At 46.5% G+C, this 266,212-nt stretch overlaps 4 protein-coding genes and 1 non-coding gene across 6 annotated transcripts; 3 read left to right on the top strand and 2 right to left on the bottom strand.

The window, feature by feature from the left end:
• The first annotated feature begins 22,819 nt into the window (after positions 1 to 22,819).
• Positions 22,820 to 30,998, top strand: LYRM9 (LYR motif containing 9). Of its 2 annotated transcripts, none has more exons than XM_053367257.1 (5): positions 22,820 to 22,883; positions 27,021 to 27,166; positions 28,698 to 28,790; positions 29,284 to 29,798; positions 30,727 to 30,998. In XM_053367257.1, the coding sequence occupies exons 2-4, from the start codon at positions 27,041 to 27,043 to the stop codon at positions 29,299 to 29,301; spliced, it is 237 nt and encodes a 78-aa protein (XP_053223232.1). In that variant the 5' UTR covers positions 22,820 to 22,883; positions 27,021 to 27,040; the 3' UTR covers positions 29,302 to 29,798; positions 30,727 to 30,998. The 2 variants fall into 2 exon arrangements, with proteins under 2 accessions (XP_053223232.1, XP_053223233.1); XM_053367258.1 differs by lacking the exon at positions 22,820 to 22,883 and adding an exon at positions 23,391 to 23,484.
• Positions 30,999 to 62,511: 31,513 nt separating this feature from the next.
• On the top strand, positions 62,512 to 89,146 carry NOS2 (nitric oxide synthase 2). Its single transcript, XM_053367239.1, has 22 exons — positions 62,512 to 62,660; positions 63,624 to 63,786; positions 64,989 to 65,080; positions 65,166 to 65,307; positions 66,384 to 66,523; positions 67,606 to 67,780; positions 69,366 to 69,467; positions 70,977 to 71,171; positions 71,706 to 71,788; positions 72,931 to 73,075; positions 74,213 to 74,262; positions 75,837 to 76,011; positions 77,669 to 77,801; positions 78,706 to 78,784; positions 79,163 to 79,341; positions 80,642 to 80,805; positions 81,667 to 81,877; positions 83,440 to 83,527; positions 85,061 to 85,182; positions 86,556 to 86,704; positions 87,679 to 87,873; positions 88,228 to 89,146. Exons 1-22 carry the CDS (start codon positions 62,551 to 62,553, stop codon positions 88,348 to 88,350), a joined length of 3,015 nt encoding a protein of 1,004 aa, XP_053223214.1. The 5' UTR covers positions 62,512 to 62,550; the 3' UTR covers positions 88,351 to 89,146.
• On the top strand, positions 73,083 to 73,159 carry TRNAE-CUC (transfer RNA glutamic acid (anticodon CUC)). The gene has a single exon. It is a non-coding gene; the product is annotated as a tRNA-Glu (tRNA).
• Positions 89,147 to 98,655: 9,509 nt separating the features above from the next.
• On the bottom strand, positions 98,656 to 206,855 carry KSR1 (kinase suppressor of ras 1). The gene is made up of 21 exons (XM_053367924.1): positions 206,428 to 206,855; positions 150,155 to 150,295; positions 127,226 to 127,373; positions 125,206 to 125,659; positions 122,746 to 122,750; positions 119,457 to 119,517; positions 118,658 to 118,741; positions 117,472 to 117,533; positions 117,210 to 117,316; positions 116,504 to 116,672; positions 115,996 to 116,037; positions 114,718 to 114,772; positions 114,072 to 114,120; positions 111,135 to 111,520; positions 110,087 to 110,183; positions 109,250 to 109,383; positions 107,547 to 107,678; positions 107,049 to 107,184; positions 105,959 to 106,092; positions 100,051 to 101,883; positions 98,656 to 100,011 (listed from the first exon to the last, which is right to left on the bottom strand). Exons 1-20 carry the CDS (start codon positions 206,716 to 206,718, stop codon positions 101,805 to 101,807), a joined length of 2,766 nt encoding a protein of 921 aa, XP_053223899.1. The 5' UTR covers positions 206,719 to 206,855; the 3' UTR covers positions 98,656 to 100,011; positions 100,051 to 101,804.
• Positions 206,856 to 230,761: 23,906 nt separating this feature from the next.
• WSB1 (WD repeat and SOCS box containing 1) lies at positions 230,762 to 249,904 on the bottom strand. Its single transcript, XM_053366532.1, has 9 exons — positions 249,750 to 249,904; positions 245,508 to 245,676; positions 242,874 to 243,142; positions 240,890 to 241,021; positions 239,753 to 239,853; positions 236,591 to 236,763; positions 234,891 to 235,004; positions 232,801 to 232,908; positions 230,762 to 231,892 (listed from the first exon to the last, which is right to left on the bottom strand). The coding sequence occupies exons 1-9, from the start codon at positions 249,787 to 249,789 to the stop codon at positions 231,733 to 231,735; spliced, it is 1,266 nt and encodes a 421-aa protein (XP_053222507.1). The 5' UTR covers positions 249,790 to 249,904; the 3' UTR covers positions 230,762 to 231,732.
• Between the last annotated feature and the right edge of the window lie 16,308 nt (positions 249,905 to 266,212).

The raw sequence follows: 266,212 nt of genomic DNA, 5'->3' as shown, positions 1-266,212 counted from the left end.
GCGCGCGCGCGTGCCTCCCTCTCCCTCTCTTTTTTTCTCTCGCACACTCTCATACACAGAAACACGCTCGCGCTCATCCTCTCCGTCCCGTCGCCTCTGCCTCCCCAACCAATGGGACCCATCCCCTCGAAGGCCGCGGCGGCCAATAGCAGAGCAGCGCCCAGCCCACAAGCGGGACTTGGGATTCGACTCTTCTCTCGCTCCTCTGAAGAGATCAAAGAGGGTGGGTTGGTGGGTGGGGTAATAGGCACCGCCCACCGGCCAATCAAACGCTCCTCCAGGTTGTCGCCTCGCCCATGGTCCCGCCTTTTTATTTTTTTTGCCGATGAGACCCCGCGAGACTCTCTCACCTCACGCAACCTTCACCTACATATTCAGTCCGTGGAAAAGGGGCGGGTGGCGATCGATTTGATTGGCTGGCACCGCCGCGATTTAAAAGGCACTGGCCAATTAGGTAGCGCGGCTCTTGTAGGGCTTGAAATCCTGTTTCGTTTTAGTTTTTAATTTTAAACACGCACAAAGAATGAACACGCTTCGAACCTGTCGCTCTCTCGTCTCCGAGTTAATGAGTGAAGAATTTTTTAAAGCTGCTCGAAGACTTTAAAAAGCGTTATACCTGCAGGGTGAGGCAATTGGTCACTAAGTGAAGATAGACAGCCAAGTTGACGAATCGGAAGGTCAATCTCCGACAGTAAAGGCGGCTCCGTCGAGAAACTGTCCTCCACAGGGACCAGAGTTCCGATAATAGATAATTAGAGGGCGGGACTGTGACCTGATGAACAGAGAAGAAAGCCAATAAAAGTGATGGGGGCGGGGTGAGACGAGGACACTGCAGGGTGAATGGGGAAGGAGGAGATGGGGGTCAACTTCGGGCCTTCGAACGTGGGAGGGACTTAAGGTTTAAGTGAGACAGCGAATGAAGGCTTGGCAAGGCGAAGGGCCTCATTGAGGAGAGGTTTGTGGGCGGGGGAAGAGTAGGTTAATACATATGCTAACTTTTAATGCACCTTAGAGAAATAAGCAAGATACCTTAGAGGAATAAGCAAGATATTGTTTTATTGGTTTTTTTAAATGGTTTGGGGGTTTGATCTATTTATGTATAGAACTTGTTAATTCATAGTCTGCTCTTCAATTTTTAAAAATGGTTTGAATATGTTATATATGAAAAGATATTTAGATATTTTACTATAAAATATAAGGAAAACCTTAGAATAAACTCTCTTTTATTTTTGGCCTGATTGTCATTTAATTTGAAGTATCATAGCTGTTCATGACAGGCAGTTGAACTGATATTCTTGTTCTGCACCTGATCTGGTGCTGTTTTACCTCCTACCACAAAGCTACATTGAATCTTACTGACTACGCCATCGTATCATCTTCTTGATTTGCTTTTTAATATTAATAGTGTCTTTACAGAAATAAATATTGAACAATTGTAGAATGATGGTTTCAAGTGTACTTCGTGTGTATTTTCTAGCCATCATCTTTACTACTACAACTCTGCCAGTATTAATATTCCCTAATATTGCACATGAAGGGACGTATGTGAAGAGAATGTGGCTTGCTAAAGAATGCCTGGTGAGATCATGGAAGTTGTAACTCGGAGTAGGGACTTCCCAGTCAAGAGCTTGTTCATTCACTTAGCCATTACTCCACCTCAGCTCATGATCAGGATAATAGTTCTTGATTCACCATGTTGGTGGCACTGAAGAAGCAATGTGGGATTGTATCCAACTCAGATTTACTGGTTGAAATGGATGGACCCAAGTTAGACCTGTCTGTTCTTCAGTGAGTATACCCTGAGTTAGGTATAGCATTGGCTGCAACCCTTGATTTCTCAGTCACCATTGCATTCTTGTTGTCTAGTCTAGATTAACCCAAGGACTTGCTTAGCAGAGTATTTTGTTAAAACCACGTCTACAATATGACTCTCTTCTATGCAACTGCTTAGGGTAAAGTAAAGACAAAGAAAACCAAATCCAGAGCTGGTTTTCCTCAGCTAGAATCTCCTCAGCTAGAATGCCTGAGGAGACCTAGGTTCAAATCTACATTCAGCTTTGAAGCTCACCTTGGGCCAACTATTGTCTCTCTATCATAAACTACCACACAATATTATTATAAGAGAGGAAGAACCATATTTGCCAGCTTGAGATCCCTGGAGGAACAGTGGGTTAAAAATCATGGAGTCACAGAATTGTAGTTGGACGGGATCACAAGGATCATCTAGTCCAACCCTCTGCAATGCAGGAATCACAGCTAAAAAATTGCTGACGAATGGCCATCCAACCCATGTGTTAAAACCCCAATGAACAAGAATCCAGCTCCTTCTGAGGTCGTCTGTTCCACTGTCCAACAGACTCTTAGAGATTTATTTGTTGAGACCATAATTAAGAACCGTGAAACCATGCAATTAAAACCATACTGTGCAATTAGTCTTCATAGGCTAACATAATAGGAACAATATACAGTATTTCACATTCTGCTTCAAATGTTCCTTGGCTGCTTCCTAAGCAAACACGAGTTGGCAATATTTCTTTTAGCAAGAAATAGGTTAAATATTTTTTGTTTGTTTGCATTGTTGTTTGCATTTGCCATATTTCTGGATTGCCTTTCAACAGAAAACTGTCCACAGGGTGCTTTGCAACAACTTAAAAATACAAATAAGCAACCCACACAAAATTGAAAAAAAATGAGACAAACCAAACTAATGGAATAAATAGATATTTAAAATGCAGAGGGAAGCAAAGTCATTTGCTGCCAAATTATCATACAGGAGTATCTGGAAAACAAAAATGGATTCTACACACCCTAACTGTGGCCAAAATTTAATATTGATGAATTGGAAGGATAAAGATAGGATCCTCTTTAATCAGTGGATTGATGACATGACAACACTCGCAACATAAGAACGGATTACTTGTAGCCATAGACTTTCTTTGGATAAATATATTGATATTTGGAATGTGTTTATACAGAATAGACAAGGTTACTAATTATCAGGGGCTGGACTGAGGAGGAATGGTGGGAGCCGCCACGCACACTCTCTGCACCTTCCTGTGGAGGGCAGTATAGATTTAGAACAATGGTTTGACGAAAGGGCCGTCAAGGAGAAAAGCTGGGAAATATTAGGGGAGCAACAGCAGGAAGGAGAAGCACTGGAGGAGAAACAAATAACAGACTCGGTGTCTCTTTAAAGCATTCCTGACCCCTCCTCTCCCAAAACCAGACAGGCCATGAGAGTAGCAGAAAAGAAATCTCAGAGACAGAAAGCACTGGCCAGCCAGCGCAGGGATGAAGGGGTGGGACTTTACTTGGAGCATTATGTAGTAGAGACAACGTTCCGTGCTTTTTTTCTAAAAAGAAATGTTTAGGGATACTCCCATTTTCCTACTCATATTGAAATACTGGCCCTCAATGAGGTCAAACTTAGATTCACAAAACGTTTAGGGGTTTTCCTGCATACTCCCAGGGGGGAAAAACTGATTAGGACAATATTATGTGTGTGTGTAGGGATGCGGGTGGTGCTGTGGGTTAAACCACAGAGCCTAGGACTTGCTGATCAGAAGGTCGGCGGTTTGAATCCCCATGATGGGGTGAGCTCCCATTGCTCGGTCCCTGCTCCTGCCAACCTAGTAGTTCAAAAGCACATCAAAGTGCAAGTAGATAAATAGGTACCACTCCGGCGGGAAGGTAAACAGCGTTTCCGTGCGCTGCTCTGGTTCGCCAGAAGCGGCTTAGTCATGCTGGCCACATGACCTGGAAGCTGTACGCCGGCTCCCTTGGCCAATAAAGCGAGATGAGCGCTGCAACCCCAGAGTCTGTCATGACTGGCCCTAATGGTCAGGGGTCCCTTTACCTTTACCTTTATGTGTGTGTGTGTGTGTGTGTGTGTGTATGTATGTATGTATATGCGTACGTGTGTCTAATATTTTAAAGTGTGTCTAGAACACTTTTTATTATTGATGTCATGTGTTTGCTGAGGAAGGAAGGATGAGCTATAAAACGATTAAATAAATGGTCCCCGACTGTTGTCCTCTCTGGCAGGGGATGATGGAAGATGATGTGAAATGACACTTCATGAGCCACAAGTTTCTCACCAACGACTCCTCTGCTCTAACCACTACACCACATCCCTGGGCATGGGGGGGCAGTTTAACCACTGGTCATGAGTGCAAAGGTTTGACCAAAATACCTTCTCAGATCAGAGCTGCAGTGAGCGCCCTTTCAAATCGCTGGTGCCTGCTGACTCTTTCTGACCATGGCTTCCAGCTCAATGTTTTAATCATGTGCAGGCAAACAAAAGCAGACTTGCCAGATGAGCAGAGGAACAGAAAAGTCACACCAAGAACGGGCGCTGAGCAGGACCCATTAATTGGCCAGTGGTGGTGGTGTGTGGGTGTGTTTGAGGACCATGAGGCTGCTGTCCCCTCCCAGCAAGCCTCTCTTTTCAAAACAGCACAGCATCCAGGAATTCAAATGCCTCAATCATATTTTATTCATAAATGCGGGTGCCGTTATAAACATCCCAAGGGTGGCATTGAGAGACCTCCCGCCGGTCATGAATTGGCCTAATATTTCTGCATGCATGCTCTCTGGGTTAAGTCAGTCACAGGAGCCAAATCAATACCAGCCTCCCTGGAAGTAAATAAACAAACACCACCACCACTCCCCCAAGCTCCTATTGCTGCGAGCAGCCAGATGTCTATGGGATGCCCACAAGCAAGATTTGAGTGACACTCTCCACTCTTGTGGTTTCCAGCGACTGAAAATCAGAAGCATTTCCTACCTCCAACTATTTTCCAGGGCTAGTCCCCGATATACCAAAGCTGTCCTGGTTTCTGATTTCATCCCGGAATGTCCCACTTCTCCTTAGGACATTCCTATTCTCATCAGATAAATGTCGTATGGAATTATCCGACCACTGAGCCATGTTTTTAATGTTTTATTATGGTTTCATATATGTTGGAAGCCACCCAGAGTGGCTGGGGAAACCCAGCCAGATGGGCGAGGTATTATTATTATTATTATTATTATTATTATTATTACAGTGGTATCTCTGGATGTGAACGGGATCCGTTCTGGAGCCCTGTTCACATCCTGAGTCGAACATAAGACACGACTGCACGTGCTCTGGTCACGTTTTGCCGCTTCCGCGCATGCGCGTGACGTCATTTTGAGCATCTGCACATGTGCAAGCGGCAAAACCCGGAAGTAATGTGCTCCGTTACTTCCGGGTCGCCATTGAGAGTAACTTGAAAACGCTCAACCTGAAGCACATTTAACCCAAGGTATGACTGTATTTAGAATGTCCCTATTTTCACCAGAGAAATGTTGGAGGGTATGAAAAGCATATCAGGGTTTGTAGCTGCCAACAATAGCCTTATGCTCCATGAATTTGTCGAATCTTTTTTCGAAGCCATCCTTTGCCTCCTTGACCAATTGCCCCTCACCCTATATCATCTGTCCCAGGGGAGAGGGACCTTTATCACCCTAATGGCTTCTTTTCCCCTCTGGGTAACCTCCCGTGGGTCGCATGCCACTGGTGGGCGGGGCCAGAGGCAAAAGTGGGTGGGGCAGCTGATGTAACCTTTGTACGATTGGCTACTTCGGACTGTTGCCTCCCAGTGGAACGGTCTCCCTTGGGAGGTGGTGGGCTCTCCTTCCTTGGAGACTTTAAATCAGAGGTTGGATGGCCATCTGTCAGGGATGCTTTAGTTGAGATTCCTGCATTGCACAGGGTTGGGCTGGATGACCCTCGGGTGTCCCCTGCCACGCTGTGATTCTACTTTCTACATGCTCCCCTCTGTAACCTCCAACCAGACAAGCAAGAGGCACTATCGGAGTTCATGTTCCAGCCAGATTATAACACTCAAAGCAGAGGCCCCGAGGGGTGTGGTCTGGGAAGATTTCAAAGGGCCAGATAGGGGGGATTGAGGGCCACATTCAGCCTTGGGCTCCGAGCTTCCTTGCTGCTGGCCTGTTCAAAGTATGTGATCATATTGCAATTGACCCAGATTTTCTCTGATGGTTGTTTTGAGAAGCAAGAACGGTGCTGTTCTATTACCATTTTTCTCTATTACAAATTTTCTCCATTGCAAGTTTTCTCAATAAGATTACAAACGATTTCAACAAATAAAACAGAAGATGGCCAAAGTACCCAGAACAAGCCATTATGCTGAGTGGGAAATGAAGAGGTGTTGGAGGGAGGGAAAGGGGGAGAGGGTGTTTTTTTGGGGGGGGTTGTTTTTAAAGCCTATTTGCAAAGCTGCCACCATCAGTGATAATCATGATCACTCAGAACGCAAATGTCTGAGAAGATAGCAGCCTTTCAGTCACTGACAAAAATAACCGGCTCATTTGCATTTTTGTTCCAATTTGTTTTTGTACACAGGAAGGAATCTTAACAAAAAGACACCTGCTGGAAAAAAAGATGTATATATATTTTTCAATGCACTTGGGTTTTGCACCACCTGTCAGCTCGGCATCAGTTAATGGATTACCTCTGATGCCCTCATGCCAACTTCAGCTGGGACAAACTTATGCATGCAGCTTTAAGGGGGAAGAGAGAGCAAGACAAGGCTCATAGTTCAGTGCTGAAGCATCTGTCTGGTCCCACGCTCAATCCCCAGTATCTCCAGGTAGCATCGAGAAGGATCCCCTGCCATAAACCCTAGAGAACCGCTATATGTTCTTGCAGGCAATACTTTGCTAGGTAGACCAATGGTCGGACTCCTTTTCCCCCCATTGCTGGTGAAAGGCTATAAACTTTTAATTTCCTCGAGGCACTTTCATTGTACAATGAATTTCAAGCGCAAAAGGCTCAGCAAAAGTTCGCATTGCCATTTCTCTTCCAAGGATGCCCGACTCAAAAGATCTGAGTTGCTTCCAAGCACTAGAAGGCTCAAGGACAGGGGTCAGCAAACTTTTTCAGCAAGGGGCCGGTTCACTGTCCCTCAGACCTTGTGGGGGGCCGGACTATATTTTGGAAAAAAATATATGAACGAATTCCTATACCCCACAAATAACCCAGAGATGCATTTTAAATAAAAGGACGCATTCTACTCATGTAAAAACACGCTGATTCCCAGACCATCCGTGGGCTGGATTTAGAAGATGATTGGGCCGGATCCAGCCCCTGGGCCTTAGTTTGCCTACCCACGCTCAAGGAGGACACCTGACATACTCTGGCCTCCTAGAGTAGCCCTAGTCACAGCTGCTGGTTGTAGTGGAGTTTCAGAGGTTGCTTGCTTGCTCGGAGGCTTCCTACTGGAGTCATCTCCCCCATCAAACTATGAAAATAAGCTACCAGCCTCAAATCCCATCTCCTGCAACACACAAACCAACTGATGCTGGGAAAACAATGACCCTGACAAAGGTGGGGAGGGCAACACACATCCATGCAGATGTTGGGAGAATGTGGGGCGAATGTATGATGAGGACATGATTTTGTTTCAACAAATAGCAGATGTGGGGGTCGGGCAGCAGCCGGCAGATGTGTTGCTTTTAATGCAAAAAAAAAGTCATTAGGCGCATGTGCCTTGGAAATCAATGGCAAATTACCAGCTCTTTCAGCTTTCATCCAGATTGAAGCTACTCTGTCATTTTGCTTTACCAGCCTCTTTCGTTCCATAATCACCTCATACACAATTTGTTTTCAACATTAGGGGGGGGAATCAGCATGGGTATTTTTTAAATGTATGTCCTTTCTCCTGTTATGATATGTCTGTTTCTGGGTGTGATTAAGGGAGAACTGCTTGATAGTTGCGGTGGGAGGGGGGGAATCTATCAATTTTGGTTTTTCTCGGTTTCTCATTTTTCCAGCCTCGAGTTCTGTTCTTCATCTTTCCATGTATTTGTGCTTTTGCTAAACACACACACACACACACACACACACACACACACACCACCCAGTCCTCATGAAAATTCATCAGGACTTTAGTGTGAACTTCTCCTCACATGCAAATGCTTATACGCAATTTTGCACTTTTTTGCAAAGCCATTTCCCCCAATCATTGCCTTTTTGCATGTTATTTTCATCCACAGGGGTATTTTTATGCACGCACTTTGCCCTCGCGCATGCATTTTTGTGCACGTTGGCAGACAGGAGAACTGCTGGAAAACTCAGGAAGAGCAAATCTAGAATGAGGGCTGCGTTTCGGTCCGATGTGTTGTTACAGAAAGTGCCGCTTAGGTTAGACCTGCCTTGAAATGCAATTTGAATCAAATTTCTCCCCCATTTCTACTTGGGTACAAATTTTGCTTCTGGCCCAGTGAAGATGGCAGTGGGTCCAGCCACAAACTGGGAACCAGCAAGCTCAGCCCTTGTGGGTGTGGGCAAATGTGCCTCCCTCAGCCTGTTCCTGGCCTTCAGGATTCTCCCCATGCTGAACACCTTCATCAGCCACACTTTATACCCAACCTTGGGTCTTTTCTTGCCTAGCTGGAGAGGCTACACAGCTGGGTGGAGGGTGTGTGTGTTTATAGAAATCAGCCTGCCATAAAAAGATAAAAATATAGGTGTGTTGCTCCACCTACCTTTGCCCCTGGCCCTGTTGTCATGTGACACATGACTATTCCCCAGAAGGAAATGCTTACATAAACTTAAGATGGATGCAAAGCTGTGGGTTTTTCCAAAGGTTAAAAACGGGGTGTGGACCTGGACTCAGAACACCCTTGACAAACACCCCTAGCCCACCAACAGGAGAGCACTGCAAATCAGTGTAACATAGTCAAAGCCTACATAGAAGTAGCCCCAAATCTCAATTCACAGCTGAGCCAAAAAAGCTGCATGTTTGACGTCAGGAGCCGGAATCAGGAGTAGGTCAGAAATAAAAAACATTGGGGGCAAAATGGCAGACGGCAAAGGAGGCGACATGAAGCTGAAGCAGCCGCTTCTTGACGGAGGACCCGAAGAAGGAGGCAGAAAAACCTGTGAAAACTAAGACTGTTTCTTGCAGTAATGGAGGGGAAAGTTTGAGTCACAGCATGGAGAAGTCAGCAGCTGATGAAGGAACTGGCGACCTCGACGCAAAGCCTGCTCCTGCCAAAATGTCTGAGTTTGGGTTTGCCATTGGCACACAGGTTTCAAAGGAACCAACTGCCTGAGATATCCATCAAGCTCGGAGCAAATACAGTGGTACCTCAGGTTACATACGCTTCAGGTTACATAAGCTTCAGGTTACAGACTCCGCTAACCCAGAAATAGTGCTTCAGGTTAAGAACTTTGCTTCAGGATGAGAACAGAAATTGTGCTCCAGCGCCAGCAGCAGCAGCAGCGGGAGGCCCCATTAGCTAAAGTGGTGCTTCAGGTTAAGAACAGTTTCAGGTTACGTACAGACCTCCGGAACGAATTAAGTACTTAACCAGAGGTACCACTGTAAACCTAAAGAGCCTACTCTAAGCCTAGCTCCAAAAACACTTTCTGTAGCAGCAATCTTCAGCGGAGATGAAGATAGTGAACCTGAACAGAGGCTAAAATGCGCATGAAGAACGTTGGAAGGGATGCTCCCAATTTCAACGAAGGATATCATGGGTATTCTGACAACCAGAAGTTATGGGAACGGAACATGGAATCTCACCTTGGAAATGTCTTTGAACATGACGACTAGTTGTGTATTGAGATCTGAGTGTCGGCAGAAGCGGGAGGGTATGGTATTAAAAGAACAGTTTCCTTTTTTTAGAGTGGCGTATTGCTATTTTGGGTGCCACTTTTAAAAGTTTCTAAGTTGCGCACAAAAAAGCTGAGTTTAAAAGTACTCTGGTTAAGTACTTAATTCATTCTGGAGGTCCGTTCTTAACCTGAAACTGTTCTTAACCTGAAGCACCACTTTATCTAATGGGGCCTCCCGCTGCTGCCGTGCCGCAGGAGCAAAATTTCTGTTCTCATCCTGAAGCAAAGTGCTTAACCCAAGGTACTATTTCTGGGTTAGCGGAGTCTGAAACCTGAAGCGTATGTAACCTGAAGCGTATGTAACCCGAGGTACCACTGTAGAGGTCATTTATGTTTTGTATACAGATTTCAAAGCATTTGCTCATTTTGTAGCTTCATGCAATTAATTTCAGAAGCTTATGGAAAATAAAGACATTGGAAGCGGTACCTTTTTAAGAATTTTCTTTTACAACTATTCTTATATGAAGACACAGGAAATGTTACTGTCTCTTTAATCCGTTTAAATTAAATGCTGCTGCGCTATAGAAAAAAATAACAGAAGAAATCAAAAACACTGGTGTTAGTGAAATTAACTCTTTATTCAAAGAAACCAGAACAGTGCAGGCCTGGTGATCCCAGCAACGCTTTCCTGTAGATCTTGCTCCAAGGAGGTAGATGCTAGAACTGAAGGTCCTCCCTCCATCCCAAGCTATCTCAGGCTCCTTTGTCTTGTCTCTCTTTGCTCCACCCTCTTCACACCTCTTCTGGTTCTGGGAGCTTAGGGTGGAGAGGAGCTGGTTGCAGCAGCAGGAGCAGACTCCCTGGATTCTTCAGCAGCCAACCTCACCTCTGCCTTTTGGCCCTTGTCCTCTCCAGCCTCCTCTTCTGCCCCTGAGTCTGGACTGCTCTCTGCCACAGTCTCTTCCTGCTCACTAAACCCTGTTGCTCTTCAGCTTCCGACACTTCCTCCCCCGAATCTGCCCCCCTCTTCTCCCACTGGATCATCGTCCCACCACCAATCTCCTGGCTCTGAGCCTTCTTCCCCTGGGGTGTCCCTTGGGGGTTCCCCATCTGGTGCCTCCCACCACTCCTCTGCATCCAGCCAGACTAGGCTGTGGTGACTGGAGCCCATTGAGGACTGGTTGGGAAGAAGGTGGGGAGCCCAACAGCAGGGGGCGCCACAGCCAACGACAGGCAGAGGCAACTGATTTTAGTTTTGTCCCCATCCTCCTCCTCCTCCCTGCTGAGTTCTACAAGTCCAATACTGAGGCCAAGGAGCAGGAAGCTGACCAGCCGCTCTTTGGGCTGGATGTCAGTAGGCAAGCAGAGGAGAGGCTGTCTCTGGGCTCTCTGAGGCTGGTGGGGCACAGCCCCATTTGCCCTGATGGGCCAGCCTCTGCTTCTTATACCTCCTGCTTTAAACAGACTGATGATGCATGGGGAATCCACTGCATAAGTCCTCTTCTCCTCCCCTCGAAAGAGTTAATTTGGTGACCCAAATATGGAGACCCATTTTGAAGTTGCTGGAAATTGCTTTTTAATCCTGGCTCTCGAGGATTGTCTCCGAAACCATCTGCCACGCGCCAAGGGTGGCGGTGGCTGGGTTGTTGTTATTCCTGAAGACTTTCAGTCCTGTCGAGAGTCCTGTTCTTCAAGGCCTTTGTTCAGCAAACAAAGGTGTCAAAGTGGGGGGGGGGGAGACGACTGCAAAACCATCATCGGCTGGTGGGTGTGCACCCTCTCCTGCACGCACAAGGAAAGAAGAGGGAAAGGTTAGCATCCATTTTGAAAATGATCACCTGACTTTGAGCAGCATACTTAGGTCCTAGTCTGTCCCAAACACACCACAGATGTTGGCCACATCCGTGCCATGCAATGGAAGCAACATGATACTACTTTAAAGAGTTGTGGCTTCCCCTAGAGAATTTTGGGAAGTGTAGTTTCATAAGGCTGCTGAGAGGTGTTAGGAGACTCCTGTTCCCCTCTCAAAGCTACAGTTCCCAAAGTGGTTTTAACAACCAATCCATAGCTGTCAACGTTTCCCTTTTAAGGGAAATTCCCTTATTCCAAATAGGATTTCTCACAAGGAAAGGGAAAAGTTGACAGCTATGAACCAATCCCTCTTTGCAGGGGAGCTCTGGGAATTGTAGCTGTTGGAGGGGAACAGAAACCTCCGAACAACTCTTAGCACCCTACTGTTTCCAGGACGCTTTGTGGGAAGCCATGGCTGTTTAAAGTGGGGTGATACCGCTTTAGATGCAAAGTGTTAAGTTGTGGGTGAACATATCAGACGACACAGCGATTCTTCAAACAGCTCTTCTTTATTTGTAAACTGGAACAGAACTGAACTGAAGGCCTCAGTCAGCCTGCTTATATAGAGCTCCAGTACCTTGTTACTGTAACAACTTTCTAAAACTATCCAATCACTGAACGTCAATTTCGATCCTTCATTTGCATACTAACTATCCAATCACTGAACATCACTTTCGATCCTTCATTTGCATAACTATCTACAGTATCCCCCTGCTGGCCCAGGGTGAGAACTTCAGTACATAACACAAAGTGCAGACGAGGTGAAGAGTCATTGGGATTTCGGGCCATTTCCATCACCCATGAAGGGTGAGAGAGAAGAGGATATTTGTGCCCAACTAGTTGCAATCCTATGCATGCTTCCCTAGGAGTAAGTTCCAATGAACACAGGCATAGGATGGTGCTACAGATGTGTATGTGTTTTTTTTAAAAAGTGATTGCAAAAATGGTTTGTTGCCCAAGGTGTGGTGTTGTCCAACATGGAATGCCGTTCTTATGGAAGAGAAGACAAGATGGATAAATTAAATTTTCAAAATGAACTTCAGCTGGTTCTATTCAGAGGACTTCATTTAGAAGACGGAGGCGAGGCAAAGACCTGCCTTTTCCTGCACATCTCTCAGAATAATACTCCCAGAAGTACAAACATGCACACAGAGTATGAAATGTTATATTGCAGCGCATTATGAACCGAATTAATAAAAAGGTGGAGGGAATTCAGGTGAGTATTATGCAGTCGTAAAACAGGTAGAACCTTGGATCTTGAGGAGAGAGCTATTCAGCCCATACACCCCCTGTTGTTTTTACCTGAAATGGAGACCTCCTGCCACATCGTAAAAATAACACAAGTCACTTGGCCAAATTACACAGCTGTGTGCTTTATGACTCTGTGCCTTTTGATTATGGGGCACAGGCCCACACCTTTTTTCCTGGAGCAGCTTTGTAGTACAAGGTGCAAGCTCCAAATGCCTAAATTCAGGATTCTTAGATCCCTAGCTGGTTTTTGCCAAACCAGCCCCAGTTATAGGTTATATAAAACTAAGCTAATGTTTGCATAGCCTTTGACATTTCTCTGATGAAAATGGGGGCATCCTATTCAATGATGATGATGATGATGATGGTGATGATGATGACGACGACAACAACAACCTCAGCCACTGTGGGCAGCTTCCAACATATATAAAAACATAATAAAACATTAAACATTTTTTTTAAAAAACTTCACTATACAGGGCTGTCTTCAGATGTCTTCTAAAGGTTGTGTAGTTACTTATCTCCTTGGCTTGGGGGGGTGTCGCATAACGCCATACCTTCCAACATTTCTCCGATGAAAATAGGGACATCCTAAGGAAAAGCTGGGACATTCCGGGATCAAATCAGAAACTGGGATGACTTCTGTAAATCCGGGACCATCCTGGAAAACAGGGACACTGGGAGGTCTGTGTTAGCCACAGGTCGACTTTATGCTGTAGCAAGTGTGAGCTGCAACAAAATGCTGCAGTGCAGAATGCTCTTGTTCAGTGTGTCATCCGGTCATGTCTTCTTGCAAGACAATGTCGTCCGCCAGGAGTAATCAACCTTAAGCTTCTTTATTCTTTCGACCATCAGTCTTACCAGCCTATTTGTTTCTGAACTCCACTGCCACATACATACCAAACTCCACGGACTTCACACTCCAGTTGCAAACCTGGGCTGCCACGAGGGAAGGCAGGATCATGGATTCGATGGAACCTTTTGGTCTGCCCATTGTCAATGATAATATGCTGGCAAAAGATATTTTCATGCTGCCACTCTCTTGGCCTGATCTAGGGCTGCCATGCGTCCAAGATTTCAAAGGTAGAATTGACATCTGGGTGGGTTGGTGGGATTTCTGAAATGTGGCTCTTATGTAAGTCATTCAAAAAATTGTGTTTCTTTGGGCATTACTGCAAAAAAAAAAAACCCCCACTGCACATAAAACCTAAACAATTTTGGGGGTTTCGGATAAGATAAGGAGAATAAGTAAGATCAAACTAAGTTAAAATAAGGGAAGATTTGCTGAATAAATGATTAGAAATTGGAATACAGAAAAGGGAGGCATGAGGAAGTCGGGGAAGTAAGGTACAAGAAAATAAGATCTGAAATTGTACTTGTTTTTTTTGTTTGTTGTGTTTATTGTATTGTATTGTATTGTTTTTGTTGTTATAAAAAAAAAACCTTTAATAAATTTTTTTTAAAAAAAACAATTTTGGGGGTTTCCTTAAAAAATGCTGGTTTTTACTTTTTGAAATATGGCAACCCTACCTGACCATGAGACCATTTCTCAGAATGTCCAACTAGGCACTTCCCTCTTAACTTCTCTAGTCTACTGCCTCTGAGCTAATCTATAACCATTGTGATGAGATGCCATGGAGAGCCTTATCCCCCACGAATTGGTTTAATCCTCTTTTAAAGCTGTCCTCCTCCACCGCATCTTCTGGAAGCAGATCCCAGAGTTTAACTCTGAGCTGTGTGAAGACAGCCTTCCTTTTTTCGCTGTCCCAAATCTTCTAACCAGTGGCATGCGGTGAAATTTTCCAAAGGGGAAGAGTTCGGGTCAGAGGCGCCAGCTTGCAAGGGCAATGAGGGGGCACATTGCAAGAGTGACGCGGCCATGTCCTGACATCATGCTCGTGAACATTGCGCCCCCTTCCCTAAGCCAGGCAGAAACATCCCAGGCTTTGGGAAGGAGGCACCACGGCCCTGACACAAGGGCTGGAGCCTTACTGCCTCCTTCCCAAAGCCAGGCAGACTTTGGGAAGGTGATGGAAGAGCTCTTGGGCCCATTGGAGCATCAAGCCTCCCTCCTTAAGCTGGGCACAAGCTTCCCAGGTTTGGGGAAGGAGGCAACAGGGGAACAATTAGGGAACTAGCCTTAGTCCCCCTAGTCCACTGACCGTACACTACTGCTCCAACATTTGGCTTCATTGGACGACTCCCCTGCGTTCTAATATTAAGAGATGGGACGCAGGTGGCGCTGTGGTCTAAACCACTGAGCCTCTTGGGCTTGCCGATCCGAAGGTTGGCGGTTCGAATCCCCACATTGGGGTGAGCTCCCGTTGCTCTGTCCCAGCTCCTGCCAACCTTGCAGTTCGAAAGCACACCAGTGCAAGTAGATAAATAGGTATGACTGCTGCGGGAAGGTAAACGCTGTTTTCATGCGCTCTGGTTTCCATCACGGTGTCCCGTTGTGCCAGAAGCAGTTTAGTCATGCTGGCCACATGACCCGGAAAGCTGTCTGTGGACAAACGCTGGCTCGCTCGGCCTGAAATCAGGATGAGGGCCGCAACCCCATACAATGGTACCTCAGGTTACATACGCTTCAGGTTACACGCTCCGCTAACCCACAAATAGTGCTTCAGGTTAAGAACTTTGCTTCAGGATAAGAACAGAAATCGTGCTCCGGCGGCGCGGCGGCAGCAGGAGGCCCCAATAGCTAAATTGGTGCTTCAGGTTAAGAACAGTTTCAGGTTAAGAACGGACCTCCAGAACGAATTAAGTACTTAACCTGAGGTACCACTGTAGTCGCCTTTGACTGGACTTAACTGTCCAGGGGTCCTTTACCTTTACCTATTATGAGAGCAACCCCCCTCTCCGTTTTCAAAACCCAGGCACATCGAGTATGTTAAAAAAAAGTTTGTGTTCTTCTGTAGCAACTTCATGTGCCTCTTTCGGAGTTACCCCTACCGCCATCAACTTTGCAGACTGTGTAGATTCTGATCTTCCCACTCCTGTTTTCACCACCCTGTTCCCTTTTGGGATTTGCCGCTCTGCAAGAACTCCAGTTAATTAAACTGCATCTCAATGTCAGATTTTATTTCGGGGTTTTTTATTATTATTATTTCAGCTCCCCCTCCTTTGAGAGCCAACAGAAGTTCCGCCATGAACCCTTTTCCTTTAAATGCCTTTCTTGCCAAAGAGTTTCTCAATGTGAAAAGAGATGTCTCTATATCTGTAACAACATTTAAGTTTCACTGTGCAGGGAGGCAAGGTTAAATAAAAAAAGGGGGGGGTGTTTGGCAACAGGGGAGAATGTGGCAAGGATAGTTCTTCATTTAAATGCACTCCGAAGAAACAGCACAATGACATTGTCGCAGTGCTAAAGTCAATGTTATGCATCTTGTTTGCATATCTGGGTGTGAAATTAGAATCTCTATACTCTCTGAGGCTCAATTGTCTCCCTGTCTGATCTCCCCACAACCAAAAGCAAAAGAGCCACCACGTTAACAGCAGCTGTATACCTTTGGAAGGGCAAACGTTCCTCAACGCAGTTCCCATAGCCACACACCCCCACAAGCAGATTTCGTAACCACGCCTCCCAATAAGCACCCAAAAATGTAGGCGGTTGTGTCGATCCATTATTATACGCACACGTCAAAATACGTTCATAGCATAATGACCAGTTTTTATTAGGAGCTACATGAGTGCAATGCTGCCCAAGCAAAGGGCTTTGCATGCACAGTGACATTTTAAGCTTCATTTCTTATCGGTACGTGTCTCGATTGTAACTGACGACTGACAGCCTGTAACTTTTCAGACCGCGAATGTTTTGGGTTGTTGCTTTTGCCCTGCTTTTAATGCGCTGTAGCACAAGAGTGTCCAGTGAAAAGAGGGACATCCTGTTCTGCATCAGGAAACATCTCCTACGATTGAGCTCCCACACACATAAATGTCATATATGCATCTCCATCTGTCGCCTTGAGCCACTTGGAACTGTGGGTTGTAATCCACTGGGAGCAGTCAAATACGACATTCCTTGTTATCCTAGAGTGGACATGCAAGGGGATGTTGGTCCAGCCTGTCGAAACTTCCTGTTCCTCCTGAGCTGGAGCATCCTTTCTTTCATGTGACTAGAGGTGGACGTGACCTTACCTCTCCAGGTAACAAAAGGACGAGTCACGCAGCACTCTCTCCCTTTTTCACTTCCTTCTTCGTTTGACCAGCTTCTTAGCTAGGAATCCTCAGCTAGCAGAAGCACTGGGATTATTCCCCCATATGGGGTGGATCCACATGTACATATGTGTAACTAAGTATGCCTTCAGGAATCCAACTGTGAACTGATGTGAGTAAACTTCTTTTATTGACTTTAAATGAGATTGTCGTGTCTTTATTCTTTTAAGAGGGATTAAAGGGAATTTACCAGGAACGTACAATTCAATCTGACACAGACTGGATTGTATAATAGTGAAAGGCTTACATGAGCCTGCAGCCAGCTATCTGATGTCCATGTAAGAAAGGGGAATGTAACTCTGCTACATGAAGGAACTTGCTAGTGCAAGTTAGGAAGCATATTAATAAACAATATATCCTCTCCTGCCACCCTGAACATTCCCACAGCAACCTCTCAGCTTATCCTACCTCACAGGATTGTTGTAAAGGAAACAAAGTGTGAGGGAACGGATAATGTACAACACCTTCCACAGATAAATGGAATAGAATAAAATTTTTGCAGTCAGCTGCCCTGAAGTCCCTGTCAGGGGAAAAGGTGGGAAACAACAACAACAAGAACAGAAGGAGGAGGAGGAGGAGGAGGAGGAGGAGGAGGAGGAGAAACAACAACTGTGGGATTGAACAAGAACACACCAGTAAGTAAAAATGCTTCAGATTGCAGGGTAAGGCTGCACAGTCTTTACCCAGTTACTTGGGAGTAGTCTCCATTTAATACAGTGGGACGTACTCAGTAGACAGTGTAAGGCTCCATCTGCAATAAAGAAGTAAACACTTCACACGTTTCCTAAGAAATGGCTGGCTGTTGAAGCAACACAATTTAAGTAATTAAAGTGGATTTGTGACCTTTTCCTTCGTATGCCAGCTTCACCATTTCCTTCATTGGGTGCAGGACTCTGTTTTTGCACTTACACACACACACACACACACACACACACACACACCAGTTTTAATTGTTCTCCGAGACGTGGAGGGGAAGAAAAAAAGAAAATGGGGACATTCCAGGATAAAACCAGAAACCATGATGGCTTCTGTGATTCTGGGACTATCCCTGGAAAATCGGGAAACTCAGAGGGTATGAGTGGGCAATAATGTGGTCACATTTGGGAGGTATTGCAGAACTGTTAATAAAGCTGAATGATGTGTGGATGGTCCAGTATAAATCCACCACAAATGCAGGATTATTGTGTTGGTTACATCTTGCAGACTACATACCCTCCAACATTTCTCTGATGAAAATAGGGATGTCCTATGTAATAATAATAATGATGATGATAATGATATTTTTTATATCCCACCCATCTCACTGGGTTGCCCCAGCCACTCTGGGCAGCTTCCAACATATATAAACCATTAAACATTAAAAAACATTAAACTTTTTTTTTTAAAAAAGACTTCCCTATACAGGGCTGCCTTCAGGTGTCCTCTAAAGCTTGTGTAGTTACTTATCTCTGTAGCTGGGATGGGGTGTGTGTGTCACATAACTCCATACTCTCCAACATTTCTCCAATAAAAATAGGGATGAGACTACACCTGCAAACACCCCCAGACCCTCCAACTGCCCCTATTTTCCAGGGACAGTCCTGGATTTACAGAAGTCGTCCCAGTTTCTGATTTGATCCCAGAATGTCCCGCTTTTCCTTATGATGCCCCTATTTTCATTGGAGAAATGTTGAAGGGTATGGAGTTATCCAAGCCCTGAGCCGTCTGAAGGCAGCCCTGTATAGGGAAGGTTTTTCAATGTTTAATGTTTTATTACGTTTTTATGTATGTTGGAAGCTGCCCAGAGTGGCTGGGGCAACCCAATCAGATGGGCGGGGTATAGATAGTAAAATTATGATAATGAAATGGGACGCCCCTATTTTCACCAGAGGAATATTGGAGGATATGACAGCGGTTTGGAGGGGCCCTTGCTTTTTTGATGCAGCTCAACAGTGGATAGAAAACTAGAAAATCCAGCCCAGCCAATAGATCAGATTTCAGGGGCAATTTGGCAAGAACTTGTTTCCTCACCAGGCCGTTTGTTTCTTCACCTTTACCTTCCTGAACCCAAGAGAATCCTGCAAAAAAACCAAAAACGATTCCTTGTCCAATCTGACCAACCCAATTATTTAGCTTGCCAAGTTTAATTTTGGTGTTATAAGCAATGAGCAGAGAAGGCTTGCCAACAAAGTGGTCGGGGTTCCTGGTTTCTTGCAGAGAGAGAGACACAGAATTTTAGGGCCTTTCCCAATTTTTAATAAAGAACAAGAACAACAACACTTCGCTTTTGGCTGCAGCTCTGGCACCCAACATTTCGCATTGAGTGAAATCTGAAGAGTTCAGCATTCTAGAGGAATTTGAATGGCAACCGAAGCCCTCTTCAGTGAGAGTGTTGAAAGCGTTTCAGATGAAACTGTGAAATGGGGAGGGGGGGGAGGTTTGGCTGCAAAACAGGCGCAGCTGGAGGAGAGGAATGAATCCCAAGAGCATCTGATAGCTGAGGTGTCACGCGGTGTCATCTCTCGCTCGCATTGCCTGCGCTTGGGCCTGAATCGGCCAATTGACAAACTCGGGCGTGCAGAGATTAATTGGGCAAGGCTTTCCCTGGCGCCGCTGCCCCAGCCTCCCTTATCAGGGGCAGACACTGCGATGGAAGGCAGAAGAGCGTTGCAATAGCCAGAGCTGGGCTCCCTTCATGCCTGCCTCTTTAAAGAAAAGAATCAGGAGCTCTTTATCTAAATGCAAATGTGATCTGAGCTCTCTGATGAGGGCATCATTATACAGTCATCTATTCCACAGGCTGCGCAATTAGCAGATTTCTTTATTTCTTTTTTTTAAAAAGAAAAACTCTGAGTCTACTGAGCTTTGCTTAGGAAGTTCTTTGGCGCTGTGCGGATGCTATTTAAGTCGGAGCGAGGAAACTTGTGTCACTAGAACATGGCATGCAGGCAGATTATACCCCCCCAAGTGATTACTTTTTTTATTATTTAGTGGATTCCTTATTCTTAGGAGACCTTGGTAGCCTGACTTCTGTCGCCTAGGCTCTGGTAACCTCTAGGCTAGATTACTGCAATGTGTTACACATGGGGCTGCCGTTGAAGACAGCTTGGAACCTGCAGGTGGTGCAGAATTCAGAAACCCGGTTGCTCACCGGGGCAAGACAGCCTGAGCACATAACACAAATTCTGGCCCATGCACACTGGCTTACAATTAGTTTCTGGGCCCAATTCAAAATGCTGGTTTTGACCTATAGAAGAGAAGAAGAAGAGTTTGGATTTGATATCCCGCTTTATCACTCCCCTTCAGGAGTCTCAAAGCGGCTAACATTCTCCTTTCCCTTCCTCCCCCACAACAAACACTCTGTGAGGTGAGTGGGGCTGAGAGACTTCAGAGAAGTGTGACTGGCCCAAGGTCACCCAGCAGCTGCATGTGGAGGAGCGGAGACACAAACCCAGTTCACCAGATTACGAGTCTACTGCTCTTAACCACTACAGCACACTGGCTCTCTATAAAGCTCAGGACCTGAATACCTGAAGGACTGCCAGTCCCCACTTAAACCAACCTGGACCCTGTGTTCTTCATCTGAGCGGGACCCACATGAATGTTCCTATTTCCAGGGACAGTACCAGATTTATAGAAGCCGTCCCAGTTTCTGATTTAATCCCAGAACGTCCTGCTTTTCCTCAGGACATTCTTATTTTCATCAGAGAAATGTTGGAGGGTATGCCATCCACACACAACCTTATGTGCTTTGCTCCATTAGAAAGAAAGGAAGGAGCAGAAATGTCCTTAATTTTTAGAATACGCTGTTCTTAATCACAAAATCATGTGAATTAATCATTGGCGAGTCTGTGTTGATCATTACCCTGCTTGGTTTATATTAACAGGAGCCACGGAGTTCTCTATTAACTGCACAATCTGCCACTAGACCCAAGTGGGCCTTTCAAAAATTGTTTTTTATTGCATTTATGCCTCCACCTATTTCTCCAAAGAGCTCAAGGAGGCATTGTGCTTTGCACCCAGGGCCAGATTTAGGTTTGATTGAGGCCCTAAGCTACTGAAGGTAATGGGGTCCTTTATATGTCCAGCTGTCAAAAACAAATTGTCGCTGTTTTTTGTGTTGAATATATGCTATATGGTAATTTATGGACCCATAAGCATGGCACCAGCAAAAGACATGGACGTGACAGCGGAGAGGGACTGAGGGCCATAGGTCAAGCTGAGAGCACAGGGACCCATGTTCAATCCTTGACATCTAAGTGGATCTCAAAAGAAGGACTGGAAGAGGCTGTCACTCAGTCAGGGCCGATGAAGGTGGTCCAGAAGGAGCAATGGGATGCATTTAGAATCATAGAATGGTAGAGTTGGAAGGGACCCTAAGGGTCATCTAGTCCAACCCCCTGCAATGCAGGAATCTTTTGCCCAATGTGGGGCTTGAATTCATCACCCTGAAATTAAGAGTCTCATGTTGAGCTATCTCAATAGAATCCCAAATTAGAGGGCTTTTTGCCCATCACGGAGGCATCACAGCTTGCCTCCCTCACTCCCCAATCTCATCTAGGATTAAAGCATGAGTTGCTATTTCGCAGGTCCCTTTTCTGTGGCATTGCAGGCAGATATCCAACAGACAAAGCTTTACTGGAAAAACTGCACCTGTTGGATTACCTCTTATCACACAGCCTTGGTGCGGCAGCAAGAGAGCACGGGATTTTCCTGCAGAAACTGCTATCAAGAGAAGGCCTGCGTCTTGCTCGCCAGAGGGCGCCCTTTCACTGCCTGAAGCACGCCTGCGTCAATCTCCCCCCCCCCGTCGCTGATTATGTACCACAGAGATAGATACTGTTAGAATTATAGATAACAGAATCTTAGAACTGTAGTTACTTCTTTTGCAACCCACTCACAACAAAAAACATAGCAAGAAGCAGACGATTTTGTTTTGCTTAACCCCCCTCTATGTGTAGTTATTTCTCTTTTCTTTCTTTCTTTCTTTCTTTAATGAATGCGCAATAAATAATCAATACAAAAGCAAGGTTTTGTTTTGCAGAATGATACTCATAGCAATATTTTTTCCATACAAAACAAGGAAAGAATATTGTTGTTTTTGCTGTTAATAATAATAATTAATTATACCACTATATTAATACTGATGGTGATTATGACTCCATACAAAATAAAACCTGAGTTAGAAAGAATTAATTCTGGATAATAATAATAATTTATCCACAAGCAGGCTCGACGTTAAGCAGAGGTTGGCTGGGCCTCTGTCATGGATGCTTTAGCTGCGTGGCAGAGGGTTGGACTAGAGGACCCTCGTGGTCCCTCTCCAACTCTACAATTCTGTAATTGCTGATGGGTGCCCTGGGACCTAAACCCAAGCAACTACTGTGAAATTCTGAATATCTTTCATGATCTGCATACGAAGCTTTCCTGCATACATTTAGAGCTCACGATTTCTCTCCAATAACCCCTTCCCTCCCGCTTCCATATAGAGCCGCACTCCTTAGCACCCTTGGCAAACCTCAGTTCCCGGATTCTTTGCGGGTTTTGTGTTTGGAATGTGTGTTGAATGAGATTTACGTATCTGCTGCGGATCTGCTAGGAGAAGACAGTCTCATCCCACTTCCCTAGAACAGGCATCACCAAACTCAGCCCTCCAGCTGTTCTGGGACTACAATTCCCATCATCCCTGACCACTGGTCCTGTTAGCTAGTCATGATGGGAGTTGTAGTCCCAAAACAGCTGGAGGGCCGAGTTTGGGGATGCCTGCCCTAGAATTAATTCACACGGAACTCAGTGAGATTTACTCCTGAGTAAATGTGTGCTGAGCAGGGCGGCTTCCAAAGAGAACCCGGAAGCTTCGTATTCAGCAAATTGGATGTGTCCCTCTGTTCTTTTTATCTCTACGTTGCCCGGAGAACGGACGGCAGAGGTGTCCTGGAAAAAGGAACTGCGCATGCGCCAGGAGGAGGTCAGCTTCTCGGTAAGGGAGCTTTTGCAACAGGGAATGTGCATATATGCGTGTGGCGGGAGCTGGGGTGCTTCGTGCACAGGGGGCCGTTGGAGACTGTATACTGGGGAAGGCCTGTAAGACAGATTGGGAGGTGAAGGGGAGGGTGGAATGCAATGCAAAGGTTGCAAACCCCCATAGGCGCCGACTCCATGGGGCTTGAGGGGGCCCGAGCCCCCTCAAAAATTCGTTTGGGGGGGCTCCGCCCCCCCAATAATCTCCGGCGCCCCTCCAGCAGAGCGCCATCGCCGCCCCTCCCCCAGCCCAAAATGCACAGGGGGGGCGGGCTGCATGCCTCCTGCCCTCCCTCCCGAGCAAAAGCTCCACCCAATTTCCTTTGGAGCTGATTAATAGGCGCAGCACGCTCTCCCCTATTCGCTCACGAGGAGGCGGCGCCACTTTATTTGCATATTCATGAGCTTATTTATTATTCATGAGCTTTCCCGGGCCCCCCCAATATTTTTTATAAGTCCGCGTCGCTGCAAACCCCAGAATGCAAGAGGGGCGTCACTGGATGATACCCAGCTCTACCTCTCTTTCAAATCAGAACCAGTGAAGGCGGTGAAGGTCCTGTGTGAGTGTCTGGAGGCGGTTGGAGGATGGATGGCGGATAACAGATTGAGGTTGAATCCTGATAAGACAGAAGTACTGTTTATGGGGGACAGGAGGCGGGCAGGTGTGGAGGATTCCCTGGTCCTGAGTGGGGTAACTGTGCCCCTGAAGGACCAGGTGCACAGCCTGGGATTCATTTTGGACTCACAGCTGTCCATGGAGGTGCAGGTCAAATCTGTGTCCAGGGAAGCTGTCTACCAGGTCCATCTGGTACCCAGGCTGAGACCCTATCTGCCTGCGGACTGCCTTGCCAGAGTGGTGCATGCTCTGGTTATCTCTCGCTTGGACTACTGCAATGCACTCTGTGTGGGGCTATCTTTGAAGGTGACCCGGAAACTACAACTAATCCAGAACACGGCAGCTAGACTGGTGACTGGGAGTGGCCACCGAGACCATATAACACCGGTCTTGAAAGACCTACATTGGCTCCCAGTACATTTCCGAGCACAATTCAAAGTGTTGGTGCTGACCTTTAAAGCCCTAAACGGCCTCGGCCCAGTATACCTGAAGGAGCGTCTCCACCTCCATCGTTCTGCCTGGACACTGAGGTCCAGCTCCGAGGGCCTTCTGGCGGTTCCCTCACTGCGAGAAGCCAAGTTACAGGGAACCAGGCAGAGGACCTTCTCGGTAGTGGTGCCCGCCCTGTGGAACACCCTCCCACCAGATGTCAAAGAGAACAACAACTACCAAACTTTTAGAAGACATCTGAAGGCAGCCCTGTTTAGGGAAGCTTTTAATGTTTGATGTATTACAGTATTTTAATATTTTTTTGGGAAGCCGCCAGAGTGGCTGGGGAAGCCCAGCCAGATGGGCGGGGTATAAATAATAAATTATTATTATTATTATTATTATTATTATTATTATTATTATTATTAACATTGTGCAAAGCGGCAAAGGCATCCCCCAAGTTAAGGCAATGCGGGCTGAGCGCGTTTCTACCCCTCTCTTACTCCAAAGAGCTCGAGGCTGCGTAAAGAGTGCTCCCTGCTTGCTTGCAGGCGCACAATAACCCTGTGAGGTAGGCGAGTCCGAGAGGGTGGGAGCAATAGGTCAGCCCTTTTAGCTTCATGTCCTGCCAACCTAGCAGTTCGAAAGCACGTCAAAGTGCAAGTAGATAAATAGGTACCACTCCGGCGGGAAGGTAAACGGCGTTTCCGTGCGCTGCTCTGGTTCGCCAGAAGCGGCTTAGTCATGCTAGCCACATGACCTGGAAGCTGTACGCCAGCTTCCTCAGCCAATAAAGCAAGATGAGCGCCATAACCCCAGAGTCGGTCACGACTGGACCTAGTGGTCAGGGGTCTCTTTACCTTTTTATTAGCTTCATGGCCTAGCAGGGATGTGAACTCGGGTCTCCCAGGCTGATGCTCTTGAACCACTGAGCAATGCTGGAGACAGGGGTGGGGTTGCAAATCCGACACCCCCGGGCGTCTCTGGTGGGTGGGTGCAATGCAGCTGCCTTGGTGGGAGGGGAGGAGGCTATGGGTATGGGTGGGAACACACCTTTGGACCTTGGTGTAAAAATAGCAAATTTAACCTCAGGCAGCATGGACCACGGGAGGCAGATTGCGCACGGAAGCGCACGGAATTGCACCAAGGTGCAGTAAACAACTATCGTGGAATGTGAGCATGTGCAAGCCTGTGGCACAGTGCACTCACTGCGTCCAACATTCCTCCTCCGTGCTTTCCTGATTTATTGGCGGAGCGACTCGTAAACAAATCTGCTTTCACTAATGTATTAATTTTTAGGTGGCAATCCGAGCGGTAAATTTAAAGCTTTGATCGGTGCTTTTTAGGTGACAGTAAGCCAAGTTGTGGCAAATATGTGCGTGTGATTTCTACAGGTGGGAGAGAGAGCGAGAGAGAGCAGAAGCTGATATGTCTCAGGACTTACGCTGTTTGTTTGCAGGACATCTTGAATCTCATAATTATTGTTTTCCAGGATTCAAATACATTTTAGAGTTGGAAGGTGTTTTGCAGGCTGTCTCGTCGAACAGGCATCTTCCTCCTCCATATCATCAGTGTTGTCCTGGTAGAACTCAGCAAGGGACAGGATAGGGACAAAACGAATTGGCTTTGCCTGTCATTTAGTTTGCTCTGCTTGTCATTGACTCTGGCGCCACCTACTGTTTGGCTCCTTCCCTTCCACCCTACCAGTCTCAATGGGCACCAGCCGCCAGGCAGCTGCAGTTGTTTAAACTGTTCTTGTGTAGCCAGACATTTCAATGATCATTTTATACAGCTTTTAATAATTTTATAAGCATGCTTTTGCATTGTTGTACACCGCCCTGATAATTTATGAGAGAGCAGTATACAGATACTTTTATTAAATACATAAATATAAATAAAACGGTTTTTAATCAATCAGTTATACATAATGTAACACATCTTATAAATTGATATATAGGTATACATAAACGAGGAGTCACCTTCACCTTTCGATTAGAGATGCATGAATAATATCTGTTATACCATAATAAATACCAGAATTGTATTTTGAATTAAAGACAATGTTTACTTACAGAACGCTATACTTCTATTCAGAGCATTATAAACCAAGAATTTATTTCTGATATCAAGTTTAAATTTTTAGGGTACTCAATAAAATTTTCTCATTTTAGCACAAAATCCAAAAAATTCCCCAGTGTAGTGAGTCAGTTTAGCCACTGCTGTGAAACCTCAAAAACTTCCTATCCATTCATTCAAAGGTGGTGTAGTAGTCAATCTCTACATTTTTGCAAAACGTTTCCTATCAGCAGCCAAAGACACCATTTCTTTTTGCTCTGATATTGCTGACCTTTCTGAAATGAACCATATTTGAAGCGTTCTTTACTAGGGAGCAAGGCCTCTGCAACTCAGTGGGACTTACCTCTGAGTAAATATTTTGCCTTTAAAACTGCAGCTCCTCTAAGATCAGATCCAGGAGCAGAGCTGGTTACAGTGTCCTGGCCAAAAAGGGACAGGACAGCTCCTGCCACACAGTCGAAAGTCCTCGAATTTGTGGCTGATTCTCATGAATATGAAAATGTATGAATAATAATAATTTATACCCCGTCCATCTGGCTGGGTTTCCCCAGCCACTCTGGGCAGCTCCCAACAGAATATTAAAAACACCAAACACTAAAAACTTCCCTAAACAGGGCTGCCTTCACACGTCTTCTAAAAGTCAGATAGTTGTTTATTTCCTTGACATCTGATGGGAGGGCGTTCCACAGGGCGGGCACCACTACCGAGAAGGCCCTCTGCCTGGTTCCCTGTAACCTCACTTCTCCCAGCGAAGGAACCACCAGAAGGCCCTCAGAGCTGGTCCTCAGTGTCCGGGCTGAACAATGGAGATGGAGATTCTCCTTCAGGTATACTGGGCCGAGGCTAATGAATGACTAAATTGCAGGCTGAATGACAACTGTTTTAGCTGTCGCTTCAGGGATGCAAACCTTGACATTGGGGTCGCTTGTGCAATCTGACTAATACTCCTGGCAATTCTGTCGCGCTTTCTTTGAGGAGCTGAACGATCGCAGGCGATGGCTCCCCTCCCGGGAGCGGAGCTGGTGAAGAGCTCTCTGCAGCTGTACCGATACCTGTTGCGTTGCTGCAAGTTGTTGCCAGGGAAGAACGTCCAGGAGCACTACAAGCACATGATCCGGCAGGTAAGGAGGAAGACTTAGACCTGTTGTTGTTATTTAGTTGTTTAGTCGTGTCCGACTCTTCGTGACCCCATGGACCAGAGCACGCCAGGCACTCCTGTCTTCCACTGCCTCCTGCAGTTTGGTCAGACTCATGCTGGTAGCTTCGAGAACACTGTCCAACCATCTCGTCCTCTGTCGTCCCCTTCTCCTTGTGCCCTCCATCTTTCCCAACATCAGGGTCTTTTCCAGGGAGTCTTCTCTTCTCATGAGGTGGCCAAAGTATTGGAGCCTCAGCTTCAGGATCTGTCCTTCCAGTGAGCACTCAGGGCTGATTTCCTTCAGAATGGATAGGTCAGATCTTCTTGCAGTCCATGGGACTCTCAAGAGTTTCATCCAGCACCATAATTCAAAAGCATCAATTCTTTGGCGATCAGCCTTCTTTATGGTCCAGCTCTCACTTCCATACATCACTACCGGGAAAACCATGGCTTTAACTATACGGACCTTTGTTGGCAAGGTGATGTCTCTGCTGTCTAGGACTTAGACTTAGGATCATAGAATTGTAGATTTGGAAGGGGCCACGAGGTTCATCTTAGTTCAATGCCTGCAATGCAGGAATCTTTCGCTCAACGTGGGGCTCGAACCCTTGACCCTGAGGTTAAGCATCTCATGCTGTACTGGCTGAGCTATCCCAGCAAGTGTCCCTGGGATGCTGAATACTGGGAGCTTGCTTTGTACCAAGTCTAGCTCAGTATCACAGTAGCTCTCCAGGATTTCAGCTGGGAACAAGCCCAACTTGATCGCCCTGTCACCTAAACGTAAAGTCATGGCTGTCGTCCTACTCAGAGTAGACCCACTGAAAATCTTGGACAGGGCTAACTTGGCTCCCTTAGTTCCAGCGGGTCTCCTCCTAGTTGGATGCAACTCCAAGGCTCTAGTCCTCACACCCCAAGATAAAGGACTGGATTAAATAAGAACCTAGGAAACGGTCTTATTCAGAGTCAGCAGAAAAAGGGAGAAGCGTGTCTGCAAGGGGCTGGAAAAGATGGATGTCCGATATGATGTTAGCCTGACACGTTTTGCCTTGCATGAGCTTCCTTCAAGGGCTTATCTCACTGATTTCCTTATAAACTTTGGGTGGCCTTTGTGCAGCTTGTGGAGAAATTTGCAAGACTGGATGCTTCCTGTGTGCATATAGTGAGTCAGACTGTTGGTCCACGCAGTTTGGAATTCGTAACCTAGACCTCGGCAGAGAGCAGTTACAAGGCCATTGGAGAGAGCTGCCACTGGGGAAACAGAGGAGGCTGCTTTAAACAGAGTCAGACTCTTTGTCCCTCAGTATTGCCAACACTGGCTGGCAGCAGCTCTCCGATAAGGGTACTTCGGATAAGGAGCGTTCCTGGCCCTAGCGGGGATTGAGCTAGGGACCAAGATCATTAGGCCTGAACTGGGCGTTAAGAGATACTTATTTTCTAGTAAATGTCCTCTGGACTGAGTACTCCATTGTCCTTTAACTGAACAGGTCACTCTCTCCTTGCAAATTGTTTTGCAGAGTTTTCACGTCCATGCTGATGAAGACAACCCAGAGCGGATCCGGCAGATCATCAAGAGATCCATTGAAGATGCTGATTGGGTGATGGAAAAAGTGAGTATTCCTTGCAGCTTTCTGGTTTTGTGAAGAGGGACTGATTGCCAAACCAGTCCGGGAATTGTAGCTCTCTGAAAGGAACACATCTCTCAGCACCCTTAAAACTACAGCTCCCATAATCCTTTGGGGGGGGGGTAAGCCACAGCTGCCTGAAGGTGGCTTCTGCCTGGATTCTAAGGAGGACCTTCAACCAAAGACTTACAATGGGGGTGTGCTTCTGTTCAGAATGCCAGCCAGCCAGCTTTGCCCTTTTCCAGCACGCTCCATTCCGGACTCCACTCTCCTCCCATTGAGGAGAGACAAAGCTGGCCAAAGTCACTCCTAGCCACAGAGGACGGTTGGGCCCATGGGGACAAAGACGTATCCCACAGCACCCCCAAGTTATACCATTGCTCTTTCAGAGGGGCTGCGACCCCATCCAGCACAGGTAACCTGCCTGTGTCCCACACGTTTTGCTTATTTCCTGCCTGTTTCCCTCTTTCCCTTTTAGTATAAGAAACGAAAATAGGCCGGAAAGAGTTAGATGGAGAGAAGACGCCTCGTTTCTTGAATCAATTTGGGTTCAGAGGACCAGAGTGGATCAGCAGCCCTCGTCTTTCTCCGGTTGCAAAATGTACGATGGCGAACCCTACCTCGGCCTCCCTGGGTTGAGCTCTTTGCTTTCAGTGATCATCCATTGGCACAGACAAGCAGGATGCTGTCGCGATTTACCAGATTTCGGTTTCAGACTTAAATGCTGAACTCCCTTGATAATGGAGTCAGGATTTTTTGGCTGAAACATAGGGAATGCTTGAATCTCGAAAAAGGAGTTGTTTGAGATCTCAGGATGGAAAGTTGTGTCTACAGGATTCTGCTTAGGGCTGAATAATGAACGTAGCTTTGTTTTGCTGGAATTCAGATAAACAAGACACCCTTGGATTGGAGACTGCTGCTTGCTTTGAAATCTTCATTAAAAACAAGTGCATGGTAGCCACACTTCTGCTTACAGCCAATAAATCAGGTGCCGTTCACACACTGAAGAGTCATCATCATCATCAACCTTTTATTCGACCGTCAGTCAGAAAAAAGTACATTTGTCAATACACAGTTGTCAGCGCTGCCCAAGGTCCCAGCTCACACAAGACCAACGCTGCTTCTTGCTCAAGTTTAAAAGTCTTTATTGAAGTTCAGTCTCATTTCCAGACGCGCAGCGCGCAACGCTACATCTATCCATCAGACCGTAGAAGTCCCATCTGAATCTCCTCCCCCCTGACACCAGCTTAAGATTCTAGCCTTACTCCACCTCTTCCTCTGTTCCTTCTTTCTCTGGGTCCTTCTGCTAGTCGGAGTCTCAGCCCTCCGAGATTCCTCTGACGCTGATTCTCCCGACTCCTCCCCCCCCCTCTTTCGGGCTTTAGGACCTGGCTCCCAATCCGGGTTTTCTCCTGTCCCGCGCTCCTCCACATTTGAACTTGGCGCGCGCGCGCAGCCTCCCACTTTCCTTCTGACCGTTACACTTGTGTCACTGCTCCCCCTTTCGGGGAGGCTAGCTGGACCTGGCCTTCCCTCCGTCTCCCCACTCCCCGATGGAGGAGAAGCTGGTCCTGACTCACGTGACTCTTCCCCCCCACTGTGCTCTGGTGAGGGAACTGGCCCTACTCCTCCGCTACTCCTTTGGTACTCCCCTCTGGTTCCTTGTTTATGGATCGTCCCCTCTGGGATTCGCCTCGCCCTTACCATAGGCGCCCCCTCCTGGGAATCTTCAGATTCGCTGGAGAAGCTCATGGAATCTCTCGGTCCACTGTCATATTCCCCTACGCTCCCCTCTGATTCCTCTCCTCCGCTCTCTATTTGCTCTCTCCCCTGCTCTTCTGCTCCTGAGCCTCTGACAACAGTTAAAACATCCAGGAAGATTTTAGAACTTAGCCAACACTAAAATGGGCTAAACAGATAGCCCCATACACTGAAGAGTCAAGGATCTCTTTGCTGATTTAAATTAAAACGCCCACAGGCTATACAAAAAACCCCAATGTATGTGCCATTTGTAATTCAGTTTTAAGAAAGTGTGCCAGATTACATTACATGAAATTGCTTTTTTTGGTAGCCAAAAGGCAAAGAATTCATATTTACTTTAAAATGATATGCCTTGCTTTTCATTTCATCTGCGCTTCAAAGTGTCCTGCAAAGATCTAAAACGTTGAAAAATAAAACATAGGAACCCCAAGAGTCATCTAGTCCAGAATCCTTGACCTCCGTTTACAAACAGACTCCACCACCTTCACTAATCCTTTTTGGACTGGGAGGTTTGTCTCCTAAACTGTTTTTAAAAGTAAGGGTGTTTTTTGGTGACTCTGCAAACCACAAGATTCCCCCGAGCATGTTCCCCAGTGTCCCTTTGACTCCCATTTCCGTCAGCACTCACCCCCCAAGTTTGCTGTTAGAGGGAGTGATTTATTTCTTTTTTTACTCCAGTTGCCTACAAAATATTTAGGGTGGTTAAATGGGGTGGCTAAATCAGTAGCAGTCCACATGACCGTGTGCTGATACGGAACCACCCATCCTTAGAAGGAAAAAGGTATTCTTTCGATATTCGTACATCAAAGTTCCCAGTTACCGCTTGCAAACACATACCAAAGATTGTGTAGCCAATTCTGGCCACACACTCAAGTGTAGACCCATTGAAATGAATGGGCATGGCTACCTTAGGCCCATTAATTCCAGCAGATCTACTCTTGAGTGAAACTTCATTGGATACAAGCCTAATGGAGATTTTTCCAATCTCATGAGACTTCAGGAGTCTGGAGCATTGCAAATTCACCCCAATAACAGGTGGATTTAAGGGAATGCGAGCAGTTCGCCCAGTCCGAGAAGGCTTGACAAGGGATGCTGCAACAGTGACAATTAACAGAAGGCCAAACTTTGCAGGACGCTGCTGAAATTTTAAAGCCCAGAGTCCGCCACTGCCAAGTGTCCTGTAGCATTAAACAATAGTCTTTTGTTCTAGTTCAAGATGCTTTCATCTGCCTGCAGAGGGCAGCACAGGAAGCCCTTGGCATCTTCCGTTTAGCATCTTCTGATTTCTGATGCCTTAAAAAAAAGTTTGCTTCCTTGACTGGAAGAGGTTACAGTGTAGCCTCTGCAACCAGAAGCCAAATTTAATCTCATGGATAATGAACACCACAGCAAAAGAACCGGCGGTTGACCATTTCCACCTCGTTTGTGATTTACCAGGGCGGCATCTATCTTTAACAGGAATGTCTACTTTTTCGTGTTAATGGTTGGTTGAATCACTGCTACAATAACACACGAATGTTTTGTTGGTTTATAGCAGATTAGGGACTAGGCAACCCCAGGGAGAGTACAAATGAATGAATCCAAGCAATCCTAAACTGCTCTAAGTGCATCGTACGTACTGAATAATGAGCTGTCGTCTTAAGTCGACGCAATCCCTCGGGGCATCGGTTGCTGCCCTGATAATCTGGCAGATTTGTCCTACTCCTCCGTTGTCCCTGCTCAATTGAATTAGGCGGCTTAGGTAGCACTCACCATGCTCTCCCTACCCAAGGGGGAAAGTGTGTAGATTCTGCGAGCTGAGCGGAAAGCTTGTTGATTCTCAAGTGTCAAAAGCTGACACCCTCAATGTTTGCTTGTATCGTTCAAGGAAAGGGGAAGGGAGTTGCGCAAGGTGATGGATGTGTCAGAGGTCATGGGTGAGGTCACAGATGTGTCGGAGGTCATGGGCGAGGTCATGGATGTGTCAGAGTTCATGGGCGAGGTCACAGAGGTATCCTAACAGGATCTGTTGGCCCCAGCTTCTGTGGAAAGTCTAGTGCAAAGGTGTGTTTTTTTTTAGCCACAACCTGAAGATCTTGAACGTGAGAGATCGGGAGAAACAGAGTTTTGAAATAGAAGGGAGGCAATTGGCAGGTGAATGATGGAATCCACTTCCAGGGGCAAAACTCAAATTAGGGGATTGGCATGTGAATTCGGACAACCCCAAAAGACAGTTTTTGAGTCCGCACGATTGGGTCGACCACAAAGCCCAGCCAGGTGGCTGTTCTCTACCTTCGCTGGCAATTGATGTGTGGCAAAATTCTCTATGCCGCTTGATCAACTGATATTTATCCCTCCCTTATCAATACCATTGCTACCTTCTAGCAGCGAACACAGGAGGAGGGTGCCTAATGTTTTCAGAAGGACAATATAGATCAGTTCTATGGGCACTAAGCCACCGAGTCGTCCAGGTTCCTCTTTTTAATCTGCAATAAATAAATATTGGGGATATTTTTCTATCACACAGCATCAAAGATTAGGGATCAAGGAGAAGTTTGGGCTCAATTTGCCTTGAAAGGCAAAACCCACCTGATTTGTAGTTTCTGATACAATACATAAACCCGAAACGCAACCATCCTTTGAAAACTACACTTCTTTGAGTTTTGCTATTTGGTTCTCTGGCCAGGTAATGTCTTCAAACTTTTTGAAATCTGGCAACCCTACCCTAGACCAAGCTCTGGGTCATGGACACCAGGAAAAACCGCTGAAAAGTGGAAGAAGAGCTCAGCACCTTCTGAGCTCACCCATTCCTCTGTTGAACCAGCTCTTACCATCAGAAAGTTCTTCCTAATGTTTAGTTGGAATATCCTTTCTTGACGCTTGAGCCCATTGTTCCATCTTCCCAAAGTTGGATGGGCTGGCTTGTGTTTCGATGTTCATTTTTTAAACAACAACAACAACAACAACAACAACAACAAAATATATTTTAAAAAGAAAAATAAATGCCAATTCAGGATTTTTGTGTGAAAATGGGAATTCCCCATCCCCTTCTGTAGTACCACAAAAACTGAGGAAGGGAGGAAGGGAAAGGAGAATGTTAGCCGCTTTGAGACTCCTGCGGGTAGTGATAAAGCGGGATATCAAATCCAAACTCTTCTTCTCTTCTTCTTCTTCTTCTGATGCCCTTTTTGTGACACCAGCCACTGCCCCTGGCTAATTTGGCTGCTGGGTTTTTTATTGGCTGGGATCATTTAGCAGCCCGAAAATGTTTTCGTTTGCAGGTGAATGCAAAAACAAGAACATTCCTCGATGGGCGCATCAAACACTTGGTTCAAGCTGCACATAGCAGATGCATTTGTCGTTCACGGGGCCTTTTTCTGCACTTATTATCAGCCAGCCTTTCAGCTTTCTTATTATTGGATTACATTCCCCACCCACCCACCTCCGGTATCTTACCTGCCCATCGCACGAGCTTTTTAATGAAGCTGTGTTAACTGATGTGCACCTGAGTCATCAAAAGCTCCCGTAAGCTGGCATTTTATCAAATGGGGTGGGGTGGAGGGACAAGCAAAAAAAGCAACCTCCCAAAGCATGGACATACCAATTCTTTCACTCTTCTTGCACTTGGGAAAAACACAGCCTTATTTTTCTCGGCTAACTGTTCTTGTCTCAGGTTCCACCTCTACAGGATGTCAGGAGGAGGGTGGGGGGGGCGCCTTGGTATTGTGAACCATCTTTAAAGATGAAAATGCAAATTTGAGACTGAAAGAGCTAATTGACTTGCTTTTAGTAGCCGCTTGACAACTTATTGCTCAAAATTAAAAAAAAAAAAACTTTTACAACTATCACAGTGGAAAGTTTGGACAATAGCACTTCTGGAAAAACTGACCAAGGGAGTTAAAGCATTAGCTGGGGAAAAAGAGATGAGGGCAACTTTCTAGTGACATGATCCCCTTTCATCACATACTCAACAGAACATCATTAGCCTGGATAGCTAATAATAACAGTAGTAGTAGTAGTAGTAGTAGTAGTAGTAGTAGTAATATAACAATAACCAGTGCTTTTTTCTGGGGGTAAGACGGTGGCGCTGTGGTCTAAACCACAGAGCCTAGGGCTTGCCAATCAGAAGGTCGGCGGTTCAAATCCCCGCGACGGGGTGAGCTCCCATTGCTCAGCCCCTGCTCCTGCCAACCTAGCAGTTCAAAAGCACGTCAAAGTGCAAGTAGATAAATAGGTACCACTCTGGCGGGAAGGTAAACGGCGTTTCCGTGTGCTGCTCTGGTTTCGCCAGAAGCGGCTTAGTCATGCTGGCCACATGACCCGGAAAAACTGTGGACAAAACACCAGCTCCCTCGGCCAGTAAAGCGAGATGAGCGCCGCAACCCCAGAGTCGTTCGTGACTGGACTTAACTGTCAGGGGTCTTTTACCTTTTTTTTTACTCAAGGGTATGCAATACCAGCACCGTTTTTCTAGAAGAAAAGCACTGATGATGATGATGATGATGATGATAATGAGGATGATAATACACTAATTATATGACACCCATCTGACTGGGTTGCTCCAGCCACTGTGGACGGCTTCCAACAAAAGTTTACAGTCCAGGTCCAGCAGGTGCCATTCATAGAATCATAGAATTGTATTGTTGGAAGGGACCCAGAGGATCATCTAGTCCAACCCCCTGCAATGCAGGAATATGCAGCTGTCCCATATGGGGCTCGAACCTGCAACCTTGGCGTAATCACATTCTAGCCAGGTGGTTCCGCCATCCACGGAGCCTGCCCGATCTAGACCTCATGAGCTCCGGCAAGGTGGCCCTTCACATTTTGGTCTCCCAGATTGTGAGGCTCAACATGTTTCATAGAATCCTGGAATTGTCGAGTTGGAAGGGACCCCGAGGGTCATCCAGTCCAGCCCCTTCAATGCAAGAATTCGAAGGTAGGTCCTTGCAGTGGCGTAGCGTGGGGGTGCAGGGGGGGCCGGCCGCACCGGGCGCAATATCTGGGGGTTAGGGCAAATCCACGGGTTAGGGGGCGCAAATCCACGGGTTAGGGGGCGCAAATCCACGGGTTAGGGGGCGCAAATCCACGGGTTAGGGGGCGCAAATTACTTGCCTTGCCCCGGGTGCTGACAACCCACGCTACGCCACTGGGTCCTTGACCTTGTTGCGCAACAGAAACCAAAGGGCCTGCAGGAAGCCACGCGGGGCTGTGGGTGTGGCAGTTGCCTGCTCTGGTGTTGCTTTCGCTTTTGAGTGGAAAAACCAAGTGATGGTGTTTCGGACAAGTGGCGTTTACTCAGAACCTCTGGGAATTCCCCCCAGCAACCCAGCCGGAAGGTAATTTCTCCCCACACCTTTTTGTTTGGAGAGGCGATGACTCCTTCCAATCCACGATGCTTTGATTTGGGGTTGTGTAATTTTTTATATAACGTTGCTTTCCACTGCATCTGTGGCTTGGCTCTGGAAGGCTTCTCAGAACTCTGGCATTTTTTTCAGGCAATGGAAAAGGACAGGAGGAAGAGCCCTGCAGCTGGATCACAACAATGACCCGCCTGGCCCAACTTCCTGGACTGGGGCAAGCACTAACTAGGCCTTGGGAAGGAGGAGGGGGGGTCTTTAGGACCCTGTCAGAGCCTCCCACCTCCTTCCCAATGCCCAGCACCTTGTTTACCAAGACATCCCCTTTGGCTCAGCGCATATTTCATGCGCATCACTTGCACAGCCCTAAATCTGCCCCTGATGTATCTTTGAGCTCTTGTTTGCCTAGGTGTGCGAGTTATAACTTTTTGACTTAAAAAAACAACAAACCCAATTTCCTATACAGTGGTACCTCTAGATACGAACGGGATCCGTTCTGGAGCCCCAATCGCATCTAGAAGCAAATGTAACTAGCGATGGCACGTCTGCGCACACGCATGTCACTTTTTGCCACTTCTGCGCATGCGCATGACGTCATTTTGAGCGTCTGCACACGCATAAGCGGTGAAACCCGGAAGTAACGTGCTCCGTTACTTCCGGGTTGCCGTGGAGCGCAACTCGAGTGCGCTCAACCCGAAGCGCATTCAACCCGAGGTATGACTGTATCCTAAAGGGATGAACTTTTGCTTAGAACAGGGGTCAGCAAACCTTTTCAGCAGAGGGCCGGTCCACTGTCCCTCAGACCTTGTGGGGGGCCGGACTATATTTTGGGGGTGGAAATGAACAAATTCCTATGCCTCACAAATAACCCGGAGATGCATTTTAAATAAAAGGACACATTCTACTCATGTACTCACACTGATTCCTGGACTGTCCACAGACTGGATTTAAAAGATGATTGGGCCGGATCCAGCCCCCGGGCCTTAGTTTGCCTACCCATGGCTTAGAAACACTGAAAAAGGGACTAAGTTGAGAAAGAAGGTCACCCCGAAATGAAAATTGGGAACCACCGTATCTGTAACATTTCTGCTTACTGTAAGTGACTTCAAGACCTTGTCAGAAATATTGAAACCTTACAAAAAGGCCTTGGGTTCAGGAGAAGCACTGGAAACAAGAGCCATCCACCCTCCAGATACCAAGAAGTTAATCAGTGCACAGAACATGCAATCAAAGTGACGCGGGAATTTTATGGTGCTTGCAGCAGAAGCAAAGACAAACTGCAACCTCGATTTATTCTAAGCAATAAGAAGTGATGTACAACATTTTGTACGGTACAAAAAACACTGTACAAGTATTATAAAATTTGCAAGCTCTATTCTTCCTGCATTATAACACATAGCTATAATTGTTATGTATAATTACATAATACATTATGCTGTTGCATATACAAAAACTGATTTATTGATTTTGGGATGATCTTTTCCCCAAAGATTTTGAAATGACGGTTCATTGCTTTTAGGCAAATGTTCATCTAACCTAAGTGATAGGAACATGAGCTTGCAAAAAAGATATATCCTTAGCGAGTAAATTAACACTTGTTGCCCCACTCCTTTGCTCCTGCCCCCCCCCGTCATGTGGCCCTCAGAATGTTACCCAGAAGGGAATTGAGCAGAAAAAAAGATTCCCTGCCCCTGTTCTAGACCTTGATCATGCCCCCTCTTTACTTGCCTCTAAAGGCCCAGATGTTGTAAACTTTCCTCGTAGGGGAATCATTCCACCCCATTGATCGTTTTGGGTGCCCTTTTCTGAACTTCTTCTACCTCTCAATATCCATAATGAAGCGAGGCATCCAGAACCCTAGGACAGACCATTTGGTCATATAGCCTGTACTGGCTACTTTGGCGGGCAGCATCTCCTTTGAGGGAGGGCCCATGGGGAGGCAGCCAGCTAGCTAGCCAGCCAGGAAGGGCTATCCTATCTCCTGCAATTAGAGATGTTGAGAACTGTTCCTGGGTTATTCCGCATGCTAAGCATGTGCTATGTCACTGAGCTACGACGTGGCCCCTCCTTATTTTGAACGTGCAGACAGAGGTTCGGATGGGTTTTCCAAGCTGAGTCAACACGATGACCGGCACCCCCATCAAAGGAAGAAAGTGAGTTTCATTTTTTTGGTCCAACCCCCCTCCCCCATCCTGAGTCAATGTTGATTTTAAGACGAGCTTTGATCCTCTAAATAAAATAAATGGGTTCTTGTTGGTGCATACTTGAAAATACCCTTTTGCAGTCCCAAAGGGAAGGCTAGGATTAGTAGACGTGAGACAAGTCATGGTTATGAAAGCAAGAGTTGTCAGAGGAATAACCCGCTCCTGTTAGCCGGCTTGATGCCAGATATTATTTCTGGTGATTTAGAATGCTGTTTTCTTTCCAAATCGACTTCATCTGCTGGAAAAAGCAAAGGTTGTTGCAAAAAAATTAAATCATCCATTTATAAATCTTAGAATTCCCGAGTGACACCAGGTACTGCCCGCTAGCAATAATTTTATGATGATTGACAGTTATCCCACCAGAAAAAAGTGGGGGAAGACATCTGCGAAATCGTAGTATGAACCAGTAGCGAATGCATAGCAAAAATATGTCTCATTGCTTAAGTTCCCAAAAGTGGAATTATCTCCCAAATAAGGGGGAGATATGAGGAGGCTTGGGTGGGGGTTAGAGGGGGAACGAAGTGAGCAGACGTGCAACCCCCCCCCCCCACAAAAGATCCCAGCTCAATGAGGATATAAAAATAGTAAACCAGATGAGCATGGTTCATATGGGTTCATTAATTTTGGTGGGTCTAGTTTGACTAACACTCATTCGTGCATGCATTAAATTTTTATTCCACCCTTCCTTCCAAGGGCAGCAAATCAGGTAAAACAACACTAAAAGCATCTTTTTAAACACAATTCTGATACAAATACAGACCAGGAAAGATCTCTGCTTTAAAAAAGTTTACAGCAGGGGCCAACAAGACCCAACTAATATTCAAGGAAGGGGACTAGGGTTAGCGCCACAATGCTCAAGACCTGATTCCGTCACTGGGCGGAATGGACTTCCTGAAGAAGAAGAAGAGTTTGGATTTGATATTCCGCTTTATCACTACCCTAAAGAGTCTCAAAGCGGCTAACAATCTCCTTTCCCTTCCTCCCCCACAACAAACACTCTGTGAGGTGAGTGGGGCTGAGAGATGTCAGAGAAGTGTGACTAGCCCAAGGTCACCCAGCAGCTGCATGTGGAGGAGCGGGGAAGCAAACCCGGTTCACCAGATTATGAGTCTACCACTCTTAACCACTACACCACACTGGCTCTCTAGAAAAGGTGGCAACTGTGAGAAGCTCTCGCCTGTAGAACGCAGTGATCGATTGGGTACATAAGGGGTGAGACAATCTTTCAGGTATCCTGGTTCCAAGCTGTCACGGACTGGCTGGACACAGAGGAATGGGGAGGGGGAGGCACCAGCTGGGGAACCCCCAAGGGAAGAAGGCTCAGGGACAGGGGATTGGTGGTGGGACAACAAGGAGTGGTCAGAGGGAGAAGACTATGAGGAGGAGATGTCGGAAGCTGGAGAGTCAACAGGGCTTAGTGAGCAGGAAGAGTTTGTGGCAGAGAGCAGTCCAGAAGAATAGACAGAAGCTGAAGCAGGAGAGGAAGGAGGCCAAGAAGCAGAGATGAGTCAGGTTGGGGAAGAGTGTCTGCACCACCTGCAGCGACACCCCGCTGGTCTCCCAGTACCAGGAGAGGCATGAAGAGGGCGGAGGAGAAATTAGCTCCATGTAGGCGCAGTCTCTGGATTATGGAGAAAGCTAGAGAGTTCCAGAAAGACATCTACTTCTGCTTCATTGACTATGCAAAAGCCTTTGACTGTGTCGACCACAGCAAACTATGGCAAGTTCTTAAAGAAATGGGAGTGCCTGATCACCTCATCTGTCTCCTGAGAAATCTCTATGTGGGACAAGAAGCTACAGTTAGAACTGGATATGGAACAACTGATTGGTTCAAAATTGGGAAAGGCGTACGACAAGGCTGTATTTTGTCTCCCTGCTTATTTAATTTATACGCAGAATACATCATGCGAAAGGCTGGGCTGGATGAATCCCAAGCTGGAATTAAGATTGCCGGAAGAAATATTAACAACCTCAGATATGCAGATGACACAACCTTGATGGCAGAAAGTGAGGAGGAATTAAAGAACCTTTTAATGAGGGTGAAAGAGGAGAGCGCAAAATATGGTCTGAGGCTCAACATCAAAAAAACGAAGATCATGGCCACTGGTCCCATCACCTCCTGGCAAATAGAAGGGGAAGAAATGGAGGCAGTGAGAGATTTTACTTTCTTGGGCTCCATGATCACTGCAGATGGTGACAGCAGCCACGAAATTAAAAGACGCCTGCTTCTTGGGAGAAGGGCAATGACAGGCCTAGACAGCATCTTGCGAAGTAGAGACGTCACCTTGCCAACAAAGGTCCGTATAGTTAAAGCCATGGTTTTCCCAGTAGTGATGTATGGAAGTGAGAGCTGGACCATAAAGAAGGCTGATCGCCGAAGAATTGATGCTTTTGAATTATGGTGCTGGAGAAGACTCTTGAGAGTCCCATGGACTGCAAGAAGATCAAACGCATCCATTCTTAATGAAATCAGCCCTGAGTGCTCACTGGAAGGACAGATCGTGAAGCTGAGGCTCCAGTACTTTGGCCACCTCATGAGAAGAGAAGACTCCCTGGAGAAGACACTGATGCTGGGAAAGATGGAGGGCACAAGGAGAAGGGGGCGACAGAGGATGAGATGGTTGGATAGTGTTCTCGAAGCCACAAACATGAGTCTGACCAAACTGCGGGAGGTAGTGGAGGACAGAGGTGCCTGGCGTGCTCTGGTCCATGGGGTCACGAAGAGTCGGACACGACTAAACGACTAAACAACAACAGGCGCAGTCTAAGATTGCTTGGGAGAAACCCTGGAGAGGAGGGGACTTAGGCGGCTGTGGAGAGGCAGAGACCTTCAGTCTCAGCAACTGCTTCATGGGGAAAAGACCTGCCAGAGATGAGTTGCTGTGTTGATTAGGCCAGACACTCCTGTTCAGATCCTGGTGTGCGTTTTTCTAATTAAGAGTTAACTCCACTTACTCTGTGCGATTTACAGCTGGCTCGCTCCTGACACAAGCTGTATCAGGTTTTGTACACCAAAACCCCCGTGTCTTCAACTCAGCCCAGTAGTGAATTGGCAGGCAGCGCCAAGTCTCCTGCCATCATCATCATCACTGATCATCATCACTGCCACCACCGAGCTTGCCTAGGCCATGAGAGATTTAGCCCAGGAGCTGAAGAAAAGGACATCTAACCCCACCCCAAACAAAGCCTTGAGTTGACATGCAATCGCCTCTCAAGAACAAGCTGTATATTTCTCTGTGTGTGTCTGTTTTTTAAATCTTCTGCCCCAATGGTTTGTTGCTCCCAGTAGGCTTCCTTGGTGAGCCGGCTGACAGCCCTGCTACCCCCAGCTAAGAAATGGCAGATGTTTCAGCTTCCATCAGCTGTGAAATCAAATCATTAGGACCTTAGATCTCGCCTCATTGAGCCTCTCTTTGAGTCAAGGTGAGTCATCCCACAGGTGTTCCTCGCAATCTGCAACGCCAAAACGAAACACTGGGAAACCCCCCCCCCCAAAGCAACTGTGTTTCTTTCGCCACCATAACCCCCTACTCATCTTCAGGGTGAGAACCCAAATCGTCAGCTGGCTACTTCCTTGTTGCTTAGTGGGCAGGTGCGGAGCTTTTTCCTGGGTGGCGGAAAGTGGAGTAAAAGATGAGGAGGTGAGCAGATGACTTTCCTTTCCACAGTCGGTCCCTCTGGGAAAAAAAAGCACGGATCCTGCCAAAAGAGGCACAAACACCCTCACCCAGACTGCAGCCAGGGTGCTAAGTGAGACGCTCTGAACTTTTGACATAGACAGATTGAGCGTGGGCTGATCATGTGACAACCTTCCTTAAAACTTTCTCTCTCTCCTTTTTTATTTTTTTATAAAAAAGCAAGTCTGTTCTCAGATAGCAAAGTGTGGCGGAAGTGACACCCGAAGCAGAGAGAGGAGATAGGATAAGGTTACCAGATTCCCCCCCCCCCACTGAATCCGGGGACACTTTTCAACTTCAATGGGTTTTGTATGGGGACTGGTTTGTAAATCCGGGGACCATCCCCAGGAAACAGGGACATCTGGTAACCTTGAGTTAGGAACTGTTTTGGTTCCGTAATCCTTCAGGAATCGCAGGAGGAGTCAGTCAGAGGCCTTCGTTCCCCTTCAGCAGCCTCTTCTCTTGAAGGTCCTGCTGTCATCTGCAATATCCTGGCTGTCCACTAGAGATTCCACATGGAATTATTATTGCATTATTGCCATGGGGAGAGGCCCTCTGGCGCTAGAGCCTGACAAGGATGAGATAAAATAAATAAATAAAACAGAGTGTTTATGGTGCAAAGCCTTACAGGATTTCAGCAGGCAGCTGCAGGACCGGTACCTGTCAGAAATAAAGCAGTATGCCCACCTTGAAACTTTTGCACGCGCTGTCGAAAGCGGGATCACGTAGCGCTGCCCCATGAGCAAAAAGAGAGAGAGGAAACCACCACAATGAAATGGGCAGGGGGCGGCGTGTCCCTTTTCGCCACTCGAGGCAAAACAGGAAGTGTTTGGGCACCAACCTCTGGAAAGATCTTGAATCTCACAAGAGCTCTTGCAAGAGATCTTGAGAGGTTTTGGTGAGATCTTGCTGGAATTCACGTCAATGCCCACATTGCTTCTCTGGCAGTGGCGGCAGGGTGGAGGGCACCCCCAGGAACACCCCCCTCTGCCTCAGGGGCTTCAGCCTCATGGGTGGGCCTGGCCTGTAAAAGGGTCAAGTAACCCAAAGGAACACAGTGACTATGACAAGGGATCTGAGCCCCTGAGCATCTCACAACCAAAGATTGCACTGGCTCTGTGTTCCAGGCAGGAGCCATTTGTGATGGGCCAAATACGATGAAAGCGTGTCAAGAAACAGATGGTGTTTGTTATGCACTGAAGTTCTCACCCTGGGCCAGCAGGGGGATACTGTAGATAGTTATGCAAATAAGGGATCGAAAGTGACGTTCAGTGATTGGATAGTTTTAGAAAATTGTTACAGTTACATTGTACTGGAGCTCTATATAAGCAGGCTGACTGAACCCTTCAGTTCAGTTCTGTCCTGGCCTGTGAATAAACAAGAGCTGTTTGAAGAATCGCTGTGTCGTCTGATATGTTCACCCACAACTTAACAGTGTTTTGGTGCTCAGAAATGCGGATTGTGGGGTCTTTTGACCACTTCAGCTTCCAGCAGGGACTGGTGCCTCCGAGACCCCCTGGTGGGGTGCAGAGCAGGGGGCCCAACCAGTGGGTGGCGCCAGAGGCAGTGACCAGGACAGCCAACTAAGTCTTGTTTTGTCCCCATCCCTGCTGAGTTCTACAAACCATGTTGCTATTGGTGAGCTAAATGTGCATTTAGTTAGTAAATGAGAACACAAACAGTACTGATTTGTTAAATTTCATTTTTGAGCTGCGGAAGAAAAATTGGGATGTGTGGAAAGCTGGCTGTGATCTGCACATTGGTCGAAGTAGGGTGGATCAGGTGTGTTTGTGATGCGCCAGGATCCAATCATCTCTACCAAACTCGGATAGTGTTGCTGGCTTCATCCTGTTCCCACCACCCAACTCCAATCCTTGCATGTGTTCTGTGGTGCTGACTCCCATGCAAAAGATTCCTAGCCAATTTAGGATCAGAGGGAGCTCCCTTACACCAAGCCCATCTGTAGCTCAGTACACTGACTGTGCAAGGAAGATGCTCAACACCTGAGTGTTATAAGAATTCTAAGGTCTCGAATATAGAATAAATGTTCCTAAATGTACAAGGCAAACACACGTACATAATAAGTGTATAAACCATGTGTCTGAAATGGTACAGGAGAGCAATCCTGAAGTCATTTTGACTCTCCCAAATTGACCTCAAATATTTCTCTGAAAGGAGGGAAGAAATGGAGAAAGCCTTCCCTTTGTCTTTTCTTTACAAATCCTGTCTTAAGGGCATATTTGTGTATGAATAGGGTGAGCCTATGACCTGGATTCAGGAACTAAACTATTAACCATCACAAAAGAATGCCCAGGCTGCCCAGGTAAAGTAATCAGTGACCATTATCAGGTATCTTGGCAAACAGGATTTCTGCTGTAGACCGCCTCCTTCTGTGACGTATATGATGTTTTGGGGGGTGGTCTCTGACTACAGGGTGGGCAACTTCAAAAGTCTATAAAAGGGCTTGCACACCATTGTTCTGGGTTCTCTCCTCCCTCCTGCATGTGGTGAGTACGGAGACCCTGTTGCAACAGTTAATAAAGATCAGGCTTACTAGCCGCTTTACTTCTCAATATACTGTGTTTGGCCTCTGTTATTTTCTCCTACCGATAGGGAACCCACTTACGGACTCTATACGGGCTCTTGGATACCCTATAAGGGAAAAGGAGCAGTTTTTTTCTCATAACATGAGCAACGACCCTTCCTCTAAGTTTGCTCTGAGTTTTAATACGTTTGCTCTGAAAAGAGGCTGTCCACTCCCAGTCTTTGCATTCCCTTCTTCTCCAACTCTTGCAGAAAACCACCATTGGAATAACTAATGCATCTGAAGTGGATTATTATTTTTTCTTGTTGGGGGGAAATGTGCCAATTCATCTCCACCCATGATGACTTTCTGGAAAACTCTGAGGTACGCCATGTGACTTCTGAACAAGCCTGCAATTCGGAGCACCTGAAAATGAAAACGAAAGCTTATTTCTTAAAAGGCATCTGGAACTGGAGTTGCATTCCGAATTTCCTCAGACATTGCGTGCATCTTCACTTGCCCGTTTCCCTTGGCATACGTGCCAGCAGCCTGGCACTCAGCACTCCGGCCTGAGTTAATCATTTGTCACTCGTGGCAAAGACGGCAAGACCAGGCTCTGCCAAACACCACGTAATGAACGGAACCCCACAGAACTTTTTCAAAAGTCATAAAATTTATCCACCGCTTGATTGTAAAAAACAAACCTCGGAGTAGTTTACAAAAAGATAAAACCAGGGAAAAAACCACATAAAAACATATAGGAAGTTAAAATACAAAAATCCACACAAGCATTTATAAGCACCTAGGCAGGCTTATCTAAACAATAACATTTTTAGTAGGTGCTGGAAAGAGTATAGTGAAGGTGCCTCTTGATATCAAGTGGCAGGGAGTTCCAGAGTCTAGGTGCCACCACACAAATAGATTATTACAAATGTGAAATGGTTATTCTGTGGCACCTGTATTAGGGCAACATGAGATGCGAAGTTGCCCCATTACCTTTCAAACCAGTGGTGCCCAGTGCCCACTAAGGACTGGTTGGTGGGGAAGTTGGCACCAGGGCCAACAGCAGGCAGAGGGAGGCCCATTTGTCCAGAATTTGGCACCAAGATTACCAACAGGGGCTGGTTATAGGGAGCAGGTGACCCCCCTGGTTGTAACAGCTGCATTGGGGACCAGTTTTTTTCTGGGCACAATTCAAAGGGCTGGTTATCATCTACAAAGCCCTACATAGCTTAGGTCTAAGCTGTCTGAAATACCACATTTCCTCATACAACCTGGACTTCCCAAGCTGCTCTGAAAACCAGTGCTTCCCTCTTTCTTCATCATCAGTATGGCCTTGAGCGACCGCGTATATCATGACTTGCGGGGCTGTGTCCTTATTCTGAGGTCAACAAACTTATGTTTACAGGAGACAAGGCCGACCCTGGACTCTTTGCTGCTAAAGGCAAAACAGGAAATACCAGCCCTGCCTCCTCCTCCTCCATATGCCTGCCATGCACCCATTGTTGTGCACCCACCCACTGCCACCTAGTGTGGGCAGTGGGCAGGCAATGGGTGCATAGCGAGTTAAAGGAGGAAGAGGCCAAGAATATTGACCACAGTGACCAACACCTTCCTTGTATCCCGTTTGGATTACTGTAATGCACTCTAAAAGCACAGACATCACCTTGCCAACAAAGGTCCGTATAGTTAAAGCTATGGTTTTCCCAGTAGTGATGTATGGAAGCGAGAGCTGGACCATAAAGAAGGCTGATCGCCGAAGAATTGATGCTTTTGAATTATGGTGCTGGAGGAGACTCTTGAGAGTCCCATGGAATGCAAGAAGATCAAACCATTCTGAAGGAAATCAGCCCTGAGTGCTCACTGGAAGAACAGATCCTGAAGCTGAGGCTCCAATACTTTGGCCACATCATGAGAAGAGAAGACTCCTTGGAAAAGACCCCAATGTTGGGAAAGATGGAGGGCACAAGGAGAAGGCAATGACAGAGGACGAGATGGTTGGACAGTGTTCTCAAAGCTACCAGCATGAGTTTGACCAAACTGCGGGAGACAGTGGAAGACAGGAGTGCCTGGCGTGCTCTGGTCCATGGGGTCACAAAGAGTCGGACACGACTAAACGATGAAACAACAATGCACTCTGCATGGGGCTGCCTTTGAAAAGTGCTCAGAAAGTTCAGTTGGCTCAAACAGCCACAGTCAGATTATCAATAGGGGCTGGTTATAGGGAGCAGGTGACCCCCCCTGGCTGTAACAGCTGCACTGGGTACCAGTTTGTTTCTGGGCACAGTTCAAAGGGCTGGTTATCATTTACAAAGCCCTACATGGCTTAGGTCTAAGCTGCCTGAAATACCACATTTCCTCATACAAACCTGTCCAGATTTTGAGGTTTTCAGCAAAGACCCTTGTCTTGGTCCTGCCACCCTCCAGGCACGCTTGGTAGGGATACAGAAGAGGGCCTTCTCGGTGGCTGCTCCCTCCCTAGACTCTGGAAATCCCTCCCTAGAGAAGCCAGACTGGCTCCCTCCTTGCTGTCCTTCTGCCGGACTTCCTTGTTCCTACAAGCTTTCGGGAACTGACTGCTTTTTGGGAACTGGCTGCCGTAGTACTCTTTTTATTGTAATTACTGGTTTGTTTTAAACAGGTGATGTTAGTTTTAATTCTCCCAATGTTTAATGATTGATTATAATGATTGATTTTGTTATCTTTTCAGCGGCTTTTATTTTTTTTAATCTATAAGCCATCTTGAGTCCCTGTCACGGAAAAAGACGTGTGTAAATAAATTAATCATCATCATCAAATGCAGATCTCAGTGATCTGGAGCTTGCTGCCCTGAGGCAACTTCCTCATCTCACCCTGGCAAGAGGGTTTCAAGGATCTATCGGGAATTTTAGGTTAGAGCAATTAAGGCAGATTCATGGGCTCTCCCTCACCCTAGCTCAATATATTCACCTTAATTATTTACAATTTTTGTTTAACCCGCAAGAAAGAAGGGCTTTTTCACTGGCTAGGTTCAATTCTAATCCTTCTAACCTCCTTTGGGGTAGGTTTGCAGGTATGGCAGAAGGAGGTAGGATCTGCCCACCTGGTGGAAACTCTAGCTCACATGGCCCTTAAATGTAAAATGTATGATGATCTCCACCAACAATTTTTAGACCATCTATGTATTCCAACATGGAAACCAGAGACAGAGGTTATATGCTTCTTATTACAGGGCAGAGACCAGGAGCTCACCAAGCCAGTAGCTAAGTTTCTCTATTTGATTTTTTGTCACTGAAGTATGCTACAGGATCCTGCCCTTGCTGGAGACCCACAGAGATGAAATAGATTGCTCGCCTCTTCTTCCCTTTGGCAAATGACTGTACTGTTGAAATGGTGACAAGATCACACTGGCTTATTTATTCTGAATGTTTGTAAGTGATGCCAATAAAGGTTTGATGGTGATGATGAATAAATTCCCTTAAAAATAAGAAGAATTGGACTTCTTGCAGTTTGGAAAGCAATGGGGAAATGCGTTGACAAGTGTGAGGTGATCAAATGACTAATGGGAAAGTGTGTAAATTGGGATGGATGCAAGACAGATGTTCACTGTTGTGTAACCGTCCCACAAACAAACCAGAACAAATGCTCAGTACCAACTAGATACAGTCTAGCCTCCACCTACCTAGGAATGGAGGAGAAATTCAATTCAATAAGCACTTAAAGGCAAGCCAGCCTAATTTGCAGTTTCCAGAACAGTCTGAATGAGACTCTTAATCTCAGGGTTGTGGGTTTGAGACCCATGTTGGGCAAAAGATTCTTACGTTGCACAAGGGTTAGTCTAGATCTCCCCCGTGGTCCCTTTCACCTCTACAATTCTATGATTCTAATCTGATAAAAACACACAGCTATCCTTCGAAATTCGCACATCTCTGAATTTTGCACCGCAGCTCTCCTGCCAAGTGACAGGTACAAAAATGCATTATGTTAGCTGTACCTATGCATACATTAGTGAAAATGACAACAACAACAAAAACCGCTGCATTATATTACATCGCTCTTCCAAAATATATTAAGCTTTGCCATTTCCTACTGCTGTATAATAGGGACGCAGGTGGTACAGGACTTGCCGATCAGAAGGTCGGCGGTTCGAATCCCCGCGACGGGGTGAGCTCCCATTGCTCAGTCCCTGCTCCTGCCAACCTAGCAGTTCGAAAGCACGTCAAAGTGCAAGTAGATAAATAGGTACCGCTCTGGCGGGAAGGTAAACAGTGTCATGCTGGCCACATGACCCGGAAGCTATACGGCGGCTCCCTCGGCCAATAAAGTGAGATGAACGCCGCAACCCCAGAATCAGTCACGACAGGACCTAATGGTCAGGGGTCCCTTTACCTTGACCTTTTACTGCTGTATAATAAGTTTTGTGCAACCAAATCCGGATGAGTGACGAACAAGGCAGCCGAAGTTTACCTTGTAGCTTCCATGATGCCCTGTATTCTTTTCAAAGTCCTCTGTAAAAAGTGGTGGATAAAGTTTATTTCCTTCTCAGTTTTCAGCTATTGATATCTCTTGGCTGCTTCAAAGGATTCACCACCAAAAGAAGAATTGGGGGTGTTGGGAATGTGCCTGTATTTTTCTTCTTCTTTGAAATGGAGATCTGAAGACCACATGCGCTCCAAGGCCCATTGCATCCACTGTTTTAACAGAGCAGGGTGTTATCTCAAGGCTGCTCGCTCCACAGCTTGTTTTTCATACCGCCCTTGCTATGTCTCCCTGATAAGTTGAGTCACGAAGAATGCAAATAATTTTGAAATTGGCACCAGCTGAGCAATGCCATCAGTCTGCAAAGCTCTTGCCATTTCACGTGTTCCAGGTTCGTTGAGAGCACCCAGCACATTCCATTGGATGGAGAAGGACACGACTGTCTTGCCTGGGGCTGGAAGGGGGCACAGCTTCCACCCCCACCCCACCCCACACACCTTTCCTGTGGGTCTCATATAGCCAGCTGGTCAATCTGCAAGTCCTTACTTCCCCAGCTTGAATTCTGCACGCCGAACAGCACAGCGAAGATTCAGCACGTTAGCGAAATCTAGACCATCCTGTACTACAGCCTTGCAAATTGTCTAAGTTTCTAGTCCATGGCTGTTGCTTTCACTTGTCTGCTTGTGTTTAACAGTGGCTAGACAGAAAAGAAAAATAAAGCAGCTCCTTTGCATTTTAAGAACGCTTCCCTCCCTGCTCACCTGCAGCCATTCTCCCTTGCCACACAGGCAGGGATGAGCAAATCAGTCAATTTCATTTTCTCTTTGCTACCATCTTAAGTTTGGTTCTCCACATTGCCACGTCACTTTGCTTTAAAAAAAAATCCTCATGAAAATTAATCAGCATTTTTCCATTTGCCCTACAAACACCCATTTTTGCAAAGCAATTTCCCCTAATGTAATGCATTTTTGCAAGAATTTTCTTGAACATTTTTTACACACATATTATATGCATTTTTATGGACGTCACTTGGCGGGAGACCCTGTGTTGCAAAATTTGGAGGGGTGCAAATTGCCAAAGATGGCTGTACTTGCAGATCGGTTCCCAAAGTGCCAATTCGGTACATTGCCCTTTAAATATGAACTGCATCTCTCTGCATACTTACTAACTTCTCCTGAGGGCAGATCCACTCCACACATTTAAAGCCCATCCAATGCACATGGCTTCCTGCAAAGAACCCTGTGAACTTTGGCTTGTTACGGGTGCTGGGAACTGGAGCTCCGTTGAGGGGGAAACTACAGTTTCCAGGATTCTTTGGGGCGGGTGGGAGTCATGAGCTTTGAATGCGGATTGAATGGGCTTTAAGTGTGTGGCATGGGTCTCCACTCATGGAGACAGACACAGAGTGCCTTCCACCCCACCTCTCCACTAACCCCATGCCAAGAAGAGTTGCTGAGGCCCTTTGAGTCTTTAGTCTTGCTTTCCCGACTCCTCTCCTTTCTTGAGATCCCACCAGAACTGTTCCACGCTGCAATCTCTTTTCCCAGGGGGAAGCGTGCCGATTTGCACAGAAGCTCTCTTGCGCTGGTAACGATCCAAGCTGTCTGATGAAGGGTTCTGCAATAAGAACATTTGTGGAGGAGCCAGGAGACTAAAAAAAGAAAAATGAACCCAGTTACTAAAGTTAGAACCAGACCCAAGAGTTTAGAAGGTCAGATTCGGGTTGGAGGCGTAAGGGCACTCCCTGTTTTAATGTGATTCTTTCCCACTGTCTGACTTGCAAATTAATGGCCCCCAGCCTCATCTGGTCACCTGCGACTAAGGATAGAAAGAAGAAATAGCCTTTTATTGTTACTTCTATTATTGGATCAAATGTTCTATCAAATGTTTTTAACGCTGTCTTTTGCTTTGTTTTCTTCTTTTTTAAAAAACCCCGTTACAATCAGTTTTGATCAATTAACTGACCCGTCCTGTTTCAGAAATCAGCTTAGGGCAGTCTGTTGGCAAGCCCACAAAGGTCTTGCTGTCCGAACACGATGCATTCTCAGGAAATCGTTCATTAGGCGAGTGTTTGCATAATGAGTCAATGATTTCTGTGGATTCCTACGGGGGAATTTCTAATGCGTTCCCAACCTCGGAAGTTTTACCCCAAAATTATGAAAAACGTTGCAAAAGGCAAACAAGGAAGGGAGTTAGGGTAATATAGGTAATAACTTTCATTAAGGAATGGCAGGATGAACCTGTCTCTCCCAGAACCAGGGCTGGCTCGGCCATAGGGCAAGGTGAAGCAGTTGCCTCGGGGCGGCAGGTTCAGGACCATTGGTGGGAGCAACAGGTTTGGGCCCTCAAGGAGCGCACAGCTCACCGCTTGCCAGCTCCTCCTCTGCCCGCCTTGTTGCTTCCACATCCTCCCCGTCCTCCTTTTCCTCCCCTTTTTCTTGACCTAGACATTGGGAGGGGGAGCAGAAGAGGAATAATTGAGGACGAGGGATTAGTCAACTCCAGCAGAGGGATGTAGGTATCAGTGGGGAAGAGGCAGAACTTCCCATCTTGCCTCAGAAACAAAACATACTGGGACTGCCCTGCCCAGAGTGAAGGGGAGGGCTTAATTCTCACAAAAGTAAGAGATCTCAATCCCTGGCTTTGCACCCCGCTTGATCATAGAGCTGTTCTTGCCCTCCGTGTTATTTTCTGTCTTTTGAGTGTGGGTCTGTGGCACATTGTCTCACATTGGATAACGAAGGGCTCTCTGTAATTAAGGTGTGCATGTATGCTTAATGACGGCATTGGCTGCCTACATGTATGTATAACCTTGCAGTCCAAATCAGCATCCAGATCTCTCTTTATTTCCGTGCAATAAACCTGCTTTTCTCTGCTTCCTGGTGCAATAAGTTCTTTATAAGGCATAAGGGTTAAAGGGACAGGGTCCTTTTGAACAGGTGCACGTACTGGCTCCATGCAAAAGGTTCTGGTCCTTTCAGAGCTGTACGTCACATACGTGAGTGTGGCGGACACATGTGTTTGTTCAGACGAATCCATCAAACCCGCTCTATCAAAAAACGGTAGGCAGCTGTCCTTCAAAATTCACACAAATCCAAATTTTGCAATGCACCTCTCCAGTCAAACAGGGTTTGCAAAAATTACACGTTAGGAGGAAAGCATGTGTCAAAATGAAGATATTAGTGAAAATAACATGCAGAAATGTATTATGTTGGGGATAATTGCTTGCAAAAATGTGTACGTACAAAAATGTGTTTTATAGGAGGACTTTGCACTCAGATACCAGCGATTTTCCAGAGGATTTAAAGAAAAGTAACCACTGGAAATGTGGAGATCTGAATTCATGATAGGAAAGATAAGAAATCAATAATGAATCGAAACCTGTCTGCTTCTCGTGGCATGGACACAGTTGTTGTGGCATGGCGAACTCGAGAGACAATTCTTGCTGTGTGAGAACAGCGGTTAGTGGGGCATTTGTGCTTCTTCGTTTTCATCTGGGGAGTGATGGAGGAAGCTTTGCAAAGCAGGCCAGGCAACCAAAAGAGAGAGAGACAGAGACGGAGAGCTTTCTTAACTTATTTCAACTTTGCTTGAGAACTTCACAGCCGGCTTCTTACACACAGACTGCTGCACCAGACGGCTTCATTTGTTGCGTATGCCCTTCCTAGGCTCACTTGTTCCAAAAATAGCATCAGGAGTGACCGTATTTCCTTATTTCACGATTCAGGGAAGTTTACGTGGAGGGAGGATGGACTCACTCACTCACATGTTGGGTGGGTTGTGTGTGTGTGTGTGTGTCATCTGAAGCCGACCGGACAAATTTCTCTCCTGGCAATGCTCACCAAAATTGAGGGGTTTTCCTCTTTAATTTTATTTGTTTGTTATTGCTGCCACACTCATGTATTTCCCCCTTCTCAATTTGCATCTAGAAGGGTATAAAAATGCGTTTTGCTTTGCAGGTTGTCTGGATTTCAGAGTTTAGTTTCAGGGTATCTGGAGATTAAAAAGAGAGAGAGAGAGAGAGACTCTTCGTTTGCAAAGACCTTCTCCCAAATGACTGGTTAAAACAAAAACAAACAAAAAAATCACTCAAGGTAAGACAATTCCTTTTTGCTGACAGCTCAGTGATTATTCCAGCTGGGGGAAAGGAGTCTTTCATTCCAGCTTCGCCCGTAGGGAGGAATAGCTGAGTCTGCCCTCTTGCAAGATCGCTGCAGAAACTTTGCCACAGTCCGGTCTGCTGAGGATTTGGCATCAAGGCTGAGATTCAGGAAACCAAAGCTCTCTTTCTTTGGATGAGCACCGGGGAGAAAACGAGAGATGAGTGGAGCACGCTAAATCTGGCAGGGAAGATCTAGGGATTCCAGCTGCTCAAGACAGATGCCAGCCATCAGATACTGATCCACAGGTATCCTGCGGAGATTTAACATAAAGAAGTCCCAGTTCAACAAAGGTAAATGATTTTTCAGCAGGAGAGATGGAAACAAAGAGCTAGCTTTATTGCTAAAATGAGAAAAGACGGGCAAAAGTGTGGCGTTTTGCTTGGGTTTTGTCCAAAGACCGCACATAGTCCTATTGGAATAAATTAATGTACAAACGGCTCCTAGATTGCAGTTATACTTAGCTTTTTTAAGTGATTTCAGTGAATAGGGATTGTTCATGGAAACTGAGGTGGGGGGTAAACATAAGCCTTTATTAGTGTGTGTGTGTGTGTGTGTGTGTGTGTGTATCTTTCACCTGAAGCTTGAGCAATACTCATTCTAGTTAAACCGTAGAAACGTTGTTGAAATATTGTAAAACATCATCTTATCTCTTCGGGGTTTTTAAACGGCAGTGGTGGGCCCGATCCTGCAAAAAACAAGGCTGCCACCCTAAGCCCAGTTTCTCTTGGCAGTAAACTCCACTGGACTCAAATGAGATTGACTTCTGCGCCTGCACAGTTCGGATTCTGTCTTACGCATTTGATTCCGATGCTTCCAGGGAAAGTTTACTACGCACTTTCCTTAATTGTAACCATTCAGTTGTAGTACATGGAATCTTGTAGTGTTAAGGGCATGTGTTTAGTGAATGATTGCTCTGGAGATGAGAGGAATACTTATTCTTGATGTATTTAAATTGTTTACAGAATGCCTGGGGGTGAAGTAGGCAACCCAGTCCTCTGTGCATATCTTCTTAGAAGTAATCCCTCTTCTGTGTTCAGTGGGGCTTCCTTGATTTCAGCATGGGTGGGGAACCTCAGGGCCAGGTGTGGCCCTCCAGACCTTTCTATCCGGCCCTCGGAATTCACCTCCAGCCACATTCCTCACTAACCCTACTTTGCACCTCTGACTTTGCGTCTTTGAGCTGTAACAATTCCTCCCACTTGCCTGGGTGGAAGACAGTGATAGGGGTGGGAGTGTGGGTCAAGACTCTTGTGCAAAGTTAAAATTTGCATTTGTTGCCCTGCCCACTTTTGCCTCTGGCCCCGCCCACTTCTGGCATGCAACCCTCCGAAAGCTGCCCAGAAGCGAATTCAGCCCTTGGGGTGGAGAAGGGCGCCCCAACCCCTTCGGCTTAACACTGCAACCTGATTTTCTCAAGCTGAAGGTCTGAAATAAGCTCGCTTTTAGCTGCGCCATCACAGAGATAATCAGAGTTCATGGGCGTAGCCAAGATTTATGTTGGGGGGGAGAGAGCAGGCACCCACCTGTCATCCTCCTCCGCCTGGTTCCGTCTGTCAGATTCAGAATGAAATGTTTCAATTTGTTACAAATTTTGATTGTTTTATATTACTTTTTGTGACCCCCAATGCTCAGAAAAATCTGTCAAAATCTCCAGTCATTTGAAAACTAGGAAGTTAAATTTTAAAAAATCAGGGCGTATATTTTGCAAAATTGCAAAGAATACGCCTTTTTCATTTCATTTTTAAAATCTAAACTAAAACAAGTTTTCTTGGATTTGCTGAAAACCTTATCAGCACTTCTTTCTCAGATTCCTCCTTTTCCAGTGCACTTTTTATGTGTACACTCAGTAAGCAGAGCCCATGGAAATGCTCCCCTCAATGCAATCGTTTACCTTAGCCAGGTCTTTTACTCTCTGCAAAGTACTGAATGACTGCTCTGGTGGCTGAGCAAGAGAGATCAGCAGAGCCTTTTTTTGGGGGTAGAGCATTTTAATTTCAAATATTCAGATTATTCCTACTTTTAGTTAAGTATTTTTTTTATTTACTTGATTTAGGGTGGCAGACGAGGAAGAGCTATAGCTGAGCTGTTTGCATGCAGAAGGACCAAGGTTTAATCCTGAACGGCATCTCCAGGTTGGGCTGGGAAATATTCCCTGCCTGAGACCTTCGAAAGCTTCTGCCAGTCAGGGTAGACAAGACTGACCTAGATGGACCCATGATCTGACTGGGCAAAGGGCCGCTGGCTAGGTTTCCATGTTCTAATTTTCACTGTGTGTAAGGACTGAACACTCAAATAGGGCTATTGTCAGTCCTGGATCTGTGACCCATTGATTTCCTTAAAGGTAAAGGGACCCCTGACCATTAGGTCCAGTTGTGGCCGACTCTGGGGTTACGGCGCTCATCTCGCTTTATTGGCGGAGGGAGCCGGCGTACAGCTTCCAGGTCATGTGGCCAGCATGACTAAGCCGCTTCTGGCGAACCAGAGCAGCGCACGGAAACGCTGTTTACCTTCCCACCAGCGTGATACCTATTTATCTACTTGCACTTTGACGTACTTTCAAACTGCTAGGTTGGCAGGAGCTGGGACTGAGCAACAGGAGCTCACCCCATTGCGGGGATTCGAACCGCCTAGCTTCTGATCAGCAAGTCCTAGGCTCTGTGGTTTAACCCACAGCGCCACCTGCGTCCCATTGATTTCCCTGGGTGAGCCTAAATTCTGGTGTTACGTGAGAGGGATAGAGAAAAAAATACTCTATCTTCATAACACACACACACACACACACACACACTCTTTCCATTTTAATTAAGTTATCCAAAGTTAAAACAATTGCACTGCAAAAATAATTGCACGGCAAGCATTCTGTAATACATAATCTAAAGCCCTGTATAGGGAATGAGGAACCGATGGCCTTCTAGGGGTTGGACTACAACTCCCATTATTCCCAGCAGGATCAATGGTCAGGCATGATGGGAGCTGTAGTCCAGGAACCTTGAGAGGACTACAAGTTCCCCATCCCCACTCTAAAAACTAAGAAGGCACCAAACATTTGCTTTTATTTCTGTACCACTTAATAGATTAAAATATGTCTCTACAGAAAGCTGAAGCAACAACAGACAACTCAAACAACCAATATTACAAAAAAATTCAGTAATGTATAAAAATTTTACATTAACACAAAATTACTAATAAATATGAAACAAAACCAGTTCCTTCTCCTTTAGACAAACCCTCTTCACCTCCTGGCTCTCACCCAGCATAGAAACCAACTTCTAGGGTCCGAGGGAGCTTCACCCTCCCCAATAAAATATTTGAGATGGCCCTCCCAAAAAAGTTGATGGGCATTGCCGTTCAAATGGTGTGCGTGCACTGTGCCATGTGATCGATTATGCAGGGCAGGACTTGCCTGCCCCTCCCCAATATTTAATTCAAGTTGGCACCCCTGTCACCCAGAGTCTGGACAAACTCTCAGCTCCTCCACAAAAGTCTCACCTTGGGAAGAGTTCCTGCAAAAAGCTGACATCACCGCAGTCTCTCACTCTAGACGTGTGTTTTATGGCTGCCACACACCTGGGATTCATCCGCTGAAAATGGCGTCCTGGCAGAATTTTAAAAAACCGTTTAAAAGGCTGGATTTTCACTTCTTGAAACATGGCGACCTTATTTTATGCACAGGTCCAAGGTTGGTGGAGCACCCACAGGCTGCCTCCAGCTTTGTCCCATTCAACAGCCACTTTCCATTCCCAGTTCAATTCTTTAAATTTATGTCTATTCTTTGCTTTTTAAAAAGGGCTATTCATTCATCTGAACTTCCTTGTATGTGTTTCCTTTGCAGACAGGAGTCTACCTTGCATAGAGCAGAGTTTGTGAGCTGTGGAACACACACACACCTGCTATGCAAAGGATGATGTGCCCCTTCCTTTTTAAGCCTCAAACCAGTAAGATTGAGTCCCAAGAAGGGAAGGATATCAACAACAACAATAACAATAACAACAGTAGCAGCAGCATGGAAAAAGCATCTGGGAACTTTCACAGGTGAGAGTGCTTCCTTCTCTCCTTCACTCATAACCACAGCAACTTCACCTGGCGAAACTGACAGGCAGTAGATCCAGGAGAGGCGAAAAAGGAAATTCCTCTTCCTGCGATGCAAAATCAGCATATGGATGTTACTGCTGTGTGATGGGCTACTGGCTCGGATTCTTTCAAAGGGAGTCAGATATATTCCCAAGTAGGGCCTGCAGTGCAAAATGCCATGTTTAGGGCTCCAGCCAGCCACACCCTTTTCAGAACACTCCATGCCAGTCTGCCAGCCATGACCTTTTTCAAGACACTCCATTCCATTTCCTTGTCGTGGTTTACCTTGCTTCCGCAGTCAAGTCAGCATTCCCTGGCTGTTGAGTATGCTCACTGAGTTCTTTGGGGCTGATGGTTATTTTGTTCTCAGCTTTCCCTATTCTTTTTTTAAAAAAAATACATCTCCAAACCTGTAGATGCCACCTTCTTGTCCCTAGATAGTACTGTCCAGATGCATAAGGACCAGCAGTCAAGAGAACGGAATTCATTGTTGGTCTGTATCAGAGGTGGCCAAAGTGGTGACTGCAGCCAGCCAGCATAAATAAATGAATAAATGCTAATAGAACCTCCATGCTCAATGGAAGTGTGCCTCTGAAAGCCAAGAGAAGTTGCCTGCCTGTGAGTTTTCTTAAAGCATCTGATTGGCTGCCATGGGATGGAGGATACCAGACTCAATGGAGCCTCTTGGTCTGATCCACCAAGATGCTTGTCTATTTCCTTCCTTCTTGAAGAGTAGGAGCCAAAGGTTGGGGAAAGCAAGTCCCAGGCAATGCCCAAGCAGAACTTCCCAATAAACCTTGAGAAGAGCAGCTGTTTCTTTGGATCACACTGGTGCAATGGGTACTTTTTATCTTTCTGACTCCTGCGCAGCGATGACATCAGACGAAGGTGATGCGTCAGACAAAAGAGGGCTCCAAAGTGTGGCTGGCCGTTAAAGTTTATAGAATCATAGAACTGTAGAGTTGGAAGGGACCCCGAGGGTCATCTAGTCCAACCCCCTGCAATGCAGGAAACTCAGCTGAAGCATCCATGACATATGGTCATCCAGCCTCTGCTTAAAAACTTCCAAGGAAGGAGAGCCCACCACCTCCCGAGGGAGACCGTTCCACTATCAAGCAGCTCTTAGTGTCAGAAAGCTTTTCCTGATGTTTCATTGGAGTCTCCTTTCTTGGAGCTTGCAGGCATGGGTTCAAGTCCTACCTTCCAGAGCAGGAGAAAACAAGTTGTTCCCTCTTCCACGTGACAGCCCTTGATATATTTGAAGACGGCTATCATATCTCCTCTCAGTCTCCCCTTTCTCAGGCTAAACATAACCAGCTCCTTCAACCGTTCCTCATCAGGCTTGGCTTCCAGACCCTCGATCTCTTTGTGTGTGTTTGCAGTAACAGGCCAATACAACTGGCTTTCTAATTTGTCAGCAAATGCATTCACCAAGCGGATCTCTTATCATAGGAGTCACCCACCCCGACTCAAGGACAGAGGGTGCATCGATTTTGGTTCTCCCAGTTTCTCCTACATTGGGGATTGAACCTGGGTCCTTCTGCCTGCCAAGCAGCTGCCCAGCCGCTGAGCTGCAGGCAGAACTTCCATAAATAGTCTCCTGATCCCCAGCCAGCATCAATGTGAAAAGGAAGAGAGAAGAGTTCAGGAGTCATCATTATACAGGAAACCAATTCTATGCAGGAAATCCACAGTTATTTTCCTAACGAGCTGTCAGTCCTCACTTCTTTTCAGAACCTTTCCTCCAGCCAATTCCCCAAAGCAGCCAGTTCTGTCCAGCACTTTCCCTCCCTTTGTTTTGCTGCTATAACTAGCCTGCTGCAAGATTATATTTGAAGCTGGTTGACGTGGGCTCTTTGTTTTACTCCTTGGGTGGCTCCTGATCCCAGCCAGCGCCCCCTGGGAATCTCTTGCTTAAACTTCCCAATTTAACCCAAGCTTGGGAACCTCTCCCTGTTTTCCAAAGTGGTATAGTACCAGCCTTGGCCATCTCAGAGTCCTCCCAATGCAGTGTTCTTCTCACTTGATTCCTTTTGCAAATTTGCAAGCTGCTTTACAGCCTGAGGCCACTGAAGCAAGACCCAGTACAAATGTTTGGGGTAGGGCCATAGCCCAGAGACAGAGAACTTGCTCTGCAAGCAGAAGGTTCGATCCCCAATGCCACCTCCAAAGAGTGCTTGGAATGCCCTCTGTCTTCAACCCTTTGCTGCCAGTCAGTGTGGACAGTACTAAGCTGGATGGACTCTACAGTCTGACTTGGTAAAGGTAAAGGTAAAGGGACCTCTGACCATTAGGTCCAGTTGCGGACAACTCTGGGACTGTGGCGCCAATCTCGCTTTATTGGCCGAGGGAGCCGGCGTACAGCTTCCGGGTCATGTGGCCAGCATGACTAAGCCGCTTCTGGCGAACCAGAGCAGCACACAGAAACGCCGTTTACCTTCCCGCCGGAGCGGTACCTATTTATCTACTTGCACTTTGACGTGCTTTCGAACTGCTAGGTGGGCAGGAGCAGGGACCGAGCAACAGGAGCTCACCCCGTCGCGGGGATTCGAACCGCCAACCTTCTGATCAGCAAGCCCTAGGCTCTGTGGTTTAACCCACAGCACCACCTAAATTCTAAAAATGACTAAAGCTGAATTCCGTAAAGCAACAGCTGTTCCCATACCCTCCAATGTTTCCCCAATGAAAACAGGGACGTCCTAAGGAAAAGCGAGACATTCTGGGATCAAATCAGAAACCGGGACGGCTTCAGTAAATCTGGGACTGTCCCTGGAGAACAGGGACACTGGGAGGGCCTGTGTTCCTACAGATGTACAATTAATATACTATAAATGACCTGGCCACACCTCGGGGGAAGCCTAAACCAAACAGTCTTCCATAGATACCTAACTATCAGACACTTAGCGCCTGTTGGATTTCAGCAGGTACCGGTAACTGATTCCAGAGGGTTGGAGCTGCAATGCTAAAAGCCTAGTTTCTAGTGCATACCACTACTACTAATAATTTTATTATTTATACCCCACTCATCTGTCTGGTTGCCCCAGCCACTCTGGGTGGCTTCCAACATATATAAAAGCCTTCAGATATCTTCTAAAAACAGATGTTCTGGACTACAAAGCAGTCAAGACTTCTGGGCAAGACTATTTTCCAGTATATCTGTGCCAAGGTGCCAAGATACTAAAGGCTGGCTTTCAGCGACATTTCCCCCCATCCCTGACTCTTATGAAATCAATTCCTCCTTGTTCTTACAGCCTGGCAAAACGAGAAGTCGCCTCGTTAAATGGTCTAAGCAAGAAACCTGACGTGATCACTGTAACGGCAAGAGAGGTGAGTTTAAATTTGGGGTGCCTTTATTCCAAAGGGCGTAAGACGTTACAGCCTTGATGCCCTATGTATGGTGATTTAGGGGATGTGATGCATAGAGTGTCTGACTAGGATTTGAGTCTTCCAGGTTCTCATTCCTGCTGGGCAGAGAAGCCCAAGGAGTGACCCACTTTCCCTTAGCCTAAACGACCTCGCAGGGCTGTTGAGAGGATAACACGGGAGGCATGAGCCAAGTACACCAGCTTTTTGGGGAGACGGGCTGTTGCTCAGTGGGAGAGCGCATGGCTTGGGCTCAAACTCTGGCTTGGATTGGGAAATTCCTTTCCCTAAAACCCTGCGGAGCCTCTGCCAGCCTGTGTAGACACTTCTGAGCTAGATGGACCAATGATCTTATTCGGTACAAGGCAATTTAGAAAGAATACAATTGCAGAGTCGGAAGGGACCCCGAGGGACATCTAGTCCAGCCCCCGCAATGCAGGAATCTCAACAAAAGCATCCATGACAGTAGGCTTCTAGAATATGTTTCCTTTGGAAAGAGGTCACTGGGAACTTAGCAGCATTTTTTGGTTGGTTTTTCCACATACAGGTTGAGCACAGGTGGAGATTCACAGCACCAGTCACCCAAAAGACACCCTAAACTCTTCCAGAGTTTAGGCTGGTCACTCACTCCTAATCTAACCTACCTCACAGGGTTGTTGTGAGGATAAAATGGGGGAGAACCATATGCTCCCCCTTCATCTTCGTTCAAGTGCTCCTCATAGCTCCATCAGTAGAGCATGAGACTCTTAATCTCAGAGTCGTGGGTTTGAGCCCCACGTTGGGCAAAAAGATTCCTGCATTGCAGGGGGTTGGACTAGATGACCCTTGAGGTCCCTTCAAACTCTGCAATTCTGCTTCCATCTCCTTGGAGGAAAGTTGGGATGTAAATTAAATAAGTATATAAAAGGAAAAGGGACCCCTGACCATTAGGTCCAGTCGTGACCGACTCTGGGGTTGCGGCGCTCAACTCACTTTATTGGCCGAGGGAGCTGGTGTTTGTCCGCAGACAGCTTCCGGGTCATGTGGCGAGCATGACTAAGCCACTTCTGGTGAACCAGAGCAGCACACGGAAACGCCGTTTACCTTCCTGCCGGAGCAGTACCTATTTATCTACTTGCACTTTGACGTGCTTTTGAGGAACAGGGACCGAGCAACGGGAGCTCACCCCGTTGCAGGGATTCGAACCGCCGACCTTCTGATCGGCAAGTCCTAGGCTCTGTGGTTTAACCCACAGCGCCACCCGCGTCCCTCAAATAAGTATATACATCAATACATTTAGCTCTCTCTTCCTCTCGCTCTGCTGCCTTGCCTTTCCTGACTCTCACTTCAACTTGTCCCTTTCTTTAAAAGCATGACACCGTAATTTATTTTGTGTTTTTGCTTCCTTTCCTGAACAGAAACATTCCCCAAATGGTACCAAGCAAACGTCCCGGTGCCCGAGGCATTTAAACATCAAAAACTTGGAAACTGGGAGCAGCCTTCAAGACACATTGCACTATCAGGCCAAAGAGGTAACACAATAGAGAGCTATATGGATTTTTTGTGGGTGCTCCTTCCTCCTGAGGGCCAGGGAAACCAATGCAACCTAGGGCTACGTTGTCAGCAGTGGGCAGGGCTAAAGCCCAAAGTGGGTGGAGCCCAGAGCCCACACCCACTTTGCCTGTCTGTCACTCGAGCATCCATGAGGCTGCTTTCTTGTGCTATGCGACAGGTGCAAAGCCTTGCTCCAGAGATTGGTGACACAACTGATGGGAGGGCCTTGGCTGGGTTTGCGTTGGGGATGGGTTCGAGTGGAGACTCCTATCCTGTTAGGGGCAATGGGGCAGTGCCCCATCTCTCTCAGTCTGCTGTCGGCTAGCCCACACTTGCCTCACTTAGAGCCAGTCCAGGGGGATCATGGCCCTGTGTGTCAGCTTCTCCAGGAGGCAGAATGGAATGAGATGGAATCGTTTTGGAGAGGGACTTGGCTGGTTTGAATTCTGAAGAGGAGCCCTTCACCTGTTGTGGCAGCACGTGCCTCTTGTTCTTTAAGCATGGGAATTGTAATGTTGCAAATGTACTCGGGATGTGCATAGCTTCCCTCCACACTGCCAGCCATGGGTTTGATCCACCTGTTTCTTTCTCCCTCTTGCCGTTATGTTCGCTTCAGGTTCTTCACTGCAGGACCAAGGTGTGCCAGGGATCTGTCATGAACCCCAAAGGTTTGGTCAGAGGTCCCCGCAACAGGCTCACCCCGGGAGATGAATTATTACCTCAAGCAATAGAGTTCATCAACCTGTTTTACAAATCCTTCAAAGAGTGAGTGGTTGTTGTTGTTGTTTTGTTCTTTGATCCTGCCTTTCAGACATACTTTCCATTGTTCATTCACAAGGATTTGTGCTCCTAAACATCTTGTGGAACTTATATGCAGTTCTACTTTCAAAGCTCAAACTGCATCATTACCAGTCGGTGGACACCCCGTAGCTCCCTGCTCAAATCCTTAACTTTTTATGCCACAAATGTTCTGCTTTATTTTATTTTAGTCCTGCTTTTGCTGAGCCGTCACATAAGAGTCCCCCACCAGAGGGCAATAATAATTTGCTAACTTACATACCACTTCTATATAACTGCCCTGATACCATCACAAAAAAACAAAAGGAAATGATCATTTTAAAAAAGGATGTCTGGAGTATTTGCTTCGTCTTCGCTAAACCCCTGATCTATGTTGTGTTTGAGGAACATTATTAATGACTGGTAGTTTCTCAAAGCTGGTGGGAGGGAGATGAACCCAGGTTTTCTTACTGGTTCCCAAGGCTGAGCTTTCAATCATCTCTCCTGCTCCCTATTATCTCCATGAGTGATCCAGGTGGCTTTAAAAAATAATAATGAAAATCTGGAGTAATTTAAATTGACTATCTCCCTTCCACCAATTAATTTTTATGAAAGCAGTTTCTAATATCCAAGATCATTCTCATGCCCTGCTGATTGCTTGGGAGTCATTTCCCCCAAAATGAAAGCTAATAACCTTCTTCTTTCATGGTGTCTTTTGCTGTAATGAATATTGGCAGCCATCAAAGAAAACCATGAAAGTTCAGAGTCCCAGATTCACTTCCCAGTTTGGGATAAGGGGAGGGGGGTCCTCTCGTCTCTGGGGTCTTTCCTGGAGAATTCCTTGTGCACCCAGCTGCATACGGCCATTCTTACCCTCTGCTCTTAGAATTACATCAGCTCAAAGTGTTGCTATTCATTGTTTGCTGTTTCCTCTCCCACTCCACCTGCCAGGCCCAGAATAGAAAAGCACCTCGCACGCCTTGAAACTGTGGCCCAAGAGATAGAAACAACAGGAACCTACCAGATGACTGGGGAAGAGCTCATCTTTGCCACCAAGCAGGCCTGGAGAAATGCTCCCAGGTGCATTGGGAGAATCCAGTGGTCCAATTTAAAGGTGACTGGTTTGTCTGCAGTCGTGGGCTGGTGCGCATTGGGACTGGCGGGGTGGAAGGCAAGCAGGACCTAATAATTCCTGCTGAGTTCTTCCAGGGCACCAATGAGACAAGGGTGGCTGGAGGAAGCTGGAAGTCACCTGGGCTGCCCCCAGGACTGGCTGCATGTCGTCTGGCTGAGGGCAGACTGTGTTCACGCGAGGCAGCTGTCATTCCAATTTCTTCCTTTGCTTACTTGCATGCAGCTGACAGTGACAAATGCACAACCAATGAGCAGGACAATTTGCAATATAAAAGGCAAAACAGTTGCAGTTATCGCTGGCAGTGTCGATAACACATTAAAGTCTATGAGTAGGTTCTGAAGGACTGCCGTCACCCGTATCGACGTGGTTTAACAACCTACCCCTCTTCCCAGGGAACTCTGGGAATTGTAACTCTGTGGGGGGGGGAAGGGGTCTCCTCACAAGTCTCAGCACCCATAGCAAACTACAGTTCCCGGGGTTCTATGTGGAAAGACATGAGTAGATATTATAGCACTCAGCCATCCCAATGTAAGCAGAGCATCTTGCAATTACAGAAGTCATCCTGGCTTCAGATCTGTCCCTGAAATGTCCTTTTTTTGGTCCAGCGCTCTGGCATGAGTCAGCTGGTTCCTGTAAGAGCTCAGGATGAAAAAAAAGAGCATCTCAATTTGTATCACTCATATATTGGAGGGCATGACCTATAAGAGTGCTTTTAAATGCACAGACATGGCCTTATAGGTCATGAGAGCCAGTGTGGTGTAGTGGTTAAGAGCGGTGGACTCGTAATCTGGGGAACCGGGTTCGCTTCCCCGCTCCTTCACATGCAGCTGCTGGGTGACCTTGGGCTAGTCACACTTCTTGAAGTCTCTCAGCCCCACTCACCTCACAGAGTGTTTGTTGTGGGGGAGGAAGGGAAAGAAGAACGTTAGCCGCTTTGAGACTCCTTTGGGTAGTGATAAAGTGGGATATCAAATCCAAACTACTACTACTACTATTCTTCTTCTTCTTCTTCTTCTTCTTCTTCTTCTTCTTCTTCTTCTTCTTCTTCTTCTTCTTCTTCTTCTTCTTCTTCTTCTTCTGTCTCCTCTAAGGTTGCCACCATCTTCCTTTCATTGCCTTCTGAATTGTGTTGGAAAGCTAATTGACTTTGGTCATTGTTCCCAAATGTTGTTGCCTTTTAGGTCTTTGATGCCCGCAGCTGTACAACTGCCAAGGAGATGTTTCAGCACATCTGCCGCCATTTGGAGTATTCCACCAACGGAGGGAATATAAGGTATGAGCTGTTTTTTTCTTTCGTCCTGCTTGGGTCCTTAAGAAATTAAGGAGCTGGTTGGCATTCACTCTGTCTCTTGCAACAGATCTGCCATCACTGTCTTTCCCCAGAGGACGGATGGGATGCATGACTTCCGGATATGGAACAGCCAACTCATCCGATACGCTGGGTACCCAATGCCAGATGGCTCCATTGTGGGCGACCCAGCCAATGTGGAGTTCACACAGGTATGTGGGGAGAAACTAGACACCACCAAAATATCGAAACAATAGCTGTCTATTAGCCTTTTGACAAAGCTGGCCGTGATCTTGGAAGACAGCTTGCAGCAGCCAGTCACTTCCTATTAATGGCTACTTAAAAAAAAAAAAATATTAAGCAATTTCAACATATCAAATTATCAAATCATATAATCACATACATTATTTCCCCCCCTTTTCCCCACCGCACTTCCATCCCTCCCCCCCAAAGACTTCCTTCAGTTCCTCTCTCTGATTTCTTTGCACATATTATTCTCTGCATGTTATAAAATTATACATATCCTTGCGTTGTCTATCTATCATGTTATCAACCAATAAATTTGTGTATGTTTATTCAAAACCTGCCAAGGAGTCCAGTTCATTTTGTTGTCTTTTTAGATAATTTGTAAAAAGTTCCCATTCTTCCTTAAAGTCACAGTTGTCCTTGGCCCTCAGTTTGTATGTCAATTTTGCCAGTTCTGTATAGCTCATCAATTTTTCTTGCCACTGTTCTTTCGTTGGGATTTCCTCATTCTTCCATCCTTCTGCTATCAAGACTCTTGCTGCTGTTGTTCTTCCTATTAATGGCTACTGATGGCTGTCTTCTGCCTCCATTGAGATCCAGTACTGAGGGCCTTCTGGCGGTTCCCTCACTGCGAAAAGCGAGGTTACGGGAAATCAGGCAGAGGGGCTTCTTGGTAGCGGCACCCACCCTGGGGAATGCCCTCCGATAAGCAACTATCTGACATCTGAAGGCAGCCCCGTATAGGGAAGTTTTTAATGTTTGATGTTTTGTTTTGTCCCTTTATATTTTATGGGAAGCTGCCCAGAGTGGCTGGGGTAATAAGTCATAAATTGTTATTGTTAAACTGGAGTCTGCCCTGCTGGTCATTGGCTCTGGCGCCACCTACTGTTGGCCTCCCTGCGTTCCACCCCACCACTCCCATTTTGCGTCAGGCACTGCTGGCTCTTCAGGAGCATCCAAGGAGTTAAGTCTCTCTCTTTTTGCTTTGGCCAGAAGAGGGGGAAACAAACCCAGCTCACCTCCTTTCTTTCGCTTCTCTCAGCTGTGCATCCAGCTTGGTTGGAAGCCCAAGTATGGCCGCTTTGATGTGGTTCCACTGATCCTCCAAGCCGATGGCCAAGACCCGGAACTGTTTGAGCTGCCGCCAGAGCTTGTCCTTGAAGTATCTATGGAACATCCCACGTAAGTGCCTTGGCTTCAGATGACAGCAGCCGGGACCTGCTCTTGACGGGCAGGCAGGCTGTTGTTGAAGAGAGGCTATTATTTGGGGCTTCGTGTGCTGGGGGGGTTGATCTGTTGGCTTTTGCCGGAGCAAAATTACATTGAATAATGGTGCTTCCAGGCTGTTTCCATTTGGGGGGCAGAATCCCGCAATTTCAGGATGCCCCAATAGAGTTGGCTGGGAGGTCTTGTGCAAGAAACCCACTTCCCTGAAATATCAGACTTGGGGAATAAATAAGGTGAGGAGAAAATGCACATGAAAGTGTCAGTTGACCTTTGATTTAACTCAGCATCATTTAACCTCCCCGCAAACAATTCAGAAGGAAAGTTTAATAAGCAATGGAAACACCCTTGGATTGGCATGTCTTCCCAAATATATTTTGTTCTGCTGCAAGTCTTGGGGTTCTCCTGAGCTTGCTGTCACCTCCCTTTTGCACATGGATGCAGAGGAATCTGCCTTATATTGAGCCAATATACATCTAGCTCATTATTGTCTACCCTGCCGGGCAGCAATTCCTCCAGGTTTTCAGGCAAGGGTTTCTCCCAGCTGTATCTGGAAATGCCAGATGTTGGATCTGGGACCTTTGTCGTACTCTACCACTGAGTTAAACCACAGAGCCTAGGACTTGCTGATCAGAAGGTTGGCGGTTCGAATCCCCGCGACGGGGTGAGCTCCCGTTGCTCGGTCCCTGCTGCTGCCAACCTAGCAGTTCGAAAGCACGTCAAAGTGCAAGTAGATAAATAGGTACTGCTCTGGAGGGAAGGTAAATGGTGTTTCCGTGCGCTGCTCTGGTTCGCCAGAAGTGGCTTTGTCATGCTGGCCACATGACCCGGAAGCTGTACGCTGGCTCCCTCGGCCTGAGCGCCGCAACCCCAGAGTCGGCCGCGACTGGACCTAATGGTCAGGGATACCTTTACCTTTACCACTGAGTTACGGGCCATCCCAATGGATGGTGCTGTGTTGGCTGCATAAACCACAGCACTCACTTCTGAGCAGCCATACGGAGTGGTGGAATTTCGTTTGGTTTCCCTTTCCCCCCCAGATACGAATGGTTTAAAGAACTGGACCTGAAATGGTACGCCGTTCCTGCCGTCTCAAACATGCTCCTTGAGTGTGGAGGACTGGAGTTCACAGCTTGCCCTTTCAATGGTTGGTACATGGGGACCGAGATCGGGGTACGAGACTTCTGCGACGCACAGCGCTACAATATCCTTCAGGTACTCTCTTTTTAAAATAATAACAATAAAGTTGTTTGAGTGGCAACACATTCCAAACTGATATCTGACTGACTCATATTCCTCCTTCCCTTTCCCATGCCTCACCCCCCCACCCCAAAATGCTTGTTTTTTTGCTTTTTAAATTGGAAGTTCTTTGGATACAGGGACCTATCTGCTTCCGCTTCAGAATGAAATGCTGTTAAGCACATGCACCCTGATCAATAGAGAGTGCATTATTGTCAGGGATGGAGTCAACAAAGCAATAATTCATCCGAGGCCAGCAAAGATACAGAGGTACCTCGGGCTAAGAACTTAATTTGTTCTGGAGGTCCATTCTTAGCCTGAAACTGTTCTTAACCTGAAGCACCACTTTAGCTAATGGGGCCTCCTGCTGCCGCTGCGCCGCCAGAGCACATTTTCTGTTCTCATCCTGAAGCAAAGTTCTTAACCCGAGGTAATATTTCTGGGTTAGCAGAGTCTGTAACCTGAAGCGCCTGTAACCTGAAGCGTCTGTAACCCAAGGTACCACTGTAATGCCTTGTTCAAGGAAACAACCACAGCTCAGGCCTAGTGGTCTCAGCATCTCTTCTCAGTATGTCTTGCCTCGATGATGCCGTTGCCAGGACTGAAGGTCTCCACCTTCCCAGGGCCAACTAGAACTCCTCCTCTCCAAGGTCTTTCCCACACAGTCTCAGGCTGCTTCTCTACATGTCCACCCTCTGTCCATTTCATTTCTCTGTGCTACCCAGGGGGCTTGGGAAGTGAGCCATGGTGGAGATGGTGGGGCTCCCAGGACCACCACCAGTGGTCAGGTGGATGTTGACTGCAGGCAGCCTGCCCAGGTGCCATTGATGAGGAACGCACCCATGTCACTCTCAACAATCCAGAGGTCCGCTCCCGCTTGAGGAAGTCTGTGACGAGCCTGTCCCTCTGCAGTGGCGAGTCGCGGCTGCACTCTGCGCAGAGGCTGAAAGAAACCACCTTGATGCCAAGCCAAACCACTGATTGGCTGATGGACGCATTCTTGTAAACATCGTTCGTTTGGCGAACTGCATCATAAAGTTTGGATAAGTGCAGATTCGGAAGGATAGCTGCGTTTCGGTTTGCACGTTGTTTAACGTTGTTAAATGCACGTTGTGCGTTTGATCAATTTGGCTTCCAGTGAGACCTGGACCAAATTTCTCCTCCACCTCTATTGGCAGCCTTATAGAGGGCTACTGTGCGGACGTTGCTAAGGACTCCTCCTGTTCAGTTTGCACTGGAGGAAAGAGCAGCCCCTCCCCTTCAGCAGTTGGAATGTTAGTGAATATTCTGTAGCACTACAGCATTTCTGTAATTGGATGGTGGTCATTCACAGCAGCCTTCCCCAGCTTGGTGGCCTCCAGACTCCAACTCCCATCAGCCTCTGCCAGCAAAACATTGGGAATTGTGGGAGTTGTTGTCTAAAGCATGTGGTGGGCGCCATCTTGGCGAAGGGCTGCTCTTAGATGGTTTACTGACAAGGCCATTCCTCTGGTGTGGTGATGAGGGTCCTTGAAGTCCAGAAGGTGGAATTGTTCTTTCTTCATCTCTTCCTTCTTTGCAGGATGTAGGGAGGCGGATGGGCCTGGAAACAAACAAGCTCTCTTCCCTGTGGAAAGACAAAGCTGTGATAGAAGTAAATGTGGCCGTGCTGCATAGCTTTCAGGTGAGTGGGAGCGGGGGGAGAGGAGGGGAACGGCTGTAGCTCAGTGGGTAGAGTCCAGGCTTTGCACACAGAAGGTCCCAGGTTCAATCTCAGACAATCTCCATCTTCAAAAAGAGCAGGTGATGGGGGGGGCACTATTCCTGAGACCTTGGAGAGCCCAGCCGGTCAGATCAGGTTATACTAGGCAAAATGGACAACTGGTCTGGCCAAGTCTAAGGCAGCATCCTATTTAGGGAAGGGTTGTGGCTCAGGTGCAGAACATCTGCCTTGCATGTCAATGGTCCCAGATTCAGTCTCCAGCAACAGATATATTTACAGGCAGTTGTGCAAGGTCAGTAGATTTGAGGAGGTGGTGTTTGTGCCTACCTGGTACCTGTGCTGAGTCGGCTCTCAGCTGTCTCACTGGTCCATAACATCTCCCTGCAAGCAAATCCAGATAAACGTTCAACAAGGAGGAGCCAGCATTGCCTAAAGTAGGGCTGAAATACGTCTGGATTCATTTTGCGAAAAAAGCTCAACAACTCTTGTGTCCGGATTTTCACTTTTTGAAATATGGCAACCCTACCTAAAGTCTGCAGACTGTATGGGCAAACAAATCAGGATGAATGCTCAATAAGCAGGTTGTTTGGAAGTAAGAATAAGCCTTTGTTTTCTGCTCTGCCCTGTATTAGTCTCACGCGGCACTGCTTCCGCTCTGCTGCAATTCACCTCCCTCTCCAAAAAGTTGTTCGTGATTACATAAGTTACACAATTTACATAAATTAATTGCATAAGTTGTGTCATTACATAAGCTATGTAATTTAGCCGCAGCTATGTCATTTATGAAAGGACGCAGGTGGCGCTGTGGGTTAAACCACAGAGCCTAAGGCTTGCCGATCAGAAGGTCGGCGGTTCGAATCCCTGTGACGGGGTGAGCTCCCATTGCTCGGTCTCTGCTCCTGCCAACCTAGCAGTTCGAAAGCACGTCAAAGTGCAAGTAGATAAATAGGTACTGCTCCGGCGGGAAGGTAAACGGCGTTTCCGTGCGCTGCTCTGGTTCACCAGAAGCGGCTTAGTCATGCTGGTCACATGACCCAGAAGCTGTATGCCGGCTCCCTCGGCCAATAAAGCGAGATGAGCATCGCAACCCCAAAATTGGCCATGACTGGACCTAATGGTCAGGGGTCCCTTTACCCTTTACCTATGTCATTTATGTAAACAATGATGTAATTTATGTAATTATTAACGTACGTTACATTGTCGTTTCGTTATTCTATCCCATTTGTTTCAGTGCAATGGAAATGCAATGCAAATTGGGTGGGTGGGTGTGTAATCAGTTACATATCACTGGCAGACTGGAAGCAACAACAGTGAATAATACTGACGTTGTTTGCAAGATTGATTTCCATTCCAGAAATAGGATGAATAGGCAAACTTCAGCAATTTCTGCTCCTGTTTAATGCTTTCACGGGAATTCCCTGACGTCCCTCTCTTAGAAGTAACTAGTGAGAGCTTGTGTGTTTCTTCCAGAAACAAAATGTCACCATCATGGACCACCATTCTGCTGCTGAGTCGTTCATGAAATACATGCAGAACGAGTACCGGATTCGAGGAGGGTGCCCAGCTGACTGGGTTTGGCTGGTGCCTCCCATCTCAGGCAGCATTACACCTGTGTTCCACCAGGAGATGCTGAACTACATCCTTTCCCCTTTCTATTATTACCAGGTGAGCAAAACAGTCTCAAGTCTAAGCGGCCAGGGGTGGGGCCTTACTTGGGGGTTTCCCATAGGGGCATCTGGTTGGACCCGAACCCATAGATTTAAATTAAAATAAAGAAGATTATGACTAAATTTTGGGGATAGCTTTCTGGCTGTAAGAGCTGTTCGACAGCAGAATGGGCTCCTTCAGAAGGTGGTTGACGCTCCTTCACTGGAGGTTTTTGAACAGAGGTTGGACAGCCATCAGTCAGAGATTCTTTAGCTATGATTCCTTCATTGCAGGGGTCCCTTGGGGTCCCTTCCAAGTCTACAATTCTATGATTCTAGGATGCTAGGATAGACCCAATCACTGACCTCTCCTGTTTCATCTGCCCCACACCTGATGTCCTATATGATAGGTAGGGCTTGGCCAAAATGGCCAGAGGTCTCCCACCAGAGTTGTGGTTGTTGGTTCATATTTTTTACGTTTATTTGTCACCTTCTGTGGAAAGAAAGCCAGCCCAACGTCCTCTTAAAATATCCAACTTTCTCCCCGCTTAAGGTAGAAGCATGGAAAACGCACGTCTGGAAAGACGAGGGGCGCAAGCCACGGAAAAGAGAGATAAGATTCCGAATCTGGGCCAGGTATGTTTCCGGGAGAAAAGTTGTTGCCATGTCTGCGGTGTGTAGGTAGTTTTGGAGAGCCCCCCCCCCGATGCATTGAAAGAACATGTTTCGGGAGTCACAGGAACAAGCTTCGCTGCCATCCTGCACACCCAGTTATGTCCACTGTCTGCACATTCAAAGTGGGATGGATGTGTAGTTAACTTTACACTCCCCTTTTTGAAAGGCTTTCTGCTCCACGTCTGGTTTAAAACTAAGGACACGCCAGAATGGAAGGCAGGGTAGGCCTTGAAGTTGTCCCTCAAGGGTTAACAGCCGTTCCTCGTCTATTATGTTATGCCATGATAACACAGAGGCATTTTTTCCCCCCAGTGGTAGCATCAGTGTTGTGGAATATCTCCCTTGCTGAAACGCAGAAAGCCCCATCAGTACTGGCATTCCACTAGCTCTTGAAAACACACCTATTTAGACTAGTGTTTTCCTGATCACCTGACTCTCCTGCTTTGATGGTTATTTCAACTTTAATGCTTTAACGGGCTTGCATCCAACTCAGAGTAGACCCATTGAAAGTAACAGACCCAAGTTCTTCATGTTCATTATTTTCAACGGGTCTGCTCCAAGTAATACTAGCATTGGACACCACCCCGGGTTTCTTTATATATTTTAATTACGGGTGCTTTTAATGTCGTTGTTTTGCTGCGTGTTGTAATTATGGGCAGCTGCGTTTTTAGAATGGGCTTGATTCTTGCTGTGTTGCGGTTGGCTTTTACAGTCGTACCTTGGAAGTCGAACAGAACCCTTTCCGGAAGTCCTTTCGACTTCCAAAACGTTCAACTTCCAAAGCGCGGCTTCTGATTGGCTGCAGGAAACTCCTGCAGCCAATCGGAAGCTGCAGAAGCCCCATCGGATGTTCGGCTTCCAGAAGAACGTTTGAAAACTGGAACAGTCACTTCCGGGTTCCGATTGTTCGGGAGCCAAAACGTTCGAGAACTAGGCTGCTCAAAAAAACAAGGTACGACTGTATTCACTCATGAAACTTCTTGAAATGAAAGATGGCACATAAATCCTATTGACGTTATTCATTATAATATTATTTATTAATTAGAATTATTAATTATTAATGAATTAAATTGACAAGTAATCTATCGCTCCTCATTTCCCAGGGCTGTGCTTTTTGCATCGTCGCTCATGCGGAGAGCCACAGCGGGTAGGATCAAAGCGACTGTCCTGTACGCAACGGAAACAGGAAGATCAGAAACGCTGGCCCGGAACCTTGGTGACCTCTTCAACTGTGCTTTCAACACCCGGGTAAGAGGCTCCTTGGGATAGCTCAGTCAGCAGAGCATGAGACTCTCAATCTCAAGGTCGTGGGTTTGAGCCCCACGCTGGGCAAAATATCTCTGCATTCCAGGAGGGGTTCGACTAGATGGCCCTTGAGGTCCCTTCCAACTTTACAGTTCCATGACCTTTAATATATTTTTCCTGTGAGGGGAGAGTAGCATTATAACTACATCAGAATGTAAGAAAAGGCCCTGCTGGGTTTGGCCAATGGCCCATCTAGTCCAGCATCCTGTTCTAACAGTGCCTGAACTGTGGGAAACCAGCAAACAGGATTTAACCACAAGAGCATTTTCCCCTCCTGGGGGTTCCCAGCAACTATGGGTGCAGGAGAAATGTGATTCAGTTTGCATTTAAAGGTGAACCTACCTCTGTCACCTGAGATTAAGCCTGTCCTGCTCTCCCAACGGAGCTCTCCCAGCTTGGCATGGCTGACTATAGCTTCCCCTCGGTCCTGTATACCTGAAGGAGCGTCTCCACCCCCATCGTTCTGCCCAGACACTGAGGTCCAGCGCCGAGGGCCTTCTGGTGCTTCCCTCGCTGTGAGAAGTGAGGTTACAGGGAACCAGGCAGAGGGCCTTCTCGGTAGTGGCACCTGCCCTGTGGAACGCCCTCCCAGCAGATGTCAAGGCAATAAACAACTATTTTACTTTTAAAAGACAACTGAAGGCGGCCCTGTTTAGGGAAGTTTTTAATGTCTGACGCTGTATTGTTTTTAATATTCAGTTGGAAGCTGCCCAGAGTGGCTGGGGAAACCCAGCCAGATGGGCGGGGTATAAATAATAAATTATTATTATTATTATTATTATTATTATTATTATTATTATTATTATTCCCTCCACAAAACCTTGTCCCTTTTCTCCAACCTCCCCCACAGCTGCTTATAAATCCAACTTCCTTTTCTAGGTTATCTGCATGGATGACTACGATCCAAGGGATCTGGAGAAGGAAGCACTCCTTCTGGTGGTCACCAGCACTTTTGGAAATGGAGACGCACCCAGCAACGGAAAAGTAACTTTTCATGGCCACGAGGCAAAATGAATTTCCAGTGTGAGCGAGGTTATCAATGCAATGTAAATGGTGTCTCCTGTTTTGTTTTTGCCACAGACGCTGCAGAACACGCTGCTGTCTATGAAACAACTGAGCAACAGATTCAGGTAACTGTTTTTTGGCTGGGGGTGTGCAGCTCTCATCTTGCGCTGAACAATACTGTCAGGTTTCTGAACTTCCGGCCTTTCTGGTCTGAGATCATGCTTTGCCGTCTGGTTCTATGAGGAGTGTAGGAAGCGGCCTTATTCTGAGTGAGACCGCTGGCCATCTAGACTAGTATTGTCTAGTGAGAGCCAGTGTGGTGTAGTGGTTAAGAGCGGTAGTCTCGTAATCTGGGGAACCGGGTTCACATCTCCGCTCCTCCACAGGCAGCTGCTGGGTGACCTTGGGCCAGTCATACTTCTTTGAAGTCTCTCAGCCCCACTCACCTCACAGAGTGTTTGTTGTGGGGGAGGAAGGGAAAGGAGAATGTTAGCCGCTTTGAGACTCCTGAAGGGGAGTGAAAGGCGGGATATCAAATCCAAACTCTTCTTCTTCTTGTCGACACTGAGTGGCAGCAGCTGTCAGAGATTTCAGATCAGGGTCTCTGTCACTCAGCGACACTCCTTTTGCTTGCTGCTCTTGTATTGTTCATTTTAAGGAAATGTTTCTAGTTATTAAGGTTGCAACTTTTATTAACCTGATAGTTGAATACATTAAAAAAATCCTTTTGATTGACTAAAAAAGTGTCCCCAATTATATAAGGGAGAAGATTTGTAAATCGTTTTTAAAAATTGCTTGCATGGAACACTAAACCGTGGTTTGCACGTTGCCTGGCTTTTATGTAATACTAAACCCCACTCCCTTCTCTTCTTCTGGTATGGCTGTAATAAAGTGATCAAATGCCTCTGCTTTCATTTTAGATTAAACACAGTTTAACGTTGTGTCCAAACTCAAAACTGTGGGTTTAACTATGGTTTGCTGAAATAAGCACTCTTATGAAACAATGGTTTGAAGTTGGCATTTTCCCAACAAACCATCAGATCAGTGACACTTTGGTTTGGACATTGCTGGGGGAGATGGAGGGAGCGCATTATTCTGTGGTTCACAGTGACTTAACACTATGCTGTATGTTAGATCCAAGCTGCCTTGATGTCTGCACATCATCCAAAAACAAAAGCTGTTGCTTTTTGTGTGAAAGAATGTCAAACCTATGCACATTTAATTCGTTATTTCAGCAATCAACTAAAATATACAATTGATCCAGCTTTCTTTACTTAGTTGAAAACCCTGTTAATCGTACAAGTGGTGTAATACCTGGGTGTTCCTGCTGGGCTGGGTGCTTGAACTCTGAAAATGTCCCTTCCTTGTCTGGATGGAGGACAGACAGGGGTGTGAATATAGAAAGCAGCTAAAATTTACATTCATGGCTCCACCTGCTTTTGCCTGTGGTCCCGCCCACCACTGACATGTGACCTCAGGAAGGTCACTCCAAATGGAATGTGACCCTTAGGCCAAAAGTGTTTTCCCACCTCTGTCTATTATATGTCTGTCTCACCCATATGCAAGTCTCTCTCACCCAGAGAGGTGATCAGGGCCCCATCTCTGCTTAGATGCTCCCAGAACCATTCTGCGCATCACCCGTTGTTTGTTTTTGATGATATCAAGAGCGACAGCTAACACAGCTCTCCCCTTGGAACAGATACACTGTCTTTGGCTTGGGTTCAAGCATGTATCCAGAGTTCTGTGCCTTTGCTCGCACCATTTACCAAAAGCTCCAGCAGCTGGGGGCATCGCCTCTCACCCCGATGGGCGAAGGAGACGAACTCAACGGACAGGAAGAAGCTTTCCGGATGTGGGCACTCAATACCTTCAAGGTACCAACAGCCACCAGATTCAGGAGCGGAGAGGGGAAGGATTCGGAGAGGCATTGGGTCCAAATGTTGTAGGGAAATGGTCAATGCCATGAATGGGGGTGTTTCCTGACCCCTGTTCCGGGAATCTGGAGCTGGGGACTGAAATTAGGAGCTTAGAGGTCTGCAATAGCAGTGAAAAATGAGGGGGACCAGCCCCTTCCCAACAGATATTGAGGGGGGCCAAACACACCTCAGCCGCACAGAGTTGGCGTGCCTGGTACGGTGGTACCACGGGTTAAGTACTTAATTTGTTCCGGAGGTCTGTTCTTAACCTGAAACTGTTCTTAACCTGAAGCACCACTTTAGCTAATGGAGCCTCCTGCAGCCACCGTGCCGCCGAAGCACGATTTCTGTTCTTATCCTGAAGCAAAGTTCTTAACCTGAAGCACTATTTCTGGGTTAGCGGAGTGAAGCATATGTAACCTGAAGCGTATGTAACCCGAGGTACCACTGTACATTAATTGGGTTATATCCAACTATGTTTTCCTCAGAGTAGACCCTTTGAAATTAATAGGCTCAAGTTAGGCTGGTCTATTCCTTTCAATGGGTCTACTCTGGGTAGGATGAGCATTGGATGCAAGTTGTTATCTCCCAGCCTCAGACACCGGTTTCTTCAGTAATCATCTCTGCTCTTGAATGCACCTGCAACTGACCAAACTGTGCAAATTAGTGCAGAATATCCAGGAGAGTTAACATCGCTCTTTGGCCCTCCAGATTATTGGCCTCCAGATCCCATCAGCTCTGGCCAGAACGGCCAGTGGTCAAGGATAATGGGAGGTGTAGGCCAAAATCACCCAGAAAGGCATTGTTTTCCCATCCCTGAGGTTGAGAGGAGTGGGAAGGCTGCAGTGGCTCAGGGCTGGGTGTGAGCAATTTGCACATGCTCAGAGACACCCACTTACAATTGCTTGGAGTTCTGGCTGTGAATTGGCTGGCAGCTGTTGGGCTAAAAGCTGATTGCTGTGCCTCAGTATTCATCAACTGTAAAATGGGATCAACTTCCTCTTGCACATGTAGGTGTCTTATGTGTTTAGCTTGCCATGTGCAGTGTGCGGTATGCCTGCATGTTTTTTTTTTTTGTCAGCTGCCTGGTTGTTTGGGTTCTGCTTTTTACTTGTGGAATGCTTTGAGTTTGGATTGTGTGGTCCACCACATGTGGCACACACAAAACTCCAGCCTTAGCCTCACTCTCTCAGACACAGGACCATCCTTGTTTATTGTGAAATGTTGGCAGCTATGTGAATACAGGAGCCACAGAGCCTTTTCCAGGCAATCCTTCCTGGACAGGAATATAATTGTGTTGCCTTTGCAGCTATCTGCAAGAACTCACTGAGTTTTCAGTGCTTATGAAATGGTCATTGAAAATTCTTCCACTCTTTGCTGCTCGCTGCCTGCCCCCATGTTTTGTCTCAGTTCTAGAGAACAATGAAAATGGCACTGTTTTGCATCATGTTTACATTTAACTTGAACTAATTTAAACAAACAAACAAACAAACAAACAAACATGTTTTAACATAATCAGTTGAACTGAATTTATTTACTTACAGTCCATGCTAACTCAAGATGATAGCCCTCCATAATTTCAGTCTAGCTTCTTCTCTTTTCTGTTTTTTAAAAGATTGCCTGCAAAATGTTTGCTATCCGTGAAAACCACAAGATCTTGGTTCCGAAAGCATATACGTGTAATTCAACCTGGGATCCAGAGAATTTTAGGACTGTGTATGACTCTCGGCTTCTGGACTTGGGGAAAGGTATACCGTAATTTCCTCCCACCTTGCGTCTCAAATACATTTGTGTGTGTCTGCAATATACTGTATTATTATTATTATTATTATTATTATCATCATCATCACCATCATCATCACCATCATACACACCTTCAAATATTTAATAGTACTTAAACCTCTGCTGTTGTTTAAATCCACCATTTTCCTCTCAGTTTCCTCCATTTTTGCTTCACTCAAACTTCTGATGTTGTTTTAAGCCAGGGGTCCCCAAAGTAAGGCCTGTGGGCCGGATAAGGCCCGAGGGACTCGTTTATCCAGCCCGCGGAGACCCCTCCCGCCCACTCCTACTGGCACTGCGCTGTGCAGCTGCTCACTTCCGGGTTGGAGGAGCACTGGAAATAGCTTGTGTGCTTGCACAAGTGTTATTTGTGCATGCACAAGCGTTATTCCTGGTGCACATCCGAGTCGGAGGAGGCCCGTGCACATGCACACAAGCTATTTCTGGTGCTCCTCTGACCCAGAAGTGCGCCAGAAATAGCATGTGCACACGCATATGGGCACATGCTTCCCCGCCCTCTGGCCCACCACGCGATCAGCGCTGGAGACACCGGCCCGAGGTGCAGTAAGTTTGCTGCCCCTGTTTTAAACCTCCACTTTTGCCCTCTCAGTGTCTCTCCCGTCTGCTCCCATGCCATGGCTGCTGTGGTTGTGCAACCTGCCTTCTCTTTTGTTTCTCTCCCCTCCCCTGACTTTGTGGAAATCAAGGATTGCGATGCAGCCCTCCAAGGGGGGGGGGGAATCTGTGATGACAGCCTTACATTTGTATGTGTATAGGAAGATATCATTGGAGCTGTAAGCAATCTCCTAAGTAAGCGCATCATGCAGAATGTTCCATACTCCAACTTAGCAAATGTTTCCCCCTTCACAGCACTTGGTGACGTCCATGGGAAGAACATCATTCCAATGAAACTAAAGTTTCGGCAGAACCTGCAAAGTTCAAAGTCCAGGTATTCAAGTCATATTCTGAGTATCCCTGTTTTAACCCATCCTAGGCATGGTTCTTTCCCCCTTTTCTTTAAAAAAACACTAATCTGGACTTGGGGGTTATTGGACTGGAGTCATTTGACCAACAGGTAGGAAGATACTCACACGTGCTGCAGTTTATTGTGTGTTGATCGGCACATCTCTAAATTTCCCTTTAACTGATTGGGAAAAACCCCCTGCAATTTGGCAAGGTTTTCCATAAATGGTCAACAGGCTTTCAGGGAATCTAAGTAAGAGACAATACTTCTCCCCATTAGACACCAAAAATGTATCCTGTCCCAAAGTATCAACAAGGAAATCCTGTGACGGTTTGATGGGTCTGTTTTCGCTTGCTGTTTCAGTCGAGCGACTATCTTAATTAAGCTTTCCTGTGAGAGAAATCAGGAAGTCGAGTATCTCCCTGGAGATCATCTCGGGATCGTCCCTGGCAACTGCAAAGTTCTCGTGGATGGCATCATCGCCCGAATCACAGATGCTCCTCCGCCGGATGAGATCATTAGACTGGAAAGGCGCAGCGATCGTAAGTCAGGACTTGTACAATTTGAAACCCGAAAACCTGAAACCAAAGCAAATCTCAGAGTCCTTCCAGACATCTTTTGCATTGTGCATTCATAATTATTGGCGCTCATTACAGTACCTGGGCGGTTGTAAACAACCATTTTAGCACCATTCATGTCTGCAAAGGTTTTGGGGTGGACATCTTGCTTCGATTCTGATTGGTGCACATCCTGTAGCTTCCTGCTTGAATTGTGTAACTTTTCATACCCCAAACGTCTGTTGCTTGTATGTTTGTTGCCACACTGTTGTGGAACTGTAGCTTAAGATTGCTCTCCAGGCGACAGTAGTGTGGTAACACTGGGGAAGCATCACAGCACAACTAATGAAGTGGAATTCTATGTGGATGTTCTACTAAATGTCCACTACTATTGCATCAATGACATATTGCAGAATACAGCTGCAACACGCCCACCCCTGCAGCCACCATAAAAAGCAACCCGTCTGGAAAGGCCCTGCAGAGAACAAAAAAATTTGGGGGGAGTGCATATGAGTACAGTGGTACATTGGTTCTCGAATGTAAACCATTCCAGAAGTCCGTTTGACTTCCAAAACGTTCAAAAACCAAGGTGCTGCTTTCAATTGGCACAGGTGCCCTGGAAACAGTAGCCAACAGCCGCATCGGATGTTCGGCTTCCGAAAAACGTTTGAAAACCGGAACACTTACTTCTGGGTTTTCGGCATTTGGAAGCCAAAATGTTTGAGTACCAAGGCGTTCGAGAACCAAGGTTCCACTGTCTACTTATCCACTTGAGTGCTTGTGTAGCTATGTCAACTCCTGTTTCTATTACTGGGTGAAATGGTACAAGGCTGCCCTCTCTAAGCTCAGCAGGGCTCCATCCTTTTCTCTTAGGGCTGAAATTGATGGGAATTAGTGGTACAGTTTGGGTAACTTTAGACTCCGAGTTTACTGGCCTTACAGGGGACTTTCTCTTCAGCTGGTAAATGCATATTAGTACATCAAATTCTTCAGAATGCAGGAAGCCAGCCCTGCTATGTTTGGCGGTGGTGACAATGGGAGGGGACCCTAGTCCGTTCTGCCCTGGACATCTGCCCCCAAAAGCCTTTCCTCAATGGTACCTTTAACTGGCACTGGTTGCTGAGTTCAACCAAAGTCTGGAAAAAACAACACTTTTAGGGCAGGAAAACAGCCACACCTATTTCTTGCTCTGCGTCTCCTTTGCGCAAAACCTCATCCCCAGCTGACTTCCTCTTTTGGAGATCTGAAGATTTCTCCCCCCAACTCGTTTCCTCTTCGATTCCAGGTGGCTACTGGACGGCGGACAGCAAGTTCCCAGCCTGCACCCTCTCCCAAGCCTTGACTCATTTCCTGGATATCACGACTCCGCCTTCCCAACAGTTGCTTCGGATCCTTTCTCAGCTGGCAAAAGAAGAGAGCGAGAAGGAGAGGCTGGACCTCTTATCTCATGTGAGTTTTGCCATGATAAAATTGACATTCCCTTTAAAAAATGAAGAAGAAGCCTGCTGAATCATAGGGTTTTCTGGAGTGGGCCTGTTGCTCATTTGCTAATGTTGCTACTGTGTTGCCCATGGGGATAAGGAGAAAATTGATTCTGTTCACTGTCCCAGAAATATGTGTTTATAAATGCATGACACCGCAACATCATACAATACATAACTATATGAAATAACTTCAACGTAGCAGTGGCGATACAGCCCACATTATTATTATTGATTAAATTTGTGCCCTATATCCACAGGTCTCAGGGCAGTTCACAGGATAAAATTACAACATAAAAACACAAAATACATAATCAAAACCAAAACCACCCAATAACACTCCCCCAACACATTTTAAAAGGGCATTAGATGACAATCAACCCAAGGCCTGCTTAAAGAAGAACGTATTTGCCTGGTGCCTAAAGGTGTATAATGAAGGCACCCGGTGAACTTCCCTGGGGAGAGCATTCCACAGACAAGGAGCCACTGCAGAGAAGGCCCCGTTCTTGTGTTGCTGCCCTCTGGACCTCTCAAGGAGGCACACAAAGAAGGGTTTCAGAAGATGATCTGGGTTGGTTCCTATGGGGAGAGACAGTCCTTGAAGTATTGTGGTCCTGAGCTTGCTACATGTTAAAAGTTCACATTTAAATGTGAACCTGCCTGATTCGCACTTCGCGAATTGCAGCCATCCTTTAAAATCCATGTTCCTCCAAATTTTGTAATGCAGAGGGATGTGGAGGAAAATGCATATAAAAAATAGGGTTAACTCCAACTCTGATTTAAAGCCAGCTGGCTCTCTGATGGGCTTTTTGCGTGTTTTGCGTTTCAGAACTTGGAGGAGTACAACAAGTGGAAGTTTTACAATGGCCCCACCTTCCTGGAGGTGTTGCAGGAGTTTCCGTCGGCCGAGGTCTCAACCTCTTTCTTGCTGTCGCAGTTGCCTTTGCTGAAACCCAGGTATTACTCCATCAGTTCCTCGCAGGACCAGGAGCCCGGAGAACTCCACCTGACGGTCGCCGTGGTCACCTACAGGACCAGAGGTAAGAGGGGCTTCCTGGAGTGCGATGCCGCAGAATGGGAAATTCAGCAGAAGCTGGTCCATTGGGACTAGTCAGGCACTGCCCCACAAACCTCTGCTCTCAGCCCAGCCCATCCACTTGCCTTCCCACCTACATCCAGTCCAGGAAGTGGTCCTAGATGTCAGCTTCCTCCTCCTCCTTAGTCCCAGTCTTGTCCCTTGTAGAACTCAGCAGGGAAGAGGATGGGGACTACAATGAGTAGCCTCTGGCTGTCCTTTGCTCTGGCGCCACCTGCTGTTGGGCTCCCTGTCTTCTGCCCTGCCAGTCTCTTTTTTAAAAATATATATTTTTATTGGTTTTACATATATTTTCCAAATAAAACATAACATAACATATCTCATCTTATACCACATTTTGGCTATAAGCCTAGGACTTCCATCAACCATGTCTAGTGATTTTCGACCTGCATCTCTTAGTCTTGCATCTCCTTCTCTTAACTATTACTTTTATTAATCCGTACTTTAGAATCCATTCTCCTAAATTTTTTTCTGTAATATTTCATATAGTTCTCCTTACAAAACTTCTTGTAATCCTACAAGCGTAGTCAGCTGATTACAATTGTTTTTCAAATAACTCACATATTTACTCAATCTTTCAAGAATTTCTGGTCCCGCTGGTTTCGAATTCTTCCTGTCATCTTATCCAATTCTGCATAGTCCATTAATTTCATCTGCCATTCCTCTGCCCTGCCAGTCTCAATGGGCAGCAGGGACCACTGGGTGACTCCTTCCCACCAGCTGCAAAACAGTCTGATGGCAACACGACAATACTGTGTTTGTCCCTCGCACTTGGCACTGGACATAGCAAATAGGGACAGAGAGGGAGAGATTCAGCTTGCATTTAAAGGCAGATCTACCTCGTTGGGCACTTCCTGAACTAAAGCGCAGCCAACATTTGAAATTCCCGCATCTCTGAATTTTGCAATGCAGTTCTCCAACCAAGTCACCTGTACAAAAGTGCCCATCCTAGGATAAAGTGTGCATAAAAATGCATATATTGGGGAAAATAACATATACGCAAATGTGTCTATTAAGGGAAATTTGCACTAAAAAGTGGACACAGGGACTTTTAAAAGATGAATGTGGAAATGTAGAGAATTGAAAAAATGAGATGGGCAAATTGGACACTTGTTATTTCTCTATCTCTGGTTCGGAGAGGGTGGGGAACCAATGGAGGCTTCGAGGTGGGGGAGCAGCAGGGCCACAGGGCTCAGTGAGCTCCTTGCTAGCATGTGTGCTTTGGGAAATGCCCAACAATGCTGACACCTGGTATTGACTTAGGCTGGATCCAGGCACACCCAAGAAGCGTTTCATTTAAACGCGTTGTAAACTTTGTATGAGAAATCGGGTTGGCAAAAATGGAACTCCACAGCGCCATCTGGTGTCATAGTGTTGTAATGCATAGACAATGCATATAAAGCTCTTTTTCTTTACCCATCTAGCTGAGTTTCAAATCTCACATTAGCCTCTCATGGGGGTAATGATTTAATTGACATTTCCCCCCCCCCCACTTCCTCCACTCAGATGGAGAAGGTCCGGTGCATCATGGAGTCTGCAGCACTTGGCTGAACACTGTCGACCTAGAGGAGACCATCCCCTGTTTTGTACGCAGGTAATGACACACCCAAGAACTGGGCTGTAAGAAAATGTTGATGAACTCACAGCCTCAAACTGACATGTGGGATGCCTGCAGTGCCACATCTTCCAGGTCAGCCCTATCCCGATTGTGCATAAAGGACATTAACTTGATTTTATGCTTTTGCTGGCCGAAACCAACCAACGCCACCCCCATACAATTTATTTATTTTAATTTATCAGATTTATTAGATTTATATACCACCCTTCATCGAAAGATCTCAGGGTGGTTCACAAGATAAAAACACAAGATAAAGCACAAATAAATAGTTAGAACAGAGACAACAAAGCAATAACCCCCACTCCCACAAACACATTTAAAAGCCTGTGGAATGTTAATCAGCCCAAGGCCTGGTGGAAGAGGAAAAGCTTGGTTAGATGCTACAATGTAGGTGGCAATGCTATTCCACAGAATGGGGCAGCCACACTAAAGGCCCTGCTCCAAGTTAATGCAGAGAGAGCTTCTGACATCTTTGGAACTCACAGAACAGTGTCTCCTGTTGATGGCCGTGATCTTGGAGAGTAAGGAATAAGATGCTCTGTCAAGTGTTGCAGAAGTTGGTAGGGCAGCTCAGTTTAGACCACCTAGTGAGTTCATGGCAAAAATGAGAACTGATCTGCTGGCTTCACCCTTTGAACCAGGGGCTCGTTTGTTAAGTATTTAATTGTTTGTTTAATTGACACTGAAATGCAGACTGCCTAAATGTGTATTGCTGAAGGCTTTAAAGTGGGGAAATTGTACTGGAGTATGTTGTTGTTGTTGTTTAGTCGTTTAGTCGTGTCCGACTCTTCGTGACCCCATGGACCAGAGCACGCCAGGCACTTCTGTCTTCCACTGCCTCCCGCAGTTTGGTCAGACTCATGTTTGTCGCTTCGCGAACACTGTCCAACCATCTCGTCCTCTGTCGTCCCCTTCTCCTTGTGCCCTCCATCTTTCCCAACATCAGGGTCTTTTCCAGGGAGTCTTCTCTTCTCATGAGGTGGCCAAGGCACTGGAGTATACTAAGTGGTTTCTGAGCTCCTTGATGGGTTAATAATTAACCATTGTTGCTTTCTGCTAGCTGACACCTGAGTGTTTAACCTTAGCTCAGGTAGAAAAGGTATTTGGTTGCAAATCTCCATTTTGAAAGGGAGTCGTGTTTAGCATTTGTTCCCAGGCTCCGTGGAAGCAGGATGTCAATGAAGTTCTCCAGGAGCACACAGCCTCAGGCAAAATAGAGGCTGGAAAGAGAGAAACTTGTGGTTTTGGATCTGTTTGGAGTATTTCATATTTTATAGAAAGCAGAGCCTCTGCTGGACTGCACAAGATCTTGTACGGAATGACTTGGATGTATTATTTACCATTTTTTGTTCTGTTTTGAAGAAAGTTCTGCAAGTAAAGCTTTAATTAAACATGTTTTTATTCCAAAAGGAGTCAGTTGTTATGCATCCAGTTGCTTCAAGCTGCACAATATTAATATATGCATTATCATTTGGCTATAGCATCACTCAGTTGTTGTTTTCTGTCTAGTGCTGATGGCTTCCGGCTTCCAAAAGACCCACGCGAACCGTGCATCCTGATTGGGCCAGGCACAGGAATCGCCCCGTTCAGAAGCTTCTGGCAACAGCGCCTCTATGATTTGGAAAAGAAAGGTGAAAGGGGACATTTGTCACCAGCTGTTAGGCCTGCATACATACCACCCCTTTAACGGCCGCATAAAGCATGTGACTTCCCCCCAAAGAATTATGGGAACTGTATAACCTCCCACAGAGCTACAGTTACCAGCATGCTAGCAAATGAGAAACAGGCACACTTCAAGATCTAAGTTTTAGTGTATAAATCCCTAAACAGCTTGGGACCAGGAAACCTGAAAGATCGTCTCATCCTTAATATATTCAGCCAATCACTGTGTTCTGCAGCTATGGGCCTCCTGCATATACTTTCCTATCAGGAGGCCTGTTACTCACAATGTCAGAATTTGGCCTTTTGTGTGGTGGCACCTACCCTTTGGAACTCATGGCCACTGCATATCAGACGGGCACCATCTTTGTTGTCTTTTCAGCTAAGGGGGTTTCCCCTTTCCACGTGGCTTCCAAAAATCTTTATCCCCTCTGCTCTCTGGCTTGGATTTGAACTGAATTTATGTATGTGCTGTTTGTTATGTTACAACAGTTTTTGTACATTATTTTATATGCATTATATTGTAAAATCACTTCAGGAGGCTCATGAGAAGCAATTTATAAATGAAAGCAATAATATTTCCACCCTTAAAAAATAAATAAAAATATTTATTTATTTATTAGATTTGTTGATCGCTTTATATTTACCCCAGGCAACCCAAAGCCACGTACAACCAGACAGACAGACAAACCCCCACATAGATACATTAAAACCAAGAGGGGGGGGAAATACATTAAGACCATCCCACCTGCTTCTGAAAGGCCACAGATGGGTAAATGCCAAAGGCCTGGTTATAGAGAAATATTTTTGTCTGGTGCCTAAAGATGTCTAATGAAGGTGCCAGGTGAGCCTCCCTGGGTAGAACATTCCACAGACAGGGAGCCACCACAGAAAAGGCCAATTTTGGTGTTGCCACCCTCTGGGCCTCTCTTGAAGAAGGCACACCAAGAAGTGCCTCAGATGACGGTCATTGCCTTCCTGTTTCTTTTTTCTTTGCTATCATGTTTCCCGTTTCTTTGTTTCCTTCTTATAATGCTTCAGGGATGGGCACTGAATTTTCACCCTGAAACCTCAACTTCTGCTGGCCCTTCCTTGCAAAATAAATTTTTAAAAAAATGCTCACCTGCCCCAAAACACCAAACTTAGAAAGCTAGCATTTCAGGGACTCTAGTTCCTGACACACTAATTTTCTATGTGTGGGGGATGCATCTATGGCACAAAGGGCCAGTCACCTCAGTGAGAACTAGGCGTCCCAAATAGGCATGAATTAAAGTGGGACAGAAGGAGATCTGTTTGCACTCCCCTCCCCATGCGTGAAAACTGATTTGGAGGCTTCTGATTCTAGGGATCAAAGGGAGGAGTATGATCCTGTTATTTGGCTGCCGACACGCCAGCCTGGATCACCTCTACAAAGACGAAATGGAAGAAATGAGAAGGAAAGGGATCCTCCAGGATGTCTACACAGCTTACTCCAGAGAGCCTGGCTATCCCAAAGTAAGTCTCGAAGTCTCGTCTTATGTAATAATAACAACAACAACAACAACAACAACAACAACAACAACAACAACAACTCTGGGTCTTATCTTGAAGGACTCACTTTTAACCCAAACATGCATTTCTTAACCTTTTCCATATTTGCATGGCGGTCTTGCTCCTGTTGCGACCCACCTTGGGTCAGGCCACAAACCACTAGAGCAGGCACCCCCAAACTCAGCCTGCCAGATGTTTTGGGACTACAACTCCCACCATCCCTAGCTAACAGGACCAGTGGTCAGGGATGATGGGAATTGTAGTCCCAGGACATCTGGAGGGCTGAGTCTGGGGGGTCCTGCACCAGAGGGTCCAGACCCACCAGTTGAAGACCAGCGGTCCAGGACATTTATAACAAATTGAATAACTGACCCTTTTGCACCCCAAAATGGGCCACAGGTGATGGGAAAGCCTTCCTTCTGCCTGAGACCTTGGAGAGCAGCTGCCAGTCCAGTAGACAAAACTGTGTTAAATGTTGAAGCCCTAATTTAAAATGTCTCTTGAGAGTCCCATGGACTGCAAGAAGATCTAACCTAGCCATTCTGAAGGAAATCAGCCCTGAGTGCTCACTGGAAGGACAGATCGTGAAGCTGAGGCTCCAATACTTTGGCCACCTCATGAGAAGACTCCCTGGAAAAGCCCCTGATGTTGGGAAAGATTGAGAGCACAAGGAGAAGGGGACGACAGAGGACCAGATGGTTTGATAATGTTCTCGAAGCTACCAGCATGAGTTTGACCAAACTGCAGGAGGCAGTGGAAGACAGAGTGCCTGGCGTGCTCTGGTCCATGGGGTCACAAAGAGTCAGACACGACTAAACGATTAGATAACAACAATACTAAACGACTAAATAACAACAATACCACAATAATAACAATATTACAACAACAATAACGATGGAGATGAATAATAACATACGGGTTTGTTCTTCTCGCTCCAGGTTTACGTCCAAGACCTTCTTCAGAAAAAGCTGGAGTCCGACGTGTGCAGGCTCTTGCACAGAGAGGCGGGCCACCTCTATGTTTGTGGGGACGTCCGTATGGCCAGAGACGTCGCTAAGACGTTAAGGGAGATATTTGCCAGGAATCTGGGCCTGACGGAGCAGCATGCCGAAGATTACTGCTTTCAGCTGAAGGTACGCTGAAAACCTCTTTCTTCTTCATCTTTGGAGATCACTCATAGCCAAGTAAGATTGTCTTTCACGAACATGGTCTTAACAGAAAGTGACTGTGGAGGCCAATTCTGGATCCACACGTCCTTCCACAGTAGGGACATAGGTTTCTGGGCAGGAGTTGAGCCCTATTTTACTCCTGGTGCAACAAATCCACTTTCAAAACAACAATGGTGTGTGTGTGTGTGTGTGTGTGTGTGTGTGTGTGTGTGTGATTAGAAAAGTGATGGGGAAATTGATTGAAAAGTGTGGGACCCCCTGTAGTAAATGTTGTGGCAAATAATACTGATTGCTGGTTTATTTCTTTCATTTATACAGAGGCAGAAACGATACCACGAGGACATATTTGGGGCTGTGTTTCCCCACGAGAACCAAAGAGAACTGGAAGAAATGAAACTTGACATCAGCAACTGGAGACCTCAACCTCAACTGAAATTTTAGCCATAATTTGCACACTTGTCCACATTTTCCATCGTGGTTGGGGGCAAATTTTGCTTTCTCTCCATACTCTGCCTACGTGGAGGCGATTAGCAAGATTTGTCCCATAAATCTCAGCTTTAACAACAACATCAAAAACGCAAAACACTACATATTTAATTCTATTTATTCTGTAAATTCCTTTTTTAGTTTGTGTATATTTTATCGGAAGCTTAGTCAGCTCTTTTTTAAAAAAGAGAAAAAAGAGAATATCTATTATTGGACAAAGGATCTCAGATTTGTGATCTGATTTTACCCTGCATTACATGTTTTAGAAAAGGGAACAAAAAGTAATCTAGATTTAAAAATGAAACAAAAGAAAGCAACCAGATTGGCAGGCAAAATCAACAGCTCCTACTTAACAAAGGGCAGACTATTGTGCCTGGTGCATATGGAGGCGGGGCACTGATGAGGCAAAGGACAATGTCATTGGTGCAGCTTGGAGGCAGTCTCATTGGTTGCTCGTCCAGCTGCACCATAGCCCAGCCCCTCCCAGGAGCCAATCAGCTGGGCTGGGGGTCTCAGGGGGCGGGGCTTGGAGCATGGTCTGTTCCTGGTTCATAGACAGGGCCGTCTTACCCATAGGCGCTAGGGGTGCGGGGCACCCGGGCGCCAGGCTCTCAGGGGCGCCAGGCCGAGAGTCCGGGGCCCCAGAGTTGAGTCCGGGGAAGAGCCCGCCCATTGGTTGGAGCGCTGTGGCAGGCTCATCTGCTGCGGGTGGCTCTGCGCCGCGAATTTGGGGGCAACTGAGCCAGCAAGATGCTAAGGTGGCCGCCCGGCTCCACCCTTCAGCGCACTCTGGGACTGGGCAACCTGGGGGGGGGCACCGGGCGGATCTTTGCACCCCGACCGCATATGCTTAAGACAGCCCTGTTCATAGAGATCAAGGCTCAGTCTTTGACTTTCTTTTGGAACGCTCATCACTTTGCTGCGGTCTGAGGCTAGAAAGGGTTGGGGGCCACCCATAGTTGGACTGACTCATTCATTTGGGGGTGTTTGCCTTTTCCATAACAAAGCTTTTTGGGGTTTGCCATTGTCACAGCTTTCTGGAACCACCGGGTAGGAGCCGAACCCTACAATTGTATGAAACTGTGCAAACTGTAACCAACCCTGGTCACATCTGTACTGTGCATTTAAAGCAGTCTCATACCACTTTGAACAGCCATGGCTCCCCCCAAAGCATTCTGGGAATTGGTTAAGGGTGCTGAGAGTTGTTAGGAGAGCTCCTATTCCCCCTCACAGAGCTACAACCCGCAGGTTAATTTAATAGTCAACCACCCTTCCCAGAGAACTCTGGGAGTTGTAGCTCTTTGTGGGGAATAGAAGTCTTTGAACATCCCTCAGCGCCCTTAAGAAACTACAGTTCCCAGGATTCTCGGGGCGGGGAGCAATGACTGTGCTTGAACCCATTTCCCGCCTTGTGAGTGTGATCCTTGCTTCCCCACTCCCTTCTTCAGGGAGTGTTGGACTAGGATAGAGGAGCTCAGCGCTTCAGATCTCCTGCACAGCTACCACACGCGGATGACCTTGGCCCAGTCATATTCTCTCAGCCTAGTCTACCTCACAGGGTTGTTCTGAGGATGAAGTGCACCTCTGCAGGAGCAGGATTCTGTCAGAACAAATGGCAAACGTGCTAAATAAAATCCAAGCACATGGGGGGGGGGAGCTTCCTGGATCAGAACAGCGGCCCACCTAACCCACAGTGGCCAACCAGATGCCATGGGAAAGCCATGCCTGGGGATAACTGGTGTGAAGAAACTGGTCCCTATCTGCATAGGGGACAGGAACACGCCCCAAAAAAATAAAATTCCCCTGCAGCAAGGAAAAGAATCCAGCGCTATGAACTGTTGATGCACCTTTAATTGACAGCAACAGAACGCAGGTTACTTGTGTGTGTGTGCCTGCTAGTTAATTAGTGGTGCTGTTTTAATTTATAAGGGAAATAAACCATTGTTCCTGTTCAGCCGACTCTTGCGTACTTGCTAAGCTGGCTCTCCTGAGATATTTGATGCAACGAACCGGCAGGACTGAGGAGCCCAAGGTCACATCCACGCCAAGGAAGGTTAAAGGAGGCATCCAGTATACCTGAAGGAGCGTCTCCACCCCCATCGTTCTGCCCGGAAGCTGAGGTCCAGCGCCGAGGGCCTTCTGGCGGTTCCCTCACTGCGAGAAGCAAAGCTACAGGGAACCAGGCAGAGGGCCTTCTTGGTAGTGGCACCTGCCCTGTGAAACGCTCTCCCACCAGATGTCAAAGAGAAAAACAACTACCAGACTTTTAGAAGACATCTGAAGGCAGCCCTGTTTAGGGAAGCTTTTAATGTTTGATGTATTATGGTATTTTAATATTTTTTTGGAAGCCACCTAGAGTGGCTGGGGAAGCCCAGCCAGATGGGCGGGGAATAAATTATTATTATTATTATTATTATTATTATTATTATTATTATTATTATTATCTTCACCAGTTCCTTAGCTACAGCAGAGCAAAACTGGTAAAGCTGATCAGTGATGCTGTTTAGGACTGTGTACACACACTATACATTTAAAGAGTTAACTACGAACCCCAGTTTGACGCATCCATTACTCAGTTGGAGGGGTGGTGTAAAATACCTGACATATAAATGTGTATTTTAATTTGCTGTGTGAAGTGTAAGGCGTGCCTTTGGCATCAGCCTGCGCTTTTGGCATGCTCCAGAGTCAAGAGGACATTGGCCCTACCAGGTCACGCCACTGGGCATGCTCCATGCACAAGACTCCACCCACAATATTCACAGCCCCTCCCACTCACAGAGAGGGATCCCCTCCCTTACAAAAGGCCAATGGTAAAAGACAACTGATAATACAATAATATTATTGATACATCACAAATATACGTCACAAAGTAGGGATGCTTGGCATGTAGAAACATGAGCCCATCAGCCACCGCTGTCAATAACCCCAGATCCCAACACCTTTTAACTACACTCTTCCCCAAAGAATAAAGGTATTTACACTCCCCTAGCTGCAAGGATTTCCTGCGCTTCTCCTTTGAAAGTTTCAGGATTCAATCCACCATCCCGGTGGATTTCTGTCTGGAGTATATGCTGCCCTTGATCGCTTCCTGCCTCCTATTGTGAGGCTGAGTTCACACCTTATGGAGGGGCAAGGAGTACTGACTTTATGCTTAAGGGATTATGGAGGCAGGGGGAGCCCTGGATACCCCTCTTCCAGAGGAGTCATTAGCCGTTGGAGCCAAGGAAATTGGCCAAACTGTTGAATTTCGGTCATTATGTGTGAAGTTTCTACAGTTTTCTATATCGCATAGTCCAGTGGTGTCCAAACTTTTTTCAAAGAGGGCCAGATTTGATGAAATGAAGGGCCATGAGGGCCGACCAAAGGGCCAACCAAAGTTGTTATTCTTTTTTAAGGACTGAAGTTTTTGAGCTTTTTTCAGGGTTGAAGTTGTTGAGCCTTTTTTAGGATTGAAGTTGTTCAGGCTTTTTTAGGATTTTACCCCAGGAAATAAACTGCCACACGGGCCAGATTAAACCGACCGGCGGGCTGGATTAAGCCCCTGAATTGGACTTCGGACATGCCTGGCATAGTCAGAGGAAACTGTATAATACAGTGGTACCTAGGGTTAAGTACTTAATTCGTTCTGGAGGTCCGTTCTTAACCTGAAACTGTTCTTAGCCTGAAGCACCACTTTAGCTAATGGGGCCTCCTGCTGCTGCCGCACCACCAGAGCACAATTTCTCTTCCCATCCTGAAGCAAAGTTCTTAACCCGAGGTACTATTTCTGGGTTAGCAGAGTCTGTAACCTGAAGCATATGTAACCCGAGGTACCACTGTACATGGTATCTGCTTTTTGCTGCAGTTTTATAGACTGCTTTTCTCAGCTTCTTTGCTGTTATGCATGTATGGTGCTTATGTAAACGGTCGTTGTCCTGGCCTTAGATTGAGGCTGTGGTGGGGACTTGGGATTTTTGGGGACTCGTTTAACTGCCCCGTCCTCCATCCCTGGTTTTAATATTTCCAAGGGCAGGGGATATTTGATAGCAGAGCACATTCTGCCATGCCCTTCTTCCCACCTGAAATGCTGCACAATCCCCGAAGGACAGCCCCATGTGCCTTTTTCTGAAAGCGTATGTTGGCTCCAATTTGAGGCCTAGGGTCGTGCAGCTTTAACCTGTGCTTTTGGGGGCTGGTGGTGGATGTGATCTGGCATGCTGGCGTATTATTTGTCTAGCTGGCTTCTTACAATAAACACCACGTACTTTTTGGAGGAAAAGGTGGGATATAAATGAAATAAATGAGCTCTTCTGCTGACCTGCTTAAGAAAGCTGGAGGGGCCAGCCAGATGGAGACGTCAGCTGCCATCCTGGCATCCAGAGATCTCATGGTTGCAGTTGGCGAATGCGCCTGGCAAATTTCTAACGTTGCACAGGACTCTACCACCTCCACCTGCTGCGTGGCTAAACCAGGCCTGTACATGTTGGGAGTGAACCCAGGTTAACACTTGTCCAGGATGATTTCGCTAATAGCTTCACTGCGCCCCAGGAGAAACTGGGAGTTTGGTGGCTCAGGGAGAGATATTGACAGGCAAAAATGGACTAGGTGTGCCACTGAGGAGTAGCCACCAGATGGCACCAGCAGCTCACAAAAAGCACAACAAGTTGGCACTTCTTTAACCCTGGTGTTGCTTTCACAGGGGAAAGGCAAATCCGTCAATTTGAGGTTCTCATTTTGCCAATTTTAAATTCCGTTGTCTGCATATCTGCAGCAATCTATCACATCCATCAGGCTTTCAGTGCGAATTTCTCCTAACAAACTCAATTAAGGCACATTTTCTACAAGTGACTTTCCATAATATAATGTGCTTTTGTATGTTATGTTCACTGATTTCTGCATTTTTACACACACATTCCCCTATGCTTTTGGTGGGCGAACTGCATTGCAAAATTTGGAGAAGTGCAATTTTCAAAGGATTGCTGTGTTTTGGTTCACATTCTGTTTTTTTTTTAAAGAATATTTATTAAGTTTTCCAATTTTTTAAACAAACAAACAAACAAAACAAACAGAAACATTAAACAAAAGCATAAAATTCATAAACCATACTTTTAGATAACAAATTTCTCAGACCTCCTCATACTTCTCCTTCTTGTATCCCAATTAAGATTATTTGTTCAGCAAATCCTTCATTTAAAGCATTACAGCTTGTAACATTACCTTATTTTTCAAACCCTCCCCCCCCATCTATGTTCTTATATATCATTGCAGCTAGAAACCTCTCAATTTCAATCCAACACCATCTAACTTTCTTAGCCGACTCTTCTCCCTGGTCACGGATTCTGCTCGTCAATTCTGCCAGTCCCATACAGTCGATCAATTTCATCTGCCATTCTTCCAGAGTGGGTAGATCTTGCGTCTTCCAATACTTTGCGATGAGTATCCTTGCTGCTGTTGTAGCATACATAAAAAAAGTTCTGTTCTTCTTTGGCACCACTTGGCCGACCATGCCCAAGAGAAAGGCCTCTGGTTTCTTCAAGAAGGTATATTTAAATACCCTTTTCAATTCATTATATATCATTTCCCAGAACGCCTTAATCCTGGGACACATCCACCAAAGGTGAAAGAATGTACCTTCATTTTCCTTACATTTCCAACATTTATTGTTGGGCAAATGATAGATTTTTGCAAGCTTGACTGGGGTCATGTACCACCTGTATATCATTTTCATAATATTCTCTCTTAAGGCATTGCATGCCGTAAATTTAATCCCGGTGGTCCACAACTGTTCCCAGTCAGCAAACATAGTATTATGTCCAACGTCTTGTGCCCATTGTTTTGGTTCACATTCTGGGCTCGAGGCACGTGAATTATGCAGCCCCCCCACTGAAATGCAAACAAAATCCCATTTCCCCCTCCTCTACAGGTTTTGCTCCACCAAAGCACAACCCCAATGGATAAGCTCAGAAATTTTATTTGAATCTACATTCCAATGTCTATAGCTTGATCTCCTTATTGTGTGTGGTGGTGGGGCATTTATTAATTAAATCTATATCTTGCCCTCTGCCCCAAATCAAACACTTCTGTGAGATAAACTGGTAGGGCGGTAGGCAGGGAGCCCAACAGTAGGTGGCGCCAGTAGCAAAAACAGACAGAGCCAACTGATTCGAGTTTTGTCCCCATCCTCTTCCCTGCTGGTTTGTACAAAGGTTGCTCTTTCTCTTAACTGCCTGAACCATCACTGCCTGCATGTGTCCTGGCAGTCTTATAAGCTGCCTAGGACCAGCAGGCTACAGAGTGCCTTAAGCACACAAACAAAAAGCCTCAAATGAATCCAAATTCTGGAGAGGATTCAGAACGTTTTGAAAACTGGGGCACCAAATCCAACATCAAGACCGGGGCATTCAAACAGTTTGCAATCTCTCTCCTGGTTTGTGTCCGCAAGAGGAAAACCTCTCCTTCCCTGTGCCTCTTTGTTCAGAAATTAGAGCAGGGATTTCTGTCTTTGATGCTAACTTTTGTCCCCACCCCCTCACCCATGGGCTCAGTTAACACCACCCTCCACCCCTGAGATATACTGCAACGTATTGTTGCAGAGTCCCACTTGTCAATCATCTGTGATGAGGTAAAGGTAAAGGACCTTTAAGTTAAGTCTAGTCATGGACGACTCTGAGGTTGCGGCGTTCAAATTTGGTAAGCGTTTCCTGTGCAGGATGCTAAGGAGAATGCATTTTCATTACCACCACACAAATAATATACTAGCATGCATGGTTTCAGGTGTTGGCTGGTGAATTTTTCTGTATGAAAGCATCTGTTAAAATGCAAGAACAATCCAAGATGAAATGATTGAGCAAAAACAAAAGAAAATAATTTGGACAAAATGAGAAAGAACAAATAGATATTACATGCCTTCTAAACGTGTGGCTAACCAATAAAAAGGTAAAGGTACCCCGACAGTTAGGTCCAGTCACAGACAACTCTGGGGTTGTGGCGCTCATCTCGCTCTATAGGCCGAGGGAACTGACGTTTGTCCACAGACAGTTTTTCCGGGTCATGTGGCCAGCATGACTAAGCCATTTCTGGCAAACCAGAGCAGCGCACGGAAACGCTGTTTACCTTCCCACCGGAGCGGTACCTATTTATCTACTTGCACTTTGACGTGCTTTCGAACTGCTAGGTTGGCAGGAGCTGGGACCGAGCAACGGGAGCTCACCCCATCGTGGGGATTCGAACTGCCAACCTTCTGATCTGCAAGCCCAAGAGGCTCAGTGGTTTTGACCACAGTGCCACCCATGTAAGATTGTAAGTTACCTGCTTCTTATTGCTGCTCTGTAAGCATTTTGTATAAACATCCCAAAGTGTTCATGTGGCCTCGGGCTATCTTATTTGCAGCAGTGGTTCATACAGATGGCAAACATTATTAAGATTACTAAGCACCTTCTCTCAGGCATGCATTTTGGCTCTTGCCTGCTCATTTAAATGCTGGAACAGCCTAGAGGTCTGTCCAATCTACTCCTGCGTCCAGTTTTCAACAATGGGCCAAGCAGAGGATTCTGGGATGCCCTGAAGCAGGGCAGGAAGGCCACAGCTGTATTCTGTGTGTCCCCAGACAACTGCCATTTGGAAGGACACCTCCCCTAAACAGGGATGTTCCATTTAGCTAGTAACCGCTGACAGACATCTCCAAGAGTCTGCCTAATCCCCCTTAAAGCCAACAAACTAGGCTTGCCATAAGTCAGGAAAATTCCTGACATGTTTTCCTATTTTTCAGGTGCAAAAAAATGGTGCTGGAACTTTTTCACATCTGCTGCACCACACCTTCAATGTGTTAAGCAGGAAAGGATTTTTCAACCCCCATGGGCAATCTTGGAGAAATAGGTAAAGAGAGGCATGCCCTTGATTCTGGGTTGTCCATCTCCATATCACAAATCCAATTTAAAAAGGGTCAGCTCAGCCTATCAAAGGCTTTGTAGACATCCAGCAAGGCTACTGCTCAAAGATGACCATTGTTTTTGCTAAATGTAACACAGAGCTTTCCAAACTTTCCAAACAAAGGCTAATTCGGGCAGTAGGATTACACTAAATCAGGTTTCCCCATTTTGGGAAGCACTGTTATTTTTTACTGATGCTACAAGTCAGGGGGGACACCCCCCTCCAATCTAGGATTTCATTAAATAGTGCCATTAAGTGTGTACATAACACATTGCTAAATTGTTTGAGGAACACCCTGTAAGCCGGTCAATGCCCAGTGCCTTATAGCCTTTTAGATTTTTAATGGCTCTTTGCACCTCTTCCAGCTCAATGGGTTTATTTAGAATCTGTTTATAAGCCTCATAAAAGTTGTGGTAAGTGGTTTATTTGAATAGTCATTAATTGCACCAGGGAGAGAGGGGGGTTGAAGTGTACAAAGTTGAATACATATAACATGCACTTCTTTTCTTTGTACTGTAAGTGCCCATTGTGTCTTTGAGAAGCAGAGCTCTTCTGTTATTGACTCTCTGCTTGATACGGTTTGCCAGCAGTTTGGAGTTTTTCTTTTAAAGCAGCAAAACTTTAAATGCTGATTTTCCTTGTACAAGCTTGTCACTGCAGGGTGTTCTGTTTACAGTTCACAAGAGTTTCCAGTGAACCACTGGAATGGCTCTGAAAGTGATGGAAGAGGATTTCCCTAACCTGCTGGCTCTCTAAGCCGGCCTGGGGGCTGGATCCGGCCCAATCGCCTTCTCAATCCGGCCCGCGGACAGTCCGGGAATCAGCGTGTTTTTACATGAGTAGAATGTGTCGTTTTATTTAAAATGCATCTCTGGGTTATTTGTGGGGCATAGGAGTTCATTCATTCTTTTTCAAAATATAGTCCAGCCCCCTACAAGGTCTGAGGGACAGTGGACCGGGCCCCCTGCTGAAAAAGTTTGCTGACCCCTGCTCTAAGCAATCATGAACCCAAGAAAGCTCAGTGGACAGGGAAGAGGAGTCCTACAACATTGGAGGGGGCATAAAAAATGGGCTGTTTGACAGTGAAACAGGTCACCTTGGGAAGTAGTGAGACCTCGTTACAGGATTTTAAGCAAAGCCCAAGTAGCCGCCAAAAAAAGATGCTGCAGTATCAGATTTGAGGTTGTACAAGATGACCCTTGAGGACATTTCTTTTTTACTTTCAAAACAAGAATAGATAACAGGCGGACAATATTTTTTTAAAAAACACACACACACACAACCACACAACTTCAGGTGTTTCATCCAGAGCAAAGTTTTATTCACTTAAAAGAACTCTAAAATATCCAGAATTTCATTAGCATAGAATGTACTTCTTTTCTTTCTTTCTTTCTCTCTCTCTTTTTAAACAGTTGCACAGACTAAACTCAGAGCTCTCTGTTAATACTAACCATTTCTTTTAAAATTAAATTAATAGCCATTCTGGAAGACCAAACTCAAGTTGATAGAAAATATATTTATATATTTATATATATATTTATAATATATTTACTGTACAAAGTTTACAATACATTTGAAAAGGGGGAGAGAAAAAAACCCCAAACACACATCCATTTTCACCAATATTACAGACTTCATTTTACATACACCGTCAAAGTTGCGGTTGAGGGGGGGGGACCCTTAATGTGCAGCTGCAGTTCACCAAAAAGAAAAAGAAAAAAAAGATACGGCCTCACAGTGCTAATTCACTCGCTTACAATCACCACAAAAAGGAAAACCCACAAATATTTAGGAACGAACTGGGGCAGAGATCCCTTCCTCCCACCCCCGTCCAATGCTCCTGCTGCAATGCTGTACAATGCAATTCCTTCTGTTTCCTCTTAAAAGTAAGTCTCATCAAATTCAACTGGGCTTACTCTAGGTAAGTGGGTAAATTACAGCCACAGCTGAAAGGACTCCATTCATTCCCTGCCACCACCCTGCTTTCCGCCTGGGTTTAGTGGAGTGACTCTGGATTTACAGTAATGTAAACAGTGTTGGGTCATGCATCTCACTTGTCCTGCTTCGCTCCCTAAGGATTTCGGCCTGGCTCCAACGTATCCTTGAACACTGACAATGCAATGTGCTTGTCTGAATGGAGGTCAGAAAGGGGTGTGTCAGCATGCTGAAATTAGCCTACTGTGCAATCATTGGCTCGCCCACGTTTGCCTCTGGCCCTGCCCACTGCTGGCATGCGGCCCTCAGAAAGTTGTAGAGGAGGAAATGTGGCCCTCAGTCTGAAAACGATCACATGTTTTAAAGCTTAAATAGCTGTAGGGTTAGGCCAGATTTATGGAGAATAGAGCTACAATCTCTCTTTCTCTCTCGAGGGATGGCTGACCTTTGGGCAATCAGATGTTGCTGAACTCCAGACTGAAATCATCTCTATTGGCTAAGTTGGCTGGAGCAAATAGGAGCTGAGGTCCAGCGACACCTGCAAGGCCACAGGCTAGTCACCCCTAGTTAGGCAAATACATTCCCAGATGCTGGGAATAAAGAGAGATATTCCCATCATGCCCTGCTCTTGGGCACTCAGGGAGATGTTTGATGCATATTGAATTGCTACCTCTTCCTTTGCAGTTTTATTAATTTCAGGTGTGCCAAACTGAGAATGATCCTAACTGAGAATGCAGTGCTGGGAGGGGGTTTACAGTTCCCCAGAGCAACAGGAATTAAAATAATTTAGTAAGAATCCTTAGGGTAAGACTTCCCATTGGTGGCAAGTGTTTGAACCCCAGGCAAGTTGAAACCAACTCTTCTTCCCTGCAAGCATGAGTGGATCTCTCTTCATTAGAAAAGGCAACCAAAGGAGTGCACTGTATTATAATCCAAGGACCTGCTGCACTGAGGGGTACACAGCATTAACTATACAGAGGAAAGTACTGATAAAGAAGCCAAAATTGGGCCCGTCAGTTGCACTGCGGATATTACGTGGCTTACACGAAACAACTCGCACTTTCCACCAGAACTGCAGCTTTCAGTGTTTGACCTGTGTCTGGGCCACATCCGTCTGTTGTGGTGGTTGAATGCTCATTCACACCACACATACAAAAATCCCTGCTCATAAAAAAACTGAACATGGCAAGGTTAGAACTCTTTCCCCCTGAAATGCTAACTTCCTATGTGCAGAGAATGTGTACAGAGCAACATTAAAGGACGTGAGGGATGGGAACTGTGAGGGGAAAATGGGTCTCCTATCAACTCTCAGCACCCTAAACCAACTACAGTTCCCAGGATTCTTTGGGGAAGCCACAACTGCGTAAATGTATTGGGCAGGTGTGGCCTTTTCACTGCATCGCAGTAACCAGAAACACCTCTTCTCTCTCCGCCCCCCCTCAAAAAAAGGTACTTCTCTAAAGTACTTTCCGTGTCAAGGTAGCACATTTAAGCTCTCTTCCAATGAGATGTTCTGCCTTCAGTCTGTCTTCTTTAAAAAGACAAAAACTGTTCTATCCCACAGAAATAGGCTTCCGTCTCCAACACTTGGGAGTGCGGTCAACGGTTCAGGATGAACCCCAAACAAGTTATCACCACACAGAAAAAGCCTCAAAAGAGCTCCCCCCCTTCTTCACAGTCTTCTAAGAAAATGGCAGGACTGGTGGACTACAAAGACAAACAACTGCGTTGCGAGATTTCTTTACCCTGCCACAAAGGACCTATTGGACAGTGCTTGTGCCACCAACCCTGAAGGCTAACCCACTACCATACCTTGGCCTACATATTTTGGAAATTGCTCTTAATAATAATAATAAAGGCTGAGCACTTATTGGAGCCATTAGTGAGGATTCTTCTTGGGTAGACCCTGCTTTTTTGGAAGAGGGCAACAGCAGCATTAATAAATTACCACTTTCAAGTCCTCAAAAACTTTTGAGATTTCCCTCAGCAGACAGACATAACTCGGTCCCACTCCCCGCACAGTCTCCAGCAACCCACCTTATCATTCCTCATCAGGGATCCTTTGGAAAGAGTGGAATGAGAAACTGTGTCTCCTTTACACCAGGTGTACACAGGCCCTCCAGGTTTTGCTGGACTACAACTCCCATCACTCCTGTCCGTTGGGCCTACTGGGGCTGATGGGAGCTGTAGTTCAGAAACATCTGGAGTGCTAAGGGCTCCCCACATCCAGCTTACACAAAGCACCAGAGGATCACTGGAACAAGTGCCCTCTCTCCGCCCCCCACAAAAAATCTGACCATAACCCCCTTGTACACACCAGAAACCCAAAAAAACATAAGAGTTCCACAGAATGACCAGCTCTCCCTCAAACGGTTAGAAATAGTGGTTATTGGGGAGACACAAGTAGCTGTGCAGAAAGTGACAGCTCCCTAAAGGAAAAAGTCCTATTCAGTTCCCTTCTAGTGTCTCCAGCTCTTTAGATACCACCTACATACCTCCCAAAAAACCCCAAACCTTCCCCAAAAACCATGAGGTAGGAAGCTTGCTGTAAAAAATGATCACCTACTACATGCCAGGGGAGCAGAGGGGGACACACGACTCTTGTCCAGCAGGCCCGATTCAAAAGCACCTACCCCTTCATGGGGCAGTTTTGATAGGTCCACCCACCTGCCAATCACCCGATGCCATTATATTTCTGGAGAATCCATGCCTACTGGAAAGCAAACAGGGTTTGACGCTGCATTTAAACAGCGTTGAATGCAACAAACATTTCACACTTGAAGATCTCCCCAGAAATATATAGCATCTATCCCACTTTGCTTCAGCAGCCTCTAAGCTTATTTTTTTTAAAACAAAAACAATGGGATTGTCTACACAAATTTAAACCACTTCCAAACTCTGCCTCTGCTATCATTCTCAAATTAGGCTAGGAAAGTGTATTTCTCAAAAGGGAATATGGGATTTCCTTCCGTACACCTTCACAAAAGCAACGGTTCCTAGCATTCTCTGGGAGCAAGCTGAGGCGGCTGAACCAGTTCCGAACCAGTTCACACTTTGCATGTATACATGCCCCAAGGGGGGGGGTGTGCAAACTTCATTTTGAACGGATCAAACATTTCCACAGGGCGAAACAGAAAACCTTTGCTGCTTCACAGATGAAACCAAGATTCATAGTCAGGTTGTTTTTAACAGTGCCAGTTGAACATTTAGGGAGAGGGGAAATGGGATGGTGTTTTTTAAGATTAAAAAACCTTTTATCACATTTATTATTAACCATGAAAAATATAATTCACACAAGGGGAAGACAACAACAGTCCATCAGAATGTAAACATTTTTAAAGTAAAGAAGATGCTGACTCGAGATGTCAGAAGCAAAAGTAACGAAAGTCAAAATGAAATCTCGTTGGGGGCCTGGGGGGGGACCACATCTCCCCATGGCCCTTCAATTATTTGGGAAACTTTGCAGAGGACTCCGATGATCCACTTCCAGGTGTGTGAGTGACACAGATATATATATTTTTTTCCGGAGGGTGGAAATGAAGAGAGAACCATGAACACACAACAAGCTATATCTTTTGATTACTGGATTCCAAATCTCCCAAGGCAAATCGCTCGAACCGGATGGCAACTTTGCTACTGTTAATGCTGAAGAGGAAGGTGGAGGGTAAAGGGAGGGTGGGAAAAAAGGGAAATTAAGCAGTTTCACTTTGAGACCTTGTACAAAAGCAACAAGTGCTGATGATGAGCTAATTGGTTCCATGTACTAACACAAGAGAGCAAAACACTGAAGTGGTCTGGGAGGAAAACAGAAGAAACTGTACAACTCAAGGAAGCTTCTTTCTTACAGAAAAGAGTGTTCTCTCCATTCTTGAGGTTGCAAAGCACAGCACTTGCTCTCCTCTCTATTTAAATCTCCCTTTGTGTAGAGATTTTCAAAAGGGATACATGACAAATCTGAAGAATCATGAATTGTGCAGGCTGTTTATGTTAGCTAGATTTAATATGTTTCCCTCAATGATAGTGAGAGGAAGATATTTAGCTCTCCCAGAAGCAGAGCATCTCTGCAAATGTAGTAAACAGGAACCTGATACTTTGGAGCATATTTTCTTTTCTTGTGATTTTGGCATTTATGCCAGAAGACAATTATTAGAGGCCTAACAACTCAATAGGCTGATTTCTTTACCACCAGTGGTTCAGGACCTGCTTTCGGACAGGAATGATCAAATTACTTTAATAGTGGCTGAATTTTTGAGTGCTGTCCATGTAGAAAGACTGGGTCATTATAAAGAGAATTAGTGGTTCTTAATTGATCGAGAATTCAGTAGTGTATTATTTATGCAAACTGATTTGCTCTGGAGTTAAAGATCTGACCGGGACAAACCTTGTTATGTTGAGCTCGTATTTTGCACAATTTTTATATGGTGTCTTGTTTGATAATGTGTGGTTTGCTATGCCTAATAAAGGATAACTATTTAAGGAAGCTTCTTAGGGAGAAGATTTGGGGGGGGGGGCACCTCACCTATGACATTCTGCTGATATGGAAATATATCTCATTGGAGAGGGGCACGACCTATTTTACAGACAAACACGCAGTGTCACTTGCAAAATGTTTCTCTTGCTGCGCCATGTTGATCAGGAAAAGTCTGCATGCCCCAAGTTTCTGACCCAGTCTGTGTGCAGGAAAAGTAACATATTTTGGGGCTAGCTCAAGACACATTGCCGCCAAATTTGGCCTCCCTAAATTGCTCCACCTCCACACTAGTTTACTTGGACACAAACCTGAAGAAAGCTCTCCTGCCCTCCAGATGTTGCTGCACTCTCGTCTCTCATCACTGCAGCTAGCTCAGGATAAGGGGGGTTGTAGTTCAGCAACATCTTAGGGTCTGCTAGTTCCCTACCCAGGTCCAATGAAAATCTGTAAAGCACTGAAGATTGGACAAGATCCCCCACCCTACTTGTCCCTTTCAGACCACCCTCCTTGAGGAGGAAAGCAGAAAGTTCACTGGCTCTGCTACTACAAAGCTGGGGCCATACTCTCCTGCCTAGAAAAGGACTAGCAGGGGAATTTCCTCTGCCAAATCATGGAATTGTAGAGTTGGAAGGGACCCAAGAGTCATCTAGTCCAACAATGCAGGAATCTCAGCGGAAGCATCCATGACAGATGGCTATGCAACCTCTGCTTGAAAACCTACAAGGAAGGAGCATCCACAGCCTCCTGAGGCAGGAAGTCAACTGAACCAGGCTCACCTCCAAATCCAAGGAGAGTTCAGCCATGGTCTCTTGAGAAGGAAAACTCACTCAAAAGGGGTTTGGGGGGTGCTGGAGAGCAAGGATGTGTAGATTTCAAAAGGAAGCTGAGATTCAGTTTGCCTATTGTTTCCCAAAGTGCAAATTAGGTAGCTTTGCTTGCAAGTGAAAATGGAATCAAATTTTTAGTGGATCACTGGCTTTCTTGCCCTTGAGCTCATCTCTGGGGAGGAAAAATGTCATGGGTGTGATGCCCCTCTGAATTTTGCTCTTAAGTCAGATTTCCCACTGCTACACCTTGAAGGGACAAGCGAGAAGCAGAAACACAAGCAAAAGCATGCCCCACAATGCTGGCCCCTGTTAAACGCTGCCTCAAACACACAAATGGGATTAGGATTATTTTTTTAATGAACTAGGAGCTACTGCACTGACATTAATTTAGTCAGTTAAGTTGGTCATAGTTAAAAACTGCCCGGAGAAGATTAACCAGGCAGCGGGTTGTTGTTTTTATTTAAGTCCTTATTTATTTTTAATTATTTTTAAATACAAATAACTTGTTAAAAACTGCCTTCTCTCAGAAAAGCCAGAACGGCGAGAGGCAGATCGGAATGATAAATAAACAGGAAGAAAAACAGAAGAAAAACAGTTACAGGCTTCAAGACGGCTAGCTTTGCTCCTGCGTGAATTTACACAGATTTAACCGATTAAACAATTAACGGATTGAAAACGCTCTTGTTTTTAACCCATCTCTAGTGGGGAAGGAGAGGGAAATATGCACATCAAGAATTATCCCAACTGAAGCTGTAACTTAACAGACTTGAGAGCAGTTTTCCAATCTGCTGCTGCTGGCTGGCCCCAAAAATGCACAGATGGATTTATTAATTTCCTTAAAGCCCCTCTCACCCCACCAAAAAGGAGAAGCACGCAACACTGCTTGGTTGGTTTGGGTGTTTGCTTACAAACTTGCTTGAGATGCTGGTTGGTAAAAGTTCAGAGAAATAACCGCTGGGAGCAAGTCTATAGAGGAAGGAGAAGAATGCCGGGACAGGAAGAGGCGAGGTGACAAGTGCTGCAGCCGCTGAAAACGCTTCGGAAGAAGGGTTAATCTGGACCAGGTGTTAGTAGAACGCCACAGTTCTTGCAGACAGGAATGGTTATTTCGAGTTACAGCAGCCCACACCAAGAGAAGAGGCGGGGAAAAGGAATTCGTAGAAGCAGCAGGGGCATCCAAGGATTAAAAACCGGCAGCATGTGTGGTTTTGTGTGTGTGCTTGCGTGCACACATTTAGAGCAGTTGTCCCAAGTTGCTGAGTGGGTTAGGAGACAAGGAAGCATGCAAGGCAGAACCCAACTATTGCATCAGTAGCTACATCCTATAAGGAAGGAGGTGAAAGGCAAAGGGAGAAAGACAAGAGAAGGAGCGTTAGTTCACCGTTAAAAACTCAGCCGTACAGCAGAGCTAGCTTTGAAGGGCTCTGCGGTACAGGATCTGCTTTGCACCCGGGTAGGGCTGGGAATGTCCCCTGCGTGAGACCCTCGAGAGCTGCAGAAAACGCTGAGCAAGATGGACTCAGGCTCTGACTCAGTATAAGCTGGCTTCCTGTGATCCGAGCACACAGCAGAATGATGCTTGTATCTTTAAGCAGAGATTGGAACAGCGCGTTTACTGTCGGAGCCTTAATTCTTTCCCCCCATTTCTATGTAGATATTCTGGTTGGGGGCAGGGGAGGTGTAGCTGTTTGAAAGAAAGAACTTTGCGTCTAGGTGTGTGCTGAATTACCACACACGTATATGCCCCTCTGAACCCACAAGTGAATTCAGGAGGGGCAGCTGGTAACCTAACAAGGAGTCTATCTTGCAGAGGTAGCGAGAAGTTAGGACCCAGGGGATCTTAGCCATTCTCCTTAGCAGTGGGCAGGACTCTGGCTGTGTACACACCCTAGATTTAAAGCAAGTGACTTCCCCCAAAGAATCCTGGGAGCTGTCGTTTGCCCCTCACAGAACTATGATTCCCAGCACCCTTAACAAACTACAGTTCCCAGAATTATTTTTGGGAAGTTATGCACAGCCGTGCCAAGGGTGATCAGCTCAAACGCAGTAAACCATGGCTTGCAGAGGGAGCCAAAATGGCACCCTTTAAAAAAGTTGGACTACATTTCCCATCAGCCCCAGCAAGCAGGGGCAAAGGCCAGGTGCGATGGGAATTGGAGTTCAACAATTTTTGGAGGCCACCTTGTTAGCTCTCCCCGCAAACCATGGTTTACCATGTACAAGCTGTACCATGTACAACTTTGTGACGCACCGGTGGGCACACTAAAGACACATGGGGCTGCAATGTTAGTGTGTTAAATGCAGATATGCATGAACCTACAGAAGCTTTCACCCCGTTGCAGATATTGGGTCCCCAACCAGCATAATCAACTGTGATTTCCAGAAGCAGCTTAGAGGCAAGCGGACACAGGGCAATACGTACTCGGCTGATTTCCAGAAATGTCCCGGATGAGAGAGCCTCCGGTTGAGTTTTGGCAGTTTTTCAAGCATTTCCATCAAGAGAGTGAAGCTAGGACGCTCACTGACATCGAAAGACCAACACGCAGAGAGAATTTCCTAAAAAGAGGGCATTGCGTTTTTAACAGGCAGTTGTGTTACTTACTTCACATTGAAAGGGGATATGGCAAGGGTAGGCATGTTTTTGAAAAGCAGCTCAGGGAGAAACATGACCAGACTGGGGAGCTTTCATGGGTTGTTATAACAAGGGAGGTGCAAGGAGTTTTAAGCTTCAATCCTGGCTCCAGAGTTGCAGAGGCAATTGAGTTTCCCTTCAACCAGCTACGATTTCCCAGAGTGGTTAAACAATCCAGCCACCTTCCCAGGGAACTCTGGGAACTGTGACTGGAATGGGAGTCTCCTAGCAACTCTCAGCACACTCAACTACAGCTCCCAGGATCCTTTGGGGTTGCTTTCATGGGTTGTTGTGATAGGGGAGTACGTTTTAGCTACCATCTCGGCTTCTGGAGCAACCAGATTGCGGGTGCCTAGGCTGTTCCCAGCTACTTTAGGCTTAGTCCTGCACAGGGATGCAGTCAGAAGACAGGTGTGTAGCAGGTGTGGGAAACCTAGAGGCCTCCAGTTGTTTGGGAAGGACCATAGCTTAGTGATAGAGCACCCAGGTTCAATCCTGCCTGAAACTCTGTAGAGCCAATGAATTATAGCCAGGGTAGATAATATCAACTCAGATGGGCCAATAGTCTGACTCAGTATAATGCAGTTTCCTGTGTTGTTGAACTACAACTCCCATCATCCCACACCACTGGACCAAGACATTTTGGGGACTGAAGCAAAGGACAAGATGGTGCTTCTCCCACAATGGAGGCTGGATAGCATCCTCCAGCACATGGCGGGCTAGCTAAGGAGGCACGAGGCAGGCCTGCCCTCTGAACACAGCACCGCTATCCCCCTTTCCAGCACCTGAGATCCTGTCACTCTGCCTAACGCTTGGGCCGGCCCCAGGCGGTTGATGTACTAAGCGCAGCTGCCAACGGAAGATTCCCCCGTTCACTTACTCCAACTTCTTTCCCCAAGCTGCTTGTGGAGAGGACCTGCTTCATGCCTTCGCCACTCCCAATCTGCCAGATCAACGCCTCAGCTGGCTGGCTCTTAAAGGGCCACTCTCTGGCTTGGAGCTCATACCACACAGTCCTGAGAGGCAAAGAGAGGTTTTGAAAAGTTAAAACAGGAAAACTATCAATGTACATCTCTGCCCTTCCTCCAAGGATTATGTCCCCAAGATCTTACGGTATTCTCACTTAAACTGAAAAGTTACTAAGAACTGAAAATTGAGAGCCAAAGGTCTATCACTGTCAGGGCCCAACGACAGACACGTCACCAAGAACATCATGGAGCAGGCCCTGCGGAACTCCCTGCCAGTTGAAGTTCAGTGGGAATCATCCCTCCCTTCTTTCGGGTGAGTCTTTGGAAAACTGGACTGTTTAGGCAGGCCTTTGCAATACGAAATTTCTCCTTTTTAACCAGTCAGCGTTTACTGATGTTCTCACACGTACCCAAAAGCATAGACATCAGCTGCCTTGGAAAACGGGAGCTTATCCTCATCCTTCCCCGGAGCCATCTCACGTACGATCTCTGGAGCCAGGTAGCACAGCCAGTCGTGGGGCAGTTTCAGTTCGTTCTCGCGCCTGGTGTCAGAAAGGGGGGCGTTACTGGACTTGGTGATGTACCCAGCAAAGTTCTACTCAGAGAATTTCATTTCATTTATTAAACTTATTAGTCACTTGTCACCCAAAGGTTTCAAAGTTCCTTACAACAAAATGAAAAAAGGTATACAGTGGTACCTCGGGTTACATACGCTTCAGGTTAAATACGCCTCAGGTTACAGATTCCACTAACCCAGAAATAGTGCTTCAGGTTAAGAACTTTGCTTCAGGATAAGAACAGAAATCGTGCTCTGGCGGTGCGGCGGCAGCAGGAGGCCCCATTAGCTATAATGGTGTTTCAGGTTAAGAACAGTTTCAGGTTAAGAACAGACCTCTGGAATGAATTAAGTACAGTACTTAACCTGAGGTACCACTGTACAATACACAATACTATAGGGAAAAGGGGTGTACGTCATATAATACATATTTCATATAACATCCATGCGGTGGGACGGGGGACAGGGACAGGGACATGCCAGTAGCGAACAACATTTACAATACTCAAAACAATAAGCAAAGCAATACTCTAACCCCCCAAATAGCAAATAAGCAAAACCTCAACCTCCCTCTAGTCCAAAAATCATCAACATCGAACCAGCATTTCCCCCCATTTAACCTTTCCACCCCACCCAGAAATCTGGGGTCAAGGCCAATGTTACAAATCAGTGGTGGGTGGGTCGTCCAGGGATGACCCTGGCATCTCTCCTCTCCCTTCAGGGGGACGCAGCAGCAAAGCAAAGCAGGAAGATGGCAACAAAAGTTTTACCTGCTTTGCAGCTGACCTGGCTACTGCTCCTGTCTTGCCACTGGTGCAGTGCAGAGCCATTAAAATAAGCGAACCCATGTTGGTTCACTTTGGCAGGTGTACCTTGAGCGGGGCTAGCATTGGATCCAAGCCAGTACTCTACAAGGCCAACACAACTTGGGAACTCAAAGGAGGGGATAACTCAGTGGAACAAGATACCATACTTTTCCATATATTAGACAAGGGTTTTTTACTCCAAAATAAAGTAAAAAATGGGGGGGGCATCTTATACATGGGTAGTGCAGAGGGGGGATGGGTGATTGGTTGCCTCCACGAGCAGGATTGGGTGAGTGAATGGTGTCTGCTGCAAGGGCTGCTTTGTATAGGCTGCTGCTTTGTGAATAGGGTGGATTATTTGTGGATGCAGCAAGGGCTGCTTTGGATTGGCTGATACTTTGTCAAATGGACTGGTTAGTAGCAGATGCGTCAAGGGCTGCTTTGGATTGGCTGCCGCTTCGGCAACTTGGATTGTGTTGCTTGCTATTGTTAGCACGTGCCAGTTGGGTGAGTGATACTTGGTTCGGCATTCCCCCCACCCCAAATTGCTCATTTTCTTAAATTTGAGCCCCCCCAAAATAGGGGGTGTCTAATACATGGGGTTGTCTTATAGATGGAAAAGTACAGAAAATAAGATGAAATGGGGGGGTGGGCTTCTATAGGCGCCATAACTCAGTGGCAGAAGGTGCCACATTCAATTCCTGGTTCACATAGAAGCAAATGGAGAAAGAGGTAGCAAAAGAAAACTTACCTTCCCTCCTGAACCACACCAGAAATCCCGAACAGACCAAAGTCTGTGATCACAACTTTTCCGTTTTCATAGAAAACGTTCTTCGACTTGAGATCTTTATGCACAATCCCTTTTGCGTGGAGATACCCCATGCCCTGGAAAACATCAGTGTGTTAGCCTTTTTGCAGGCAGATCTGCATTCCTTGGCATGCTACCCGGTCAAGCCCCTGCTGTGTCCACTCCTAGACCCCTCCTGCTTTATATAACATTTCCTTCTCTTTCTGCTCATCTTGCACGCACCTGTCACCCATACTGTAGAAGGGGACAGCGTGGGCTCCTATGGTATGGTGAAATAGCACAGCCTTGAAATGAATCTCCCCAAGTTACTAGCACACACACAGCAAATATCACTAGCTTTGTTGCCCTACGCAGTTTATATCAGTCATTTGTGGGCAAAAGAAAGCCAGTTATTTAAAGATGTCTTTGCCTGAGCCCCTGACAGAGAAACCTAAACTCCAAGTACCACTGCCAAAAGCAATATTGACAGTCAATGTTTTAGATCCAGGATGGGCAACCAGTGGCCTTCAGGTGTTGCTGAACTACAACTCCCATTATCCACTACCATTGACCATGCTGGCTGGGGTGGATGGGAGAACATCTGGAGACACACAGATGTTCTCCATCCCTGTTCAAATGTTTACAAGAGAAACAGAAGAGGCGGGGCAGAAAGGCAGAGCAGTGGCTCCATCCACCATTGGCTCCAGCCCCCAATTCATGTTTTCCACAGGGAAAAAATGGTTCCCTATCCCAAGTAGCCTTACATATTACCTTAATAATCTTATGCAAAATGCTTCTTACCTTAATGATCTCCTGGGCGATCTGCCTGGTCTTGTTAATATCCAAAGATATCTTGGGATCCCTTACAAACGAATGAAGCGTTCTTCCTTTGCAGAAGCTAAGGCAGATGTGGGTAGACAATTGAGTTAAGAAGAAAAATCAGAACTGTCTTGTGATGAGTAAATGGTATAAGGAATGGTTATGCCCACTTCATACTATCCCATCACAAACAGGCACATACCCAGGCTGAAAAAAGCTACAGATCCATAGGTAGGCAGGTAAGAAGAGTCCAAGGGTATAAATGATGCAGCATGATAACTGTCAGAACTAAATGTGGTTGTCTTCAAACCAGTGCTTGCAACCGAGGTTAGGGGCTGGTTTGCAACCTTGGTCAAAAGCATAACTGCGGATCTCCAGATTTTGTTTTTCGAACAAACAATGCACTGATTTGTATTTTAAAATTGTTATTCCACCTAATAGCAAGCTCACATAGCAGTTCATAATAAAAAGAGGCAACCAAATATCAAAACTACACCGAATTAAATCAAAATTATATCTTTTTTTTTAAAAAAAAACACCAAACACATTCAACAAGTAACTCAAAGAAGCATGCAATATAATCAACAGGGCACCAGTACACAACACCAGCACAAACCAAAAACTTGTTTTTTAAAAAATGTAAAAGATCCCATGAAAATTCTGTAAGATTCTCATCAAAGGTAAAGTAATGCTCCCCTCAGAAATGCAATAGCAGTTCTGAAATCCGCCTATGCAATTTCATTAGGCTCACCACATGCACCCTTGGGTTTTAGAGGATTATTCACCTCTTCTTCCGATTCATTAAATTTATGGATTGTTCGGTAGCTTACAAAGTTATTGCTTATCGCTCAATATTATTCTTTTAGGATAAACTTTAGATGGGACACTTTGGAAAGTAAAAGATGAGGCCAGGAGCCACACCTTCGACATGCAGTTTGGAACTGTTGAACTAACAAAGCCCTAGCAGATCTAATTTCTTTTTAAGTGCCAAAATAATAACAATAATAATTTTAAAAATCAAGATGCTTACCTAGTAATGATTGCTAGGTGAGGGGGGTGCATGCAGGCCCCCATGAAAAGCACCACATTCTCATGTCTGGTTTGTCTGTAGTTCATCACCTCCTTCTTGAACAGTTTCAGGTGGTCCTGATTGTTCCCATCGATTTCCAGCAACCGGATGGCCACCTCCCCGTGCCATTTCCCCCGGTAGACCTTGCCCCACCGCCCTTGGCCAATGGGGTCGCCCAGCTTGATCTGCTCAAAGGGGATGTCCCATTCCTGCAGGTAGACGCTGGTCTGGCTGACATTCCGGGACATCACCCCTCGCCGCCAGCGGTCTCGCCGCTTCGGCAGGTCGTCAACCTCATCTTCATCATCCTCGGCTTCCGATTTGTTCTGTTCTTGGTCTTCCACGTGCTTGGGAAAGAAACAGGTGTTGGGAATATCAGATACCAAGTCCTGGTCGGCCACATCCTCCCTCCCCAGGCCTTGTGGTGGAAACGCTTTGGATCGTTCCACTTCAGCATGGCTAAATCTCCAATACCCTTGGACACCCGCACACCCCCTAACACCTTGCATTAAGATCATAAGAAGACCCTTGCAGGATCAGGCCAATGGCTCATCTGGTCCAGCATCCTGTTCTCACAGTGGCCAAACAGATGTCTGCAAGGACTGCAAGCCAGACCTGATCAACTCTTCCTTCCTGTGGCTTCCAGAAACTGGAATTCACAAGCATGCAAACTCTGGCAGTGGAAGAAGAGTATAACCATGTCGGTTAGCGGCCACGAATAGTCTTATCCTCCGAAAAATTGTGTAATCCTCTTTTAATGGATTCACATTGATGACTAAAGGCAAAGGTAAAGGGACACCTAACCGTTAAGTCCAGTCATTGCCGACTCTAGGGTTGCGGCGCTCATCTCGCTTTATTGGCCGAGGGAGCCGGCATACAGCTTCCGGGTCATGTGGCCAGCATGACTAAGCCGCTTCTGGCGAACCAGAGCAGCTCATGGAAATGCCGTTTACCTTCCCGCTGGAGCGGTACCTATTTATCTACTTGCACTTTGACGTGCTTTCGAACTGCTACGTTGGCAGGAACATTGATGACTACCGCTGCCTTTTGTGGAAGCAAATTCAATAGTTTAATAGTGGAAGATAAGTCCCTTCTTTTGTCTGTCCCGAATCTTCCAATGTTTATCTTGAATTCAGTTCTAGCATTGTGAGAGAGGGTGGGGGAGAACTTTCCTCTGTTCGCTCTCTCCCTGCCATGAATCATTATATATATTTTTTTTTCATCAGACCTTTTATTGGCATCACATACAAACACCCAAAACAAATCAACACAGAATCACCACTTCCCCAGTGGCACAAAACTTTTGCTAAAAGAAAGGAGGCAGAGCAGTCTATCGTCACATCTCTAGGTCTCCAGGGAGATCAGACGTCTGCGGTATATTTCGATGACAAAAAACCAAATAGAGATATTTAGCCACTAACTTGGTGAGCTCCTGATCATTCCCCAGTAATAGAAAACATATGACCTCATTTTATATGCTATCATGTCACCTCTTACTCGCTTTGTCTCTTAACTAAAAAAGTCCCAGTTCCTACCACCTTTCCTCATTGGTGAGTTTCTCCATCCCCTTATATAATTAAATAATTTCATAAGTTGTGAGTCTTTGTTTCTCATGATTTTGTATGTATTGTGGTATTTTATGCATTGTGACTTGCAGTTATTTTTATTTCTCTCAGTTTAGTAATTACTTATTGCAAGTAATTAAGGTAAAGGTAAAGGTACCCCTGCCCATACGGGCCAGTCTTGCCAGACTCTAGGGTTGTGCGCTCATCTCACTCTATAGGCCGGGAGCCAGCGCTGTCCGCAGACACTTCCGGGTCACGTGGCCAGCGTGACAAGCTGCATCTGGCAAGCCAGCGCAGCACACGGAACACCGTTTACCTTCCCGCTGGTAAGGGATCCCTATTTATCTACTTGCACCCGAAGGTGCTTTCGAACTGCTAGGTTGGCAGGCGCTGGGACAGAACGACGGGAGCGCACCCCGCCGCGGGGATTCGAACCGCCGACCTTTCGATCGGCAAGTCCTAGGCGCTGAGGCTTTAACCCACAGCGCCACCCGCATCCCTGTGATTATTGCAAGTAATTACTAAATTACTTATTGCAGGTTAAAGGCGAATTTCTGTCTAATTATTTGCTGGTGTTTTGGGAGTTAATTTTATTGTGTTCTAATAAATTACTGAATATTACTTTATTTTATATAAGCCATTCCATTTTAAAGTTATGCTTTGTTTTTATATTCATTATATGGTGTGCGTTCTTTGTTGTTTATGTTGTCGCTGCAAAAAACGCCTTGTGTACAGTAATATAGAAAGGTGGTATACAAATTAAAAGTGAAATGAAATTATAATTTTGAACCTTTTCTGAACCTTTTCCAACTCCACAATATCCTTTTTCATGTGAGGCAAGCAGAACTGTAAACAGTATTTCAAATGTGGTTGCACCACAGATTTGTATAGAGGCACTGGGATGGACCAGGCACTCGCCTAAGTCTCTGACTCCTTGTTCCTGATTCCACTGCCTTGCTGAGTTGCACGTTGCCTGAACACTCTGTGCTAATCAACCTTGCACTGTGGCCTCACCTAGCCTCTGGGTCGTGTTTTGGGCCAAGACTGACTGTGCTTGACCTTGGCTTGTAGAGACAAGACTGCACCTTGAACCCGACCTTCTTGGATAAGTGTTTCAGGGAAAGGCTTTTACCTCCTGAGACTGAATCTCCAGAGGGGCACCCCCTGGAGAACAACAGAAACATTCCAGTGTAGCCAGCAGAACAGGCTGCTCTGTGTGTGCTCGGCTGCAGGGTGAGTGTGGGTGCCTACGGGTCCACAAAGGTTGGCGATCCCAGCTATACGAATTAATAATTTCACTCCTCAAAAAAACCCTCAACAAATGGAAACTTACCTCCACGTCACGTTCTTCAACCCCGTCCGTCTCTAGGTGCTCATCAGCACTATTTGACAGAGAAAAAGGGAAACGAGAGAGTTGAGCTGAGTTGACAATTGCAAGATGGCACAAATGATTGAGAGTTATGATGGCCCAATGACTGAGGTTCAGGTAGAGATGGGAGACTATGTCACTGTTGATTCTTTCATTTTTCCTGCCTTAGGTTCAGTTCACCACATCGGTTTGCAATTTATTTTTTTGTAAGTCTTCCCAAAAAATTGTCAGCATTTTAGTGTAAATTTATCCTGCTGTGCATATTTTTATATATGCAATTTTGTCTAATAGTCACATGATTATGTCAGCATGCCTGATGGTGGTGGGACCCTGACACTGGCATTAAATGGTTAAAAAAACCAAAAAACCAGTGAGGGCTGACCATGCTCAGTAACCACGGAATATTGAACGTCGACTGGAAAAGAAAAATGGAAAACTGGGCAGGGGAACGGAATGGAGTATCTATGAGAAGGGCACATCTAGTTGGCTAGAACAGGAGCACCCCTGTTGGGCAATGAGAATACACCATAATGTTTATTAGTTGATTCCTCCTGTCCAAATAGAATTGTTAGAAGGGGAAAGAGAGAAAAACAAAGACTAACCGACTTACTTAGTGCTTTCAGTAGATTCCGAAGGTTGTGTTACTTGGGGGGTGTTGGGAATTTCTACAGAAAAGAGCAATATATGAAAAAAGAAATTGATGTTTGCAGTTCAAGGTTGCCGTTGTTTTGCTTTTAACAGCTGCAGTAACATTCACTCAATAAGTACCTAGCCACGTAGAACTAAAGACCCAATATACACAATTCAGAAGAATCACAGTCTGTAGCAATCCTGGATTGTATGACTGATGGGGAATCAAATCTACTACATAACCTTCTAGAAATCTAGGTTAAAATCTCTCTTCCTGATGTGTGTGCTTTCTACATGCAGTGCAGGGGAACATTTCAATAAACGATTCCCTCCTCGCCCCTCAACTGCGGACTGAAGTGGTACATTCCCATGCCTGTCCACTATTACATCTGCTTTGGTGTTTTATACAAAACTCACCACACTGCCAGCACCAAACAAGATATTGTAGTGCTGCTTTCACTGGCTCTTTGTGGACTACAGCTCCCATCATCCCTGATCACAGCCCTCAGCTGCTGGGGCTGATGGGAATTAGAGTCCAACTGTTAGGATATTTCCGTTCCACCTTAAAAGGGAGCAGGCTTTGTGAGTCACAGAGTCTGCGTATTTCCTGTTCACAGGATGTTTATGTTTTCAGTTGCTTTCGTTTTCTCTCCTTCGTGCCTGAACGCTGAAGCAGGCGGACATGTTTTTCTTTGTTCTGACCAACGTTGAATAAACTTGTAAATATGCTCTCCTGCTGTGCATCTATCGCTGTGTGAATTCTGCTGAAAGAGTGTGCACCAGCCTAAGAATGTGGCAAGCTATTTCTGAGGCTTCGTGTCGCTAATTGCTGATACTGCCTGTCTACCAGAGGTAAATGGATCGTCCGGCAGCTGGCTTGGGGGCTATGATGGACTGTGTCTCCCTGGCAGTATCCCAACATCCAGAGAGCCCCATGTTTGCCACCACAGCAGTAAACCGAAGTTTTTATTTTACATCGCCTTGAAACAATTCCATTGAAGGAAATCAATAATAATAATAATAGTAGTAGTTGTTGGTTTGCACCCATCAGCACTTTCTGTGCTATTTAAACAACATTGGCACTGCAGGGAAAAGGAAACGTTCCAGTTTGTTCATGCAAGCAGGGCAGAACGTTGATGCATCATGCAGAAGGAAGTTAAGTCACTTTGCCCTAAGCCCACCCTCCGTTCTGAGAGTGAGGGGGAAACAGGAGCGTTAGGAGAAATGGCACCAGCCAGTTAGAAGCAGAAGAACTCACCTGGGAAGATAAACTGTTGTCTATGCTGAATGTAGTAGGCAGCTTTTTAAAAAAGGAAGAAGGAAAAGGAGGAGAGGACAGCAAAACAAAATGTAAAAAAAATCACAAGAGATTAGCATGTGAGAAAACCATGTCAGCAACTGCCCCCATAAATTCAGTGAATTAATTCAAGTTCATCATTAGTAAATTGTAAAACAAAACAGGCAAGGCGGGTGCATTTGAGTGCATGCATTTTGGAAAGATTGCAGCTGGGTTGGAGAATGCATCACCTCCTTTCACATTCAGAAGAACAATGCAAAACTTGATTTAACTGCCATTTATAGCAAACCACACATCTCCAAATCAAAGTGCATGGCCCCAGAGGCGGATAAACCTACTGGTGTAGCTCCCCTTCCCTGGCATTAAAAGTATAAGTGAAACAACTTAACCTAATGGTAGGGTTATGGCTCTGCTCCAAGCATCCCCTGTTCTACCACCCTGGTCCCAGAGAACAAAACCACAAATTTACCTGGAAAGTTGAACCGGCTGTCCCGTTGGCCCATGGGAGATGGGTTTGGGGGTGGCGTTGCACTGGGGGGGTTGGAAGATGGGAAGGGGGCTGGGGAAGAGGGCGTGGAGGAGGTTGTGGAAGATGGGTTGCTGCTGGAGTCGAGGTGGTTAATTGTGGGCGGGTGGTCCTGGAAACAGACAAGAGAAGGCAGAAATCATGAGCCTTAAGCCTTGATAGCTCTGATCCAGCCAGAATGTTTTCCATCACTTCTAAAAGGTTATAAAAAGCTCGCAGAAACAGGGGAAGGACCGGGAGGAGCACGTCGCATGCACATTAATTATCAAATACTTGTTCAATATAAAACACAATATTTATCATAGTGCAAAACATTTACCAGAAGACAAAATAAGAAATTTTACAAACTAAATTTAATTCAGATCTGCACCCAAGGAAGCAGATGTTTTAAGCAAAGAAATTGTAACTGGCTTCCAGTTATGCAAAGTTTGTTTCTACTGTACGCCAGATTCCTAATAAGCAATTAATTTAAACAAACCAAATAACTCTGAAGTGAAATCTGCTGAGTTCAGTGAGATTTAAGCCTAGGTAAATATGTCTATGATTGCAGCCTTGTTCTGTTTTTTTGATTGTTTGGCCAGTCATGGGGGGGCAATCCTCTTCTGGGGGTCCTCTGCTGGGCTTTGCACCCTTTTTGTAAGCCCAGTACCTTTTTAGTTAGAGCTTTCGGAAGAGTCCCAAACTGCGGCTCTGATGGTCGGTCCACCGGGTTATTGATGTCAGAAGGGACAGACTCTGCCCGCTTTAATCGGGGTACTATTGAAGATGGGTGGAAGAGAAAAGAGGGGGGAAAGGAAACAATTTATCTCCATTTCTTGTTATTGCAACAACACCAAGGTGACAAATTAGCTTGAGTAGGGCAGAAATGTTGGGGGGGGAGGGGTACCCAATTAAAAAAACCTCACACTTACTGGGTAAGAAAGATATTCTACAAGGTGGGGCTTCTTTCGTGCATTTGTTATGACACTTTAATCTGCAAACAAGAAAAAGGTGCATTAGAGATTATATAACATTATATACAAGCATCCCCTGCTTTAGACGTGACTGATATGTGCGTCATCGTGTACATGTGCACAGTGCAGAAAATGGAAACATCCTAAAAGATGTCACTAAAACGGGACGTGGGTGGCGCTGTGGGTTAAACCACAGAGCCTAGGGCTTGCCAATCAGAAGGTTGGCGGTTCGAATCCCCGCGATGGGGTGAGCTCCCGTTGCTTGGTCCCTGCTCCTGCCAACCTAGCAGTGCAAAAGCACGTCAAAGTGCAAGTAGATAAATAGGTACCGCTCCAGCGGGAAGGTAAACGGCGTTTCCATGCGGTGCTCTGGTTCACCAGAAGCGGCTTAGTCATGCTGGCCACATGACCCGGAAGCTGTACGCCGGCTCCCTCGGCCAATAAAGCGAGATGAGTGCCGCAACCCCAGAGTTGTCCACGACTGGACCTAATGGCCAGGGGTCCCTTTCCCTTTCCCTAAAAGGGCAGAACGAGGACAGAGCACTGCAGAGTGGGGGGGGCAGAATGGGGTGTTTCAAAGGCACGTGCTTTCACGCAAGCGCGCAATGACCTGGAACGCAACCACTGTGCAAATCGGGGGTTGCCTGTCATTGTAAGGTTGGAAGGGACCATGTCCCAGTTCATGTCCTCACTTGACCACGAAGCTCGCAGGGTGACTTTGGGCCAGTCGCACTCTCTCTCTCAGCCTAGCTTACCACCCAAGATTGTTGTGCGGGTAAAATTAGCAGGGGTGATAAAACGATTAGTGGGTAGAGCCAAGTATGTCACCCTGGGCTCTGGAATTAAAGTCACAGAAAGGAAGCCTCCAGTTGAATTCCTTTGAACTGGAATGCCAAATTTCATTTACATAATTGCATTTATCGCCCACCATTCCTCTAAGGAGCTCAAGTGGGGGGGGGAGGGCTGTATGGGGTTCCCTCTCTCTCAATTTTATCCTCACAACCAACCCTGTGAGGCAGGTTAGCCTAAGAGACAGTGACCAGCCCACTACCCTCTTGGGTTATGACGGCTGAATTGCCTCGCAGGTATGCTGGCCCACATACCTGGGCCAGGTGAAGGGGGAAGGTCCTCACCGCACACTTACCTGCAGTGTTTGCACTTCACGCCAAACATCATGCTTTTCTGACACACCTGGCAGACCTGAGAAAGCCATGACTTTGCAGAGAATCTGAACAAGAGGAAGCAAGCCAAGACAAAGAAGAGACATTCGTATTTTGTACAATTTGTAAACGGTGTCTGTTTGATAATGTGTGGTTTGCTACGCCTGATAAAGGATCCTGATTGACAAAGAAGACACAAAGGAGAGGAAGGTTTTTAAAAAATGTATTATCAGGAAAAAAATTCAAAATCTGAAAAAAAAAAGAAGGGAGCCATATTTGTGAATTTCACGTGGTTATATTCCACCAGGGAATGGTTCATTCCTATCTGCCCTCTACCCCACCAGTATCACGCCCCAGAAAACATTTTAGAGCTGTGTTTTCAAGCAGAGGTCATAGCACGAGGACAGAGAAGGTCCTGTGCAAAGCAGAAGGTTCCAGAAGACTGCTGTTGAGTCACCAAGTAGCATTACTAGGATTGAAGCACTAGCTGGTCGCCGCTGGGGACAGGGGGTTCCATGCAGGCGAGTGAGCAGGGCTGGGGAAGGAGAGGCAGAAAGGTGCATTTCTAAGATGGCGCCCATACATGGGGGTTTCCAAGGCTGCAGTCTGAAGCCCCCACCCACCCAACTCTTCTTTCGCAGACAGTGGAATGAGATTTGCATAGGGGAAAGTCATACTGCTGCAGCAACAAGGGTATGTCCACCCCCAATGGGCTTGAGCTAAGTCTTCAGAGAATGCAATCCGAGCAGCTTGTCACCCACTGAAAGCATGTGGAGCATTTACCTGTGTGTTACAGACAGACCAATATCTCTTCGTACAGTCTGAGGCGATCCCGGGGGGAGATCTGAGAAGCCAAAATTAAAGGCATCGTGTTAGGTTTCACCAGAAAGGAAGGTGGACACTGTGAAACAACACACGGGCCATCCATGCAACAGGTCGGGAGGTTCTCCTTCCTATCGACTCCAGATGGCAGCAAATCCCAGCTCCACACAGCAATACTTCCCCGTTGGTCTATTTATCGGGATGCCAGAGCCAGGAGCTCTCATTTCCCGCAAATCATTTGGCAGGGGATGTTACAAAGGGGCAAGTTGTACGGCTGAAGAATGGCACAAGCTACTAATGCAGGGGTGGGGAACTTGTGGCTCTGAGGAAGTTCCCAGACTCCAACTCCCATCAGCCCCAGCCAGCATGGCCAACGCTCAGGGGTGATGGGAACTGTAGTCCAACCAGTGGTATCTGGTGCCCACTGAAAATGAAAAGGTGGAAGGCAGTGCTAGAGATGAATGAGTTTGTCAACTTCAGTTTTCTGTTTTTCATTTGCCTGATCTTATATTCGGTTCTTCCTGTTTTTGCAGCCATTTACTGTATTTTTTGCCCTATAGGACGCACCGGCCCATAGGATGCACCTAGATTTTGGGGGGGGGGGAAATAAAGGGGGAAAAAATTATTTCCCCCCCAGGCACGGGGCTGGGGCTGGGGAAATAAATTTGTGTGTGTGTGTGTGTGTGTGTGTGTGTGTGTGTGTGTGTGTATGTATATATATTAAATACACACAGATAATTACAATAAAAAGAGCACAGCACCAGCGCTTTCATTAAAACAAAGCACCCTAAGGCACAAAATGCATCAGGAGACTTAGTTTGGTCAGAATCGAGCATACACTTCCAGAGTTAACACTAAATACAGTGGTACCTTGGTTTACAACCACAATCCGTTCCGGAGTCTGTTTGTAAACCAAAGCAGGTTGTAACCCAAGGCGCGCTTTCGTCAATGGGGCCTCCAAAAAAAATTTGTTCATAATCCCCCACAAATGGGTTGCAATCCGAAAAAAGTTTGCAAACCGGGACATGCACTTCCGGGTTTGACGTGTTTGCAATCCAAAACCTATGCAAACCAGACTGTTTGTAAACCAAGGTACCACTGTACATTACTTCTGGCGAATAAGCCATCACAGCTGCTAGAGGGCCGTGAAAAATTGTGTCCTGGGCTTTTAAGACTCGTCTACCCATGTACTATCTGAAACCCAAGGGGCGTATTGGTTGCCAGATGTGATTTTTTTTCCAGCTCTCCTACCCCCACTAATTAAGTTTCCCCAAATTCCAAAACAATACAATTCATAAACTCAGAAAACATAAGCCACAGCTCTGTTTGAAACAACTGATTATTCATATTTTAAAAATGACTAATATGCCTGCAGTCGTGGCCCCAGGTGTTGAAACACACAGAGAAACTTGGTTTCAGTGCAAAGCGACATAAATTCACCACATAAACCCCACTGTCCTTCACGTATAGAAGCATTTTGATGTTCAGCCTAGACTCCTTTTAAAACAAGACTGGGGAACTGCAACATCAGAGACAAGACCCAGTGTGGGTCTCTGGGCTGGCCCCTTCTTCTCGGTCTAACACACACAGAGCTTGTATTTCTTATCACAAGAATAACTGAGATAAGAAAGGAAACATCTTTCCACATGAAGGCACCCAAAGAAACCGTGAGAATACGAAAGGAACAAACTCTCTGTGTCTCCTCTTTCCAGCAGAATTTCATTTTCTTGGTGGGGAGGAGAGACATACCCTAGAAGGCAGGCAGGCAGAAGTTGTTTGTGACAGACATGGGGGACAGAGGCCCCCTTAATTATTCTGTTTAACTGTATAGACACTAGAGGCAGAAATTTTCATCCCATGGCTGAAACTAACATAATAAATTAGACAATCAATTTCAGTGCATTCCAGCACAAGGGTAATGTAAAAAATATGCAGCAAATAGAATAATATTTTATGATGTAACATTTGCAAACTAAAGAAAGCTCCACAAGAAGAGTGGGTGCTGCGCATATTTGCTTGTGTGATTTCCATTCCTGGCCTTCGATGAACATGCAAATTGCTGCAATTTCTGCTCCCGTCTCCATCTGCAATGGGATTTTCTGACATCACAAGGTAAGGACCAGGTAACACCCTCATTCTCCTCCACCACTGTCTTTTCTACCCTTTCACCGTTACCTAAAATTCTCTAGGGCCTGACACCATGTAGAAAAATAAATGTGCCCTTTTATTTTGAGCACCTAATTTGCTGTCCGTCCCCTGCAACCTTCAGCACAGAATGTAGGATTTTAGATGGGGGCAGTCAGAGGATCTCCAGAGAACAGTTAGGGTGTTTCTATCCAACTAAGCTCTACTCTAGATATTTGTATCCGCCACTGGCCTTTCGATGGTCTACTCAAGAGCAGACCCAATGAAATGATGGAACTCTTAGTAGCACTTAGTTTGCTGATAATCTAAGCAAAAGGTAAGATCAGGAGCGGGGAACTTTTGGCCCCCGAGACGTTACTGAACTCCTGTTTTCCCTGGCCACTGGCCATTGTGCCTGCGGCTGTTGGGAGTTCTAGTTCTGCAACATCTGCTGGACTAAAAGGCCTCCCCCCACCTGCTAGGGTTCATCGCACAACATGTCATTAGAGGCAAAGGAAGTAAAGGCAGCAGAACAAAAGAATCATAAAAATTATCTGCCACTGGAATTTCCTCACATGCTCGGAATGAGTCATGGTTCACACTTCGCACTCAGCCCAGCCACACCACTAAACCAAGCTTTCATGCATGACGCAGTTTCTTTTTTAAACAACTCTTTTAAAACAACCCATCCCTATAAAAACCCAGACTAGACACAATGGGAGCAGGCCTAAATGTTCAAAACAAGGACGGGGGGGATGGAAGACCTGTGGTGTTCCAGGGCCACAGTCACACCACAGATTTAAAGCACCATGATGCCACTTTAACAGACACATCCCATCCACCCCCCCTGCAAAAAAAAGAGACTCAGGAACTGCAATTTGCTCAGGGTGCTGAGACAATCTCACATTCCCCTCACAGAGCGGTTCAACAGCCAACCCCTCTTCCCAGTGGATTCAGGAAATTGCAGCAGAGTGACTGTTTGGGCCTACTGTTCTGAAGAATGCACAAGATGCAGGCAAACAGAAGGTTGTGTGAAAGGCTACCCTCCAAACCTACGGAGGTCATGTTTTTTTCACCCCCCACTCCACCGATGGCGAGAAGGTTGCCAAAAGAATGCCTCTCTTACCGAATCTAAAAAAGAGAGAGAGAAAAAGCAGGGGGTTAGACTTGAGCCATAGGGATATATCAAAGATACAGTGGTACCTCGGGTTAAGTACTTAATTCGTTCCGGAGGTCCATTCTTAACCTGAAACTGTTCTTAATCTGAAGCACCACTTTAGCTAAAGGGGCCTCCCACTGCTGCCACGCCGCAGGAGCATGATTTCTGTTCTCATCCTGAAGCAAAGTTCTTAACCCGAAGCACTATTTCTGGGTTAGCGGAATCTGTAACCTGAGGCGTATTTAACCTGAAGCGTATGTAACCCGAGGTACCACTGTATATACAAAGCTGCCATATACCTTAAATGAGACACGGTATATGATAAGGGACATGGGTGGCGCTGTGGGTTAAACCACAGAGCCTAGGCCTTGCTGATCAGAAGGTCGGCAGTTTGAATCCCTGTGACGGGGTGAGCTCCCATCGCTTGGTCCCTGCTCCTGCCAATCTAGCAGTTCGAAAGCACATCAAAGTGCAAGTAGATAAATAGGTACTGCTCCGGCAGGAAGGTAAATGGCGTTTCTGTGTGCTGCTCTGGTTTGCCAGAAGCGGCTTAGTCATGCTGGCCACATGACCCGGAAGCTGTACACCGGCTCCCTCGGTCAATAAAGCGAGATGAGCGCCGCAACCTCAGAGTCGGCCACGACTGGACCTAATGGTCAGGGGTCCCTTTACCTTTAGTGTAGTGGTTAAGAGTATTGGACCCAGACCTGAAAGACGAGGGTTCAAATCCCTCCTCGGCCATCAGGTTCACTAGGGTGACCTAGGGCCAGTTACTGCTTCTTGGCCTAGGCTACCTCACAAGGATAAAAAAAGGTGAAGTAGATTCCTTCATAGCAGGGGGTTGGGCTAGATGACCCTTGGGGTCCCTTCCAACTCTACAACTATGAAATGCAATAAAATAAAATCAGCAAGACCACTGGTCCGGTATTTCTACATTAGTGTTCTTCAGGGTTGGGTCCCTGTACATCCTTGGGATTGCAACCCACATCATCCATTGCCAACTTAGCCAAATGTCCAAACGACACCCAGCATTGAAGAACACGGCTGTGCACTTATCAACAGAGTCTCTCCAAGTTTTTGGACAGCCATTCTTGCAGATGCTGGAGGTGAAACCTGTTACCTTCTGCAAGCAAAGCAACCACTAGTCTATTTTGCTAGGGTTCCTCCCAAAACATCAGAACCAAAGCAATGCAGCCCTCCTGATAACAATGCACCTTTGGGCTTCATTTGCAATATTTTTGGCATTAGTTCCAAAAAGCCAATGTGACTTGTTGACTCGCAGCGGTTCTCAACCTGTGGGACCCCAGATGTTGTTGGTCTACAACTCCCATCATCCCTGAGCTCTGGCCTTGCTAGCTAGGGGTGATGGGAGTTGTAGTTCAACAACATCTGGGGACACACAGGTTGAGAAAGGCTGGCTTAGAGGTTCTTGGTTTTCTGGTTGTTGTTTTTTACAATTAAGCAGTATATAAATGTTGTTATTAAATGAACAACAACAACAACAAAAATAGAAAAATTCAGTCTGTTGAGAGGGGGTGTTAATAGGTGTGTGTTTTGGGTTTCAGCCCAAATCTCTTTTTAGAGAGGTGGCCTTAGGTCAAACAACTGCAGGCCAGTGCTCAACTCAGCCTCTATTTCCTTGATTTGTAAAATGGGGATGGCAACAGCCGGTTTTCTAGTGCCGTCGCAATACTTGCTGTAAGAGGAACCAGTTTAGAACCAGTTTACTTGAAAGATATCCTCACCCCATATATATGTGTATATCCATTTGGCCAATTTTATCTGTGAAACAGGCATTTTTACAAACACCACACAATGCCTGTCTTGTACTTGCAAGGAATCGATCCTTCAATGCAACCGTGCCTACACTTCGGAACTCCCTGTCCATTGATATTAAGCAGGTGTCTTCGCTGTACAGGCATCAACCATTTTGTGTGCATCCAATTGACACATGACCACTGACACACAAGTCCTTTTGGACCCGGGAGAGGGAGTAATGGGGGCGGCACGGTCTTATGCACACTCCGCCGCTGTATGCGGGGCGCAGGAACAGAACCCCCACACAAAATGGTCACCACCTGTACAGTTTTCAGCACGTGCTGAACATTTTATTTAAGCAAACATACCCAGACACGGTAATTCTGGCATGTTTCCATATGTAATTCGATTATTTTTTTAAGCTGCTGGTTTTATGTTGGGGAAATTTCATGCTACCTTCTTTTTGATTGATAATCCTAATGTAAACACCTCTGAGGTTTCAAATTATGAGGAAGTAGTACACAGATCCTGTTAAACAATATTTTTTTTAAAAGGATAGTAATTGTGCTAAAACGAACCAAGGGTTCAACTCTGTGCATGGCAGGGCCTCGTGAAAATGGCAACCCTTGCATGATAGTAAGACCACAATGCAGGGGATTGGATACTCACTTCATAGGAGGGACTTCATCGATCCTGTTGCCAAGCTGAGATTCGTGGGATTTGCTCCTCGTGAGGGTGGGGAAGTTGGGGAGCAGCTGGAAAACCTTCCGGCTGGGCGGTGGGGGAGTCCGTGGCGGCTTCCCCCTCTTGAGCTGTGGCGTCGTGGGGGGCGTGATGGTAATGCTGTGGGGAGTCCTGAGGTTCCGCCTCCCGCAGTGGGTGGGGAAAGCAAATGACTCCAAGAGGCTGTCGGCGCTGCCGGGGGGGCCTTGGTCCGAGGAGGACAGGAGCGTGGACGTGGAGACGGAGCGGGCCTGCGGGCCATTCCCCTTCAGGGACGTCAAGCTGCCGTGAGTCCAGGTGAGTGAGGTGGGGCAGGGGGAAAGTTCGGAGGGGGGCATCAAGCTGGCTTCACGGCGTGTGTCTGGCAGATTCCACACCAGGTCGTCTTTGTACTCTCCACCTGCACATGGGAAGAAGATTGCAATTAGACGGCTTTAAGAAAAGGGATTGTATTTTTAATCTTTGTTGGAAGCCGCCCAGAGTGGCTGGGGAAGCTCAGCCAGATGGGCGGTGTACAAATAAATTAATTATTATTATTATTATTATTATTATTATTATTATTATTATTATTATTATTATTATTATTGGTGCCAACTAGCTGCAAGTCATAGTGGCTGATTCCTATGTCCAGGATCAGGAGATGATCAACAGGTACTGGGGAACATCAGCAAGAGAGGATTATTGCTCTTGCATCCTGCTATCGGGACGCGGGTGGTGCTGTGGTTTAAACCACAGAGCCTAGGGCTTGCCGATCAGCAGGTAAGCAGTTCAAATCCCCGCGACATGGTGAGCTCCCGTTGCTCGGTCCCTGCTCCTGCCAATCTATCAGTTCGAAAGCACGTCAAAGTGCAAGTAGATAAATAGGTACCGCTCCAGTGGGAAGGTAAACGGCATTTCCATGTGCTGCTCTGGTTCGCCAGAAGTGGCTTAGTCATGCTGGCCACATGACCCGGAAGCTGTACGCCAGCTCCCTTGGCCAATAAAACAAGATGAGCGCCGCAACCCCACAGTCGGCCACGACCAGGCCTTATGGTCAGGGGTCCCTTTACCTTTACCTATCCTACTATCAAGGCAGAATAACTCACAAGGCGTCAGTGAAGTTCTTGGTTCAAGGAAACAAAACAGCTCAGGCCTAGTGAGCACAGCAACTCTTCCCCAAAGCTCTTGCCCCAATGACGTGGTTGTGTGGACTGAAGATCCCCACCTTCCCACTGCTCTCTAAGGCTGTTCCTCAGCCAAGTCCTTCCCAAGCAATCTGAGGCTCCTTCGCCTTTTCTGTCTCTGCTCCGCACTCTTCATACCTCTGCAGGTTCTGGGAGACCGGGGGAGGGAGGGGAGCTGGTCGCAGCAGGAGGGGGAGAGCCCCTGGCTTCTTCAGCAGCCTGCTTCATCTCTGCCTCTCCCCCCCCTCCAGCCTCTGCTTCTCCCTCTGCCTCTGGACTGCTCTCTGCCCCAGCCTCTTCCTGCTCACTAAGTCCTGTTACCTCTCCAGCTTCTGATATATCCTCCTCCCATGCCACACAAGGACACCTGGCGCACAATTAAACCACACGGCTTCCCCCAAACAAATCCTCGAAGCAGCAGTTTGTTCAGAGTGCTGGGAATTATAGCTCTGTGAGGGAGGAAAACTACAGTTCCTGGGCTTCTTGGCGGGGGGGGCGGGGACTCACGCGCTTTCAAAGTGCATTGAATGTGCTTTAAATGTATGGCATGCATCTGTGCCTGGCTGGCCACTGGGATACAGGGCTAGATAGACCTCTGATCTGATCTAGCAAGGATCTTATGACAGATCGCAATAGGCAGACCACACAGTAGCTGTCATTGCCTCTGCTGCCACCTGCTGTTGGGCTCCTTGTCTTCCACCCTACCAGTCGCTAGCAGCAAGGCTGCCTATTGCTTACTGAAATAGAGATCTACCACTGGAGGACCCGCTAGTCTCCAGGAGCAGCACAGGAAGCCTTCTTACCTGTGCGGGTCACTTTCCGCAAGCAGGCGAGAGCCCCGTTGAGCCGGGAGCATTCCTCAGCGCTGGCCCCGCACCTCTTCATGGTGTCTTTCACTTTCGACTCGTCCATTTCCAGTAAGGCATCGAGGGTCAACTCCTCCGGTATCCTCTGCAAGAAAGAACAGTGGTTTGTGTGCGTGGATTTTATAAGCTCTGTCATTTATTTGTTCAGGAAACTTTTGCAGGAAGATGGAGTCCTGTCTCCACCCCTGCCTACCCTCCTCCTATTTGGGGAATGAATTAATCACGCTATGTGGTTGTGATGTGCTCAGGCAGATTGCTGGGTCAAGGAAGACGGTCAGGAGCTTGGTCCCTGGTGTGGCTCGTTTGATGACAAGCAACAGCTGCTTTGGCTAGAGCGTTGCCTCGCTTTGAGTGTTTGTGTGTGTGTTTTAACAAGGTCGAACAAAGGAACAACGAGAAATTTGTTTCTGACTGGACGGTCCAGTCACTCGCTCCCGGCTTTGAAAGAGTGACGAGGCAGTTGCGGGAAAAGCTGGCTGTGACTTGCGCCCAACCATCACTGCACTCTCCCTGTAAGCAATGACCGGCCTTTCCTGGAGTGGCATCTGTGCCAAAATATATACAAAGAACTGCCCGCCCAAGCATTGCACTTACGCGTACACAGGTCCGGAAGATACTGCAAAAGCTCAGCATCATTTGCCACCTGAAGCGGCTGGGGCAACCAACTTGGATACTTAGACCTCAGCCCTTGCAAATGGGGCTGGTGCCGGGAGTAGCCATCACTGGGCAGCTGCTGAAGCCCACGCCCTTGCAGGAGGGACCACCCTTTCTGACGTTGCTGCCTGAATTCACCTCCTGTCTCTGAGCATGTGCGCAGCCACAAAGGTGCTAATATGGACTGGGCTCAGAGGGAGAAGGCAAACAATTGAGTGCCTTCGAGAGTACAAAAGAGACTCACAGACAGCCCCCTGCCTGCAACCCTGCAGCTGGCATGGTTAGCAAGCAACGCTGCAAAATGGGTGCATGGGATATTTTGGCCACTGAGGACTGCATTTTCTCATGTGCAAGCAGTAAGTAGGGCTGGAGCCAGAGGCCAGAGTGAACAGGACACCCCCTTTTATTTCTCTGCCACCACCACCCCGTCCCCCCCCATCTTCCTATCCCATCCTCATGATATTATGCATCCCACAGTAAGTGCAGTTTTAGTATCCCCCATATGGTGGGAGAGGGCCGAGGCTGAGAAAGAGAATGACTTGCCAAAGGGCATCTAGTGAGTCCATAACAGACATGAGATTTAAACAAGGGATGTCCTGATTCATAGCGCAAACTTTTGGCCCCTGCACCGGGGGTTAGGAACATTCGTTACTGGACTACAACTCCCATCATCCCTGGCTATTGGCCATGCTAGCAGGGGCCAATGGGAATTATAGCCCAGCCACCATTTCCCTTTCACTGCCACATATTTTTCAACAATAAACTTTGTCTTCCAAATTTTCCTCAGGGTGAAAGAGATGGGCCCAAGGTCACCTAGCGAGAATCATGGTCTGAAAGAGATTCAAACTCATCCTCCCTGGTCCTAGTTTGACCCTCTAAGGCAGCAGTTTTCAACTTGTGGGTCCCCAGATGTTGTTGGACTACAACTCCCATCATCCCTGAGCTCTGGCCTTGCTAGCTAGGGGTGATGGGAGTTGTAGTTCAACAGCATCTGGGGACCCACATGTTGAGAACCGCTGCTCTAAGGGATGGGGGGGAAACCTTTTGCCCTGAACTACAACTGCCTGGCCACCATCCCTGCTAGTTGCGGCTGATGGGAGTTGTAGTACAGTGACATCAGGAAGGCTAGAGGTTCCCCACTCTTGCCCTACGCGATGCCAGCTTCTGAAGAGACAATCTTTGGACCCCCACCACCAAGAACAGAAGACAGGAGGGAGGAAGAAGATCCGCCACATGCAAGCAAGAGGCATGCTGGGAAGAAAAGAAACAAGAGAGTTTGATAACTTAAAAAACCAGGCTGGAATCCAAGTCACGAAGCGAGAGAGTTGCTGAGTGTTCCGGAAGCTCGTTCCGACACCAGATGATATAAGGACAGAGTTAGCATGCACTTGCACGAGACAACTGCTTCTTTTAGGAATGCTTCCAATCCGTTTCCTCCTTCCTTCCCTCCCTCCTCTTTTCCCAAAACAAGCATCTTAACATGAGCGCAAATGAAACTTGGGGTGGCATCACCGTCAGGTGGTGCAGACTCGAACCAGCTGACTCCAAGGGGCAGGGACCGGTTCCCCAATCCACACAGCAATAGAGCCCATAGGTCAGACATGGAGACTGTGGGAAGGTTCAACGTTGGGACGTCAAACACAACTCAGGCCTCATCTCCACCATACATGTAAAGCAATGCCGTACCACTCCAGCCATCATGGCTGTCCCCCAAGGAATCCTGGGAACTGTAGTTTACCACCACCCACATATCTATAATCCCCTGACTACAATTCCCAGGATTCTCTGGGGGGGGGGAGCCATGACAGTTAAAGTGGCATAATAGGGCTTTAGATGCATAGTGTGGATGGAGCATAGGAATCCTCCTGGTTCTAGGCTCAGGTGATCCCGGAGAGCCAAAACCATGCCCCAAGGCCTGCTGCGCTGTTGCTGAGGGAAGCCATTTTCCCCACACACAATGCCTCAACACAACACCACCCTGTCATCTTCAGATAAAAGGAGGCCTAGGAATTGAATAAAGAATAACAACAACATTCAAGGGCATCATGGAGACACTAAAATGGCTGTAGGTGCTGACCCTGCCCATACCAACTGGGAGTCCTGACTTTTCCTAGCCCTTGGGTCAAGGAACAACACTTAGCCAGAGGTCTATATTATTCTATATTATTCTAACCCAGCTGAAGCGTGGTTTTAGGCCAGGGTTTCCCAAACTTGACTCCCAACCATTCCCATCATTCCTGACCACTGGTTCTGCTAGTTAGGGGTGATGGTCCAAAAACAGCTGGAGAGTCAAGTTTGGGAAACCCTGTGTTTAGGCCCTGATCCAATCATACATAAGAGCAAACCAGCCGAGGCCCCATCTACACTACACATTTAAGGCAGTATCATACCACTTTAGACAGCTATGGCTCCCCCCCAGAGAATCCTGGGGAATGCTGTTTGATAAAGGTTCAGAGAGTTGTTAGGAGAACCCTATTTCCCTCACAGAACTACAATTCCTAGAGGAATTGACTGTGAAACCACTCTGGGAACTGTAGTTCCATGAGGAGAACAGGAGACCTCCTAACTACTGAAAGTATGGGGAGGATATCGCCTGTGTAACAGCATTCAAGGCAGCCAAACAAATTGCTGAAAATGGCACACCTTGCCAAATATTTAGATGCTTAATGCTCTTTGGGACCTTTTTGCTTCCCTGGCAGCAAGCGCTGCTTCTCTGCACCATTTCCCCTTTTTTGCCTCTGTGGTCCCTCAGCGGCTCTCATTTGCCCAAACACCTGTTTCATCCAACTGGCTGCAGTGCTTTGCTTTTTGGACACCAAGGATGTTGCGGTGTAGTCACAATGTTGGGGGGGACGAGACCTGGAGGTTGCCAAAAACAAACAGACTAAAAGTCATTGTGGGCAAGCAAAGCCAAAGACAGGGTAGGAAGGGAAATGGCACCAAAAAGACCTGTTCTGAAACCGTCTATTTTCATCAGAATTTCCCCAAACAGAACACACTATTGAATCTCCACAAAGGTAAAGATGAAACCAAGAACAGTGACATCACAAGTGCCTTTGGGGTCCTTGCATGAGAAATGCCATCAATAGCTCGTACCCCTGACAGCAGGCACAATCTAGCCTGTTTATTATCATTATCAAGCTGGGCAAAGCAGCACCCTCCCTCTTTTATTCTGCCGTCTTCGCACATAATCTGGTGTCTGAATTGGGTTCCGGAACACGCTGTTAATTCTCACCAACGGGCTGGCTCACACCCAGATCCAAAAGAAAAGCTGCTATCATACAAATGCGAGCGCATGCGAGCAAGTGCGGCAGGCACACGTGTGCAAGAGAGAACAGTCCTAAGGAACATTTTGTCTAAAAAAGATGCAATCTGCAGATTAAGTTTCTTTGCATTTTTACAAATGACAGAGCCGGATTCTTTTGCAGAGGCTCCTGGACGAAGGTTTGTCACCCAGCCTACATATTTTTAAGGAGTGGAGCAATGCACAAAAGGAAGCCCTGAGATACCCACCGAATCCCTGACTATCGAAACATTGACTTTTGTTAAACAAGCTAAGCATGCAGTCCTCATTATGGTGGAAAGCAACTTTTAGAATGAAGGCAGCGTCCATCAATGATGGACTAGAGTGCATTTTATCCAGGTTTCCAAGAGCAATATCTTCTTTGCTCGCCACACTCCTGTTCTCAAGTGCCGCCACAACTTTCCACATTACAAGTTTCCCATTACATCCAGGTTTGAGGGTGCCTCTGGCAAAGTACAAGCATGTGGTTTTCCTCTGCCAGCACACTGCCCAAAACCCACCTCCAATCTCCTGCTTCCACAGTTGCTATTTGCCCTCGAAGGTGCTACTTGCAGTGAAACGTGTGATTAATGCAACATGCCATTCGGCCCAAACTAGCAAAGAAAGGGGGTTGGGACTGATGGTAGAGATTTGTTTGTCGGAACTGAATCCTGCTGAGGCTGCTGAGGGGAGATCTGGCTCCGTAATAGGCCTCATTCTGCACGTGGGGGGGGGGCATGGCAGGAGCAGGCAGAAGGTGGAGGGATCCACAGGGCAGGATTAAAGGGCTGAAGGATACACAGAGCTTGGGGCGGCAGCGGGCAGGAATGTCTCCCCATCCGGCGCACATTTGAACTAAAGCAAGCTATTATTAGCAGGCGATCAGCTGAACGCTCCAACTTCACAATCAGTGCTGAGGCCTAGTTTATACCAAGGTGGAAAACAGGTGTCAGGAAGACTGAACAGCTTCAGGGTACAGGAGGGGGCTAGCCAGGCAAGACTCCTCCTCTCAAAAACATTCCCTGCACGCAGACATCTAATGTATCAAGGAAAAGGGTTCTGCCTATCCACCCGCAGGGATTTCTTCCCTTTGTTTTTTCCAAAGAATCCTGCAGTTTGTTAAGGGTGCTGGGAACTGTAGCACTGCGAGAGGTGAACAATGGTTCCCAGGATTCTCTGGGGGAAGCCATGGGTTTCAAATGTACGGTGCATACGCAGTAGTTTGTTAAGGGTGTCAAGAACTGTAACTCTGTGAGGGGCAAACTACAGTTCTAAAGGATTATTTGAGGGAAGCCACGTTCTTTAAATGTATGGTGTGCACACAGAAGTTTGTTAAAGGCTGTTGGGAATTGTGGTTCAGTGAGGCAGCAAAACTACAGTTCCCAGGATTCTCTGGAGGAAGTCATGTGCTTTTAAATGTGTGGTCCATGCGCAGTCTCGGCCTGAGATTCCCTCCCCCCCCCCCCGCTTGTAGTCCCTCGCCTGGAATTTAATTTTAGAACACCGGAATGGCGAGTTGTAGGAAAAAAGTATAAGGAGATTATATTTAAACAATCCCAACGACCTTGAATTGGAAGAGCTCAGACAGGATTTTCATAGCCTGCTGCCGGCCCTCACGACATGCAATGTGGGTGCATGCATATTCTCTCTCATTTATTTATTTTCTCTCTCTCTCTCTCTCTCTCTCTCTCTCTCTCTCTCACACACACACACACACACACACACACACACAGACACACACAGAGCTAAACCCAGTGGGGCTGTAATGGAACAAATAAAGAGGCTCTCTTTAAAAGAGCCACTCTCACACACTGTACATATGTGGCAGATTAACATTTAAAACACACAGAGAGAGAGACACACACACACAAACTGCTCCACAGCATCCTTGGGAGATTAGCCCAATATGATTCATCTCCGTGTCTGTCCCCCCCCCCCACCTCCCGCCAACGCAATTAAGAAACCGCTGGTCACTAGTTTAAGCAGGATCTTAAAATAAGTTCCAAGAGACAAAAATAAACTAAAAACTAGACTTGATCTCTGAGCTCATTCCTAGGAGGATTTGCTGGAAAAACACGCTATATTAGAAATACCACGTGCAACGAAAGGGGCTGCGCCCGCCCCATTTTATCTGCTGGGAGGGCATTCCAGAAAGGTTGAGCTCTCAAGTAGATAGGTCTCAGTGAGCAGGATCTCCTCATCGCAACAATGCCCCCCCCCCAATCCAGGCACTCACTCAGTGCCTCTGGGCGTTTAGAACCTCATCTGTAGGAAACTGGGGAACTGGGCCATCTAATGCAGTACTGTCTACACCATGGTTAGGCAACCTAAGGCCCGTGGGCTGGATCCGGCCCAATCGCCTTCTAAATCCGGCCTGCGGACGGTCCAGGAATCAGCATGTTTTTACATGAGTAGAATGTGTCCTTTTATTTAAAATGCATCTCTGGGTTATTTGTGGGGCATAGGAATTCGTTCATTTTTTTCTTCAAAATATAGACCAGCCCCCCCATATGGTCTGAGGGACGGTGGACCGGCCCACAGCTGAAAAAGGTTGCTGACCCTTGGTCTACACGGACTGGCAGCCACTCTCCAGGGTCTCACCTCATCTCCAGGGTCCCCTCCTCCTCTCTCCTCCATCCAGGCAAGCGAAGAGGCATTGTCAGAGATCGAGGGCACATTCCAGCCAGGCAAAAACACTAAGTAATGGTGTGCAGCAAGGCCAGGGCATGGCCAGGGGAGAGGAGGCATGGCTGGGAGGGGGCATGGTCCCAAGAGCCAGGCAGAGCCCCCCCCCCGGCTTGAGGAGTGTGTGTGTGTGTGTGTGTGTGTGTGTGTGTGGCATAAGACCACTGGCTCCACAGCCCTAAATTTCCTAAAGAAGCAGAAGAAACCGTACGTCCCACAATAATCGGTGTGAGGCTATAGAAGAACACCTTGATATTTTACCATTATATCCGAGGCAGGGCTCCATGCATGCTGAAAGTTGCTTTAAAAAGCTGTGTGGTGCATGGTACTGGCTGCAGAATCCAGTTTCCTAAGAATCTTTTAAAGCAAGTTTCTGGTCCTTATGATTATGAAGGTATGTCTGAAAGCCCATAGGTAACGCCTAACCAAAATACCAGACACAGGGAAGTTCTCAAGTAAGGAATTTGCTGCCTGACGGGCATGTTCCTAAAACGCTGTTTTCATACAAGGATGCAGTTAAGTAGGCTTGCAGGATCGCCATGGTGTAAAACAACAATGGATTAAAAAAAACCCCAAAACCATGAAGGATACAGCAACCAGTGGGAGAAAGTAAGGACATAAGATGAGCCCTGGCTGATCATCCCAATGGCCCCTGCAGCCCAGCATCCTGTTCTCACCGTTGCCAACCAGATCCGTCCGAGAAACCTGCAAGGAGGACCAGAACACAAGAGCCTTCTCCCCTCCTGGTATTCAGAATCATTAGGTTCTCCAACTGTGGTGGCAGAGCATAGCCATCATCCCTGGTAGCAATGGAAAGCCTTCTCCTGCATGAATCTGTCCAATCCTCTTTCAAAACCATCTAAGTTGGTGCCCATCACTGCAGGAGCGAGTTCCATAGTTTTAAGCATGCACTGAGTAGCATGTATTGCCTTCAATAACCCTCCACAATGGTGAGGTCTAGCCTACAGGGAGAGGGGGCTGGCGCACCACCTCCAAGTAAAAAATAAAAGAAAAGCATCTCAGCATGCTCAGGAAAGTAATTGCCTCTTTCCTTGCCATGTGGAGTCTGTCAAACCTAGCCAGGAGGATCCCACGCTCAGACTAGCATTGTACCGAAAATTTCTCCTCCAGTTTCCCCCCCAACTGTTTTCTCCATCAATCACCAAGAAAAGAAATTGCATCTGAAAAATGGTCAAAAGGATAAAGAGAATTATAAAAGAATTCTCATGGGGGGGGTGGAGTTTTGTGGTGCTTACCTTGAATCTGAAGAAGCCCAGGAGGTATTTTGAGGATTTTTCATAGCCTGCAAATAATCTCATCAGCAGGCTGCAAACTGCAGCCTTCCTGGGTGTTCATTTCCCCCTTTTTTTAAAAAAAAAAAAGCCCACGGCTGGACTTTCTTGTAAGCACAAGAAAGTAGAGAGGCTGCTTAATGTGTCAACTGAAGTCTATTTATTTTGAATAAATAGTGACTCAGTGGGAGAGCATCTGCTGTGCCTGAAGAAGGTCCCAGGTTCAACCCCAAGGGAAAATCAGGTGAGTGCTTAGCTTGCCCTTGCAGCTGCTCTATGAATGGGCTTCCAGGAAGGACTATCCCTTTAGCTTGCTAGACTTTAAAGTGTTTGGGCGGGGGGACGGGACCAGCAGCCCTCCAGGTGCACTGAACTCCCATTAGCATGGCCAATGATCAGAGGCGAATGATGCAACATCTGGAGACCCATAGGTCCCCACCATCAGCACCAGGAAAGATGCACAACACCAGCACACACAAAGTTCATGCAATTACTCAATAAGGCAGACACCGTGAGGGGTTCCCAAGAACTGGGAAGCTTGCCTGTTTGGAACAGGTTTGCCCTTCCCCTGAAGGAGACAGGTATGTCGTTTGAGGGTGCTCCTAGCTTCAGGTAACCGATTACCAGAGCAGTTGGTGCACCAACAGCACCCTTTTCTGGATAGCGGCATTTTAGCCACTGTGATTCATGCCCCGGGAACCTCACGGTTGGATTACTGTAGCCCACTTTGTGGAGGTCTGCCCTTGAGGTTGGTGCAGAGGTTGAAACTGGTGAAGAATTCAGTGGCTGGGTTACTAACGGGAAGATCTGACTGCCCATGTACAGTGGTACCTCTAGTTACGAACTTAATTCGTTCCGGAGGTCCATTCTTAACCTGAAACTGTTCTTAACTAGAGGTGTGCTTTCGCTAATGGGGCCTCTTGCTGCCACTGTGCCGCTGACACACAATTTCCGTTCTCTTCCTGGGGCAAAGTTCTCAACTCCAGCTAACTCTTCCAGGTTAGCGGAGGTTGTAACCTGAAGCGCTTGTAACCTGAGGCGTTTGTAACTCGAGGTACCACTGTATTACATTAGTGCCAAAGGTACTGGACTGGCTGCCTCTCAATGACAGAGTCGTCTTCAAGGTGTGGTTAACATACAATGCACAGAACAGCTTGGGACCAGGTTTCCTAAAGCGTAACACTCCACCCAGACCCAGCAGACCAGGCATCCCCAAACTCGGCCCTCCAGATGTTTTGGGACTACAATTCCCATCACCCCTGATGACTGGTCCTGTTAGCTAGGGATGATGGGAGTTGTAGTCCCAAAACATCTGGAGGGCCAAGTTGGGGGGTGCCTGCAGTAGACCATCAAGATCTTTGGAGGACGCCTTGTCAGTATAATTCCATGACCTAGTGAGTGTTATCTAGCAGCAACAAGAAAGCGGGGTCTTCTTTGTGGTTGTGCCTCCCAGAATGCCCTTCCTCCAGGGATGTCCTAAGGAAAAGCAGGGCATTCCAGGATCAAATCAGAAACTGAGACAGCTTCTGTAAATCCGGGGACATCTGAAGGGTGAGGAGGACCTATTTGGCTATGAAGCCAGCCCAAAGAACACGATTCTTATTTATTATTATTTCTGCTGCTCCTACTCCTATCTCAGATTCTGCAACCCCAACAGAAAAATACCCTCCTCCCTGCAAGACACGGGCACACCAATGCTTAGTTACAAAAAAATGAGAAATCCTGAGGTTCAACCCCTTCCTGGGAGTCATACTTTAAGCACCAACCTTTCCCCTGCTAAGCTCAGAAATGCAAAAAGGCTGCAGTTGCTAGGGCAGCAGGCAGAAGACTTTCTGAACTAGCTCAGAGGCCCCCTTATTTCACGTGATCCAAAAGACATGATTGGCCCAGCCCTACCCCCCTGTGCAATGAATAGATTCCCCCCACTAGTACAAGCCAGTCTTCACATGAACGTTTTTTCAGAAGAAGAAAGGGGGGGGGGGCTTTTTGCTAGATCTGAAGCGCAAACACCACAAACAAAACAAAACAAGAGGGAAATAAACCAGGACTGCATCAGCGCAGTCTCAAATCCACAAGCAGAAATACAAGGAGGCTGGGGAGGCAGAGAGCGAGAGAGAGAGCAAAGTTGTGCAGAAAATGGCACTTGTATACCGATCCACACATTATAAAGGTGCACTCACAGCCAGCTAGGAAAAGCAGGAGCCTGTTCAAACATTCCCTCCGGCCACCTAAGTCTCTTTGCGGGGTCAGGATCTCCCCACAAAACGCACCCCACCGGTGAACTCCAGCCTCTCCCAGCAATCAAACGCTACAGACGGAAACTTGATTGACGAGAACCCCTGCTAGGAGAGAGCGGGGCCAGCTCAGGCCCGCCTTGGAAACCAGGCAGCTTGCTAAAAACTGGTTTGAGATCTGTCATCGCTCTCACACACGCAAATATGCATACACAGGGGAAGGAAGGGATTTGAGGGAGGAGAAAACTGCCAAAGGGAAGGTGTTTTGTTCCTGGCAGTGCTTTCTTCATTATTTAAGAACATCGAGAGCAGGATCAGGCCAAAAGCCCACCTAGCATCCTGTTCTCAGCCAGATGCCAGTGTAGGGTAATGGCTTAGAGCAGGGCTTCCCAAACTTGGGTTGCTTTTGGACTACAACTCCCATCATCCCTAGCTAGCAGGACTAGCGGTCAGGGATGATGAGAATTGTAGTCCAAAAACAGCTGGAGACCCAAGTTTTGGGAAACACTGGTTTAGAGTGTCAGGCTAAGGACCTGGGAAACCATGGTTGGAATCCTCGCCCAGCCGTCAAGCTGAATGGGTGACCGTAAGCCATTCACGGTCTCTTGGCGCTAGCCTACCTCACAGGGTTGTTGCGAGAGTAAAATACGGGGGTGGGGGGAGAGAACTACGCACACCACCTTGATCTCTTTGGATGAAAAAACAGTAGATAAATGTAATGCAGTAAATAAATGCCCCTATGGGAAGCCTAAAAACAGGACTGGAGCACAGCAGCGCTGTCCCTGCTTGTGATTTCCAGGAACTAATATTCAGAGGAATACAGGCATTCCCACCCACTTACGCAGGGGTAACATTCCACGCATCAGCTGTTAGGCAGTGAGGCTGAGCAGCCTCAGCAAAGCCCGGCTGCACCTCTGGTCTCTTTGAGACTTTCTCCACCGTCTCCGACATCCTCTTTGAGCTCCAGGGAGGGTCTCCTTCCAAGCCACAAGGAATCTCCGGCTTTCTCTCGCCATTTCCTGGTCCAAGGGTAGGCAAACTAAGGCCCGGGGGCCGGATCCAGCCCAATCGCCTTCTAAATCCGGCCCGCAGACAGTCCGGGAATCAGCGTGTTTTTACATGAGTAGAATGTGTGCTTTTATTTTAAATGCATCTCCGGGTTATTTGTGGGGCATAGGAATTCATTCATATTTTTTTTCAAAATATACCGGTAGTCTGGCCCCCCACAAGATCTGAGAGACAGTGGACCGGCCCCCTGCTGAAAAAGTTTGCTGACCCCTGTCCTGGTCTGATTCTATTTATTTACTCATTTCCCTGCACCGCACGTTGCGCGTGAGGCAATCGCACGTAAAGGGGGGGGGTTACACCTGTACTGCCTTCAACAGCGGAGGGAGAACCATTGCAGTTGTGTCTAATAGCCACTGGTGGTTCTGTCCACCTGCCTCTCCGCTATCCAGGACAGAGAGAAAGAGAGGGAGGGGAGGCCTGCTCTTGGCTTAACACTTGGGAAAAATACAACCGCGAGCTCAGGTTTGGAGGATGCAACGAGCACGGCTGCCCACCTGCCAATCAGCACCCTGGTGTTGAAGGTGCTACGATTAGAATGCATAGCCCTTAACAGCTTAAGGCAAAGTTAACTTGCAGGATCACCAAAGGATTCCTGCATTGTGGAGGGTTGGACTAGACAGATGATCCTTGTGGCCCCTTCTGAACCTAGAATTCTGGGCCAACTTGACTGCTCCAATCTGTGTGACTGGCCCTGTTAGAGGTGCCTCAAAATACTCGCCCTGCACTTGAAAGCAACACATATTTTAGTGTGGCAGCGTATGCAAGTTGGAGTTTCCTGCCTGCTGACATGAAGCAAGCACCTTTGCTGCACTATTTCAGCACCTGCCGAGAACGTTTTTGCACAGCCAAGGTGAGCCAGACACACAGAAGGCCGACATGTGCTTCATCTCTTTTTTTAGCTACCATGGATTTTAACCATACTTTCGTAGAATGCTTTGGTAGACTTGCTTTTAAATTTTCGTCCACCAAGAACTTTCGATTTTTTAAAAACATTCTGTTTATCATTTTCAATTTTGCAGCGAATACATAATTATTGAAACCATCTCATTATCTGCGACTTCCCTTTCCCCACCTTCCGTGGTCCATTAAAATTTCTCCTATTCAACAAGCATATCCAAAATGCTCCTTTACCCCTTTTCTTTTCACCTTCCTTCTTACTTTATTAAACTTTCTCTGCTCTGATTATTCTTTTTTTAAAAAAAAAACTTTTATTTTGCTTTAAACAGGTACATATAAATAATTTGCTCTGATTATTCTAATCCAGCTAGCGTTTAAAGATGTTTACAGTAAGAATTTTACATTTCTGTTAACTGCTCAGAGGTTCGGGGGGGTTTTCGTTCAAGTGGCATATTGAAGGCAGATCTCCCTGTGATCAGCACCATTCTGGAGCTCTAATCCAGAGCTCCCAGGTGAAACCAGCCACAGAAGGGAATATAGGAAAGTGCCTTATATGGAGCCAGACCACTGATCCATCTAGCTCAGTATAGTCCAGCAAACATTTTCAGCAGTGGGCCGGTCCACTGTCCCTCAGACCTTGTGGGGGGGCGGACTATTTTTTTTTTTGGAGGGGGGAAATGAACAAATTCCTATGCCTCACAAATAAGCCAGAGATGCATTTTAAATAAAAGCACACATTCTACTCATGTAAAAACACCAGGCAGGCCCCACAAATAACCCGGAGATGCATTTTAAATACAGTGGTACCTCAGGTTAAGTACTTAATTCGTTCTGGAGGTCTGTACTTAACCTGAAACTGTTCTTAACCTGAAGCACCACTTTAGCTAATGGGGCCTCCTGCTACTGCCGCGCCGCTGGAGCCCGATTTCTGTTCTCATCCTGAAGCAAAGTTCTTAACCTGAAGCACTATTTCTGGATTAGCGGAGTCTGTAACCTGAAGCGTATGTAACCTGAAGCGTATGTCACCTGAGGTACCACTGTAAAAGCACACATTCTACTCATGTAAAAACCCCAGGCAAGGCCCCACAAATAACCTGGAGGTGCATTTTGAATAAAAGGACACATTCTACTCATGTAAAAACACGCTGATTCCCAGACCGTCAGAGTTAGAAGGCGATTGGGCTGGATCTGGCCCCCGGGCCTTAGGTTGCCTACCCATGGTATAGTCTATACTGAGGCTGGACTTTGGGGGCTCCCCACAAAATTAGCAGAGCAAAGTCAGTCACGTAATGCACTTCAACATCTAAAATAAGAGAGGGCGTACCCTCCAAGTTTCCCATTTCCCAGGGACGGTCCCAGAATTACAAAAGCCACCCTGGCTTCTGATTTGATCCCAGAACACCCCCATTTCCCCTGCCAGCGCTGCAGCTGAGCTCGGGGAGCAGGATGAGGGCTGTTCATAGCGGCTGCTGGAGGGTGGAAAAGCAGGAAGAGAGGTTCGGCTGCGAGGCTTTGAGGGGCAGGCAGAGGGCAGGACCGCCCTGGATGGGAAGAAAGGGGGAGAAGAGAAGAGCGCAAGAAGTCTAGGGGTTTGTTTTTGTTTAAAAAAAGAAAGCCTTTGTGCGTCAGCGTCTGATCTTGCTCCTTCCTAAGACTTATTTGTTGGTGTGTGCTTTTCTGTTTGCAAACACACCAAAGAATGAAATAAAATCAGGATCGGGGGGTTTTCTCGAGGGCTGTCCTCCATTGGTATAGTGGTAGTGGAAATGCCCTGCGGGGGGGGGGCAAAATTGAGGGGCTGAGGAGGATCAATTGGCAGGGGGCGTGAATGAGAAATGTCCCTATTTTCATCTGAGGAATGTTGGAGGGGTATGGGAAAGGGGGGGACCCCTCTCAGTTGAGACCACTAAGTCCAGAGTCTTAACTTTGCCGAATCGTCTCCTTTCTCAATCTACCTTGCCGCTTCCTCCTGTGAAATGGGTAGATCGGTTCTTTGTAGCCCCTGAGTTCAAACAGCTGCCTCTTCTCCTAACAGCCTCCACAAATCCAGCTCACTCTACCATTCCCTCTTTTCTCCAGGTGGTATTTATTTATTTTATTAAAAATATACTGATTTCAGTAGCAGAAACCACAGCAGACACTCTCTGAACTCACCTCAGGAACCGCCATCTCGGGACAGGCGAGGCCTCTCACACTTCGCAGCGTGACTGGCTGGCTCCCGTTCAGGTCTTCAGGACTTCTTGCCGTGGCCCAATTCCACAAGCACTGCATTGTTACCGCACTGTAATCTCTTCACGCCCCCCCCCAAACTACAGAATTTTACAAGCTGTCATTTGCCTTGTTTTGTTTACAAAAAAATCCACCATAGGCTTTTGAATTTTCAAATTAGCAGCAGCAGCAAAAAAATGAAAAGGGAGTTTTAAAAAAATAATAATCAACAAGCCACAAACTGGAGTTTTCCCAAGATTGATACCAGACTGGATAGGGGAGGGGTAAAGCCAGCCAGCCAGCCCAGCAAAAGGCAAGCCTCTCTCTGCCCGATGTGGTGGAGTCAGCAGATATTTTAAATTGTAGCCGGCAGGCTATTTCTGAAAAGGAGGGTGGTCCCAGGCTTTCCAGCCTCCCCAGTGCCTGCCAGATTTATTTTTGGGATTTGGCAGAGCAGGAGGGGAGCAAATCGGCTGAGAGGAGGTGGGCGGTGGGGAGAGACCTGCTGCTTGTTTGTGTTCGAAAGGTGGAGGGAAGTTCAGATCCTACGACGTTTTCCGAGATTTTAAAAATAGGGGCTTGTTTGATGTCCGTGTTAACAGTTCCCTTCTCAGACCAAGATATCTGGCAACACAATACCTAAAGTGTTTTTGGGAGGTTCAGGGAATAGACTAGATATATTTATAAAAGTGCGGGTTTAAAAAAACCATGCCTGGATAAATAGATACTGTGAGTTTCAATAGTGGAGGACACCATTTGATTACCCATTTCCTCTGTATTTACATTTCGGTAAATACTAGATCACATATATTAATTATAAACCTTAAAAGGATTTCCCTCCTCCATAGAATTGGAATAGTTATGTTGTATTCCACATATTCTGTATAAAACAAATTTATGTGCAGAACAATGCTGTGTACACACCATAACTTTAAAGTGCATTCAAAACACATCCCCACCCAAAAATAAGATTTATGGGAACTGTAGTTTGTTGAGGGTCTGGGAACTGTAGTTCTATGAAGGGCAAACTACCATTTCCAGGGTTCTTGGGAGAGGGTGCTTTAAAGATATGGTGCATATGCAGCCTCAGATAGAAAGCCAGTTCTCCCATGAGCACCTTCCCCAGCTAAAGAGTTCATCTCCATCTGCTCTAATGGTCTATTTGCAGGACAAGTTTTTGCGGGGTAACCAGAGATGAAAAGGAGGCAGCCTGTTCTTTGGTTAAACAACGACCGACAGGGTGGTGGACTAAGCCTGGGAAACGCGAGATTCGAACCCCGACCCAGTCACATTGCTGCTCCCTGACTTTGTACCCGAGACTCACTCCCTCACACACTCTCTTGACAACACCCTGAGATGGTTGGTGGGAAATGGATGGAGTAAAAAGCGTCAAAAATAAATGATATCCAATATACTCATGGCAAACTCATTTTTTTCCACCATGGATCCTTCTGTAGTGGTGTATTTTATCCTGTTAAGCTAGGGTTTTTTGTTAAATAAAGTAACTAAAAAATAATGATGAATATTATGTAACTAAAACGGCACCAATCATGCACAAGCGACGGATCGGCAGGTATGTGCTTTGCAGAAGTACAAAATAACTTATGGGGGAGGAGTGATCTTAAGGAGACCAAAACCAGCCTACTGGGGGATCTAGCACAAACAAGCAATGCTACCGTTGTTGGGAGATAGGGCTGAATGGAATACTGCAGGAAAGGGCACGACCGACTGGCTGGCACCCTGAGCAGGCACAACTCCACGCTGCAACAATTTGCTGAAGCACCTGCCTACCATATACTTCATAGAAAAGTCCCCAGTGGCAGCTCGGGGACCAAACTCTGTGCAAACTTAAATGCCGAGAAAAACTGTTTGGTTCTACTTTCTTTCAACGTTTACAAAGAACTGTTTCCCACTGCCACAGAAGAAAATCTCTTTCCACTCTTCTTGCCTAAAAGACCCCAAAGGACAGCCTTCACGGGAACATAACCTTTCCCACGAAAAGTTCCAAAGAACTATCAATGGAGAGGAGGGCGGACAAAACATCACCCGCCCAGACATTTCCAACAATGCTTCCCACATCAGAATCGAACCTTCCACATTCCCAAATGGATTCCAGGAGAATTCGTCCCAGGTATTGACCTCAGCGCATCAATGATGAACTGAGCATTTTCCCTTTCATTAACACATTTGAAAGGTTCGCCTTTTTTCCCTTTTTGTGTTATTTTTGTTGAAAATTTAATAAAAATATTATACAGTGGTACCTCAGGTTAAGTTCTTAATTCGTTCTGGAGATCTGCTCTTAACCTGGAACTGTTCCTAACCTGAAGCACCACTTTAGCTAACGGGGCCTCCCGCTGCTGCCGCGCCGCCAGAGCACAATTTCTGTTCTCATCCTGAAGCAAAGTTCTTAACCCGAGGTACTATTTCTGGGTTAGCGGAGTCTGTAACCTAAAGCGTCTGTAACCTGAAGCGTATGTAACCCGAGGTACCACTGTATATATAAATATAAAGAAAGGTTGGTGGCTGGGAAAGGAAGAGGCCCCTCAAAGTGAGCATGATGTTTCAGCCCCTGCTTGGTATTTGACCTTCTCATAACACCACGCAGGGACTTAAATGGGGAAAGCGCAATTTCTCCCTGGCTCTGCAGAGTTGTGGGGAGGAGGAGGGAGGGACAGAGACAGAGCAGGGTCTCTCAGTAGAAACCTCCATTCCCCGCCTTGTTTCGTATTTATTTCATAACAGACAAACATTATCTGGACAGTATCTGTGCGGAAAGGCAAATGAAACTGCACTGCGCCATTCAGATTAACAGGCAAGTAATGACGATTACGTGGGATGCGGGTGGCGCTGTGGGTAAAAGCCTCAGCGCCTAGGGCTTGCCGATCGAAAGGTTGGCGGTTCGAATCCCCGCGGCGGGGTGCGCTCCCGTTGCTCGGTCCCAGCGCCTGCCAACCTAGCAGTTCGAAAGCACCCCCAGGTGCAAGTAGATAAATAGGGACCGCTTACTGGCGGGAAGGTAAACGGCGTTTCCGTGTGCTGCGCTGGCTCACCAGATGCAGCTTTGTCACGCTGGCCACGTGATCCGGAAGTGTCTCCGGACAGCGCTGGCCCCTGGCCTCTTAAGTGAGATGGGCGCACAACCCCAGAGTCTGTCAAGACTGGCCCGTACGGGCAGGGGTATCTTTACCTTTTTAATGACGATTACAGGTGAGTCTCAACCACCAAGTTTGCCCTGGCCCCATATATACCCCCTATGGTCTTAAAGAAGCAGACCACTTAAAACCGCCATGGCTTCCTCCATCGAATCCTGCTGAAAGCGGTGAAGAGACCCCTATTCCCTGCACATAACTTTAACTCCCAGAATTCCCTGGGGAGAGGCAGGGATTGTTAAACCACTCTGGGAATTGTAGTTCGGTGAGAGGGAATGGGGTCTCCTCACAACTTTCAGCCCGCTTAGCAAACTACAGTTCCCAGAATTTTGTGGGAGAAGCCATGACTGTTTAAACCAGTATTTGGAGTGTAGCTGACGCCCAAGGTAGAGTTACACAAGTCTGCCTATTCTTATCTTTAATTTTTTTATTTCTCATTTCAGGAGATCTCAGGGGCTTATCCCAAAGAGCAAGCAATGTATTTCCCATGTCGAACAGCTGTCTGTACATTAAGATATATCCCACGAATGAACTGAAATCTCCATTCATGATCTATCCAAGTTCACTGTCTAGAACAGGCATGGCCAAACTTTGCCCTCCAGATGTTTTGGGATTACAATTCCCATCATCCCTGACCACTGGTCCTGTTAGCTAGGGATGATGGAAGTTGCAGTCCCAAAACATCTGGAGGGCCAAGTTTGGGGATGCCTGGTCTAGAAGAATGGCCGGGTAGGGGGGAGAACTGTGGTCCTTCAGAGGTTGCTGCACTGCAACTCCCATGAACCTTTGTCGCAGTAGCCAACAGTGAAGGGTGATGGGAATTGAAGTCTAACAACAGGTTTGCCAGGTCCATCACAGAAGTTTGAACAGAGCCCATGTAAATTTTGTGCATCATGCAAACATAGAATCATAGAATTGCAGAGTTAGAAGGGATCCCAAGGTTCATCTAGTCCAACCCCCTGTAATGCAGGAATCTCAACTTGCCGTCCCCCATCCAGTTTGGAACCATAGTGGACCCTGCTTAGCTTTGCAGATGTGTTAGGAGTTTTATTGCTACACCACTTTGCAGGCATTGTAAGAAACACATGCAGACTGCAGGCAGTGAGTGGGTTGAAGCTAGCCTCCACGACCCCATGCCCCACCACAAACATTCGTTCAAAGCCCAGCCAGATGGGCGGGGTATAAATAATAAATTATTATTATTATTATTATTATTATTATTATTATTATTATTATGTGTGAGAGCTGCCTCAGGCTGGCTGTATCCATGCAGCAGATTAAGGTGGTACAGTCCAAAGGTGAGACTGTACCACTTCAGGGTGGAGGTGGACAAGCCACATTTTAAATGCTTGCCTAAAAGAAAAAGGGCGCACTGCAAGGAGAAACCTAGACCCAAAAGGCAAGGCTAGATAGAGCCTTTTCTAGCTGAAGTTTGCCGAAGTACCATAAAGCTTGGGCAGAAGGCAGGGGGGGAGAGAACCACAATGGCTGTGCAGGCAGAGTGACCATGGAATGCCGACTGACATTCAGGATGAAGAAAGAGAAAACCAAGAGGAGGGGAAATGGAATGGAGTACAGCTAGTGGGTTGGCTGGCACCCTGAGCAGAAACTCTTCACGCTGTAACTGTTGTTGTTTTTGCTAAAGATCTCACCCCTTGCATATAACGCCTGTGCTGGGCCTGCTTCCCACTAGAGTGGTACCTCCGGTTACATACGCTTCAGGTTACATACGCTTCAGGTTACAGACTCCGCTAATCCAGAAATAGTGCTTCAGGTTAAGAACTTTGCTTCAGGATGAGAACAGGAATCGGGCTCTGGCAGCGCAGCAGCAGCGGGAGGCCCCATTAGCTAAAGTGGTGCTTCAGGTTAAGACCAGTTTCAGGTTAAGAACGGACCTCCGGAACGAATTAAGTACTTAACCCGAGGTACCACTGTATTTTAAACAACTGCAATGACAAAGCAGGGGAGATAACATCTTGGACATCACAGAACCGGTGTTTTCCCTCTCTGCATTCTGCAATTGCAGTGAACTGAAATCTCTGGTGAAACTGACAAACACCCTAGGGGTGGGGACTTTTCGTTTTGGGGCTTAAGTAATTCTAGAAACCCCCAATGCTGTGTTACATCAACATCACAGCTGAGATACACTCACCCGCTTCAGTCAAACCCTATGGAAAACTACTGGCCCAAGTATTGCAGAATGAGGGTCACCACACCCCCAGCAACTGCCAAAGCTCACACGCCACCAGAGGGAAGGTGACACAGCACCCCTCGTTTCTCTGTTGTGATAACAAAAAGAAGGAGGAACACAAGCCTCCAGGTGCCTTGAGCATTTGCTTTGGGGTGGATTGGGCCCGGTAAGAGAGACAGAGAAAGCACATAGGCAGCGACAACTTTGGCAACATCTCCCCCACCCAACCCCACACTTAGGGCATATTGACCAAGCCCCTTCACCCCCAAACACTGAAATTGACATTGATAAAGGTGTCTGTCTTCCTTCATGGTGTTAACATCCCCCTAGTTTGGAAGAATTGCCCTTTAAAAGATCATTAAGAAGCCTTCTGGAATTAAATCGAAGTAACAGGCAGGCATTCCATTAGGCTGCCTCGTTCCATCAGGTTACAGATAGGTAGCCGTGTTGGTCTGCCATAGTCAAAACAAAAAAATTTTTTTCTTCCAGTAGCACCTTAAAGACCAACTAAGTTAGTTCTTGGTATGAGCTTTCGTGTGCATGCACACTTCTTCAGATACGTTCCATCAGGCTGTGGGAAAGCTGGGAAGCGGAACTCATCCCATCGGCCAGGAAAAGGTTCCTCAACCTGGGTTTAACTATAGCCCCAGGAACGGTTTTTCCCTGCCACAGTTTGACCACGGAACTTGCGCACAATGAAAAAGAAAGCCCTCCAAAATCTCTGCAAATTGCTTCTCTTCTGCTGCAACCGGGTGACTGTGACGGATTTAGAACGAGGCTTCTAGGGCACAAGCTTCAAAACAGGCCTGAGACTCGGCATGCAGACAAATTTCAAATTAAGGCTCTGTCTGCCAGGAGTGCCAACCTGGCCCCGCAACCATGGGCACCTAGGGTTGTGGGTGCCACACAGTGTGCATGGCTCTGGCACCAAAATTTGTGGGTACCTGGCCCCTTCATGGGGAATTTTGTGGGTGCTCTGGCACCCCGGGCCCCAGGGAGTTGGTACCTATGCTCTACTCATTTAAGGAAGTATCATGGCTTCTCTCAAAGAATTCTGGGGACTGTAGTTTGTTCTGAGAACTGTGAGGAGACCCCTAATCCCTCACCAGCTCAGTTTAATAGTCAATCCCTCTTCCCAGGGAATTCTGGGTACTGTAGCTCGGTGAGGGGAATAGAGGTCTCCTAAGAATTCTCTTAGGGACGCGGGTGGTGCTGTGGGTTAAACCACAGAGTCTAGGACTTGCCAATCAGAAGATCAGCGGTTCGAATCCCCGCGATGGGGGGAGCTCCCGTTGCTCAGTCCCCGCTCCTGCCAACCTAGCAGTTCAAAAGCACGTCAAAGTGCAAGTAGATAAATAGGTACCACTCCAGTGGGAAGGTAAATGGCGTTTCCATGCGCTGCTCTGGTTCACCAGAAAGCGGCTTAGTCATGCTGGCCACAAGACCCAGAAGCTGTACACCGGCTCCCTCGGCCAGTAAAGCGAGATGAGCGCCACATCCCCAGAGTTGGCCATGACTGGACCTCATGGTCAGGGGTCCCTTTACCTTTACCAATTCTCTTGCACCCTTAAACTACAGTTCCCAGGATTCTCTGGGGGAAGCCATGACTGTTTAAGGCTGTTTTACATGCATAGTGCAGGGAGCACCTAAGAGCTGGAAATCACTGTGAGAGACCATCGAATCCCTGGGTGGCCAAAACATCACTCATGCTTTCTAGTTCCCCCTGTAACAAAACGAATTAAAATCGTGACTGACGTGTTGGAGGACACATGAGATAAGGAAGTGACATCATCCCTGCTGCAGCTTCAAGATAAGGTTAATCTAAAGAATTCCACGTATACACAGACATTTTGCTTTTGCAGTAAGCCCAAAGAGCTCTGCAAAGAGAGAGAGAGAGAGAGAAGTTCTGCCATGTTCCATGATAAGTGAGAAAATCTGCGTGCAAAAATCTCAGCCCTCTGGTGGAATTTGGAAGTTGCAAGTGGCAGCGGCATGCAATGGTTAGGTCTTACGCCTTCAGGGTGACAGATACAAAGAAAATGTCCTTTAGACAGAGCGGGGTCAAAAAAATATTTACAAGCCTGTTCCAGGGCTTTCATAGGAAACCAATAACGTCACAATTCATTCACCGCATCAAAGAAGACTGAACAAAACTTAAGTTCATAAACCAAAGAGCCTGTGGATTGGGTGAGCTAAGTGAGGAATGTCACGAACTGGGTGGGTCTCCTCTTTCAGCTCAAACTAGCTGGAGAAAAGCAAGAACTCCCGAGCATGTGCAGAGGCCGTTTTCAAAGCAGATATTAGGGAGAACCATCTCCATCAGCGGAGATTCTGTCTGACTGCAGAAGAGGAGAGAAGCGGACGGAAAGTGTTGTGGGGGGCCATGAAAAGCTGGTGTAGCCCACAGAAGCTAGTTACAGGTAGGTAGCCGTGTTGGTCTGCCGTAGTCGAAACAAAATAAAATAAATAAAAGAAGTGCGCATGCACATGAAAGCTCATACCAATAACTAACTTAGTTGGTGTCTAAGGTGCTACTGGAAGGAATTTTTAAATTTTATTTCATTTATTTTATTTTGTTCCCACAGAAGCTGTAATTCCCCTCACAATGCTCTAAATGCCAGAGTGGTTTAACAATCAAGACTTTTTCCCAGGGAATTCTGGGAACTGTAGGTTCTTTTGAGGGGGATACGGGTCTTCTAACCACTCTCGGCTCCTTTAACTACCATTCCCAGGATTCTCTGGGGGAAAGCAATGGCTCAAGCAGTATGATACTGCTTTAAATGCATAGGGCAGCTGGGGGCCTTAGTTCTAACTAAACACACAAAGTAGTACAGTGTACATTATCCAATACGGGGGGAAATCTTTTAAAATACAGGTGGCTCCCAATTTAGGGGGGGGGGTTACGTTCCAAGGCATCACACCTTTAAGTAAAATTGTATATATATTTGAAACACCACTGAAAAAGTCTGCAAAGACACGGTTCTGCCCCCACTCCCTTCGGTCCCTTTTTGCGACATTTTCAGGTCACTTCTGGGTTTGGCATTACATGCAGTCAGGCACCTAAAACAGCCGCTGCCTGTACCCAGGCCACAGATCTACCATTAATTTTAAAATAAATTAATTAATTCAAGGGTACACAGAGAGACTTTTAGACAACGAAACGGCTCCGTTCTCCTGACCAGGAAGCTCGTTCCCACCGCCTTACCTGAACGACGTCTTTCCTCACGTTGACGAGATACAGCCAGTCGCTGAAGCGCGGGTAACTGTTCAGCTCCACTGTCCTGTCATTCAGGGGGACATTCAACTTGCACTGAAGCTGGGTGCCAATATAACGGACAAGTTTCACCTGCCAAGGGAGAGGAGGGAAAAGGATCACAAACGGCACCAGGAAACATCTGAGAGCACAAACCGGTAACCCATTAATACACGTGGTTATTATTAGCATTAGCATTTGCACCTGGCTCTTCGGCTGAAAAGACTCCCAGGGTGGCTTACATGCCATCCGTTTTAAAAAGGACAGCCCCTATCTGCATGCTTATGACCTGAAATGCATAGCACGCAAGGAAAGAGGACAGGGAGGGAAGAGGGAAAACGCAAGCTCGGGCACCAGCTCTTAAACAGTAGTTCTTATAAGGACCAGCGGGTGTAAAAACAACTCAGTGGAATGAGGCACTTCTAGAATCACAGAATTGTAGAGTTGGGAGGGGTCTCCGAGGGTCATCTAATCGAGCCCAGCGCAATGCAGGAATCTCAAAAGATAATAGCACTTAATGGAGCTGGTTCTTCAATGAAATAAGCCCTGCTTCCCATTTCTCCCACAGGTAAATGATTTGGCAGAACTTACAGCTTCTCAAGCAAGAGGGATAAAATGATCAGGCTCTTTTCTTACAAGTTCTTTTAGTGAGGCAGTTTCTTTTCAGAAAAATAGTTTCACCTGCCCCAAAGGAAGGTATTTTTGACTGCAAGGGGGGCTGGCTGGTTCATTAGGGCACTGCCCTATCAATTTTGGTCTGCTTTAACCAACCCCCTCCTGACTCCCTTCTTATTTACAACCAGCCCAGTCCAGTGTGGGGGCTGGGATGGGGGACACACACTAGCTATCCACTTCTGCCCTCCTTAATCCACACAGAACTCAACAAGATAAGGGCAAAGCTACAATTATTTGGTTCCACCTGTCACAGGCCTCCGGCCGATGTTCACTTATTCATTCCATGTCCAGGACAGAAACTGATCCAGCAAACATGATTGAAATTTGCTGTTGTTGTTGCTTTCAGTTCACAAGCATAACCAATAACATTATTTTTCCTATTTGCATTGTGTTTCTTTAGCACCAAACTACACGCAGCGGAATGGCCGTAAGGGCAATGAAACGTACACAAATAATTGCACAAATTATGTGATTTTCCTACAGCAGATGACTCATGCAGCGGATGAACTGCAGTGGAATGGCAACCGTGCTGCAGGCAGCAAATACAGGAACAGAGAGCAACACCTTCTTAGAATTCCTGCTACCTAATTCTGCTACCTAATACATTTAACTGGAGGTGCCAGGAGACGGAAGCAAGAGCCTTGAACACAGAGTATCTGGAAGGTATCAATTTGGGGAAGACTGATCTAGCCAATAAGAAGGCTGAAAGTGGACTTTTTGATATATCTAAAGGGACCAGACAAGGTTGCCCCTTATCTCCCCTATTATTCATTGCAGTATTGGAAGTGCTCACTAAGAGGCTGAGGGAATCTGCAGAGGTTAATGGAGTTAAGGTTGGAACCAAGGAGTACAAAATCAAAGCTTTTGCAGATGATATTGTATTAACATTAGAAAATCCAAAACACAGTGTAAAAGAAGCTTTACAAAAATTTGAAGAGTTTGGTGCGGTGTCAGGCCTCACACACACACACACACACACACACACACACACACACCTCCTTTCAGTCTTGGTCAAATCTATGAAGCCTTGCAAATGTTATCCCAGACGTGTAAATACTGCTTATCAGGGATGGAGAAGGCTGACTCAGCTAAGACAACATTTGAAATGACCCGAAAGAGACATTTCCCGCTGATTCAGCACCGTGGTGGGAGCGGCACCGGTTCCATGGGAAAGGCCCACGCAATCTGATTTCGCCTTCATATTTAGAATAGATCATTCACTCACATATACACGCACACACACACACACACACACACACACACAGAGCCCCGCAGGTTGTCTCTGCTAAGCGATGTCATTTCTGCAGCTGCGATAACGTCTAAACAACCACGTACATCAGGTCTGCCCTGGAAAGATTTCCATTCAGTGGGCAAGCGTTCCTATTCTCCCTCTATTTTTTTTACTCTCTTCCTTTTTTTAAGGCAAAGGCTGCTGCTGCTCCTCCCTATAACTTTTCTGGGAATGTTTTTGCAAGTCTGTTACAAGCCTGGGAGATTCAGGAGAAAGGAAGAGCACCTTTCACAGCGAAAGGATGGATTTTGCTCCCACGAGAGGCAGTGATGCCCAGCAAGTTGGGAATTTAAAAATAAGAAAGAAAGATTAGTTCAATTCTTGGAGAATATCAGCAGCTACTAAGCCTGGATGGCTGTGTTCTACCTGCGCTGTCAGGGGAATTCATGGCTCTGAATGCTACTTGCCAGGAATCAAAGGTGGAGAGCGCGCTGCTGTGCTCTCAGGTTCTGCTTACAGGCTTCCCTTGGGGGAGATCTGGTTGAGTGCGGATGCTATAGTTGAGATCCCTGTGTTGTGGGGGGCAGGACCAGATGAACCCCCGGGGACCCTCCTAACTCTGCAATTCTAGGATTCTAGACTGCTGGACTTGATGAGAAACTGGCTTGAAAGCCAGTAGGGATCTCATTATGTTCTTTCGTATCGCACATTGCATAGTGTGTGTGTTTGTAATGTAGCTCAGCATGGAGTACCGGGCATTCCCACCTGGGCTATGATCAAATCCAGGACGTTTTTCTCCAACACAGTGGCTGAATTATGTGCATCTACAAGGGACGCGTGTGGGTTAAACCACAGAGCCTAGGACTTGCCGATCAGAAGGTCGGCGGTTCGATTCCCCGCGACGGGGTGAGCTCCCGTTGCTCGGTCCCTGCTCCTGCCAACCTAGCAGTTCAAAAGTACGTCAAAGTGCAAGTAGATAAATAGGTACCACTCCGGCGGGAAGGTAAACGGTGTTTCCGTGCACTGCTCTGGTTCGCCAGAAACGGCTTAGGCATGCTGCCACATGACCCGGAAGCTGTACGCCAGCTCCCTCAGTCAATAAAGCGAGATGAGCGCCGCAACCCCAGAGTTGGTCACGACTGGACCTAATGGTCAGGGGTCCCTTTACCTTTAGATAACTTGCAACACAGACCAGGGTTTCTCAAAGCTCGGTAGGTCACTGACCTTATCAAGTCATCATCAAAGCCAACCCAAATTCCTAGGAAGTTATCTGAGAGTCCTCCTGCTCTTTCGGCTGAATGCCCCCCCCCCGATTCCTGCATTGCAGGGGGTTGGACTAGATGGTCCTCATGGTCCCTTTCCAACTCTACAGTTCTATGATCCCTGATTGGCCATGCTGACTGGGACCAATGGGTGTTGGGAGTTCCACAACCTCTGGCCAGCCACCAGTTCCCCACCCAGATATCTCAAGAGAATTCTGATGAAAATGGAAACAGGAGATGAAACGGCCGGCATTTGCTTATACATCCCATGTTCGCAAAATCAACCTGCCTTGGTATTCACCAATGCTGATGCTTTCAGTTCACAAATGATACACAATTGATTGAGGTCCCCCGCTCCTTTCCGTCCTCGTTTGCTTTGTGTTTCCTTTACACTGGAATGAATGGGTTGGAACAGTATGACCACAACGTTTATGGAATTAACGGCGCAAGTTATGCCATTTCGCCACAGTGGACAGTGAGGTGAGCAGCGTGGGTTTCGGGCAGAAGACGGACTGCAGTGGAATGGAGACAGCGCTGGAAGCGACGAGCACAGGGCAGAATGGAAAATGACGCCCTTCTTACAACCCTATTCCCACTCAGACACAAACCTCCAGTGCAGATTACAGAATGGTAAACTGTTTGCATTTCTCACCTCTAGGGCCAAAAGATATTGGACTCAGCTCTGAGCCCGGGACACATAAAAGCCTCATCTGTCCTTACAAGGCAGCTGCTTGCTGGCTCCCTTTGGCTTACACCGCACGGGAATATAGGGAGGTGAGTTGCACTGAGTCAGAGAGTCTCTGCTGCACCACTTGGATTCCCATTGCTCACACTGCACCACATTCTGTTCACACAAGGCAGACCCAAGACTCCAAACTGAGGACGGTGGGGTGTGTTTTGCACGAGCAGCGAAGCTGACTAAAACATCAGCTTCTGGGGGCAAGTGAGGTTTTCTCACTTCCCACACAAGTTACTTTCACAGGTCTTGAGAACAGCATGCTGGAATTTTAAGCAGGTTTTTATTTTTACGTTTTTCAGGGTGTCAAAGGGCGTGTGTGTGAGAGAGAGAGTGAGAGAGAGAGATGCAGTCGAAAGCAAAAAACAAAAACCCACAGTCAGTCGCGACGAGGAGAAATTCAGACAGAACAACAGAGTCAAAGAGCACCTTATACAAACTGATTTGTTCATAAATTGAAGGACTGGCTAATTTAATGGTGGCTGGTGACCATTGAGGCCTATAGGGAGACCGAACAGTAGGTAGAACCAGTAGGTGGAGCTGACTATTTCTCCCATGACTCCATTCTCCTGGCAAGTCTGCAAGGGGCAACACCAAGACGAAGGGGGAGGAAGGGGACAGGCCATGCCACCGTCTTCACTGGGTGTAAAAAGACAGGCAAGGGGGGTGGGGGCCTGGTTGAAGGCAGAATGAAGTTGGTGGTGGGGCAAGTGCCCCCATTCAAACAAATGGACCAAGCTTCACTGGAAAACCACAAACCATCAAAGGTCTGCTGGACCATTCTGAACTTTTTCATGCTGCACGTAAACTGTGGAACTCCCCCCCATAGTGAGGGCTGCCAACTTGGACGGCTTTAAAAAAGGACTGGACAAATTTGTGAAGAAAGTTATCAATGTCTACTCACAGCAATGGAGGCAATACTTGGCCTCCACCACCGGAGGCAGTAGTGATTCTGAATAACAGCTGCTGGAAACAGCAGGAGGGGAGAGTGCTGGGTCCTGCTCGTGGGTCTGTCGCTGTGAGAACAGGATTGCTGGACCAGATGAGCTGTCAGCCTAATCCAGCGGCGCTTGTCTCATGTTCTTAGGTTGCAACCCAGCAGCCTGCACGGAAGTTGAGCAGGATGAAACATGAAGTAAAGGGGTTTTGCTTTCCCCAGCGGAATAAAGCAATGGGAACATGGGAAAAGGTTCTGACCAGGCATTTGGGAAAGGAGAACCAAGTCCATATGCAGGAATGAAGGAAGCAGCGAGAAATATGGGGAGAAGCTCAGAGAGAGAACATAAGTGTCCGTTTATTGCAGAAAAAGGATAATCAACGTCTAAACATAACCTAACTGTATTTTTATTGCTTCTTTTATTTCTTACTGTATTTTAATGTATGAGAATTCGGAGCCCATAAGTTTTAGAAAAGTTACTTTAGCATCTAGCACACTGCAATTGCTAAACAACAGGCAAAGAAAGAAAGAAAGAAAGAAAGAAAGAAAGAAAGAAAGAAAGAAAGGAAGGGGAGAAATCCAAAAACAGCCCAATGAGGATTGATGCTAAGAGGCCACAGAATGCTCATCGACTGTTGAGCAAAAACTGGGAATGATGGGAAATGGAATGGAATATCCAGAACAAGGTCTGTCCCCACAGTAGTCATCACCCCCACCTCATTAAAAAGCCCCCCAAATGCTTTAACCTTTACTTGACAGGAAGGTGCTCCATCCAGTCAATCTCTGAGATAGCTCTGTCGGTAGAGAAGGAGACTGTTAATCTCAAGGTCCTGGGTTCAAGCTCCACATTGGGCAAGAGATTCCTGCATTGCCGGGGGTTGGACTAGATGACCCTCGCGGTCCCTTCTAACTCTCACGATTCTATGATTTGGATTGCCCTTTTCTGAACCCAAAGCTCCACATCCAGCTTGGGAAGACTTTGAAGAGCTGTCCCTCCCCAGATCAATCTGCCCACAACAAAGAGAAACAGGCCACTTTTCTGTGGGGTTGGGGAAAGGGTAGCCATGCAAACAGAGGTGGAATTCGAACGCAGGTGTCAGGATATGAGTTTGACTCTGTGTCCATTGAAATGCATGAGCAAACACAGAAGCTCTCGTACCCCTGCTGAACATGCAGCAATTGAGGTACACAAACACTCAGAGGTGGATCTGCATATAAATTAACACGAGTTCTAAAGTGGCCCATCCAAGAGATTGTTCCAACCTGTGCCTTGTTGCTTTCTACACCTGGCCTTGGCAGGTATCCAGCAAGACTAGCTTTTCTAGTTCTCCGATTTCAAAATCCAGTGGAACTGCTTTCAGCTGAAACCTGTTATCACTTTTACTGCTTTCTCAGCCTGGAACCAGCAAACTTGTGAGACGAGGGGCAGAGGACAAGTGGCCAGAGGTGATGGGTGCACATGACTTTAGATTTATACATATACCTACATATATATTTGGAAACTTCTTTGAGGTTTGGACTTCAGGCCTTCTAAAACATAATTATTCACCATCTTCCGCCAGTAACACACTTTTGCTTTATCCTTCAGGGGCAGCAAGACAGTCTCAGCTATGGGGTGTGTGGAACCCCTGCCCCCCACCAAAAAAACCCCTCTCTCATCAGTCCCAGCCAGACTATATTATTATCTATTTTCATTAACAAATCGCTTCCCCTGGAGGCATCTCAAAACGATTTACAACATCATGACATATATGAAGGTTACAGATCTAAAAACAATTGCATGTATAAAAATGACTTTTAATCAACTGTTATAGGGATTCTAAGGTCTCAAATATAGAATAAATGTTGATAATTGCACAAGGTAAACACACATACATAGGTATATAAACCACATGTCTAAGGTAGTGCAGGAGAGCAATCCAAAAGCCATCTTGGCTCTCCTAAAGAATCTAAATATATCCTCTACCTCCTTAATCCCCCTTACCATATAGGCAGACAGCAATCAGGTGAAGTTCCTGAAGGGATTCCTCTCCTATATCTATGAACCATTGTTTGCCCAGATGCTCTGCATTGAGGGATGTCTGACAGGCATCCTGACTTGCTAAACCCTCAGGAATATCACACCTTGGCCTGCCTGGGCCACAGTAACCTCACTTTATGTGTGATGCAATTTTGTAGAGCGGATGTCCTCCTTCTCCATGCCAAAATGCAAACACTTAAAAGAGACGTGTCTTCTTGGTTCTGGGTCTCTCTTGCCTCCTTGCTAGGAGGGGAGGGAACTCAGTTGACACAGAAAAATAAAGATCTGCCTTGCTTTCACTGCATCCTGCCTCCATCCATTCATCTCTGACCGATCATGGACTTAGGAGAGTTGGGCAGCAAAAGCCAAGCGCCCCAATTTTTCTATATCAAAACAAACCCCAACTGTAAATATAAAAACAGTTTTAAAAAAACCATAAAGGTAAAGGGTAAAGGGACCCCTGACCATTAGGTCCAGTTGTGACCGACTGTGGGGTTGCGGCGCTCATCTCGCTCTATAGGCCGAGGGAGCCGGCGTTTGTCTGCAGACAGCTTCCGGGTCATGTGGCCAGCATGACTAAGCCACTTCTGGTGAACCAGAGCAGCGCACGGAAACGCCGTTTATGTTCCCGCCGGAGCGGTACCTATTTATCTACTTGCACTTTGACGTGCTTTCGAACTGCTAGGTTGGCAGGAGCAGGGACCGAGCAACGGGAGCTCACCCCGTCGCGGGGATTCGAACCGCTGACCTTCTGATTGGCAAGTCCTAAGCTCTGTGCTTTAACCCACAGCGCCAGTGTAAAAGGTATTCGGATCCTGGGCAGATACCAACGAGGATAATTTTTTTAAGAAGGTTTATTGAAATGGGATGATGAGAGAGAAAAGTACAGAACCATCTCAGAGTGCCACAGATTCCCCTACAAAGAATAAAGACTCAAAGCAGAAACAGATCAGGCTTCAAAACCCTTCGCCAAACAACAGAAATGTGGAAGCATCCCAAGGTGGTCTGAAAGCCACTGCTCTTCAAGAATAAAGGAAAACTTCAAAAGGAAGATTTCCGCAGGAAAAATTCTGACCTAGGCCACCATCTGAACTGTACCCTAAAGCAGCATCGTCCCACTTTAAGCAGCCATGGGTTCCCAAAAAAATCCTGGGAACTGAGAGGTGCCGAGAGTTCTCAGGAGACCTCTTATCTCTCTCAGAGAGCTAGAATTCCCAGAGTGGTGTAGCGGTCAAACCCTCTTCCCAGGGAAATCTGGGAATTGTAGTTCTGTGATACTGCTTTATAGTGCTCATGGGGCCTCTTAGGATCTAGCAGCAAATCTAAATTTGCTGCAAGAAAGATGGGTGCAAACTCATCCTGAGGCTAGAAGCTGAAGGATCTCTCCAAGGCCAGGAAACGTTTCACAAACCTTTCACATTTCAAGAAACCTTTTGGCAACGCCACCTCCAACTTGAGCGGCTTAAATGCCGCCTCCCCCTTGCCCTTACACAATTCTGGCACGGCCTGGCCGGCTGATGCTCTTTGGACTTTGCTCCTTAGGCAGTCGCAACCGGTTACCAAACCCTGAAAGGAGGAGCGAGGGGCTTGTCTTGCCTGCTGTACTGAATTGGGGGCGATCTCTTCCTCCAGCGGTGCCTCGGGAAGTGGTCGGACCTTTCTCTGCCCTACTTGCTCTCCCCTCCTACCCTGGACCCTGAACGACTGCTGAATGTTGAATGCTGCCTTCAGGAGAGCACGAGAGCTGCAATCTCAAGTTTGAGAAATAAAAATATACAGTGGTACCTCGGGTTAAGTACTTAATTCGTTCCAGAGGTCCGTTCTTAACCTGAAACTGTTCTTCACCTGAAGCACCACTTTAGCTAATGGGGCCTCCTGCTGCTGCTGCGCCACTGGAGCACGATTTCTGTTCTCATCCTGAAGCAAAGTTCTTAACCCGAGGTACTATTTCTGGGTTAGCGGAGTCTGTAACCTGAAGCGTATGTAACCTGAAGCGTGTGCAACCCGAGGTACCACTGTAATGGTGCACAAGTTCTGTTACGTACTACAGAACTTCAACAGAAATAAAACTTAAATCACTGCAAAACAGGATACTAGAACACTTCAGATCATTTGGGAATCCTAGAATTGTACAGTTGGATGGGACCCCGAGGTCATCGAGTCCAACCCCCTGCAACGAAGGAATCTCAACTAAATCATACATGACAGGTGTCCACCCAACCTCTGCTTAAACACCTCCAAGGAAGGAGTCCATAGCCTCTCAAGGGAGACCATTCCACTGTCCAACAGCTCTTACTGTCAGAAAAAGTTCTTCCTGATGTTTGGTTGGAATCTCTGACTAAGGAAACTGCCACAGCTCAGTGGTACAGTATCTGCTTGGCCTGAAGAAGACCCCAGGTTCACACAGGTCCATCTGAGAAGGGGGACCCGGAGCCAAGACAGAATCACTTAATTCCAACTGGGTCCCCATCTTGTTGAATTCCGCAGGGGTAAAAGGAGGAGGGAGCCGAAGGTTAGTGTCTAGGCCCTGGAAGCTATCCTTCAGCCAATTCCTCACTCCCATTTAGTCACACCCCAAAACAGGCGCTCGCTTCATCCAATGTTACTGCCAGAGAAGCTGACAAGGTGGGATGATGCCCACCTGGAATCGTTTGCCCAGATCGTCCTGGCTCTCTCGGCCGGATGGAGAGAGAGAACCCTTGACACCATTTTTGCCAGAGCCTTTAACGCACAAGTCAGTTTTTGTAGGTAAGTCAGGTTGCAAGGCACGGATCGAGCAGAGGCTAAGATACATGGCTGAAAGGGTCAGGGGTGGCGCTGTGAGTTAAACCACAGAGCATAAGGCTTGCCGATCAGAAGGTCGGCGGTTCAAATCCCCGTGATGGGGTGAGCTCCCGTTGCTTGGTCCCTGCTCCTGCCAACCTAGCAGTGCCAAAGCACGTCAAAGTGCAAGTAGATAAATAGGTACCGCTCCGGCGGGAAGGTAAACGGTGTTTCTGTGCGCTGCTCTGTTTTCGCCAGAAGCAGCTTAGTCATGCTGGCCACATGACCCGGAAGCTGTATGCCGGCTCCCTCGGCCAATAAAGCGAGATGAGTGACGCAACCCCAGAGTCGGTCACGACTGGACCTAATGGTCAGGGGTCCCTTTACCTTTGCCTTTAAGCTACAGTGGTACCTCAGGCTACATACGCTTCAGGTTACAGACTCTGCTAACCCAGAAATATTACCTTGGGTTAAGAACTTTGCTTCAGGATGAGAACAGAAATCGTGCTCCGGCGGTGCGGTGGCAGCAGGAGGCCCCATTAGCTAAAGTGGTGCTTCAGGTTAAAAACAGTTTCAGGTTAAGTACGGACCTCCAGAATGAATTAAGTACTTAACCTGAGGTACCACTGTACATGGCTATGCACTAGAAAAGGCGTCGATCCAACAGGGTGACACACACACCCTGAACCTTGCTCCCACAGCTAACTGCACAGGACCCAGTCAGAGCCCTGGGAAAGGAAATGCGTCACTCCATTGAGTGCGCTGGATTTGGGAGCTGTGCTTGCGCCAAGGCTGGTATCTCCGCGTTGGCCGAGTCAGAACCATCTCAGCATCAGATCTACTCTCAGATTCCTCCATAGAAGGAGGCTTTAGGCTTGGGACAGCCAACATCTTGGGATCCATCTCCATCTCCATCTCCATCTCCCCAATCTTCTGCCATTCCAGGACATCTCCACAGGACTGGTTCACTATGGTGGGGGACGGGGGGGGGGGAGAGGGAAAGGTCCCTATGATTTACTAGTAGTAAAACCTTTGGGGTTGCAAAAGGAAGAAGTTTACCTGGTGCGAAACTGTGGAGAGAGAAAGGGCCCCAGCCGTCCCCTCAGCCGTCGTCTTGGTGTTGGCTTTATCATTTAATCCCCCAGCCTCAAATTCTGTGAATACCCATTTTACGAGGTGGATTGTTCCGTGGAAACTCCGCCCCTTTCCTCCTCCTCCACTCCCCCCTCCCCACGAATCCCATTTTGTCATTTCCTGCTCAGGCTTCTAAGTAAAGCTGTCTGCTTGGTTTGAAACGGCTGGGGTGTGTTACAAAACCGACTTCTGAGAACGAAGCAAAAAAAAAAAAAAAAAAAGGCATCACGGTCCGGTGACGCAAATATTGAAAAAAATAAAATAAAGGGGAGGAAAAAAGTAAAATAAGGGGGGAAAGAGAGAGCCACAAATAGAAAACAGGACTCCCAAACTTAATGCTCCAAGATACTTTTCTTGCAGCAATTACTCTCTGTGTTTTTGGAAACAGATGAGACACTGACAGAAAACTACACATTTGCCAACATTTTACAGATAATAAGGACATGCTTATATAGACAGAGGATCCAAAACAGCTGGAAAAATACAGGAGCGCACATTTAAAAGACGGGGGGGGGGTGGAATGCACACTGCTCCCGCCAAGTTCAAATAACATCTTTGAAGACGGGAAACAAAAAGGATTTCATATTTTGATTACTTTTTATATGCAGTTTGCAAACAACCATATGCTGCCACAAATTGACTGCAAACCGAAGAATTCTCAAATTAATTAGTCCTGAAAGACTAAGAGTTTTGCATTCTCAGCAAATTCTGGAAGTTAAAAAAACAAAATTATTAACATTGTTAAGATTGCTTTTTTAAAAATATATTTATTTCCCTCCTCACCAGCAAGAAGCATAGGAAAATGCCTTATACGGAGTCAGACTACGGGTCCATCTAGTTCAGTATTGTCTACACTGACTGACAGCAGCTCTCCAGGGCTTCAGGCAGGGGACATTCCCAGTCCTGTCTGCAGATGCAACTGGGGATTGAACCCGGGACATTCAGAATGCAAAGCATATTCTTCCCTGAAAATTAGCCCTTCCAAGGGTTATAAACAGGGCTGGATTTTCTCTATGCAAACATTTAAATTATTTGGGACAGTTCTGAGCATGCAGCATGCATATTCCTCAATCCTGCTGTGCAGTTACTGAATGTAGTACTAGGCACAAGATAAATCCTACAAAGAATCTCAGCTTTTAAGGTCACATTCACACCATACAGTTAACACACAGTTAGAGCATATAGCTTTCCCCCCAAATAATCTTGGAAACTGTAGTTTACCCACCGCAGAACTACAACTTCCAGCACACTTCAGCTACAGTTCCCAGGATTATTTGGGGGAAAGTCATGTGCTTTAACTGTCCCGTGTGGATGTGATCTAAGTTTAACTTTTTAAAAACAAGCTTCTAGCCCTCATGAGGAGAATACAGGGAAATGTCAGAAGCCAGAAGGCTATGGAACAGTACCTCCAGTGGTTATGGCAGGAGGGGAGAAATTATCTTGCTTACAATTCCATGTGCCTCATGCTAACTATTTAAAAAACCAAAGAATGTGAAAAATTGTGCAAAATATTGGCACTTTTGGCTATTTTGAATAATTGATGGAAATTGCAGCACTGGGCTCACCTTCTGATTGTTTAAAAAAGTTAAAAGATGCAACAAAGTCCAGTGAATTTTTTTGCGGGGGGGGGAGAGAAAGCTCACCTAACAATTTAGTCATCATATAAACTAAGAGCACACACATTCTCAGTTCCAATGCAGTCAGTGCATAGATGACTTGAGGGGACCTCATGGTTTGCAAGACAAAAATTTAGGAGGGAACCCTAGACATGGAAACCACCCCGCAGACAGCTCAGTGAGGCTGCTCAGAATGCTGACTGCCGATTGGGTGGGTAGGGAACCAGAGGGGAGAGGCAATGTAATGGAGTATCATAGAATAGGGCATGGCTGGCTGGTTGCCAGCCACCTGAACTGGAACACACCACAGTGGAACATTCCGTTGCAGGTCTCACTCATTAAATACAAGTTCCTGTAACCAAAGCAAAACAAAAAAATCACCCTTAAGCAATTCCAGTAATTCACAAGAAAAATAAACCATCCAGGAAAATCCTGATTCGAGACAACTCATCAGGTGCCTTCAGCCGTTGCAGCCATTGTAAACATTTTTTAAAAAGATAATAATAAGAAGGCACCTTCTTTGGTTGGAATGCACACTTTTTTATTTATTTTTTAAAGCTTTGCCTTTTTAAAGAGTTAAACTTTAACTTTAAAAAAATCCTAAGGATTATTCTGGAGGTGTGCTGAGATACTTGGAGAAGGAGCAGAGTCACAACTTTCACCAAGATCCTTGAATTCTTTCCATGCTAAGAAAAGTGCTTTGAAGTGTGTGTTTTTTAATGGCAGTGCTTAATTGCTAAAGTGAAAAGGACCCGGCTTTAAACCTTCCTGGCTTTTATTCTATTTATTTCTTGCATTTATCTACCACCTTTTCTTCCAAGGAGGCAGCGTGCATGGTGCTGCCCTCCCCATTTCAGCCTCACAACCGCCTTGCGAGGTAGATCTGGCTGAGAGACAGGGACTAGTAGTCCAAGGTCTCCCAGTGAGGTTCGTGGCTGAGTGGGGATTCGAACCCTGGTCAGTCCAACAGCCTAACTACAACACAATAAATTATTATTATTATATTATTATTATTATTATCTGGGTCTCCTAATCCCCAACCCTTTCACTCTCAGGATTCGCACACACAACCAGCTCTGTGCCTTTTGAGACGTGGAGAGCCTATCTATTTCTCCACCATGTCGGCACTCAATTCTCCTCTCAGCCATGAAGGCCAGTTCCCCGCTGCTCTCCTAACCTACCTCACAGGATTCTTGTGAGAATTACATACGGGGGAAAGAATGAGAAGCATGTATGTCACTTTGAGCTCTTTGGAATTACGGAGAGATGCAAATATAATGTAACTATTTAATAAATACAATACATCCAAAATGTGTATTTTGGGGGGGGGGGTAGAAGTACAGTGGTACCTCGGATTACATACGCTTCAGGTTACATACACTTCAGGTTACAGACTCCGCTAACCCAGAAATAGTGCTTCAGGTTAAGAACTTTGCTTCACGATAAGAACAGAAATTGTGCTCCAGCAGCGTGGCAGCAGCAGGAGGCCCCATTAGCTAAAGTGGTGCTTCAGGTTAAGAACAGTTTCAGGTTAAGTACGGACCTCTGGAACGAATTAAGTACTTAACCCGATGTACCACTGTATAGCATTATTCATTGAGGAGTGTAGGGGCTGGGCAAGAAACTTGATTTAGTTTGCATTTTAATGAGTAACTAATCAGCTGTGCTTCAAAATTACCCTCATCCGAATTTTGTGATGCAGTTTTCCAACCCACCAATGTTTACAAACACGCACATGTTATGGGAAAGTGTGCATGAAATGAACATATTACTGCAAATGACATGAAAATGCATTACGCTGGGTCAAAACTACATACAAATATGCTTATTAGGAAATGTTCACAGGACGAATTTTCAAAAGGATTTCTTTTAACATTTCCTGCAGAAATGTGAAAAACTGAATTTAAGTTGGGGGGAGGGAAACCGAGAGAACCAAAATGATCAGATCCACCCACCGCATGTGAGGAGCAAAATGTTCTCTGTCCATGCTCAGAGGCACTCTCTTCAATTGCTTCTCTGCACATTTCTAAAGGGGGCGGAACCTGAGCTCAGAATATCACGCTCCAGAGGCTCAGAATTAAACCCGAAGCCCATTGGTCCGAACAAAGGCAGATCCAGCGTGCGTCTATTATATCTGCGCAAGCGCAAACCCAGGGGTTCCCTGCCAAGCCCAGTATTATTTGTTGATCTATTTATACCGTAACTAGCTAAACCTCTCGAGACACAAGCTTGCCTCTCTCTCTCTTTTAACCGTGACGTCAAATGAACAGTTGGGAGCTCAGGAAAAACAACACACAGACAAGTGCATAGAACCGCTGAGCCGAGCAGATTTGGACGGCCAAGATTTTTAAAGCAAAACAGTTCCTGCAGGGGCAACATTTCCCAACGTACTACAGCAAAAGAATAAGAAAAGCAACTTCCAAGATTTATTTGCCTGCAACTGTTTTTTAAAAGAAAGAAAGAAATGAAATTGCTGGGCATTAAAAAAAAAAAAAGGATCACAATAGCCTCAGAGGCTAGGCCAAAAGCTTCCTGGACCGAAGCAGATCTCAAAAGAGTCTACGGGAAAGTAATTGAACATAAAATCCCAATTGCCACACATGTTTCAACCCTTATCCCAAGGGAAGCTTTTCTTGCCTCACAGTTGGGATGGTTTGACCTCAAATATGTGATGTTCAAATAAGGACCAGAAATATCTTTTACTGAAATAAAACGAAATGAAATGAAAGCATCGTTTGAAGAGAAAGCAAATTAGGACAAGCCTGCATTTCTCACGACTAACGCGTTTCTATAAATATTTCCCCTACTCTCCCTCAGAAAGGGACACTAATTCACTACACTGCCACTGTTGGAGCAGTTTGACAGCCTTGGAGTTTGTTTGCTTTTAATTAACACACACACACACACACACACACACACACACACACAAACACAAAAACCCACAAGTTTCTCCTGCTCTATTTGAAAATATATAATGGCTACAAAAAGAATCACCTCAACTCATTGGGGAAGAAAAAGTTGCACATTTGCTTTTTGTAAACCGATTTCGTTTTGTAAGCCGCTGTGAGGTTTTATTACACTCAAGAGGTATATCAACCTTGCGGAACAAATAAATACATTTTAATCAGGAGTAGCCAATTGTGTACCTACCCTCTTAATACAAGTCAGATATGTTCAGAGCTGACTTTACAACTCTGCAAACTCATAGACAAGCAAGGCGTAAAGCTTTGTGTGTATACTCAGTTTAAATTTCATGCAGATTAGATTTCTTAGCGTTTATTTTTTTAAAAACAAACAAACAAACCGACAACTGCAAGTGGCTCAAAGAAGACTGAAGACAAGGTGGACTTATATTCTGTCTTGCGCTTCATACAACTCACCTAGGGATAAATCTTCCTCCCCTTTCAGAATTTTCAATAAGGAGAACCCTCTTCAACCAGGCCTTTGGCTGATCAATACTCTACAGACTTTTAAATTTGTTTGTGGGAAAGGTTATTGTTTCATTGCTTCTAATTTTTTGTGCTTTTATCTTGTGAGAACTTTTGATGAAGGGTGGTATATAGATCTAATAAAATAAAAATAAAATATGACTGGATGGAAGCTGGGAGTTCAACACCCGAAAGGCCTTCACGTTCCCCAACTGCCGCAACAGGGCACGGTTTCATGATCATCTGAAGACCACGCCGTTCTCGGCATCCGAAAATGCTGAAAAGTGACACATTAACCTCCTCCCAGGCTGAACCAGGAAGGGGTGGTGTGGGGAATCCAAAACGATAACATTACACTTCAAGGATTTCACCCACAGTGGCTGAAACAGAGATGATTGTGTCTGAAGAGAAAGAGGCACCCACCCTCTCTGGGTTTACAGTATCAAAAAGGAATCCAACAAGTTAGTATTCTGGAGGTGGCGGCAGCGACGGAATAAATTCCTTCAGTCAGGGCTCTGAATTTACAGCAGCTCTGGGGGAAACTCAGAAGAGCATGAGTTTGCTGCAGAGATGCCTGCTGGATTATAAAACACAAGCAGAAAAACAAAAGGCCACGTTGCTAACCTTTCCTTCTCCCTCCCTATTCATTTTTCCTTACGGATCGTGTCTGTCTGATTGAGAGTCTATGGGCAGGGGCTGAAGCGAGGAGCTGGAGAGACACAGAAATTTGCTCTTCGTTCTGTACTTTGGAGGCAGCCCATTTCACCGCCTGAGGCAGAACCCAAGGGAAGGTGTCCGGGGCACCCCGCTGTCAACCCCTCCGCTCCAAAGTCTCGCTTACTGGGGTCGTGTGGCGGAGGCTTCTAGAGAGATCTTGCAAGAGGTCAGCAAAATCTTGTAGGAACCAAGAAGCACCCCTTCTTGCTTCTTCAGTAGTGGCAGAGGAGGCTGGGGTGCCCACAGGCCCCGCCCCTTGGATTCTGCCGCCTGAGGCAGCTGCCTCACGGCCCTGGTTGTAGGGTACATGCTGTGAGCCTGTCCACCCTATGCGCAGGTTGCATTTTAACTATAAATACTGTACATTCTAAAGACACTTCTGTTTCCAAGCGACCTTCCTTCCTAGGAAACTGAGCCCTGGGTAAGCGCTGGAACCCATGGAGACTAGGGTGTGTGCAGTTCTTAGAGATTTTAGGGTTTTCCTAAGAGCTAAATAGGGACGCGGGTGGCACTGTGGGTTAAACCACAGAGCCTAGGACTTGCTGATCAGAAGGTCGGCAGTTCGAATCCCCGCGACAGGGTGAGCTCCTGTTGCTCGGTCCCTGCTCCTGCCAACCTAGCAGTTCAAAAGCGTGTCAAAGTGCAAGTAGATAAATAGGTACCACTCCGGCAGGAAGGTAAACGGCGTTTCCGTGCGCTGCTCTGGTTCGCCAGAAGTGGCTTAGTCATGCTGGCCACATGACCTGGAAGCTGTACGCCGGCTCCCTCCGCCAATAAAGTGAGATGAGCGCCGCAACCCCAGAGTCGGCCACGACTGGACCTAATGGTCAGGGGTCCCTTTACCTTTAAGTGCTAAATATCGTTATCATCACTATTCCCCAGGGATAGTAGTCATGTGCAGAGATCTGGGAGAAACTTGATTCCGTTTGCATTTCCAGGCAAACACAGCTAATTAGTACTTTCGGGCACAATTCACAGACCTACACGCAGCCATCCTCCCAAACCCGCTCTTCTCCGAGTTTTGCAATACATTTCTCCAGGGCAAGTAGTGAGCTCAAATAAAAATAAATATATTAGGGTCAAGTGTGCTTATGAAAACATACGTTAGCAAACATTAGCATAGAAAATGCTCCCCCCCCTTTCAGGAAGCAGCCTGGGTATTGTCTTTTTTTAATTTTGCCCCCTTCAGTTTCAAAGGTGATGCTTATTTGGAGGTGTGGCTTAAATTCAGGCCAATACGGCAATATATCAGGCAAAACTGCATACGGAAGTTGCATTAGGAGACATCCGTGTGAAAATACTGGTGAGTTTTCATGAGGACTAGTCGCAGACTGATGTGGAAAGGCCTGCTGCAGATGTCATATTGTCAGGAGGGCTGTTCCATAGCATATAGGAATTGAACCTTTAGTGTCCCGGAGTCTAAACCTTTGAAATCCTCTCCCCTCAAATAACAAACCAGCACCAAATCTGGCCCACCAATGGTCCAGGAATCAGCATGTTTTTACACGGGTAGAATGTGTCCTTTTATTTAAAACGCATCTCTGGATTATTTGTGGGGCATAGGAATTCGTTAATTTAAATTTTTTAGAAAATATAGTCCTGCCCCCCCCAAGGTCTGAGGGACAGTGGGCCGGCCCCCTGCTTTAAAAGTTTGCTGACCCCTGCTTTAAGTGGAGACCTTTCACCATCTGCATCTTAAAAATTGGAATTATTCTTAAGATGTTTTTTGTTTTAGCACTTGCTCTTTTGCCATCCTGAGCTCCTTTGGGAGGAAGGCAGGAGATAAATTTTAATAAGGACATTTCTGCATGCAGTAACACACACCTTTGTGCAGACAGCTTCTCCTGACAGAATGCACTTACGTGCGTCCTTTTCCCAAATATATTTCATTTTATGCACCCATTTCCCTAATAAAACACATTTTTCTAAACATTGCTTGGTTGGAGAGCTGTACTGCAAAATCTGGGTAAGTGCCAACTTCAAAGGACGGTTGTGTTTTGCTTTTCGTATTGTTTCAGAAAGTGTGAATTTGATAAGATTCAGCTTTACGCATGAACTGAATCGAATTTCTCCTCCATGGCTAGCCAGACGTGGTTGCGGTGGCCTTGCCCATGTATCAAACCTGGCCCCAAACCCTTGATATAAAGGCCCCCCCCAATAAAACCATTAAGTTCAGAGCCTGAAATTACCTAACAATACCATATTGCAGCTATTAGCCCTGGAAAGGCAAAATCGACCTAATTCTTCTCCCTCTCCCCCAAGTCTTAAAGGGCCTTTTGGTGCACCCAGATTTTTTTTGGAGGGGGGGAAGGCACATCACGTTTCCGAAACCTTCTATGGGGGGGTTATATCACGTGCTCTGACACACCCCACACTTTCAGCCTTCTGCCTAAGCATCCTCTCTCTCTCTCCTCTGCTGCAACAACGTCATGCTTAATTATCACTTCCAGATTAAAAATAAAACCCCGTGATTATGATTTGTTGAACGCCGACAGAGTGGGGCTGGATTTTGGTGGCAGCTCCTGCCCAGATGCAAAAAAGAAGAAAAAAACCAAACAAACAAACCAATTTCAAAGAAGAGAAGGCAAGCACCATCCTTTGCTGGAAAGCCTGGAAGTGATGAAGAAGAGAGAAAGTGCTCAGAAGTTTTTTTAAAAAAAATATTAATATTAGAAGGAATTGACACTTCTTTCTGTTATACTGGAGATACAGAGACAGCCATAGAAGAACCCAGTGAGAACTTAAGAAGAGATGGCTAGATCAGACCAATCTAGCCCTGCACCCTGTTCTCACAGAGGCCGACCAAATGGCCATGAGAAACACACATTCAGGACCCAAACACAAGAGCACTCTCCCTTCTCTCCAGCAACTGGTACTCAGAAGCATATCTGCCTCTGGCAGTGGGTGCAGAACATAGCCATCAGGGTTAGATAGCCTTGTCCTCCATGAATTTGTCCACTTTTAAAGCCATCCAGGTTGGTGGCCATGACGGTCTCCAGTGGCAGTGAGTTACACAGCTTAGCTGTGCACTGCATGAACAAGTACTTTTATTTTATGTGTCCTAAACCTTCCAACATTCAGCTTTGTTGGACGTTTGTGAGTTCTAGCATTATGGGAGAGGGAGAAAAAAAAGGCTGCTGAAAAGATTTAGTGTAGCCACCAGGCAAGCCCTTCTTGGAAATGATAGTCTATAGGGAGACACCACCAAGAAGGCCCTTTACATAGGACTCACCCGCCTCACCTCATTAGGTGGGGGAACCTGGACAAGGGCATTCAGCGAAGATCTTCAGGGAAAGGCAGGGACATATGGGAAGAGGTAGTCCTTCAGGAGGGAGGCGGGTGGCGCTGTGGGTTAAACCACAGAGCCTAGGACTTGCTGATCAGAAGGTCCGCGGTTCGAATCCCCACGATGGGGTGAGCTCCCGTCGCTCGGTCCCTGCTCCCCCCAACCTAGCAGTTCAAAAGCATGTCAAAGTGCAAGCAGATAAATAGGTACCACTCCGGCGGGAAGGTAAACGGCATTTCCGTGCGCTGCTCTGGTTCGCCAGAAGCGGCTTAGTCATGCTGGCCACATGACCCAGAAGCTGTACACCGGCTCCCTCGGCCAATAAAGCGAGATGAGCTCCGCAACCCCAGAGTCGGCCACGACTGGACCTAATGATCAGGGGTCCCTTTACCTTTAGTCCTTCAGGTATCCTGGCCCCATGCATTTAAGGATTAAGAGTCTTTTCAAGATGCCCCCAAAAAACTCCCCTACGAAGCTGCTCTATAATAATTCAGACTGCTCACCCATCTAACTCAGTACTATCTACACTGACTGGCATCAGCTCTCCAGGGTTTCAAGCAAAGGACATTCCCAAGCCTGTCTGGAGGTGTCAGGGACTGGAACAGAAGACCTTCCGCATGTGAAGGAGATACTCCAATAGATTAAGGATCTAGTCCTCTGGATAAATGACTGAATTAAATAGGCACATGAGAAGTTGCCATAGTGAGTCAGATCATGGGGTGTATCTAGTTCAGCTTGGTCAACTCCAGAAGTGTCTCTCAGTCACAGGAAATTCCCTGGGCTATTTGGTGATGCCGGGGATTGAACCCAGGACCTTCTGCATGCAAAACAAGATACGCTGCCACTCAGCCACAGCCTTTTTCCTCAAAGGCTATGGCGACAACAGGATACAATGGCTCCTCCCCTAGGATTCCAGGATTCTTCCCATCCAGAGGTGAACTGGCAAGGCTGATCATTCCACCCACTTTTCCACCTTGGCAAAACCCCACTCCGCTCATCCCTGACCAGCCCCTACAAAGTAAAACGCAACTAGGAGAGCGTCCAGCCCAGGGTGCTCCTCTTCCTGCCGCGGCCCTGGGGAAATTACAAATGACACAAAGCAGGGAGGGAAAGTTACCTCCTCCAAAGGCAGGAATAGAAAACCCAAGGTGACCTTGACGGAACGGAAAGCTTGGGCTGAAGCTGACCAGACGAAATCCACTGGAGAGAAACGCAAAGATCTGCACTGGGGCAGGTGGGCGAGGTGGAGATGAAATGCAGAAATGCAAGATGGGGAAAATACCAGGCAGGGCCACAAAACGTTGTCCTGAGCCCCATGGAGATGTCATGGAAGGGGTCATCAGATCCTGAGGAGGAGCAGGAGATCAGGGAGTTGGCGCCAGATGACCCAGGGGAGGATCCTAGCTGGATGGGCAGGGGAGGCAGAATCCTGAACCCAACAAATGTCTGAGCTGGAGAAGGGGGCCAGTGGTCAAGGGAGTCCGGAGCTGGATTCTGGGGCGGATCCAAGCAGGTTGACAGAGAGGTGGCCGGCCCTGTCTTACTGGACCCCTCAAGTCAGGAGCTGCTATCACCATCTCCTTCTGACCCTTATGAGTCTCCTTCTCCTGGGGACGTGCTTGAGAGGCAGCTGGACACTGAACCAGTTCTACAGTGGTACCTCAGATTACATACGCTTCAGGTTACAGACTCCGCTAACCCAGAAATAGTACCTCAGGTTAAGAAATTTGCTTCAGGATGAGAACAGAAATCGTGCGGCGGCAGCGGGAGGCCCCAGTAGCTAAAGTGGTGCTTCAGGTTAACAGTTTCAGGTTAAGAACACACCTCCGGAACGAATTAAGTACTTAACCCGAGGTACCACTGTACCTCTATTTCTAAGGACGCAGAGATATCAAATGAAACAAACCTTACAGGCCCAATCCACTTGCCCCCTGGTTTGCACAGAGCAGAGGTGCCTCCTCTTTCCCCTGCTAGGTCTTGGACCCAGGCCCAGACAGAGGGGGGCCATATGGGCCACATGGCCCAAGCCTCCGATTCCAAAGGGGGCCCTCAGTCAGAATATTTATTTATATTTTCCATTTTGTCTTTATATGCAGATACGGTTCAAGCCTTGAAATAAAATTATTTGTTAGCATAACTTTTGTGAAAATTATTTACATACTTACTTATTTACAAGACTTCAGTTATCCCCAGGGTACAAAAGGGGGGAGCACAGTATCTACCTGGCCCGGGCCTCTGCCTGGCTCTGCAAGGCCCTGCTTGGACCTGCCCCACTCCTCAAAAGAGACTGACTAGGCCACACAGTCAAGACTGGCGCATTCTGCAACACGCCCTAGATCTAACAAGAACGCATTAGCTCTGGGTTTTATACTGGATCATCCAGACATCGTTCCACCTTATTAGCAGTTCTGCAATGCTTCCCCCATGCAATGGCATTCGTTCTGTCTGGGAGACAATAACTAGAAAAACGTAAGAACCCAATGCATAAGAGTGAATAGGAGCAGGAGAAAGGAAATGGGCATTGTTAAAAAGACAGATAAACAAACACAAAGAACATGATCTCTGGAGGAAATGGCTTCATTCAGCCAAACGGCACATTCCAGGAAAAAGAGGGTGCCTCTTTTTCCAGCTAGCCGCAGCCCAGGCTAACATGCCTCCCTCACTTTTGAAGACCAGGCTTCAGTTAGAAAAGCAAGCAAAAAAATTAAGAGATGCTTTACGAAGGCAATTTCCTCCTCCTGGGTGATAAAGCAACAAGTGCCAATGGACACTGCAAGGATCAGGTGATACAGAGAGATTAATCTGGCTGAGAAAGAAATTTCCTGACTGCTCTCTGTCTAGGAGAAAGTGTAAAAAAATAATAATTTGGGTGGTGGTGGTGAAATGAATAGCTTGGGTGGGGAGGGGGGGAAATGAACTTTCATTTGAAGATGGGGACAATGGAGAAAGTGATGAATGGTGGAATCTCTTCCAAATTGCACCCAAGGTAATAAACTGCTGCAAGATTGCTTAAGACCCATCACTTCTCTTTCCACATGGGGCTGCCGGTAAGCTATTAAATCAATCTGGAATTAATTGCAAATCAAGAACAGTCCCTTGCTTCTCTTCACTTCTTGGAAGACTACACTAGAAAAGGCAGTTTCATTCACCCCACCTTCAGAGCTCTGGGTCACCTTTGGTGGGGGCAGGGGGACAGAGCTCTAAATCCTGACAGAAACAGAAGAATCTGCTTTGTACCTATTCAGGCACAGGCTACACTGGCTGGCAGCAGCTTTCTAGGGTTTCAGTCTTCCTATGCTGTACTTCCTATGCTGTGCAGAAAGCACGCCCCATAGAGGTCCAGGTGGCACCAACACTACATATGAGAGCGAGTGTGGTGTAGTGGTTAAGAGCGGTAGTCTTGCAGTCTGGTGAACCTGGTTCACTTCCCCGCTCCTCCACCTGCAGCTGCTGGGTGACCTTGGGCCAGTCACACTTCTCTGAAGTCTCTCAGCCCCACTCCCCTCACAGAGTGTTTGTTGTGGGGGAGGAAGGGAAAGGAGAATGTTAGCCGCTTTGAGACTCCTTAGGGTAGTGATAAAGCAGGATATCAAATCCAAACTCCTCCTCCTCTTCTTCTTCTTCTTCTTCTTCTTCTTCTTCTTCTTCTTCTTCTTCTTCCAGCCCTGCCTGGAGGTGCCACTGGAGATTGAACCTGAGACCTGCATGCAAAGCAGATGCTCTACCAGTGAACTACAGCCTGCCTCCTGAAGAATCAGTTAAAAGGGGAAACAGCAGCACAAGGAGCTTGACAGTGGAACACGCTGCCTCAGAGGGGGTGGACGCACACGTCATGCTCCTTCTGGGGCGGTTTATCCACCCTGCCCTCAGCTATAACTAGTGGCTCCTAGAAGCTGTCAGCATGCGACAGCGGCCACAACCCAGGGACGGCTTCAACTGGTTAAATCAGGTGAGAGTAGCTGACGAGTCTCAAATCCTTGGTGGGTTAGGGACTTCCCCTGCATGGAAGGCAGAATCAGGCAGCTTGAGCAGAGGAGACCAATTGTGAGTCCAATGGTCAAAAAGGCAGTTTTCTGCATGTGCTGCAGAGGGAAGCGAGGGGCAGATGAGGCTTGTCTACCTGGGAAGGTAGCCCATCCAGGAGAAGGAAAACTCTGATCTTAAATCTCCGTTGCCTTGCAGGACATCTTGAGTAGAAGAAAAGGTTAAGGTGTAAACCCTACTCAAATCAAGAGTGGAGTCCCTAGACAGTTGGACGGCGCCTTGCATGCCTCCTGCAGCCAAGCTGGTGCCAAACTTCTTGCTCTGCTGTCCTTTGGACCACATCAGCCAGGCAGAGAAGGTCTTGTCGTCTGGGAAGCTCAGGACCACCACACACACTGCCCAGGCTGACACTCCAGGGAGGTGCAATCCATTATGTCTCAAGACAGATAGATAGATACCAACTCAACTTTAAGATACAGTCATGGAGGATAAAATTGGCTATGACCTATGTTCAGCCAATGGCAAAAGTGCACAGGGCAACTTATATCCGGCTTTGCCTTTGTCAAGTATGCTAGTTTGCAGACATGGGCCTCTATTCCCCCATCCAGGCAAGCAAAGGGCCATATTTTTCAGCCAGGCAGAAACAGTAATGGAGGATGCAAAGCAGGGCCTGTGAGGGGGCGTGGCCTGGAGGGAGTGGGCGTGGCCTGGAGTGAGGGGCGTGGTCTGGGGTCCTCCACCCTTGCTGCATGTATATGTGCTTATTTGAAATATATATGTATGTATGTATGTATCTGCAATATTTTGCTTATATTTTGCTTATATTTTGTAACAATTACTTTAAACAAACAATAAAAGGTGTATTTTAAAATAGAATTATTATAGTCACCTTCCCAGGTGGGCCCAAGACCCACTTAGAATCATAGACAAGAGCAACAGAGTCGCTCTCCATTTTGCAAGATCAAAGTGCGCAAAGAACAACACAAAGCTACCCTATATGGAACCAGAATATTCACAGAATCAGAGAATCGTAGAACTGGAATGGACCCCCCAAAGGTCCATCTAGCTCCACCCTCCTTGAGAAGCAGGTGCGGTGAACCTTCAGCCCTCCAGATGCTGCTGAACTAAAACTCCCATCCCTCCATCCCTCCTGTTTGCGAGGGTGGTGGGGAGTTGCAGTTCAGCAACACCTGGAGAACTGGGAGGCTCTACTCTGACTGGCAGCTGCTCTCCAGTGTCCAAGGCAAGGACCTTTCTCATCACCTGCCATCCGAGATGCTCCTAGGGAAAGAACCACAGCTCAGTGGTACAGCATCCACTTCAGGTGCAGCAGGTCTTAGGTTCAATCCTCAACATCTCCAGGTGGGGCTGGGAGACTCTCTCTACCTCTGAAACCCTGGAGAGCTGCTGCCAGTCAGTGTAAGCAATACGAAGCTAAATGGACCAACCATCTGGCTCAGTATAAAGCAGGTTCCTCTGTTCCTATTTCAGCCATTTAACTTGGAACCATGAGGACTAGAATCCTATTTGATTTTTAAGGGAAGGACCATCACTCAGTGACAGATCTGCATGCAAAAGCTCTGAGACTGGATTCCAGGTAGGGCTGGGAAATGTCCCTTGCCTGAACCACTGGAGAGCTGCTGCCAGTCAGTGCAGACAATACTGAGCTAGACAGAACCAATAGCTGGAAATGCCTTCTGCATGCAAAACACGACCTACAGCCCCTCCTGCTTGGATCTGAAAATCTCTCCGCAATCCTGGGAGGAAGGAGAGGGAAGGAGCTCCCGCCTAGTCCCACATTTCAAAGAGGCACCATCGCACAGATCCTCTTTCGCTTCTTACCTGCCACAGCCCATCACTCTCAGCTCGACTCTCGGGCACAGGACAGAAACAGAGAAGCACTCCCTTCCCCTCCAGGAAGTGCAAGGCGAGAGAGAGTCGCTGAGATTACCAGCACAGGAGCGCCCAACTCTTAACTGCCTCCCTGCAGCAGCAGCTGATCGGTATCATGGCAGCAAAACTGCTCGGCCCAGCCCTCTTTTGTCATCACCTTCCTCCTTCCTGCTCGCCCTCTGCTACCGGGTCAGGATGAAATCATGCACATCTAATTCGCAGCTCCTTTCACACGCGCTCACACACCCCTCGGCCTTTGGCAGTGATGGGTATAAAGCAAAGCACTATCCCACTGGGTTCAAGCCCAGGCATCCCAACCCACCCAAAAGTTTCCCTTTCCCTATGGAAGATGCAAGGGAGGCCAGGCTGCCTTTGTGTGGAAGCAGAATTAATGATCAACCAGGTGTTCAGCAACCAGGAGGGCTGGGACCGCGATAAGGACAATTACGTCTCACCAGAAAGTCGAAACCGAGACAGATCTATTATTATTTGCTCAGTTCATTACCCGCTCCTTCAGGCGCAACGTTAAAAACATTCGAAAACAAATAAGAAGAGGGAGAGTGCTAAAAAGATAAGGGCTCAGTATCTGCAGCTCCAGGCTAAATCCCCACCGTCTCTGTCTGAAACCCTGGAGAGATGCTGCCAGTCAGTGTAGGCACTATTGAGCTTGGTGGGCCAATGGTTTGACTCTGTATGAGGCTACTTCTTATGTCCCCTCTCTGGTGTCAAAGGCCAGGCTAAAGCAGTGCATGTGCTTTATTCACCCACACAAACAATTCCATCAGGCACAATATTCAACCTTACTGATTTGGCCCAGGGAAATATTTTGCAGCTAGGAAGGAGAGCGATACAGAGAACAGAGCAGCTGTTATAACCATGTCGACACAGAAGGGATAATGGAGCTTTTGGGTCTGTGCCCACGATGGCACTGGCCCACTGGCAGACTGAGTGCCCCAAAGGGGCACCATGGACTGTCTGGCCTGGGGTGATGTTTAAAACTATATAACGCATTTTCAGTAGTAAATACAGATAGACTAACTCCAAAGAACTCCCCATGTTCCCCAATATTCCCATGTATGTATAACATTCACATAGAGAGAAGTGATCTAAGAAGTAATACATATATGTAGAGATCAATTGCCTTGGGTAATTTTTAAGGCGCCAGGCTTGTTGGCAGACCAACCCTACACTACAAGATGTCTGCAAACATGGCGTGAAGGCTAGCAACACCAACCCCACCACGTGGGAATCCCTTGCAGACGGCCGCAGTGCCTGGAGACAGACGGTCAGGTGGTGCAGCAGTGACCAGAGAGAAATGACCGCTGGGAGGAATGCAGAGAGAAGGAACAGCATTGCTGCAACAAAACATGTCTCTGCCGTATTGGTCTCCACGACCACAGCAGGTGCTGCAACCTTCCAACCATTTGCACTCTGAAGGCACGTTGTCAAGATGCCAACAACTTCAAGGTTCATCTCCTGAACTCTTGCCTGAATCCACCATACACATACACACAGAACCACAACAAAATGCCCTTACTTATGACACAGCTCCATCAGCCACAACAGAAGAGAGGAATATCTGGCCCAGAGTTTGCATGTGGCCCTCTGTGCCTGGCCCTCATGCCTCATGGAGCCTGACTGCGTTTGCCTGGCTAGAACGTGGCTTTGAACTCCAACAGCGCCTCTTGCATGCCTTGAATCGAGGGTAGAGAAATATGTGTGAGTTTGTGCAGAAACTAGACTACTGTACAAATGGAACGTTTTATTCCTTGCTCCTCACACTTCGCCTCTGGCCCTGCCTACCTCTGGCCTTAGGCCATTGGGTGGGGGCCCAAAAACGAATGCTGGAAAATACTTCCTACCCCTGAGCTAAAACATTAATAATAATAATTTATTATTTACACCCCGCCCATCTGGCTGGGCTTCCCCAGCCACTCTGGGCGGCTTCCAACAAAATATTAAAATACACTAATGCATCAAACATTAAAAGCTTCCCTAAACAGGGCTGCCTTCAGATGTCTTCTAAAAGTCAGATAGTTGTTTATTTCCTTGACATCTGGTGGTAGGGCGTTCCACAGGCCGGGTGCCACTACCGAGAAGGCCCTCTGCCTGATTCCCTGTAACTTGGCTTCCCACAGTGAGGGAACCGCCAGAAGGCCCTCAGAGCTGGACCTCAGTGTCTGGGCAGAACGATGGGGATGGAGACGCTCCTTCAGATATACTGAACCAAGGCCGTTTAGGGCTTTAAAGGTCAGCACCAACACTTTGAATTGTGCTCGGAAATGTACTGGGAGCCAATGTAGGTCTTTCTAGACCGGTGTTAGGTGCCTGGCCTCAGCACTGTCTCTGTCTCTTGGCCTACCTCACAGGGTGGCTGTGAGGAGGAACTATGAATGCTGCCTAGAGTTCCTTGGAAAAAAAGGTGAGATGCAAATATAGTCATAATAACTTGAGTCCACATTCCAGCAACCTGTTGGACGCAGACAAGCCCTGAGATGCCTAAGGATGGAGTGATCTCCTTGGGTCACTTTGCAAAACAACTCCATCATCTTTAAGCCTGCTTCTTATCAAGGTAAGCACTCCCTCGGGCCAAGCAACTGTGAATAATTCATTGGCGAGCAGGCTGAAAGAAGAAGATCATCTAATTAAGAGAGAGAGGTTGGAAAAGAGCCATTAATGGATTTTTACGGGCAACCGCAAGCGGCAGATGGCAAGCTGTGGCTCTTCCAAACCGGGAGACCGCAGAAAACCAAGCACTATGTACCGATGGGTTGCAACATCTTCTAATTCGTGCCAGGGATTTATATAAAACAGAGGCTCTTCGTTCATCCGCTGAAGTGCAAGGAAGAGCCTTCAAGTAAATCCAAATGCCTGAGTACAGCCCTGTTCTTTTTTTAAAAAATTGCCCGTTTCTCAAAACTCTGCTCTAAATGCAATTCAAGTGGGGCTTGCAAAATGGTCCGTCGAGCTGCTTCTTTTCATTCTCTTCAATTCCGCCCTTCCTCCACTCTATCAGATGCATGCAATTCTTGGGACTGTGTCCCCAAATGGAAAAAAGTATAGTATAGGAAGAACCAAGGAAGACTACATTCAGACATCACACTAATCCACTGTTTGCACAATCCCTGGTTTAGAACTCCAGCCACAGTATGCTCATCCAACTCCGGTTAGTCAGTTCAGAAAACTGCACCACCTGATACTCACCACAAACTATTATCTGCTAAACACGCAAGCCATGCCTTGTGGATTCAGGTTTGTTAGTCAATCACAAACCATAGCTTCCCATTTTATATCTTTTGCACCAAGTTATCATGAAGATTCCCTAATGGTGGTTTGGGAGAGATGTCTAAACTGAGCCCAGATCAAGAGAGTGGCCTTGACCCCCACATTCACACAAGGGGATCAATGGGCTGGGGGGTTGCAGGACTGAATTCACCTTCTCCCACCCCAAAGACACATTGACAGTCGCTAACAGAACAAAAGCTTTCCCAAAAAATACTAGTTATGTATGTCTTTGAACCACGGAATGTTCACCTAAAGGATGCCCAAAATATACAGTAAGGGTAATTGGACACATAAATATGGTCAAAGACATATTTTTGAGATTTACAGTTGTCGATGTACAGTTGAATTATATCCTGGGACTCGGAAACCTGACAGAGAGATAATATAACTGGCTAGTGAAGGCACTCACGGTGGCTAAATGTTTAACACTTTGGTATTGTTAAACATCAGTATTGTTCAGTTGGTACAGCACGAGACGCTTAATCTCAGGCTATGGGTTCAAGTTTCATGTTGGGCAAAAGATTATTGCATTGCAGAGGGTTGGACTAGATGACCATAGGGGTCCCTTACGATTCTACAATTCTATGATTGTATGATTCTACCTCCCCAGCTCATCACACACACTATCAGACACTGCACAGAAGACATGACTCCGTTATCAGCCTAGGAGAAGGTTACCTTCCGCAAGCACAAGATGGGAGGTTTTCAGATCTACGAACTCCATCTATAGATCTAATTTCATGAATGGGAACTGGGTTAGTCTGGACCACCAGCTCCACCCACTCCTGCCCCATAAACGGGCAAACCAAAAGCATTGTTTTGTTATTTTTGCCTGCATTTTATTTGGCAGTATTCCTTTCTCCTTTGTTAATTTTTCTTAAGAAAAAAAATAGCTATTAATAAAATAAGGATGAAGTAGTACAGTCCAGAAACAGTTCTCTCGACGCACCCATTTCTGTGAATTCAGACCAACTCTGCTTGCCAGCCCACCTGAGTCTCTCCTGCAGGGCAAACAGCTGTGCCTACAGAGGACCTCTTCTGAACTTACAAGGGCCAAGAAAGAGAGCACACTGCTGCTGCTGGGACAGCACTCTTGCCACCTGGTCCTTTGAGATCAGGAACGCTCGGGCATGCAGCTGCCACAATGCCTACACAGCTGTGAAATGGGCATAAGGAGCCTCTTGATGGATCAGAACCAAAAGGGCCATAGCTGAGTGGTAGAAAATCCGCTTTGTATGCAGAAGGTTGCAGGTTCAGTCCCTAACTCCCCTGCCTGGAACCCTGGAGAGCCGCTACCAGTCTGTGTAGACGATACTGAGCTACATGGAGCAACGGTCTGGCTCCTAGGCAGCTTTCTAGGTTCCTATAAAGCATCCCATTTCCCAGCTATTGGCCATACATATGCTGCCGGGAAGCCCACAAGCACAGCAACAAAGCAAAAAAACCCGCCCACAATAATTTGGCATTCTGGGGTAGATTGCCTCTGCATCTGGAGTCTCCACTCATAACTACTGATTACGGAAGAGGAGACCTGCTGGAATTGACAAGGTTCAGGATCCTGTTTCCCCACAGTAACCAGCCAGATCCCTCTGGAATGCCCAGAGAAAATAGGAGGAAATGCAACTCTCTCTCCTACTGTTTGTCCCCAGCTACAAACTGGGATGCAGGTGGCGCTGTGGGTTAAACCACAGAGCCTAGGACTTGCCGATCAGAAGGTTGGTGGTTCGAATCCCCGTGGCAGGGTGAGCTCTCGTTTCTCAGTCCCTGCTCCTGCCCACCTAGCAGTTCGAAAGCACGTCAAAGTGCAAGTAGATAAACAGGTACCGCTCCGGCGGGAAGGTAAACGGCATTTCCGTGTGCTGCTCTGGTTCGCCAGAAGCGGCTTAGTCATGCTGGCCACATGACCCGGAAGCTGTCTGCAGACAAACGGTGGCTCCCTTGGCCAGTAAAGCGAAATGAGTGCCGCAACCCCAGAATTGGCCACGACTGGACCTAATGGTCAGGGGGCTCTTTACCTTTACCTTTACTGGTGTTTGGACAGCAGACTGCTCCTGAACTGGGAGGTTCCTTTGAGCCTTATGTAAATCTGCCCAGCCACCCATTTCAAGGCGGGCTACTCTGACTGCTTGACTCTGCTCTGAAAGGCGATGGGGGAGAAACTGCACAAGCAGGCAAGGCGGATCCCGAGGTCGGTGGCCATGGGAAGCACAAAAGAGGCTGCTTTTCCCGGTCACAGGGAGAACTCTTCCCGCTCTGAAATTACACAAGCTCTTTCCAGCCTCTCTCCACTGCCCTGTCTCATCCGAGCAAATGTAAATCAAGGCTTCCAGGAATCCGCGTTCTTCCCAGAGGCTCACCAGAATTATTTGGAACGCGCCGGCCAGAAAGAGAACAGCAGTAATGAAAAAAGATAAACTGCATTTAAATGTGTCCTCTGGGGAGAATTTCCTTGCTTCCTGCCTGCTACTGCCCTGCTGCTACAGCATTCCCGTGGCGGAATATTATTGTTATCATCACTTTGAGGGCCACGTTCCCCTCTATGCAATCTTTCTGGGGCCACATGCTCAGGGTGGGCGGGGCCAGGAGGAAAAGTGGGTGGGGCAACAATTGCTAGTGTGCTCACCCTCTCTAGATAAGCAAGAAGCACCATCAGGTATAGGATGCAGGCAAAAATAAACAAAGAGGGTGTAAAGCAAGGCCAGTGGTGTGGGGGTGTGGCCTAGGGAGAGTCCCAAAGGCCAGAGACAACTGCCTTGTCCATCTGGTCTAAAGAGGAAGTGCTACAAGAAGGGAAAATGGGGTCTCTGAAGTTGCCCACCAAACAGTTTCATCACCTGTTGGAGCAATGTGGAAGTCGCCACCCTAGTGACAAGGATTCCTACGCACAACTGCAGTTGTAGTGCAGACCACACAGCTTGCAAGGGGAAAATGTCTAACGCACGCAAGGATCTTCGGATGAGGAGCCAATGGCCACATACACATCTGGTCCTGCAAAGCTAGGCTCTCTCCAGTTTAAGCCCGCTTCCCTGCAATATTCCCAGTTTGAAAAGCCACAAGCAGAATATTTCGGACACTGGTCTGTGTGCTATTCACCCCAGTCGAGCCTTGACCACTGATTCAGATACCACACGGATGTCAGCAATGCACACAAGTTCTATAAAACCTAACACAGGTTATAGACAACACCCTGGGTCAGGTTCCTAGCACAGGCCTGCGGCGGAATTTCTCGTGGTCAAAGGGAAGGGAGCCACCAACGACGAAAACTGTGACAGGGCTTCCAAGACTTCAATCTGAGTAAAGTACAAGAAAACCTGGTGCTGGCCATCATGATGATCTCATGTAGGCTTTCATTAAGGCCTCCTAGTTCACGGGTAGGTAGGTCAACCTGTGCCCAGGCTGTACCTCTTCGGATTTTCACACAGATGGGGCACTGCCACTGCGGTTTGAGTGACTGAGAGCAATGCTACAACACTCCTGGCGATGTGGATAGTTTCCAGTCTGTGGATTATCCTTTAGCAACAAGAATACTTGTAGAGATTCTTTTCTCTTTACTGAATGAATGAACATTTGGAGGGAACTTTGGTTTTGAGACATCCCATATTGTTCTTGAACGTGATTTGGGTATTGCATACCTTATGTAAAGGCAATATTTAAAGAAACGGACACTTGGTGGAATATAAATGTCTTTTTTTTACATTTTGCCTTTGGGAAGTTCTACATAATTGCATACAGAGTTATGTGAGCCGTGCCACTTCAGACTGCTGGCAGGGGCTCAAGGCAACTGAATGTGCCTCTTTACACCCACCCACAACTGCCCCCCCAAAAGCAACACAAAAATCCATATACACAGTAAGTTAGGTGACAAAGACAAAATTTATAGTCTAGCTTTATCCCCAACTTGCTATAGTTCTATGTGCAGCGAAGTGTGTGTGTGTGTGTGTGTGTGTGTGTCTATACACAAAAACTCCTTAGACCATCCATGTCACAGTCAAACTAAGCATAATCAGGTATTTCCCACCTTCGTTTTTTCCCCTTTGCAGCTACCTGGTTCTTGCAACACCAACCCAGCAGCAGATTCTTTCCCCCTCTGTTTTTACATTCAAGCTTGCTCCTGAAGACAGATTTCTTCCTCCAGTTTATCCTCACTGACCCCTCCTGCTTTGCTCATTTCCTCTCTCCCGTGTTATGTCTAGTCCTTATCTCTCGATTGTAAGCTTGTGGGCAGCAAATCTACAGTATTTATAAGTTTTAGGTGTTTCACAAATGGAACAATCCCATCATAAGAGCCCCACCTCGCCGGCCATCCACAGTGGTCCAGTCCAAACGCAGGTGGTACAGTCCAAATGCAGGCAGACCATCTCAGTGAGAAGTACATCTTCAGGCTGCTTCCAGGTCACTCTCTGTGACTCCGAAAAGCAGCCAAGTGTCATGTCACCAGCCATTCAGCCTGCGACGTGACAAGTGAAAGCAGTCAAGAGCAGCCCCAGGTGTCAGCCTGCTGAACATTCAGGGCGTGTTGTGTCAGCAGAAATATGTGTCGAGGGCGACAACAGACACCGTGCGGTCAGAGTCCTAAGGCGGCAGGAGGTGGTCTCATAAGGAAGGATGGTCAGTACAAGCCTGGTCCTTCTACTCTCTGCTCATCTCCCCCTACCAACCTGAATAGGTTAGGGAGCTTTTCAGCAGCCGCCTCCAGTCTACAGGTGATGCTTCACATCAAGGCATCAGATGGCAAGGCCAGCTTCATCCCAGACTTGCCGCTTGACCATCACATCTATCTGGTGGGCCATCACTGAGACCAGGCTGGGTGAGAGTGGAAGGGCAAACCTCTCTCAGATGTGCCCACCAAGTTTCCAGATGCAGCAGAAGTCCTGGCTGGAAGGGTGAGGACGTTGGGTAGCCGTGACACAAAGACAGCCCATCTCCCTGACCCAACCTTGCAGATGTCCATCTCTGGGCATGTGTACCTGGTGTTGGGCTCAAGCGACCCAACAGACGTTCTGTTAGCTTACTGACCATCCTGCTGTCTAATAGTCTTCTTAGCTGAATTGACAGAAGCGGTGCTGGGGAATCCACCAGTCCACCAAAAACTCTAGTGGGGACCAGCAAGATCCACACTGAAGAACCTTGTCTGGGGAGGCTCGCAACTTCACGAACACCATGTCAACCACAGGCCTATCTCAAATAATGCTGGGCTCAGCACACGTGGCGGGTTTTGGACTCTGATGCCAGCTCTAGCCCCAAACATCTGGAGGGCGGCAGATTAAACAGACCCCACTTGTCAAAGCAGCCCATGGCTCCCATTTCCAAAATCATCCGCTCATTACTTGCAGAACAAACAAACAAAAACCTCACAAGTAAATAACATTATCCAGCAGGAATAAAACTGGGACAATCGTAGTTTTGTTTGTTCAGCCGGCCTCAGAGCATCGCCTGGAGAAAAGGATCTCCGCTTACGCTGGGAAGATCCATGAGAATCTGAGAAATAACTTGTTTTCCGCATTCGTTCCAGCAGCTCCAGTTACAGGTCACGGGAAAGTGAAATCTCCTTGTTTCTTGAGACGCCCGGGGAAAGTGAGCAAAAAACAAGCTGGAACGCCCAGGCACTGTCCCAGCTATTTAGATGCCAGCGAAAAACGGAAGATCGCAAATAAGAAGCACCACCTCTGCTTTCTACGCAAAATGATATGCTTGCGGCAGAAACTCTTGCACAGCACTGCTGTTATTTACTGACTCGCCCAGTGGAAGAACACTGGGCTCAGTCTTCAGACGCTGGTGGCTGGTAGGGCAGAAGGCAGGGAGCCCAACAGTAGGTGGCGCCAGAGCCAATGACAGGCTGAAGCAACGCACTCTAGATTTGTTCCCACTCCCTTCCTGCTTGCTGAGTTCCACAAAAGGTGACACTGAGATGGAGGAGGTGCAGGAGTTTGACAAGCAGGGTCAGTTGCTGCAATGACAGAGCAGGGCTGAGAGCCACGTTCACTGCCTCAAACCACTCAGAGGAAAGGCCACATGCGAATGTAAGAGGGAGAAAATGCTTTTAAGAGGGTTCGATGCTGCTCCCCACCCCACAAAGAAACGAAGGGTGTGTGCAGAGCAAAGTGAGGGAGTGCCATCAGACAGAGGGTGTTGGGGGGCAGCGGAGCAGCAGTACAGCCCCCTCCCTGCTATTTCCAAGTCCCCCCAACATGGAGAAATCAGGCCACACAAGTAAATTCTTCATAGTGGATAGAGACAGGGCCAGGGAGAACCACTGAATATATTTTAAGGTAAAGGGACCCCTGACCATTATGTCCAGTCGTAACCGACTCTGGGGTTGCGGCGCTCATCTCGCTTTATTGGCCGAGGGAGCCGGCGTACAGCTTCCGGGTCATGTGGCCAGCATGACTAAGCCGCTTCTGGCAAACCAGAGCAGCGCACGGAAACGCCATTTACCTTCCCGCCGGAGCGGTACCTATTTATCTACTTGCACTTTGACGAGCTTTCGAACTGCTAGGTTTGGCAGGAGCAGGGACCGAGCAACGGGAGCTCACCCCATCATGGGAATTTGAACCGCCGACCTTCTGATAGGCAAGTCCTAGGCTTTGTGGTTTAACCCACAGCACCACCTGCGTCCCTAAGAATATATTTTATGTTACAGCAAATACTGATCTCGGGTCTCACCTTTGGGTTCTGAAGAACCCTATATACTGCCTGTTAGGAAGAGAAGGCGGCAGAACTGGGAGCGAGAGGTTTGCTCAACCAGCTGCAGAGACCCAAACATACATGTGTATCTTACTCAAAATGAAGACTCTGTAAGAATCTTATTAGAATGGGTGTATCACAGAGTGCTCATCTTTTTACTTATGGAGGTCTGGTTATAGCCCAAAATTCACTGTCATATTCACGGTACAGTTTGGAATTTATGGTTCTAGGCGCTGTTTTAAATTTCTGAGTGTGTCTAGCATAGGGCTGCCATACGTCTGGATTTTCCCGGACATTACCAGGATTTCGGAGGGAATTTCTGTAAGGCTGCGATTTGTCCTGGATCTTTGGCAAGTAAACTGAAATAGCCCAAGGATTTTAGGGGTTTCCTTAAAAAAAGTTCAACAATTTCTGGGTGTCCTGGTTTTTACTTTTTGGTGTCATCTCTTAATCACTGTCACTATTTTGAACCACATTTTGTACATAGCTCCTGATGAAGGAATCTCTCTCCAAAGCGCAATAAGCAGAATGAACAGTTGATTTATGGGCTAATAGCCGTAAATAAATTGAAATTGAAAAACAGTTGATTACTAGAAGCCTGGTCTCTTCGTGGAGTTCCCCCCCCCCCTCTGCCTACTGATCTGAAATAAAATATCAATTTCAAGGCATCTCCACACGTGTTAAGGGACGCGGGTGGCGCTGTGGGTTAAACCACAGAGCCTAGGACTTGCCAATCAGAAGGTCGGCGGTTCGAATCCCCGCAACGGGGTGAGCTCCCGTTGCTCGGTCCCTCCTCCTGCCAACCTAGCAGTTCGAAAGCACGTCAAAATGCAAGTAGATAAATAGGTACCACTCCGGCGGGAAGGTAAACGGCATTTCCATGCGCTGCTCTGGTTTGCCAGAAGCGGCTTAGTCATGCTGGCCACCTGACCCGGAAGCTGTCTGCAGACAAACGCCGGCTCCCTCGGCCAATAAAGCGAGATGAGTGCCGCATCCCCAGAGTCGGCCACGACTGGACCTAATGGTCAGGGGTCCCTTTACCTTTTACCATGCATGTTGGGGGAGGGGTGTGCGCTATGCAACAGGGTACCTGCCCCAAGAAGCAGAATATTTTGGGTCAACCCTAATTCTGGCCCCACTGACATTCTGCATTGAAAGCAGCATCCTTTGTGCACAGTCATGGCTTCCCGCTCCAAAAATCCTGGGAATTGTACCCTGTTAAGGGTGCTGAGAGTTGCAAGGAGACTCCTATTCCTCTCACAGAACTACAATCCCCAAAAAAACTTAGCAGTCAATCCCTCTCCCCAGGGAACTCTGGGAACTGTTTCTCTGCGAGAGGAATGGGGTCTCCTAGAAACTCCCGGCACCTTTGACAGACTACAGTTCCCAAGAGCCTTTGGGGGGAGTCATGACTGCGCAAAGTGGTACGATACTGCTTTAACTGCACAGTGCGGATGGGACCTGTGTGCTCCTCTTTGGACCGTTTGCTGAACTCATCCTATGAGGCAGCTATAAGAGTTGCAGCCTGTGGAGTGGGGGACCAGGATGGGGAAGGCTGGGGCAGAGAAAGCTCTCTCCTCTCTTGCCCAAACAAGCAATGTAGGGTTTCATAACAAGAGGCATGCAAATCGGGTGGAGCTGCACTAGGAACCCACGCAGAACACTCAAAGCACACCGACTTCCTTTTCTAAACTCAACTCACTTCAAAGCAGGTCAGAAAGTCATTTGATGCGCCTGCACAATGTGGCAACCAGCTTTCGGCAACCAGCTTTCACAGGGGACATTGGCTTGCATTGGCTTGCATTGTGGAGGGAGGGAAGGAGGGAGTAGAAATTAAAATGGTTTGCATTTTCGTGAGAAATGCCCTAACTCACAGCCAATTCACCCACCAAAACAGAGCAATCCTTCGAATGTGCACTCCTCTGAATTCTGTGGTGAAATTTTACAGCCAAACAATATGCACAAAATTACAGTGGTACCTCTGGTTACATACGCTTCAGGTTACAGACGCTTCAGGTTACAGACTCCTCTAACCCAGAAATAGTACCTCGGGTTAAGAACTTTGCTTCAGGATGAGAACAGAAATCGTGCTTCGGCGGTGCGGCGGCAGCAGGAGGCCCCATTAGCTAAAGTGGTGCTTCAGGTTAAGAACAGTTTCAGGTTAAGAACGGACCTCCAGAACGAATTAAGTACTTAACCCGAGGTGCCACTGTAATGCCGTTTGTTTTAGGGATTGGTGGGGGGGTGTGGATAAAAGTGCAAATATTAGTGAAAAGAACATACAAAAATGCACATTATTTGGGGAAGCCACTTGCAAATACCGTATTTTTTGCACCATAACACTCACTTTTTTCCTCCTAGAAAGTAAGGGGAAATGTCTGTGCGTGTTATGGAGGAAATGCCTACGGGTGGCATGCCTACAGATTTTCCTCCTCTAAAAACTACGTGCGTGTTATGGTCGGGTGCGTGTTATAGAGCGAAAAATATGGTAATTTCATTTTGTGACAGCGTGGTCTCAAAATTCAAACTGTGCCACCCTGGTCCAAAAAGGTTCACAACCCCCCCCGCCGCCGCCTCCCGCTCTAACCCCTTGGTTGCAGCGGCCCACCAGGAGTTGGAAAAGGGCCACCGGCTTCAAAATCAACTATTCAAAAAATAATCTTACAGATGTTTTAACATTCCACCCAAAACACAATATTCAGTCCAAATGCTAGAGGATATTCAACAGGCACCTCCCAGCTCAGCAGCTTCCAACACCCTCCACCTCTGAGGTACAGAAGGGGGAGAAATTCTCTTTGCATTTAAAGGAAAGCCTACCTAATTCACCCTTTCAGAAAGTATGCGAACTGAGAAACAGCCATCCTTCGAAATTCACCCCTCTCTGATGTCTGTGACGCATTTCTCCAGCCAATCGAATATTCAAATGGAAAGTGTGGATAAAAATTACGTACAGAGCTGTATATAAGGGAAACCTGCTTTGCATAAATGCATACATTAGGCAAAACTGCCTACAAAAATGATGTGCGTATCAAGGGGAACTTGCATTATTATTACTGCTACTGCTAATAAGGATAAGTGTAGCATAGTGGTTAGAGCGTCAGGATCAAGAGCAAGAAGGCCCAGGGTTAAATCCGCACTCGGCCACAAAGTCACTGCCTCTCAACAACATTAAATGAGGAGGGGGAGAACCACGTACGGTACACCCTTCTTGTGCTCCTTGGAGAAACAGCGAGACATAAAAGCAATCCATAAAACAAATATTGCTCATCCTTCACTCCGAGGTTCCAGGGCAAACCACAACAACTTAGAAGCAGCTTAAAGCAAATTGCAACGCCAAGAGCGTGGAATTGCAAGCTGACGTGGAGCCAAACTCAAGATCGGAAAGAATGAGAAGCTGAAAACGACAGATCTGCCCGTATCCTAAGGGTGCCTGCCCATGTGCCCCAAACTATTTCAGCCAATGTTCCATCCCATGCGTGAAACTGCAGAGCAAGAGAGAAACGGAGAGAGACAGCCGGACAAAGTCCACTCGCAACTGGCATTGCAAAGACAGATACGTATTGATCCCAGGGCCCCACTCATTCCGCCCCACCCTGGCCGGGCCGCCTCATTTGCTGATCTCTCCCGGGGGGGGGTGCCAATCAAGAAGAGGGGGATATGGCAAAGGCTATTTTTAGCCTGTCACAAGGCTTTTGCAGCCTATCTGCGATGACCTTCCCTCTGACACACACACACACACCCCGCCCCCATGCACCCAACTCCTGCTGCTGCGTATATCCCAAATCTTAATACAGACCACATATCCCAATTCTAATGCAGACCATCGCCTGGGAGAGACCAGGGACATGGGGGCAGTCGGGGGGGGGGGAGAAGGCAGGGAAGAAGAGCACCCACGCAAACAGCTCTGCCAACCTCTCCCGCTCTTCATTTAGAAAAAGTGTTTGGCAGAAAACAGGAAGTCGCTGCGATCGACTCCCCTCCATTAGGAGACGCCGAGAGTGTATTTAAGAGCTGCGAGCGCTTAGCGGCCACACACCCAGCATGCACCATCTGCTGCTCCCTTGAAACGTGCATATATATACACACACACACACACACACACACACACACACACACACACAACTGTTGCCTAACCAAGCTGAAAGACATTTGCTGGCCTAGGAAGAGAAGCTGGAGGGGGCAGGCCAGGGAGAGAGGCAAAGAGGTTGCACTCTGATGTGCAGCAGGCCTCCAAAGACAAGACCCTGTTTTTAAAGGAGCACCTGAAGGCCTTGTGCAACACATAGGCAGACCCTCCAAGCGCCCCTGATTTAGAGAATCTGTTCCAGTTTCTGATTTGATCCCTGAACATCCCACTTTTCCTTAAAAAGGTAAAGGGACCCCTGACCATTAGGTCCAGTCATGACCGACTCTGGGGTTGTGGCGCTCATCTCGCTTTAGTGGCTGAAGAAGCCGGCGTACAGCTTCCGGGTCATAAGGCCAGCGTGACTAAGCCGCTTCTGGCAAACCAGAGCAGCACACGGATACGCCGTTTACCTTCCTGTCGGAGCGGTACCTATTTATCTAATTGCACTTTGACATGCTTTCGAACTGCTAGGTTGGCAGGAGCAGGGACCGAGCAATGGGAGCTCACCCCGTCGCGGGGATTTGAACCTTTTCCTTAAGATGTCCCTATTTTCATTGGAGAAATGTTGGGAGCAGGGTACAGAGCTATCTGACCCCCGAGTCATCTGAAGGCATTCCTGTATGGGGGGAGAGTTTTTTTAAAAAAGTTTAATGTTTTATTATGTTTTTATATGTTGGAAGCTGCCCAGAGTGGCTGGGGCAACCCAGTAAGAGGTGTGGGGTATAAATAGTAAAATTATCATTATGGAACGGGGCGTCCCTATTTTCATCGGAGAAATGGGTATGCAGAGGGTTAATAAACGGTGCAGGAAAACTTTCTATGGGGAACAGCTTCCGTTCCTTGGCTTCACATACACAGACTAGCCTCTCCAGTGCAGAGTGGCTTATTTAAGTCCCCATCTGAGCAATACATTTAAAGCAGTATCGTGGCACTTTACAAACAGTCACGGCTCCCCCCCCAAAGGAATCCTGAGAACTGTAGTTTGACGGGGTGCTCAGATTAGAGAGGGGGGCCACTGAGCTACAACTCCCTTTGCTGAACTATAATTCCCAGAGTGGCTTAATAGTCTATCCCTCTTCCTCCCAGGGAATTCCGGGAATTGTACCTCTGTGGGCAGAATAAGGGTCTCCTAGCAACTCTCAGCAGCCTTAACAATCTGCGCTTCCCAGAACCCTCTGGGGCAGCCTTTCTCAACCTGTGGGTCCCCAGATGTTGTTGAACTACAACTCCCATCACCCCTAGCTAGCAAGGCCAGAGCTCAGGGATGATGGGAGTTGTAGCCCAACAACATCTGGGGACCCACAGGTTGAGAACCGCTGTGAGTCTGGGGGAAACCATGATTCTTTAAAGGGGCTTTGATACTGCTTTAAAACTATATTGTGCAGACAGGGCTGTGGAAGGCTAGATGAGAAAGGATTTTGTTTTCTTTAGGTGTGCATCGTTTTCCTCTGTGCCTTGTTTTCCACACTATTTCTACAACTGTTCCTTGTTTGCATTGTCTGTTTATTTGTTTAAAAGTTAAATTAAATTATTGCTATTTTTTGTGATGGAGAGGAAGGGCCATGGCACAAGGTCCCAGTATCTTAGCTGTGACTTCTGCATTGCAACGGTTTGTACTAAATGACCTTTGTGGTACTTTCCAACTCTTCAGTTTTGTGATTCCGTTGTGGTTTAACATGAGTTAAGTCAGCCCTGCAACGTATTCCAGTGTGGCTATCCAGTCTCTTGGGGGTGGGGAAGCGAGTGAAGTGTTTGTGCATTTAGGGTGGCTATCTACACTGTACCAAAAAAAACCCCCCAAAAATTATTTCTCTCTTTGCAGGAAGAAAAACAAACACGCCTCTGGTCACATGAGACCCATAAATTTAGCCCAGTGTGAGCATTTCCCCACAAATTAAAGGGGGGGGGAGTTTCCCTTCCTCTCCGTACCTCTCACTAGGGGACAAACCCTGGAATCGAGAAGTCATTTATTATGCCGTCTGATAGCACCTTAACGGCCTTCAAACCCTGTGGCGTTCGTGTGCCAAATGGGAAGCCACTCTCATTGTTCTCTAGAGGAAGTCCTCTCTCGACAAAGGAGACCTCAAGAGGACCACGTGACCTGAGGTTACAGTGGCCTGAGGAGGAACAAATAATATTCTGGTTTAGTCCGCGAAGGTTGCAGACAGGCAGCTCTGGTCAGGTACGAAGGGGGACCAGGCCTAGATCTGAAACGGGACATTGTCCACCCTACTGTCTCCAAGATATGTTGCAGGAGCAGGGAGAGTTAATCAGTTGTGGGGGACTGGCTGGACGAAGAGGATGGTACGAAAGAGCCCCATGCGCTACAGCACGACAAAACCTGGGAAAAGTTTGAAAGCGCGGAAAAGATCGTTGTATGAAAAGTTGCAGGTTTGAAAAGCAGGAAGTTACAGGAAATGTGCTGATTTAGAAACCTCTGCAGGCACAAACAGTAGGGAAAGAAGGGGGTCGTTCATAACCACCCTAACACTACCTGAGCACAAGTCAACATGAATGCACAAAATAAAAAAGGCATTTTGGAGTGGGCCTTCTGACTTTCTAACCAGGCAGACCAGAGTGATGGATTTAAATATATATATAGATTTATAGATTTTTCAAAATACAATCTAAGTGAAAAAGAGAAAAAAAGGAAAAAGACAATACATTTCAATGAATTCATCAAATAGTTTCTTTTAGTCAACTTCCATCCTTCCATGGTTTCCTCAGTTTATCTATTTCTGCTGCATATTCTGCTTTTTCTAATCATTCTCACCTAATTTTTCTCATTGCAATTTTTAACAGCTTACTCCAAACCGGCTAGCGTTTTTAGCATTGTTACAATGATTTATTAAATAATCTAACAAATAATTTCCAATCCTCTTTGATGGTTGTCTCTTTTTTGTTCTCTAATTTTACTTGTGAAACTTCCTGATTCTACATACTCCATCCATTTCATCTGCCACTCTTCTGCCCAGCTTTGGAGGTGCCAGTGTAACTCCTTCCTAAGGGCACAAGGAAGCCAAGGTCTCTATGTATGTCAAGGATGGTTCATCAGCACTTGCTTTTAACACAGGACAGAGTTTTTCTCCACTTAAAAATTGCGGGAGAGAAGCAGCCTTTGTTGGTCTCTAGCAGACAAGAGTCTAACTCAACGTTTGGAGCTGGTGAGACAAATTCATGGAGGATGAAGCTATCAATGGCTGCTTGCCAGATGGCTCTCCACTGTGAGAGACAGTACAGCTCCGAATACCAGTTTCCAGGAACTGCAGGCTTGCAGGCTTGCCATGGGCATTGAGAGAACAGACGAATATTAAGAAAATTGAATAAGATGGATTATAATTGGAAATTGTTTTAGTTTAATAATGATATTGGAAAGCTGTTACTTTCAACTACAAGGAAACTCAGAAGGGAGGGACTAGAGGAAGTCAACCAAGATGTTTAAAAGGTTGGATTTGTAAAGAATTAAGTTTGTTGTTATTGTTTATCTGTTTATTGTTCCTTTTTTCTTTTTTTGTTCATTGACGTATTTTTCTTTTTTTCTGTTTTTGTGTGTCATTCTACTTTGTGGTTTTTGTTATATTTGTGGAAAATCTAATAATTTTTTTATTTTATTTTTTAAAGAGAACAGACGGGTCTTTGACCTGATCCAATGTGCTTAAGATCCGCCCCAAATAGTTCTGCACGAGTGCCAGTCAACCTTCAGCATATGTCAATGCCCTGCTTACATCCTCACTTTTAATGCCTCCTTCAGGGGCCAAATGAGACACAATCTTCACAAACGTGCAATCGCAACAACCACTATCAACAACAACCACTATCAACCAGCAGCCCCTGCTACCGTGGCCATTGGCAAAGGATGATGGGAGTTGTAGTCCAACAACATCTGGAGAGAACCATATTGGCTACCCATCATCTCTGGAGCAGCTGGCAAGGCCAAAACACATTTCTTATTGGGTTCCAAGAGCATCCGGTCTTTTTGCATCCTAATCTTGAGCTATGGGAAGGTAGCCTCTTTCAGAACATCTTTGTTGCAACCGAACTGCATGTAAAAAGACACTCAAAGGAAGTTATAAAAGACACTAGCGTAGGAGAGTTTGCATGCATTCACATGAATAACACTTGTCCCATAACATCAGGAGGGCCACAGGTTCCTCACTCATCCCTGAACTAAAAGCTTTGTTGCATTTTCATTCTTGCATAACCCAAGAGAGAGAGAGAAAGAGAGAGAGAGAAATGTAACCCACATTTGGCTCGGCAGGAAAGTCAGGAATTTACACAAACACACACACAGAGAGAGAGAGTTTCTAACATAATTGAGCCAACTCATACCCTAAAAAAAATATGCCAGTGCAACCTCAAATGGGCAGCGCCATTCCAAGGAACATGGTCACTGAAACCACATCCTTCCTTCCTCGCCGCCCCTCCACCCTGTTCCAAGCCCCTCCTCAGGCCAGCACATCCAGCAGCAGCCGTCTCATCTGCAAACTCTCCACCAAGTTCAAAGCCAGCAAATTCAGTTGCTAGTACAACTCGCAGCCCCGACCAGTGCCGAGTTTGTAGGTCCCTGGAGAGCACTCTGAAGCCACAAGGCTGTTTACGGCACTTACATACACCCAGTAAACTGGCAAAAAGTGAAAACGCAGAGCAGTTCCAACCCACGCAAGGGCCTCGGCTCAGCAGCAGAGAATCTGTTTTGCAGGCAGAATGTCCCAGGTTCAATCCCCAAAGACATGTCCAGGTAGCAGCAGAAGAGTTTGGATTTGATATCCCGCTTTATCACTACCCGAAGGAGTCTGAAAGCGGCTAACATTCTCCTTTCCCTTCCTCCCCCACAACAAACACTCTGTGAGGTGAGTGGGGCTGAGAGACTTCATAGAAGTATGACTAGCCCAAGGTCACCCAGCAGCTGCATGTGGAGGAGCGGGGAATCGAACCCGATTCACCAGATTACGAGTCTACCGCTCTTAACCACTACACCACATTGGCTCTCTGGTAGGGCCTGGGAGAGGCCCTGCTGTCTGAAACCCTGGTGAACCACTGCCAATCAGTGCAGACAATACTGAACTAGATGGACCAATGTTCTGCCTTGGTATTAAGGTAGCTTCCTACACTCCTATGTTGCAGGGAAAGCACAAAGGAGAAGGACTTCAACATGAAATAGCAAGGTTTTTGTGCCGGGTTTAGCAAGAACGCCTTGAAGATGCCAGCCTCTGCCCACCAAAGTTGGTGCCATCAGGATTGTGTGTTCACAGACAACCTCCGTGTATTGTATTGGTTACAGAACAAACAACAAAAGCAACCCATGCCAGTTCTAGCGCCCAAGGATGAATGAGATTCAAAATGGCACCTACCTCCTGCCGATTCAGAATGCACATAGTTCAACGTGAAATGACCCTGCCACTCTGGCCATCACAACCTTTGCATTTCAAAGAGTTTACTGTCCTATGAAGCCTGGATCCAGCCCATTAAGTCTGGGAGATTCTCACCCCAGGGCTGTCTCTGGCATTCACCAGGCCTCGGCTCTGCATATTTAAGATGTTACCACCTCCCTCATCAGCACCAGAGGATTACCAAAGTCCCAGAACTGAAGGTGGACCCCGTCTCAACGTTGAGACGTTAATGGCAGAAGTCAAGCGGTTGTAAGATAAATCCAGTACAGTGCAGAAGAGCTCAGTGGCAGAACACATGCTCTGCGTGTAGAAGGTCTCAGGTTCCATCTCCAGCACCCCCAAGTCGTGCCCCTGCCTGAAACTCTGCACCCCTAGTCAGTGCAGACAACATTGAGCTAGCAGAACCAACGGCCTGACTCAGTATACGACAGCTTTTTATATTCCTATGGCAAATTAATGGAAGAAGAGATGCCCGCTTCCTTCTTTGGCTGACCACAAACTCCCACTCCATTTTTACCACATGCAAACGCCCACTTGTCAAGAGTAGGCCCAATTTCATAGGGACATAGGGTGCTACCTTATATGGAATCAGACCATGGATTCATCCAGCTGAACATTGTCTGTCTGAGAGGTGGGAAACCCACGAATCTCCAGATATTGCTGGACTCCCCCCCCCCAACCCCAGCCAGCTTGGCCAAGGACCTGTGATGGTGGGAGTTGCAGTTTGGGAGAAACCAGGCTCCACATCCCTGATCTAAGCTGACTGGAACCACTCTAAAAGGGATTCAAGGAAGAGCTCCTTCCCAGCCTTACCTGGAGATTCTGGGGACTGAACTTCAGGCTACCCTAAATCTGCCAACAGAAGAATGGCCTGCAAAGCTATTTTATCCTGAGTCCAGCAGCTCTGGCCGAGTTCTGACCAAGTTATGGGGATACTGCCTATGACTTCACATCCAGGAGAAGGAAATTGAGTCTTCCAAAGCAGAGTCGCAAGAGCAAACATGAAGGACCAGATGTTGTGACCCCCCATCAGCCCCCAACATGCTGACTAGGGACGATAGGAGGCCAAAAACATCCTGAGGGCCGCAGGTACAACTCTGGCCATGTTATGGAGACACTGATTATTGCCCACATCTCAAGGAATACTCAAAATATTTCCCACTTTCCTGGTTTGCCGAATAACAACTTTTTGAAGACGGGGCCGAGCCAAGACATTTTGTGGCTCAAGAAAGGGCAAAATGGCACCCCAACACACACACACACACACACACCCAATTGTAAACTATGAAGCTGGCCAGATTGTCAGCTGACTCTTGCTTCAACACTGGAGACAAGACAACGTCCTCTACCACAACCTGAAGACACCTGGCTAGCTTGGGGGCTGCCCAGGTCAGGCTTCGTGCATATGGATGTGCATAGGAATTTTTCCAGATGTCAGGAGGAGAGTGCAAAAGACCGAAAGGGGGAAGAAGGGGTGTTTCTCAACAAAAAACCAAAAAAGAACAACTATCTGACTTTTAGAATACGTCTGAAGGCAGCCCTGTTTAGGGAAATTTTTAATGTTTGATGTTTTATTGCTATTATTATTATTATTATTATTATTCTGTTGGGAGCCACCCAGAGTGGCTGGGGAAACCCAGCCAGATGGGCGGGGTATAAATAATAGATTCTTATTCTTATTCTCCTCATCATAGGTGCTTGACAAACAAAATTTCAACCCGCTCCTTGCCTCCCAGCATCAGATGGGCAGTCCCGCCCTGTTTGAAGGCCAAAGCCTGTTTCGTTAGCTGCACCATCCAGCTCCTCAAGGCTCACACACTGACATCATCATTGTTTTCAGCCACTGGAGAGCCAACGGCTGGAGTTTCCTGTTGCTTGCTGAAATAGCATCTCACTTTCCCCTGCTCTGCCTTCCTCATTCTGTGGAAGCAACGCAGATGCCAAGGTCACCCACTGCAAAGGAAGAAGAGGCCTTTGGGGTCAGAGTCAGATGTTTTCTCCATTCGTTCGTCGCAAAATCTCTCCCGATCTTTGCGTTTTCTGCATTTCTGGGGAAGCCCAAGGTTTCTCAGAAACATCTGCTTGACAACCACAGGGGGAGTGACAGTCAGGAAATTTGGTTTGCTTGTTCACAAGAGAATTGTGCATTTTCAGTTGGAAACTTCCTTGATCTTCCTATCATTTGTGGCGGAGGGGGAAAGTGGCTCACATAAAAACCACCCGTTGTTTTCAGTTGCTGGTCGTTTCATTTTATTATGTCTTTTAAAGCATTTCTAAGCCGCTTCCTGTTTTTTTAAAAAAACCCTCTAAGCTATATACAAAGATGCAACCAAACAAACAAAACACAATGGGTTATAACCACATTTAGCTCTTCTCACAATATACCCATTGAACCGAATAGGCGTTGCTGAGTTAGAGTCATTCATTTCAATGAGTGTACCTGGAATCACAGAATTATTATTTTTAATCATTTATTAGTTCAGAAAACAGGGATTCAGAAATAACAGAGTCCAATCTTGTGGGTTAGGAAAAGCCTAGGAAAAATATTATATAGGATCTGGAGGATATGTGGCTTGCTGGGGGGGAAAGCGGCAAATACAAATATGTATAAATTAAAAGTAAATAACTAGGGCAGAAGTCGGGAGGGGGGAGGCATGTATAGCTGAATCCATCTTTTCTTTGGGGTGTAACACTCCAGGCTACAGACTGGCAGGAGAGGGCACTGGCTGTTGTAATGTTCCTCTAAGACAGGCATCTCCAAACTAGGCCCTCCAGAAGTTTTGGGACTACAATTCCCATCATCTCTGACCAATGGTCCTGTTAGCTAGGGATGATGGGAGTTGTAGTCCCAAAACATCTGGAGGGCCGAGTTTGGGGGCGGCTGCTCTAAGAGGAAGAAATTTCTAGGGGAGAGAAGCCAATGTGGTGGCGTAGTGGTCAGAGTGTTGGACCAAGACCTGGGAGGCCGGGGTTTAAATCAGCCATTAAGCTCATTGGATGTGACCCTGGGCAATCAACTCACTCTCAGTCTAACCTCCCTCACAAGGTTGTTGTGAGGATAAAAGGGAGAGGAGAACGATGTGTGCTCCCTTGAGCTCCTCAGAGGAAAGGTGGGGTTATAAATCAATTTAGCATTTCTCTCTAGCCTCATTCACACACACCCACAGTGTGCCAGGGTGCCCTTGTATGCTTTTAAACTCCTCCAATGCAGCCCGAGAAACTGCCAGGCCAACCAAAGTTTCTTTCTACCATTTGATTCTGCCTCTTGCATAAACCGCCCACCATGCACATCCTCCAAGATGCAAACGAGGCATTTGAGGACGAGGCTGGTACTTCGTTGTTAATAATAATAATAATAATAATAATAATAATAATAATAATAATAATAATTTATTTATATCCCGCCCTCCCCAGCCAAAGCCAGGCTCAGAGTGGCTAACAACAATAAAATAATACAGCATTCTAAAATCAATTCATTATAAAATCAGTTCAAATCAAATTAATGGCAACCATTGGGCCAGGGCTCCGCGAAGATTGCCAAGGGAGGGAGTCAGGCTGTGCCCTGGCCAAAGGCCTGGTGGAACAGCTCTGTCTTGCAGGCCCTGCGAAAGATGTCAAGTCCCGCAAGGCCCTAGTCTCTTGTGACAGAGCGTTCCACCAGATCGGAGCCACAGCCGAAAAAGCCCTGGCTCTGGTTGAGGCCAGGCTAACCTCTCTGTGGCCCAGGACCTCCAAGGTGTTTTTGTTTGAAGACCGTAGGTTCCTCTGTGGGACATACCAGGAGAGGCGGTCCCATAGGTACGAGGGTCCTAAGCCGTATAGGGCTTTAAAGGTTAAAACCAGCACCTTAAACCTAATCCTGTACTCCACTGGGAACCAGTGCAGCTGGTATAGCACCGGGTGAATGTGATCCCGCAGCGAGGACCCCGTTCTGTGAGCATCCCAGTTCCCAGCCACCCCTCCAAGCAGCTTTCACCACCTACCTTGGCACGGTTCACGACAAAAAATCATCTGCCCCAGCAAAAAGCAGCAAACCTCATAATTCGCAGGAACAACTTGGAAGAGGAAACCAGGAAGTGTTGGTTATCCCAGATCAACCAACCAGCCCAAATGAAAGGTTCTCAGCCCCAACTTGCAAGAAACCTTCAACAGGAGAGCAGTGGGAAACTGGAAAAGTCTGGTTCGCTGTTTCCATGTGTGGTGGTCCCACACAAGCCCCCATCAATGCACCAGAGAAGTAAGAGGCCATTTGAACCTGGAACAGCTTCTGGGGCCCAGGCAGACCCCACAGACGCCTGTTTTCACCTCCCCACTGTTCCCCAGGCTTATCCAATGATGGCCGCCACATCTAGGAAGCCTCCAACCAGTCTACAGTTCCTGCTGTGCCCCTCAGTACAGGCGACGACCAACTGACGCACGACTTTGCTGAACCCGGAAGTGACTTCCGAAAGGGCAAAAACAGCCTTGAAAGAGCCCAGAGAGGGCAAAAATGGCATGAAAAGGCAAGCTTCCTCTTGACATAGCCCTCACGGCTAGTAGCCACTGGTAACTTTATCCTCCATGAATTCATGTAATCCTCTTTTAAAGCCATCCAAGATGGCGGCTGTCATTGCCTCCTGCAGGGGAGCCAGTTCCATAGTTTCACTATGCACCACACAGGAAGGGACTACAAGGGTCATCTAGTCCAACCCCCTGAAATCCAGGATTATTTTTTTGCCCGATGTGGGTCTCGAACACTCTGATATACCTGAATTATCAACTGACTGAATCGTCCTTGTTGCCGTTCTCCTGCGGAACCTTTTAGTGGTCCTTTTGAGAAGAGCAGCCATGGCAAATCCAGCTACATTTTTACATATGGAGGACAGAATCTGAGCGACAGCATCACAGCTAAAGTGTGTTTCTCTAGTGACCAGAGTCCCTCTTGTTTCTATCTATGTGTAGAAAAGCCCTATATAAGTTAGGAACTAAGGACTTGGGGCTTTACCAATAGGCTCATGAAATCTAAACTGGCTCTAGGTGAGATCTTTACATAATACACACAGCTTTTTACCAACAGATACGTAGGCCATATTTTAGGACACCCTGATGCCCTCCAGATATTTGGAACCAGTGTTCAAAATTCGCCAGGAACATTTTGCACCTGGCTATCATCCACGTGCGACCAGGTGAAGATGCCCAAGCATGTGGATGGCACCTGACTTCTCCACCATCTAGAGGTGCATGCCCAGAATTTGCCCGTTTTCACACACTAACAACACATCTTGTCGAATTCTGTTATATTTTAGCTGCACAATGGTAATGAATTTCAGGAACCAAAAAGTCGTATTGAAAAAGACGACTTTCGAGCCATCTGGCCCCAAAATGACAATCAGGCATTCCGTTTTGGCGACCGTAACCCTGGTTTAAGGAGCCGTTTGGGGCCTAGCTTATATATATGAGTTTCTAACACTGTTTGGAACTACAGCCCCCATCAGCCCCAGTCAGATCACAGTGGGTTCCCCCATTCCGGCCCTAAGCCATGAAGAGCTTGAAAAGGTCAAAGGGAAGGAGAGGTGGCTCAATGGGTACAGCACCTGCCTTGCCTGAGAATGGGCCCTAGTTCAATGTCCAATGGCATCTTCCAAGGTGGCCTGGGAGAGACTCCCTGCCTGTAATCTTGAGAGTGCTGCTGCAAGCCTGTGCAGACAATACTGAGCTAAATGAACCAAGAGTCTGGTTTGGTATTATAAGGCGGCACCTGAAGTTCTGAAAGCCAAAAACGTACGGCGTAAGATTTCACGGGCTAGGAGTCCGGTTTCATCAGATTCACTCAGTTGTTATCCTCCGTTGCCAGACACACCCAGGGGGAAAGGGATGGAAAAATGGTAGTAAACAGTCGGGTCACAGGGGAGGCAGGAAATGCAAGAGGCAGGAGTGCTCAGGCATTTGTGCACAAATGCACACACAGACCCAGCACTGGACCCAACAGCCTTGTGGGTCGCCAAGCGCTCAGTCTCCAGCCTTACTTATGCATTTGTTTGTTTAAAAGCATTTATATATCATGGAATATTTCAAAAAAAAAAAAACCTCTATGTGGCATGTACTCTAAAAACAAAAATATATCCTTAAAGTGTAAGCTCAAACCAGCAGAAAAGCCATATTTTAAAAAAAACAACAAAAAACCATGCATCTATTTTTGCCAGTGACTTTAGAGGTTTTCTTACAATCAAGCAGAATTTACAGTGGAACCTCTCACCTTCCTTCAACGTACTGTCCTCCTTACAAACGCTTCGGGTAAGGAGCTTCGCTAACCCTGAAGTAGTTGCTCCCGGTAGTGAACTTTGCCCCGGAAGTCGTGCGTCGGTGGCACAGTGGCAGTGGGAGGCCCCATTAGTGAAAGCGCGCCTCAGGTTAAGAACGGTTTCGGGTTAAGAACGGACCACCGGAACGAATTACAGTGGTACCTCTGGTTACGTACTTAATTCGTTCCGGAGGTCTGTTCTTAACCTGAAACTGTTCTTAACCTGAAGCACCACTTTAGTTAATGGGGCTTCCTGCTGCCGCTGCGCCGCTGGAGCACGATTTCTGTTCTCATCCTGAAGCAAAGTTCTTAAGCTGAGGTAATATTTCTGGGTTAGCAGAGTCTGTAACCTGAAGCGTATGTAACCTGAAGCATATGTAACCTGAGGTACCACTGTATTTCTGGGTTAGCAGAGTCTGTAACCTGAAGCGTATGTAACCCGAGGTACCACTGTAAGTTCGTAACTGGAGTTACGAACTGTATTTGCAAAATAGCTATATCAAGGCGAATGAAAATTTTCTGGGATAGCTCAGTGGGGAGAGCATGAGACCCTTAATCTCAGGGTCGTGGGTTTGAATCCCATGTGGGGCAAAAGATTCCTGCACTGCAGGGGTTGGCCCCTTCCAACTCTACAATTCTAGGAAAACAGAAATACAGAAGAGTCAAACACGTAAAAACAGACTCCAAGCAATGAGTTAGCTACCATCCTCCAATTCTATATTCCCTGGTGGGGAATTAATCTAATTGGCTCCACCACAGCCAGCCCAATAAGCAGTGTTAGGCACTCGCTGAGGCCTGGACTGCCATTGCCAATTTCTGGAGCCTCTTCCGCCATCTTGCTCCTCCTCTGACTTGCTATGGCTGCCTGTCCGCCTTTCCTCTTTCAGCAAGGGAGCAAGGGCCCAGAGTGAGGACATGAAACAGATTCCTCTATTTGCCTCTGGATTGTGCTCAAGGAAAGAAGGCAAGTGTCTGGGCAGCAGTAGCAGCAGCAATAGGGGGGAGAAAGTGGGGAAACTGCAAGGCATCTAATCCAAGCCCGCCCCCCAAATCTGGGCCTCATATTGATGGAATTCCTGGAATTAACTAGGCCTCATAGCATTGGAATGAAAGATAGTACACAATCAAAGGGTATCAGTGGAGGGGATGTTGATCCATAATAAACAGGGTGGAGACCCTTTGGCCCTCCAGATGTTGATAAAACTCCTGTCAACCACAGCCCAGAATGGCCAATGGGGAGGAATGATGGGAGTTGTGGTCCAGCAATATCTGGAGGGGAACATGCTCCCCACAGAAGCAGCTGTTACTATGGGGATAGCCAGCGTGATGCACGCCAGATGTTGGACTACAACTCCCATCATCCCTGACCATTGGCCATGTTTGCTGGGGCTCAGCAGGGTTGGAGTCCAAGAGCATCTGAAGAGTCACAGGTTCCCCATCCCTGTGTTACTAGAAAATATGCACACCCTCTTAAGGCTAAATGCCATATTGGGCAGTATTAGAAACGCAGCTGTACAGTGGTACCTCGAATTAAGAACTTAATTCGTTCTGGAGGTCCGTTCTTAACCTGAAACTGTTCTTAACCTGAGGTACCACTTTAGCTAATGGGGCCTCCTGCTGCTGCCACATGATTTCTGTTCTCATTCTGAAGCAAAGTTCTTAACCCAAGGTACTATTTCTGGGTTAGCGGAATCTGTAACCTGAAGCGTATGTAACATGAAGTGTATGTAACTAGAGGTACCACTGTATAAGCAAATTGCGAAATGGCACCTTGAAGCTAGGTTACGGTTGCCACAACAGAATGTCAAGGCACCTTTTTCCCTCTGATGGGATTTATCATTATTATTATTACTATTCAGTCCATTTCTATACCACTTTATATTTTAAATAACAAATCTCAAATACGGTTTGCAACACCTTAAACATCAAAGAAAACCATCCAGGGGGAAAAACCATATTCAAACTTCAATGAAAATTATTTCAGATCAGATCCTTCTCTAAGTGACATTTTGCTTTCCCCGGTCACAAACCTGTCACCCACAAATCTTCACGTGGTCACTATTGGATCTGCATCAGTCGCAAAATGCGCCTGGCGCCTGGCTAATTTCTATCGCTGATAGCGGGCATGGATTATAAGCCCCGCTCCCCAAGAAACCAAGTTAAGGAATTCGCCAATAGCATTGAAGCCACCTGAGAACGCACCCAGTTGCTCCCAGATATTACCAGACAGAGCAAATCCATCTTACATGGAAGAGCCATAGCTCAGCAGAGCTGGGGAAGTCTGCTGGTCTGAAACACTGGAGAGCCTCTGCTAGTCAGTTCAAAACATACTAAGCTGAGATAGGCTCAATGGTCTGAGTTAGCAAGAGGCAGCTGCTAGCCCTCCAACACAGCTGCAGAGCTGCTTCAAGGCACTCTCTCCAATCTGCTCCATTTGGAGCAGGAGAGCAAGGTTTGCCCTCCGCCCTCAGTTCAGCAGTGCCATCCCTGCTTTGAGAAGCTGGGGTGGGCCATGCAACTGATTGAACAGAAGCCTCCCCCCAAAATGCAGCAGGACAGGCTTGCCACGTTTTGAAGGAAACCAAAATGAAGCAGAGCCGGTTGCCACGAGTCCCCACCCCATTAAAGTCCAGAGGCTAAAATGACTCCAGTGCCCCCAGAGTCTTCTACCTGAAACGAGCCGTTTATTTTATCTTTTTTAATCCAAAGAGGAAGCAGTCGTACCGTTGCGTTCCATAGCTAGTTCAGCAGAAATTAAATACCACCCAAGATTACCGGGCAAAGTGGCTTACATACGCACCATTATATTTAAAAAGCACCCATGCCTCTCAGAGAATCCTGGGAACTGGGGTATGTTCTGGGAATTGTAGCTCTGTGGGAGTAAGCCGCAGTTCCCAGGATTCTTCACAGGGTGGGACGCTAGACGCAAAAGCCCCCTTTACAGGGGGAATGCGCTTTAAATATATGTGGAATCATAGAATTGTAGAGCTGGCAGGGACCCCCTGCAATGTAGCCACTATCTCCAGCTGTGTTGCCAAATTCCAGGCCAGGGGGCAGGGTAGGTAAGCCTGGGCAGGGGCCATGTGCAGAAGGGGTGGTTTTACTTTACTAAAAGACACACAGAGACAGGTTGCCTGCATTCAACGCACATCCATAGGACATATCAGTCTGTCCTTTCTCTGGAACGTAGCTGAATGGAAAAAATGCATGATGGCAGCTAAAAGGGGAGCAGGTTCTCTCTCCTTCTGTCTGTCTCTCCATGTTTCCCTTCACCACCACCCCCAAAAGAAAAATCCTACCGCAAGATCTGAGAGTGCATGCCCTCTCCAGCAAAAAGGGGGCGGTCGGGTGGGCTGTGGGGGGAGGAAAAGAAGAGAACAGAAGGACAGGCCAAGGAATCCTAAACAAACACCATTGTATAAAGCAGCCAGACAGCGCCCCTCCCCTCTGAAAAAGCAAGTGTTGCAACAAGGCAGTCATCAACCTCCGCCCCCCCCCCACTGCACAGTGCAGACATCACTTCCTTTTCTGAGTGTGGGGTTAGCACACACCGACACACACCTTTTCCTGGAAAATTAACCATTGCTTCTTTTTTTTAAAAAAAAAAGCTTTTAACCATGTTTAAGATGTTGGCAGTGAATTTTTCCAACCTGCAGCTATGGTTTTATTGATTGGAACGGGGCAAATTACTGGTGGATTAAGATTGGGGTTTGTTTGTTGTTTTCACGGGTTTCGTAAAGCACGACTTTGTGTCAGAGCAAAAAAACCACCACCAATAATAAAATCCTTAACCGTGCAGTCGCAATACATATCTTCTCTGAAGCAAAGTCCGCAAGGAGTTGGATGGGACTTACTCCCAGGTAAGTGTGCAAAGCATTGCAGTTTTAGTAAATAAAAGCATTCACTGAGGGGAAGGGCACTGTTTCTTTGGCAAACAGCGTACTACTGCCAGAAAAGATCTCATGGTCGCAGGAGCGATCTGTCCTCAAGGCTGCAAACATATACAGTACAGCTTTTTCCCTGTGAAATGGGTATTTGATGGTGCCCAACAACAGGTTGGTTTGTCTTCTCAATTTCAAAATATGCCCCTGGTAGGTAGCCCCAAAAGCTTAGGGGATTCCTATTATAGATACACACTTACCTGGGAGTCAGTTCCATTGAACTCAGCGAGGCCAACTCCCAAGCAGACATGCATACAGGCTTGCACTGAGAGGACAGATTATTTTTATTCTGCCAATATAATCACTACCAGGGGGAAAAAATGCATGGGGAAATAGAAAGGTGTAGCTTTTCAATTTTTGTTTTTATTTTTAATCGCAAGTGGCCATGCTGGTCCCATTACAAAAAGGAGGAAAATCCAATAAACCGCAATACCTAATCCTAGTAATAATAATAATAAATGCAGTGCCCAGCAAGAAGAGTGCATGCGGCGTACATATTTATAATAATGAAGCTTATTATTTATTATTAAACGCAATATACCTATCAATAACAAGGATAAATAAGAGGGTTGTCTCCCTAAGGGAGGCGATTGCGCTGCCAGCTCAAAATTGGACCCAGAGATTCTTTGTGACAATTGTCCGCGCATATCGGTGGGAGAGAGGAAATCAAGGCGCGCGCGCACAACCCGCACCCAGCGACCCCCCCAAAATTCATTAATTCCCGCGGAAGCTAGCTGCGGGGGGGGGGAGGAAAGCGAGGAGATGTTAGAGGACCCCCTGGGGAGCTGGCACCAAGGCAACCCCCTTTGGCGGAAAGAGGGGGCGCCCTCCGCGTACCTCCAAAGTGCGGATCTCTTGCTGGGTGAGGTCGTTGGAAGCGGCGCATTTGGTGCGGAGCCCCTGCAGGCTGGACAGGGAGATGTCGATGAGGTCCTGGAGCTGCCCGCATTGCTGCAGCGCGCAGCCGGCCCGGCCGGGGCGTCCGGAGGCCAGGCCGTCCGGGGGGGCTCGGCCGCTGCGCCCACCTCCTCCTCCGGCCCCCGCTGCCCCTGCCGTCCGGCCCGCGGCGCACTCTTTCTTCTCCACCATCCTCTCGGCTCCTCTCCGCGCGGCAGACGCTCTATCCATTCCTCGGCATCGGGGAGGCGGGGGGGGGGCTGGCGCGGCGACTCTCGGAGGGAGGGCAGGCGAGGGCCGGGGAAGCGGGTCGAGGGCCGGGCCGGAGCTAGACCTTCCGCCGCCGCTACCAGATCAAGCCCCGACGACGTTGGGCAGAATGAATTGCCTTTCCAATTGCATGCACTAATTATTTTTTTCTTTTTTAATGATAGTAATCAGTGCAAAAGGGTCCCAAAGTGCATCTCTCCACCACAAAAAGAAAAAAAATTGAAAATGAGTTTATTTCCCCCTAGGGAGCGAGGAGAAAAGGGCGGCAGAAGAAGGTGGGTGGCGGCGATGCGGGGTCAGTCGCAGCAGCAGCAGCCGCGCTGCAAACTAGCGCTCTCCTCTTCTGAGCTTCGCTTTCCAGCCAGCTTTGAATATCAGCTGGGGTCCAGGTCACGGCTGCGGAGGAGGATGCTGGGAGTTGTAGTCCTGCGGTGTTGTTTTGGTTGGGAGCCGGAGGGGAGGGAGAAGGGCGGGGAGAGAGGGCGCTTCCCCTGGTGATCGCGCTCTTGCAGGCGCGCGCAAAAGCAGGACGGCAGGAAAATGCTGCGAGGTTGCTGCTTTTAAAACAATACTAAGAAAGTGAGGAGGAATTAAAGAACCTTTTAATGAGGGTGAAAGAGGAGAGCGCAAAATATGGATGAAGCTCAACATCAAAAAATCGAAGATCGTGGCCACTGGTCCCATCACCTCCTGGCAAATAGAAGGGGAAGAAATGGAGGCAGTGAGAGATTTTACTTTCTTGGGCTCCATGATCACTGCAGATGGTGACAGCAGCCACGAAATTAAAAGACTCCTGCTTCTTGGGAGAAAAGCAATTACAAACCTAGACAGCATCTTAAAAAGCAGAGACATCACTTAGCCAACAAAGGTCCGTACAGTGGTACCTCGGGTTAAGTACTTAATTCGTTCCGGAGGTCTGTTCTTAACCTGAAACTGTTCTTAACCTGAAGCACCACTTTAGCTAATGGGGCCTCCTGCTGCCGCCGCGCCGCCAGAGCACAATTTCTGTTCTCATCCTGAAGCAAAGTTCTTAACCTGAAGCACTATTTCTGGGTTAGCGGAGTCTGTAACCTGAAGCGTATGTAACCTCCAATACTTGGGCCACCTCATGAGAAGAGAAGACTCCCTGGAAAAGACCCTGATGCTGGGAAAGATGGAGGGCACAAGGAGAAGGGGACGACAGAGGACGAGATGGTTGGACAGTGTTCTCAAAGCTACCAGCACGAGTTTGACCAAACTGCGGGAGGCCGTGGAAGACAGAAGTGCCTGGCGTGGTCTGGTCCATGGGGTCACGAAGAGTCGGACATGGCTAAACAACAACAACAACAAACCTTTTAGTATTGCTGGGAAGGTTAGTGGCTGAAAGAGCTGTGAATCAGGAAGTCCCTCGTTCAGATTTCATGCCTGCTGCGAGCTTCGCTATATAGAAGATGGCTTTATTCCAGCCTCAGTCTTCCTGTCTGCAAAAGGGTTTAGTGGTATCATCCTACCTTACAGGGCTGCTGTTAAGGATTATAACTATAGATAAAATGCATGTGAAGTGCTTTGGACGCCTTGAAAGCGCTGTGCAAAGGCTAAGTGATAGTTTGGGTTGCCATTATTGCGTTTGATGATGATGAAGGAGTTGGGTGGCAAGCAGATTGCAGGGTTTGGCAGCGTGAGTGCGGAGGGATGCTGGGATGCACCACCTGTGGAACTCTTGCCTAGGTGTTTTATACCCCTCCAAATTTAAGCAAAACAAAGGAAGGACTAAGACATACTGCAGCTCTTAAGGGAACTACTATCTTGATCCAGTCCAATCCCTTGGCACTATGGGGTTTTACTTTTCAAAAAAAATTTTTATTATTATTTTACTATTATTTATTTTTATTATTGCCTTTTAATTATCCTCCTGTTTAGGTTTTTCCTCTGTCTTTCTCATTCATTCATTCATTCATTTATATATTGCATTTATGCCCCACCTTTTCTTCCTCCAAGGAGCTCAAGGTGCTATACCTGGTGCTGGAATGACTCCAGAGACATTCCTGGCTAATGCCGAACAGCGCCGCGCTTGCGAGGCGGGCCATCATGCCTTTCTAAAAATTACCTTCCCAACACGTTCCATAAATACACCAGGGCAGCGTGTTTACACTCTGTAAAGAGACGACGACGAGTGGCCTTTTCACACTTGAAGCGGGCACTTGCATAAACTGACTTCTTTGGCCAACATAAACACTTAAGCGCATGAGTCGTGTGGGTTCCTCTGAGCACCCTGAGAGGCCTGGTGCTGTTGTGGTCCCAGCTGGGCAGGACGCCCCATGGCAGAATAAGGCAGGAGGGCTCTCTTGCCAACGTGGGCTGTGAACCCCCCACTGGAACAAGTGGAACAAAGGAAGTGGGGGGAGCTCAGGGGTACAGAACATGTGCTTTGCTGCCCTAGGGCAATGTATGCACTAGTGCATGGCTTAAAGTGCATGGCTTCCTGCAAAGAATTATGGGAACTGCAGTTTTTTTAAAGGGTACCAGGAATTGTAGCTCTGTAGGCATAAACCTGTTATGTACTGAGTTGAATAGGATTCAAATTGCAGCAGTCTGATTGGTCCTAGAACAATAGGATTCAGAATTCAGCAGGAGCCACCCAATCCAACTCCAGGTGGAAGTGGATCCGCAACCTGATTGGCCTACAGGAGAATCCCGGAACTAGCCAATCATGTGGGGCCCATTGTGTAAAGAATGTATATAAAGCAGACATTTCAGGGGAACTTCCATTCCCCCTCACTACTATGAGCTGAATAAAGAGCATGAAATCCACACTCAACTATTGCAAAACCACAGCTTCCAAGATTTATTTCTTTTGCGGAGGGAGACGTGTTTTAAATGTAAGAGCTTCTCCCCTCCCAATAGGCCAAATTTCCTTAGGGGGAAGGGTTGGGGCTAAACACCTAAATAGGCAGAGCTAAAACACACACCTTGCATTCATACCCATCCCCAGGGGTAGCCAATGTTGTGCCTTCCACATGTTGCTGACTGCAACTTCCATCATCCCTAGCACCCGGCCATCCTGGCTGGAGCTGATGGTGATTGTAATCCAACAACATTCAGAGGGGAGTCCTTAGGATCACAGAATTGTACAGTCGGAAGGGGTCCTGAGAACCATCTAGTCCAGCCCCCTCCTTGATCTTGTTCCTCTTCCAGCTGCACTTGTTGTCCACGTTATCTGCCCTCCTCCTCTGGAACATTATATGGCTCCCAGCCATATAATTTGATCTGATCCAATGCTCAACCATAGAACACCCAAAGCATTAAAGAGAGCTGCTGAGCATAGGCAGAGTGCTTTACTTGCAAGCGTTTAAGGGGGTAAGGCTTCTGAGTCAGAGGATGGTGCAACAGCTCAGAGAGGCCATCAAACCCTTAAACCTCGCTGGTGGGTGTGTTTGCATTGATTTCAGTGTTCCACTGGGAACATTTGGCTTAATAAATAGCATTTGCCACAGAACAGGCCACAGTCCTCTTTGATAATGTGCCGAAAGAACAGGCTCGTGTGAGGAAGCGATGTGCTGACTAAACATTCTCTCCCCCCCCCAATTTAGCATGAATGTCTACGTCCCCACATTCTTCCCCTTGGCTCAAAGGGCCCAGATGGTGTTAGCTGGGAGGGGGCGGGAAAAGAGAAAGAGAGTCAGAGAGAGGCTTTGGGTCCTTGGACGAGGATTAGACAAAAGACAAACGCAGGCCTTTTGCAGACAGAACTGAGAGGAGGAGATGGCAAAGTGGGGAGCCTCTTTTCCTCACAGGGAAAGCCATTGTTCCCTCCAGAAGGAAAAAAAGAGAGAGAGGGAGGGAGAGAGAGACTTTTAACACATGACTGCAACTTTTGAGTGTTGGCTTGAGGACAGTGGATGGAGAAACATTTCCATTCCTCACTCATAAGACAAGAACTCCTGGATGCCCAGTGAAGCTGAAGATTGGAAAATTCAGGATTGATAGAAGAGAAAGTGCAAGAGTTCACGCTGTGCAATAGTTAAACGATCAAACTCACTCCCACGGGATGCAGTGGTGCCACCAATTTTAAAGGCTTTCAAAGAGGATTGGGGAAATTCATGGAGTCTTCCATAAAGGTCTGAGCAGTGGGCCAAAAAGACAATGTATTTACCTTTTTTTAAAAAAAAAAAGTGAGGGGTGGAGAGAGAGAAACAGTAAAAAGAAAGAAAGAAATTGAAGCACTGTGCAAGTCCCTGGGACTAACATTAGGCAGAATTTGGAACTGTGTCCCTTTAAAGTACATTCTTTCTGTCAAAGAATTCTGGGCACTTTAGTTTGCCCCTCGCAGAGTTTACAATTCCCAGCAACTCTTAGCAAGCTACAGTGCCCAGAATTCTTTGAGGGAGAAACTGTGCTACAAATGTACCTTAAAATTATACGGTGGTACCTCAGGTTACAGACACTTCAGGTTACAGATGCTTCAGGTTACAGACTCCGCTAACCCACGTGAAGATTTCTGGGTGCCAGGTTGTTGACCGGGGGAAGCAAAATGTCACTTAGACAAGGATCTGATCTGAAATAATTTTCCTTGAAGTTTGAATTTGGTTTTTTTTCCTGGATTGTTTTCTTCGATGTTTAAGGCATTGCAAACCGCTTTGAGATTTGTTTTTTTTTTAATATAAAGTGGTATAGAAATGCACTAAATAATAATAATAATAATAATAATAAATCCCATCAGGGGGAAAAAGGTGCCCAGACATTCTGTTGTGGCGACTGTAACCTAGCTTCAAGGTGCCATTTAGCAATTTGCTTATACAGTGGTACCTCGGGCTACATACACTTCATGTTACATACACTTCAGGTTACAGATTCCGCTAACCCAGAAATAGTACCTCGGGTTAAGAACTTTGCTTCAGGATGAGAACAGAAATCGCAGCGCGGCGGTGGAGGGAGGCCCCATTAGCTAAAGTGGTACCTCAGGTTAAGAACAGTTTCAGGTTAAGAACGGACCTCCAGAACGAATTAAGTTCTTAACCTGAGGTACCACAGTAGTGTGTCTGCAGCCAGGGTAAATCCACACTCAATGCACATTTAAAGCACATTTCTCCCAAATAATCCTGGGAACTGTAGTTTAAGGATGCTGGGAATTGTAGCTCTGTGAGGGAGAAAGCACAGTTAAAACAAATCCACTTATAAAAACAACGGGCTTTTTGCAGTTTGGAAAGTTACAGGGAAATTCATTGAAAAGTGTGGGGTGAGCAGTTGGCCCAACAAGAAGATGTGTAAATACCCTGTAAGTAAATCAGGCTGAATGCTTTCCATACTATAACTGCTCTATAAATAAATCAGAATGTCTACTGAATAAAAACTGGGCATAGTCTCACCACTGTGTAAGCCTTGCACAAGCAAACCAGGATAAACACGGACATAAACAGGTGATATGGAGATGTCCTAAATTGCTCGTTGTCTTGCAGAGCAGCTGCATTCGGGCTGAGTTTGATGTTGCTGCTGAGATCTTGCGAAGTTTCTCCCTCCCAGTAATACATAATGTTCTTTGTGAAAAAGAAGGAAAGAAAGAAAGAAATCTATTTAGGAAATAACATGTGGCTTGAGTGCACTTTACGTGGAGCTCGGCAAAACACCCACGATACCTTTTAGCAGAGAGTTACCTTGTGGTGAAATCATAATATTTAACGTGCAATTACTCAACTTGATCTGTTTTAACATAGGTAACGGAAATGCTCCTTTGAGAAGCTTTAGAGCACCAGGATTTGGAGAGCTGGGACGCTAATTGTTTTCAAAGGAAGAAAGCTTTTTATTATCGATGATTTCCCCTCAAAGCCTGCCTCCCACACACCTACAGAGTACCTTTTTTCAGTCTGTGGTACATAATACCATGAGACGGAGCAGCAGGTCTGGCGCCGTGATGTGATTATATGGAGAAATTAGTTGTGAACGGAGATTTGATAATGGGATTTGAACCCATACCTGCCCAGCCTAGCTGCTATGCCCCGGTGGGTCCCCAGCCTTATGCGTGAGATGGACAAATATATTTCCTTGGCTGCCTCTCCTGTGACTGCAACAGCGGCATTTTTATTTACTTTACCGTGATAGTATCTAGTATGCTAGAAAGCTGTGTTATGCCATTGGTGCATCTCACTTAGTACTGCCTGCACTGACTGGCAGCAGCTCTCCAGGTTTTCAGGCAAGGGCCTTATGTCCTCTGAAATGTGTTCATGGGAGTGGTGTTCTTGGATTGATTCTGTTTTATTACATGTTTTGTGCTCTCATGTTGTATTTTTATATCGTGAACCACCCTTGGATCAAAGGTAGTACTGTGGTACCTTGGTTCTCAAACTTAATCCGTTCCGGAAGTCCGTTCCAAAACCAAAGCGTTCCAAAACCAAGGCTCGCTTTCCCATAGAAAGTAATGCAAAACGGATTAATCCGTTCTAGACTTTTGAAAACAACCCCTAAAACAGCAATTTAACATGTGTTTTTTACTGTCTAACGAGACCATTGATCCATAAAATGAAAGCAATAAACAATGTATTGCAGTCACACAATCAAATCAATCAGTAGCTGAACTGAGTTCCACACAGTCAAAACAAAAACAAAAAGAGCTGCAAAAACAAAAACACAAAATAAATAGCAAAAACAGACAGACCTCAGCGTAACACGTGAAACGGAACCGTAACACTCAAAACGGAGCACATTAAGCTTCCGAAAAAGGGTTCGCAAACCGGAACACTTACTTCCGGGCTTGCAGTGTTTGCAGGTTCCAAGTTGTTTGAGTACCAAGGCATTTGAGAACCAAGGTGCCACTGTATACACATTTCATAAATAAAAATAAAACGGGCCACTGTCTTGACCCAGGAGCCAGGCTCTTCTTAGTCCCTTGTGTATACTCCCAGGCACAGAACAGGCGTTTTGGAGGATGAAGGGACACAGGCAGTTCGTTTCTCCATCTGTTTTTGGAAGCTGAAAAACCACCACAAAGGGCAGGGGAAGAAGTGTGTTCTGCTCGGCGTCTGTTCCTGCAGTCTGGATTTCATGCTTCGTGTGCAATCTGGGCTTCCTTGGTACAGTACTGGGGGGGTGGGGGAGATGCCTCATTAGAGCAAAATAGCTCATTTGCAGCCAACTAGACAGTCTACGTGGGCAGCAGCGCTTCAAAGCCTTTTGTTCGCTCAGGATGGGGCGTGAGTAACTGGGATGGTCACATGGAGTTCCCCGCCACCATCTCCCCCTTCCTCCTCCTTCCTACCCGTTCTGCAAAAAGTTCTAGACAACGTTTCAAGAAACAGCTGCCATGCAGTCGCAGAGACTTGTGAACTCTGCTCTTCAGCCAGGCAAGGCTACCGCAGCACCTCACACAGAGCCATAAAAGCTAGGTCTCTGCCCCTCGGGCTTTCAATAAAGAAGGGCAGGGAACAAAGGGGAAACGGGGTGAGGAAGGAAGAGAAGAGATGGGGGGAAAGGCAAACTCAGACACCACATGATGGATGTCAAGGCTGGGTTTGGTGCTTTTGAGGCATGCATGTGATCTCCCGGAAGCTGCAGGGAAAAGGGGAGCTGTGCACTTCTGTTTGGAATAATCTGCAGATTTTTAGCTTTTGTTGTTGTTATTGTTTAGTCGTGTCCGACTCTTTGTGACCCCATGGACCAGAGCACGCCAGGCACTCCTGTTTTCCATGGTCTCCTGCAGTTTGGTCAAACTCATGCTGTTAGCTTTGAGAACACTGTCCAGCCATCTCGTTCTCTGTCATCCCCTTCTCCTTGTGCCCTCAATCTTTCCCAACATCAGGGTCTTTTCCAGGGAGTCTTCTCTTCTCATGAGGTGGCCAAAGTATTGGCGCCTCAGCTTCACGATCTGTCCTTCCAGTGAGCACTCAGGGCTGATTTCCTTCAGAATGGATAGGTTTGATCTTCTTCCAGTCCATGGGACTCTCAAGTGTCTCCTCCAGCACCATAATTCAAAAGCATCAATTATTCGGGGATCAGGTTTCTTTATGGTACAGCCCTCACTTCCATACATCACTACTGGGAAAACCATAGCTTTAACTATACAGACTTTTTTTTAAAAAAAAAAAAGCTTTGCCTTCCTCTAAACCAGATGTGGCTGGACTCCGGTTCCCATCATCCGCGACCACTGCCCATGCCGACTGGAAGTGATGGGAACATCTGGAGGGCCACAGGGTTTGCCACCCTTGTTCTAAAGTCGTGTACTCAGTAGTTTGGAAATAATACTGTAACAGAGGTTGAGTGCCACCTCCACTCTCTGCCGAGCGGTGGCAGGATTGCAAGGGGTTCCCGGTGGCAGGCAGTGAAAATTTTCATAGGGCAACAGTTTGGGTCAGAGGCGCCAGCTTCCAAGGGTGGTTAGGGAAGCTGACATTGCAATGTCTCTCCCTAACCCATCACCTTGGCCATCCTCTGCCCACGGATTCCTCTGTGATGGGCCCTCAACACTTTTTGTCATGTTAACATCTCTTTCCCAGGTGAGGTCCTGGCTTTGAAAGGAAGCTTAGCCAGTATTTTTACACTGGCCTGCAATCTTCACTTTAAAATATTGCAAATAAGAAAGGAAGGAAGGAAGATGTATTAAACAAGATTGTTGTTGTTGTTTAGTCGTGTCCGACTCTTCGTGACCCCCATGGACCAGAGCACGCCAGGCACTCCTGTCTTCCACTGCCTTCCGCGGTTTGGTCAAACTCATGCTGGTAGCTTCGAGAACACTATCCAACCATCTCATGCTCTGTCCTCTCCTTCTCCTTGTGCCCTCCATCTTTGATTACATACAAAAATGTGTTAATTGGGGTAAATTTGCACTACAATGAGGATTGGTGGATTTTGTTTCTTTCTTTGTTTGTTTAATTACAAACTGGTGTGGAAACATGGAGAACTGAATTTAAGACTGGACAAATGAGAAACTGAAATGGATTTGCCTGTCTCTACAGACTGTCACAAGTTGGCAATGCATTAAATGGTCGTTTAATACCGACTCTTCCCACCCCCCCCCCAAAAAAAGGAGGTTTTGATGATGAGGCAGGAGAGGATTTAAGCTGAGGGGAGATTACAATTGGCATTTCTTCCCAGCGTCCCCTTTAAGTGTATGCGGTAGCTAAACTTTGCTGAAGTTTAAAGACTAAGTGTTCACCTAGGATTAAGAGGTCAGCTCCCCTGCCGTGCTTAAGCCACTTACAAGGGCCATGAACTTGCAGGTTAAAAAAGGCACGTTGGACAGACTGGAAGGTAGAAAGTGAGGAGGTGATGAAAGGAAATAGATGCCTCTGGGGTCAGCCTAAGAGAAGCGTAACCTCCCTGCTTTCAGCTTCAGTATCCTTGTGGAGAGAGGAAAGTACTTGCATCAATGCTGTAAAAGACAGAGCTTTTCCCTCGCATTATTTTCAAGTTTTGTTACCAGTTTCACTTGTGCAGCAAAAGGCTAGATATGCTGAAAATCTAGTGGTGATGTACACACTGAAGCCCTAGAAAGGAAGAAGACACACAGGTTTCCAGTCAAAGTAATGACGCCCTTTCCAATGCCCTCCTTATTGGGCACCCATGCTCCTACTCTCAGTCCCTCTTTGCGCCTGCACAAGTTTCAGAGCAGACATTCTGCTGTGTTTTAAATCAATGTATAGAATCATAGCATTGGAAGGAGCCACAAAGGGTCATTTAGTCCAATCCCCTGCAATGCGGGAATCTTTTGTCCAACACGGGGCTCGAACCCACGACCCTGAGATCAAGAGTCTCATGTGTTACCTACTGAGCTATTGCAGCAGCTCCTGCAGCTCCATCACATGGTGGGGTCTGCTTCATTAGAGGTTTTTAAACAGAGGTTGGATGGGCACCTGCCAATAATTATTTAGCTGCCATTCTTGCAGCGCCCCAGGGGGTTGGACTAGAGTCCCTTCCTGTCCTGCAGTTCTGTGACTTGATGAAACATTCCACAGTTGGTTTTGTGTGGTTGTTGTGCAGGTGCGCATGGTCATCTTTCAAAATGTGCACATTATCCAAATTTTGCAGTTCTCAGACCCATTTTTGTGCATGCACCAGGGGAAAGCCTTCCTATAAAAGTGAACAGTAATGAACATAACGCAAACATGCATTGTATTAAGGAAAATCGCTTTGCAAAAATGGGTCTGTTAGGCAAGACTGTAGAGGAGAGGTTAGAATGTCAGACAAGGGCCTGGGAGAAGAGTTCTAATCCTCACTCTGTCATGAAGCTCTCAACTGGGTGACCTTGGGCCAGTCACACTGCCTGCCAGCCCCCAGGGTTCTCGTGGGGGTTAAGCGAGTGGAGGACGACCGTGTACGTGCCGTGTTGAGATCCTTGGAGAAAAAGGTAGAGACATATATGCAATAAATAAGCAGACAGCTAAATACTAAAAAAAAATTGCACCAAAATGCTGTTACATTTTCATGAGAGCCAGTGTGGTACAGTGGTACCTCGCAAGACAAATGCCTCGCAAGACAAAAAACCCGCAAGACGAAAGGGTTTTTTGGTTTTTGAGCTGCTTCGCAAGACGATTTTCCCTATGGGCTTGCTTCGCAAGACGGAAACATCTTGCAAGTTTGTTTCCTTTTTCTTAACACCGTTAATACAGTTGCGACTTGACTTCGAGGAGCAACTCATAGCACGTGGTGTGGTAGCCCTTTTTGAGGTTTTTGAAAACTTTGGTGATTTTTGAAGCTTTTCCGAAACTTTTCCGACACCGCGCTTCGCAAGACGAAAAAAATCGCAATACGACAAAACTCGCGGAACGAATTAATTTCGTCTTGCGAGGCACCACTGTATAGTGGTTAAGAGCGGTAGACTCGTAATCTGGTGAACCGGGTTCAATTCCCCGCTCCTCCACATGCAGCTACTGGGTGACCTTGGGCCAGTCACACTTCCCTGAAGTCTCTCAGCCCCACTCACAGAGTGTTTGTTGTGGGGGAGGAAGGGAAAGGAGAATGTTAGCCGCTTTGAGACTCCTTCGGGTAGTGATAAAGCAGGATATCAAATCCAAACTCTTCTTCTTATTCTTCATGAGGACTTAAAAAAAATAATACTGCAAGCTGATGTGGAAATGTGGAGAGATGACCTTAAGAGTGGAACAATGGGAAAGTGAGAGAAAGCAAAATTGGCAGATTCGCTCATCCCGAGCTGAACTGAACTCCTGTTATCCCTGACTGTTGGGCCAAGCTGGGGGTGGCAAGAGTATGTTCCCCAACCCTCGTCTGGGGCGGGAACACCCAAAAGCCACCTTTCCAAGAAGGCTAGCCAGGTGCTAGAGTTTCCCCTTTAACAAGGTGTCAAGTTTATATTTCCTTTTCAATCTGATGCAGATTTTGTTGTGTCTCCCACTCCTGCTGCTGCTCCCTGATTTCCTTCTGGAATTAATTACAGTGCTTTGGGGTTGGGGGAGAGAGTGCATTGTCCGTCCCCTTCACGGCATGCTAGATTTTTTTTTTCCCATGGGAAAGTTGAAAGTAGGATAAAACCTTTAAGGCTGAGCGACATTAAAAAACAACAGAAGATTCCACGGGATAAATTTCGATTATGCTGCAGCCGGCCTGGGCGGTTTTACCCGGAGGGCCTGCTCAGCCAGGCATTCCACAACCTTTTTTAGACATAATGGTCAGCAGGATTTTTCTTCTTTGGAGAGGGCTGTTGCTGCTGAAGGGAAGAAAGGTTTGTTCTTCTTCGAGCAAGGAGGGAGCCAGCCGGCTGAAGGCAACCCTGGTGGGGAAAGTGGGCCTGAAATGCAGCCCTGGCTTGCCCTGATGACCTGATCACCTGGCGCCATGCCATAAACCGCAGGCCAGTTTTGGCTCCTTTCCCGGACCAATCTCCTTGAGTTGGAGCTCCCGCTTCTGCCGGCGACAATGCAAAGCCTGTCATGAGAACAGAAGGAGAGCTCTGCAGGATGAGGCCAAAGGCCCATCTAGTCCAGCCCTCTGTGGTCAACCAGACGTCCATGTGAAACTCGCAAGTGGGACCTGGGAGCGACAGCCGGATACCCGCTTGTGGTTCAGCTGGTACAGAGCCACCGGCAGCACAAGGGGCAAAGGCATTTGAGGGCTTTATCTCACTCACCTCAGCCCTGAGAACAGAATTGTAGAGTTGGAAGGGACTCCCAGAGTCATCTAGTCCAAACGCTGCAATCCTGCCCACAGTGTACCTGGGAGGGTTCAAATCACCGACCTTCTGGTTAAGAGCCTGATCCCTCCTGTTGCCCTTTCTCTTCCACAACCATTTCTGCTCCCCTTGCCCATTCACATGTGCCTCCAATTTCGGCTGCTGTCCCTCTTCTGTCATTTCCGCAGACACCGATTCCTCTTGCTCTTGCAGGTAGACCTCTTTCATCTCCTCCTGCACCTTCTGGCACACATGGAGTGAAGAGATCTCAAAGCAGCAGCTTTTCATCTCCATCCTTCGGTTTGTTTTCCTCTGAGGCATGTTCCTCATGCGCCCTGTCTTCCACACTAGGCTCCCAGGGAAAGGGAAAATCAACTGGCAGCAGCTCCTCAGTGCTTTTAGGAAACCTGCATTCCCCTCCCAGAGCTACAATTTCTTTAGCGATAGAACAATCAATCCCTTTTCACAGGGAACTCTGGGAATTATAGCTCTGGAAGGAGAATAAGGATCTTCTAGCAGTGGTCTAAACCACAGGGCCTAGGGCTTGCTGATCAGAAGGTCGGCGGTTTGAATCCCCGTGACGGGGTGAGCTCCCGTTGCTCAGTCCCAGCTCCTGCTAACCTAGCAGTTCGAAAGCACGTCAAAGTGCAAGTAGATAAATAAGTACCACTCTGGCGTTTCTGTGCAATGCTCTGGTTCACCAGAAGCGGCTTAGTCATGCTGGCCACATGACCTGGAAGCTGTACGCAGGCTCCCTTGGCCAATAAAGCGAGATGAGTGCCGCAACCCCAGAGTTGTCCACGACTGGACCAAATGGTCAGGGGTCCCTTTACCTTTACCTAGCAGTACCCTTAACAAACTACGACTCACCCTACTGGCCCAGGTTTAGCCTTTCCATAAAATATGCAAAACAGTTTGTACAAAATATTTGATTACGCTATTGGCAATGGCAGCCAGACTAGAAGTTGCACACCATTGGAGATCGTCTCATACCAGTTTTTCTCCGGCTGGATGATAGAACAAGGTTTGACAAGCAGCAGTGGTTGAGAAACTTATAGAACGTAGCAGACAAATTGGGGGACTTAAATGTAAGCCATACATTTCAGTCACATTTACGGAATTTGTGTTACGTCCACAAGGAGCCTCCCTCCCTCCTGAATCCCATCGTCCTTTGTGATCTGACATTTTCCCCAAACACGTTTGTCCTTTAGAATGAGCTTCTTAAACGCTTAGGTTCTAAGCCACTACCTAAACATCATTACTTGCCTCTTCCCTAAGGTGACACTTTACCTCCCTCCCTGAATCTTAGAATCATAGAACCATGGAATTGTACAGTTGGAAGAAACCACCGGGGGGGGGGGGTTATTTAGTCCAATCCCCTACAATGCAGATTTTTTTGCCAAACATGAGGCTCAAACTCAGGACCCTGAGATTGAGTCCCATGGCTTACCGACTGAACTCTTTCCTTATCATGCCTATCAAGAAAAAGAAGCAGGCAACCTTCATTTATCCGTAGTTGTTATTTTGCTCCATCCTGTTTAATTTTGATAGTGTAACGTTGAAAAGTGTCAATCACTTCTCCTACCTGGGCAGTTATCTTTCCACAAGGGCCGACATCAATGCTGAAATCCAGCATCATCTGAGCTCTGCAAGTGCAGCTTTCTCCCGATTGAAGTGCAGAGTGTTTGAGGACTGGGACATTCGCAGGGAAACCAAAATACTTGTTTACAAAGCTATTATACTACCAACCTTTCTGTATGCTTGTGAAACATGGACCACTTATAAACGCCAGCTCCTTGAAAGATTCCATCAACGGGGTCTCCAAAAAGTTTTACACATCATTTGGGTAGACAGGCGAACTAATACCAGTGTACTGGAAGAAGCAAAGATCACCAGTGTTGAAGCAATGATTCTTCAACATCAACTTCGTTGGACTGGTCATGTTGTGTGGATGGCTGATTATCGTCTTCCTGAGCAACTACACTATTCCAAACTTAAAAATGGAAAGTGTAGTGGTGGTGGTCAACAAAAGAGGTTCAAAGACTCTCTCAAGGCAAATATTTTTAAAATGTAGTATAAACACCAACAATTGGGAAACTGAAGATGCTCAAACTCAGGATGAAAGGGAGAAATGAGCTAAGAGGAAGGCACACTTGGCAAACCCTCACCATGATCAACTCCCATCTGGAAACCTATGTCCCCACTGTGGAAGGACATGTGGATCCAGAATTGGCCTCTACAGTACAGTCATTTACAGACTCACTGTTAAAACTGTGTTCATGGAACATCTTACTTGGCTACAAGTGATCACCAAAGAAGAAGAAGAAGATTTTGCTCCATTCTCTTTAATATCCTCGAAAGAAATCTCAGTAAAAATTAAACAACAAAACAAACTGTAACTCCCAGGACTCTTTGGGGGAAGCTGCTCCTGTTTAAAATGGTATCACGGTGCTTTAAACATATGGTGTGAATGTGGCTTAAATAAGCACTTATAGCAGGGTCTCCAGCTGTTTTTGGACTACAGTTCCCATCATCCCTAGCTAGCAGGACCAGTGGTCAAGGGTGATGGGAACTGTAGTCCAAAAACAGCTGGAGACCCAAGTTTGGGAAACCCTGAATTATACGATTGCAGTCAGGTTGCAAGGCGGCCTTTGCTGACCTTTTTCGGACGGTGGCTTCCCACCAGCCCCAGCCAGGAGTTGTTGTCCTAAACATCTGGAAGGCACCAGCCTTGTGAGGGTTGCTTGTAGGGCTAGATTGGACCTGGAAGGAAGTTCATTCTGATCCTCTGGCACCACCTACAGGCGGTAATATTTGGCAGAAGAGTCTTCATGAAGAGGAGAGGCGGAACAGACACCCTTCTCTTGATAGCTTCGGGGCAGCCATTCCAGAGGCAGAGCTGTGTCACTGCCGGGAAAGGAAATGAGCTGCTATGTTCACTGAGAGGCAGCTCACAGCGGAACAGAAATCGGAGACAATGGCCGGAAATTGGGGTGGAAGGGGGTGGGTCAATCTTGAAACCTTGCTATTGTCATCAGAGACCTGTTTCGAGCAAAGCAGGTCACATCATCCACTGTGCTTGCATACCCTCCAACATTCCTCAGTGAAAATAGGGACATTTATCACTCCCCCCCAACTGACTCTCCTCGACCTCCCATAACCCCCCCCCTCCCCAAAGCATTTCCTATCAGAAGAAGGGTGAGTGCCACTGCTACCAGCGGGTCACAGGAAACACGCCCTCCACCATCCAGGGAAAAACCAACAGTTCCAAGTTTAGTTTGTTGTTTGATAGATTTACAAAAAAACCACACACACACACACACACACACACCAAGAAATAAATGAGAAAGGGGCAAGATTAGACACAGACGCACAGAGTGATTTTTAAAAATCAAGACTCCTTTATTTTTCAAATATAGTGGTACCTCAGGTTAAGAACTTAATTCATTCCAGAGGTCCGTTCTTAACCTGAAACTCTTCTTAACCTGAGGTCACACTTTAACTAAATGGGGCCTCCCGCTGCCGCCGTGCAATTTCTGTTCTCATCCTGAAGCAAAGTTCTTAGCCCGAGGTACTATTTCTGGGTTAGCAGAGTCTGTAACCTGAAGCATCTGTAACCTGAAGCGTCTGTAACCCGAGGTACCACTGTAAAGTTTTATTAAAACTTTTTGCATTACAATAGAAAAAAACTAAATAAAAGAGAATAGAAGAAAAGTGCTAAAATAAAAAAATAAAACAGAGTCCTCTCCTGCAATTATAGCCTAGGTTTTACAGAGGGATGGGTTACAGGTATACAGGTGCATCGCATACAGAGAAGGATGGACCCTCCTATCTCTCACCTGAGAGCATTTGCCTCTTCTGCCTGCCTCTCACCCTGAGAGATCTCCACTTCCCTGCCTCTCACACAGGGTCTTTTTAATCAGGACTCCTTGCCCTCTGCTCTGCTCCCCCTTCCTTCGCACCTGGGGGGGCCTTGCCCGCCCCTCAGAGCTGGCACATTACCGATGTTTTAGCAAAGAGACTGAAAAGGGTTTTGATGGAGGAGATTCATGGGGACCAAGCGGGCTTTCTCCCGAAAAGACATTTGTCGGATAATGTAAGGAATATAATTGACATTTTGGAGAAGTTGGAAGTGAACATAAATACTAAGGCTGTTTTGATATTTGTGGACGCCGAGAAAGCCTTTGACAACATTTCTTGGAGCTTTATGTTGAAGAACCTCCGGGGGATGGGGGTAGGCCAAGGGTTTGGGAATGGTATAGGTGCAATTTATTCTGAACAGAAAGCAAAATTAATTGTAAATAATGTGGTTACAGAAGTGCTGGCTCATCCTCATCCCCGAGTTTGGCAGCAGCAGCACTGGCAGGGGGGAAAGGGACGTTGCGGGATCAAATCAGAAGCCCAGATGGCTTTGGTAATTCCAGGACTGTCCTTGGAAAATAGGGATACTTTGAGGTTACGTGTTTGGGTCTTCTTCTGGTGGACCTCCTGAAAGGTAAATGTTGCAAGGTTGGGTTGCAATCATTAAACGCCAAACATCAGTGGTTCTTCACCCCTCCACTTCCCCCCAAAACCACCCAGATATAGAGCTGGTGTGGTGCAATGGTTAGAGTGTTGCACCAGAACCGGGGAGACCAGGGTTCGAATCTCTACTTGGCCAGGAAGCTCAGTGTGTGTCCACTGCCCCTCGGCCTAACCTGCCACATAGTGGGGGTTAAATGAGGAAAATCCACCTCCCTTCTTATCCTCCTTCCTCTCCAGGATCCAATGAGGCAAGGTGCCGGCCCACCCGTGAGGCAAGGTGAGTTTAACCGCCTCAGGTGGCAGGATACACTGGAGCAGCAGATCCCAATGTCAACCTCTCACACACATACCCCACTCCCTGTTCCTGAGGCAAATCTTCCCTCACCCTTTCTTCCATGGCACAATTTGGGGGTCCACTTCAAAATGTCTTGGGCTGGCCCTGACTGGGTGTCAAAAGTCAGCCTAGGGCCTGAAAGCACTGAGTACCTGCCACCTGCAATTCAGGGGCTTGCCACATAGGGGAGCATGTATATATATGCCTGGGCACACTCAGACACAATGATCTTGTGGTGATTTTCTGCTGTCACAGTATTTCTAAATACATTATTACACCAATTACACCAATTAGTATTGCATATTAAGGACAGAGCCAGTGTGGTGTAGTGGTTAGAGCAGCCTTTCTCAACCTTGGGTCCCCAGATTTGGCTGGACTACAAATCCCATCATCCCTGGCTGTTGGGCCTTCTCACTAGGGATGATGGCCTTTGTAGTCCAACAATGTTGGGCAATCCAAAATTGAGAAAGGCTGGGCTAGAGTGTTAGACTAGGACCTTGGAGACCACTGCGTACAAATCTCTGCTGAGCTATGAAACTTGCAGGTAGCTTGGGCCAGTCACAGCCTCTCAGTTGAATCTTCCTCACAGGACTTTTGTGAGATTGGAGAGAACCACATTGAGTTCCTTGGATGAAAGAGGGGTCTCCTAACAACTCTCAGAGCCCTTAACAAACTTCAGGTCCCAGGATTATTTAGATGGAAGACACAGCTGGTTAAAGGGGCAATGCAGATGGGGCTCTGGCAACTTTAGCAGCAGCAATAGTTTCGGTAGCTGGAATCAGGGCCCGTCCTTTGCCAGCCTGCTGGGAACAGACCAGCAAAGCGGGGAACAGGGCTTGAAGGACTTGCTGGTGAGAGGGTCTCCGGCTGGGGCCAATGGGAGTTGGAGTCCAGCAACACCTGGAGGTTCACAGATGGTCCCCATCCCTGTCCTGGTCATAATACTAAGCCAAACCTTAGCTTAGTTCTAGGTAGCACAGCAGCAGCAGCAGGGCTGAGGAAAGCACCTGCATGGTTTGCTCACTTGCACTAAGCCATTTTTTTTACTTAGCACAGGTGTGGGAAACCCGACGTTGCTGAACTACAACTCCCATTGGCCATGCTTGCTGCAGTTGAAGAGAACTGTAGTTCAGCAACATCTGGAAGGCCAAATGGTTCCCCCACACCTGGCTTATCATTATGGGATGCCTGGGCCTTTGTAAATAATGAACTGTTATGATTATGCTTTCTTTGCCAAGTAGTTTCAGGTAATATTTTGTCAGCATAGGTTTACGTTTTTATAGAGAGGGGAAAGCTCTACCCAACCAATAGCTGCACAACACACAGTTGTGGTTTGGATTGAGTAACTTCCAGTGGTGAATTTAGCAACAGCAAACCCACAGGGGGAGGGAGGATAATTTGCACATAGATGGGTTGTGTTGTTTTCCTGCTTTCGCTTCCCTCGGTCCCACTAACGAGCTAACCACAAATTGACAAAAACATCCTGGGTTTTATTTTTGTTGGTTTATTTCAATCTCCCCCGGAAGTGTCCCAAATCCTCTCCAATTGGGACACAGCCCCTTTCTTTGCTCCACAGTTGGAGGCAGCAACACTGAATACCGGTCGCTGCGAACCACAGGACAGGAGAGTGCTCTCATGCTTGAACCCTGCTTGCAGGTTTCTCACAAGCACTTTGTTGGCCATTGTGAGACCCGGATGCTGGACTATAGATGGGCCACTGGCCTGATCTAATGGCCTCACCTTGTTTGGCACATTATTAAAACTGTGGAATTAGCTGCCACAAGACACAGCGACGGCAGCCGATTTGGGTGGCTTTAAAAGAGCATTCGACAAACTCACAGAGGCTCTTCTCATGCCCCTACATGTTCTCATAGGGTGGCTCGGACACCATAACCCACCAAACGCGGCCTGTCCTCTGACAGCTGCCTTGCTTGCCTTCATCTAGGCCAGAGGGTGGCCCTACCTGGGTCAGTTTCCTTCTTTTCCCAAGTCTTGGCACTCCCCTCGCAGACCTCAGCAGGGAGGAAGAAGATGGGGGTCAAACCAGAGTTCATAGAATCATAGGGTGATGGAGTTAGAAGGGACCCGAGGGTCATCTAGTCCAACCCCCTGCAATGTGGGAATCGAACCCATGACCCTGAGATCAAGAGTCTCGTGCTCTACCTCCTGAGCTGTCCCAGGAGCTAGTTGGCTCCTCTTGTCATGGGCTCTGCCTCCTGTGTGGTCTTATTGACTTCTGCCACACCCTTCCCAATGGGTGCCAGCCCCCGCAGGTCAAATGTGATAAAATGAAGCAGCAGAGCAGCTCGTGTTGGACCTCAAGACCAAAGTCCAGGGCTCCACAGCCAGCAGGGCCCAAGCAAGTGGCTACCCAGAGAGCAGCAGGTGCTGCAGACAGTTGCAAACAGGCCCCTTGTTAGCAGCCTCGATCATCAGGGATGTGCTGGTCTCCCAAAGCTATTGCTCATTTCCAGAGCATATTCCTGCCCCTCATTCCGTCTTTATTTTCTGCACACCAGCAGCTTTTGAGGTGACCTTTTAAACCATAATAAATGCTGTTCATCACCTCAAAATGTTGATGTGGCAGGGGGAGAAGTAGGAATCTGTTAACAATGCAAATATGGCATTCTGCTCATGAGAAACTAATGCAGGCTAAGGCTTTCAGTGACGCATTGATGGATACCTGTTGTGAGGGAAGGAGGAATATCTGCCCTCTTAAAAAAATGCCTCCAAACTTCCTCAGTTGTTCCCAGATTTCAAACTTCACACCAGCATTTCAAAATGGCCTCCGTTATCACCACTTACATTCCAGTGGTTAGACAAGGCCGCAGCCTTGCTGATAACATTTCCATGGCCTCTCAGTGAGGTCCTGATTACTTATCTAAAGGTAAATGTAAATGAGCCCGCCAGTCTGGGAGGTACAGGAAGACTGTCTAATTAAACCCACTGTCAAAACTATCTGCTGACGGGGTCTGCAGGGATTTAACCAGGATTCATGAGTGCAGGCTGGGGCCTGGCATAGTAAGCTAGCAACCAGCAACCTTCTCTCCAATTTCCCATTTTTGCTATTCTCTACAGCTTCTCCGAAATTAAAAATTGGCGTGTGCGAGCTTGCTTTTTTCCTCCTCTCTCCCAGCACGTTTTCCTTTTGTGTCATGTCTCTTAGATTATGAGCTTGAGGGCACAGCAATTTTTGGCTCCTCTCCATGCCTACTGTTCATTCCAGCTACCTCCTTGACTCTCATGATAAGCAAACCTATATATTGTGGGTTTGATCTGCTTCTCTCTGGGTACAGAATCTGGGTTGCTTTGCTGCATAAAGTTAACATCCTGCCCCTTTCCCCAAGTTTAGGCAGCCCTGATGATGATGACATCGCTCCTCAAGGAGTCATCCCAGGTCAGGTCACTTTAGGCTGTGTATACACCATACATTTAAAGTGCATTCCCTCCATCCACCCCAAGAATACTGGGAACTGTAGTTTAAGGGCGCCAGGTACTGTAGCTCTGGGTTTTATTTGGTTTTATTCAGAGCCGATGCACTGAAATTAATGCACCCAAGTTAATTCTGCCCATTGTTCAGTATGGGTGTGATCTGAGTAGGACTAATATCGGGGGATCCCTTTGTAAGGTGTAAACTACAATTCCCAGGATTCTTTGTGCCAAGCGGTTCCTATCCTGTGCTTAATTTCTAAAGTGACAATCCCATTACTTTGGATGTCTAAGGGCTCCGTCTGTGGTGATCACTTGAGCTCTGTACATGGCCAGTGACAGTTTCACTTATTATCATTGTGCCACATGTTCCAGAGCTAAGCTTTGCTGGGGGGGTAAATAAATCAAATGTGGCTTTTTAACTATGAAAAACCCTTGCCAGAGAGAACCTGCCTGTCAATCAAAGAGAGCAGAAAGAGCAGGAAAGGAGGGGACATTAAACACGATGTCCCCAGGTGCTCCTTTGCTAACTCCTTGTCATTCCTTTCAGAGCTGAATCAGATTTTATTTTCTCCCTCCTGATTTTTCATTTTATTCCTTTTTTATTGCATGTTTCCGCACACTTTGCAGATGGTAAAAATAACCCCACATTTGGAACATGGGTTTTGGCTAAGCTCAAAGGCACTCCCAGGACCACTCAGCACTGCAGAGAGCAAACAAACAAAAAGCCTGGCATATATTTTGCAGACTTAGCAATGCAGAGCCACTCCATGCAGAAACACACACAGGCAATTTCCACTCCGATCCGAATACACCAGCCGCTTCAGTCCAGTCCTCTGAGCAAAGCAAGATAAAAACCCAACATCTCCAAGGACAGCCTGAATTCTTCTTTGAGCTAGTTAACTCGGCTTCTTCAGAGTCTATTGTACTGGCACAGTGGGTTGCAATTGTTGCTCCAATAATAAATAATAATAATCAGTGCTTTTTTCTGGGGGCACTCAAGGGTACGTAGTACAGGCACCTCTTTTCTAAAAAGCGCTGGTAAGAGTCTAGGCCAGCCTTTCTCAACCTTGGGTACCCAGATTTTGTTGAACTACAACTCCCATCACCCCTAGCTAGCAAGGCCAGAGCTGAGGGATGATGGGAGTTGTAGTCCAACAACATCTGGGGAACCAAGGTTGAGAAAGGCTGCTCTAGGCCTTTTCCCCCAGGAGTCTATTCCATAGCTCTACCCTTGGGAAGTGCAATGGAGGGTGGGGGGCAACCCAGTTCTTCCCAGCAGGCTAACTTTCTATTGCATTTCAGCCTTCAGCAACCTGGTGCCCTCGTGATGTTCTGGACTACAACTCCCATCATGCCCTAGTGCACATGCTCTTGCAGTGTGCTACTTGCCAACATGCTGCAGCCCTTCTTGCCTTACGCCATCTTAGGGTCCTGCTCACTTCCTATTGACAGCAAAGCTAGTCCCCCAGGCATTTGGGCACTGGCAAACCTGAAAAGCCTTGTGACCTTGTCAATCTCCCAGCACAAATGCAAAACTGGCTGTGGTCTAGTGCCCCCCACCCAGCCATTGCCTCTGAATCCAGTGTCTAGCTCCCAAATTAATTGCTTCATTAAATTTACCAGCTGCTTCATAATGGGCACTGCGCCCCATGCATTTTGGAGGGAGTTTTGCTGTGTTTATAGTCATTATTTTGACTGCTTGTACTGCAACAGCTTCCAGCCAGTTCTCAAGAAACTCAAGCAGTTGGGTCTCTTAATAGCTGGCAGGGATGCAAAGGGATTGAAATCTACCTCTACTTCCTTCCCCCCACCCCCAGGCAAAGGACTGTTTTCACCCTGGCACTCGGGCTGCCACGCTTCTCCCTTCAGCGTGATTCGTGCTTCACAGCTCTGAAGTTCCCATTTTGCAGCCAGTTCCTGTTAACCGGATGCAGCTGCTTCATCTCTCTCCTCTTCCACGAGAATAAAGGGAAGGAAGGGGCAGATTGCAGAGACAATCCCAAGAGCTGGGCTCGAAGGCCTTCCTAGAAATCGCGGCACCCTCCCAGCTCACCACCAATCTATTATACAGAACTTTGGCGAGATCATACTTTGAATAATGTTGTGTTGTATTCCATTGCTTCACCTAAAATGGCAGTGCAGAACCAGAAAAGGTGCCCAAAATGATAAGAGAGAGTTGGAGCTAAACATTTAGAAAGGCGAGTAAACCGAGATAGGATTATGGTGTGGCGAAATGGGGATATAGTGAGATGCTTTTCTTCCTTGCTCATACCTCTAGAATTTGGGGAGATCCAGTGAACCAGAGTGTTAGGAAGATTCATGAGACAAAAGAAAATAATTCGTGTCTACTAGCCATGACGCAGACTGTCTCACCAGAGTGGTGCATGCTCTAGTTATCTCCCGCTTGGACTACTGCAATGCGCTCTACGTGGGGCTACCTTTGAAGAAACTACAACCAACCCAGAATGCGGCAGCTAGACTGTTGACTGGGGGCGGTAGCCGAGACCACATAACACCGGTCTTGAAAGACCTACATTGGCTCCCAGTACATTTCCGAGCACAATTCAAAGTGTTGGTGCTGACCTTTAAAGCCCTAAGCGGCCTCGGCCCAGTATACCTGAAGGAGCGTCTCCACCCCCATCATTCTGCCCGGACGCCGAGGTACAGCACCGAGGGCCTTCTGGCGGTTCCCTCATTGCAAGAAGCCAAGCTACAGGGAACCAGGCAGAGGGCCTTCTTGGTAGTGGCACCCGCCCTGTGGAAGGCCCTGTCAGTATATGGAAACACCACAGCTGCAGACACCCAGATTGTTGACATCACATGATGTGCCTATCTGTGGGAAAGAAGAATTTCCCAGGACGTTCACAGGCTGGATAAGTCTTTGTGAAGAGTGTAACTTGAAACCTTCCGACTGCGCATGTTCAGGAAATTTGTCAGACGTGCTAGAAGAACTGAACTGAAAGGACGTGTTTTTCTCTAGTGCTGTAATGTCAGAAATAAACATCATGTAAATAGATTTCTGACTTATTTTCTTTCCCCTGCGGAAGCAGGAGGGAGGGGTTGTGCATTTTACCCACGCTTGGGAAAATGTCGCCTATCAAAATCTCCCTGGTCTGTCTGGATGTCAGCCAGAGGTTACAAGCTCCAAGGACAGTGAGAGGGGCCAGGCTCTGTGGAGGGGGCTTGCAAACCGACATGCCCTCCCACCAAATGTCAAAGAGATAAACAACTACCTGACATTCAGAAGACATCTTAAGGCAGCCCTGTTCAGGGAAGTTTTTAATGTGTGACATCTTAGTGTATTTTTGGTCTTTGTGGAAGCTGCCCAGAGTTGCTGAGGAAACCCAGCCAGATGGGCGGGGTACAAATCATAAATTATTATTATTATGACAGCTACTGTCTCTCTTCACTGTTGGGAGCCAGAAATGTTAGGCAACAGCCCTCCTAACATTTCAATGGCCAGTTGGGAGTTGTCGGTTCAGCAAAGGTTCCCCACACCAGCTTTAGATGGAAAAGCAAGTCAGCAAACATATTCCTTCGCTTTCTTCTCTGTCATTCCCATTTTCAGACTCAAGATGCAGCTCACACGAAACAAACAAACCAGCTTTTCAAAACTCTGTAGGTTTTTTTTTTGTAACAACTTTTTAATACAAAAAAAGAAGAAATATATATAATCAGGCATTTTATGCAATGCATACATTCTTTGTATCTGCAAGTCCAGATGAACAGAAGGCAAAAGCATATGAAAACAAGAATGGTTTCATGTCTTTGGTAGTTCACCCAGTTATCACCCCCTTTAAATGACAAAGGTTGACTGAAGTGTTGGGGGGGTGGAGGGTGGGAACCCTGAGCCTGTGAAGAAGTCACATCTGATAGAGAAGTTGCCAGGATTTAATACAGTAGCTGGATTTCAAAGGTTTAAGGACCCCCAAGCGATCCTGGACACTCACCATTCAATTTGTGGCAAAATTAAGGCCTCCCTGAAGATGACATGTGTCTGGTAAATCAAGCTTTCTTCCTCTCCGTGCTGTGGGCCTCAAGGAAATTCACTGCTTCTACTACACAAGATGTACACAACCCAGGGCTCCATTTTGAGAGCCCCCTGCCAAAAATGCACAACATACAGAAGCCACTAAATTTTGTTTTCCTATCCCTGAGCCACAAACGCCACTCTATACACAGCACCAATACAGCTTGTGGCTCCTGAATCTATATATATCTGTGTGTGTTTGTGTGCACGCGTATATATGTATCATACACACACAAACACACATGCCTATATACATGCTATATTCTACATTAAAAAAGCAATCACAAATGATATACACAGGTAATACATAGCAGCTAACGTCTATTTACAGATTTTCACAGTTAGAATTTCTTTAGAAAAGTCTGACGCTTTCAGAAACACCTCTACTGATCTTTTCTATAAATACCGTCTTTAAGGAAACTCCCCTTCTTTATTCTTAAGGAAAAATAACGACCGAAACATGTGAAGTGTTCAGCTCAAAAAGGCTTACAAAAAGCTTGAGGTTCTCTTTCGCCCACGTGCCTGCCAGCTAGACTGCTCTCCTCCCCTTTTCCAATTTACTTTCTAAATCCGGTAGGAAAGGAAAGCCACGATTGTGGGAGGGACAGGCAGGTTCTGCACCTGGCTGGTGGGCATCACTCGCCGGATGGCCATGCGGCACAAGTGCTGGAGGCTGGCAACACGCCTGGGAGTGGCCCAGAAGTACACACTTCCGTCTTGTGTCCTGCAGGCAAAAGCAAAATAAAACATGGAAGTCGGTTAAGCTCCCCCAACGCCCCATGTGATTCAATCTTCATCATCCCTGGCTAGCAGGACAAGAGGTTAGAGATGAGAGAAATTGCAGTTCAAAAACAGCTGAAGTTTGGGAAACACTGCTCTAGAACCAGCCTTGGCAACCTGCTGCACCCCCTCCAGATGATGCTGGACTACAACTCCCATCAGCCCCATGTCCAACAACATGCGTAGGCAAACTAAGGCCCGGGGGCCGGATCTGGTCCAATTGCCTTCTGAATCCGGCCCGCGGACGTTCCAGGAATCAGCGTGTTTTTACATGAATAGAATGTGTGCTTTTATTTTAAAATGCATCTCTGGGTTATTTGGAGGGCATAGGAATTCGTTCATTTCCGCCCCGCCCAAATAAGGTCCGGCCCCCCACAAGGTCTGAGGGACAGTGGACCGGCCCCCTGCTGAAAAAGTTTGCTGGCCCCTGTCCAACAATATCTGGAGGGTGTGCCAGGTTGACAATGGCTGTAGACAAATCAGGTGGGGTCAAAAGGTTCTCTTCCTTCAACAACAAAAAAGCCCTTCTGTCAGAAGAAAACTTTCCAGATCCAGACCATTTACTGCCATCAAAGGCTCACACACTTCTTTACTCAAGGATTATCTATCAAGCAGCATTGATGGCGACTGCTTTAAGTAGTTACTTCCAAGCAGCAACTAGAGAATCAGGCCCCAGTGCATGCATCTATCATCTATCTATCTATCTATCTATCTATCTATCTATCTAATCTATCTATCTATATCACCAGAGGTTTTCTCTTAAAATATCCACTTGGCTTTTAAGAAACTGCCTTGCCAGTGGAGTATGCATGTTTTGCGGTTATTATTATTACTACTTTGAGGTTTGCTTACCCAGCAGCTAGAACACTGCCATCAGTAGAAAAGGCACAGCAAAGCCCATTGTTCAGAGGTGCAACCTGGACGGGGTGGTCTTCATCAATTCTCCAGAACCGCACCATCCTGAAAAGAGAGCAAACAGGTTACGTTGACAGCCTCTATTTTATCATCACTGCTAAACTTTATGCTTAATTTGAGCAACAGCTGGAAGCTGATGCATCTCCGTTGGCTGCTGAAGACATGTAGGGAGGAAGTGACGGATGATGAAGATGAGCAAATTCACGAAGCTGTCTCACTGCAGAGGAACAGGGACTGATGCGAGGCCTAAGGGGACATGCACATTCTAGCCATTGGTCCAAAATAAACCAGGGCATTCTGGACTGAAAACTGAAGGTCCTGGTGGTTTGCAAGTGCCGCAGCAAAGAGTTGATGCAGCACGGTTGGCTGACTGCCCAAGCAGTTAGCTGGGAACTGTACAGGCCCTTCAATCATATGTGATGCAGGCGATACAAAACTGGATCACTTCCCCCCACCCTTTTAATCTTTAAAACGACGGGATTTTGATCAGTCTGGGAATATGGGCATTTCCTCTCCTCGCTGCCGGTCCTCCTCTGGTTTTCTAGACCACCTGCCAAACTGCTGTAAGCAGACCAGGAAAATATTGTGCCAATACTGGGGAGGAAGGGGTTTGTGTGCTGCAGCTTGGAGACCTAAACCTAGAAATGGCAACGGGGAAGAGGTTAGACACTCTGGCCTCAGCACAATGGCTGGAATTGAAGTTGAAGCTGCCTGTAGTTTTAAGGGGGAGAAAATGCACTTGGGAGATCCAGCCAGGCCTCCCGCGTTGGGTGTGTCTGGACTCAACCCAAGCATGACCTCACTGGCAGGGCCTTAGGAAAGCCACAAGGTTTCCATTTCTAAGGAAGAAGAGTTAATCCCTGGCCTAGGGGATGGATAAGCACTCCTGTATCCACCCAACCTGCTGATTTTGGCACCAGTGAGGAAAAGGGATGGGGGAGGTGACCATTTCCTCCTCCTCAATTATGTGTAAAAAGGAGGGGTGGGGATGGCGACACCCACCCCTGGATCTGCATGTATCAGGTGAGGAGGAGGAACGGCGTGTCCTGGGTGACTGAAGTGAGCAATCCCATGGTTAATGTCATATAACGGAAGGCAATGTAGGGATCCCCTAAATGCAGTCTGAAATGATATATACTATAATACAGCCCCTGCATTCTTCCTCCTCATTCTGCCACGTGTCAGAGCAATACTTTCCCTCCCCGTTGCTCAAGGAGATTCAGACCAAAGGTCTAAATACCTCAACAATAAAATGTGTCAGGTCTTCAGGAATGTTGCAAAAAGGTTTTAGAAGGAAGCTTGCTTGCGCAAGTGAGCCCGCTCCTGGGTCTTGTGACAGGGCACTTTTCAGCAACCCCTCGACAAAGGTGCCGGAAAGTCACATGCCCAGCTGTCAGATTGTCTCCTGTTGCATAATGACCGTTTACATAGGAGCCTGTTCTAACTTGCCAGACGACTGTGCAATATTGAGAAACTCTGCTCAATTAACTTCAGATGAAGTCGTGACTCTAGCTTCTGCCCCAGTTTCTTTCTTGCTGCGGGCTTTGTGTGGCTGAGCAGACAATCTGAGGTTCAATGGCTCTTATTTATCTGCCCACGTGTTATTACAGACACCACTCTTCCCAATGTGTGACCTCCAGGTATTTTGAGCTGCTACTTCCATTACCCTGATCACTGGGCCAAGTCAGCTGAGGATTCCATAATTACCAGCAAGGCAATACCACCTAATCATTCTAATTTGAGTTTAAAGTTTCGTCTTCTCTCCTGCTGACTGTGCTGTTTCATTCTACAGCTCATCTGATTATTGCATTCAACTGCATTTTAAAATTGTGTGCTTGTGGGGCGCTTTGAAGACCCTAGGGTTGCGTAGGTAAATAATTCTGACCGATTTCCCCTTATCCTCCTAATTCAAGTGCCGGTCATCTGCGGTGGGGGAAAGCCTCCCTCGCCCTCAAAGACACTGCACAAAAGTTCATTTCCCAGCCAGCAAGAACCAGCGGAACCAAGCCGTGCTTTGCCATACTTACTTATCATCGGCAAGACTCGCAATATGCAGTCCGTCGTGGCTAAAAGATACAGATCTGACCCAGCGGTCATTTGCTCCCCCAGCAAATATTGGAGTCGGTGCGGGAAACAGATGCCTGAGGATGAAATTAAGAACTTTGGTTCACGGGACATTTGCTCTGCGTTTAATCATTAACCAAAAGCCACTCAACAAGGCTTGCCAGGACTAAGGCTGTGTACGCTCCCTGTATTTAAGGGACAAAGAATCCTGGGAATTGTAGTTGGCTAAGGGTGCTGGGAATTCTAACTCTGTGAGGGGATAAACTACAGCTCCCAGGATTCTTTGAGGGAAGCCATGCATTTGGAATGGAAGGTGGGCACACACAGCCTTCGTACATTAATGGATCGAAGTTTGAAGTTAACAGATCTAAGTTACTCATGTCCTTTAATTTCAATGGGTCTGCTCCCAAGAAAGACTTAACAAACTGACCATAAGCTAGCTGATTGGGGTGGGTTTGAATATACAAACAAGCCATAGTTAAGCCAAGAGAACCATGTATGTACGGACATGAAGGTATGTAAACTGCTTTGAGGAGTTAAAAAACACACAAAAACCAATCAAGCAGTGTGCAACTTTTATGAAATAAATACAAACAGCTTTACCCAACCTGGCACCCTCTAAATGTTGCTGAACTTCCGACTCCCATCGTCCCCGACTTGTTGGTCATGCTAGCTGGGGCCGATGGGGGTTGAAGCATCTGGTGGGCACAAGTTGGTGAATCTTCAGTGATCAGCCGTGGTCTCTGGGGCTTCCAAGGAGAAGAGTCTTTCAAGCCTTGTACCCCGCCTGACATTCCATTCTTAATGTGTGCCAGCAGAGCATGTTCTCTGCTAGTGAACTGGGGTCCCAGAGTTTCTATTTTGCAATTCACTAATCCCTATTTCAGCAATGACAAACCTAGACAGCATCTTAAAAAGTAGAGACATCACCTTGCCGACAAAGGTCCGTATAGTTAAAGCTATGGTTTTCCCAGTAGTGATGTATGGAAGTGAGAGCTGGACCATAAAGAAGGCTGATCGCCGAAGAACTGATGCTTTTGAATTATGGTGCTGGAGGAGACTCTTGAGAGTCCCATGGACTGCAAGAAGATCAAACCTATCCATTCTGAAGGAAATCAGCCCTGAGTGCTCACTGGAAGGACAGATCCTGAAGCTGAGGCTCCAATACTTTGGTCACCTCATGAGAAGAGAAGACTCCCTGGAAAAGACCCTGATGCTGGGAAAGATGGAGGGCACAAGGAGAAGGGGACGACAGAGGACGAGATGGTTGGGCAGTGTTCTCGAAGCTACCAGCATGAGTTTGACCAAACTGCGGGAGGCAGTGGAAGACAGGAGTGCCTGGCGTGCTCTGGTCCATGGGGTCACGAAGAGTCGGACACGACTAAACGACAATAACAACAATCCCTATTTCACACCTGGAAAACTGCAGCCGCTTCTCTAAAGTAAGCCACTGAAAGCATTCCTGGCTGCTGTGGTGGATCCTGAACCCAGTCCTCTCTCCCAGCCAAGCACTGTCCAATGAACAACACTGGCACCTGGCTTTGTCCGATTCTTCTTAACCTGGTACAAATCTAAGCAGAGGCTGCCCTTGTAAAATAAAGAATGCCAAGGGTGGGCAAGTTTTTAAGATTATTCCTGTGCCCACTCCACCCAACTCACTCACCCAAACTCCATCAGAATGACTCCAGTGTGTGGGTCCCAGACACAAACGCGGGTATCATGAGATGCTGTAGCCAGTAAAGCTCCGTCAGGAGAAAACTCGCAGGCTACAACATCGTTGTGGTGCCCTTCCAGTTTTCGGATGAGAGTGTACTTATCCATATCCCAAAGCAGCACCTGCAATCAAAACAAGCTCATGTTATAGCGATGCCCAGGCACAGAGGGGACATTTCATCAACTTCTTCCCACCACCCCGCTCCCTGCAAAACTACGTTTTCTGCTAGTTTTACTGAGGATTACAACTAAAGCCAAGCATTAAGAATTACTACAATTACGGAAAATGCTCAGTGCCATACTCAGAATTATTTAAATTAAAGCAAACATGCATATTAAGTGTTATTTATTAAAAATAAACCAAAAAATTAAAACGTTTGTATCAACAGTGGTGGTTTTACTGAATCCCATGTTATTACTTTAACTGTTTTAAGTAAAAGAATATATAGATATGTATACAGTAGCTGGGTTAAGTACTAACATCTGCCCGCCCCCCTTTCCAATTAACTAACAAAATTTTAAGAAATATACAGACAGAAAAAAAAGTAAGGTTAACATATGGTTACTCCCGTGGAATCCCCTGTGAGTTTAAGATCACTTGTTTACAATAGGCTTGGATCGCCAACGTCAGCCTAGGAAGAGAAACAGATACTGCAAGCAAAAAAGGAATTGTCACAGCCAAACGACATGACTTTGGCAAAAAAACCCAGAAATTAAACCAAGTTTATTATATTACACATTTTAAGCTTAATTTTTTTTAAGAAAAAGAACAAAAATAAAAATCAAGCACTGCTATTTGCCAAGATTTTTTTAAAAAAAAAAAATAATTTAAAAAGGTCTCAGTAATTAGCAGTTTACACAAACGGGCACAGCTTAGCACACTTCACATGCAGTTGTATACTTAATACTGTAGTCAGTAAGTTTAAGCATGTGCAGGAAAATTTAGATCTCAAAATTGCACTAGAAAGTTCAGTGTCATACAATCAACAAGCTAGCAAAGGTCGGTGGCTACAAAAACAGGTTGGCATATAATGTTTAGCCTTTTTACGGAATAGAATATTTTTTTCGTTTTTTAAATAAATATATTATGTATGTATGCAAAATTGTTGAGCCACCCTGAACTTTAGGAACAGGCAGAGATAACAAACATAAAACTGGTCCGGGGGTGGGGAACTAAGGCAGGGTGTAAATAAATATATTAATTAGTGACGCCACTGCTGTACTGTACTGAAACTTCGTTACTAAGTCCGTCACAGTAAGCGACGAGGGACCGGCTCAGTTTTATTAAGAGACTCCAGAATTCCATAGGAATTGGAAATATCTATATTGTTAAAATTTTAAGAGGAGCCAGAGGATCTCTTTACCAACGTTAAAATAAAATAAAAAGGAAAAGAAAGGGGGAGGGGGAAGCAGAAAGTGGACATCAACCAGCACCTGCGTACGTACAGTACACCCTGCAGTCGAATGCAAGGTTACTTCGTCCTATGGTAAAGTTCGCCTCCAGCCTGGTGGCCAGAGATGCCACTGTTTCTGCCCAGCTAACACCAATGTGCGCTTGTCTGAGTGGTGCCAGCTTAACCTCAATCACACCAATATTGCTGCCACCACCTGTGACAGGGAAAGCAAGAAGCTTATGGAAAACACACAGCCTAAAAAAAAAGATCAATGCATACATCTACATCTGTTCTATTTTAAAGGGCTTTACTGATAAGTCTTTCTTATCTAGGCTTCCTTTTTTAAATAATAATAATAATAATAGTAATAATAATAATAATAATCACAATAGGCTTTTCTTTATATTTCTTTTTCAAATGACACTATCTCTCTGCTAACCTTCAAGTTGCTAACTTTGAAAGCCACAATTTTCACTAGCCCGGAGGATGGACAACTTGTTCGACCCTGAAGGCCGTCTCAGGGGTGGGTAGTTGATAAAGAGAAGCAGCACCGGCATTTTAATCCATGTGACAAAACATTACAATTGGCGGCTGCTGAATTTATTCTGTGACATTTGATTTCGCAACTGGTGGCTCTGGGTTGTAATAAGTCAACTCAGGCCTAACTTCTGAAAAAAAAAATTTATACTTTCAGAATTTCTGCCCAACATGTGGACTAGAAACTTAACTCCTAAAATGGGATTTAAGGGTTCCAGATTCTAACAAAACTCCAGTCCTCACGCTTCAGGCGATACAAGTTGTCCACCCTTCTATTACCCCTACCTGGAGTTTTCTAATATTAAACTGAACAGAAGATACACAACTCAAATCCCAGCATGCTTATTCGAAAGTAATTCAGTGCAGGCTTGCTCTCAAATAAGCATGTCTTGGACTGCAACTTTATAGACTTAGCACTATTCTAGACTTTTATATCAGGGATGGGAACCTTCAGCCTCCCAAATGTTGTTGGGCTCTCGCCCTTAGCAGCATTGGCCATTCCTTATCCCCCCCCCCCCAGACCAGTGGTTGGGGATGATGGGAGCTATAGCCCCACAACACCTGGGGGGGCGACAGGTGCCTTGTTCCTGCTTTATACAAAGAAGCAGCTCACTCTATGTTCTTTGACTGCCCTGTGTTGCATTTTGCAAGTACGGCAGCACAACGCAGTTTGATGCAAAACTCACTGCTCATCCTTTCCAAAGCACTGAGCTCAAGGGCAGTTTGTTGGAAACTGTCCAAGAATGACATTTTACTGTCAAATAAGATCAGCAGCCCAGGCTTTGGAAAAGTAATCTTTCAAATGAGCGTGACAGCAGAATATCAGGAGTCACAAAGTATTACTATAAAACTATTCCTTTCTTAAGCAAAAGGTTTGTGCCCTCTCTCTCTCTTTTAAGTCATGGAACAGATGGAGATATGCATGGCTACTTTGCAAGATTCCTCAACTTTATTGAGACTAAAAGCAATAAAAAGTTCAGCTCAGTAAATGATAACCGAACGAAAGCCTGGTGCCAATTTACTACAAATGTTTTTGTCATGCAATTCCTTAAATCATCATCATCATCATCATCATCATCCAGCATGACACAGAGCACAAGCTGGCTATATTCTTAAGATTCAAGATAATTCTTTGCTCACAATCAAAGACAGGTTGAAGAACATGAAACTTTGATACTTACTGCTTTACTGGCCCCCACAGAGCAGAGAATGGAAGAATCTGGAGAGAAAGCACAGCTATAGACCCAGTTTGGGTGCCCTCTTAATACTTTCATCATATTTCCTGGAAAATGGAAGGGAAGGGAATAAAGCCAGTTTAGTATCAAACACTCATATTTCACTTGAAATATTTTGAGGTGCTTCCAAGAGCTACAGCCTCACAAAGCAAAGTACAAAGGAAGCCACTGCTCAGTGTTGTCCACATCGACACTCCAACACCCCCAGCCCTACCTGTAGATCGAGCCTTGGACATTCTGCACTCAAAGCAGATGCTCTAACCATGGTCCTTCCCCAATAGGTACAGAAGGAAGTGCAGAAGGAAAAGAGTCACAGCAGAACACATGTACAGGTTAGTTTTGGAGATGCAAGCTTCTTTCGGAATCAGGGAAAGGCTGCCACGAAGAGGAAGATCTTCAAGGTCTGCCTAAATGCAAGAGCTGAACACAAGGCCACTGAAGTCTACTGTTTTGGGAGCTACCACCAAGAAGGCTTGGTCTCTTATGCATGCCAGCCTAGCTGATCTGGCCCTTGAGGTAGATCTAAGCTTGAAGGCAGGATTGGATGAAGGAAGTCGTTCAGATAACCTACCAAAGCCCTAAACAGCTTGAGTCCGTGATTTATCTGTGCTGCTGCTGTTGACATGTCTGTCTCAAGAGACAATGGAGGAGAGCGCCTTTGGGAGTGAAGTCAAAATGCTGGAGAGTATCTGTGCTCTATCTATACACACACACACACACACACAACTTAACAAAAATAAAACCTGCTCTATCCAAAATGAGAAACTCTAAAACCAAAGCTAGAATTCTGGTTTGCAAACAAGGATCAAGGTGCGGTTCGCAAGCCTAGTTTCTAGTCAAGAATTTAGATCTAATGTGTGCATGCTTGTCTGCGAAGACAATTTTGGAGGGCTGGCAGATATTACAGACAGACAAATCTGGGACACTGGGAACATCTCTAAAAATACCATTTGAACTTGCTGTATATAAAGAAAACAATCTCAAAACATCAAAAAAAAAATTACGAATGCATCATAGCTTTCCATTGCTAGACAGTAAATCATGTTGTTTGTTATGCCACGTAAAACATTCCTGATAACATACCATCATCCTTCAGGTCCCATACTCTTAGTGTTTTGTCTCGTGAAGCAGATACTAGTATTAGGCTGCCATCAGGGGCAAAAGTTAAGTCTCTGACAACTTCTGTATGGTCCATTAAATTAAGGAGGAGCTTTCCTGTTGGAATAAAATATTTTAAAATTAAACCTGGAAAGTCAGGAACAAAGGGCAAAAGGTTTCTTTTCTGACTGCAACTCTTGGGGGAAAGGTTGGCATTCTTCCTTCTGTATTAACATTTTAAATACTTAATATTGTTAAAAACAAACAAAACCCTTGATGTGTTACACAACACACATTTTTTAAAAACCCACCCCCAAGAATCACAGGAACCATAGTTTGTTAAGGACACTAGAAATAGCTCTTTGATGGGAAAACTACAGTTCCCAAGCCTTGAAAGGGGGTGTGTGCTTTAAATGTGCAGGGTGTACTGCAGCAGATGTGTACTCTGCAAGTAACAGGGTGTTATTTTACATTTATTAACGTTTAGGGCTGTTGGGATACAAATTACATACAGGGAAGCAGGTTTAAACAAATCCACTTTGGAGTGGAAGGGCAGGATACATATCCTTTGATAAATCAAATATTGTGCCAGTCTTGTAAGTAACAGTTACCAGCCTGGAAGTATGTTTTTACTTGCTGGCTGGCAGAGGAAGGATGGTGTAATCCATCTCTTCTCCGCCCCCCCACAGGCCTTCTATCAAATTCCTTGTTGTCTATGGCTACCAGGCCAGTGCTTAAATGCAAGGCTGTCTTACACATTACTTTTAATACGTTATTTGTTGATCCCAAACATATTTCAGTTAAGCCAATATGCTTGCGTTATCTGTTGGATAAGCTTTTCGACTTGATGCCAGGAAAGCTTATCTTCTAAGCAGTGCAAAGATTTACTTTGAAACTCAAGGAACTTGGCAGTCTGCTTGACATTTAAACACTGTCCTATGCAGTGCATCGTTCCAATTTCCGTTCTAAAGGTATAGATTTTTCACCCAGACCAGAAGCTAACTGGGTGAAAACTGCCACTGTAAAGACAGCCTCCAGCGATCAGAGAAATTCATATAAAAGGGATCAGAGATGACAACAACTAATAAAAAAGCAACCGCAACCAGAAACCCACAAATTATCTCACTAATGACTGGTGCAAAATGTGTGCAACGTTAAGACCAAGAATGTGTCTAGCTCAACACTTAAGCCCGTCATTTTCCGGCTCTATGGATCAGATAATTATCAAGACTTTGGCAGCAGAATGGGGACACCCCGAAATCAGGACTTCAAAGCACCTGCAAAGTGCTGCGAAAACAGTTTTCTTTCTTTGTTTTAGTTAGACTTTTGATGCAATACATTTTTCATGGGATCCTGCCAAACCAAGCATGACTTATTCCCTCCCCATCATCTGCTCAGATGGGCTGTGCATCCATTCTCTGCTGGGCACAGGTACGCACAGTCAAGGCAGGATTTGTCCGCATCCTCCCACTCATCAGATGATACAAGATGGAATAGCATCGTGGGCTTGTCAATTTGGATCCCCTGGCAGGCCAAGAGTGGCCTATGGGCCAATACTTCCCCAGCCTAATTCAAGGAATATTCAGAGTCACTGGGGATGGGCACAACCACAGGCCTGTAGGTCAGGTGTGCCAGGCCACTCCATCAGTCCTGCGCCCTTGCCGCCTGTGTGGCTATTAGGCTCAGAGGGGTAAATCCTTCTGATGAAATCAAAAGGGAGGTTTTATGTCATCATGGCAGCAACCCGCCCCTTTATTTCTCAGATCCACCATGACTCCAAACCCGGAATTTCTATTTATCTGCCACAACCCAAAGCTATTGACAGATCCACTCTCCATGAATTTGGAAATTGTCCGCAGGGACAACCGGAGCCCTTTCAGGCATCAGAATCACATTTTAAGGTACCCTTCCCTGGTTCTTAGAAAGAAAGCAAACTGAATTTATTTTCTACGACCAGGACGCTGCTTACCTGTATAGACATCCCATATTTTGATACGACCATTGGATAAGCCCGTTGCCAGGAGAAGCTGGTCTTGGCCGAATTTGAACCGGTGCCATTCTATATTCACACACCGGCTCTGCTTTTCAGGCACGGAAGATCCAAAAGCCAAACTCCAGACGATGTCACCGCAATCTATGACGTGCTCGCTGGGCTTGTTTTTCTGGTCTCCATTGCTGTTCTGCCTCGCAAGTTTGGAATGGCTTAAATTGGTGAAAGTCTTTACGCCATGCAATGAACTGGGAGGGAAAAACAAACCAACCTTTTAGAAGGAAGAACTCTCCAAGCCATTGTAGACACAAACAGCAACATTGATAAAATGAGTCGATATGCAGCACGCTTTCCCAAGCTAATGCTTTACAGATACTTTGGACTGCAACTTCCAGCATCCCTGACCATTGAGCTGACACCAGCTGTAGCTCAAACCATCGTTCATGTGTGTGTGTGTGTGTGTGTGTGTGTGGCTATAGATAATATTCTCTCCATGCAGAGTAGGCCAACCTACTAATGAAAACTTGTTCAATATATGGGGGAAACTGACAAATTCCAACAGTAAAGGTTTTACTATTTCCCCATTAACTTTATGAATTAGGTCACTGCTACTGCAAGAACCAAAGCAGAGAGAGCACTGAACATGGAGGTGGAATGAACCCAGACCTCTGTCCACTAGACCACGTTAGCTTTTATGGAGCACAAACTGTGGAACTCCCTTCCACAGGAGGTAGTGATGGCCACCAACTGGGTGGCTTTAAGACAAATTCATGGAGGAGGAGAGGGCTGTCGATTGGCTACTAACCACGATGGCCATGCTCTCATGTTCTGCCTCAACACTGAGAGGCAGCAATGCTTCTGGATTCACAGAATCATAGAGCTGGAAGGGACCCCAGGGTCATCTAATCCAACCCCCACCCCCGTTACCATCAAAATGAAGTATGGTTTGTAAGGTCTCTACCATGGACACCTCCCTTCCTAAGGCTGGCATGGTATGCGCATTTAGTGGCCTGAGAGTAGATCCCATGGAACTTAAGAGTTAATCTGCAAAGGACTGCTCTGAAAACATGGGTTTTTGAAATGACACGTGAAAAGCCTGCTTTTAAATTGTATACTGGCATGGAATATGCTCTACGTGGGGCTACCTTTGAAGGTGACTCGGAAACTACAACTAATCCAGAATGCGGCAGCTAGACTGGTGACTGGGGGCGGCCGCCGAGACCACATAACACCGGTCTTGAAAGACCTACACTGGCTCCCAGTACGTTTCCAAGCACAATTCAAAGTGCTGGTATTGACTTTTAAAGCCCTAAACGGCCTCGGCCCAGTATACCTGAAGGAGCGTCTCCACCCCCATCGTTCTGCCCGGACGCTGAGGTCCAGCGCCGAGGGCCTTCTGGCGGTTCCCTCATTGCGAGAAGCAAAGCTACAGGGAACCAGGCAGAGGGCCTTCTCGGTAGTGGCGCCTGCCCTGTGGAACGCCCTCCCATCAGATGTCAAAGCGATAAATAACTACCTGACATTCAGAAGACATCTTAAGGCAGCCCTGTTCAGGGAAGTTTTTAATCTATGATATTTTAGTGTATTTTTGGTTTCTATGGAAGCCGCCCAGAGTGGCTGGGGAAACCCAGCCAGATGGGCGGGGTACAAATAATAAATTATTATTATTTGTCAGTGCATTTCCCCATAAAACACACACTTTGCACGTAAAATATTGCGTGTGTAACTTCTGAGTACAGAAACCGCACAGCAAAATCTGAAGATGTGCACAGTTCAACTGGGAGTTGCGTTCCAACTTGCAAGCAACTTAAATAGCACTGATTGGGTCGTTCCTCCTAAAAAGCAGACTGAACAAATTGTTTCGACACCTCTGGTTTGCATTCTATGCCTACACATGCCACGCTAAACCATGGCTGAGTTGCAGCAAGCTTTAGGCTCATGCGCTCTGCCTATCCATCTGCACTGCTGAAATTACGCATCCAGAAGCCTCCGCTTTTGGCCAGCTTCAGAAACCACAATTTGAAGCTGTCTGGTTGGAAATTAATCTGTTTGTTATATCCGATGGCATGACAAATCACGATTAAGGGAAAACAAAAGCTTTCTCCCAGTTGCATGAGCAGGGAGGGCATGTATACACATATCACACTAAGCCATGGCTTAGCACAGGGTAATCAACCTGTGGTTTTCTCGCTACTACACCCATCATCCTTGATGATCAGCTGTGCTAACTGGGTTCATGAGGGTTGGAGAGTTAAAATTCTACCTCCCCTGTTGGATAATGAATGTCTGTGGCTCGCCATTGCAATTGGAGAGGGTTCGGTTGCTTTCAGGCTTCCTAGAGGGAGCTGGTTGGCCACTGAGAACAGTGTGCTAGACTAGATGGGCAATTGGCCTGATCTTGCAGGTTCTTTTCCTTATAGAGTTCAGCACCATCTGGAGGACCACAGACTTGCAAAACCGATTATTTTGGAATGACACAATTTGTTTTCGAGTAGAAAGCAGACCGCCTGTTAACTTTAAAAATCTGCTTTCGACACAACTGTTTCCAGAGATTTTTGTAAAGAACACACGACGAACAGAAACAAAGCTATTTTCAAAACAGGCTGTACTCACAAATTATTCAGGCACTGAGACCAAGGAACAAGTTTTACTATGCGATGGCCTTGTGACCAAGCGAAGTAGGAGCCATCTGGAGCAAAGGCAACAGTCCAGTTTTCACGCCCACACTTTTTGTCGAAAGGAGAAGCTGGGGCTAAAAGTTCTCCCACTGTCCGTGATCTTCCTAAAAAGAGAATGCACCATTTGTAAGCGTGAACCAGAAATTCAACATGTTTCCAACTCCACTTTTTTGAACCCTTGCTACTGAATAATCGCATCAGTAGTCAACAGTGAATACGTTTTTATTTTTACTATTGATCGACACAGCATTCATCTGAATGGAATTTAAGGATGACAGAGGGAGGTGACTTGCTAAAAGTCAGGAATGAAGTGCTGCTGGTTTAGTGAAAGGAAAAAAGTCAACTGAAATGGAAGGAATCATAGCATCCTAGGAGTGTGGAGGTAATCTAAACTAATCACAACTGCAGCATCTCTATAGAATAAGGATGGGAAATGTGCAGTCCTCTAGAAGTTGAACTACAACTCCCATAATTCATAACCCACTAGCCATGCTGGTGGGGGTTAATGGGAGTTGGAGTCCAACATCTGGAGAGCCACAGGTCTCCATTCCTGCTCTTGAATCATACCAAGCCCCCACCCAGGAACACATTAGGACCCACACTTTGAGAAGTGCTGCTTTGTAAGAGAGTTCTTGCTGGTATTTTCGACACACACCCCCAAGTCTGTCTTGATGTAGCCTAGATTTTTTAAAAAGCACTTCCTGTCTTTACATGCCTGCAGATGACAAATGGAGAAGCATGTGCAGAACCTGTGTCTACACACAAGCACAAACTTCACAATATTACCTACTAAAGGAAGCCTAGCTCTGATTGAAGAGGGTTTACACCTGACCCTTTTCAGTAAACCAAAGAAAGGATGGCTCCACTTACACCCACTTTAGTCTAAAAGCATTGAATTCTCTTACTATCCCTAAGCCTGAGTTTCTGTGCAGGCTAATCCTATGAAGCTTTGCTCAGAAGTAATCCCCACTGTTCAAGTGAGGCTTCCTACAGCACTTGACTTGGGGGGGGGTCATTTCCCCCCAGAGCGCAAAACTGACTAGGTATCTATTTAGCATTCTTCAATTATGTCTAATCTGATTTACCATTCACTCATGCTATCCCATTTACAAATAGATTTGTTTCAGTGAGGGGCTGATAAATACTCAGCCGCTTGGGGAGGGGAAAAGCTAATTACAAAAATAGAAACTGCCTTCATCTGACTGGAATTTTACTTCTTTAAAGTATTTCTGCTGCCAAAAGGGGGGGGGGCGTTCCCAAAGCAGGTTAGTTACATATGTCAATGAAAAGACTGACCTCCAGCTTACATATCTAAAAAAGACAAGAGGGAAAAAATATTGGGAGTAAGGAGAAAAGTAAACTCACGCTCTATTTCTTAGTTACAAGAAATAAAACAGAAAATCATAAATAAAATGTATATAAAATAAGAAATAACTTTTTCGGTTAACATCTTGTTCCCCAATTTTACAAAACAATGCATTTGCAGAAATAGAAGTCACCACTGGAAAAAACTGTAGTGGAATTATTCCCCTGCCTTACATCATCACCCAAGTATGCACAGCCTTCACTGGTTCCACAGACATTTTAAAAAGATAACACTAAAAGTAACCTATCATTTATTTTCCTCCACTAAATGTGTACTCCCCCTGTGGACACACAGCAATTTCTTTCACTGCATCAAGGGAGGAGGAGCTTGAGAATCCAAGTTTACTTCTCTTTCCACGCAAATACCACACAACAAACAGAACATGAAATAGATGAGAATGAAGATAGAAGGGAGCTTGTTTTCAGTTAATACAGGGTCAATAATCCCCTAGCGCAGGGTAAATGAACATTACAGGCAGGGTAACTCTCAATCCCCACTGAGCTCCACTTGCATATGTAAATGGAGAGGGGGGAGGAGGGGGCTGTGTACATGAGAAACTCAGCATACATAATGGCAGCAGTTCTAGCCATGCCCAAAAAGGCAATAAGCAAGCAAACCCTAAAGCTGAAAACCTACCCTTATTTGGTGACCCGTAGGTCTCTCAAAAAAAGGGGGAAAAGAAGACATGGTAAAAAAAAAAAGTCCACATTTTAAGTGCATTGCAAATTAGCAAGCAAGATAATTTGGGCGTCTCTTATTACCAGCAAAAATTTCTCCTCCATTTATTTCACTTATTTGGGATGAGTGAAGGGGTGGATGGTTCCAAGCTGACACCCCCACCCCCCAAAAAGGAGGGAAAAGCACGGAAGGGAGAAGAAAAATTTCACCTAGCACGCAGTCACACTGCAAGCCCGTGCAGATGTACAGCTAACTGCAAAAGAATCTTAATGAGGAACAGCCTTGTTCCTCTTTTGGGCTTTGAAATACTCCCCTAACTCCTCGGTCAAACCAGAAGTAAATTGCATGCAAGCAATTTACATTACAGTCCTGCTCTCTATGCTTTATTTAAAAAAATCATTTTGCAACTTTCTGTACTCTCACAACTGAAATCATTGAAGGAATTGTTTCATATCTCTATAACCAGATTCCCCGCCTCCCCAAAAAATCACTAGATCCTTCCTCAGTGTCTCACAAAAAAAAGCACCTCTCATTCTGAGGAAACAAGAGCTTCCTTGAGGTTATCCCACCAGCCAAAATGTGTGCGCTGTTTTATTCCTCGTTATCAGAGATGATTATCACAGGCTACACCCAGTATATCGTTTTATAATCTTCTGGAAAGTTTTGAGCAGTCTACACACAAAACATGCACCTGGATAAAACGCAATGGCACCTCCCTAAGCTGGAGACCGTACAAGTGACAATAAGGTATTTCAATTTCAATTCCTGCACACCAGGAAGTGGGGAGCCTGAAGCCCAACAAAAGGTTAGGGGTTCCCAACTCCCCTCAGCCCTAGAGATAAGAGAAGTTGGGGCTGGGCTACAGGATCCCCACTCTTGATTATAAACCCAGTCGCTTGCCCACAGCTAGCTTCTGTCTCAGATTTAGCAGCACTTGTTTTTCTATTTTGCCTGTCACCCTCCTGCTCTCCTAAAGTTCTTTAGGCTGCTCTATCACCACTGCCCAGCCCCAACCACACCCAACCGGATCCACTTTATAATCTACTTCTCCAGTGCTATGACAAATGCTTCTATGCTGCCTCCAACTGCAACAGCCATACCCACCACACAACTCTCAAATTACAGAGGAGTGAAAAGGTTGAGGGGAAACCCAGCACCCTTAAGCTACTGTTTTTAGAAGGCTGTAGGAAGGAGGGGGTCACAAGTAATTAAAATTGGAACATGCCACGGGGGGGGGGCTGAGGCTTATGGATTTCATTGGGCTCTGTCCAATTCAGTTCTACTCAGAAGAGACCCACTGAAATCAAGTCAGCCATGCTCATTAACTTAAATGACTCTACTCTTACGTAGGACTAACAAAGCAGCCTGCGAGAGCCTGCCCTGTAACTGTCTCCCCTATAATTTCCTTAATGGCATTCATAACTTGCTAAGCCCGTCCCAAAAGACAAAACAAAAGCAAGGTGTACGTAATTTAGCACACCAAATCACACTGCTATTAATAGCACACCGCCATGATTACATCCCCAACAACCAAGATGCTCTCCTTCAACCCCACGTTTTTTTTCCAGAAGCCCTCATTTCCTCCTATATTGGGCCTATTCCAAGCTTAAGCCACATATGCAAAACTGTACACGCGCGGGCATAAGCAACTTCCAACGTATTGTGCAGAAAGGCAACAGGAACGACGTGCTCGTTTTATTTTGTATAAGGAAAATCATTTGCTCGCAAGCCAGTTTTATGCATGTTCCCGTACCCCTCCCTTTACTGTTTTACTTGATCCCTTGCAAACCTGGGGTTGCATCCAACGTTAGCTTTACTCGCCGCAGATCCCTCGAAACCAAGTGACCCGATTCCGATATGCCCATTCATTTCAATGGGTCTACTCCGAGTAAGGAATCGCGCTGGATGCAACCCACTTAAGAGCAGAGTCCTATCGCATCTTTCAAAGCAAGCCCTGCAATTCGGCTGCCAACGAGCGTTTTCACGCAGCACGAGGCATAGCCAACGCCTCTGAGCCATCTTCCTCCCCTCTTTTGCCACCTTTTCGATCGTTTTATTATTAGCGTTATTAATAAACATAATCAGCAATAAGCAATCCCTTTTCCCTTCTCCGCGGAAGGGGGCGCCTCTCACCAATGAGCTTCTCGTTAACACTCGGGGGAAAGCTGGCCATCTACGGAGCCGCCCTTCAGACCGGCTCTGAACAAAGAATGAAAAAAGGAGCAAAGGGAACGAAAGACTCCGAATGCTTCCCAGCCACCTTCCGCTGCGCCGCAAGAGCTAAAGACTGAGACAAAATGGCCGCCGCTGGAAGGTTTATAAAGGAGGGGCGTGGCCGCGGAGGGGCTTCAAGCCACGCCCCTTACGTGAGAGTCGCGGATTGGGTAAGGGAAAGGGAGGGAATCCGTTTAGAGGTCTGTTCTTCCGAAATAGAACGGGCCCTCCTCAATGGAATAAGCTAGCTCTTGGGCGAGACCATTCTGCGGAAGGGGGCAAACGTAACTTGGAAAAAGGAACTGTTAAAAGCTGAGGTGGCTCATATTAGAGCTAGTTGTTCCAAAACTCGTGTGTGTAAATATATATGTAATGTAATATATTATTATTATTATATATAATGTATAATATTATTATTTTCTGGCACTTAAAATAATTTGGGGAGCTCCCTGGTTCTTTTAAGTGCCAGAAAAAAAAAATAATAATAATAATAATAATAATAATAATAATAATAATAATAATAATAATAATATGATGCAGCTCCTCCACCTGTAAATGTTTAAGGATTAAAAGCATAAGGGCAGCCACTTTGGGTCAGGCCAAAGGCCTAACTAAGTTGAGCTAGCTGCAGTGGCCAACCCTGGAGAAATGCAGAAGCAGAAGGCGAAAGAAAAACCCTCCCATGTTGTTAATCTTAAGAAAATGGTGTGCAATGGTACAGTGCCAATGAACAGAGAGTTTCCATAAAGCCATCAAGATCCTGTTAATAACTCCCTTTTGAAGGAATCTAGGACTTGTCCACCTTGCTCTTGTCCTGTGTGTAAAAAGCACAGGTCTGAGTAATTTTCCCCTTGCCCCACTCCTTCCCAAGGGAAAACCTGCTATTTGGCACTAAATTGGAACAAATGGCAAAACGTGGAAAAACCTGAATTGCTGTTTACTCCTATTGAGCACTAAATAATGGTGTTTTTTTCCTCTGGGGGCAGGACAGGAGGAAGTGTGGATAGAGCCTTATGTCAGTGGCTATCAAAACATTGGTAATTCACAGAGTGTAGCTTGGGTCCCTTCCTCCTTTGGGTCCCCTTCAAAAAAGAAAAAGGGGAAATTATGGCAATATCCACATTAGAAATCACTACATTTTACAAGTAGTCAAAGGGACCAGTGAGGGCAAAGGTGAGGAAGACGTTCGGGGGGAAAACTGCACACCTTTGTGCCACAGTGCAAGAAAGGTGATTTTGGTGTCCAACCCCTAGGTACGCCTCTGGCAATTCATTACATTGGGTTGTATCCAGTGTCAGTCCTACTGAGAGTAGACCCACTGAAATTAATGGAATTGAATCATATCCATCAATGTCAATAAGCCTAGTCTGAGTAGGGCTCACATGGGATGCAACCCATTATTTGCTGAGTGAATAAGTCCTTCTGTTTGTGTCTGCCTGGCACACACATTCACACACACCTGATGCCAAGAATCCTGGGAACTGAAGTTTACTTTTCACATAGCTACAATTCCCAGCACCCTTAATAAAATACAGCTCCCAGGATCCTCCTTCAGGCAGGAGTGGAATGTGCTTTCAATGTGTGGGCTGGACATAGCCCTACTGCCAATCAATTTTGACAGATGACCCCAAGTTATAGTGTTGTTATAAGTTTTGGGGAAAATAAATGAATGTCAGGATCTATCTGGCTAATATTTGGAATACTGAAGGGCAGATTCCAGGCCTGTGGAAAAATACAGGCTCAGCTTCCTTTCCAAGCCAGGGCCTCATCTTCCAATTATATCCCAAGAACTGGTGTGTTGGCTAATACCAAAACCAGAGGTTCTCAAAAACTTGTAAAAATAAGGCCTGGAATTCTCAAAGGAGAATCAATAAAAACTCCTCCATTCAGTTCCCATATCGTATTGGCACCCGCTGCCAAGTTTTATAGCGCCTTTGGGCAAAAAAGCCCTCATTTGCCCTTTTCCTCTAAGCCCAAACCACACAACTTCCCCCAGGGAGAGTGCAAAGGTGCTGCTCTGTCCTCTTACTGCATGAGGGAGGTGAGATGGTCTCTCCCAGATGGTTGCCTGCTGTGCTGGTTCTCTATTTGCAGAGAGGGGCTTTCTTTTGTTTTTAACATAGGGGAACATTCCTAAATGTTATCTCCCACCTTGATCTCTATAATCTCATTCAGGTGCATGTGGGAACCAGGGGCTGTAGATTCAGAAAGATGCCACCTGCAATGCTCTACCCATTTATACTTAGATGTAGCTCCATTTTATTCTGTGGCACTTATTACTGAGATGTTTAGGATTTGAGCTGGCAAACACAGCTCACCCCCCACCCCACCCCGGTGTTTATTTTTCTGCTTTTTCAGCGCTGTGCTTTTTGCCACAACTTATTCCAACGACAGCAACTGGGAGAGGTGCCTTTGCGTCCTCAAATAACACTCTACATGATGCCAAGATATTCATGCCGCCTCACCCGTAAATCTCCAATCTCTTGGCATTTGCTGGACATGATAAATAAGTTTAATAGCCGTGGTCTGGAAACCCCTTCAATATGTCTCTGTTCCTGGGTTATTGATGTCAAAATGTGTTCCAAATGCATTCTCTCATCCTTTGAGGTTGTTGCAGCAAACAGATGTGCCCTTGACTGCCCGAAGGAAGAAAATAAACTCTGAAGAAGTTGAAGGGGAATTGGTGGCGGGATTTTTTTGTTTTTACAAAACAACTAGATTTGAAAAATCCAAACGTGCCTTCAGTTATTCAGCTCGCAAAGTCAAGCCATTACGACAGGGAACACACAATTGCACATTCCAATAATGTCGCAAATTGCTAAACCACACAATTGGTTTAACGCAGCAGATGCACCGCTTATTTACTAAACTGAGTGCCAATCTGATTGAGGGCTCCTCAAGTTTAAAATGGGTTGTTGTGGAATGGGGAAGTGAAAACAATTATCACTTGATGAAGTGGCCAGCATCTGCCTCAGAAACAATGGCTGCATACATACCATATAGCTCAAGTCCATTTCAAATTCATAGCTTCCTTCAAAGAATCCTGGAGACTGTAGTTTGTTAAGGGTGCTGGGAATTGTAGATCTGTGAGGGGAATTACAGTTGCCAGTATTCTGGGGGTGGTTAGACCCAGACTCTCCCAGTGTTCCTATTTTCCAGGGACATCCCAGATTTAGAGAAGCCGTCTCAGTTTCTGATTTGATCCTGAAATGTCCCGCTTTTCCTTAGGACATCTCTGTTTTCATCAGAGAAATGTTGGAGGATATGGAGTTATCCACCCACCAGCAAGCCATTTGAAGGCAATCCTGTACTGTATAGGGAAGGGTTTTTTAAATGGTTAATGTTTTATTATGTTTTTATGTATGTTGGAAGCTGCCCAGAGTGGCTGGGGCAACCCAGTAAGATGTGTGGGGTATAAATGGTAAAATTATCATTATGGAATAGGACATCCGTATTTTCATCAGATACCATATTTTTTGCTCTATAAGACGCACTGGACCGCAAGACGAACCTAGTTTTTGGAGGAGGAAAACAAGAAAAAAAATATTCTGAATCTCAGAAGCCAGAACAGCAAGAGGGATCGCTGCGCAGTGAAAGCAGCAATCCCTCTTGCTGTTCTGGCTTCTGTGATAGCTGCGTAGCCTGCATTCGCTCCATAAGACGCACACACATTTCCCCTTACTTTTTAGGAGGGAAAAAGTGAGTCTTATAGAGCAAATAATACGGTAAATGTTGGAGGGTATGGGAGATCATGTGCTTTAAATGTATTGTGTGAATGCAGCCAGTATTTGTTGATTTCAGAACACTGGACAGCAAAACCTTATGTGGAAACTGGCAAGTGGTGCCATCAGAGCAAGATTTTGAGGCAGAAGTCCAGGGCCCCTTTCATCATAATGACCTAGAACAGTCCTGTAACACAGCAGGGCTGGTTTGCCACAGTTTTAATTAAGCAAAGTCGTACATCTTGTCATTTAAAGAGGAAGCTGCCTGTAAGACCATGAAGTCCAGAGTCTAAAACTGCCTAAATGAACCACTGGAACTGCCAATATTGCCACAATCTATTATCCCACTTTCCTATCACAGCTTAAGGACCGGTGTGCTGGTTCATGCCTAAGCCAAAAGGTTCTCAGATTTTTTCCCCTTAGCTGTTTTTGTTTTTTTAAAAAAAATTAGATTCCCAAAGAACAAAAGCAATAGCTGATATGCATATTGATAACAACCTCTGAATTAACCTTTCATTTGACAAATTCAGAGGGGGAATCAGAGGTCAAAATGAAAAGAAAGTGAATCAATAACTGTTAAGATTACACATACATTGCTCCTGTGTTTTTCACTTGATCTGCAGACATTATGTGGAGAGAAAACTTCTGTTTGAGAGAGTTAGCTAATCACGATCTTTTTTAAAGCAAAACCAACAAGGCTTGAACCTGGGACCTTCTATGTGCAAAAACAGAGACTTGTCCACTGAGTCACAACAGTCTTTTTCCTTGTTTTAGTAGATGACAAGGGATTGCACATCGCAGAGTAATGGATTTTCATCCATCAGAGCTGAAATATAATGTGAAACCTTTATGAGTACGTGTATAAAGCCTCACTCCTTTTGATGGAGTCATCTTCCACATGATGCTTTTTGGAGTAACTCTGCAAGCAGTTCAGCTGGAGTGAGTCACATTGCAAGCCTGTTTGGACAGAGACAATCAAGGCCGTTGATAAAAACCACTGTTTGGTTAACCTTGTTGCAAGGCTCATAAATTGAGAACAGCATAGGCACGTCCTCTTTTTGAAGCACTGCTGGTGGCCCTGCAGTACTTGACTGCCACAAAGAGCTTTAGAGAACAGCAAGGAAGTGCTGCGACTCCACAGATTCATAGAAAATGTTTTATGTCAAAGGAACAAATGAGTGCCATGGCAGTAAAGAGACATCAGAAGGGCTCAGGGGTGTAGAGTTTGTCTCACATTTATTTGCTTTACAAATTTATAATCTGCACTTCCATAAAAAATATAGGAATACACAGAGTGCAAAATAAAAGGATAGAGATGACAAAAGATCCATGAAAACATCAATAAAATGAAATAAATACTAATTGGTTAATACTGTGTCCTTGAACTCTGGTAATTCCTCTTTCTTGCCTGAATAGAGGATGCAGAGGCGGGTGGTTGTGTAAATTAGGGTATTGTACAGTGATAAAATATGAAATTGTTGCTCTTCCCGCTTTTACCTCTTGCCCTAAATGCCGCTGGAAGATTCCCCAGAAGGGTGAAAAGGTTTTCCCACCCCTGTGTTAGAGCCTCGCTGCTATGTCCCCCTGCTTTTGTGCTTTTTTATAGAATCATAGAATTGTAGAATTGGAAGGGACCACGAGGACCATCTAGTCCACCCCCTGCAAAATGCAGGAATAGTCTGCCCAACTAGGGACTCGAACCCATGACCCTAATTAAGAGTATCTTTTCAGACTTGGAAATAACTAACAGACTAAGGATTACTTTCAGGCAAGCAGGAAGGTGTCCAAAATGTGGCAAGGAGTGGAAGTGTGAAGGTAAAAAACCACCTCATTAATTGGAGTTCTAAATGACCTGTTAGTGTTGCAGATCTGGGCAAGTGATTCAGAGCCTTCCTACAGGCTTTTTGTGTGTGTATTTGCTGAACGCTTTTTGTTGGCGTGCAGCAACGTGGCTTCCCTTTCCTCTGCCAGCTCTTGCATGAAATCGTTTGACCATGAAGAACAAGGAGGTCGAGTATCATGTTACTGTGGCACACTTTGCCTAAACAAAAACAAGTTTCCGGGTACGATGATATGTCATTAGCAAAAGAATAGCATATCCTGGAAGACAAGCGTTCAAACAGGGCTTGACAGTGATCTTTCATAATCCTCCTCTTACACAGACAAAAGATGCAGTTTCTTACTTTAAATAATTATTATTCTTATTCCTGGTCAATTTATTACCTGTCCTTCACCATCAGATCCCAGGGCAAGTTACAACAGTTTTAAATTCAACACAATATTAAAAACAGGGTATGTTAAAAACTGTGTTCCTACCTCTTTAAACTGTTATGGCTTTCCCCAAAGAATTCTGGGAATAGTAGTTTGTTAAGGGTGATGAGACCTGCAGTACTAGGAGACCCCCCTTCTTTACAGAGCTCTCCAATTCCCAGAGTTCCTTTGGAAAAGAGGTATTGCTTGTTAAACCATTCAGGATTTGTAGTTCTGTAAGGGGAATAAGGGTCCCCTACTAACTCTCAGCAACCTTAACTAACTACAGTTCCCAGAATTCTCTGGGGGAAGCCATGGCCATGTAAAGTGGTAAAGGTAAAGGGACCCCCAACCATTAGGTCCAGTCGTGGCCGACTCTGGGGTTGCGGCCCTCATCTCGCTTTATTGGCCGAGGGAGCCAGCGTACAGCTTCTGGGTGATATAGCCAGCATGACTAAGCCGCTTCTGGCAAACCAAAGCAGTGCACGGAAACGCTGTTTACCTTCCCGCTGGAGTGGTACCTATTTATCTATTTGCACTTTGACGTGCTTTCGAACCGCTAATTCGGCAGGAGCAGGGACCGAGCAACGGGAGCTCACCCCATCGCTGGGATTCGAACTGCCGATCTTCTGATCGGCAAGTCCTAGGCTCTGTGGTTTAACCCACAGCGCCACTTGTGGTACAGTACTGCTTTAAACCTATTGCGCAGATGGTGCTCCTGTGCTGAATGGGGCTCTCCAGGCCAGGTGCAGCTCAGTTTGGCTGCTTGACCGGCCCATATAACTCTTGTGCAGCTGCATAACTCAAATAATGCATGAGTTAACAAAGTCAGACTTTGGCACTGAAAATCTGAAGAGCAACAGAGCAGTGATAAAAGCAGCTGAGTGAGGAAACAGGGGGCAAGGGTTGCTCCAAGGAGGGCGGCCAAGAAGCACTTGGAAGGAAGGTGTTGTACGTGTTTAAAAAAAACGAGCATGTTGGGTTTATGATTAAAGCTGTTAATGGTTAATGAGTTTTTGTTTGCTTTGATGGGAGATGCTGAGAAGGTTTGACAAAGAGGGCAAAGGATTGTTGCAGGTGCAGAAGAGGCGTGGGGATGATGGCAGCTCCTCTTTATGATAGGAGGACCAGTGATTGAGTGATATTTAGCGTTATCCCTGTAACATCAAAAGTAACTACAGTCAAAGGTAGGAGTGGTGATTTCAAGCCAATACGCGAACTTTCCGCACCCACATGACTCCAGGCTTGGTGGGCTTCCCTTCTCTGGACACATCGACACGGTACATGTAAAGCAGTATTGTACAATTTTAAACAGTCGTGACTTCCTCCAGAGCAACATATAGTTTATTCCGGGTGCTGAGAGTTGTTAGGATGCCCCTACGAGCAACACTTATTGGAGTGGTTTGTCCTTCAATCCCTCTTCTCAGTGAAATCTGGGAACTGTAGGTTCTGTGAGGGGAATTTGGGAGAACTGAATCAATCAATAGATTTTATTGCATTAGCCGTGTGGCCATAGCATGATATACATAGAAATAACAACATAAAATGGGGGTGGGGAGGTAAAGGTAGATATCGTCCTGGGTGAATACTTAAAGGGAGAAAAAAAAAAAGAAATAACAGAAGCAACAGGGGATTTAAAACATCGAGTGACCGATAGTACAAAAACAAAAAGACAAAAAACTGCTGAGGCTGGAGGAGGATCGTTAAGGGGTCCTTCAGCTCCTCAGATTTGTCCTAGCTCCATTGTCCTTGGACAATAAAGCTGCTTGGAACTTCGTTCGATTGTGCAGCGTATCGACTGCAGCTGTGGTGTTAAAAAGAAGTTAGTGCCGCTTTCCTCTTCATCACACTGAGCAGGAAGTTAGCTGTCATCTCGGTGATCCAACAATCAGAATCCTGCAAAAGAAGGGACACTATCCAGGGCTGGATTGGGAGATGAAGCTTGTTCATGAGAGGAGTTAAAAACCGAGATCTTTCATCTGTCCAGTTGGGACAGAAGAGCATTACATGTTCCATAGTCTCCAGAGCCGTGTCATTACAGGTGCATGTTCTGTTTGCGATGGGGACTCTGGAATAACGACCCGACAGAACTGCTGTAGGAAAACAGTTGAGACGGGCACAGGTAAAGGCCCTTCGCTTAGCCTCCGAAGAAATTGTGAAGCAGTATAGAGGGATTCCTTCAGGGGGAGGAATAGCTAGGGCTAGGCCTGAACACGGCCCTCTTGCATCGGCAGCTGAGTTAGAGAAGTCAAGTTGCTGTAGCTTCTTTTTAATTGAAGGTAGGGCCGCCGGACTAATACACTCTAATTTAAGAACAGTTTTGCAATTCAGATTGTAAAGAGAGCGGAGTTTGAGGTTAATTGTAGTTTTCCAAGGGGAATTATGGATATCTCTTAGGATCAGATTGGAAAAACCACCTCTAATTCGAGAACTGAATCTCTGTGAGTTTTTTTGTGTGTTTTTTTGTGTGTTTTTTTTTTAAGGATGGGTAGCGTGGCTAGAATGAAAACAAGAACAAAAACCACATTTGTGCCAGCTCTAGAAATATAATCCTCACTTACTTATGGTTATAAATAAGCAATGTTTTGCAAAATAGACCAGATGGAATAGGGGATGGGTCTCTCAATGTTTGTTCTCTTGGTTTCTCATCCCCCCCCCCGACTTACAAGCTAGGCATCTTTCCTGGGCGCCAAGGTGAGCTCAGTGTTTGTTGAGTGCAGGGACCTGAGGTAAAATCCAACCAAGTCCTACTCAGAGTAGGCCCATTTTTAATTAAATGACCAAACGTAGTCTCATTTATTGATTTCACTGGGTTTACTCAGAGTTGGGCTAGCATGGGTACAACCTATTGAGAGGTGTTCGGTGACATTGCTGAAGCCTGGGAGACAGCAAGGCCTGCTCTACTACAAGGTTTTGCAACAGCTACAGAATTTGGCAAGACTGTAAAAATGAGGGAGGGCTACAGGCCGCTCCAGCTGCTCCTGTTATGAACAGAATGGAAAGTCATTTAATCAATTTCCCCCCTTTGCCCCAAATCTATCATCTCAACAAGTAATTTATTAACACTAATAAACGATGACATGTTGCAAAACTCTCCCTTTCTTCCAATTAACCCTGTGGGTTTTGTTGCTGTTGCTCTTGTTCTTATGGTATATTTCACATCAGGCAAGGAGAGGAGTTGATCTCTGACATGGACTGAAAAACAAAAATACAAAAACACCGAACCTCAAAAATATTGTGAGCCATGTTATTCCGACTGCTTTGTGCAAACAAGAAAGCAAATATTGAGCTTCCCCTTTTCTGATTTACTGCTGTTAGTTCCCCCGCTCTTCCTGTGTTGACTGATAAAATGGTGCATCGGAGCTGTAAGCAGATCTTATCAGCACAGCCTTATGATTGCTTTCAACTGGTCAAATGATTGTTGCTGATTAACCACCTGCTTGTTAACCAAGTAATTAATCAATGAAATGAAATGGCACATTATCAAAGCCTCAATTGTAGGAAGGTTTGTAGAATCATAGTTAGAAGGGACCCCAAGGGTCATCGAGTACAAATGAGGTTAATGCAGGAATCTCAACCAAAGCATCCATGACAGATGGCCACCCAACCTCAGCTTAAAAACCTCCAAGGAAGGAGAGTCCACAACTGTCAAAGCTGTTCCTGATATTTAGTTGGAATTTCCTTGTAATTTGAGGCCATTGGTTCGAGTCCTACCCTCCACAGCAGGAGAAAACTGGCTTGCTCCATCTTCCATGTGACAGCCCTTAAGTTATTTGAACTGTCTAGTATAGACCATTCCTGGTATTTTAATTTTTATTCCATTTTATGGTACTATCCATGGTGACCCAAAACTGAACTAGATAGGCCAACGACCACCTGAGCTCACAGCTCTATTGAACAACAACCCTGACAGCATGAACTTCTGAGTGATAGCCTTCAAATTAAGAGTGGGCTCCCTTCCGCACCAACCATTAACACTGGTGTAAAAGACAGGATTTCAGCAAGTCTAGCTTGTTATGCAGGGCAACACCTACTGAAATTACCTCATCTGCACGAGGTGCAGGGAACCTTTGGTCCTCCAGATGTTGATGAACGGCTGTTCCCACTATCCCTGCAATTGGCCATACCTAAGGAACATATGTCAAACCTAGTGGATCAAGCCAGTGGCCCATCTGGTCCAGCAGCCTGTTCTTGCAGCAGCCAGCCAGATGCATCAATGGGAAACCTGCAAGCCAAGGTGGTCAGGAGTTGTTGCTCAGCAACAGCCAGAGAGTTAAAGCTTTCCTACGCCTGGCTTGCTTTATTGCACATTTTAATCGCAGGTGTTTATTTTAATGTGTTGATGGGATTGTTTTACTGTATTTTTTTTAAATCTAGGAGCATTTATGTTTCTGTAGTTGGTTGTATACAGTGGTACCTTGGTAGCTGAACAGCTTGGCTCCCAAACAAATTGGCTCCCGAATGCCGAAAACCTGGAAGTGAGTGTTCTGGTTTGCAAACGTTTTTCGGAAGCTGAACGTCTGATGTGGCTTCCGATGGAGTGCAGGAAGCTCCTGCACTAATCAGAAGCCTTGTCTTCGTTTCTGAATCATTTTGGGAGTCAAACGGACTCCCGGAATGGATTAAATTCAAGAACCAAGGTACCACTGTATTTGTAAATGGCTTGGAAGCCAACTTTGGCATGTCATATGTCCTCTTTTTCATGATGAAAGTCGCCATAAAGATCCATAGTTAAAAGCATAAGTCGGCAAATGTGTCCTCTTTTTTGCTCTTCAAAATATGCCAACCCTGGATAATGAGGGGGACGCATACGATTATAGGACAGCTGTGGTGTGTTTTGCATCTGGTTGCCCTGCTTGAAACTGGGAAGGTGACATAGGACAGCTTAGGTGCAATGACGTCCAGGGTCTCTCCCTTTCTCTCTCTCACTTTAATGTAATGTAAGGCATCTCACCCTTTTACCCTATAATACAATAACCATATTTGGCCTCTCTCTAGGAAAGCAGCTTTTAAAGTGGTTAATGATTAAAATGCCTCGTCAAAACAACCTCAGAAGCAGCTATTTGAAACACTTGAGCTCCTGGAAAAAGGGTCTCGGCTGCCTATGTGGGAGCTTGTCACTTACCTCCGTTAAAGGATTATAGCTTCCCAGCTGAGATAAAGTTGCCAGGTTGCAGCCAGGAGGTTGTGGAAGGGAAAGGGCCATAGCTCCAGGGGCGAGCAGATGATGATCTGCATGCGATCAGGTCCCAGCTTCAACCGCTGTGGTGGAGCGAACAGTCTGGTTGGCCCATGCAGGAGCCAGGCTATGGAACCACATAGCGCTCCATGGGGGATGTGACGTCATTGCCATTCATTCATTGGTTCCTTCCATGTGCAATGGTGGCACCACCAGTCCTTGAATGTTCCATAGGTACGTAGGAGCTGGGGAAGAGTCTCATGTGGCAAAAACAATGTCTGGGCATCTAATGTGGTAGAAGCGACAAGGCTGTTGTTGGCACCCGTCCGTCTTAGGAGACTATGGAAGACCGTGCCGTCGGAGGTAAAGTTAAAACTGTTGCAGAGTTACAGTGGCTGCAGAGACCGATATGGGAGAGACATGTTTTGTTGCAGCTGGGGCAGATGGAGGAATCCACTTTCGCAGCTAGAAGATGCACCAAGGCGTTTCTTCTATCTATGCTCCCCCCAGCAGTCCTTTCTCCTCTGGTCGCTGCTGTGGGTAGGCGAACTGTCACTAGGCCGTTTAGACGCAGAGTAACATGTCGATTGGATGTGGTTAACTCGAATAAGCTGCTGGGCAGGCAAAGATTCCAATCCTCTGACTCAACTATGGGACATAACACAGATATTGTGTGCAGAGGCCAACCATTCCAAGGGTTTGAGAGAGGCCCTTCTTCTCCAGTTCCATCCCCACCCCTTGCGAAGGGAAGTCTGGCTGTTGAGATGCCATTTGGCCTTCCTTCCTTCTGTCAGCACAACTGCTCTTGAGAGCCAAATGCATTTTCCACAGTTGTTTGCCTATGAACAACTCTGCCTTTATCCTATATCTGCTTTGCTTTGTTCAGGCGTCTCCTCCTGTTGGCTACCCTTTCCCTAAGAAAAAGACCCGGACGCTTAACATTTGTCTTTCAGCTTCAGAGCATGGACAAGATCTGAGTTTGAGGACGCATTGTTCCAAAGAGGACTTCAAAGGAGCTCTGCTTTGTGGTTTGATAAAGCTATTCCACTGTGGTCGCAAAACAAGATAATAACCTTTATTCGGCAGTTTATTTTTCTCTCTATTTTTCTTCAACATTTTAATAATAATAAAGCAATAAGAGATTTTATATCTACAATATACACAGAACCAAACATGACAATATATTTACCATATTTTTCTGTGTATAAGACAATATTCCCTCCCAAATTTTTTAAGTTTAAAATTGGGGGTCGTCTTATACACAGAATGGTTTCTATCATTCCGGGATGTCCTGCCTAAATCAGGACAGTTGATGTCTATGTGTTTACTTGCCCATTCCTGAGGATCCAGCTGCTTGCCATGTTAAGAGCTGTGCCCCCCTGCCCCCGGTCTTTGAAAGGAAGATGCAGGGGGCGTGCTACTTGTTGGATTAATATCTTAGCTAGCGCTCAGCGATGCACCTAGGCCTTTTTTTCTGCCTGCAATACCTTGTAACCAGTGCTTTGCCTATGTACTGATCCAATTTATGCAATAAATATTTGGGCAGAAACAGAACCAAGAGGTTGAGTTGTTTCCCCAGCTGTAAGAGCCAAGGCAATATGGTTTACATAAAACTTACGACGTTTGCTTTCAGGGAAAGGCCATGTTATATAATCGCAGAGCTATTAATTTCATTACCTGCATCTTGGCACAAAGATCAATGCTTCCAATTTAAGTAGCAACCCTGTAATTACAGTATGTGCTCCATTGCCCTGCCTGGATTTGAGGTTAAGGAGACTCTCAAGGGTTGCAGCAGAAGATGTGCAAGGGAAAGTCGTGTCTGGCACTCCCCAGATCTGAGTTGGCACGCCCTCTACTATTTGTTTTGCCTCATTCATTTTAAAGTGTCACAATTGTCTTGGTACTTTGCAGAATTACATCAGAGTACATTCTTTTGCCTTGCACGGAGTTAAGACACAGTGCCGTATGACAGTACTGCAGTCACGTCCACAACATGTGCTTGAAGCACAAGGCTTCCCTCAAATAATAATGGGAACTCTAGTTTGTTAAGGGTGCTGGGAATTGTAGCGCTGTGAGAGGTAAATTATGGTTCCCATGATTTTGTGGGGGGGAACCATGTGCATTAAATGTACTTTAAATGTATGGCGTAGATGTGACCTGTCCTGGTAAACTAGTGCATCCAAATCTATTAAAAGGCAAATTATTTATAATGAAAGGATATCAAGCATTCCACTTAGGATTCCTAAGTGCATTCCTTTGTACTTAGAAGCAAGTCCCCTTACATTCATTCAGGTCTACTTCCCTGTACATTTGCATAGGGTTGCAACCTTAATAATGGCAACCTTAATAAAGGGTGTCAAAAGCCTTCTTAAAGATATATATACTGTAGCCTACTGACTGGTTGGCAGCAAGAAGACGGGTGAAACAGAGGGAAGAGGGAGGGCATCTCCCTGAAACAACTTGTCTAGACTCAGGAAAATCAGTAAGTCTGAAAGTCTTTAAAGTTGTGTTACACTACTTCAATAGTGATGGAGAATCCTGCGATCTGTAGCTCTGTGAGGTCAGCACCTTGAACCACAGTTCCCAGGATTCTTCATGACCATTGATGTGGCACAATAGCACTTTAAGGCTATATCTAAAGCACATCCCCACTTCCAAAGAGTCCTGGGAATTATAGTTTGTAAAGGGTGCTGGGCATTGCAGCTTAGTGAACGGTCAGCTACAGTAAAGGAGAGAAAAACTTGAAGTCTAATAATTGGAGGAATTAGATCTCTTAAAGCATGTGATGCCATAAAGCAAACTTTGTACACCCTTTCCACGGGGGCTGTCACATGGTAACCTAGATTCACGAATTTCAGGAAAAGCAGCCCATTTTCTTTTCTGCCACTCCCTGTGCTTAATGCATTGCCAAGGAGGATCCCGTGACAGTTGTCATCCCTGCTCTCTCCTCTCAGTATAAAGCAGACCTGCCTGGAGGCAGAAGCAGATCCTGGCAGAGAATCAACCACTCCTTCCACTGGAATGCCGCTGGATCCTAAAGTACATTCAGCACAAACAAACTTAATATGCAGACAGGTGTGGTTGGAAGAAGACTCTCAGGTCTGCTCAGTGTTCCAAGAGCACCTTTTGCAGTACATACAAACTGGAAAAATGAGGCTCAAACAAGGCCAAAGCGGATTTCTCAGAGCAGCTGTTAGGAACATCTGGTGTTGTTTTAGACTTGAACTCAGGTTTTGACCAATCTCATGCCAACGCTCTGTGTTCCCATGGAAAGAAAGTGAAGAAACTAATGCAATGGATCTATGAGGATTAGCCAAGTGCGTTGCGACTAGCAAGACCAGGTTTCAAGTTCTCCTTCAGTCTTAAAGCTCACTGGGTGACCTTGGGCCAGTCACCATCACTTAGCCTACCTCGCAGGCCTGTTGCAAGGACAAAACTGGGGCAGGAGGAGAAGGCTGTATATAACATAACCCAAAGGTGGGGAACTTCAGGCCTGTGTCGCAGGGTAGGAGAGCTGAAAATAATGCTAATATATTTCACATCTGGAAACCAATGTGCCCCTTTGGTTTCAGATAGTACATGAGTTAGATGAGTCTGAAAAGCCTGGAACACAAATTTTCACAGCCTTCTAGCAGTTATGGTGGCTCATTTACCAGAAGTACAGTGCTACCTCGGGTTACATACGCTTCAGGTTACAGACTCCGCTAACCCAGAAATAGTACTTCAGGTTAAGAACTTTGCTTCAGGATGAGAACAGAAATCGTGCTCCGGCGGCGTGGCAGCAGCAGGAGGCCCCATTAGCTAAAGTGGTGCTTCAGGTTAAGAACAGTTTCGGGTTAAGTACGGACCTCTGGAATTAATTAAGTACTTAACCTGAGGTCCCACTGTAATGTATTTAGCGTTAACTCTGCAAATGTATACTCAATACTGACCAAACTAAGCCTTCTAGAGCAAAATATACATTAGGATTCCACCATAGGGGTGCATGCATGTGCAGCAATTATTATTTTTAAAGCAGAGGAATATTTATATGTTGGCAGGCCTGGATATACTGCTGATCTTGCAGGCTTTGACTCATGCTTTACAAACAGGACTTTTGGCCTGATGCCCTGCAGCTTGACATAGTTTTCACCTGTTTCATTTCCTTCCTGTAGCGTAAAAACAGAAAGTTCACCCAGTTGTTTGGTCTTTGCTATGTTCAGGTTACAGATCAGAATAATGGAGTTCCCTCATTACCCTGATGCCATGACATCATGTAAGGAGGTGGCTATATCCCGAGTTCATGATACAATGACAAGGTCATAAGACTCACCGAGCATCAGACGTGGTTGTTTTTTCAGTGAAAAGGGCCTGAGGCAACAAGCGTTCATCTCTCTCTGTCATTAGTTTTAGCTAGGCCCATGTGACTACTTCTGATCTGCAGGGTTTTACACAACAGACACACAACAGACGCCTCTCTCTAATCCTGATATTTCTCCTCTTTATTGGGGTGTGTGGGATAACTGAGATTGTGCAGTGAGTCTTTGTTAACATCAGTGCTGGAATAAGCAGTAAAAACACCTGCATTAGGGTCAGCCAAGATAAGTTGTGAGCTAGAACTCCTCACCAGGCTCAACGCTGAACAAAAAATGTGGTCAGACAGCAGTGTCTCCAGCAATGTGATCCTGCAAAGGGAACTGGATCGAGGGTGGGGACACACCTTAATGATATGCAATGGTAGCACAGAGCATCGTAGCACTATTGTCATGATGAAGACAGAAGACAGAAGGACTAGGCCTGCAACAAAAGCTTTATTGAACAGAGAGCTGTGTCCAGAAAGGCAAGGAGTTGCACGCAAAGAACAGCTTCTGTGCCATGAACCTGCCCTCCTCAACTTCTGTTCCAGTCAACTTTTTTTTTTATAAAAGCTATATTTATTAATGTTCACAAAACAGGAAAAAAGACAAACAAGAAGGCATATGGAAAGGGGAGAGTTGCTGCTGTTGGTTTTTTGTCTCTTTTATTTTGTTGCAATTTATGTGGAAATTGTTCTGTTTGGTTTTGTATTTTTTAATGGTTAATTTACTGTTTCAGTCTTCTTTTGTTGTGTTGCAGTTATGTAAACGGTTGGGAGGAATGTTTTTGCAAAAAATCTCAGAAACCTCATCAGGAGGGCTTTAAACTGACTAATGTGGGGGAGGGAGACAGTGCTCCTGAAGGTAGGAGTCTATCAATTGATGAAGATGATCATC

This window comes from Podarcis raffonei, chromosome 15 (assembly GCF_027172205.1).
Source record: "Podarcis raffonei isolate rPodRaf1 chromosome 15, rPodRaf1.pri, whole genome shotgun sequence".
Lineage (NCBI taxonomy): Eukaryota > Metazoa > Chordata > Lepidosauria > Squamata > Lacertidae > Podarcis > Podarcis raffonei.
Note: the sequence above shows the minus strand (reverse complement) of the source record. Positions and strands in the feature narration are given on the sequence as shown.

What these genes read in the sequence shown, in the direction of transcription:
- KSR1 (XM_053367924.1), bottom strand. Translation starts at nt 206,718, where the DNA reads ATGGATAGAGCGTCTGCCGCGCGGAGAGGAGCCGAGAGGATGGTGGAG. An exon ending in AAGAGATCCGCACTTTGGAG is followed by an intron (nt 150,296 to 206,427) that starts GTACGCGGAGGG and finishes CTCCCTTGGCAG; the next exon opens with GTGAAACTTGTCCGTTATAT. An exon ending in GCGGAAAGTGACCCGCACAG is followed by an intron (nt 125,660 to 127,225) that starts GTAAGAAGGCTT and finishes TCCCATGTGCAG; the next exon opens with GTGGAGAGTACAAAGACGAC.
- NOS2 (XM_053367239.1), top strand. Translation starts at nt 62,551, where the DNA reads ATGAACCCCAAAGGTTTGGTCAGAGGTCCCCGCAACAGGCTCACCCCG. An exon ending in CCAATGTGGAGTTCACACAG is followed by an intron (nt 65,308 to 66,383) that starts GTATGTGGGGAG and finishes CGCTTCTCTCAG; the next exon opens with CTGTGCATCCAGCTTGGTTG. An exon ending in CAACTGAGCAACAGATTCAG is followed by an intron (nt 74,263 to 75,836) that starts GTAACTGTTTTT and finishes CCCTTGGAACAG; the next exon opens with ATACACTGTCTTTGGCTTGG.
- LYRM9 (XM_053367257.1), top strand. Translation starts at nt 27,041, where the DNA reads ATGGCTCCCCTCCCGGGAGCGGAGCTGGTGAAGAGCTCTCTGCAGCTG. An exon ending in ACAAGCACATGATCCGGCAG is followed by an intron (nt 27,167 to 28,697) that starts GTAAGGAGGAAG and finishes ATTGTTTTGCAG; the next exon opens with AGTTTTCACGTCCATGCTGA.
- WSB1 (XM_053366532.1), bottom strand. Translation starts at nt 249,789, where the DNA reads ATGGCCAGCTTTCCCCCGAGTGTTAACGAGAAGCTCATTG. An exon ending in TGTTAACGAGAAGCTCATTG is followed by an intron (nt 245,677 to 249,749) that starts GTGAGAGGCGCC and finishes TTCTCTTTTTAG; the next exon opens with GAAGATCACGGACAGTGGGA. An exon ending in AATATGGGATGTCTATACAG is followed by an intron (nt 241,022 to 242,873) that starts GTAAGCAGCGTC and finishes TTATTCCAACAG; the next exon opens with GAAAGCTCCTCCTTAATTTA.